General features: G+C 38.8%; 2 protein-coding genes across 4 annotated transcripts; one reads left to right on the plus strand and one right to left on the minus strand.

Moving 5' to 3' along the window:
- The first annotated feature begins 910 nt into the window (after positions 1-910).
- On the plus strand, positions 911-56,992 carry LOC134531547 (ribonuclease Oy). Of its 2 annotated transcripts, none has more exons than XM_063367238.1 (5): positions 911-1,195; positions 19,125-19,271; positions 23,544-23,722; positions 38,719-38,912; positions 48,136-56,992. In XM_063367238.1, exons 1-5 carry the CDS (start codon positions 1,113-1,115, stop codon positions 48,364-48,366), a joined length of 834 nt encoding a protein of 277 aa, XP_063223308.1. In that variant the 5' UTR covers positions 911-1,112; the 3' UTR covers positions 48,367-56,992. The 2 variants fall into 2 exon arrangements, with proteins under 2 accessions (XP_063223308.1, XP_063223309.1); XM_063367239.1 differs by having other exon boundaries at positions 935-1,195; positions 48,139-56,992.
- Positions 56,993-100,769: 43,777 nt separating this feature from the next.
- On the minus strand, positions 100,770-231,336 carry LOC134531540 (UBX domain-containing protein 1). Of its 2 annotated transcripts, none has more exons than XM_063367211.1 (7): positions 228,619-229,350; positions 225,755-225,808; positions 181,106-181,204; positions 175,332-175,583; positions 165,681-165,936; positions 112,980-113,160; positions 100,770-101,817 (listed from the first exon to the last, which is right to left on the minus strand). In XM_063367211.1, the coding sequence occupies exons 2-7, from the start codon at positions 225,760-225,762 to the stop codon at positions 101,768-101,770; spliced, it is 846 nt and encodes a 281-aa protein (XP_063223281.1). In that variant the 5' UTR covers positions 225,763-225,808; positions 228,619-229,350; the 3' UTR covers positions 100,770-101,767. The 2 variants fall into 2 exon arrangements, with proteins under 2 accessions (XP_063223281.1, XP_063223280.1); XM_063367210.1 differs by lacking the exon at positions 228,619-229,350 and adding an exon at positions 231,018-231,336 and having other exon boundaries at positions 100,772-101,817.
- Positions 231,337-259,065: the final 27,729 nt, after the last annotated feature.

Consider the following 259,065-nt stretch of genomic DNA (forward strand, 5'->3'; position numbering starts at 1 on the left):
TATGTTCACTAAAGATATGCAATGAATGGAGGATGCCCTACATTAATAATAATTAGTAACAGAGAACAAAGCAAATTTGTAGAAAAGAGACTTTTAACAGTAGTAGAATAATAAAATTCCGAAAAGGGCTGTTTCAAAAATTGCAAACATTCCTACACATAAGAAGCCCTTAATTTCAAAGACTTCATTCAGTATACTAATCATTACCTGCAGCTCATGATCTGTAAAGGTAAGGTAATTAAATTAATGGGGGAAAAGGTAAAAAGCATTTGGTTTGTGGTCTTATAAATGTGGTCATTAGAGGCAAACATTAGGTCTCTGTGTTTAAGTGCTCACTTTTCTTTCACCAAAGTGATCTGGGTTTGATTCTCAGCAGGGTCATTAATGGATCTTTTGATAGTGGGGGACATAGCAAACATTGCAGTGGTTAGTTGGTTTTCTCAGAGTTCTTACGTTACTTCACCCATACATTCTGTCATATCATTAGCATTTTATAGCCCTTCATTTTTTTGTAATGATCTAGAGGTCACCAAGCTGAAAGCTCAATTCATTTCCTTCATTGACAGATATAAGGGTTGAGGATTTGAACCAAGCAAGATCAACATTTTAATGTTGCCTGCTTCGTCTTCTATAGAAAATTAAATCTAATATTTTGAATTGCTCCTGTGCTGCACTACTTCTGAGAACAAGTTACCTGCACTTTTTAAGGCATCAAATAAATTGTTATAACCGGTTTCACTGTCTACATATCCCGGAATAGTGTTATATTTATCAATTTTGGTACAATTTTGCAATTTATCTCTTGCTAGCTCAAAAAACGATGTCATTGTTCACGTTCAAAAGCTGTAGCCCGCGCTTTTCTACTACCGAAGTTACCCGATCGAGGAACGTACTTCGGAACTGTTCGGGCATGTCGATCTAAGCGGGTGAACCTAAGGCTGTCCGTAAATCTAGGCTACGCGTATTAATATTTTTGTTGTCAACCAGCTGGTTTTGAAATTACGTAGACAGATAGTTGCTGTATTATTTTTCATTACGTCATTAATGACAAAAACAGTACGTACAGTACAGCGAAGTAAATAAAAGCTGGTGAAGAATAATATGTTGTTAATATGAAGATGAGTTCGTTTTTATATGGAGTTTTCAGCAAATCAGCTGCTTGTCTTTTTCTCTTTGTTGGATTTTTGTGCCACAGGTTTGAATATTGAAATATTGTATTATTATTTGTTTTGTTAAATAGGATCAAGTTCAATGTGTGAGAGAGATTGCTTTGTATATGAATTTAATAACGGAAATAAAGAAAATCGGTAAATATGGTTTTCACACATTACAACGTCCTTTATTTTACTCCGTAGGGATGGTTTCGTAATTCCTACTAGTTTGTGAAAAAATTAAAATATCTTACCATACAATAGGTACCTGTGCTTTTACGCTCCAGCACCATTCATTGTTTATCCGCGATATATAGGAATATAATTATGTGTTCCATATACTAGAGACGTTTCTTAATTTACCCTGAAAGGAAAGGTTTCTCCTTCTGGTTTGTGGAAAAAATAACAGTTCACAGCTTGTAATACAATACCTATGTATTCACGCAATCGCCGACATTTATTGTTTACCCGTGTGTTTTTTAAACATTTTTTTGAAGAAATTTAGTCAATGTAGGTGGTGTTGTAATAATGAAATTCGATTAATCAACTACTATAGTGCAATTGTAAGGAATTTTTAATGTTTATATTTCATGTTTGTTGTTTTATTATGCTGGAGTCACAATGCCCCGACGGGTCAGACACGACAGGCCCGACAAACTGTCGTGCAGCATCTCAGCACAGAGGAGATATATACTCTGTGATCTCAGCACGACAGATTTAAAAGCGTAGAGTCACAATACCACGACAAAAATAACCCGACGATTTTCAATTTGGCTTTCGGCAAATCGTGCCAAGCTAAATACTTCAATTAAAATGCATTATAGAAAGCGCTAAAAACAAAGTAGGCTCATTTATCATTGACAGTTGAAGTGCAAAAAAAAAACATTTAGTCGTCTGCGATACGAAGTAAGGTTAATTTGATTTGTAAAACAAAGAGTAGTTACAAGGAAACAAGATAAAGATATGTCAGTGAGGGACAGAAAAATACTCCAGATGTTAGCTGTGCGAAGAATTAAAAAGAAACGGAAAATTTAAAAGATGGTTTCTAAAATAACGTGTTTAACAATAAACACGATGATATCTGTTTATGTTTATACAAACAGACTAAGGCAAGCTACAAATTTTTCAATTCACCCACACGTAAAACGAAAATTCACTTTTCAGCAAAAAGTACCAAGTAGGTAAATATTTTTGAAATTTAGTTCTGTGCTGTTTCCTTTCCGTTGCCATTTTCTTTTCTGTCGGGCCCCGACACGACGAAATTAGAAATAGAATCTATTCCTTGCGGGCCGCCGGGCTGACGTCACAGCGGGCTTGTATTTCATTGGCTATTGAACTTGTCGGGCCTGTCGTGTCGGGGCCGTCGGGGCATTGTGACTCCAGCATTAGAATAAGTATGAGTATTACAAAATGTTTGTTTTGTTACATTGCATTTAAAGTATGTAGGCCCTACTTTTTTGAGCTACATTGTAACAAACAAGTCTAATGGGAGCCAAAAATTTGAACTTGATTGTTAATGTCGTTCATTTTCTGTGAGGAATAAGTTTATCGCTGGAACCTGAATGCTTGATCCTGATGGCATGATCCTGTTGGCTTGATCCTAAATAAGAAAGAATTATGATTGTAGGTGGAAAAAAATCCTTTTTATTTGACTTACAATCATAATTCAGTATTATATGAAAATATTTTTTTTATGTAGGTACAGGATCTTCCGACGTACTGAATTTAAACAGCTATGTACCACAGGATCAAACCCACAGGATCCAGGAATAAACTTCAATATGTATGAAACGGAAGGATTGGCATAGTTTTATTTCTACATATATTTGGCTACAGTTGTGCTAAACATAGAGATACACGATCGTGGGTAAACAATGACTGGCGGCAGCAGTGTGAAAACAGCGGTATTGTAATGTAATCTTTAAACTGTTCTTTTTCACGAACCAGTTGGAATTAAGACCATGATATCAGGGTAAATTTAGTGACGTCTTTAGTTTTTGATAAACATATGATAAACTTTTTTATTTACTTTTAGTTCCATCAAGTTGTGACGTTTGATGCTGATATAGCAATGAAAGCTATAAACTATTATTTTTCACAAACTATTAGAAATTAAAAACCATTCCTTCAGGGTAAATTTATGGACGCGTGTAGTGTGAATTTAGGGATGTGTGTAGTGTGTTAAATCCATATTTGAATTTTTTTTTTGTTCAAAAAACCGCGACATCCGATAATTACTTTAGAGTTATTCCATATCAAATCAACCAATGAAAAATTAATTTAGAAACTTCATGTTTCAGATTTATATGATTTTTTGTATTTTTATAATAAGAACTTAATAGGTACATTATAAATACATTTTTTTAAAATTTATATCTTGAGTAGTTTTTTCGTATTAAATTTTTGAAAAATGCCAAACTAGTCAATTTTAGCAATGTTTTGGATCACACAAATATCTGTATATTTCCAATGAATGGTGCTTTAAGGCTGTTAGACAGCTCATTTTAAATGTCATTAAATGGGTTTCAATTTGATATGTAACTTGACCAACTTCAGAAAAAAAATTTTTTAATTGTTTTCAAAATTTTTAACATTGAATTTCTAAAAAAACACCATCTTCAATTTTTTTTTTAAAAAAAAGTATGTTATTCCTACATATATATGGGATGCTGAGAAACATAGTGGTGTAAGTCAATCATGGTACATTTTTCCGAAATTAAGGTTTTGCATTATGTATTAGAGTCATTCCATATCAAATCAACCAAAGAAAAATTAATTTAGAAACTTCATGTTTCAGATTTATATGATTTTTTGTATATTGGTAATATCAACTAAATACATTATAAATATATTTTTTCTAAAAAAAAATTTTGAGTAGTTTTTTTTTGTATAAATTTTTGAAAATTGCAAAAATAGCCATTTTTAGCAATGTTTTGGATCACTCAAATACTTGTAGGTTTCCAACTAATGGTGCTAGAAGGCTGTTTGACAGCTCATTTTAAAGGTAATTGAATGGGCTTCAAATTGATTTGTAACATGACCAACTGTGGAAAAAAAGATAATTTTTATTTGTTTTCAAAATTTTTAATATTGAATTTCTAAAAAACACCATTTTCGATTTTTTTTTAAAAAAAGTATGTTATTCCTACATATATTGGTTAGATTTGTGCCAAATTTCAAGGTGGAGAATCAATGGGATCATGAGTAAATAAAAATGAGAAGTTTAGTAGATGCTTAAGGGGGCATGGTAGATGAATAAATGCTTTAAGCGTCAGTTGGACGTTATTGGTTTTTGGAAGACAACATTGATAAACTGCAAAACAAAATCCTACATAATGTTATTTGCCAACTTTATTAGCAGACGTCCTAAAAAGACATTTCTCGAGCGTTGTTTCTTCCGCAGCAATTAAATGTTCGAAATTACCAAGGCAGAAGTTTTGGCTTCAAGTAATCTTCAGTTTTTAATTAATGCATTTAGCTCTGGTTTAGATACCATGCCGCCTTAAGAAATAGTTGCAGCAAGGAAGAGTAGCATAATTTTACATAAAATTTTGACTTAGTAACTTCATTATTATCATTATTTTTTGCCAATATACATGCAAGCCACCAAAAGTTATCGTATTTCACAGTAACATGTTTTGTCAGTTATCACTTAGGCTACATCCTTTCAGCAAGATCATGTGCTTTTAACTTAGGCTACATCTGTTCAGCAAGATCACGTGCTTTGTATTATCATATTGATCAAATGTTTAATCAAAGAACACTGGATGAATGTAAGGTAAGATTTGTTATCCGTGTTTTATAATTTGTAAAAAAATTTTGTCTATAAAAATAAAATTTGAATACTTTACTAAGTCAAAATTTTATGTAAAATTATGCTACTCTTCCTTGCTGCAACTATTTCTTAAGGCGGCATGGTATCTAAACCAGAGCTAAATGCATTAATTAAAAACTGAAGATTACTTGAAGCCAAAACTTCTGCCTTGGTAATTTCGAACATTTAATTGCTGCGGAAGAAACAACGCTCGAGAATTGTCTTTTTAGGACGTCTGCTAATAAAGTTGGCAAATAACATTATGTAGGATTTTGTTTTGCAGTTTATCAATGTTGTCTTCCAAAAACCAATAACGTCCAACTGACGCTTAAAGCATTTATTCATCTACCATGCCCCCTTAAGCATCTACTAAACTTCTCATTTTTATTTACTCATGATCCCATTGATTCTCCACCTTGAAATTTGGCACAAATCTTACCAATATATGTAGGAATAACATACTTTTTTTAAAAAAAAAAATCGAAAATGGTGTTTTTTAGAAATTCAATATTAAAAATTTTGAAAACAAATAAAATTTACCTTTTTTTTCCAAAGTTGGTCATGTTATAAATCAATTTGAAGCCCATTCAATGACCTTTAAAATGAGCTGTCAAACAGCCTTCTAGCACCATTAGTTGGAAACCTACAAGTATTTGAGTGATCCAAAACATTGCTAAAAATGGCTATTTTTGCAATTTTCAAAAATTTATACAAAAAAAACTACTCAAAAATTTTTTTTTAGAAAAAAATAGATTTATAATGTATTTAGTTGATATTACCAATATACAAAAAAACATGAAAATCTAAGGTGTAGAGGTTAAGGCCTCTGGTTGATTTCATATGGAATGACCCATTACAGAAAAATCACAAAACATTATATAATGAAACAAAAGACACTTGGAAATAAAGCAAAGTCTAAAATTTAATATTCCTTTTGAAAAACAATAACATTTAATAATATAAATTATTAAAAGGCATTTATTTCATAAATCTTATCAGTAGCAAAGCAGGATAACAAACTATTAACCCCAAAAGAACTATTGTCCTATTGGCACTTATAATAAAGTAGTACTTTTACTCATTATCCTCTTCGGAATCTTTACCTGGCAGTGAACCACGATCTTCTGCTTCCTTGGAGCCTCTAATGTCATTGAAGAAGCATGGTGTACTGGAGGGATGTACTTTAGTAGATAAAGCATATCCCTTTTCTTCAGATAGTTAACTACCCTTGCACTATCATAAAGTTTTTCCTGAATAATGTTCCCCAAACTTGTAGGTCGACCCTGCTTGTTAGAGTGGATACACAGCTCGCTGAAGGGTACGAAATCACTTAATGTGCACTTATACAGGATCGAGAAAGGCTTTTCTTTTTGGTAACGAAGCCACTGTATATTCAACCAATTCACTTCGTGATTATCGACATCCTCTTTACGTTTTGTGGTTACCTTCTCTAGGGCATCAGTCTTGAAAAAATCGTCTGCATTCATTTTTACCACCACAAATTTGTTGTGTCGTCTGGAAGTCTCTATCACCTTGTACCAATCATCTGGAACATAGATAATCTTACCACGAGAAGCTTGCTCAATGAGGCCAAAATCTGCATCATTGGGAAGGTAAGAGTGGCCGGATACCATGAACTTGTGGTCTATGACATCCACAGCTGTTTCTTGAGTCAATTTCATCAATGATACAGAAACCTTAATGTTACGGTTTTGACCAGTGCATGTGTCACTGTAGATGATGATGTGTTTCTTAGGGTTCTGCTTAATATGCTTTGTAAGACATGATGCAATTTCCTGTGATCCTCTCGATGCAGTCGTCTCATCCCAGACATACATACATGAAGCCTATGTTATTAGCAACATCATGAATGCCCAAATTATAGCAGTACATGTTTCTTCGGTAGTATGCCTCAGAAACTGTCAGTTTGGGAAATGGTAAAGCTTTCTGAAGATCCACAGTTACAACATACAATTCCTCATTTGCCTTAGCACTTCCCCCATTAGATTTTAGGTTATCTCTGGCTTTTTCAGCTTTTGCCAAATTTACAAGATGATCACGTTCCAAAACCTTTTTTTGATCTACATTTTCAGTTACATCTATTAACTGTTTGTATCTATCACATAATTTACAGGTATCTTTTAGTTGGACATGAAAGTGTAAATTGAATTCATTGTTGAACACAGTTCTGTAGAAATATTCTTTAACAGGAGCTATTTGGTTTTCCTTGCACCATTCTATATACAGTGTATTTGCCTAATATTTAACTCAGGACTAAGATACTTTCTGTTAGGATTGTCCTTTCGCGTGTAATGGCTGTGGAAGTAGGGTTACCAGACACTGATAATAAAAAAGGAGGACATTCATCTCGCAAAAGGAGGACATTTCACTAAAAAGGAGGATAATATATTTTTTTTAAAGCCATGAATTAATTACAATGGAGTACGATATTTTACAATGTTTTGGCATTTAATACAGTTTCAGTATAAAGAATCAAACAAACTACGCATATACAGCATATTAAAAACACGTTTTTTATGTGATAACTATTTTGAATACAATGGATTATGTGAATAACCAAGTACATCAATCCTATACAAAAAAAAAACACATGTTCAAAAAGTGAATAACCCAGTATAAACACACTATATCCAAAACGCAACATATTACATATCGGTACCACACAAAATAACATATCTTGTGTATAACAAATGAATGTTATAGTTTGTTGCAGGAACACCAATAAGCTTAATATTTACATAATTATCAGACGTATGCATTTAATATTTTTCAGATGAACTAATTTTGTTTAAGATTTTAGGGTTCTTAAGCAGATATGAGTATAAGTTTTCGCAGGTTGTTTCTTTGAAGTTGTAAACTACTGTGGTGATGGATTTGACTGTTTCTTGTAGAAGTCGGTTTTTCTCCTTTGTCCACTGACTGCTTATCATGGAAAAAATTCTTTCAACCGACGCATTGTGTCCTGGTATAGAGAAAAAAAATTCACATATTTTCAAAAGTTCTGAGAATTGGTCTGAATTAGCGCATTCACTAAAAAATGTTTTCCATATCACATCTAAACTCCCATCAAAGAAACTTTCATCTTGTTCCTTGAGGAATGCTGTCAAATGACAGTACTGATTAAAAAGTCTGACATCATCGACAGCAATACCCTTGTTCTTCAAATATGTAATGCTTGGTAACAAATCGTCGAATTCAATATTTCGTCTGTATTTCAAGTACATCAACTTGAAACACTGAAATTCTTCTAAATTTGTTGTCCATTTTTCTAAATAGTTTATGCATGCTTCATACAGAATCTGACATTCAACTAAAAAATCAGAACAGTGTTCTTCCGTACACAATCCGGCTTGTTTGCAATTATTAATCAGTTCTCTCACTTTCAAAGGAACAAAGGTGTGACGGTGCCTTTCTTTGAGGCAATGAAGTGTTGCCTCCAGATGGTTCATAACTTCCAAAATACAATTCCTTTCCTTTTCAATAGCCTGTATTTCTGAATCGAAAACAGACATAAGAGAGTGCAGAAACCACAAGTAAATTTCTGAAAATTCATCTTCAAAAAATTTCTTGATTATGTATGGTGGCTGTGGTTGACTAAGAAAGTAGGATTTCAAAGCTGGAAATAATTTAAGTATTCGCTCAATAGCTGGGAAAAGACTTAACCAACGAGTTTTACTGTGCGATAACAGTTGTTGATAATCTAGATCAACTGAGTCGCAGAATTCCTTGAGAGATTCTGTGCGAACTGTATACACGGAAAAATAATTGAAAATTTTCATGACTATTGATTCAATATCATATTTAAGCAAGTCAGTACCATGCTGTAATGTATTATGCAAAATATGTGCTGGGCAACCAACTCCTACGATGTCGCTACCGAGCCTGATTTTTAGAAATTAATACACATTTCGTCCCTCTTTTCTGTTCAGCCCACCAAAGTTAATGTTTGCATTGTCTCCAGAATACGCAACACATTTCGAGGCAAGACCATATATTTCTAAGTTCATCAAAATAAAATTTGTTATAGTATCTGACTGTTCGTTTTCTAGGGCTTGTATTTCAATTACCTTGGTTTTTGTCCTGCCTTCTTTCCAGTCAAAATATTGAATAAGAATGGGAAATATCTTCATTGATCCATGGTTGCTGGCGTCTGTAGCGACACCAAAACATGAAATACTTCCCAATGTCTCAACAACAATGTCGATTGCATGAGGAGCAATGACTTTTCGAATAATTGCTTCGGCTTTAGTTCTAGCACAATTAATATTTTTTGCAGTTTTCGAGTCTCCAAAAATTTTTCTGTTCAGGCTAACGTACAATCCATTGACTTAAAAGAATGGTGGTGCTTAATGGTGTAAAACGCCAATGCTCGTTCTGCGGCGCTTACATTACTGTTTACTTCATCTACAAAATAAGAACTTACTGTTTAGTTGATGAAGAGCTGCGAACAATTTTCCTGTGTTTCTCACTACTCACGTGGCATTCCAAGTCTGTAGAACCTTTATTCGCTACCGAAACGTAACAGTCGCACAACACATACATAGCTTCATGTTCAGTTCTTCCACAAACAAAATTTGGGAATTTAGTTTTTAAAGTGTCACTAAATTTACACTTTATTTTAGACATTGTTTCACACTACTACAAGTTAGCGCCGCATTAATGCATAAACAATTAGAAAATGATGTGGCTTTTACAAACGCAGAAACGACTTGTGGACTTGTGGTTGTTACACCACAGAATTCATCGATTCAACACAAACTAAGCATGCGCTGTGTCCTGCGTGTACGCGTTGAGCTGGCCGTTCATAGTTCATCCTCCTGCCATCTATTATTATTTACAATAAACTTGCAACACACCACACGTGCTTCTGCATGTGCTGCTACCTGTCTAGCTGTCATAGAACTACTTACTAGTGGGGTGACTGCGGACTTTACTCAGAGTGTAACTGCAGCAATTATCTCACTTTATAAAAAAGCAGGACATTTTGGAGCATTAAGGAAAATCCGGCCGGACGCAAAAAAATACATAAAAAGGAGGACATGTCCTTTTGCCGGACGTCTGGTAACCCTATGTGGAAGGCAGGGAACAGGTTAATGTGGTCCCGTACTGATTGTTTTTGTTCATGTGTTATTTTCTTTGCTGCTACGTGTTTTCCCCGTAGCTCTTCACCTGGCGGCTTCCCACACCTCACTTTACCTAATGCCCTAGTAGTTCTTCCATCACTAACCTGAAATGTATCTAGAAATAATTTTTTTTACACACAAAATGTAAGTACTACCTTCATTCTGAACACTAAACGTATTGGTGCATTGTTTGCTTCCTTTTGTTCCATCCCGAGGTCGTCATTGTTTGATAGGCAAGTGATGCACAAGACCACATAAGTATGCATTTTGTTGACTAAAGTTACCCATTGTGTAAAAATTTTCAAACTGTTTTCGTCTTTCGTCTTCTGTGACAAATTCTGTGCACTTTTTTGAACACCCACATGATTTATTTTGAAATATTTTGGCTTCTACAATGTTACCCTTGGTATTAACATAGCGTTTACCCGAAGAACAGAGTTTTTTTCTGTTGCTCTTTTAGATGCATTCCTTTGTTGTTTTTGAGGCTTCTGTGAATTATTGTTACATGTGGCATCTTCAGTTTCCACACCAGTTTTATTAGCATCTTTCCGATAATTGCCAACCGCTAAATCAGATTCTGAAACAAATATCATTAAACTTTTCGCATTATTAATCAATCCAAATTATTATGTTAAGTGTGCTGTAAACAAAAAAGTTATATTTCATCTTAATGCTGGAATACATTTGCAATGGCACTAACAACACGCATAATGCATCATAAAAAACATCTCATTGCTCGATGCTACATTCATGCACAACATAGATGAACCAACAACATTGTGAGCAACTTCGCGAGTGTTTTACTCCAGTCAAAAATTTTGGTTTTGTAACTTGGCACAGTTGCATTTTATTTTGAAATACTACGTATTTTTTAATATTGTGACAATGGGACTCACTATACCTTTTTTATTTCGGGTTCATTTATTTTTCTAAAAAGGAAAATTAATGTATATTTTTAGGGAAACTAGGGGAAGTATGACAATAGAATCCAATATGGCACTTATAATTTACTGTTTGCTGATTTTCTACGCACAGAAAAATAACCACAATGCACAGACAGTTAATTTGTACATCTTTTTGTGCGTTGATCCTATTATATTGTTCTGTGTGGAAGTTGTGCGTTGATGTACCAGCTTAATTTTAGTATATTTATTTATTTTATCTATTCATAATTTGTCACATGCGCACCAACAGCCGTGTGAATTAAACTGTGGGCATGACAAAAAGGAACCAAAAACACAGATAACACTACCAATGAGAGGGCACCAGTCACTGGCAGTACCAAGCAGGGAAATACTCAGCAAGGCAACACACGAAGACAGGAAAACCAAATACTGGCAGTGAAAAACAACAAAACAAAACAATGACAAACAGTAGAAGACAATAATAAATTTACAAACACAATAACAGTAAATAATAATAACAATCACAACAATGATAATATGAACACGAGATTATGTAACGTAACAACACATAAAAATAAATAAAAAATAAAATAAAAATTAGAAAGTTTCTAAAATTCTAAATTTCTAAAGTTAAAATAAACATTACATAACATAAACTAGAAAACAACAATGAATAACATGAAATAAGAAAATCACACAAAAATGGTCAACTTCAGTGCTTCTGTGCTGTTTCTGTGCCATTGCGAATGTTCCGCAGTTTTTACCAAACTCTGTACAAACTTTAGACTTTGTCAGTTCTTACAAATAATACTTTTAGCTTCCATAGTAGTTATGAATTATTTTATTTCAACCACCTTCAAGAACAAGTTAATGCAGAGAAATATTGTTGACCAATTCAAGTAGTTAAAACACTTCTTAATACTACATAACCTGACATTGATTTACCCAAAGGTTTCATTCAAATGCAGTACCTACTATAAATTATGATAATAAGTACATTTCCTCACCTGATGTACGTTTTTCATCCTTTGATGGATGATAATCTTGATCAACATCACTATCGTCACTGTTTAACAATTTATTTAGCAATTCGCAACCACTCATTGTAGAAGAACATAGCATTCACAACCTCACATTCAAAACAATAATGATCTATTATTAAGAAAAGAGTGGTGTGAGTCACACTTACACCACTATGATTTTAAACAGTTAGCCATGTTTGTTTATACATTAAAATCAGTGGTGCTACCTCTTGGCAACAATTTGAATTAGGATTTACTTCACTGTGTATCCAAAGAGAACACATTTTACACAATGGGTTTCTCTGAATATGTCCAAACCACAAAATTCTTGACTTACACCACTATGTTTCTCAGCACCCCATATGTTAGATTTGTGGCAAATTTAATGGTGGAGAATAGATGGGATCATGAATAAATAAAAATGAGAAGTTTAGTAGATGCTTAAAGGGGGCATGGTAGATAAATAAATGCTTTTAGCGTCAGTTGGACGTTATAGGATTTTGGAAGACAACATTGAAAACCTGCTAAACAACAATCCTACATAATGTTATTTGCCAACTTTATTAGCAGACGTCCCAAAATTACAATTCTCGAGCGTTGTTTCTTCTGCAGCATTTAAATGTTTGAAATTAACGAGACAGAAGTTTTGGCTTTAAATAACCTTCAGTTTTTAATTAATGCATTTAGCTCTGGTTTAGATACCATGCCGCATTAAGAAATAGTTGCAGCAAGGAAGAGTAATTTTATTTAAAATTTTGACTTAGTAAAGATTTAAAATTTTATTGTTATAGACTAAAATTTTTTTACAAAATATAAAACACGGATAACAAATCATACCTTACATTCATACAGTGTTCTTTGATTAAACATTTGATTGGTGGGTGTGCAAAGTGTGATAAGTCACAAAACTATGATTGTGAGAAAACTGTATTTTAATGTTTATTTAAAGCTAATTTTTAAAACAAACATTTCAATATCTGCATTGTGAGAGAAGTAAGTTCGTAAACATTATAATTCACATGTAAGTGTATATGCTGTTTACATTACTACTACTTTTTGATTCTGGCAATAGTGAAAAGTCATTTCACGATGTTTGTTGACTTATCACACCCACCACAGATTTAATCAATATGATAATACAAAGCATGTGATCTTGCTGAACAGATGTAGCCTAAGTTCAAAGCACATGATCTTGCTGAAAGGATGTAGCCTAAGTTATAACTGACAAAACATATAATTGCTTATGAAAAAAATCTGTTCAGTATATATTTAATTACTTACAGTTTTCACTTAGGTTGTGGCATACTTCGTTCAAGCAGGTGTGATGTCTCTACAATCTCTTTTTTAGTGAGTGTAAAAGTTCTCCCAGTTGCTGTACAAGGTTCAACCTTTTTAAGAAGATCTTCAGTTCTAATGTCTAGTATATCGGCTCTTGGTGTTGGATAAAAAAAGGAAGCAGCAGGTCCTTTGGGATGTAAAAAACTGACTTTAACTTCATTATTCTCATTATTTTTTTGCCAATATATGGTACATGCAAGCCACCAAAATTTATGGTATTTCACAGTAACAAACCCAGATTCTACATCTTCCAACATTGGCGACATGCCTTCTGGTGATACAGGATCTTCTATTTTTTTCTCTGTACTTAAAGAATACAGCTTTGATTCAGATATAGGTATTATAGCATGGATTTTGTGTGTTCCTTTGACAGTCTTTGTGCCCTGAAAACATTTTGACAATCTTTTTTGGTTCTTATTATGTTCATCAATGGTGCAGTACTTAAATTTTATTCTTGAAATGTTATTTCTTTTCAAAATCATACAGCTGCAGTGGTGTCATGATTTGTTCATTATATGGTCTCTGTAAACTAGCTTTAGTTGCAAGTCTTTTCACAGTGCAAGACCATCGCAAGCACTTTTCCCATGTGATGTGGCAAAGAAATGCCACTCAGCTTGGATTCCAAAATCTTTTTTGTGTGGACAGAGATTTAAAAATTTTTTTCGGTTTTTGTATTGATCTGCGCACCCATCCGAGAAGTAAATAATTTTTTTCAAATCAACAATATTTTCTTTTTACACAGCTATCAGATTTGTTTGAAAGAGGTTGAATGCTACAGTATTGTGGATTAAACATTCAGAAATGACGACATAATTTAGGTGTTTTACCGCACCACTATCTTTGTAGTAAACTACAAAGGAATGAAGTGTTGCTTGGCTGTTAGTCCAATGGTAAGACTGCAATTCATACTGTATTACAAAATAATAATTTTCAGTGAAGTCACATGTAACAAGGACTTCTCCTTCTTTCAAGTTTGATTTGGTTTCATTATAAAACTGCTTCTGCACAAGAGAAATGAATGAGTGGGTTTTCAAGTTTAACAAGGCTCCAATTAACTCTTCTATAAATTCATCTTTATCTTTGATGAGTGTCTCTAATGTGGATATGTCTACAGGCAACCATTGTTTGTATGTTATTTGATCAACCATTTCATCTTCAAACTTAAGGATCAATAAATTTTTCAGTTTTTCTGTCCCAGGGCATTCTTTACAAATACTGAAATAACTATCAGGTGATGGAGGATTACACATGATTTTGTACAAGCAGTTCTGGTAATTTTGCAATGTTTCTTCATCTCCATCTAATACAAAGTTGTTCATTTTGGATGCAGTCATCATCAACTTGATGAATAAGGCACACACAAACTGTATGGGTTCCACTCTTCCCGGCTAAAATGCAGTTTTTTGGCCTCAACTCACAAAATTTTGAAAAGCCAATACAATTTGTTGGGTATTCCCCTTTAAACACATTATACATTTAATTAATATTTGTCAAAATCAGCCGCTTTTGCAGGTGAGTTTTTTGTTCTCCGTCCTTCCGCACTGCAACAACATCTTTCTTTCCAGGCATCATCCTGCTGATATCATCCCTGTGACAAGCTGAACTGTTTCTGGATTTAATGTTTTCCCTGGTTTAGGGTTAGGGCTTGAGAGACAACCTTTTTCTTTCACTAGTTTCTTCACGGCTCTAGCCACATATTCGCTAACTCCAAACTCATTTACAATTATTTTTTGAGTCCAGCTTTGAGGCAATACTGATAGAAGCATCATTTTTTCACTTCTACTAGTGAGTTGAGAAAACTTTAGTTTTAACTGACTAATAATCTCAGATTCATCCTTTTCATTTTGTGATTTTTTTAGTATAACATTCTGTTTGAGGCCCAATTAATGTCTTCTCAAATGTTTCTTTAACTTGTTCACGTTTTTGTTTAGTGTAAGAATGACTTTTAAGTTTCTGTTTCTTGATCGGGGATTCTCTTACCAGCTCCAATGATTTATTTAAAAACTCTAATGATGAATCAGAATCTATATAATTACTGTCATGTGTACTACGACTATCTGACATTAAAATGTCCTCATCATTACTGCTTTCATGGTTTGATTCTAAACATTTTTTAAACTGCTTGTTCAGTTTTATTCTACACCCATCACAAGTTTTCATTCCTTCCACAACATCTTCAAATCCCAAGGAACACATCCAATTAGCCTAGTTACATTTCTTAGCTTACCTGACTGATAATGTCCTTTTTTGTTTGAAAGGATTACAACACTTCACTGAAAACACTACCCAATTTATCTTTTCATCTTGATTAGTCATGGCGAAATAAAACACAACACAGACTGCAACCACTAAACCTAACCTAACATAACCTAAACAGTACCTACTGTTTAGTGAAATGGACAAACTCAGCCACTCTTAGAGGAGTTTTGCAATAAACAATAACATTTATATCACTCTGCAAGGCCAGCAATTAATTGGCTCAGTATTTTCAAACTGCAAAATTGCATACCTACTCTAAAGTAAGGTGTCAAAAACAAAACTATAGGCTACACAAGTCATGATTAAACAAAAGAGCCTCATTAAATATCCAGTTATATAAAAAAACACATAAAGAACATTGTTGTGCAGCAGCATGGAAATCAGTACAGCCACAAATTTAAACACAAATTTCCATTGTTAGTCATTTAAAAAATGTTACTGGCCTTACCTGAGTATTTAGCAGTCTTTGCACAGTCTACATTTCTTCTAAATTTTATTTACTCATGATCCCATAGTTTCTCCACCTTGAAATTTGGCACAAATCTAACCAATATATGTAGGAATAACATACTTTAAAAAAAAAAAAAAAAAAAAAAAAATCGAAAATGGTGTTTTTTTAGAAATTCAAATTAAAATTTTTGAAAACAATTAAAAAAATTTTTTTTCTGAAGTTTGTCATGTTACATATCAAATTGAAGCCCATTCAATTGACATCGTCCGGGCCTGCGGCCCCTGTTAAGTCCGATATGCCACCGCCCAAACACCACCCACCCTCCATTCAAACCTCCCGCCTACCCGTGCGTACGTGTGCGTGCGTGTGTGTTTGCCCGGCAAGAGGGCGCTGTCGAGCCAGTGCGCTGCACCCCTAAAAACATAAGTAAATATAATTGTGTTATTTGTTTTTATGTTCCCTATGTGCAACGTGACGGCAGATCGGCCGGGAGGGTTTTATGTACTTTTAATTAAAATAAGGTAACAAAATATAATAGCGTTTCCGGACATTCCCGAGGAAACCCGAAGCCAGACAATAATTAAATGTTCTCCTTAATAATTGTAATTTGTAGTATTCTTTTGAAGTATCGTGAAGGGGAAGGGGAAATCCACCTCACTTTACCTCAATGACGTTAACAATTAGAAACATAAAAAAAAACAATGGCCCTTGTGAAGGGACAGGCAGAGTGCCAGACGTGTTGTGCAACCCCTAAAGAAATAAGCGTAAATATCAGAAATACAAAAATACACAACTTTATTATTCTTTAAATCAAGCCCCATATGAATGTAGAGGGGCAACACATCACAAGAATTACGAAAGAAAGAATTACGTAAACAGGTACTGATGAGCAATACAAATAGCCAATATACAAATGTTATGTGCTAACGTTATTTAAATCAAGCAATAGCAGGTAGAATGCTGTCTGTCCGGACGTGAGAGGTGCGGCGGAGAAAAAGGCAAACGCCCTAACAGAAAATGGGTCGAATGCAAAAAAAACAAAATAAAAGAAATGCACAAGGTGAAACACACTGGCAATGTAAACCAGAAAATTACGAAACAAATACGTTGTCCAGCAAACATTACTTTATGAGGCCACAAGGAGGCAAGCCAAACATGATGCAGAAGGCAAAACTACAGAATTATCAAGGAAAAAAAAAATGTAAGACACCGACCAGAGAACACCTCCAAGCCATGCGTAACACGGCGCGACGCCGAAGCACCCCTCACGGCGATCGCTCCCGGAACAGAACAGAACGAGCAAAATAATTACAGCCATATATATAAAAAATCCAGATGGCGCTAGTGTCGCATTCAGTAGGCCTGGAAGGAGGCGCCTACGTCACGCGGACGTCAGAAGGGATGGCGGGAGGGGGATTTAAGGGGAACGAGGGAAGGGGAGGAGCTGGCGGGCGTCTGAATGCCGAAGCGCACGTTGCACTTTTGCAGTATTCAGAAAATGTCACATAATTTTTAAATCATTCTTGTCATGTTACTTTAGTTTCCCGTGGCACGAATTCATAAATATCTTTAACGGCAATTGTTTCGGCGGGAGGACGCCATGTTAGTCGAACCGAGCCATGATCTCACCCCAGTCCGCCGCCATCAACGACCGAGAGTAGACGCTTCAGCACTCCGGGGACCTCACCGCTTGTTTTCACCGCCAAGTAATTCTTTTTAAATTTAATTCATTCTAAATCGTTTTCTTTTCGTCCTCGGAGCTCCTCTCGGTCGGGGGACTGTTTCATTAAGTGTATTACGACCAGTAACGGTCTTTTCTCCTATGTATTACGTAATTTGAGATGTGACCACGTGGGGGTCTTTACACCCAAACCGATTCGTGCCGCGGGCGTTTTAAACAGTTTCAACCGTGTACGTGTGTAAGTTGCATTAACCGAATAAATCAGGTGTGTAAATCAAACGTATTATTTTGTTATTTAAATCTGTTTGACCACATGGAGTGTGACGGCGTGTGGGACGCCTTAGAGCCCACTGCGTAGATAATAGCGTGCCCGACGCTGAGAGTGGGCAGGGATTCGTGCTAGGTTTATTCAGGGGGGAATTAAAATCACGCCTCACATGGGCGACGTCACGACCCTGGGAAAGAGTCTCACATAGGTCCGTGCACGTGGCACGGTGGCGCCCATAAAACCCGAGCACGCATTAAAATTCAGTTATAAAATATCAGAGACTACGGCCCCCGTATCACAATGACCTTTAAAATGAGCTGTCAAACAGCCTTCGAGCACCATTGGTTGGAAACCTACAAGTATTTGAGTGATCCAAAACATTACTAAAATTGGCTATTTTTGCAATTTTGAAAAATTTATACATAAAAAACTACTTGAAAAAAATAAGTTTTTAATGTATTTAGTTGATATTACTAATAGACAAAAAAACATGAAAATCTAAGGTGTAGAGGTTAAGGCCTCTGGTTGATTTCATATGGAATGACCCTTTACCAAAATATATGTGATTTTGATATTTGATCTTGAATCTATGCATTAATTAAGCTTTGATAAAAACTGAATATGCGATAAGGAACATTGTCCCCTGGAGCTGTGGTTTTGTGTAACATATCCAATTGTATTTTATTTTAACATAAAATATTAAAATAAAGTAAGCAGTTGAATGTGTTTGTGATAGGCCTACTAAACTGACGGGGCATTCAGCACAATCTTATTTACTTTTTGTAAACAGACGCCATTCTGATATCTTGAGCAGTTTTTAAATAGCTCATTTTCTTCTGAAGCTCAGCACACAGTACGTTTGCCCAGGTAGACGGGGTCTTTAATGTATCTCGTTTAGAGTTTGTTTCTTACCTAGTTATTTCTGCATGATTCTCTTTCTTTTATTTTTGATACATTTTTTCGATAATAAATATCTGATTATAGCTATTGAAATACAGCTTATTGCATGGTATTATGATTATAAATAGCTCGTAGATATTGGGAACTTGCAAGTACTAAGTGTATGTAATGTGAGTGTACCGTGTGCACAGTGCGAACAGCTCAGACGCGACTTGGGACGTGCTGGTGTTCTCGCAGCAATGGCCCACCACCACATGCGTGGAGTGGAAGGAGAAGATGGCACGGCACACCTGCATGCTGCCCCTAGCGCGCAGCATCTGGACCGTGCACGGAGTCTGGTACGCTCGTGATCCCTGCACCAGCAGTATGACTGCCGATCTTCCGTGTACTTGATCATTAAAAACAGTAGAAGCACGTTATGGTAATAGCTGGAAATACTGGAAGTAGTTGTCGCTATAGTGAGTCATTGTTAGTATTGCAAGTTCCAGATTTTAAGTGCTCTCATTTATCATACAGCCCTTTCATTAGCAACCTGTGTTTGGCTGAATGCCATTGGGGGTGCACAAGCCAGAAAGCTGAATAAATGCAATACAGTGGGATTTTCAGTGGTTACGTTAGCTCACCTGATGAATAAGCTACTATGGGAAATACACTAGTATAAATCATGTTCACTAAAGTTTGATTTGGAAAATTACTTTTTATTTGGTTCTGTGTCTATAAATGTAGGTCAGTTGGAATGGATATGATACAAAAAACTAAACTTTTCATCATATCTTGCAAACTGTTGTTTTTACAAGGACCCAAAAGTGACAGAAACACTAAAATTAGCAATTACTTTGCATGTAACAGTGTCTAAAAAAAATCTATATTCATTAGTTTAGTTTAAATAAAATAAAAACTCAGTATCACATTAACCCCACCATTTGGCATGAATGTGATATAGGCTTGGGGAAATTGTGATTCACCTCTGTAATTCCACAGCAGTAAACATATACAGCTTAATGGGGGGATTACTATGGGACACTCCACTGTTTCATGCATTGCAAAAAAAAAATTATAACTTTAGCTGAAGCCACTAAAATATGGCATCAAAGAGAGTGAATGCATCTTATGGACCAAATATTGTTATGATTTATTAAAATTAAATAATACATCGTTGTGGGAAAACTAACGGGTTCGTAAATGGATAGCCCAATTAAAGATTTTACTACACAGTTTTATCGATTGCCAGTATTTACATCACTAACAAATGATCTTCTCAAAATGTCTAATAATTAGAGATGGTGATTTATAGCATTTAAAATAATAACATTTAGCATTTTGAATTTGAAATTTAGCATTTTGTAGCATTTTTAAAAACAAGATTTCGCCAATTCTCTCATTTTACATTACTGAAGAAAAGTATAATTTTAAAAAGCATTAAATAATACACATATTAATTATTAACAACCACAGATATAAAGATCTAGCACAATTACAAAGATAGCCTATCTTGGCAGGTTTCCAAACAACTTTTTAGCACTTATGAGTGCAATAAATTGAATACTTAAAATTACAATAAATATTTTTTAGCAGTGTTCATGGCCATAGTTGATGTAGAGTGCACAAATAATGTTATTGAAACTGTTTTTCAAATTTTTTCTTCTTTTTTTTTCAATTTTAGCCTTCTTTTAGTTTTCGATCATGCCAGAAACCGTTGCTTGCCGTATTACCGACTTTTTTTCTTCATCCGATTTCTCGGTGAATCTTTTTTTTGCAGCCTGAAGTCCCTCAGATTTAATGTGCTTTTCAAATACATCTTTTTTTTTCCACTCCAGACGGCGATTACATAAATTGCACATTAAAATATTCGTATCACTTTCGTAGAACTGTTCACTTTTGTATTCATTTATGCGATCGCGAATGGAAATTACGTTTCATTCCATTTCTACCACGAGAAATAACAGTATACAACACATTCACGAGTATGCACGTATTTGTAAACACACCACCTTCCACAGACTACACAAGAACGCGGCTTTCACGTCAAATACAGCCAGAAAATGGGACTTACGATTGTTAGCGCGGCGAAGCAGAGATGTCGCAATATAGTGGCCTAAAAACTTGTACTCTGCAAGATGATGGACACTCTTTCAGCTAGTTGTTCTTTGCTTTGTTTACAATCGCGAGGCACGGATGGCCATTTTTGATTCAATATTTACGAACAATAGTGTTGTGAATGACGTGACAATAAGATACTTGTGCTGAATACGCCATAATATGATGGTTTCTTTTGATACTGAACTGAAACGAAATACAATCGGTAAATAAATTGTGTAGAGTGAAGACGAATCTACGTTTTTTACAGTGATTTCGCATTTATCTCGGGATAGTCTAGATTTCACATTTTATAGCGGAAAAAATATAATTTAGCATATTTTCGCATCTATTTCGCGAAAACGAAACATCACCATCCCTACTAATAATCAGTTACACTTAAAATTGTTTATTCCCCAGTCACTCGGTTGTTACACACCTCACACCTCGCTGGGCCGCACCTCTGGCGCAACTCTCGCCGCAGCACTCCTCGTGTACCTCGTGTCGCTGCACTCTCCTTCGCCGAGGATCCGCTCGATGCTTCGCTCGGGACTCTCGCCGCACCCGCGGCACTCTCGCCCGGATCAACTCAACTCAACTCCTCGGAGGTCGGTGCCCTGGGCTTATATAGGCACAGGCGCCACTTCTAGAAGTCGCCAGTCGCGTCATTCCGCGCCGACCCGACGCTAGAAATCTAGAGACACGCGTTGGGGGCCCGCGGACTCCCCAACTGCAAGGTGCCCGATAGCAGCGCTGAGACACAGCACCGCACGGGGAGTGGAGGGCAGGAGGGAGGGGAATCCACCAGGCGCGCGCAGCACGGCTGCCGTGGCCCTGCTCACGTTCGTAACAATATTTTGCACAATACTAAGTATGATTTTTTCTGTAGTAAAAACTCTGAATATAGACAGTAAATATAGCCTAATTGTTTTACTCTTTGTGATGAAAATATACGTTACTAAAACACAAATGTTTCTCTAAAAATAATAATATTACAACACAAACAACAAATACAGAACACTTTTAATAATGTTTGAAAAGGAAAATGCCAGTGGTAAATATTAAGTCTTTAAATACTTTGGTTAGTACTTTCACCCAGTAACTTGAAGTAGGGCCTAAATATATTATAGCAGTAGGCTACTTCCAACGCATCAACAATTTTCAGAAAGTAGTATTTAAATCGGTCCCATACCTTAACTATATTTGGAACTGGCAGTTTTGCCACTATATCTTTCTTCTTCACTACTGATACATAATTCTCAACTTTCTTAGAAGTTTGCTCATCACTATCGGTCTTTGAATTCATCGTCCTCAAGTTCTTCTTCTATCAGTACAACATAGTGGTACTTAGTTGCAACCCGCTTTCCACCTTCGAAAGATGCTAGAGCAAAATACTCTTTCTTCAATTTTTCTGGGTTTTATAACTGTATGAAGTCATCTGAATCTGGTTCACAAAGGTTAATATAATCAGATGAATCACTATTCAGAAAGTTATTTTGATTGCTTTTATTCTTGTCACTGTAATCAGTTGTTTCATTTTCTCCTAAGCCTGCTTGTATTTTTCCTGTTTGTACAATATTCGTGTTAGGCATCTTTTCATGTTTACCTTCAATTTCTTCATTTTCCTGATTTATATTTCTGGATGTTGATGGATTTTCTTTCTCTTTCGTTTTTTCAGTGGCAAGCCTTACACATTCTTCTCAGGTAATTACATATCCTTGTTGGTCTAATCTCTTCCTGTTTATTAATTTTTCTTTTTCAGTTTCCGTTCTTCTCTTCTCAGAGGACAGAGCTTGCACTGTGAAACTGCAGGAGCATCAGGCCTACTATGATGCTGACGTGCATGGTTCAAGTTCAGGGCAGGTGTGATCTTGAAACACATCTTGTTCCTGAAATGAAGGTTCATAATTTTCAGAGTTGGAATGGCCATGCTGCAAATAATTCTTGTAACGTTGATACTTTTCTCGTCAAATCCATCAACAGGGCACTTGTCACGATAACCTGTAGCCGAATAGCCCGCTCCTACATTTTCAGACTTGATTCCTTCTTTCCAAGCTCAACATATGACATTTACAAATTCAGACTTGTAATTTTTGTGTGTTTCTCACGATACCACTTTATTAATTGAAGATCCCATGTGTACTTAAATGACTTGATGCATGACACATTGAGTGGCTGAAGAACATCAGTAGCGTGAGCGGGAATCTTCAGTATAGACATTTTATATTCTGGCAATATTCACTGTGCTAATATCAAGATGAGTTTTGTGTCCATCCAAAATCAAAAGAAGTGGTTCTTCTGTGACCTGTTCACAAAATTTTAAGAAGAAAGATTGAAAGATGTGTTTAGTCGTCTAGTCATTTTCGCTGCAAGTGTACGTAGTACCTGGCAGGTCATCTTCTCCTTCCATGTAGACCTCAACTTATTAGACTTGAACACAACCATTGGCGGCTAAACACGTCCACTTGCAGATACACATCCCATTACTGTAGTATTTTCTCTAGTGCTTGATGGAGCATGTTTTCCTGTTGCAGGCCCAGTAAGCTGCACTCGTTCGGGCCCTTCTTCTGCCATTCGCCCCTACACTTCAACATGTCACAGCTGCAGGGCATTGAGCCGCAGCTCTTGGCCTACTGGACCAACATTGAGAACGGCACCAGCACTTACGATTTCTGGAAGCACGAGTGGAAGAAGCACGGCAAATGTGCCTTGTGTGAGTGTCTCTCCCAGCACGCCTCTTCCTCTTCAATACGACCGTAACTAGGCATTAGGACTGGTGGGAGCAGAACTGCAGGTTCAGAGAATCAGCGTGCCATGGTCTTGACTTGGATGTTTTTGCTGTGGCCCACATATGATGGTGCGTTGATGGAGTGAATGGTGCGGAAAATGAGAGTACCTTGAGAAAAACCTCAGGCCAACTCCAACATTTGTCACGGGTGTGAAAAATCCAAGTGTGACTCCACTGAGAAATGAACCTGTATCACCTTGGTGAGATGTGACTACCTTGGCCCCTATGCACTTCTATTTACAGCACTTGTAATCTTTTTAAACTGAACGGTGTTGCTCTTTGCAACCCATTTGCCTTCTTCGAACACAATAACTAAGCTCGCCAAGCCTCAGGCAAGGGTGGTGTTCTTCCTATCAACCTTGACCAGTGAGTGCTGTCTCCAAGTTGTGTAACCGTACGTACTGCCCAGTCTAGTGAGTTAAAGTTTCTCAAAAATTTTAATAGCATTACGATTGCAGACAGGATCGTGACACGCGCCAGGTTTGGAGCTGGCTCGTGGCCATGCCGGGCCACTGGCATCATGCGCCATGTCATGTGCCTTCACTGATGTAAGGCATGCCAAGGGTCATCGCTACGCCCTCCCCCCTACGCTCCTCGCACATCAACCTGCCTCGGCGCCGTTATCCATCGTTGCCGAGCGGCCTTGGCGCTTCAAAAAGCTGTAAAAACTGTTGGTAGATTTTGCATGTTTATAAATCATACCACATAACTTACATCACGCTTGATTAGCTTCAGAGATACGACTTTTATAATAAAAAATTGACAGCCTTTTCAGCTCTTGTGCGCTCGAATATAGATAAATGGTCAAAATTAAATATGTACTATTAAATCATTATTTAATACGTAATTTTTGCTCAGTTTCAAACCTCCATATAAATTTGCTGAGCGGCCGCGGGCCGCTGCGCTGAATGGTGAGGATGGACGCTGCCTTCTGAACGGTTCGGGTGTCAGGTCAGCCCGGGATGACGCTACTTGTCACGGCCGCTCTTGTTGGTTCTGGAAAGACGACCCTCTAGTACTTGAGCAGCGACTCCAGCCTCCCCAGGAGTTCCGAGAGTTCCGCGAGCAAAGGGAAGTGCGACATCGGCGAACAGGGTGAGTGGCGCGATGTAGAGTTAGACTGGATCGCGAGAGTGCGGCGACTGAGTGGCGTAAGACTGTGGTATTTGTGGACAAGCATGAGGTAAGGAGCGAACTATAGTTGAGCCAAGCTCCAGCGAAGAGTGTGAACTGCGGAACTTGACAGACATTCAGTGACTTGAGAATAAACATTTTCAAGTGCTAGTGATTTGTGATAGATATTTTTAGGTACAATGATTTATTATTAATGTAAATATTACTAACTAATAAAACTGTAATGAAACTTAATTGGAAAACTTAATTGCAGTATTCCTTACGAACCCAGTTCTCCCCAATAGGTCGCAACATTTTGATATCAGAAGTGGGATAGTTGTAATTAATAGATTTAGGATTTTGTTATATTACAATAAAAAAGGTATTAGATTTTCAAGATAAAAATTAGTGTATGAACAGTAGTTAGTTTGGAGTGTAGTTGTAGTAAAGTTAGTGTTAAGTTTGAGTAGAAGTTAGGGTGGATCAGAGGTATGATTACAGTATAAGAACAGTAGTGATAGTGACTGAAAATAGTGTATGTGGACAAGGAATATGGCTGCCGACGAACTTAAGTACATAATAGCTTTCTGGACTGAACTGAACTGAACTGTGGCCAAGACGAAATGAAAACCAAAATGGAGAGTAACAAAGAAAAGATGAAGAAAAAAATTGATCACCGCCAATAGGAGATGAAGAATGCTATGAAGACATAGATAGAGAACATCAAGAAGAACCAAGATGTAATAAAGAAGATCAATGAAACCAGCATCCAGTTGGAAGGCAAAGTTCAGTGTTTGGAGCAACATCTAGCAGAACATGAACTGACGGCGCAACAGCTAGCTCAACTTGAATAGGCCACCGAACAGCGAGTTGCAGCTGTAACTGAAGAGTGTCATCGGATGATCAAGGAAGCTACATCTGCTACATAATGGAATAGTTATTCTGAGAAGTGAAAGTGGAAGGTGCAACGGGTCACCCAAAATTCAAGCCACCCACCTTTGATGGCCAATCATCGTGAGCTGTCTACAGGAGACAGTTTGAGGCAGCTGCTGAAGTAAATGGGTGGGACGATGAAGAAAAGGCTACGGCACTCGTTTTGGCCCTTGGAGGATCTCTACTGGAGCTGCTGACGTTGAGCGACTCGTGCACCTCGCCTACCCAGAAGCACCAACAGACCGTAACTAGCCGCAGCTAACCACAAGTGTGTTTATTGTGGGACTCAGATATGCAGAGGTTCAGCAAGCTCTTAGTTTGGCCCAGCACAAGAAGAGCTGCGAGGCCTGGGTCCACGCAGTGTCTCAAGGAACTCAAACATCAGGACAAGGAGAGCTGGACTGGAGGCCTACAGTGGAGCAAATGCCAGAAACACCACTGATGGAGTAGATATTCTCAGGGCATTGAAGAAGCTGCTGATGACACTCCAGGTAACCAGACCTGAAGAACAGGACATCCCCATGGTGTTTCCTCTGCAGTAAACAAGGACACATCCAGTGCGACTGTCCGACACTCAGGAAGACATCGCAGCAGGAAGAGAAACAAGAAGAGATCTACAGGGAAACGAGCTGGTGTGAGGGGGTGCATGCCAGATTTATAGGAAATGGTAGCCCCTAGGGTTTTTCCTATATCCGTACTTCGTAGAGGCCGGGATAGTTTGTTGCTCAATGGATGGATCAATGGCAGACAGTCTCTACTTACTGTTGACACAGGGGCATCAGTATCTATAGTTTGCACAGACATTGCAAGTAAGAAAAAGCTGAAGAAAACACCTATCCCCTACAGACTCAAAACAGCTTCCAGAGACACTTCACCGGTACATGGACAGCGGAATTTGGAGGGAAGTATTAGAACTTGGTCATTAACACAGAACTTTCTTGTTGCTGATATCACCGATAATTCTAGGAGCGGACATCATTAATCTGTACAGATTTGTTATTGACATGGAAGGACAGGTACTGGATGTTAGGATGAAGAGGTGGCCAAGTTTACCCCCGACCAATTAGAACTTCCTGTAATGGAAGTGATAGTTAATCTGTTTCAATTCCAACAAACCATGAGTAGATAATAGTAGTTAGGATTATGGGAGACCTTAGGGGCAACATAAGCTACTGTCGTGGTTGGCACCCCCTGTGTCACACCACCACAAGTCAGACACCCGTCTGGGAACAGCCTTAAACACTCCAATCTTTTTCAAATTATTATTTCGCGGGCTGCTCCAATAAACCGGTGCCCCAAAATTCTTAAGTAAATTATTCAAAAACCTTTTGGAAAAGGAAGAGAACAGATTAATAGTATTTAAAACAAAAAAAACGTAATTACTTAAAATTCCAAAAACTTTAATAGGACTACTTGCGCATGAACATGGCAGGCAATTTAATTGAAGACAAAATCTCAAAAAGATTACAATAATACCTATAACCTTTTGCCCTATAGAGCTACAGAGGCTTTTAATATAGCCACGTTTTAGTATATACCAATAAATAAATACTGCAATAAACGCATAAATAAAATCAGACATTGATAAAAAAACTGCTCCAAGAATATATATATATAAATAATGAATTACAATACTTTTTAAATAAAGGTTAATAAAAATTAATGTCACTCTAAAATGTCTTAATTACACCCGGGTGATTTTTAATCTTCGACGCTTCGCGGCAAGCATGATACAAAGTTCGTTAAAATTGGTACCACGATGGAACATACACTCGAAGTTGTGGGCAGGGTCTTTTTGGAGAAGTTATTTTTGAATTCTTCACTCTTATTTTGGCAACGTGCAAATCAACGCCCCGGGATTACAGGGGCAAAAGTTCAGGGCCGGAATCACTTACTTGGAAGAACGATGTACGTCGAATCACACCCCGGACCTCCTGGCCCGGAGTTTAGCGGACTGCAATTTAGCAGAGGTGCTAAATGCTTCATATTAACTCTGCAATCAACGGAAAATGTAGCGTGAACTCTTCTTCTTCTTCTTGACGGCACCCGTAACGACGTAAGTATTTCCCAATGCTTAATACACGTCAGCTGATTTTATTGAAAAAGTATTCGCGAGCTCGCTCAGCCCAATACCACGAGCCATCGCGCTCGTTACGCTCGAAGCGCACACACGCCACACACGGCGATCAGCTGACGACTCACTCATACAGGTCATTCTGTCCTCCTTGACGTATTTCCCCCACCACCTTATAGCCTTGGAACAGTCCATTTGCATGTTCACAGGAGGGAAGCGTCGCACACCGTATTATGATTAAAAGTCCAAAGCGTTATTATTAAATATTAAGAAACTAAACCATTAACGTAAAAAATAACATAATATAAAAACATATTTAAAAATAAGATTTACAAAACTTATAACAGACCAATACTTATAAAAAAAAAGGGAAGGGGTAAATATTAAAACTAAAATTACGTAACAGCCATAATTCAAAATTAATTAAAATAAATCTAAAATCAAGTGGCCATGCCGCCTATGGCCACACTACCTGATTGAGCAAGAGTTGACAAAACAATTGAAGATGCTCCTGGTCGCTCGAAGCATTGCAAGGTTCGGCAAGGTTGTACCAGCCAACCTCGATTCATGAACAAGGGTTTTGAAATAGGGAGACCCAATAGCTAGCTGTGAACCAGTCTGTTGGGTAAGCCTCTGAGTCTTCCTCACCTATTAGACATGCCGAGCATCCTCTGAACCCAAATCTAGAACATTTACTAAGGCAATGCCGTAATAATCTAACTGATAAAGAAATAGAAGAAGTCACAGATTTTCTAGTAAGCAACTAGGATGTATTTTCCTTAGGGAATGCTGACCTTGGGAGAACAAGCCTGGTTTACCATCGCATCAACACAGGTGATGTGGAGTCAAATCAGGAAAGCACCACGGCAGCTTCCTCTAGAAAAACAGGAAAAAGCAGAGAATTTGATCGTGGATATGATGGAGAGTGGTGTAATAGAACCATCAGTGAGCCCTTGAGTTTCCTCAGTCATTTTAAAAGCGAAGAAGGATGGCCAACTGAGGTTCTGTGTGGACTACCAGAAGCTGATTACATCCCACGTATCAATGAGACACATGATACACACTCTGGCACCAGATGGTTCTCCACACTGAATGTGAATAGTGTTTACTGGCAAGTGGATAAAGAGAAGACTGCTTTCACAACATATAGTGGGCTGTTCCAGTTCACTGTGTTACCGTTCGGGTTATGTAATGCTCCTGCAACTTTTGAGAGATTGATGAAACTTATCCTGCGTGGCTTTCTTGGAAAACATGTCTAATATACCTGGACGACATTATTTTGTGCAAAATACAGTGAAGGAACATTTGCGAAATCTCCAGTATGTATTTGACAGATTTTGCCATGCCCATCTTAAGTTAAGTCATAAGAAGTGCTTTTTGTTCCAGCATTAGATAACATGCCTGGGGCGTATTGTATCACAGGTTTGAGTGCGAACATATCCTGAGAAGATACAGTCTGATAAGGAGTGGCCTTAACCTAAGAATAAGCATGAAGTAAGAAGTTTCTTGGGACTTTGTAACTACTATAGACAGTTTTTGCCGGGGTTCTCTACAATAGCAAAACCATTGCATCAGCTGACTTAGAACAAGATATAATTTATATAAACTTTAGCATGTGAGATTGCCTTTCAAGACCTGAAGGAATCCCTGTTTACTAGCCCCATACATGCCTACACCTGTCAACGTGGAAAGTATATCTTTGACACAGTTGCAAGCAGAGATGGTTTGGGTGCTGTACTTTACCAAATTCAAGATGGAAATGAACGAGTTTTAGCATACTACAGCAAAGTTTTGTCTAAGCCTGAATGCAACTTTTGCATCACAATATGGGAATTCTTGGCTGTAGTGAAGTATCTGTAACATTTCCACTAATATTTATATGAGAAAATTTCTTTTTAGCACTAACGGTGACGCACTTAAGGGGATTGGTGCAGGACAAAAAACAGTCATTCGTCAGAATTTGTTGGAAATGAGCTTAAGTGTTTCATAAATGCTTGTTTATTACTACTGTATGGCCAGCCAGCACGTATATAAGCTAGCGGGTGAGATTTGGCAAGTTAGTGGCGAGAGAGCTTCTGTGAGGGGAGGTTGTCGAATGTTGCAGCTCTGAGGCCTGCCATCTAGCGGAAATCTTTCGAAGGTCTTCCACAATATCGCCTTTCTCTCTTTCTATCTCTCTCTCTCTCCAACACGGACACCCAACCAGCTCTTATCTTCGCTTCCCATCTCGCCCTATCCTTCATTCTCGGATCAGGTAGCCGCCCTTCCCCGCGTAGACTTTCATGTTACTCCAGGAAACCAAGACAACCTGTGAACAATTTGTCCAAAGCGATATGATATAAAGCGATTAATTCACGACATATATTTTTTTTTAATCTTTGCCACTCAGATAAAGATACGATTTACACCGATTTGAAGAGCCCAATGCGAAAAAATGTCTAAATAAATGCTTTTAATTATACTTTTAGCTTTAAGATAGTATATTTATAAAGAGTCTAGCATAATTAGTTGCCTCATTAAAGCTGCCCGAGCGTTGCAGTGTACTGCGGCCGTACTGATCTTTCACGGCCGGCGTGCTTTGAAACACGCTGCGTACTGCGACACTCAATAAACTTGGTCTTATTTAAGGATTACTTAAAATATATTTAATGCATATGATAGGGTGTATTCATGTTACATCTATTGAGATATACATATTCTTTTTTCTTATATGAATGATTTTTGATACAATAAAATTAACAATAAACAATTTCTGCTTGGAACTTGTTAATCAAAATTCTAGAGGACCTCTGGATTTATATATGCGTGTTCGTATTTTGTTACAAAAAATTTATTATTAAAAATTATTTTAATACCAAAAAATATAAATATTTTTTATTTCTAATACATTATATTATTTTAGATCAGAACTGTGCAAAATTTTAATGTAGCCTATATTATAAAATATATATATTTAATTGTATGAAATTAGTTTACTATGTACATAACAATTGAAGAAAACGATACACCGTAAATGTGCTTATTGAGTTTTGTCACTTTTATAACTTAATTCGTATGATAATATTATTTTTTTCCAGAAAATAAATAAAACATAAGTTGTGTTGTAAAATGTATTGATAAAATTACATATTTAGTATTTTTTTTCTAAGTTAATTCATTGGAGTGCTGCGCCTAGCTTACTTCGTTGAATTGCTGGTGGCAAAGAGCGGTGGTGAATGTTTTCGCAAGAGTTTGACCGTATTTTATGACCCTAGCTGTGAGAGGGTGTTCGTCCCAGAAATCCTAACGGTCAAGGAAAATAGCCTTTTTCTGTAGTCACGTACGGGTCTGCTACTCGCGCAATATCGTCAGTTTATCACAACTTTCCGGGAAGTTCTATTGTTATTTATTTATAATTTGGAAATTAAAGAGTCGATCATACTAACATTTTTACCTAAGCAAATCGCATCCTGGAAGATTTTTATCTACGTTTGCAACAAAAATCACTTGCAGTTAGGAAACTTTTATTCTTTCAGAGTAAAATTCAGTCTGGAATTACCATACATTAAAAACCTTAGTTTTCTGGAGCAAAAAACGTCCCAGCACGAGCGACTTTAACACTGCTGCACACACACTACGCAGCTTGAAATACATCAGTGGTCAGACTATTGTAACAGACACTCAAAATATACACATTTAAACCTTTTTTATATACATAAAAAAAAAAACAGACAGTATTTATGAAGTGATTTTGACGTTACGCTCAACATATTTATGTAACATGTCAAATTTCTATAAAAAAAATATTTTTTTCTTACCTTTTATGATTAAAATTACCAATTTAATAATAGGACGTTTAAACTTTGAGGTGTTAATCACAGTTACCATGTAGGACATTCTTTTATATTACTTTGGTGCCATAATGAGAACAGACTTAAAAAAGTATTAAAGTTATTAAATTTACGAAACATTTATGTGGATCATTGTAGAAGTTATCATTAAGGACACAACTGCTCATTATTGGTGTGATCACAAGGTTTCATCGGTAAACTTTTGACGTGTTACTAAGAAATGTTCATTCTACTACTGTACAAAATTTTTCCTGTGGGATAATTTTCCATGTATTAAACATTTTTGTTTCTTAACAGCGAAATTCGTCTTGACCCGAACCTACTTCGGCAACCTCGCAGTAGTATACACTATGCGGCTCGGATCGCTTTAGTGGTCAGACTAATTGTATGAGACACTTAAAAAATATACCAATTTAAAGATGAATAAATATGCAACAATGATTACTTTAAGCGATTTCCACGTTGGGCTCTTTAAGTTTATGTAAGATGTATTTATATTTCCTTAAAATTGAATGAAAGTGAATTCGTTAACTTTAATGATTTAAAATGTCTATTTTATAGAAACATGTTTAAACTTTGTGCTTTTTATCACTATCCTCAGATAGGGCAATGTTTCAAGATTATTTTGGGTTCCATACTGACGGTCTACTCCATAAACTGCATTTGCAATATCCATTGTTGTGGATTGTTGCAAAAAATTGTCATTTTGGACTTAACTGCTCGTTTTTGGTGTGACGCACAAGGTTTGCGGCAGTACTTAAACTTTTGACGTGTTACTAAGAAATGTTCATTCTACTACTGTACAAATTTTCGGCTTTGGGATAATTTTCCATGTATTAAAAACCTTTGTTTCTTCACAGCGAAATTCGTCCCGACCCGAGCCTACTTCGGCAACCTCGCAGTAGTATACACTACGCGGCTCGGATCGCTTTAGTGGTCAGACACATTGTACCAGGCTCTCAACAAATAAACTAATTTAAAATTTAAGAACTAAATTGTGATCGTAAAATGGCCGCCATGGTGATTTGCGAATTTATGGAGAAATAAAAGAAGTTAAAATCTTATGTAGTTTCCAAGAGACATTATTACATCACCAATCTAACACTTTCGAGTTGTGTTGAGGTTTCGCATGCCACTTCGTGTACACGAGATGGCCCCTGCTCTGGTAACAATGAGTCATCACAACCGGTGCCGTCTGTACGAGCGTCTTCACAAGTTATCCTGAAATATGTTCTTAAATATTAATTCAAGTGAATTCTTAAAATCCTACACACCTTATCTTAAGTGTCGTAAATGAATCGTTATATTTTGTATATACTTATAATATAGGAGCCAACATGGCGCGAAGCGATGGACGCGATACGAATAATATTTTTTTTTACCAACCACTACATCAGTAAATATTTGTGGTTTCCATTTGCTATGAATTCAAGCATGTAACATGTGTACTGCTTCTTCAATTCGTCCACAGTTAAATGGGAGGCTCTGAATCATTGAAAACTCCTCAACAAAATCAACGATGAATCACAGGCATTACAACAAACAGTTGTCACAAGTCAAGTAGCCAATGAGCAGGTGACATTTTTCGAGTCCGTAGAGGTTTGTTGAGACTATCCTACAGGTCAATGGCAACGCGCCCTGAGTAGAGTGTAAAGGCGTAAGCCTGAGACACATCTAGGTCCTCATCTAACCGCGCACACTTAGATTTAACTCAGGATAGGGTGAAAAATGTTTACTAATTTTGCAGTCCTAACAGTCACCAACGAAACTCCAGCAAAATAAATAAATAAGCTCACGAATATTGTTCGTGAATGAAGGCGAAGCTGATACTTTGTAAACGTTACCAGCAGATATTAAATAATGTTTAACTATTATTTACGTAGCTTACTTCTTAAAACTGCATTCATGTAAACTGATTTTGTGTGAGACTATGTTGAGTGTTTTCTGCTACACTTATTTTTTCTGAAAAAATGTCTATTGTGGCTTAATAAACTTGTTAAAATTGATGCCTGTCATAAAAAAAATTCAAACGTAATTATACGGATACATGTTGATTATAGTTTATGAATGGTTCACGCATTGCTGGAAAAAATAACTTGTTTACAATTTTACACATCTTTTTGTTGTCGCATCGCGTCCATCGCGTTGTACATACGCAACTCTGAAAAATAAATGTATGGTAAAAAAATGCTATAATAAAATAATCTCTTATCTTTCTTTATTCTTTTTTCTAAGCGCTCTAATGGCTTTCGATAGTTTTGTTCTTTTGTGTACTCTGCTTGGTGGAGGTTTCTTCGGCATTTTATTCCTGAATAAATCTCACGTTTACAACAAAAAACATCTAGCTAAATCACTGTGCTAAATAATAACAGAATAACCATTCAATTATACGCCGAGCTAGACCAAACACATTCTCTTATCTACTGAAAATGAGTACGTTGGCCTTCATATCAGTTTCCCGCGAAATCCCGTCTCCCCTTCGTAAACAGCAGACAGTTGTGGCAGGCTGCAAAAAGTTTGGGAAACTGTCGCAAGGTGTCACTACTGTCCAGCGCGCTCCGTAATTCCTCGTATCCGAGCTTGCACGCTGCTCAAATTTCTACAGCTACGTTTTTACTTTAGGTCCGACTGCAATAAGCTAAAGACTAAAATAAAGTCAATCATTCAGCCGACATATATGTAGGCGTTTGAATTACAAATGAAAACGCGAATGTTATTAAATTCGCAAATGAATATCACGCAATTTCGAAGCAGCTCATTTATTAAAATTAAAATTGTAAATACGTTAAATTAATAATGATTACAGATAAAATAATGGTCACAGTCATATCTCCCGTGTCTGAAAATTTATCTGCCAAAGTTTTACCACTGAATTCTTTAAAGTTTTTTAATAAAGCTTGAATTTAAAAAATTCCCGAAAATCAGCAATAACTTAATTAAAATAAAAAAATAAAAAAATAAATTTTACACCAGAATGGTTCAAATCTTCTCTAGCAGCTGAATCATTAACAAATATATTGTTTTTTTTTAATACGATGCTGGTGCACCAATCCCCTTAAGTGGCTACTGCAGTCAAGAATCCAGAGGGACAACTTGCTGGTGGATTGAACAATATGATTGTCGAATAAAACACAGGGATGAAGTCGGCAATGTCGATGCCCTCTCCCGAAGCTAGACTGCAACCATGAGGCGGAGAAAAATGAGGGAATCGAAGATGTTCAGCGAAAAAATATAGGTAACCCATACCTGCCAACCCTCCCGCTTTAGGCGGGAGACTCCCGATTTTATACCCTTTCTCCCGCTCTCCCGATTTGTCATTAAAATCTCCCGTTTTTTGGTTCTGTTTCTCTTTAAGTTTTTAATCCAATAAATTTATAGAATTAATATGTTTGTACCATTATTCCGTACAATTGTATAGTAACTACGGTTCGTACCATAACGTGTAGTTATTTTAATAGCCTAAATGCCCACAATTGTCGGCTAAAACTCTTGGTTAAGCGTACATCTAAGAAAGAAACGTAGTTATTTACGATAATTATGGGAGCTGTTTTGGTACACGTTCGTCATTGGTGTTTGTTAGCCAACCAGAAAAAAGTTTGTTTTCCAAAATGGTGTGTTTTGTCAACATTGTAAACTGTGTTTTCGGTGGTGTTTTGAAATAAAGACGGACTGGATTAATAATGAGTTTGATACCACTGTTTACATTTGTGCCCAAATTCGCTTTGGTTTGTTAGCCGGCTATGTGTGAATTGTTTGTTCGTCCCCGAACAAATTCACCTTTGTTCGCGTCTGTGCTCACAGAATAAGTGTAGAGGTAGCATTTTAGTAGTCTTCGAATTTATTCAACGGTGTATTCATAAAAATATAATTTTGTGGAAGCAGTTGCGTGATGAGTATTTTGTACGCGTTTAGTTGTAGGCCTACTCCGCTATAGGGATTTAATAGAAATGGCCTACAGTGAAGTATCTTGCTGTGTACAAGAAGAGATTTAGTGACGAATTTCCGTGCATTTTGTAATCGAGAAAAGGTGAACATGCTGCATTTTGTTCTTTGTGTCGTGATTTTTCCGTCAAAATAAACAAAATTTCACCAACCCCCCCCCCCCCCCCCCCTCCCATGCTATATTGGGGGCAACAAGCATTGTTTACTCCACTAAAAAACCTCCCGCTTTTTGACTGGCCAAAGTTGGCAGGTATGGTAACCTATGGGAAAAATAAATTGATTAATGCCAGCTGGAAAGAGTGCAGCAGCAAGATCCTGACCTGGCACCCATTATAAGCTGGCTAGAGAATGGTACTGGACGTCCAATATGGCATGAGATCTCCTGTGACCGAAGGGCTGTGAAAGCTTACTGGAGACAGTGGGATTCCTTGAGGATGGTGAAATGACTGCTAATGAGGGCATGGGAGAGAGTAAATAGTAAAGTAGTTACCTTGCAACTACTCCTTCCAATGAGTCAAGTGGCAGAGGTGTTGATAGAAATCCCTGATCTACCAAGATCCGTTGGTTGAGGTGTCGCCAGGTTGTGCAGGCTTGTGCAGAAAATACCAAGTATACTCGCCTAAAAAAAGGCCATAACACCGGAGTCTTGGGAAAATGAGGACCTACAATTTAGGTGCCCCCTTTGAGATGATAACCATCAACATCATCACACCATTTCCCAAGACTAAACATTGTAACCTGTAAAGTTTAGTAGCAATGGATTACTTCAGTAAGTGGCCAGAGGTTTATGCACTTCCTAACCAAGAAGCCACTACCATTGCGAATGCAATGGACAACAACTTCATTTGCAGATTTGTGGTACCAACGGAGCTCCACTCAGACCAGGGCCGCAATTTCGAGGCGACAATATTTCAGCTGGTGCGTTGGTTGCTGGGAATAAATAAAACCAGGACTACAGCCTTACATCCCCAGTCCGATGGCAGGTGGAGAAGTTCAACAGAACTCTTGAGGACACCTTGCCAAGATTGTGGCCAAGAATCAACAGAATTGGGACCAACACATCCAGTTGTTTCTGATGGCATGTAGGGCTACCATCCATGACTCCACTGGGCAGACCCCTGCGAGTATTGTGTTTGGAGAGTAGTTGAGGCTGCCCTGTGAAGTCAAGTTCGGTCGTCCTCACAGAGAGCCGACCACTGGTGTCATGCGCCGTGTCATGTGCCGTCCACTGACGTAAGGCATGCCACGCGCGCCTTGCCGCGACCCCCTTCCCCTTCCGCTCCCCACGCATGGTCCTTCCCCGGCGCTGTAATCTATCTTTGTACTGTCTTGGGAATTATGCGGGCCGCCACACGGAGTGGCGGGAATGGACGCTGCCTGGACGGCCCGGGATGACTTGACTCGTCACTGCCGCTCTCGTCAGTTCTGGAAAGATGAACCACTAGTACTTAAGCAGCGGTGCTGGCCTTCGTGGGAGTTCCGAACGAGTCCCGCGACAATCTGGAGTTCCGAGAGTTCAGAGAGTTTCGCGAGCAAAGGGAAGTGCGACATCAGGCAAACGGGGCAAGAGACATACACCTCTCCCTTCCTCCCCAGAGAGTGCCGCGACTGAGTGGCGCGAGACTGTGTGGACAGGCGCGAGGTAAGGGGCGCATCAGTGTTTAGCCTAGCTCCAGTTAGGAGTGCGAACTCCGGAAATTGACAGACATTGAGTGACTTGAGAATAAACTTTTTTAAGTGATAGTGATTTGTGATTGGACATTTTTAAGTACAATTATTTATTATCAATGTAAATATTAGTAACTAATAAAACTGTAATAAAACTTAATTTGTCTATACCTCATGAACTCGATTCCCCCCAATAGGTAGCAACTATATTTACTTTTAAATTTCTAGCTCAATAAAATGTAATTACATCAAAAATTTAAAGAAATTGTAACTACAATTAATTAAAAGTGTTTGTTGATTTGGCACATTAACCAACTTAAGCTACATTAAAAAAATTAAAGATTACACCTTATCTGGGCAGTATTATGGTGCCTTTTTCTTATGAAAGGTTTGTTGCTGACTTGCAAGTTTATAGCTATAATGTATGACAAGTGTCTTATACTCTTTCTGCCTCTATCTCAAGCTTAGTCACTAAAGCGACTACCGACAATATGCCACTCCACCAACTCAAAAGAATCGCCCAAATGCAGCAATCTCACCATTGCCTCTGCCTCACACTTCGTTCCCATAATGCTATATTGTGGTTTACACTAACACTAACACACTCACTCAAACACACACACACACTTACACACACACCCACACTCACCCACACACCCACACTCACCCACACACCCACACTCACCCACACACCCACACACCCACCCACACACCCACACCCACACACCCACACACCCACCCACACACCCACACCCACACACCCACACACCCACACACCCACACACCCACACCCACCCACACACCCACACACCCACACCCCCACACCCACACACCCACACACCCACACCCACACACCCACACACCCACACCCACCCACACACCCACACACACCCACACACACCCACACCCCCACACCCACACACCCACACCCACACACCCACACCCACACACCCACACACCCACACCCACACCCACACACCCACACACCCAAAATGCTGATAGGAATATAATTTCTTTTGAAAGCTGCTCACCAGAGAAAAAACCCAGTATTAAAATTAAAAATGTGCTGAGTGACTGAGCGTGGCTTATCTAAAAACTATGGAATCATCCAAACTTACAAATTTTTTTGCTTTTACAATAAATAATGAATTAAAAAAAAAGATATAATTTAAGCCTTTGAAGATTACGTTAGAATGACGGTATACAATATAAAATATTTTTCACATGTAAAGAAAAATCTATTATATAAATTAATTTTCAGGTCAGTTAAAAGTGATAGTAGTATGTGTTGCATGTTGATTGAACCAAGGAGTGTAGATGTGTGTGGTGTAGTGATGGTTGTGATGCCGCGATGTGTGCAGCCCTGCCGGCCCTCGACTCGGAGCTGAAGTACTTTGAGCAGGCACTGACTTGGGCCAAGCAGTACAACATGGCGGATGTGCTGGGCAGGGCGGGCGTCATCCCAAACACACAGGGCTACCTGGGCCAGGACGTGTGGACCGCCGTGAAAGGCGTGCTGGGCACAGACTCCGTGGTGCACTGCGTCACCGATAAGGTAACTGCCCCCGTCGAGCTGTCCGGAGGAAACCAAAGGCTTGGGGGCCCTCTCTCTGTTATTTAACATAGAACTTTTTCATATCATCAGTTTAAAAAAAATTCTAAAAATTCATAAACATTACTGTGGCCATTAATTCTAAATGTGGTCTGTATGTATTGCATAAGTTGGAAGGTTTCCTACAACTTACATCAAAAATCTGGAAACTCTCTCTCTCTCTCTCTCTCTCTCTCTCTCTCTCTCTCTCTCTCTCTCGCACACACAGACACACACAGACACACACACCTAATACGAACGCATGCTCCTTTTCGAGGAGCTTAACGATTGGCACTGATCTGAGGACATGACTTCCGCGCTGCTAACGCCACACGCCATTTCGAGGACTTGTTACAGCGAGGACCTCAAGAAAGTGGTTCCCGTAGAAGTCTAATTACCTGGGTTACTTAAGTAGCCGGCCTCCTTCACAGTTGAACTGCCCTACAGAGGTTTAGCAATAAGAATTTTTTTTTTTAGTTTTACTCTGTTTTACAACGTACCTATAAAAACACATTTTAAATGAGGGATATATATTATTATCGAAACATTACGAACATTGAAAATACCATCTCAGAACTCGCCAACATGCCTAATCAACTGCATGTTACGTATCTATACCACAGCATATAAGCACTACTCACATGTTATGTAGCAAACAAGTAGAGATACATGCAATGAAATTTGGTAAAGTCTTTCCAGAGATACGACCAAATACTGCGCGCTAGCTCAGTGCCATGCGCATATGGACGAAGGAACTCGGGGCGCGATCGTCAAGACTAGCTGTTACCGCCTCGTCACTTCTGAGCATCCAACACGGATAACATCTCGAGGCTGCCGTCTTCTGTAGAACGAGCCACATTCATAATTGTTTAAACCCTAAACTATGTTTTTGCTGACGACGAAAGTTTGGTGGATGTGCCTCTGCATGCCATCAATCATTTGCTAGGGATCAAAATTTGAAAATTCGTTTATAACAAAATGTATTGCACACTGAAATCAATTTATTTAAAATGCCTGAGTCCTATAAAAGATTTTTGTCACCTAGAGACACGAACCCAAAGTAACGTTGTCTTCATCCGTTATTTAATTTAGAGTTAAGAACGTTAGCAACCAGGTTTTTAAGGATCGTAGACGGAAGCATTAAATTGTAAATATAACTGCACTAAATATTCAAACAAAATGAAGTAACTCGTGAAACTATGTGTTACGAGTGTTATAGCAATATAACGAATGCAATAATTTCCTATACGCAAATTATTGGCACACTAAATATCACTATTTAGTCTAAAGCAGATAAAATTATGTTAATATAAAGTTTAAAAAACAAATAAATAACCTGCACACATAGAAGACACTCTAATAACCTCAAACTGGTAAATAATTACATAAGAAAATTTACTAAGTAGATGTTCAAATAATATGCTGCAATTGTGGCGCAAATTTTACTACTGAAGCTTTAGAGAGATTTTAACTCACAAGTAAACATTAATCTTAGTACACCAACTCATTCGCTGTGCTATGCTCAATAAGAGGACTGCATGTCTACGGTCACACACTAGTTAACTCTAAAAGCACTAACTGAGGACTGTATCTGCTAGCACGCTATCTAAAGACCTACACACTTACTCATTCGCTGCGCTACGTTCAATAAGAGGACTGCAGCCAGACTCTCTAACCACTGAGACAAACTGTCGGACATTCTTAAATATAGCAAAATCAATTTTTTTTCTTCAGATATTCTTTGAATAAGCTGTAGGCTCTTTGTAGTTGGACTGACTTTAAGCAGAATCCTCTATCGATACATTTTGGTATTGGTGGCTTGCTAGGAGAAAATGATTTTTTCATCCCAGTCTGTAAAATGGGATGATTGTGTTTTTAGTAACAAAAGATTTTCAATACTGTGCATGTATTATTGCATGTTATATAATTTATATGTGGGATAAATTTTCAAACTCTATATCAACGCAAAAAAACCAATACATTTATTTAAGTTAAAATTAATTAGGGTGTGCATAATGACTTGGATCCGTTCCATTATGACATTAATTAGTGTACCCCTATGTTATTTAATAAGTATTACGTATTAACCCTTACTTCGAACTACTGGACCACAAAAAGTGACATTTTGAGTATGGTTTTTCTCTAAAGGCGTTGGCATACTCCTTGAGAGCCTTTTTTCTTTTGAAATTTCACCCGCATGGCCAAGAAATGTTGGCCATACTCGAACCCTCGACTTGCTATTGAGAGTCATCCTGAACACTTTTACACAGAGATTAACCACTGATTTGGGAAAAAATAAATATAAATTAACACATACAAATATGAGCCAATGTTAACGCCAGGAATGAATGAAAAAGTGACAAACGGAAGACATTCAAAGGTGTTCTTGCCTCAAGATACATCAAATGAATTTGTGGAAAGTTATTAAACAACACAATAAAACATGAATGTCGATTCAATATAGAATTGTTTTCGTTGTTTCTATTCTTTCAGTACACTTTTCTCGATACTTTATTTAAGCTTACAGTTTTGCATGTCTATGTGAGGAAAAAAAATAAAATGATTATACCCTTTGTTACTGTTGTTTACCTGCGCCACTAAAACTTGCATTGCATTTATTCATACTGTATTATTAAAACACAGGTAGCTTACTTGAAGTGGAGTGATTTTTGTGGGCGGTAACCCCATATGATTGCGGCAGTTCAGGAGTTGAGGCGGGGGAAACAGGAGATCCCCGAAAAAACCACATTACCAGTGGCTTCGTTCAGCACTAGAGCAGTTCATTCACTATAAAGTTAAGTGGGTATTACCAATCTTTATTTTTGTAAATGTCACCCACTAAAGTGCAGACAACGTAATGTCTCAGTGCCAAAATTTTCATAATTTTCCCCAATATAGCTATGTAGGTGAGACTGAAGTAAATATTTATGAAAGATGCCGGGAAAAGGTTTGAACCATCAGTTTTAAATAAGAGAGAATACTAGAATCTATTAATCTATTCATGGTTGAAAATTTTAATTAGTAAGTTTACAAAGTATATTTTATGTTGTTAAGTATACCTACTTATCTCTTAATATTCTTATGAAAAACATTTAACTGGCCTAGTATTCGCATTAGTCAATAATAACATATCAAAGTAAAGATTGGTATGTTACCAGCTCGAAAGCCTAACGAATACCAAACGGACGTTCTCAAAATAAGTCAAGAAAATACAAAAACCTATTTTTGTAATATAAAAATATTCTGAAAATCTAGTAGAAAGCTTAGTTTCTATAGTTTGTCAAAACTACACATATATATGGCTTGTTTTCGTAACTAAAAGCATTAAACTGGTAACTTCTAATTTTACAGTAAATTATTTCATTTAAGTACTTAAATTGTTTTCGAAACGGTTCTTTGAATTCACGTGGCGTAAAATTTTTAATATGACGTAATGTTACATGAATAAAGTTGCAGGCTAAAAAACTACATAAGAGAACAATAAGGTCACTAGTAAGACAAAAACACAAAAATTACTTCGTGCGAATATAAAATTATAAACCTAACTTACTTGGACGCCCTTAAATTTAAATAATATAGGAGTATATATTTAGAGATAGCAACATTAAAAATATGTTACATGTTGAGTGTAGGTGTGGTCACTTCAAACAGCATCGTTTAAAAGTAGATACACAAGCAATTAGGAGACTTTAGCTACAAAAGGTGTTTATTTAATAAACTGAAATTTCTAATACGTTTCCTACCACCAAATTAAATTAACAACCTTTTGAAACATCTAATTAAATTGTATATTTTTCAATTAATTTGGTAACCAGTCAAACTCTCGTAATACTCAAAATCAGTACAGTAAAACCTTTTTGTTGCGACCCCATTTATTGCGACCACCTCTCTATTACAACCCGATTTCGAGGAACCGTGAAAAATTGCCGAAAATCCTAAGAAAATCAGATAGAAAATAAGTTTCTTGTGGTGAGTAGCGTGCTACTGCGTTTCTCTTGCCGAGTGCTGTACTGCCGTAGGCGGCGCATATCTAAAAATAGATACCACTTCCTGTCGACCGCTGTCAGCGCTTGACAACCCCCATTCCACGTCCCTTTGCCGGCAGGTGCAGATAAAGGTTTTTGTGGCAACGTGTTTACGTTTAGCTTTTTGCGAGTGTCTAGTGTGGTATGCAGTTAAGGCAAAGCTACCTGCTGGATTTCTCTTGATTTTGATTACTATTGGTTGACAATGTTTGCTTAGTTTTTAAAGTCCTATTTGGTATATTTTCTGGCTTGAATTTGTGAACTATTGTTGATGACTTATGCAGGGTGTTTCTTTTTTCCTTCTTTTTTTTCTGATTTTGTGTATTATGACTTAATAAATAAAATACCATTAAATATTAATTACTATTACAGTAGAGCACCCCTTAACCGGAATCATTGGGGGAGGTCTATTCCGGTTATGGAAAAGTTCCGGGTAAGGGGAGTTGCGGTAGGCCCGGCCTCCGGGCCGGTTGAATGACCTTCATTCAAGCAAGCTGGCAGGCATGTGTTTCTTATCACTGTGGGTGGGTGCGTGCGTGAGCGAGGATGACGATGAGGAGGGTTAGGGGGAGGTAGTAGGACTACAGCTGCAGTGTTGTGTTACTTCTGTGTTGACGTGCTAGTGATTCACACTTCCTGGAGAGTGTATAGTCACTGCCACACACAGTTTACATTTCACATACACAAGAATAACACTTCAAGCATCTCGTTTAAAAACACAGAGATAGAGAAATGCAGGTAAATGTAGACTGTTTAACCATATATTAACGTATAAATAAGTACATAATACATATTTGTATACTAAATTATTGTCTACAAACTGAAAGCATCACACATTGGAAGTAAATGTTACTGGCTATCACGTGTGTCAGCGTGTGTAGTGGGAGTCGGTGAACATACTCTCGGGCCGGCCGGAATTTTCCGTTTACTTGACTTAGTCAAACAATAAAACTACTTGTAGCATAAACATCTTTATAGTAATTCACGTTCGACGCGAAAACCAGCTGTGTATTTACGCAATGCGCGGGAAAGACTGGCTATAATTAGCTGTCTGACAGACGTGCGCGCGCGCGCCTACAAGACATGTACAGTCAGGCAAAAGCAAAAACGCCTCGTTCCAGTGCAGAAATGTTTTGTAATGTTTTAATTTTTTTTGGAAAATTATTTCCGGATATCGGGAGTTCTGTTTGTGGGAATTGCGGTTGAGGGGTGCTCTACTGTAATGCAATGCAGGAAAAACCCTCCCGCCGCAGCGTGTGAACATGGTAGTCGGCCGCTCGCTCGCCCTTGCTCACTCTTATGCCCTTGCTCACCCTCTCCCCATACCGTGTGCTGCGGCCGATCTCGGATGCTGCTTTTATTTAACAATCATGTTATCTGCTTCATTTTAACGAGTAGAGTAAAAATATATTAAAACTGTCAGCAAATTGATAAAAGCTTTGTGTGTCCGCAAAACAGGGCACAACACTGGCCCGCCAGTTGTTTTCATTTGAAACGTGGCTAAAGAACTTGCATGGATCAGGCTGAAAACATCCGGCAATACGTGTAGGTTATAATGAATCTTGTTATGAATTGAGATGTTATGTTTTTCGAAGAGATATACACAGCGACCGACTGGATGCACGCCCGCCTCAACTTGTTTTAACTGCCGCAGCGATGTTTATTTTGACAGCTCAAGCAATTATCTTTTCTCGTGGGTTGATAGAAAAAGGTCGCTTCACCCAGCATAAAAAAAAAAGCTACGCCACTTATTCCCCACGCAGGAAACACACTGGCTGCCGTCTGTCTCCCTCGTATTTATCTTTCTTCTAACATTCCACGTCTCGTCTCTCGCGTGAGCAATAACGAAGCGACCACGCATTGGGCCGTTTTATGCTTTGTTTGGTGACAGTAGCTTGATTTTATTCTGTTTATTTCTTTTCATAGGACCCTTGCTATTAAAATACATTTATATTTAAGTTTGAAAGCTTGTAAATTCCTTGCCAGAGCTGACTGAACCCAAACTTGGTGTAAAAGTGCCATATTTTGACATACTTTTTTTTGGGCGTTTTTGGTGCGGAGGGAGGGGTCCGAAAATATTTACAACGATCTTACCCCTCCCTCACCGCTTTAGTACCCCATTCATAATAGCCCAATTTTACGGGAGAAGGGAGGGTGAAATGAGCATTTTCTCACTGAAGGTTTTTCAAAGGAAGCGAAGTTGGGGTGTTATAAGGGAGGACACTAGATGGTTTGTGTGTCTGGGAGGGATGAGCTAGCCTTGAACAATGTTAACAAGAGAGGAGGGAGGGGTGAGCTTATGCGTCATGAAGACGATGCCGCCAGCCAGCCGGGCGAGCTTCGTGTGCGCCCACTCGTGTTGCAGAACCTACAGCTGCCATATGTTTACAGGAAATGTCCCATTATTTTTTTGTTATTCTTACATGAACATTATTGGAAGTATTAAAGCCGACACAAAAATACGCAGTGTGTTAAAATTAACAGATTTTAATGATCTTTCAATTTTTTTTAAAATTTTTTTTTACTTTTTTCTAATTTTCACATTTTGGTCAAAATGTCCAATTTTTTTACGGTTCCCGAGAATGTATCCGTAAAATCACTGCTTCGTTTAATCCGGGGTTCGTGATATCGGGGTTCTAGTGTATTTAACTACGGCAAGCAGAAAACGTACGTAAACTAACCAGTAAAAATAAACTGTCTTTTGACATATTTTCTTTAGAGGTGGCCTGTAAGGCGACGGACTTGTGATGAAGGTTGAAGTGGGTTTAAAGCAAAGCCGTCTAGCATTGTGAGTGACAGCATCCTGCCATTGTACGGCTGGTTTCTTGGTGAGTATTGGTTGGGGGGGGGTTTGAAATCAACTGAAAATTTTGGAAAACATCTATTGCGACCCCCCTCTATTACGACCCTATTCCTGGGAACCGTGAGGGGTCGTTTCAGAGAGGTTTGACTGTATGTATTTTAATTTACATCAATTATTATGTTACAGAAAAAAAAACATTATACAGTGAACACTTAAACAGTATATTCATGTTTCAAATTCAAAAACACATACAAGACACAATTTAAACAGAGTTGAAAATTAAAACTAAAACCATTTACACAGCAAATTTACCAAAATAGTAGTGCAAAACTAAAACTTGAATCAGAACAACAGTCATTTATGTTTAAAATATAAACTTCTTTACACATCACAAATGCAATATGATGCAGTCTTTATATTTATACAATTCAAAATTCTTGGATGTATAATTTACACATTTCAATCTTTATACACTTGTATAACATGTTAATATAGTTGGTTTATAGCCTTTTCAGCGCTATACACAAAATTTTTTAGAAAATCTTTTTTTTTAACTAAATGAGTCATTAATTGTCTGCTTGCTTCAAAGATATATGCACCACAATAGAATAATACACTAATTTTACATTCCAGGCTGAATGTTATCAAATAACACTTCTGTCGCACTGACTTTTGAATAGTATTGTAGACACAATATTTTACATCCCTCGACGACCGATCTTTTATTTCGTTTGAATACTTGAGTAAAAATTCAGTTGTTTCTTTTTTCTTTGGAAGTTCCTTTAGTTGAATAAATCCCTTGAAATGTGATCTGACCAATTTTAATTCTTCCTGTGTCCACATCGGTCTTCCCTTTATTGTTTTCTTCTTCTTAGAACTGGAATGAGTAGCAGGTAATTTATTTAAATTTGGTAGTTCGGAACTTATCTCCTGTTAAAGTGGAGCTTCTTCACTTAACTCAGCATCCATAGTGAAATCATCATCTGTATCTTCTTCTTCTGAGACGTAGCCATTGACATCAATTTCGTCTAAATTTTTATTTTCATTGATTGTAGATTTCCTGCCTCCATGTTTATTAGAAGCTTTCCAATTTTAGCCAAGTCCATTGTGTCCTCCGCGAGGCGATAATATTCTCGATGAATCCTTACGTCATGCCCCATGAATTTAGCCAGAGCATCTAATTCATGTTCTCTTAAGTTGAGTAGTTGACTCATTGTTGCAACGTGTTTCCTTAATTTGGTTGATGTAAGCGATTCTGGGTTTTTCGCACCACAGTGTAATGCAAATTTACACAAAACTGCATCGGCCCGATGGTACCCACATTGGTGGTTCAAAGAAGGGAATAGGAAGTTGTTTTCTTCTGAAACTCCACACTGCTTTCATTTTTCAATCAACAAGTTAATTGCATTTTGCAAGTCCTTTGTAAAAATGACGGGCACTTTTCTCCCTTTCTTCCCCCTAGTTTCGACCCTTTTCATGGTCTTCACCAGAATTTTTTCTGTCTCTGTGAGCATTTGGAAGATGTCACTCATGTCACAATCTGGAGCTTTCTGAAAGTCTGAGAGCTTCATGAACTGGATTTCACCTACTCGTCTACGATTCAGCAACAACGTTCGGCAAAGCGTAATTTCACAGAGTAGCATAAAGTTTTCTTTTGTTGCTGATTTCTTTAGTTCAAGTGACAAATCCATATCCTTACTTAAAAGAAATTTGTTAAGCTGTAAAATACCATGTTCTAAGGGAACTATTTTGGGCTTATTCCACTTGTGCTCAGCCTATGTTCTGTGTGCCTTTCTTGACATTTCAACTGTCCACTCTAAGTCAAACACAGCTAAGAAATCCTCAAGTTTCTGAACATGTTCATTGCGGCCATTCATTTCTATTATAGTACCTTTCTTAACCGTTACACAACTAATTGATGGAGCTATGCAGCTATATGGTTAGATGTAGTTGTATTGCTTTTATGGACTCCACTGTAATGTTGAATAGTTTAAAGTGCGTATTTCGGGGGCTCACAAACCTCAAATTTAATTGTAGATAAAAGAGAATTTAGTTAGCGTCTGCTGGTCTGGGATGAGCCATATTTTTGATCTCGGTTTATATTTTTTAAATAATTATAATATTTTGACCGGTACGTTGGCACGAGCCCATGACACCGCTGTTGTGTTTGCAGTCGTGCGAAGGAATATGCGTCCTCAATGGTACCGCGAATGCGAAGTGACCATGGGACTTTATCAACTTTGTGAATGTTTGTGAGATGTTTTTTTCCCAACTGTATTTAGACTTATAACCTTCAAATAATGTTGCATTACGAACAGGGAAATTCACGAACTGAGATGTGACATTGTGACTGTTTGAGGAGGGAGAGGCGTACCTGGCGGAGGTGAGGATCTGCTTCAACAAGTCGCTGGAGCTGACGGACTGCGATGGGATAGCGGGCGTGGCGACGCACACCAACTGTCCCCCGGACAAGCGGGCGCTGTACCCCGGGCCCTCGGCGCTGGCCCCCGGGCCGGGCGAGCCCTTGAGAGCCCCCTGGCTGCTGGGCCTGCTGCGCGGCCTGCAGCTGCTGCACTGGGCCACCCTCTGAGGCGTATTTACCCTCAAATAATAACTAGGGCTGATCACCGATCACAATAATCGGCATCGGTACCGATCTGCAAATTATATACCGATCACCATACGCCGATCATTACATACTAAATCAAAATTAATAAACACTGAATTAAGCTTACAAATCCAAAGTTGTACGTTTCAAATTTACTTACAAAATAACTAAATAAGGTAGGCCTACAATTACGTATCAACAAAAACACGAATTTACAGTACAGTAGAACCTCGATGATACGTTCCTGTTTCATACATTTTCCCGTGTCATACGCCGCTTAATTTTGGTCCCGCCGAAAGTAATATATTTACAATGGTTTATTTTCCCGGAACATACACTAATAAAATATTTAATTTCCCGTTTCATACGTTTTTACGAAGCGGAAAAGTCCCAAAATTCACAAATGGTTTGGTTTTATTCCTCCTTATAAACTTTGTGTAATGCTTATTGAAAAACGTCCATTGTTTACCTTTGCAAACGTAAGATTTAACTTTACTGCGCCATATATATGGATAGCATCAGGAAGAGTGTGCACTTCGCTGGTAGCATCTATGACCAGCACCGAAGCGAGACTAGTGGCGCAAACTAGCAATGATTATGAAAACGGTGCACGCTCTTTACCAAGGCATGGATCTCATATTTTGTGCATTCATTAATCTTTGAACTAATATACCTGTTTGTTATTGTTTCCTTACAATCTGATTGTTTTGTATTCTAAGTTTCTAAAGTTAAAATTTTATTGAAAATTGTTCTGTTGCATAAAGTTGTTTGTAAAAACAAACAAACATTTCTGATATTTTTTTTTCTTTATTTCTAATTTAGGCTTGGTGACTTGTTGTCTATTTTAGTGATTCTTTAAAGCACTTATTTTCAAGACCTGTGAAGAGTGTTGTATGGGTACTTTGGTTTGTGGGGTAGGAAGGTCTAGAAATAGTAGAAATAGCAAATACTTAGCTTACATTATATTATTGTTGATTTTTAAAAACCTATGAACAAATTGTTGTCTGTCAGAAGTGTTAAATAAATGGTAAGTTATCATAAGGTAACTTTTTCATTAATTTTTTTTTTTAGATTTTTATTATTAACATCAAACAAGCTATTTAGTTCTTAATTTGTCTGATCAGTGATCGGCAATGATCGGTGCCGATCATTGGCCGAAATGATCTTTATCGGAGTGATCGGCCCAGCCCTTATTATAACGCAACCCCAAATTTTTTGATTATGAGTTTATGAAATATGTCTTTTGGGAGTGTAAATCACAATTCAGGTACATAGCACTGGAAAATTATTAGAATTAGTGAATTTACTTAATAAATTTCTATTGTTTTATGACGGATTCAAAAGTGGTTGTTCGGAAAGCGGAGATTGCGGTGATGTACGGTGGTCGTCTGGGAGGGTGAAAGAGGGGAGGAGTGCCTTCACAAGCAGCCGCAGCGAAGACAAACTCCATTTGCATCTCTGCCTCAGTCCACATGTTATCTTCCCATCTGTCACGCCTGGAAGCACCTGGCCAAAGTGACACAAGTCATGCAGTTTTCAGGCAGCTATTCCCAATGACAAGAATCAAGTTTACGAATATAATGTGATCTCTACTTCTATTTTCAGCAGTTTTGGTAAAACTCATCACTTTATTTTCGGGTGAATACAGTATAAAAAAAAAAAATAAAAATCAAATAAATGGGAGAAAAAAAATAGCATTGTCATTGTAAATGGTCTGAAATGCTGGAAGGTGTAAAATAAGGAAGTGTAATAGGAGAAATTGTTCTGCACTGTTTGCTATGTAGTTGTACACTAAGGAGTGCTTTTTGAAGTCTCCAGGAGTACTTGCAACAAGCACTTGGCTTTGTGTATGTCTGATGACATTTCCCATTTCAGACCTTTATTTGTAAGGCATCAGCAAATAAAAATAAATACGTACAAATGTACAAATTGTGTCAGATAGTCAAGATATTGTATATGTAGATTACTGTTGAATATAGAAGTATACAGCCCCGTTGATCAGCCTAGGCCATGTGATGCTGTGATCTCAAATAGTGCTATGGACTTGACACAAATAAAATAATTTTCTAACCAATCACATTTGATACATCTGTAATGTCTCAGCACAATTAAATTTGCACATGCAATGAACCTAACTTGAAAGGTACTTGGACGAGGTTCAGAATTTCGTTTTGAATATTATGTAAACTGGTGCATTCGTAATACAATTATTACCGTTTTACCCAAGGATTCCCAACTTTAAATATAATGTGGCACCAAACTTTCTGAATGAGTCCAGGGAGGAGAACACAGTTGAAATATACAATTATGGAGAGGAAATTCACAGTTAAAAGACCAAACACTTAATTTTTTTAAATTAAATATGTAATAAAATTTAAATAGTTAAACTTATCTAGGCTAATATAAATTTGAATTTTGTCACAACACTAAACAATAGTATTTACATTAACACTTATTTTACATAGATATATTAACAGACTTGATGTAGGCTTTTGGACATACACCATTGCTTAGCACATGTAATCTTAGCACAAATCTTTCAAAGATAATATATTAACAGAGTTTGTTATGTTGCTGTCAATGTCTGCAATGCTGCTGCTGCTACTGCCTAAACAGCCAGTCACTATACTGTTGCCGAAGGTTTTCTTAAATGACTTGTTGACAATAACAACAAGAACTTGTAGCTGGCTTGTCATTCCAGCTGGTGTAGCAGCCAAGTCTGTTTTAAGATTATTTATTGTAGTTTTAACCTCAGGTGTCAGATGTCCCAGAAACACATCAAGGGACCAACATGCCCCTTTTCTTCAGAAGTGCACCTGGGAGTCGATTCCACACGAGTCGTAACCATTCTTGCATCAAATCACTCGTCATCCAGCCTTTTTCTTGACAACGAATGATTATGTCTGGCGGAAACGCTTCTTTGGTAAGAGTTCTCCTTTTTAAGATGATGAATGGTGACAGTTTCTTGCCATCTGTCAAAACGGATAACTTCGACATGATTCGCAGCTTCTATTATCCAGACGTTCTCATGGTGTCAGTTTTAATGCCTATTGTTTCAACGTTACTGTTGTTGGGCATGTTGAAATACACTGCCGTTTCGTCAGCATTTCCTATTTGGCTGTACAAATAATAATGTTTTCGCAAACCAATTACTTAGTTCTGAAATTTAATCATTTTCCCTTGGAAATCTTTTGGCAGTTTTTTGCTAGTTGTGTTCTGCACCGCTAGCAAAAACCGTAACGGCGCATCATTCTTACACACCAACCAGTACTTGCCTTGAAGCTCAGCCGCAGAATGTTCGATTCACGAGCAATATCTTCGGCTTTTAATTTTATTACGGCTCGTGAAATTGGAATTCGGTCTCGTCTCTTCTCTTTGATAGAATTTACCAAGTGGGTTTCAATATCAGAATACCATCCCTTTTTAGGCCCTCTGAATGCTTTTCTTGAACCATTTGCATTCTTGAGACGAAGCAAATCCGCCCTCCAATTACGCACGTTGCTTTCAGTAACGTCATATTTACGAGCAGCTTGGCAGTTGTTGGTTTGAATTGTGTGATTTGCCACTATAATCTTACAGTTAGCATCATAACTTTGTCTCAGTCCTTTTGACATTTTAAATTGTGAACTCTCTACAGTATCCATTTTATAAAAAAATTTCACTTTCCTACAATGCCAAACACAGCACAAGCGACCAAACGACAATCACTTCTGATACTGACCCAAGCTCAAACTATTTGCGCTGTTACTTCACGTTTTGGCCACGACCTTAAAATAGTTGTCTCGCCGCGCCGTTTCAAAACATTCTGCCAGCAGCAAAGATGTAGGTTTGCGATTATACTCTGACCCTTACTTTCAGCTTTAGCTGTTTTAATAAAATTCATTGCATTATATTAAGGTATATACAGTATTTGTATATTTGAATTTTTTTGTGTAAATTCATGTCTGAAATTTTTTAAGTTGGTACATCCTTATACATTAAACTTTCCAATAAAATGTTAAATGCAGATCAAACTATTTTTACTTAAACAGGTCCATAAAAATCAACTTAAAATATTGATGGCTGTCAGGGTGTCAAAATTGGAAGAGGAAAGTTATTGCAAAAAATTGAGTCCCAGGTGAGTTTATGAAGGAAATAAACTGATCTAGAACCACTCACAACTGAAGTTAAACCTGTTTAAAAGCAACTTAAGATGGAGTACAAGCGACTAACAGCCACTTATTTCAAAGGTAAAGAATGATTACGAGACAATCAGCTGCTTGCAGAATGAACTGACAGACAGGGAGCACAAACACGTCACCCAATTCTTCACAATAGAATAAAGCACATTGTTGTGCATTCCTAACATATTTAGTGTGAGAAGAAATTGAAGACAAGCATTTTGTGCTTGGTAATGTACTCAGAAAAGAAATGGTGTGTGATCCTCACAAATGTACCTTGTATGAAAAAATACTGTATTTACCCAAAAATAATGCAACTCTGAATATAATCCAACTTCAAAATTTTTTTATTATGATTTTAGGAAAATGACTGAATGGATCACAGTTCCAGTACATAGTATGTGAACATTAATTTATTGTTATTTACTTGAGCCCTTCTGTTGCTGCTGTTGCCACATGGCCTTTCTTGAAACAGCAAACAGTTATACGGCTGCAGTTCAAAACAGGTGGTTCAGAAAGCCAGTGGTGCTATGATATGCGGTGGCCGGGGGAACGTGGCGTGACTATTCCTTCCCCCTGCAGAGGTTCAGGAAGCAAACATGATGCACTTTACAGGCAGAGCATGTTGTTTTTCAACTAAGCCGTTCCTGATTGCAAGATAAAAGTTCGCGATTATAATGTTACCACCCTCCTTTTAGTTTCAGTTGTTATGGATTAAATTCATTGAATTGGTTTACGTTAAATACCCTCTTTTATCGCATAATCGTCGCACCAATATTTTAGTGCATCAAAATTTGGATTAAAAAACCTCTCGCGTAAACGTTACATGATGTTTTTGGTCCCGCTATTAGATTTCGAGCACTTTGTGTAGGTATCTTTTCCGTATAAAACAATGTATTTTAAAGTATAAATCTAATATTTATTCGGACTTTACCACTTAATTATTTAATTAACGGAAATACGAAGTTGTCTATTGTGTATATTTTCTTTTAAAGATGTTTTTACACGTTATAACCTTTATCTGTCTTTTATCTGTACCGCTTATAAAAATGTAGCCAGTGCTAGTTGGCATCATTCATATATTTGGTTATGTTGCTTCCCGTATAGAGCGCGCACGTAGTCGAATATCGTTATCTCGCCAATTGCATGAAACGCGCGCTCTCTGTCGAGTGCCGAGTTAACTACATTTGATGGCCCGCACTCTTTCGTGGTAAGTGTGTACTACGACGATAGTTACGCATTAGTTCAGGCTCGCATACGCATTCACATTTTGTTTTTCTATTTCAAGTTGAAGAAAGGTTTTTGTTGCATGACTTATTAATTTAAATTGTTCGGCGTGCTCTTGTATACTCCACTTTTAAATAAACGTACTTTGCATGAATGGGTTTGGTTTTTATGATTAACTTTACCTAACAAATTTTTTTTCTTCGCATAAACGTTGCACCCCTATTTTTTAAACTTGATTTTAGTATAAAATGTGTGACAATTCTGTGATAAAACAAGCATACCTGCCAACTTGTTAGGAGTGCAAGCAGTAAGATTTCCAAATTAACAAATCTAAAGCGTAAATCAGGCACGATGTTTAAAATAAGATATCCAGAAAATACGTGTTTATTTTGCATTGATAACACCACGTCTCTACCCAAAATACGAAAGTTAAATAAAAAGTTACTGTAATTTATTAATACTTAACAGCTTGAATACAAAATAAATGATTTAATACACATGTACACAAGTTAATGTATATATATATTTTTTCTTACCGAGATAGGCCTTTATCATAAGTCCTTTAGTTTCTTCCTTTTGGAGCACAAATCATAAAATTAAGTTCACTTTAGAGCATGTCATTACTATCAGTTCAGAAAAAAAATCACTTCTTGTCAATGTAGTTAAATTTGCTAATTATGAGTTAATGTTAATATATACACAAAACTGCCACACAAACACACAGTGTAGGAAAAAAACAGTAACTTATTCCCTACGACTACTTGACTGTGCACTGGAATTTTGCAGATACTGTACAGAAGCATGTTTAGCTCTTTTTAAAAGTATTTCTTTCACCCTCACTGGCAAACTTGCAGAAGCCTTTTCTGCAGCCAAATTAATTAAGTGGCACAGACAACCTATGACTACTAAATTTGGCTGCTTTTCTTTTAATACAGAAATAACACCATTTTTAACTCCAACCACAGCCAAAACCTATACAATTATGAATTGGCACATTAATGCTTTCAAGTACTGATAGCAATAACTACCCAATATTTTTACCAGTAGAAGCACCTTCCAATGAAGGTATGGCCAAAACACAACTAGTTACTACCTGCAGTCAGGGTTGTAATAAGTTACCACGAGAGTATATAACTTATTACTTGTGTCATTGCTTCCATCAGCCACTTTGCAAGCACTTTACTACTGAAGTAGTAGTATTGGAAGCCATTTCTTTTACTATTGCTGCAGTTTTAGTGCGCCCACAGCTGTACATTTTTGCGATATGAGACCCTGGGAACATTTTTCGAAACAAATTCCCGGCGTGGTCAGCGACGCTGAATGGAAGGTTATGATCCACTAAAAGCTTGTAAAATAACATTCCGCCCTAATCACATCACTGTCACTGTTGCGGTTCACGGAAAAAAACTTCTGATTTTTTTTTTGTTTTCTTCTGCAAGCTTCGCGTTATTTGCATGTTTCAAGCTCTTGACGTGATAGGAAATATTGTGCTTGCCGCCATGGGAAACATTAATGTCGCAACGACAAACACTACAAAACGCAAAATTAGAGCCTTTTTCACTCTTAGTAATGAAAGGAAATAATTCTGAGTAAGATGACGGAAACACCTGTTCATATTGTTTTTTACTACTCGTAGCCATTATGAAATCATATTATCTTACAAGCGCTAACTTATAAAATATTTACCGCACTCGTACATAAACGGTTAAGTCGTTATCACTCGTCTCCAGCCAGCCTGCTGTGTTCCAAAGAAACTTACAAAAATTACTTTCTTTTCGGAACGATTTTTTTCTGACTCCATTATTCTCATATTATTGCGGACGTCATGTTGTTAAACAATAACAAATGCTGCTCAAACGGTACATTTATTTGAGCACTAAAATATTATACTGCATTTTTGGACAGACAAAAATCGTAAGATGTTCAGAATTTCGGTACAATCGTAATATGAATTATTTTCCGTACAAATTACGGGAAAATCGTAAAAGTTGGCAGATATGAACACGGTACTGTATTGTGCACTTCTATGATGAAATTAGGCATTAAGGATGTCAAGAGTGTGTTAATATGCTGTTGGTGACTGTAATCATTTTTGTGCATGAGATTTCTTTGTTTAGTGACTAGTTGTAGCTAAACCCTGTTTTCCATCTTCTTGCCTCCAGTATAAACAACAAACTTAAGTATCAATTTAAGTACAGGAACAAACAAAAGATAACCATCTGTGTATTCTTATCTGTTGGTTTAAGTTCGGTGAAAAATTTAACTAATTGATTTGTTGAAAAGTTTGTGGCCTGGTTATATATTTTCCATTGGTTTGCTCATATATTTTTGTTTAAAATTATAATACTCATTTTTAAACTATAGCACAGTGAATCAGAACTAGTCTTTTTAATCAGATGATGTGTGGATTGTCTGTGATATGCATATATTGTGTGTATTGTTAAGTCTGTGTTGATGTAAAAGGTAGGCGCATGAAAAACTTGTAATCAACTCATGCACGGCACCAATGACATGGATTGGATTTAAGAAGTACATTTCAATATTTTATTAAATAAAGACAGTGCCTACCTGCATCGTACATATTGGTTCGTACAATGTGGATGACTGAAAGACACACAGGATGGAGTACCCGTTCAAAAATTCTAATGCTCCAATTGCAATGTGCATACATATTCCTGCTGTGCGTGCGTCTACCTTAATGACCCACTCGGAATAGTTTTATTTTTACTAACACAGTGGTGTCTAGAGGAATCTAATCTTCATTTTCTTCCAAATAAGCTGTGTAGTTCTGTTCCCTGTGATGTCATTATGGGTCAGGTGTTCCTCTGCATTATGATCGATAATGGATGTTATGTTGTATATTTTCAAATTTGATTTTTAATATCACACAAAAAAATAGTTTGCAGTACATTTTGATCTCTCAGTTACATAGTATTTACAAGAACATTCTAATGAATTTATACCAGTCAGTAATTTGACCTGTAGTAGTTACTGGTACAGAATGAGATAGAAATGTTATATAAAATTGGTATAAGTAGTAAACAAATATATTTGTGCTATAAAGCTGTTACACACATAAATATTTGTTTTAAGTCCATCCACACTTCTTAATTTTCTTTCAAAATATTTTTGTATTTCTCAAGAGCAAATGATTGCTGATTATTTTAAAATCGTACTGTTTGGCTACAAACTCTCATAAAATAAGGAAAATAAAAAATAAATTTACTCTTTTTTTGGTTGAATGTATCATTTATTTTCAGCTTATACAGTAAAATCTCATTACAATGTTTTTGGTACTTTAATAATGAAAGTACTTTATACTAACTGTTACTAAATGTAAAACACCTTGCTGGTAACTGAAAATATATATTTCAAAGTGAGAAATCTTTTATAGTGAGGTACGTTGTTATAATTATGTTTCACTGTAGTCACACATTATTCAATTCACATTCCACACTTAAAAGACGGTCCTCTCTTTTTGTCCAGGAACCTCAGATGGTCGTATCCCTGGTTACCGTCATGGGACATCATTGTCTTTATAATTACAGTAAAATTTTGTTAAGACGTTTAGTAAGGCACTTAAACTTTATACTTATTAACCAAAAAATGTTCTTAAAAATGGTTTAAATACTTTGTGTTTATTGTTTATACGTCAAGTACAAAATGGTTTAAACTTATTAAGCAGGAAATTCTTTAAAGTATTGTCACTGTAATTTCTTTAGGTGTTCAAGTAATTATTATGTATGACTGACAGTGTTATTTCACAATCAAATGTTTGAGGTATTAACAAAGAAGAAATAATAGCACAACAAAGTTATGTAAATTTAAATCTCTCTAATAAATTTTCAATGTAATTTAATAACTAAAGTACCATTTGTAAGTTAGATATTCTTGATATTCAAATTAAATTCTTAAGTTTAAATGATATAAAGATATATTTTTAAAGTTTGTTAAGAACCTAAAACTACTGTGAGAAAATTTTAAATGTCATATTTTAAAAAATTGATAAACTTTGGAAAGCCAAATTTTTTATTTATTGTTATACATATTGTGTTAGAGATTTTATTTGTATTATAAGTTGTGTTAAAGTTTATATATTGTTACAGGTTTATCCAAAATTCCTAAGGTTACTTTTTTTTTTAAATTTGTATAAATTTAATTTTTGTACTACAAAAAAATACTCATTTTTTTAAGGGGTGTGTGGATTGCCAGTTTTTGGTTCAGTTTCAAAACATATTTTGTATTTATTTTGTGCCTACATTGAGATTAAATGCTAGCACAGTGATTATTTATTACAGTAATATGAGCTGTACTCTAGTCTGTATGCTTAAAGGCAGAGCCTTAATAAATTCAAGTGTTCCATGTTTTCTTTAAAACAGCCTTGTTTTGTAACTTCTGTAGTCATAACAGTTTCCCATTACAAAAGAGCGTAATCCATTTGGCAGGAAGATGGTGACATAATTGTTACGTTTTACGTCCTGTGATCGTAGGCTTATCATACGACCAAATGAAAGTATCATCATATGAAACAGGTTAACTAGATGCTCCTTCCTCACTGCAAGTGTAGTGTGCATGAAAATGATCAATACAATAGCAGTAAATACATATACATTCTCAAGAAAGCCTTGAAGGAAATAAAAGTAAGAGTACAGAAAAGTACTGTGTAGCTAAAGTTGATCTATGTTATGTCACTGTCATTATTTGTTCATTATTATGATCACTATCATTTGAAGATGAGGTTTGTTGACAGAGAAGTCATGCTGAGAGATTGTCCACCTGACTTGTTCTTGATATTGGTACTGTTTGCAATGATCACTTTAATTATCTACGGCACTGTCACACTCTCATATACTTGTCTCCAACTGTATTTGACACTACAGCTGGAGGGGCAGTATTGGACAGAAAATGGTTTCCAATTTTCTCCATGAAATAAATTTGGACAGATAACCTCAAATATATTTTTAATCATGTCACTATCAAAGTTAATTATTGGTCTGAACTATCTTAAACTTTTCAATTAAAATCTCATTTTGAATTTAAATAATGCAGCACAGTGCTGTATAGAATTTTTAAAATATAAATGTTCTATTTGTGCATTTTTAAAAATTTTTAAATATGTTTAAATTTAATTTACAATAATAATCATTACACAATTAATGTTTATTGAATTTTTTAAGTTATAGTTATAGAACATAATTTCATTTTAATTATTTCATCTTTATAACTTCTTTGATTCTTTCCACCTTGCTGATGGATCCGTGCTGCTTAAGTTTAAAAACTTGTACTTAGCTTACATTTAAAAATTTTTACATAGGGGCCGGAAAAATTGGCATCTTGCTATAGATACTATTTTTTTTTTGCTTATTAATAGTTAGATGCTATTTTTTTGCTAATTTCCAACATAAATGCTATTTTAGCTAATTTAAAAAATAAATACTTTTTTAATCTAAATTAGTTTGAAACGTCATTCTTTTGTAAAAAGATTGTTTATAAAATGTGACATTACTGCTATATCAATTTGGTAGTTTTAAAAATCGTTTTACAAAAGGTTTTATTCTTATACTTAGAAAAAACCCTTGGTGTATGTAGACTTTCATATACCTGACTCACCTTATATTCATACTTTCTGTTTGTCTATGACATATGTGATTGTATAATTATTAATAAAATTAATTATTTAAATCAATGTTTGCCACTTAGATTTTATCTCACAGACGAAAGTTGTATGCTGATAAGTTGTAAACAAAACAGGCTTCTCTTTCTTGCATTTTACTGTAGCGGGAGTGTGTTAGAATGTAAATATTAAGTTTTAAATAAGCTGCACTTACAATGCTAATTCCTCAATAATAGATGCTAATTTTGGATAAAAATAGATAATTTTTCCAGCCTCTACTTATACATAAAAACCCTTCATACAAATAAATTCTATCAAAAGACTCTTTATAATGTATTTAAAATAACTTTTAAAAAAGGATTGCGGCTCAGGGGTGCATTTCAGGATGTTTGTCTGTCTAGAGACAATTGAATTATTATAAATTATTTAATAAAAAGTTATTGAGCGTAGCTGAAAAGAATGTAGCCCGTGGGGAATGAAAAGAAGCAAATTACAATGTCGTTATGATGTATTTATGAGAATGTCACTCTGCTTCGAGCACTCACGTTGCACACGCACACACAGAGATGGGGATGTTACGGATGAGGAGGGTGGTGGTGGCGGCACATCGGTCTCAAGTGAGCGTAGCCCTAGACAATGCAAAAACAAATTGTAAAATGGAAAAAAATATTACAATTATCAATCATATATCAAAGTAAGAATTCTAATGTTCACAAGACAGGTAGTATCAATGGGTGCCATTTGCTGTGTACTGCAGTCTAAACGTGTGGCTAAGCACAAACGGCTCGAGCCGACCTTGAGGTCTGGTGCGCACAAATCTGGCACAGCTCTTCAGTGGCGTAGCGTGCCATCTCGGCGCCTGGGGCGGGAGACCCATTTTGCCGCCCCCATTCTATAGGTGCTTAATTAAAATTAAATTTCACATGCAATGAGGTACCTTTTATTGAAGTTAAAAAAGGATGAGCGGTTTTACAAGCGGATTCTACAGGCCTTATGAGCAGCGAAGTCAGAAATAACTTTGTCAAAATCAATATTAGCAGCCAATTCTTGTTCAATCGACAATATAGCCAAGTTTGATAGTCTAGCGGAGCTCATAGTAGATCTGAGGTAATTTTTTATTAGCTTCAACTTCGAAAAACTTCTCTCACACTTGCAACACTAATCGCCAAAGTCAAATATATACAAATCAAGATGACTATACATATTTGGAACCGAAATTCCGAGATTCAGTTTTTGAATGAACTGGAGGAGCTCCAGTGGTCCTTTACCACTTATATCTTCCTCTGATTCAGAACAGGCAACAACAACAAACTGCTGAGTGCGAAAGAGAGGCATCGACACGGGCTGACGCGTGAAACAAAAGATTTTGTATGAGTAATTAACATAATAAGGAGTGCCGCTCAACTCGGCTCGCGCGCGCCGGGCGGCGCGGCGTGATGCGATGTTGCCGTTCGTATGTAAACAAACAAACGTTATAAAGAGCTCTGTCAGTGATTTTGCAGTTTTTCTTTTAAATAAATATTAAAAAATAGTTGGTGGGCAAAATTTTAGATAAAAATGGAACATTATAGTGTGTCTGACACATGTAATGAATGAATCATAGATCAGATCTCAACCCGCTTCACCGGCGACCCGCCCCCGCGGGCTACCGCCCGGGGCGGGCCGCCCCCTCCGCCCCACCCACGCTACGCCACTGCAGCTCTTGTAGCTCTGCTGTTCTCTCATAGGGGAGCGGTAGTGACTGTTTGCAAACCAATCTGAAGCCAGTCTTGAGCAAGTGGAGAGAGTCGTTCTGAGGCCTTCTGTTTTGGTGGTTGACAAGACTCGGGACAGCACCGCTACCTACATAAGCCCATATTTTCAAACTTATCTACATGTTATACACTCCTAATTTTTGCACTATCTGTTATCAATATTTTTCATGTGACGTTCTATTGTTGTCTTCAGCAACCAAAACAATTCACATTTGTAAACCAAAATTATAATTCTTATTTCAAATCATGCAATGTCTGCACACCCCTTCTTAACGTTGTAACATTGTTAGCTATGTGTTTTTATATTGTAGTAGTGTGTATGTACATTGTGGAAACAGTGAGGGTTAATGGTTTCTTGTAGCTTTACACACACTGTCTGTACTTGAGCATTAAATGGTTGCAAGGGTTCCTCTCTGATATTTCAAGAATGCATTGGTACACATCATGGCCACTCTTATTCGTGTGTTTTCAGATATTACTAGCAGAACCCTGCAGACATTGTCCTGCCATTGTGTATTTACCTCTATGTTTGTGTGTCTAATGGATGGTTTGTAATCTAGATTCTATAAAGCATTTGCGATGGTATTCCATTTTAAATTCACCAAATACTAAACACAGTCACAATCACTATTTGTTGTTACTGAAGATTAAGGACAGTAAAAATCACAATATACCAATTTCCATGGTGATCTGTTCTACAGAATAGAAGTTGATACACTGCAGCGCCATCTATTCTCCTTGTTCAAATATTTATGTATACCAATTTTTGTAGCAATTAGTTTTACGTTTTAGAAGTTAATGCACTGCAGCGCCATCTAGCGTAGAGTTACAAAAAATGGATAGCGTATTATCCTTCTACACTAAAAAAATAACACTTTGCTGTACCAACTTTCATGGCAATCGGTCAAATGATGTCGGAGTTTAGCAACATCATACATATGTACCAACATCATATTTTATATACATAGATTGGTGATACCACTCAGTATTTCTGTTAAAAATGAATAGCACAGTAGGGCAAAGCACTAGGTATTAAAGTTAACACAATCTAAACACTTATGTAAGACTTTGCTGGACTATTAAAATTGTGTTTCTTTAACAAGTTTAGCTATAAATATTATTTAATATTTGATTAATTTATTGAGTATATTTGAGTATTGTGGAGTTCCTTGCCTAACAACCTCTGCTTATTGGCAGAGTACCATGATTGTGATTGTGATTTATTTTCATTTTGAAAAAATTTAAAAGTAAAAAATAAACAAATAATTATTTTTTGTAATCTTTTCATGTGTGTAATAAAATTGTAGCAAGAAATTGCCTGTAATTTTTGCATTAAAAAAAATGTTTATATAATTGAAATGGGGAAAATATATTTTTTAATAACTTTTTTTTTGTTTAGAATGTTTTTTATTCAAAAGTTTGAGAACTACTTTGGCTATTTGTAGAGGTATGAATTTTTTTTTTAATAGTTTGATAATTGAAGTTTTAAGGCTAAGATCTAAGTCTTTGCTTAATACAAAGTCTTAGATCACTTAAATATTCAGCTATTTAAAAAAAAAATCCATAAATACAATTTTTATTACTTGAATAGATGCTTTATCAGCACATACTGCATATTGCACACTAAATAAGAAAATGTGGGAAACATTCAGCTAGCTAATCAACTGCCACTGCTTGTCAATAAAAAGTAAAAATTGTTAAAAAAAATATTTTTTGTAATAGTAAACTACATTTAAATAGTTGCTTATAAGAAACTAAGTATGTTAACAAAATGATTGAAAAGTGTTACCTTGAATAATCATAACAAGATATAATTGTGACTTTAAAAATACAGTAAACTCCCGGTATACCGCGCCCCGATAGATCGCGGAATCGGGTATATCGCGGGTCAAACCATGTCCCCCAATCAGAAATGAATAATAATAATAATAATAGTAGAACCTCGTTAATTCGTGATGGTCGGGACCGAGATAATCACGGATTACAGAATTTCACGGACTAGCGAATAAAAGCCCGGAAGGTCTTGTCAAGCTTCTCAGACACCAGCGTGCAGCTGGGTTAAGTCCAAGGTCATGTGACGTAACATCTCCCGAGGCTTACTGCGCCTTGGCAGCAGATGGATAAAAAATAGTAAACTCTCCATTATTCGTGTTAATTGGGACCCGCCGATGCCCGGATAATTAAAATCCCGTAAAAAAAAAAGTAATAAACCCGGATAATCCGTTCAAGGTAAGGACCGTCTTCGAATTAGTCTGGGCTTAAAAAAATACGGCACTGCCTAGCCATTAGTTCACGGTCATTTACAACAGCCGAAGAGAGAAAGATAAGATCGTGCTGAACTTGCACACATCAATTTTGGGTAGCCCCCAACCCCCCCCCCCCGCCCCCCCCCCCCCCAACTCATCCCACTTCGTCCAGCCGAATGCCAGCCAGCCAGACACGTCACTCGCCAGGCGCCTGCCGTGCGTTGGCGGGTGGAAACAAACAAAGGGAGACGGGAAGCAGAAGTCATGACATCCCCCTCAAGTTTAAAGAGTGACAAATGTGACAGCTGAAAGGGGGGCGACACAAAGGGTCGGTACAAACAGCGTTGCAGAGTTTGGCGGCCTATGCGAAGGCTTGCAGTGTTTGCCGGCGGCCGGCCCGCGTGCCGTTAATTTTAAGCGCTGACAATTTTTACTTCTCTTTTTTTTTTCTGCACTTTTAAATCGTCCTGGATTATCCGATTCCCGAATTAGCGCGTCACGGATTAACGAGGTTCTACTGTAATAACAATGGAATAAATGGTTGACAGCCGATTAGGATAATTTTGCGTTGTAACTCACAAACTAAGCATCGGGCAGAAAAAAGCCTAGGCGTAGAAAATGTCCGCAGTGAAATTCTAAACAAGATATTTCCGTACATTATTCCTCTATCTTGTAGTGTTTTAAAATTATGGTCCAATCCAGCCCAGTGTTATTTTCTGAAACACTAGTTCTTAACATTTTTTTTAACCCACAAATAAAGCATCGGACAGGGGACCCGATAAAGCCCACCGTCCAGCGACATTATCCAACGTGACTCGGCTGGGGATTGATGTTGGATAGGTTTGGTTGACGGCAAGCGCTGGGAGGGGAGAGGCGAGCTGAGAATATGCGACCAAGACACCCGGGTAGACGGGAGGAGTGGAATATAAGCGCCAGTGATGAGAGGGGCGATTAAGCCGAAAGGGGGGAAGTCTGGTGACCTTGAGTAGTTCACTCATTTCCGTCGGCACACTTCTCGTGTTCACGTGTGTTGACAAGCGGAGACATATAAATGTTTTGTTATAACTTGAACCTACAGACGTAATTTTATTCGTTGTATTATACACGTTCATCTTTTTACTTTGGTATAATGTTTTAACATTAAATAGTAAAGTAAATCAGCTAGCGTATTTTTAATCTTTGCCGAGGAATTCCCAGTGGTCCAATACTTACGTGAACCATACTGTACCACTTTTGCCGTGAGGTAGTAAACAAGCCCCGGATATGTTTATGTGTAGCGGCCTCCCGACCTTTAACCAGAGGCTAGGGAATATAACACTTGCCGATCCGAGCCACACACACTCAGCAACTCGACACAGCGTTTGATGGAATAAGTAAAGACAACGTTTAACAGACTTTTTAATACGGCGCCACTGATTGCGCTAAAATTATTTTGGCGCAATTTTTGTATCCCACATGTGACCATTTATAATTTAATGTAAGCATGGATAACAAAGTTTAACCACTTTACACGATAGACGATTCTTTATTTTATATTGTACGAATGCTAGAATCGTTTTTCATGTATCTGCTGCATACTTCTGCAAAAGACACGCTATCTGTAAGTACGTAAATCTAGAATTTTTATTTTGTCAATCAAACTCGGTACTTTGCGATTCATATTCGGTTTGAAGTATTACTATGGCCTTTCTATTTAGAAGACTTTGACCACAGAATCGTGTGTAACCGCACACACTGCCCTTACTTTGTTACGGACACTCAGACGAAGCAGATACTGTGGCTGACACCACGAGACTGGCAGAAGCTTGTGTGCCGCACGTGTGTATGGCGGCGTGTGGCGCGCTTGTAGGCCGTGCGACAAACTGTGCGCGGCATGCGGAAAAAAAAAATTCAACATTTACTATTTATCTTTAAAATTTATTATTTTTATTTTCTCACCCGCGTTTAGTGAAAACTGCGGATGCAAAGTCCGCACAAAGGCGGGCCGTCTATACTGTGCGTGCTTGCCGACCTATTAGAACACAGGCGGTGTTTTATGCCTTTTGACCTTGGTCACATCGAAACATCGCGGTTATACAACAACGCGGGTAAAAGTTATGTCCCCCGACAACCGCGTTAAATAGGGAGTGTACTGTACCTATAATTTATTAGCCAGGAAAATTGTGTTGGAACAAACATGGAATCAGAGACATATGTATAACATTTTGTTGGTTCACTAAAGCATTATGAACATAGCACTTTCTTTTACGTATTTTTCAAACTAAAGTTACAGTCCAATTGATACATTAAAATAAATCAACCTGAAACATTTTCAAACACATATAACAACACTATGAATATGTATTATGAATAATGTGGGGAAAACTGGGATCATAAAGGATAGTCCAATGTTTTATTACAGTTTTATTAATTACTAATATTTACATTACTAATAAATAATCGTACTTAAAATGTTCACTAAATATCTGTCAAATTCAACAGTTCACATTCCTCACTGGAGCTAAGCTCGACAGTGATTCACCCCTCACACGCACACACACACAGCCTCGCGCCACTCAATCGCACTCCGACGGTCCCGTCGCTCCTTGTCGCGCCACCCTCATCGCTGATGATATAATTCCCTTCCTCGTGGAACTCTCCGAACTCCCAAGGAGGCTGGCGTCGCCGCTTATATACCTGTGGCGTCCTTGAAAGGACAAGAGCGGCTGTGACATGTTGCGTCATCCTGGGCCAACCCAATGCCAAAAAAGTCCAGAAAGGCAGCACTTATTCATGTCACTCCGTGAGGTGGCCTTGGGAAACCCGTGTCAGTGACAGTAGTCCGGGGCAGGGCGCTGAGGGGGATGTTAGCCAGACCCTTGTAATCCGGCCAAGCGTGCACGGCTTGCGTGACATCAGCGCCCGCGAGGGACTGCTGGCCAGACTCGCTGGCCTTGCCTCCTAGCACGCTTGTAACACTGCTCCCTCCTTAAACCTGTTCGTCTTGAACAGGTAACGCATCCCTTCTGACATATTCCCACAATTGGTCCAAATGTACCACTTTCATCCGTCCCCACTTTCCTCTCTGGATGCGGTGACCACATAATTTAGGCGGTTAAAGACTTCATAAGGGCCTTCCCACGCTGCTTGAAGCTTACGGCACCTTCCGTTCCTTCGTTATGGGTTGTACAGCCACACCAAATCGCCCTCCTGGAATCCACTTAAGTTAGCATTCAGGTTGTACCTTGTCTTCATTCGATTTGTAGCTAATCAAAGATTTTTGCGGAGCTTCTTCATGAATAAGCACCATTCGTTCCTCTAGACGAATCTTATAATCAGTGGTGCTGGTCGGCTCTCTGTGAGGACGACCGAACTTGACTTCACAGGGCAGCCTCAACTACTCTCCAAACACAATACTCGCAGGGGTCTGCCCAGTGGAGTCATGGATGGTAGCCCTACATGCCATCAGAAACAACTGGATGTGTTGGTCCCAATTCTGTTGATTCTCGGCCACAATCTTGGCAAGGTGTCCTCAAGAGTTCTGTTGAACTTCTCCACCTGCCATCGGACTGGGGATGTAAGGCTGTAGTCCTGGTTTTATTTATTCCCAGCAACCGACGCACCAGCTGAAATATTGTCGCCTCGAAATGCGGCTTTGGTCTGAGTGGAGCTCCGTTGGTACCCCAAATCTGCAAATGAAGTTGTTGACCATTGTATCCACAATGGTAGTGGCTTCTTGGTTAGGAAGTGCTTTAGCCTCTGGCCACTTACTGAAGTAATCCATTGCTACCAAAATATTCTGGTTACCATTGTTAGTCTTGGGAAATGGTCCAGCAATGTTGATGGCTATCCTTCATTTTCCCACGACTCCAGAGATGGCAGTCTTTTTTTAGCCAAGCATGCTTCGCATTGTCTGCACCAAGCCTACACCTCAACCAACTGTAGCTTTGATGGATCTTGGCTAGTTTTGTTCACCCATAAATCATGGATATCTTTCAACATCTATACCACTAGCCTCTTTGGAAGGAGTAGTTGCATGGTAACTACTTTTCCATTTAGACTCCCATGCCCTCATTAGCAGCCCATTCACCATCCTCAAGGAATCCCACGGTGCTTTCACAGCCCTTCGGTCACAGGAGATCTCATGCCATATTGGACATCCAGTACCACTCTAGCCAGATTATAATGGGGGCCAGTTCAGGATCTTGCCGCGGCGCTGCTTTCAATCTGGCATTATCCCATTTATCATCCATATAAATTATTGTCGTTTGCCGAACATTTTCGGTTCCCACATTTTTTTCCACCCTATTGCAATGGTTGCCGTCTACCTTGTAAGGTCTTTGAAAGGGCATTGACATTGCTGTGACTTCATCCCTTCCTGTGTTCTATTCAACAATCATATTGCTGTATCTGTTCAATCCACCAGCAAGTTGTCCCTCTGGATTCTTGAACTGTAGTAGCCACTTAAAAGCGTCACAGTCAGTGCGTAAAAAGAATTTTCTCCCATATAAATATTTGTGGAAATGTTGCAAAGACTTCACTACAGTCAAGAGTTATTGTCTTGTGACACAATAGTTGGGTTCAGGCTTAGACAAAACTGCTGTAATATGCTATTACTTGTCCATCTCCATCTTGAACGTAGGAAAGTACAGCACCCAACCCATCTCCGCTTGTATCTGCGTCGAGGTTACACTCTCCATGTTTTAATGCAGTTTTTTTGGACATACACCATTGCAATTTGCATCGTTTGTCATGGAAAAATACTGAGAAAAAAAAAGAAATATGAAGATAAAAAATTCACAGAAAACAGGGCTGAATCAGGTTATGTCGGACAAACGGAATAAACAATGAAACTAAATAAGTATTATGGACAACACAATGACGACAGCACGGAAAAAAAAGTTCAATATATAAATATCATGCAGTACAAGAATTCCGTTGAAGAAACTTAGTCATGGAAAAAAATAATATATGAACATAGACGAACACAGTGGGCTAACAACAAAGAGAGAGTTTAAATGTAGGCAGACAACAAATCTGGATTTTAGTTTTTTTTTCTGTGAATATTTTTATATTCATATTTCTATTTTTTATTCTGAATTTTCCCATGACAAACAGTGCAATTGCAATGGTGTATGTCCAAATAACTGCATTAAATCAAAATTCCCCATTGCATGAATCATTTCAAGAACTCTCCATGTTGACGGGGGTAAGCAAGTATTGGCTAGTATACAAGGATTCCTTGTCTTGAAAGGCAGTTTGACATGATGAAGTCCATATAAATTGTCTCTTGTCCTCGGTCAGCTGATTATCGCAATGGTTTTGCGATTATCGAGAACCCAGGCACAAACCACATATAATGGGTACAGAGTCCCAAGAAACTCCTTCATGCATATCCTTAGGTTTAAGCCACTCTTTGATGTAACAGATCTTAGAATCAGTTTGCACTCCATCCTACGATACAACATGACCTAAGAAAGTTACCTCCTGTTGGAACACGAAAATTTTCTTAGGACTTAACTTAATATAGGCATGGTGAAGCCTGTCTAATACATGCTGGAAATTTTGTAAATGTTCTTTCACTGTATTTCCCACCACAATAATGTCTCAGATATACTAGGCATGTTTCCCTAGTCAAGCTATGCAAGACAAGTTCCATCAATCTCAAAAGCTACAGGAGCATTACATAACCTGAATGGAAACACAGTGAACTAAAAGAGCCCACTCCCTGTTGTGAAAGCAGTCTTCTTTTTATTCTGAGGTGCAGCTCTACTTGCCAATAAACACTCTTCAGGTCCAGTGGAGAATCATTTGATGCCAGAGAGTGTATCAAGTGTGTCATTGATACATGGGAGACGTTAGCTGTCCTTTTTGGTAATGTAATTCCACTTCCAGTAGTCCACACAGAACCTCAGTTGGCCGTCCTTCTTTGCCACTAAAACGACTGGGGATACTGAAGGGCTCACTGATGGTTCGATTACACCACCCTCCATCATACCCACTATCAACTTCTCTGCTTCTTCCTGTTTTTCTAGAGGCAGGCACCATGGTGCCTGTCGGATTAGCTCGGTATCACCTGTGTTAATGTGATGCTGGACCAGGCTTGTTCTCCCAAGATAAGTATCCCCTAAGGAAAATACATCCTGGTTGCTTACCAGAAAAGCTGTGACTTCTTCTATTTCTTTACGTTAGATTATTTCGGCATCACCTTAATAAATGTTCTAGATTTAGGTTCGGTGGTTGATCAGCATGTCTAATAGGTGAGGAAGACTCATACTGGCTTACCCAAGACACTGGTTTACAACTATCTATGGGGTCTCCCTGTTTCAGAACCCTTTTTCACGAATTGAGTTTGGCCACCCTGACTGGTACAACCTCAGAAAAACTTGCAATGCTTCGAACGATCAAGAGCGTCTTCAATCCTAATGTCATATTTGGCTCAATCAGGTAGCTCATGTTGCCCCTAGGGTCTCCAATAATCCTAGCTGCTATTATATTCTTATGGTTTGCTGGAATTGGAACCGATTCGCTAACTACCACTTGCATTACAGGAACTTCTAATTTGTGAGGTAAACAAGACCACCTCTTCATCTTTAATATGCAGTTCCTGTCCTTCATGTCAATAACGAATCTTTATCGATTCATGATGGCCACTCCTAGAATTACCACATCTGTGATATAAGCAACAAGAAAGGTCTGTGTTAAAGTCCAAGTTCTAATCTTTACCTCCAAATCCAGCTGTTTTTAGTCTGTAAGGGATAGGTTTTCTCTTCAGGTTTCCCTACTTACAATGTCTCTGCGAACTATAGATGCTGAAGCCCCTGTGTCAACAGTATGTAAAGACTGTCTGTCATTGATCCATCCATTGAGCAACAAACTGTCATGGCCTCTGTGAAGTACGTATACAGGAAAAACCCTAGGGGCTACTATTTCCTGTAGAGCTGGCATATGCTCCCTCACAACCGCTACTGCACATTTACCTTTTGGTCTTCCAGCGTGTTGGACAGTCGCACTGGACGTGTCCTGGTTCATTGCATACAAAGCACCGCAAGATCCTCCTGCTCTCCTGGTCTGGTTACCTGGAGTGTCATTCAGCAGTTTCTTCAATGCCCTGAGAATATCTATGTACTTCATTAGTGGTGTTCCTGGCATTTGCTCCACTGTAGGGTTCCAGTCTAACTCGCCTTGTCCTGATGCTTGTGTTTCTTGAGCTGCCTCGATTTCCAGGGCATTGACGAAGGCCTCGCAGCAACAAAGAGTTTGCTGACGTTTATAAAAGTACTGGTGGCTAGCTGCTGGCGGAACTTTGTTGGTGCTTCTCGGTAGGCGAGGTGCACGAGTCGCTCAATGCCGGCTTTGAATTCTTGGAGTGTTTCTGAAGATTGCTGTTGAGAAGTGTCTTCAGGGCTGTTCTATACACCTCGCCCATTTGTCTGTCCCCACACCTCAGCTCAAGGGCCTCTACTCTACTAATACTTCATAGTCTTTCTGGTCTGCAGCAGCTCTAGTGGAGATCCTCTCAGAGCCAAGACAAATGCCATAGCTTTTTCTTCCTTGCCCCAACCATTTACTTCTGCAGCTGCCTTAAATTGTCTTCTTTCCACTGTCCACAAAGATTGACCATCGAAGATGGGTGGTGTGAATTTTGTGTGGTTGCTGGAAGCGCCCTCCACCTTAAGATCCTCGGAGTTAACTCGTCCTGTTTGCAGTAGCTGTATATTTCTTGATCATCCGATGGCACTCCTCGGTCACAGCTTCTACACGCCGTTTGGTTGCCTATTCAAGCTGAATTAGTTGTTCTTGCCTGCTCCAAACTCTGCACTTTACCTTCCAGCTGGAATCTGGTTTCATTAATCATCTTCATTTCTTCTTGGTTATTCTCGATGTCCTCTATCTAGGTTTCATGGCATTCTTCACCTCTTCTTGACAGTTAATTTCTCTCTTCATCTCTTGGTTACTCTCCATTTCATAATTCATGTCCTCTTGGCCCTTCGTCATTTCATCCTGGCTACTCTTCATTTCGGCTAAGAATGCCATTACGCCGGCAGCCATCTTTCTTATACACAAACACTACCAGCCTGTCACTATAACTGCTGTCCTATGAACTACACTGTAATTTGACTTACGAGCTAATCCAACCTTCAACTAACTTCACAACTACACTTAAAACTAACTACAGTTCCTAACACTAATTGCAATCTCAAAAATCTAAATATATATTTCTTTTAAATTCACTATAAATTAATACTAAATACTTTAATTAGGTCCATCCCACTTCTGACACTAAAATGTTATGAATAATGGGGAGAAAACTGGGTTCGTAAGGTATAGCCCAATTCAGTTTTATTACAGTTTTATTGCTTACTAATATTTACATTACTAATATATAGATGAAATTAAAAATGCCTCATCACCATGTCGCCAGCCATTCAGTGTCTGTAAAAGTTCCACAGTTCGCACTCCTCACTGGAGCTAGGCTTGACAGTGATTCACCCCTTACCACGCACCTGTCCTCGCACACACAGCTTTGCGCCACTCAGTCACACTCTCACGGACCCGTCGCTCCTCGTCAGGGGTCTCTCACCCACTTCGCCAATGTTGCATTTCCCTTCACTCGCGGAACTCTCCGAACTCACGGAACTCCCGAGGAGGCAGGCGTCATCGCTTATATCCCCATAGTGCCCTTGAAGGGATGAGAGCGTCCTTCCGGGCCGACCCAACGCCAAAGAAGTTTCGAAAGGCAGCCACTCCGTGCGGCGGACTTGGAAAACCAGCAGAATTCCCAGGCTGCTTAAAGTGTCAGTGACAGTAGTCCGAGGTGGGGTGGGGAAAAGAGGGGCATGGTTAGCCAGACCCTTGTAATTCGGCTAGACACGCATGGCATGCGTGACATAAGCGCCCGTGCAGGGCTGCTGGCCAGACTGCTCAGATACCTGGTACACATCGCGGCCTTACCTGCTAGCATGCATGTAACAGTATGTATATTTGTTTTTGCTCTAACAACAGAAATCGGTCTGTAAATACTCCTACAAACAAACATTAACCTTATTGAACTGACTCAACGTGGCGTCAAATATATGTAGGCTAACAATTTCTTGTGTGTCAATAAAATGATGTGCCATTTCTACATTTCAATGTTAACTAAGTATTGTCAAAATTGTATGTCTGTTTTTTAGTTGCCATTATTTCTTTAAATGTTTATAAATTATAAAAACAGTATTAAAGAATAATTGTACCATTATAAAGTTAAGTTTGGCACGCCAATACACTGAGTACATCCCTGATATTTGTGAAAGTTAATATATACGGATGAATCACACCGATCTGCCATCTTTTCAAGATTTTTGAGACATCCATAGATGGCAGCACCATGTTTACACATTTTCGTTCTAATCAACTTTTGTTCCATTCACGAAAATACTATCAAATTATCAAGAGCTAAGATGTTTACACACCTGTAATGCCTATAGGCGTAAGGGCGGGGTGCAACGCCATAGCATGGCAAGGATTGAGAACGGGTATTTGTAACACAACAAATTTTAACAATAATTAAGTATTATTAAAACCAAACAAAAATAAATAACAAGGTAATCATTTACGTAAAAAACAAACCAATATGGTTTTTTAATGTGCTTAATACACACAGCAAAAGAGAACGAGCCATTATCAAGGCGACAAAAAAGGTGAGAGTTTACGCCGGCGCAACGTGGTACAAAACATGCGCGGTCCCATTAAGGGGCCTAAAAAGGGGGCGTCACAAGGTAGACGCATTGAAACTGCCAAATTACAAGATTGTCAAAATGCAGGGAAAACCCACTGCCTTATGCGCATTACGTGCGTTACAAAAGTAAGTTACATTTTCTTAAAATGAATATTAACGTTACGTTTTACGTACGTCGACGGCTCAGGGGAGAACAGTTACAAACAAAGTGAAGTTAAATTAAGTCAAGTTACATGAAATCCAAAAGTAATTTTCCAGGTGGCGATCGAAAGGGAATTTAGACAAAACACACAAAATTCAACAAACGTTTACATTATGGCAAGGGCCACCGCCTTACTTCAACTTACATTTTCTTTCCCCCAAAGTCGCGCACGTCAAACAAAAATAAAGTCTGACTGACTGACTACATGCTGGCTAACAACTACTCGAGCTCTCACAAGAGACTAAACGAGATCAGACGAGCTAGTTGATACAAGAAGAACTAGAAGAACAAGACCGAATAAATTGAAAACGTCTGTTTTTATAACATATGTGCTGCGCAGCACGCATGCGCCGGACGGAGGAGGAGAGGGGAGAAGCAAGCAGGCACACACTAGGAGGGGGAAGGAAGGAGGGGACGACGAGCCGCCGCCCGCGCAGACGCGCGGTGTTTGAAGGAAGCGGTGATCCTAACACTTCACACCAAAAAATTTCTAATAGTTATTCATAAAACTGGGGCTTGAAACAAAAAAAAAGGACACACATTAAAATTATTTGTCTGTAAAATTTTTAAAATCACATAATATAATCTCAATAATAACCAAGTCTTACAATAAAATATATTTTTTTTTCTAAGATTTGGTTACTATGTAGGCTTTCTTATGTGATTTTAATAATATTACAGCCAATTAATTTTCACATTTGTCCATTTTTATAAAAAAAACTATACACTGTTTTGACTATTTATTTACATTCAGGTCTCTGTAATGAAAATATCTAGTCGACATAACAGATCTAGACTTGCCAACTTTTGAAACCCTCAATTAGTAAAATACATAAATAATAATAATATCAGACGCGTAAACTGCTCGCGGCAATTGAAAAATTAATAAACTTTCATGATATCACAATTTTTTCTAGTAATTCAATTTATGTAATAGTTTTAACATACATTAACATTGCAGACCAACAATCATGCTCATTATTTACCATTATGGAAACTTTTTGCTTAGTATCACATCAAAGAAAAAACTTCGTTCCTTGTGGTACCCTACAAACAAACTGAGTGTACCTTTGTTACAATATACAGGGTGTATCAAAATTCATATTACAACGCTTGAGGGTAGAAAGCTCTTATTATTTGCAACCATTTTTGCCAATAAACATGTTGCCGGAAACGCGTAGTTAAGCACCTGTAGCCCCAGAAAGAGTCAGCGTAGGCAACCCGTTGTAGAGTGTTATGTTGTGGATGTGCGGGCGTTCAAGTAGAGAAATAACCTTTTTAATCGTGGCACAGATTTTAATTTCACTCTGAAATCAATCACAGCTTCAGCTTTGTTTCACAACATTGAAATTGTTGCATACGTTTTAACAACGTGACAGCCTAAAGCAACGGCTCAAAAACACGCCCACCTTGAGCGACACAGAGGTGGCAACGGCGAATCATGCTTTCACGGATACACTGGAGCATGTGTGGAGTCGACCTTATGATTTTGAACGCTTCAATGATTCGCTGTGTAAGCTCTTCTACCGTTTCTACCGGTGTAGCGTAGATAAGCCCTTTTAACGGGGTTAGGTCCGGTGACCTTGGCGGCCATGCGACAGGGCCCGCTCGTCCAATCCATCGGTTTGGAAATGTTTGGTTTAAATACTCTCGCACATGCAGGGAAAAATGAGGTGGTGCCCCGTCATGTTGGTACCACATCACACGTCGGACATGCAATGGAACCTCTTCAAGAAGACCTGATAGTTCGTTCTGAAGGAAGTGGAGGTATCCGGCGCCGGTAAGTCGTGGCGGAAGAAAAAAAGGCCCGATGAGTACGCCATCAACAATACTGGCCCACACATTAACTGAAAAACATTCCTGGCGAGCTGTAACACACGTTGCATGCGGATTGACATTCCAAACATGGCTGTTGTGCGAATTGAGAATAGCGTCTTGAGTGAACTTGGCTTCATCGCTGAATAAAACCGCTAACTCGGGGTTCCTCAATACTCTTCGAATGTACCAACTAGAAAATGTCATGTGAAGAGGATAGTCCGCCGGACCCATGTGTTGCACTTTTTGAAGGTGGTACGGGTACAAGAGTTGCTCATGAAGAATTCGCCAAACAGCCATTTTGTCAGGGTCCATATCGGAACCTTCTGCCCTTGTGCTTGTATCCGGACTCTCCTCAAATCTCTGAAGTACATCTTCTTCAAAACTGGGTGTACGAACCCTGCGTGGAGCACCAGCATGTGGTCTTGTGACGGCACATGTACCAGTATCACGCATTCGCTGAGTAAGTCTTGCAAACATGGTGTGAGCTGGAATCCTACGACCCGAATATCGTTCTTCATACAGACGACGGGCAGCTCGTCCATTTTGTCTAGCTTCCCCGTAAACAAGCAGCATGTCCGTGTACTCACTAAACGTGTACTCCAATGAGCTCCACTAAAACGTCACCCTTTTCAGAACCACAGCGAAAGAAATGACAACACGAGTTTGCTTGTACGACAGAACAGTCAACGCATAGCACCAGTGATATCAAAACACACTGCGACACTACGATGTCACGCTGCGCAGTGCTATGGCACGGCACGAACGGAAGAAAAGAGGTGAGGGAGCCACCAACGGAAGTAAAAAGAAGCGGGGGTCAGCATTCGACATCGTACAGTCCTCTTGAGCGCTGCCCGGCGTCGTAAACACGTAATTCACCACAGCAGCGTCTGTCTCGCACAAAGCCCAACGGGTTGCCTACGCTGACTCTTTCATGGCTACAGGGGCTTAACTACGCGTTTCCGGCAACATGTTTATTGGAAAAAATGGTTCCAAATAATAAGAGCTTTCTACCCTCAAGCGTTGTAACATGAATTTTGATACATCTTGTACACTGATATCAGTTAACTTCCATGCTCCATATACACAAAGGATTTAATTAGAACTACTTGCCAGAAAAATGTTAACTTTTTTTAATACAGTAAACAAAATTCCTAATTTGCAATGAATTAAATATAGAATATAACTGATTTGTATAAATACACTCACCAATTGAGTCAGGAATGTTTTCTAGAGATATGACTGAGTAAGTATAAGTAAGCACAAATAAACAAAAGTATAAAAAAAATACACAAAAAATGGAAAAACAAAAAGTCTGCACACACACAATTACCTAGATTATTCTTTTTTTAAAGGCGCTGCAGTTGCTTTTTTGGCCTTTCTTAAGAATTCTTCAGAAAACTGCTGTTCATAACAGACTCCTGTTTGGCTGCACTTAATGACAAGCATGCTTTCCAAGGACGGGACTGAAAGCTGTGACCTGAATTTTGTCTTATTTTTTGTCACAAGACTAAACACGCGCTCACACTCCGCATTGCTGTGCGGGATAGTCAGTATTGAAAGCATTATTTTGGCTACTCTGTCAAACTTTAGGAGTGTATCCAAGCCCATTTCACATCAACACGCTCATCTGTACTCACAAGAGAAGAGATGTCTTCTAGCTGGAGAGCAGTAAACTGTTTGTGCAGCTAATCCATTGCAGCGTCAACCGTCTCATTCCCTTTCACTTACAATATAAAAGGAAACATATCTATGAAATACCTAACATTAGCAAAGGCAGCATTTTCAATATCATGAATATTTGCAATTTCTGCTTTTTCAACAACTTCATTCTTCAACGGAAATTTGTGATGGATGTAATCACAGGCAGTTGTGAAATACTTCCTTACTGCAGTGTAAAATTCAAGCTTCTCAGTATCAGCCAGTGAGTCAACAATTATGGAAGTAGGGCAACCAATAACTAACTCTGAATCCCGATTTTCAAGTTGATGATACCTGACTTAAAGTGGTGGCTTATTCTTGATTGCCACTGATTTTACAAATTTTGAATACAGTTCCTGCAACAGGCCGCAAAGCAAATTTCTCAACAATACATGAACTTTGTCGAAAGTAGGTGTAACATGAACTAAAAAACAACAGAATGCTTTATTTGATGGTGTAGACAAAAACATGAACAATTTTCCTCGCATGAAAGAGTGCTGCATTTGTTTTTTAATGTTGATTTTGCTGATGAAACACTACTATTGAAGTAAGTACACTTTTTTTTTGTACAGTCCCATCCAGTTTCTGCTTCTTTGCAGCAGCCTGTGAGTTACTAAAGCTTGCTTGCTTCACTTCACATTTTTTTAAAAACAGTTGAGTACCTGATACAGATTTTCCACTAGAAAATCAATCACTAGAAGTTGGACACTTAGATTTCACTGGAACAATTTGTGTCGATATAGAAGTACTCTTTCCTGAATCACAACTTGGAATTTTGTAAGTCATCAGTGATGACTGCTGTTTCTGGACAGATACTTCATCATTGAAAAAACTCAACAGTGGCTCCCATTGCTCAAGTAAGCGAACTAAGCTCTTGCCAAGTGACAACCATCTTGTAAATATATGTTTCAATATCTCTCTTGCTTCTTTGCCGTGCAGTACTTGGAACTTCTGCAATTTTTCTTTTCTTTTCACACTTTTTTCCAGAAAATAATAGATATCAACCAGAACATCTTCAATTTGACACGGGAGAGTAGCTGCGAGAGATTGATGAGGTGGCATGGACAACCTACAACAAGTTCTGCCCGACTCTCTTTCAAAACTGCTGCAACCCCGTTTCTGTGTCCCAACATTGCAGGAGCACTATCAGCAGAAAACGCAATTAGATTTTCCAACGAAATATTCAAACGTCGCAATTCTGAAATAACTAACCCCCCAATATTTCTTCCAGTAGAATCTTCCTGGAGTACTGGTAATGAAAGCAAGCTTGACACTATCATTTTCAGACTTGCATCACAAAATGTTAGTACTATTGGATATAATTTGGATTCAGAGTCATTGCTGCCGTCGGTCGCGACTGAAAATGCCACAGTTTGTAAATTACAAACAATTTTATCAGTTGCATCTGTTGCCATTTCTTTCACGATAGCCGTCGACTTTGTTCTTGCGCAACCAAATTTTTTTTGCTACTTCAGACTGAAAACATTTTTCTGAATAACGGGCCGGCGTGATCCGAAACATTTAAAGGAATATAATGTGCAACCAAAAAGTTTGTTTACATACATTCTGCGCGTATTACAGCATTGTCTGTGCTGTTATTTTTAGCGAAATAATCACTAACCTTTGAACTGACTGCGACACTTTTAACATTTGCGAGATGTTTTAAACAGTTCACGTGGAGATTGATGTCATATCTTCCGCCGTGCCCAATGTTGATGTTGCATCTACACACTGAACAAAATGTGTTCCCTTGCTTGATTTAAGAATACACGGAAAAATCCCGCGTGTATGTATTGCGAAATGCCTGAGAATAATGCGTATCACGTTTCGGGGGCATTTTCTTCTTCACTGGATTCCACTTCCATTAATTGTGCACATAACACGTTTTTATTAAAAACATGTAATAAATTTGTTTCCTAACCTGTAACAAACAAAATCAAAATTGGCTCAACTTTAACTGAAGAATCACAACATACGCTAATGCACGAAACCATCTTACCAAACTAAAAATGCTATTTAAACTGGTTCGTGATTGGTTGTAAGCGCATCAATGTAACTCAGGTGGCCAATAAGTAAAGATATAATAGAACAACCAATTACGTGGTTCGCTGGCCTTCGACCAATAATATAACTCAATTACCGTACTCGTTTCCACAGCAACAACACATGGCAACAGCTTTCACAAACCATACAATAAAACTTTTAAGGCGGACGGAAAATATGTGTTTTAATAAACGTCTAATACGTAAAATTAGTAAAAAATGCAGACATCCTCGTACAATCGTAAAACGGACGAGATTTTCGTACATTTTATGACAAAATCGTAAAGGTTGGCAAGTCTGCAAATTCCATCATATTCTGCCAAGTCGTTCAGATTCTATTATTGTTTTTATATTGTCATCTGAAAACTAACCACTTTCACACCTGCATAGTGCTGCTATACACATACCTATTCAGCACTCTGACCTAATCTATTTTTAAAGGCCAATTTTTTTCCCGTAACAATGGTTGGTACATACCATGAGAGTTATTTACAGCACAACTTTGTTACATCTAATTACGTTCTGTATTCTGCACTCATATATCTTCAGAATTTCCAAAGTAGTTGTATTGTCTGTGATTACACTTAAAATTTGTGATCTGAAATAGTATTCAAATATTGATGATTCAGTTGTCAAGTATTAGGTAATACATTAGTGTGTGAAACACACAAATCTCTTCACCATGTGCCGCCAATTTAGATTTTCGGCCCTATTTTCAAAAATTTTCAATTTTTTTTAATCTGAATTTTACGTATTAAATTTGCGACTCAATTTAATTTTTTCCCCCCTCAGTATACACTCTCACCTAAAGTTTGTTATAGCAGTGGCCCTGCCAAGTTCCCAAGCCTAAGTTCCCCCCCAGCATTCTCTCCGACGCCTGCTAAACTCAGCAGGGCGATTCAAATTTTCCTCGCCTAGCCACACGCCTCCCGTCTGTCATTTCGATCCCCTCTCGTGACAGGAACTGCTGCCATCGACAATCTCTCACGACGAGCTCAGATCCGAGTAGCAGCATGACATGAGCACCTTTTGTCATGCGCGGCTCATGTCCCACCCGACGTTAGCATAACGTCTCGTCACGAACGACCGTCGTTTCTCACAGACAGTGCAGTTTCCCCTTCCCCCCCCCCCTCCCCTCCATGTTTTCTCCTGGACACGCCCCGCCAGACTCTTCGGGGCCATTTGCTAGCGCCAAACGACTCACCTGTGCCATCTAGTGGCACTGTTTTGAACTAAATTACCCCCGAACGCCTGTAAGTAGGCTTCCCGCTCGTCCCGGAGCTGTCGGCTAACCCTTAGTTTCTCGTGTCACCTACCTAGAGAGCAGCACCGCCCGACCAACAGAACTTACCCCCCCCCTTTTTTTTATAATTTCTTTTAGCCCCTTCGAGCGACCCCCACCAAGGCGTCTTCGGCCAATCAGCTAATTTTCCCTTCCCCTCGAGTCCCAGCTTCCCTGGGCTAGCCGTTGTTACCTCGTGCCACTTAGGAAAAAGGGAGAGTTTTTCTTGAGCTCTCGTCGCGAACGGTCGTCTTAGAGACTTGGCTCCCGCCAATTCGTCGGTTTTTCTTCTTTTGCTGTCGGAGAGCTCCAACAAAGACTAGGCATGTGATTACCAGAGTTTCGGGAGTAGTCCCGTCTCTTTTTTTCTAGTTAGCTAGTTGGTTTTTTTTATTATTGTTTACATCACCGTAGTAATCTAGTTATGTTCGCTTACGCGACCCGCGTCCGCGAGTGCCATCCCGTGGACCGTTTTCTTCGGAATTCACCCTCAGCAGAATGGTGAGTGTAAACAAAAGCTCCAAACTCTATAATTCTCGGAACATCCCTTTTTGTATCCTCCCTTGTAATTTTTTTACATTTTCTAAACTCTGTGACCTATTTCTTGGTTGCAGAGGGTGCAAAGTCCCAAGTTCCAAAGTTCCGGGTTCCAAATCTCCGGAGTACCACCCTCCCAACCTCTTGGGGTTTCGGCTCCAACTTCGCGGAGCCCCTGAAAATCGCCAGCCTTCTCCGGTGACCGGGAAGCTATTGCATCTCAACGACATTTTCGGCAATAAGTCCTGATCATGCTTGTGGTACAGTACATTCTTATTTCTCCCGACCCCCTCGTCATGGCCAGTCTTCGGTGAACTTTTAATATTGTTAAAATAACAGAACTGATTTTACGAAGGTTTTATTATAAGACAAAAGACTACGCAAAAATTATTATTAACCTCTGTCTATGTTCTTTTTTTAGAGGGGCCCCTGAATTAGTAAATTGAATCTGTCTAACATTATTATGTATTGAAATTGTAAAGTTATAATATGTCCGAAATTCAGAAAATACCAACTACAGAAATAGTTTTTTTAAATTCTAACTTTAACAAATAAACAAGGGAATATGGCACAATCACCCATGTTGTATTTTTTTTATCTAGTTGTTAATTTTTTTTATTAACATTAACGATCCACAGTGTTCTCTAAGGTTTACTTGAGGAACACCATTTGGACATTCCGTTTCTCCCTTGTGCCCTCTGGAATTTTCAACGAACAATTGTGTGGCTATAAGCGGCTTCCAGGACTATAAATAAAGGTACTACCCAATGGCACAAGCACAAAGGGGGGTTCAACCAAAATTAAAAAACTGTGATCTAGAATGAAAAATAATTTGAGTACTTATTTTGGTGTTGTGATTTTGGTTTAATCAGTATATTTTGTCTATTAAAAAACTATACAACGAATGATTTTTGAATAATTATGTGCTAACAGGTTATAATGTCAAAATACCATTATTAAAATAAATACAGAGAGTTAAAAAAAAATTTTAAGTTAATTATGTAGGCACTACTAAGTGTATGATTAAAAAAAAAAAAAAAGATTTTAAATGTCTATTACAATAGAATGATTTTTTTACCAATAATTCTCTGTGCTAATAAAACACCAGCACTCATATAGATACAAATGAAATAAAATAATTACTTAGAATGTTTTATTTATCTTCAAATTATTTTCTCCCACTGTTGAGTGTAATTGCTGGGTAAGATTTATAAGCTGGCATATGAAATGTAATGTAACTTTGGTAAACCGTTATTAAACCAAGGCCTGCACTGCCAGTTTCTCGTTCCCACCCTTTCTTCTTAATCAGTTGTAAGTTTAGGAGCAGCTGACAGCATTGCAAGGCACCAGATTCTGCTAACCAGCCGTGCATCACAAATCATCTCATGAACCGACATTGGCCGCACCTGCTGCATCTCAGCTGCCTTGTGAAGGAGAGATCGTTTATACAGTTATAAGCAAGGAAAGTGCATCACAACAAACTATAAAAACAAAAATTCACAAAAATTAATGATAGGTAAACATAATTTCTAGAGAGAATTTACCAACTATATTTTCCAATTACAAAGTCAGAATTGTATAAATGAAAGAAAGCCGTACGTACTGCTGGTTAACTTTAAACGTTTTCATCTTGATACTGAAAATTGTAATCACATGTTTCTATCTTCAATCACATACATTATTGCTCCGTTTAAACTTGGCTGAGGATCTGTTTTAATTTACCCCCATCCTCGCACGGTATGCAAGCTGCTGGAACCATGAGGATGGGATCAAAGTGCAAATGAGAAAATGCTTCTTTCCCTCCAGGGCTATAACCCAGCGATGTGGCACTGCAGCTCAGCTGAGGTCAAAGTCACCCTTGAACAGCGAGTGCGTCGTGAAGGCTGGCTGGCACTAGACATATTCATATTTTTTTTTGTTTCTTCACTTTTTGGCGATTCAAAAGTTAAGGTATGGGAGGATTCCACACATAAATTCAGCAAAAAATTAACATTTCTAGTCATAAACAGGAGAGATGGATGAGTCTGCAAGCTTTAAAGTCCAGCTGAGTTCAGTAATAATCCTAATGTTTATGTTAATGTATTATTAGCACTACATTAAAATCCATAAATGTTTTCTAGGTGATAAGTAATTTGTGCCAAGTGAATTAAGTAAATTATAATTATCATACTGTTACGATTTACCTGCGGGTTCGTAAGGGATAGCCCAATTAAAGATTTTTATCGCACACAGTTTTATTTATTTCCACTACTTATGTCACTTACAATTAATCTTCTAAGATGGCAAACAATTAACTACACTTAAAGAAATGTCTATTCCCCCAGTCACTCGTTTCACACACCTCGCTGGGCCGCACTTCCGGCGCAACTCTCGCCGCAGCACCTCTCGTGGGTCTCCGCCGCGGGACTCCGTCGCCGCACTCCACCGCCGCCGTCACACCCTTCGCCGAGATCCCACACGACGACTCGCTCGCAACTTCACTCGGGACTCCGCCGCGCCCGCGACTCTATCGCCTGGAAACTCCCGACTCCACTGAACTCACTCACTCCCTGCCCTGGAACCTTCGTCCGAGGACTTCGCCACTCTGCCGCACCCGCGGCACTATCGCCCGGAAACTTCGCTGCGGGAGAACTCCCCACTGAACTCCTCCTCGAAGGTCGGCCCAACCTCCTTATATAGCCCTTGGGTTCCCGTCCAGAACAATCGGGCATGTCTCCGAGATATCGCGCGACCTTCGCCGTCGAAATGCCCAGAAACGCGTCGTGAGTCCTCGAAGGACGTGGCGGCTGCTCAAAGAACGCCGATAAACGCAACAAGCATCGGGTTCCCACAAAACGCGCCGATAAACATGTCTAAGTCCTTTTATTCCGCAGTGCGGCCTCTTTTAAGTAACTCGATCTGAGGCAGGTGCGCGCTGCGACGGTCAGGATGTTGCGAGACAGTATGACACGAGATACCAGGGAGAGGATGCGGGTGGAAGGGGGGCGCAGACAGGCCGAACGAGCGCGGCGACGCCAAGCACTGCAGCCAAGCGCGATCGTAACAATACCATTATAAGATTTATTTTTTTTAAATTATTCTTTTATTCCTACTAGATTCTTTAAAAGTTAGTACAGTGAAAGTCTGTTGTAGCGAATACGGTCTATAACGTAAAGTCCGCTATAACGATAATTGACATCGGCACCGTCAGTTTTGCATATGCTGGGTAGGATAAAAATTTCGGAAATAACGAATGCAGCGTGGGCTCATTTTCGATATCGCGATAGATTACACACCTGTAATTTTGCTCTAAAACAATGAGGAAACATCTACAATTTCCTTAATAAATGAAAAACAGCTTCGCACAATTCCACACGTCCGGCAAACGAAACAACGCGCACGATGTGACCGTCTTGGCAACACCGCACAAGGTGGGGCCCTACAGCGAGCATGGCTTGCCTTGCGGCAACGAAAACAAGACAGGGCCCCGCTGCGAGCATTACTTATTTAGAATCACGCCGATTGTAGCCCGTACATGAGCATAACTCGTCTCACACTTGCATCGTAAGCGTGCGGGGAGTTGACAAACACGGAACTTGACGAGCTCGTCTTTTCTAATCATAACGAAGCGGCGTCTGAAGATGATGACAATAATGACGACGAACCAAGTGACGTATCTGTTCCGTCGAAATCGTCAATGATGGAGGCACTTGACACAATCTGTCGTTTTTATCAGCATACAAATGTTACGACGAAAGATTTGATGAACTTCCAAGAGGTCCAGTCGTTTATTTTGTCCGAAAGTCTAGTGAAATCAAGGCAAACGAAATTTGATTCGTTTTTTAAAAAGTGATTTTTAATTTTGTGTTAATTTCCAAGGGTCTGTACGAGTGATTATTTTTGTGTTACTGACCAATTGTCGGAAAAATTATTTTATATAATTTGTATGGTTGTCCAACGTAGAGATTTTTAAAAAATTTTTTCTTTGTATTCAAAACTCCGCAAATATGCACCCGATATCATCAGCTTCGCGCACATGTCTCCTGCAAACCAGCTGCGGTCAAAGCGACAGGAAGCGGCCGGCATGACCTTGCGTGACCCCGCCCGCCCGTCTCCATGTAAACAAACAGCTGTGCACTTAGCCACGATGTGCGTGACGGCCTTATCACGGCCACGCGGTCTCATATTTCGCAGTCGGCAAGTGCTGATATAGCTTTAAAATGTTATTTTAGTAATTTTTATGAATATTTCCTTACTTTTTTCGTGAATTTCCATAGTATAAACAAGCGAGAAAATAATATATTTTAAAAATGCTACAAAAATAAGATTTTTTTTTTAAATTTTGGCTATAACGAAAATTCGCTATAACATAAACTTTTGGCGCCGTTATAAATTTAGGTTATAACGGACTATTACTGTAATTGTGAAGGCCTTTCCCTAGAATTTTTATTTTTATATTTTATATATTTTTATTTTGAAAGCCCAGAAGCTTAAAGGCGAGGAGCGAGGGCCATAGCATGGCTGGGACTGGGGAAAGGTGTTTGGGAGCAGGTTTAATCACTGGAAATACATTAATCAGTTACGATTTGCGTTTGCATTTAATTAGGCCAAATATAAAGAAAAATCGAAGAACAGTAAGACAGCAAGACAGACTATGTTTACAATTAAGTTTCACTTAATATGACATTAATAGTTAGACATTTTTAATAGTGACATTAATAATTGACAAGGAAAATACACGACGTATATTTAAGTGGACGAGCCACCTCTCAAGGCCAAGAAAAACGCAAGTGACGCCTACTTAACAGTGCGTGGTCCCTAATCGGACCATCAAAAGGGGCGTTGTGTCCACACAAGACAATTACAGAAAAGTTACATCAAATTAGAATTCAAAGGCAAAAATACGTGAACTAAAAAATATTGCGCGTAAGAAAGTCAGATAAGCCAGAAATGACAATCACAGATATTAAGATACATGCTGCATCACTTTTGTGTTGGTGCCGATACACGATGCTATCAATTGCTGCTGCAGTAGGGGAAAAATGCACACAGTAAGACAATTCCTTTTAAAAGTATATTAGCGGTGTTTAAATCTAGGATGTGCAGTAGGCCATTTTCCAAATGGCATCTTTTTCAGAGTTCTGAATATATATTGTAGGTTTCTTGAGCAGTGTCCTCAACTGCTTCCGACATGCAGCCGGGTCAGCAAAGTAAAACGTCTCCATCCCTCCATTATTCCTCCTCCTTCACTTCCTGTCTTCTCCTCTATTCTACACTCTTTTAACTATCTGCTTTTCCTACCTCCTCTGTCTTCCTTGGGGCCTTTTCCATTGTTTCCCATCCTCTGAACTTGGCCATGCCATCTCATTCCTGATCCTGTCTCGCCTCTCGTAACTGCAAACATTCTCCTCATAACTTCATATCCATTTCGCTGATCTTCCCAGCATCTGTCTTACCGGGCAGAGTGATTATGTAAAATTAAACAATCTTTGAGAAAACTGCAAGAACATAAATATAAGATTATACTTTGAAGTGTTTACAAAATGATACATAATTTTATGCTCATTGCCCAAGTCAAATATGCATCAGCATTTAGTAAAAATACAGACGAGTTTCATCCTGTCAAGCACAAAGAACTCGACTCTCAAGTCGATTTGAGCTGCAGTTACTCTCTTGAGTTTTCAAGTGATGCCCATCTTTAGTTACCATTCGTGAGTATAAGGTTTACGGGAGGAGAAGACTGAACATGAGTAAAAACTGTATCTTATAGGGGTGGACAAAGCTTCGAAATTTCGAATTCGAATCGAATATTTGTTATATGAGAATTCGTCCTCGAAAAAATGAAATTATTCGAAGTTCGAAAAATAGAAGAAAAAAAAACATTTCAAGAGTTTTTAAGCTAATCTTTTACTATACATACATTGCCTAAAAACTACAGAATGCCTACGATCAATAACATCAACTTGGAGTTATCTTCGCATAATTAGAACACACACATGCTTAGCCTGATCATTAATACTAACCTCAACCATAATACAAATATGTTCGTTATACTTTGTTCAACTTACATTGGCTTAGAGTAAAATAATTGTCATTATTGTATTTTGCTGAGAAAAAAGCAAAAAGCAACTCCCAATAAATTATTTTCATGTTTAGAAACGTGCCAGATCCATTCCCGACTTCGGTATTAGTCTTAATCTCCCCCCACAACAGCTCTTTTTCCATGCATAAATTACGTCAATAATGCATATCACCAACGGACTTATAAAACAGCAGTTACGGCACTGAATCCAATGAAATAAGATTATTGAATAAAATTCATTTATAAATAAACAGGGAAAATATACCATGGATGGAACAGTAGAAAAAATGAGTTTCGTGAATAATCGTAAATAAAGATGTCGACCATACAACCACTCCGTTTTTCACCCACACACTTTCTACACTTCTTAGGCCGGGCCTGCTTTTGTGCAAAGAGTAAAGATATTTTTTTTTACGTTGGAAGGAATGTAATAAACAATAAGTAGTTTGCCTCTAAACGGCTGTGCGTGTAGCTTAAGGCCAAAAGTAAACACAAATTTTTTTTACCGTCAATTGTTCTTGTTTATTATTATTATTATTATTATTATTATTATTATTATTATTATACGATAACAACGTAGAAAGTTCAGCCGGCCGTATAAAATATTACCATACAGTATTTAGTTGTATACAAATAGCAAATGTTACGTGCCTAAGTTTTTGGCAAAGGTTCAAAAGGCCTAAGTTAATGGAGAATGTTGCATTGATGGTTAAGTTAAATTATGTATTAGCAAACGTGTGTGAAAGATTTTTAGCAGTTTACATTATTTGTATTTGATACAGGGATGCCAACTTCTGAGTAGTCTCATCAGTAGTCACCCCTCCTCGCCAATGGATCATCGACCACACTTTGTAAGAGAGGGGTCCGGAGACCCACCCCCGGAAAAATTTGAATTTCAAGGTGTAAACTGCTATTTACGCAGTTTTTGTATCTGAGTATTAAATATACTACCAGTTGGAAATTTGCTATTGTTTTATAATATTTCAGGTTAAAAATTATACACATTGGTAGCCTTGAGGGAAAGAGAGAAAACAATGAACACCTTAAGTGCTATCTGCCCTCTTAAACTCACAAATGACCAAAATTGTTTTTTTGTATACATACAACGCACATGCAAACACAATGAGAGACCAAATAAATCAGAACACTTAAAACATAGTACATTACATTTACCTGCACTCACAACTAAAATATCTCATTTATGGCTAAATTATAAATAAAAAATTGCAAGCTCACCTCAACAGGAATTTATGATCACATATTTCCGAAAGTTATGAAATAGGCCTAGGCCTACTATTTTTTTTTTTAAGTTGTACACTCATTTCTGGAATGTCTATATACATTTAACTTATATACACACACATATTTACAAAATCGTCTCATTTCAGCAGTGTGCCAACAAGTTAATTTATAAATCCTCCTTATGCACCCCTCCTTGCTTCAACTGGTTAACAGTAGCATGCTTAGCCATTTCTAGTTGCTTCTTGGAAAACTTCTTTTTGTAACATTTATCTCCGTGTGCACCCATTTTTATTTTTTCAACCATTAAAGCATTTAATGTCTCAGTTCCAAGATTTGCACGAAAGTCAGTAGCATTTTGCCTTACTATACTGAAAATACGCTCTGTCGCAGCATTGCTGTGAGGAACTAATAATATGGTCAGCATAAGTTTTGGGAGAACCTTGTACTTAACACTGCCACTCGCATCTACCAATTTGGAGATTTTTCCCCAACATACGTCCATTTTTGGTGAACCTAGGATTTCTTGATTTAGTTCGTCAATCTGGTACCTACTGAATTCAAGCTCTATTTCATCCATCTCACTTTCATTGACAACCCCAGGAAATTGAGACATAAGATACTCTACAGATGAAAAGTTCTTCTCTTTCTTAAGATTGACATCCACTATCTCAGTGTGTTTCAAAAATTTATCCTTCATGGGCAGTTTAGAAATCATATAGTCACAAGCTACAACAAAAAAATTTCTGACAGACTCATAAAATGACTTCAACTGTGATGTAGAAAGTATTTCTTCATTTTCCCTTAAGTAAACTCTTGCTTTGGCTCCAATCACAAGGTTTTCATCTGATTTCTGATGCCGTTTTTTTAACTGTACCTCAGTTATGTCAGAATTAGTTGAAACAACTGCATCTGGTTTCATGAAACGAACCAACAGATCTGTGAACAAGGCCAACAGTTCTCTGCTAACAATGTGTATGGATGGAGCCTCAGATTGCAACTTTACATTGCAAGAAGTGAAAGCGGGTAATACACTACTAAGAAACAAAAAGTACAGCTTGGTGAGAGGAGATTTTAAAATGTTCCTTACACTTAAGAAACGAGAATTATGGCTATCGTTAACTGACTCATCTTCGACACCAAACAACTCTAACAATGCATCCCACTGTTCCAAAAGTCTGTTAATAGCATCCAATAATGACAGCCAGCGGGTCGAAACATATTTCAAAATTTTGTGTGTTTTCAAACCACACAGCTTTTGGCAAGCAACTAATTCCTTTTTCCTCTTTGAGCTTTTTTCAAGGTAATAGTAAATGTCAACAACTAATGTTTCGATGTCACTCCCCAACTGTTTTGCAGCCTTCTGGGCACAAATATGCAATAAATGGCACACGCAACCTTGAACTACTATGCTAGGATTTGCTGTTTTCAAGAAGGATGCTACTCCTTGCAAATGCCCTAACATTGTATTACAATTGTCACTGCCAAATGCCACACAATTTTTCCAAGGTATATTTTTTGCCTTCATCTCTGAATCAATAACAGAGAAAATTCCTTTTCCAGTGTTGTCGTCTGTTTCTAAAATGGAGAGCAAAGCAGTTACTATTTCTCCTTTAGAACTGTCAAAGTAACTGACCAAAATGGGGTAGAGTTTAACACTATTTTGGTCTGTACTGCCATCAGTTGCCATGGAAAACTTACCATGTTGCAGGATGGAAACAACATCGCGTGTTGTATCTTGCGCCATCGACTTGAGAACTGCAGTTGTTTTAGTACGCGCACATGCATATTTCTTAGCAATTGTAGAGTCCGGAAACATGGCCCTAAATAAATCTCCGGCGTGGTCTGCTGATGATAGTGGTAAATTATGTTCTACTATAAAACATGTAAATAGCATTTCCGCATTCATGATGCTGTGAGAATTCTCTGTCTTGGTAAAAAACGAACTTAATGATTTCGTTCCCGCCTTAACCTTTGCAAGTTCGATGTGTTTCTTGGAAGCGATGTGTCGCCTGCAATCATCACGGCCTCCATGTTTGACTGAAAAGTCACAATTACACACGGTACAAAAAGCACTATGTTCCGACACCTCGCTGCTTTTCAAACATTGCCATTCGCGTGCATACTCAGTCCGAAACCGCTGCGCTGCGACATTTTGTCTTTTCGTGGTCGTGCATTCATCGCCCGACATGGTTGTTAAATATTTACTTCGCCTTATATCATGACTAATTTATTTTAACAACCACTGTTCCACATTTCAACAGATAACGCAAACACAAACTACAACCGGCAAAGGCAAACTAATACTGGCAACCGGGTGTAAACAACAATGTCCCGAACTGAAGTGCGTGGCAACAGTGCAAGTAAGTTAGTCGCTTAGTGAGTATGGTACGCTCGCCGCGTAAGACAGGTACGCACGTAACAGAACATCCTGGAAACTACTGCTACGAGTACCGAAACATCGGTACGTCTACGCATCACTTTAATGGCAACGCTGCACGGATAGCGACGCGCGCGCGCCAGCCTTGTGAAGGTGAACTACACAAAACAAAGAACGCAATAAACATCTTCGCGATGCCTGGCCTGTAGTCCGCATTCTTCACTAACAAATGAATACAACGTAATTAATAAATACATAAAACAAGGAACACGGCTCTCAGAATAATGTTTGTCTGCCGATTAAAAATTTACTGAACGCCAAAAAAGAGGACTACTAACTAATTTGCCGCGCATCCGTAGTCAGCCATACACCGTCCGGAGATTCGTAGTTTACATACTCTGTCCGTAGGAACTACGGAGAATCCGTAGACGTTGGTATCCCTGTTGATATTCAAATAATGGAAGAAAGCACTTCTGGTTTAAATCAGGGACCGCCTGCCAAAAAACCAAGAAGTCCTATTTGGTTGTTTTTTTTACCAAGAGTGCCAATGGGAAAGAAGCAACTAGCAAAGCATGTCAAAAAACATTTAAAATTCCAACAAGTACTACTACAACTCTACAAAATCATCTGAAACAGCATCCTGTACAATTAAATGAACTAAAAAGTGATGAAAAATCTGTCACAGTGATAAAAGAAGAAAATCAGTTGTCCCTGAAATGTGCTTTCCGGAAGCATTTGCCAATGAGTCCAGACAATTCAACAGTGAAGAAGATAACTAAGGCAATTGCAGAGATGATACCCATGTGTTACTTACCCTATGAGTTTGTGGAAAACAAAGGATTTTTAAATTTAATGAAAGTAGCTGTGCCCAACTATAAAGTTCCAAGTCAAAATGCATTTTCAAGGAACCACATACCAACACTGTACCCAGACAGCAAGGGCACATTACAGACACGTTTAAATTCTGATCTTGCGGAGATTGCTTCACATGATGGCTATATTAGTCTGACATGCCATTACCTGAGACCCAATTTCGAGAATGTGTAATTTACAATGAACACTTTGCCACTCAATGGTGCTGACTGTGCTGAAAATCTGAAGAAAACCTAGCAACATGGTATTTCTGAATGAGGTATCAGTCTTGAAGGCAGTATACCTATATATTACGTCACAGACAATGCTGCTAATTTACGTGCAGCAGATGGATCTTTATTCATCTCACGACAGTGTTTCGCCCATTCATTGCAGTTGGCTATAAGTGATGCCAAAACTGAATGTCCCGGTGTAAACATTCTTCTGGGCAAATCCAAAGCAATAGTTGGACATTATTGTCGCAGCACGCAAGCAAGAAAAAGGCTTCATGCCCAGATGGAAGAAATGAAGCTCCCTGTGCTGGAATTAATTCAGTATGTCGATACCAGATGGTGCACTGAATACCAAAAGTTGTCATGTCTGAAGTTAGGAAGGCTGTTGCAGCAGAACTTGCAAACTCTCACAACAATATTGACATGTTGACACAGTTGGAAATGAAACAAGTGGCAGGAATTATTGAAATTCTTGGACCACTTGCTGAAGCTACAAGTGATATCAGCAGGGAAAATTATCCAACATCATCACTTGTAATTCCAATTCTCCATTGTTTAAACACGCATCTAGTTGACTACATTGCAGTCAAGAAAGATGCCATTACATTTGCTCGGTGTTTAGAGAAGTCTCTCAAATCTAGGTGCGGCCTGTTTCAGTCAGATGCTCTATATTGCACAGCAATGCTTTGCGATCCTAGATTTAAAAGTGCATTGCTCAACACTGTACTAGCTTCATTTACCCTTTCTAAAGAAGTTAAAAACCTTCCCCTGAATGAACCTGAGAGATCTTCTGAGGTAATCAAACCTTCAAGTTCTGGACTTGGTTTATGGTCAGCGTTTCATCAGATCCCAAATAAACAATCAACAAATGATTATGAGGTAGATTGTTACCCGAAGGAACCAAGGATACCAAGAGAAAGCAATCCTTACATTTTGTGGAGAGATGAAGGAAAACTTAAATATCCTAAACTGGCAAATGTTGCTCTGAAGTATTTAAGTATTCCTGCCACAAGTGTATCAAGTGAGCGGGTATTTTCTTCCTCCGGAAATGTGGTGACAGCACGTCGTCAATCCCTGACAACTCAACATGTGCAGGAACTAACATTTTTGCATGACAATTTAAATAAGTTTTGAAAAATATTTTCTGTCACCAAACTAGTAGTTTATTATGTACTTTAATATTTTGAATTTCTTGTATTTAAATGTGCATATATTTTGTGCATCTGTGGATTACATTTATTTTTTATATTCAACCTAGCTTGTAGGTTTTAAATTTGTACATTTAATATAAATAAGATCGTTGCATTGTTTGGTGTTTGCATTTAAGAAATTCTTTGATTTGGCCTAGTATTCGATATTTGATTCAAATTCGAGAATATTTATAAAAATTTGCTTCGAATTTGCTTCGAAAATAAAATAATTATAAATGCCCACCCCTAGTATCTTATAAGAATTTGTTTCAGTTTGGTGCATCTCATCTGAATGTGTCTGTTCCACTTTTTTATGCAGTATTTTTAGAGATGGGTCGAGTCTTGGTTTATCGAGTCGAGTCGAGCCGAGTTGGGCCAGATTGACTCAACTCGAAAACAGAGTCACATATATTATCAAGTTCGAGGCTCGAAACACGTTTCGAGTTAAGTACCAGCATCGTGACATTATAGCACTTTATTATAGGTTGTCTTAACGTTTTCGCCAAGTCAATATTACAGCAAGAATTGATAATGACCTTCAAACAAAACAAATCCCGTGCAAACCTAACCTTGCCCGCTACCGTGCTACGGCGCTATAATAGGTATAAGTGGAACCAAACCTAGGCCTACCTTCATTTATGAACGTGACGTCGTAACGTGATTTTGTCGATAGTGGCGACAGTTTATAGGACAAAATTATGAAACATGACCATTTTATATAATAAAAAAAAAACTTGTTACATTTTCTTTTACTTCAAATACGGCACCGCATTTGTTTACAAGATACGTCAATGGATTTTCACATAAGAAAAATTTGTACCAAAACGCACATGTATTAATAATCATCACGTTTATCGTGCCCCGTTTATAATAACTCGTATAAACATGAGATTTCCGTATCCTAAAAATAAAAACACAAAATAATTATAATATTTAGTAAATAACATCCAAGCCGTGAAGCGTGAAAATGGCTTCGTCTTAGGCCAGCCAGCCTTGCATTTTGGAACTAAATTTAGCTGTGCTCCGCTACGCAGCGCTGCGTGTCAATAACGTTTAAGATTAAATTACTTTTTGTTTGAATAAAATATAATAATAACGCTTATGCATTTTATTTGGCAGTCAGTTACTGATCACCAAATCAAATGTATGAAATATTTGTTTATTAAACATATTGATATTCTTGTAGTTGTAACAGTTCCGGGCGAATATCTTGGCGCGGAAAGTGTATTTACATTGAGAAGTTACGTAACTAGACGTTTGCAACACTGACTAGTGAGAAGCAAAAAAGGGGAAGCCTTCTTTTCACAGACGAGAGAGCCAATACCCGAAGTTCGTGCTTTTTTTCCGTATCTTTCATGTGGCTATCCTAACCAAATAAACCGTCCACAATGATTTTAAGAATTTATAATGTAGCTAACCTAACCTAATTGACCATTAGTATCCTTTTATCAACACTGCCATATTTATTTACAATGAACAAAAAAAAAACCGAAGATGCACGATCGGTAGAGACATGCAAAATTCGCGGATTCATTTCGCGATAGGCTAGCATCAAAACTACTATACCTTCGTACCGCTTCTGCGATTGGCCCACATTTTATCCGCGGAACTGTGAACCAATGGGAAACACTAAACCAAGAAAGTGCCGAATTACGGACAGCCTAGTTGAGAAGTCTCACGTGTCAGTAGCCAATGAACAGGTGTCATTTCCCCGAGTATTTAAAGGACTGTGGAGTCTATCCTAGAGGTCAATGAATCCGCGAATTTTGCAGGTCTCTAACGATCGGGTGTTTGGCTCTCTCGTCTGTGAAAATAATGCTTCCCGCCAAAAACGGCATACGAATTTCGGCAAAAGTAATTACTGATACAAATATTAAGTGGATTTTACATGGAGAAAAAATCGGAACACGGTAGAAACAAGGTATCTAATTACTTTGTTCCAAATTCGAAATGTTTAAGAGAAGAGAGAAGTTGTACAAATAGTTTAGATGAAGGAGCTGCAGGTTCTAGCAACCAAAGTGACAAACCTTTTGGTGGACCAAAACCTAAAACCAGGGCTGCAATTTGGAATTTTTTCGAGAAGTTGGATGAAATGCAAGCAAAATGTAACACATGTACAAAAATTTACAAGACACCATCATGCTCAACTTCTTCACTCATACGGCACTTGGACATCCACAGATCACAAAAACGAAAGTAAGACGAAATTGTTGATCTTGCCAATCAGGCCAAGCCGAATTTGGAAAAGAAGACTAGTATTGCGAGTGCTTTTACTAAACAACTATCCATGGAAAAGTCGTTGAACTATTGGAAGACTGGAAAATCAGTGATGTTGCGGTTCCTCTCTATGTTGTCAGTGACAATGCTAGAAATTTAAGTGCTGCATTCACATTTGCGTCTCCAAAAATAACACACACATTATGCATGGCTCACACACTGCAACTCGGTATAAATGACGCAGTAACAGAGGCTCAAATGGGTAGCTTGCTCAAAAAATGTCGATCCATTGTTGGGCACCACAAATCCAGTACAAAATCGAGGGAGCGTTTGGAGTCACTGCAGTTGAGACTAGGTCTGCCGCAACATTCCCTCAATCAAATGGTAGAAACAAGATGGAACAGCATATATATTGTTACGATTTACAGCGGGTTCGTAAAGGATAGCCCAATTAAAGATTTTTATCACACACACAGTTTTATTTATTACCACTACTTATCACTTACAAATAATATTCATAATTGGCAGATAATTAATTACAGGTAAAGAAATGCCAATTCCCCAGTCACTCGTTTCACACACCTCGCTGGGCCGCACTTCCGGCGCAACTCTCGCCGCAGCACCCCTCGTGGGTCTCCGCCGCGGGACTCCGTCGCCGCACTCCGCCGCCGCCGTCACACCCTTCGCCGAGATCCCACACGACGACTCGCTCGCAACTTCGCCCGGGACTCCGCCGCGCCCGCGACTCTATCGCCCGGGAAACTCCCGACTCCACTGAACTCACTCACTCCCTGCCCTGGAACCTTCGTCCGAGGACTTCGCCACTCTGCCGCACCCGCGGCACTATCGCCCGGAAACTTCGCCGCGGGAGAACTCCCCACTGAACTCAACTTGAAGGTCGGCCCAACCTCCTTATATAGCCCTTGGGTTTCCGTCCAGAACAATCGGGCATGTTTCCGAGATATCGGGCGACCTTCGCCGTCGAAATGCCCAGAAACGCGTCGTGAGTCCTCGAAGGACGCGGCGGTTGCTCAAAGAACACCGAACAAGCATCGGGTTCCCACAAAATGCGCCGATAAACATGTCTGAGTCCTTTTATTCCGCAGTGCGGCCTCTTTAAGTAACTCGATCTGAGGCAGGTGCGCGCTGCGAAGGTCAGGATGTCGCGAGATAGTATGGCACGAGATACCAGGGAGAGGATGCGGGTGGAAGGGGGCGCAGACAGGCCGAACGAGCGCGGCGACGCCAAGCACTGCAGTCAAGCGCGATCGTAACAATATGATGCTCAGCCGACTTTTAGAACAAAGAGAAGCAGTATCTGCAGATATTGCAAAGAGTGGAAAAGACAATTTAACTGCAACAGAATGGCAGCTTATTGAGAGTTATGTGTTACTTCTGAAACCAATGTTTCAGGCTACTCAGGAGCTCTGCATGGAAAACACACCAACATTATCAATGGTGCTCCCATTAATTTACAGTTTGGAGGATGGACTGAAACAGTATATAAATGGCCACATTGGAGACCTGGGAAGTGGAATGAAGTTGGCCAGGTGTCTTTCAAAGTCATTTCATGCTCGTTTTTATGAAACAAAACAATCAATGATTCATAAACTTGTTACCTGTCTTGATCCTCGATACAAGATGATCATATTTGAGCAGCATGAAGAAATGGCTATCAAGATGCAACTTTTTAATCTCACAGCAGCAAAGTCTTCTGACCAAGAGAACAATGCTACAGGAACCAGCAGTCACAACATAGAGAATGCTGTTTCCTCAAGTTCTTCAACATCAACGAACAACCTTTGGGGGTTTCTCAACAAAAAAGTTCAAGAATTGAACCCAAAGAGAGAAAAGAGCAGCAACATTGTCGAAAGAGAGGTATGTATTACAAGATTCAAATAGCCTTCAATCCTGATAAATAAAATTGACTTAAATGAAAACTGTAAATTAACTGAAACAGAATAACTGATAGATAACCGATGTCTTTTTTCACAGGTGGATGATTTTTTGCAGATACCAACTATTAGACTTCATGAAAACCCACTGAACTGGTGGAATGACCATAAAAACAGTCACCCACATCTTTCTAAGCTGGCAAAACATTACTTGGGAATACCAGCAACATCAGTTGCTAGTGAAAGACTCTTCTCCAAAGCAGGTTTAACAGTCACACAAAGAAGGGAAAACTTAAGCCCAAAACTTGTCGAGAAACTAGTGTTCTTGCACGATAATGTTAGTTTTTAAACAAAAGACAACTGTTTTTGGAAATTAATTACAGGTATCATCTTACCTATAATAGTGATAAAAGTAACATTAGTAGACACTAGTCTCTGTAAAAAAAAGTGTGTGTTCTATAAATTTTATATTTTCATTTTTGGAAGTTAAAAACTAAATGTGTAGTTTCAAGAATGAATATTGTCTCAAGGTTCTAGGAAAAGTGAGTACCACATAAGCTTAGCCTGTTCCGAGAAGAACAAAAGCACTGTTTGTTACTCATTTTGATCCTTCTGTTCATGCAAACGAGATAGTTGACTATATAACTAATGAACTCAATCTTTCACATGTTAAGGTAGTTAAACTTAGAACCAAATTTGATTCTTACGCTTCGTTTCACATAGCAGTTCTTGAAGAAGATTTGAATAGAATAAATAACATAGTATTCTGGCCGAGTGGGTGCTAAATCAGTCCCTTCTACGGTAAACTCCACCCGGAACAAATTGCTACCAGTGACTCTACATCAAATAACTCCGTCAGCACTGATAAGACCGTCATCCCCATGAAGCCCTTATCAGCTGGTGTCACTGCAACGAACCTGTCTCCGGTGCCAGGAGGAGCACCGTAATTTGTTTTCGTGCATCCTATTTCAAAGGAATTGGAAATTTTTTATCAAAACGTCCGTGGTCTAAGAACTAAATCAAAAGAATTCTATGAAAACATTATTATCTCTAATTATGATTTTATCTGTCTAACTGAAACCTGGTTCAACGATCTTAGCATTAATTCCCACTACTTCACAGATCAATACTCAATCTACAGAAATGATAGAGACGCCTTGCTGACTTCTAAAGATCGTGGTGGCGGTGTTTTGATAGCAGTCAATAAGTTTAAATTCACTTCTATTCAGCCTATTTTTCAGCTGGACTACCCCGGAATTGAATCTGTTTGGTTAAAAGTTAAAATGACTCAGAATAAATCCTTTATAATTGGCAATATATATTTACCCCCCCAAACATCTCCAAATATTTATTCATCTTATTTTGAGACTTTAGAAGATAAACTGGCTGCTTATCAAGATGAGTTAGTGCTACTTGGTGATTTTAACGTCCCAGGTGTTGATTGGACCAATAATCTAACTACCAACATTGTGCACACGCACATTAAGACTAAAGCACAATATCTTATAAACTTTATATCTAGTCTTGGTCTATTTCAGTATAATACAATCCTATCATCCAAAAACTTCTTAGATCTTTGTTTTACAAACATCTCACAATGTTCAGTATCTCATGCGGATGAAGCACTCGTCACTGAAGACCCATATCATCCTGCCTTAACAGCATTCCTTATGTGGTCAGTTCTACTAGAGTCTCTAGGTCCTATATAAATGGTGACTATCTTGGTCTTTACAATGCTGTTAAAAACTATGATTGGTCAAATTTCTATGAATCTACTGATGTTAACTATCTTGTTGATCAATTAACTACTTGTATATGTCACAATATTAATGAATTCATCCCCGTTTTCATTAGAAAACCATCTAAATACCCTGTTTGGTTTTCAAAAGACTTAATTCAAGCTTTAAAATCCAAGAAACATTTTCACAAACTTTACAGAAGAAACAAAAATATGTACTATTATACTAAATTTTCATTCTTTCGAAAAGAAACCAAATATCTTATTAAGCGTGATAAAATAAATTGGACCAGAACCACTAACAATAATATCAAGAACAACCCTAAGAAGTTTTGGCGCTATGTCAAATTAATAAAAAACGGTTATCATGAACAGCATTCGTTAAAAGTTAATGATGTTGTATCTAGTGATCCAGTGGTGTTGACTAATGTATTTGCTGAATACTTTTCAAGTGTTTATGTGTGCTCTAATGTCAATTACCAAGTTCCCACCTTAAATTCATTCCTTGATACAATATCTGTTTCCTCTGTTTCTGACAGCCTTGTGCTTTGGGGCATAAGGGCTCTAAAACCCTCAATGTCTACAGGACCCGACGGGATTCCTAATTTTATTCTGAAAGGCTGTTCACATTTATTAGTACCCCTATTAAAACATTTATTTAATACTAGTTTAAGAACCCAAGTTTTTCCAAATAAATGGAAAATTGCAAAAGTCATTCCAATTCATAAAAACGGAAGCAAATTAAATGTGGTTAACTATAGACCAATATCACTATTAAATGGTCTCTCTAAAATTTTTGAAAAAATAGTTTTTAAAATCACTAATTTCCAACTAAAATATCGTTTATCTAGTAATCAACATGGCTTTAGATCAGGAATTACCACAGCCACCAATCTAATTACTTTCCTCAATCCTATTTTTATTTAAGTCATTAGCAGGGGTCAGGTAGATGCCTGCTATTTTGATCTTGCTAAAGCTTTCGATACTGTAAACCATTCATTACTATTAGGCAAGTTACATAATTTCGGTCTTAGTGACAATTATGTTAATTGGTTTTCTAGCTACCTTAAAAATCGAACTTTTTTTGTATCTATCAACAACTCCAATTCTTCAAATTTTATAGCTAGTTCTGGAGTTCCTCAAGGTGGTACCTTGTCTCCTTTACTTTTTAACATATTTATTGATGATATTACTCAAATTCTGAATCATTCTTCTGGCACTCTATTCGCAGATGATCTAAAAATAAGTAGAAAAATTTTCTCTTTTAATGACTGTTTATTATTACAAACTGACATTAATGAAATTAATAACTGGTGTAAAGCAAATCTTGTGACCCTCAACAAAGGCAAAACAAAAATAATATTCTTTACCAGAAAATACCTTCCTATCAAATACGATTATAAATTGGGCAACACCTTAATTCAGAAATCCTCTTCTCTCAAAGATATAGGTATCATTCTAGATTCTAAATTGTTCTTTCACCAACATGTTCCACATTTAATTTCTAGTTCCCGAAGAACATTAGCTTTAATTAAATATGTCACATGTTATGCTACAAAAACTGATTCTATCCTCTCACTTTATTTAGCATTAATTAGGTCAAAACTAGAATACTGTTCAGTAATTTGGAACAACATCAATATGTGCGATAATATGAAAATCGAAAATATACAGAATAAATTAATAAATATTATTAATCAAAAACATCTTCTTCTACCCAATCTGATATCTCTCTCAAGTCGAAGAGAATTACTTGACTCTATTTTCATTAAAAACTGTTATACTAACAAATTAAACTGTAAATATATACTTGACAACACTGGTTTAAGAGTACCTCCCTTCAACAGTCGTTTAACTTCCACTTTATGTACAGTTAACAGAAATAATGATCTTATCTTTAGGCTAATAACCAATTTTAATAAATTTGATAAAGACTTTAATTAGTTCTTAATGATCATGTGTGTTTTAGTTTTATATTGTCTAAATTGTAACGTTTGAATTTTGTTTTATTGTTTTTTGTTATGTGTGTTTTGTTTTTATATGTATTATATTATTATATTGTATTGTTTAGTGTTTTTCATTTAATTTATTTATTGTGTGTGTATATGTATCTAATTGTGTGCCAACCATTAAAGGCTTTGTCCTGTTGGTTGGCATGTTACAATTACAAATAAATAAATAAATAAATAAAAAAAATAACATTATGATTTGCTAATTAATCATTTAAAATATTTAAATAATGCAGATGCATCTTGGATACACAATTATTACATCAATGGATGTGTAGTAATATTTTATTTATCATATTTGATGCAAAAAAAATATAAAATTATGAAACTCAAACTGACTCGACCTCTTCAAAAAATTTTTGGCTCGAACTCAACTCGACTCGAAATATGAATTGCTAAACTCGGCTCAACTCGACTTGAAGCCAAAAAACCTCAACTCGTCCATCTCTAAGTATTTTTCTTGGGACCACAAAATGTACGTATTCATTTTGAAACATAAATACCCATGTTCATTTTTTTTGGTTTCAAATTCAATATGTGCATTACCTAACTGTCACACTATGTGACAGGCCCATTTTGTTAATAGCCTGTGATGTCATGAGACACAAGATGATCTTACTGAACTAGTATGTTGTCCCACTGACAAGTCAGTATGCAGCAAAACAACCAATCATTTTGCATATGGATCAATTTTCAAATTATGTTTTCACTTATCTCAATCATACTTTATTGCAGTATGATATACACACAAATTCAGTACATGACAGTGTTCACAATTCTCAATGCAAGAATATGATTTTTAAAATTTTAACATCACAAAATTACATTCAGCTGACTTAGTATAAATGTGCATATGGTACCAACCAAATATTTTGTAACTGAGCACAGTAAGGAGCTAGGTGACAACCAAGTACACTCACACAATAAATATTGATGCCACAGCCATAGAAAGTGGCAAGGGGTGCCACATGTCTAGCGATACTCAGGTTCTGATACAGAGGCTGTCCACAGGATATTACTACTGCACAAGAAGTCTTCAGGCAGTTGCACATATCAAAATATATATTACAAAGCAACCATCATTCAAAAAAGTCTGGGAAGCACTGAATTTACCTAAACTTTTTTTAGCGAATGGTAGCAACGCTCTAGTCACTCGAGCAAGATTAATGTTTGTTATCTCTGACACCTGGGCAACAGTGTTTCAGCCGCTGCATTAGACGTGGATGTCGACGATTCTGTGTTGCGGTGAACGAAACTTCCCAGCAAGGCTTACCAACGTGCGGCGAGAGTCAGTGCACTGCACTGCGCGTCACTATCAGCACTGCAGAAGGTACCAGGCCTGCCAACACATGCATCGTTACATTCACATTGCAGAATGACTGTATGTTTTAAACAACCTGAAAACTCAGGATAATTCCTCCAGTGACCTAAATCGAGCTATAAAGACTTGTGTAAACAGTACATTTTAAAAATTAACATGTCTTAAGTTCAATATTAATACAGGATCTCATTTCAAGATTATAAGTGACACCAAAACTTAAAAAGAGTTTGAAACTTCTCCCGCTCGCTACACGTAGCGAAAAAGAGACTGTGTTTAGTCAGATAAACATATTGCACAGCCTATGCTGAAACTTTAATTTTATCATTTATTCATTTTGTTTATCATTGGCCACCAACCTGAAAGACAGTATTCAGATATACAAGCCTGGTTAGTTATGTATGTTTGTTATGTATGTATTGTATGTATGTACTGGATCGTCTCCGAAGAGTACAGTGGTAGCAACCACCAACATATCACATTTAGTGTTGAGGTGGCTCCCACTCCAGCAATGCAACAAGGCCCTAAAGAACGAAGGTGGAACGCCAGAAAGCTTGACCTAGAAGCCCTCCGAAAGTCTCTTCCACAAAGCTGGTCAACTCTTCAGTTACACCTGGCTCCCAACACCGTAAGTGAGATGGAAAGAATGGTGTTCACAACGATAAAGGCCATCACCATCTGTTGTGATGCCTCTATGGCACGATCCAGCATACTGGTGGACGCCGGAAATTGCAGTACTCCGGAAAAGATGTCACGAACTTCGCCGTTGAGCAACAAGAGCCGCAAAACGCACTCCTGACCTAACCATATATTCAAGCGAGTACAAGAAGGCCAAAAAGAACTTAAACCGAACTATCAAGGCAAGTAAAGCGACGCTGTGGGAAGAAATTTGCAACGACCTTGAGAAGGATATCTGGGGCAAAGCCTACCAAATTGTCGTCAAAAAAACTCGGAAAGGCTACACCAGAAACACCCAAACCCCCCGCCATAATGGACGACATTGTAGCGGAGCTGTTTCCTAAACACCCGATGCGAGAAAAAAAAAATTGGTTGTCTGTAAAGTCGGTTTACCGACAATAGTTTACCATGACAGCATCATAACAAAACATTGATGAAATGATTGCACAATTTTATGAATAAAATTGAATCATTTTTACTGAATTATCACTATTTTGTATGGATACTAAGAAGGAGTGAAATGAAATGTACAATTTAATTGATAAATTTACTTTTATTTGCACTCATTAATTCAAATATGTTTTTTACTATAACGAAGAGATTATTTTAATTATAACTTTTATACATGTTTGCTATTTAATTTTTCCAATCTGTGTTATTCTGTTAAGGATAGGACGATGATAGGAAAAGTAGGAAACGAATGGGAGTGTTTCAAGTTTAATGTTCCTCGATAAAGTCAAATTGATGGTTGTTCCAATCGAGTGGAAGAGAGATAGATGCGGCGCAAACGTAGAATGAGCGTAATGGGACAATGAGTCATCCTTTTACGTGCGTGCAGCCGGCGTTCATCGATTCATTAGACGTCACATCATAAGGCACTATACCAACAATGGTTACATAGGGGAGACGATTATGCGTGTGCGACGATTATGCTGTGACACCCCCAGAGCTTATCAAGAATTAAAAGGTAAAAGGGGGGTGGCGTCGTAAGAAAAAAAGAATAGTGTGTGATGCTAGCTGTAATTGGCCAAATTAAAATCAACATCAACAACTTCCACTTCATAAACAAATTACAATACAAAAGCAATTAAATAAAAAAAATATTAAAAAGAGAAAAACCAACAATATGCACATATAAAAAAAAGCATTAACAGCCAAAAATGGGGCCAAGGGCATTAAACTCTGAGAGGGTCCAGGCGGCTCCACTGCATTCACATGCATTAGCTTCAAAAAACCAAACCATACCCATCAGTGACTTCACTCATAAAGAAACCTCTATCTTGTCCCTCCCCAGGGTGCACCCCTAAAACAATTCCCTTGATCCCCACAGAATTATTATACAACACAAAATTACAATGTTATTATAAAAAGATTTACTAATCTCAGGTGGTAATTTTATAATAAAAAAAATTATAATTAATAACTATTTATATAACACAGTACTAAGTTTCAAAAAGACAAATAGGAATAACATCTAAGATATGGTAATAAATAAGAATAATGGTTTAGTGGACCAAACCTCAAAAACAAATTGATTTGTGCTTCAAAAAATCTCTAGCGCAAAAATAAACTTTACACCACAGTTTATAATTTTGTACTCAATGACCAGGATTTAGCAAATCCTTGTATTATATTCACACTGAATCCTCAGCCGCACAGGACTGATAAAAGTTCACCAGATAACCAACAAATAAATATAAAAATATGATAAAATATTTATCATTAAAATATATATATAACATATATAAAAAAGTGATTGCATTTCACAACACAAAACCTTCATTTACCACACAAAGACATTATTAAACAGCGACGTTATCAGAATTATAAATTATAAATTAAATTTACAAAGTGCGTAAAAAAAATACTGATTTACTGTGGTGTACCCTGAAAGGCTCAAAATTTTATAACAAAAAAAGGTTTAAGCGAAAATAACACCATTAAATAGATATCAGACGCGCCGTCGAAAACTCCCCAAATGGGAAAAACAACGAATACCTCGACCAATAAGCGACGATCGAAAACCCTAAGGCAAAAAAGTCTACAAAAAATATATTAAATAATTACGACGAATATTCCCAAACACAAAAAGCAAAAAAAGGACGTCCAACACTCACAGTTTTCTAGAAGCCTCTACGACGAACAGCCTTTAAAATTGCATCCCGCAATTTACAGCTGTTTGCACAATAACTAAAAGCACCAACTCGAAGCCTGGAGTGTCTTGCATGCCTCAGTAGATTTCGCCTTCCTCACGCCACAGTCCCGTTGTCAGAAGACTGCGGAGAACTTTAGAACGTCCCTTCTTGTCTTCAACCGCCCCGTTAGACTTCTCCGTGCCCCTAGCATAATCTTGGTTACTAAACCGTTCTTGGAAAAATTTCACAATAAATTGCACTTATAATCTTGTAACAGATACACGGGATGTACGCTCGAAGACCCAATAACTGGGACACCACAACTTTGACCTATTCTCGTACATTACTTTCCGTGATGACGCTCGTCGATCGCTTTTCTGCCTCGAAAGTTCAACAGCCAACTCATTTTAACCATTCCTTGCTGAAACTGACCCGGCGCTCCCTCAAAATTTTCATGGCAAGACTTGCCTCTCTCACGCCGCTTTTTCAACTCCCCTCTCAAAACACCTCAACCTCGTCACACCAAAGCGGCCGAGGCGGCAAGAAAAACCCCTTCTCCCAGCCGTCGCCAGAGAAACCACTTCTCCCACAGCTGACCACACAGTTGCCAACCCAAAACAGCGCGCATAAAACAACACCTCAGGGATTACCAAACTCACCGCCGTGCTGCGCCACCAGACAGAAGCCACAACAAAACCGGCGTTTGCAAACAGAAAAGGAACGCGTCCACCAACTGCGCGCATCATCCGTCAACAAACAAAAACACAAGGAGAAAAAGAGAAGAGGGAAGGGACACTCAAAAAGAGTGTCACAATGCCATAAAAGAGGGTACTTGTCCTTGTGCTTCCTTTCTCTTGCATTGACAAATGCATGCTTTGCATTTGCAACACACATGTTCAGTTCAGTACAAACTAGCAATAATGTAGAGCTTGTGGGCCCAACACTGGACACGCACCATACCATCAGTGAAGTCACACAAGTTGTCATGTACTTTTTCACATTTTATTCCAAGCTCTGCCACAATAGACAAAATAGCTCTGCAACACTGAGACCCAGTTGCAGCTGGCAACTCTTTCACACCACCCACATGCATAAGAGGAACCGAACTACAACGTAACACTCGAATCAAAACCACAAATATACATCGGCCCACTTTTTCTGTCGTTTCATCACACAAGAATACAATCTGTTTGTCTTCTACAGCGTGCCTTACTGCTTCCTTATTTACCTGGCCAATTTTGGGACATAAGTTTCTCTGAGCATGTTCGCTGATGGCAAATCCCCTGCACCTAAAATGTATACATAACTTACAATATACTTATAAATAGGTAGCATTTATCAGTTTATCACTGAAAATATTAATGGGCTAATTTACTCAAAACAATAAACCTAACCTAACCTTTTCAAGATTACTGCTGGATTGCAGAGTCAAAACATCAATCAATCAGTGAAGAAATATCTTGTGGTGTGCTCACCATTTTACAATACAATCCATTCTATTTATGTGTTTTTTAATCTGAGGTACTTGCATATTTATTTGAAGTAAAGGTAAGTTGGCCCTAATGGTAAGTTAATCGATAAAATTGTAGGCCTACATATGCTTATTTACTTTTATTAGAGGGGGAAAACATTTCTAAATAAATAAGGCCTACCTTCAACATGGGTGTTCAACCATTCCCTCATAGCTGGATGATCAGCTTTTTCCAAAGGAATGTTAACTTCCAGCATCATATTAACAAAATTAGAAACAAATTCTCGTTTCTGCACTTTCAGCTTATTTACTTTATTCACGCTGTCGCCTATCGAGATTTGTTTAGACACGGTAGAATTTGCCTGACAAAATAATTTTTTTTTGTTTTGTGTCATTTGCCACATGCTTTTTGCACGTGTCTTTGCGTGTCCAATCAACCCGCACGTTGCAGAACTTGCACATCATAATTTTGTGTCCCGCTGATCAAAATATAAAATCCATCTGATTTCAACTCTCTTTCACAATCAAATATTGTCAAAGTTTTCAGCATTTTAGCCTTAAATATAATTGTATAACAAAACTTACAAAATGTGGAGACGGAATTTGTAAACACTCATAGATTTGTGCATGCAAACATAGATATGTGCACGAAAAAATGACTGTCATCTAAGTCCCATGAGATTAAGTAGGTTAGAAAAATCGACACCAGTGCGCCTTGTGGCAGAAACAATATTATCCAAAACACGAAAACTGTGGACAGTCAATTTTGTTTTGTTGGTAGTAGGCACATATCGACTGTTGACATTTGTTACATTTTGTTTTCATTTACGATAGCAATATTTTCTGCTCGTAAACAGAGTAATAAAAAAACATGTATTTCAGTAATGTGTCAAAACGAAGATAATATCATGGCACTAGTCTTTCAGTCTGTGTTTATTTCACACCTATGCTTATGATAGCATAAATAAATAGAACTTGCGGCATAAACACATCATTTTGTGTGAAAAACCGTGAATTTCATGTAGAAAACTGAGAATTTTGCACAAAAATTCTTGGATTTCGTGACTGTCGAAATCACAGGAAAGTCACAAAATTTGTTTAAAGTATCAAATTTTCGCGTTATGTTGTGAATTTCGCGCTTCAGCATTTTTTTGGGGTCTCTAGTGATAATAATTGAGGGTACATGAGTTTTTTACAGCTATTGAAAACACAGTGACACCGAAATGATAATGAACACTGCTTTAAAATTGCATCTAGCTTATGTTTAAATATAACAAAGCTCTGTTCCACAGTAAATGTTTCTTAATCAGCATGAACAGAAAGTAAAAAATATTATATACAGTAGAGAATTTTTTCCTTCCAAATAACCAAACACTTGGAATATTTCAGAAACTGCTTAATTACTCTCTCTTTCTCTCTCTCTCTCTCTCTCTCTCTCTCTCTCTCTCTCTCTCTCTCTATATATATATATATATATATATATATATATATATATATATATATATATATATATATATATATATATAAATTTATTTAGATGGCCAAATATTTTCACACAGTTAACAGAAAAACTGCCAAGCGATACAGGAGGTCGGCGACTGGAGGCGGACGCCTGGAGCTGGAGGGGAAGAAAGTGGTTGGGACTCTAGTTATCGCTCTCGCTTGATGGCTAGAGGGGAAATATAAAAATAAACTAGCCAGCATTTGTGTGTATGAGCTTCGTGTGCGTGACCATATCTTGAGCAATGTCAATGGTTCTCTTCTCCCCACCCCCCCTTTTTTCTTTCGAACAAAGTTTTAACGTCCAAGACGTGCAATCTCAGTGTCTATCTTCACAGGTTTTGTGATGCATGAAGTGTATATTCCACATACCCCTCACTTTGAACTGTGCCCCAACAAAATTGTCTTTGTATGTGCATTCCTGCACTATTAATGGCAACATTTCATACATAACACAGCAACAAATGTTTTCCAATTAGTGCACATATTGTAGTCAGATTTAAGCACAAAAGCATCTTGAGCTTCCCCTCCTTCACAAAATTCTCTCAAAATATCCTTTGCCTTGTAATAGTTCGGGAATAGAAGGTATAACAGGGGGAGACAGAAGTGGGCAACTGCTGCCTAATCCTCCAATAGTAATACAGTAGGTCAGGCTGAAGACACAAACTTTCTGTGAAATGTTAACAATTCAGATCTAGATTTACTAAATATTTTTTAAGTATGGGTTGCAGAATAAACAAAACTCCTAGCAGTAACTTATCTGTGCCATGGGACAACAGTCACTACATGCTACGGTATTTCCTTACGCAGGGAGAACAACAGATACCCTTGCCTTCTTTCATCCCTCCTTTTATTTTCCTCTGGCCACTCCACTTGCCTCCCCTCCTTGCCCCTGCACGACAATGGGTGTGTCTCGGAGCTCGATTATGCATCAGAACATTTCATTTGTGATTAAAATAACCATTTCAGATGCAAACAAATTCATACGCATAGATACATTTTCAACTCGCAATAAAATTTGTGACAACTTTTATTCTAAGTGTTTTTTCACAACAGTGATATAGTGTGCAATTAACACATTTTTGGAATGGTCAGGAATATAACTTTGACTTCAATTTTCTTATTTTGTTACATATTACGAGTACTTGTAGTTACTAGGATATATCCTGCCATTGCCAGCTCTCTTATAGCAAGGCACCTAGTGACACTATTAACTGGTAGTCTAGAGGTTATAACATATTCTATTATCAAGAATTTTTTTGTTATCCAGGTTTCAACAATAAAAGTAACTCAACCAGCTATGTTTTTATCATTTTATTTTGAATGAAAGATGTATCTGATCTTGACGGTGCCAGAGAGGTGATCAGCTCCTTCTGTTAGCAAGTAACTCTACGTTATTAAGTAATAACATTCACAGCACTACCGATGTTAAAGGTACGTTAATGCAAAAAAACAAAGGCGTGGTGGCTTGAGAGCCAGTATGACTGATATGACAGTTTATTGATGAACAATGGATAACAAGACTGTCGAAGTAGTATCTCACACAGCTAACCAGTAGAGAGCTACTAGAATAAATTTAAGAAATAAAAGACCATACGTAAGACTTTGTTACAGGAAGTGTAAGCTTCGACCTGAGCAGGTTAAGTGGAAAAAAAAAGCTATAACTTGCAGGTTACTTGCTCGGTTATTTGTAACTCTATTGTGATACTTGAATTGGGCGTGGCTTCTAAATGCTTCCCTACCCTTGAAACTTTTATTGCATATAATGCATCTTGCACTGGTTGTCTTTCGCATTCAGATTAATAACGTCAGGAATACCTAGTAGACATTGTTCTAATCACTTTCGAACAAACACAGCAAGGGAGTACTGAATAGAGCAAGCTAGAACAAGAACGCACTGCGCCATGCGCCGGAGTGTGGTGAATATTCCCCTTCCTCCTCTTCTCTTAAGAGTGACGTATGAGAACACTCCAGTCATGAAACTGTATAGGTTTGCTCCCTGATTATTTTCAGATGGTGCAATGTATGTCTAATATACAAAAATGTGCTAATTCCACACTCAGCGTTTTCCCAGAAAATAAATATAATTCCGGGTAGTTTACTGATTTTTCCCAGGTCATTTCAAATTCCCGACATTTTCCTGGTTTTATCCATTGTCCCGGTTTGGTGGTCACCCTGCACATAGCAGCTTACCAATACTTGCTGCATTTATCTATGAAACAACAGACATTTCACCTCAAAACAAAAATACATAATCATAATTGAAGGTCAGGATACAAGGATATTGTTTATGTGGCAATAAAACCAAAACCAATTAACAATTAGGGTTTAAAATGTAAATATGATCTCATTTAGTCACTAATTTACAAATAATGATGTTATAAAAATAACATCACAATTTTTGTGAAATGGATTGGATTTTGTTTATTTCACAGTATTTCAGAATTAACTAAAATTTACTGTCCCTCGTGATTTGTTCACACAGCACCGGAATTGAATCGTTTATTTCAGAAACCACCTAAGCGACAAAAATTCCAAAAATGTTGTTTTGTTGGTACTGTTCACTTCGGAGGTGAATACATCGTTTAGTGCAGAAAAAACTTATATTCCATATCACCGATGCTATTTAGCAGCCTTGAAAAGAATTAGTTTAGTTCAGAAAGAACCCAAGCGCCGTCGCATAGGTTCTTTCTGCGGTAGATTTCACTCGCGACGGTTGGCGGCCTTGACGACACGTGTCACGTGTTCCGTGGCTCGCTGTTTTGTTTGTAGTTTGTATGGAAGGTTACCGACATCCAAACACTGAGTGGATAATATTATTTTTTGTGCGTTTTCGGTGAAAAATAAGGTGTTTTTTTTGTGGTTTATCATACATTATTATAGTTCTTAAGCCATGTCTGATAGTTCGGATGATGAACCTAATCCCAAGCGTAGGCGTGGAGTTGTGCACGAAGAAAAATACCAACGGAACATTATTCAGAATGCTAGGCTCATACAAAGGAAAAGAAGTTCCCAGCAAAGCCCATATGAATGACGTAAACTGTAAGTGCCATTTGAAATGTTATTTGAAACTTACGGATGAAATAATACGAGAACAATGGGAAACATTTTACTCTTTGGAAAGTAAAAACACCCAAAACACGTACCTCCAAGCTTTAATGGAGGTTATGCCTGTGAAACGTAGACGCAAAAACCGCAGCCCTAATGAAAATAATGAGCAAGCTCAAGAAAACCCTCACGTGCCTACTGGTGACTTGGCTAACCGAAAATCCCATTCATACAAGTATAACTTGAAAGTAAATGGTGTTCTTACTCAAGTTTGTAGAGGTGCTTTCTTGAAAGTGTTTCAAATTTCTGACAATAGAGTCAAAAGAATAAATAGATGTTCTGTCCTTCACAAAAGCCCTTTAGATATGAGGGGAAAATCTAGAAGTGGAAACGCACTTCCAGGTAACATTTGTGTGAGAATACAGCAGCACATTGAGAAATTTGATGTCAAGGAAGCCCATTATGGGGGAAACCCTAAAAAATATCTTGATGCTAGGCTTGATGTCGCAAAAATGCATGCAATGTTTATTTTAGACAACCCTGATCTAAAAAATAAAGTAAAGTATAGTTTCTACAACAAATACTACAAAGAGAACTTTGCCTACTGTTTTGGAAGGCCACAAGTTGATGTGTGTTCAACTTGCGAAAGACTGTCGGCCAAACTGAAAGACAAGGGTTTAAGTGACAATGCTAAAAGAAATGTAGCTGCTGAAAAAATGGTACACTCAAGGCGAGCAAAGAAGTTTTACAAAGCTATGGATGAGGCAAGCAAAAACAAAGATGACGACACGGTCGCACTAGCCTTCGACTATATGCAAAACTTACCCTAGCCATACATACCTGTACAGGAGGTTTTTAATATGAGGCAGCTCTGGGTAAATGTGTTTTCGTTACACGATTTGAAAACCAATGCTTCCAAACTGTATGTCTATCATGAGGGCGAAGCAAACAAAGGCCCAGACGAAGTATGTTCAAAGCTACTGAACTATTTCAATGACATTCCAGTTAATGTGAAGCATCTTATACTGTTTTGTGATGGCCCATCAGGCCAAAATAAGAATCATACAGTTGTGCGTTTTTTACTAAACCTCTGTGACTCAGGACGGTTTGAAACAATAACTCACAACTTCCCTGTACGTGGCCACTCATTTTCCCCATGTGACAGAGATTTTGGAAGCATAAAGCGTCTCTTGAGAAAGACGGACATGATTTATACTCCTGATGAATATGCAAAGCTCATGCTAAAAGCTAGTAAGTGTGGCCGATTTACTGTATATCACCTCACATCAGACGATGTTCTCAGTTTCAAAAAATGGTGGCCCAAATCATATAAGAAAATGACAAATTCGGACGAAACTTCAGGCAGGAACGTACCCAAAGAAAATAAGCAGCCATTAAAAGTGTCCAAGTACAAGCAGTTTCTCTACAACAAGGATACTCCGGGAAAATTGGTCGCAAGCGAATACATTGAAGGAATAGCAACATTTACCTTCACATTGCTAAAAACTGCCAACCCTCCGGAACTACCAACAGAGAAAGCTTATCCTTTGGGGAAGGTATGTTTACTTTTATTTTACCAAGGTCATTTTAAACGTTTATATTTTTACTTTTAGCTAAACATTTTTGTAGGACATACCTAACAAATCTTAAAATTTATCGGGTTTTTCACAGTGAGATTTTTTTTTTTAGGTCCCAATCAACCAAAAAAAAGATTGATGATATTAAAAAGTTGATGGAGTACACTGTTGGATATGAAGCCTTCTACGACACCATCATCCAATGGCCAACAACTGACCACGAGTTGCCAGAAGACATGCCAGAAGCTGAATAGACCAGATCTGTAGCGTGTAGTCTACTAGTACGAGTATGTTCCGTTTAATGCCTAATAAAAACACTGTTGTTTATACTTAAGTGTGTCTGTTACTTATCTTTGATACCAAAACAAGTAAAATTTAATCTTTTGACTTAATTTCAATATTAATTTTTAAAAAATCACTTTGGATTACACTAATTTATTGCAGAAACCACCTAAGTGAAAAATTTTCAAAAATTTATAACTCAAAAACTTGAAGGAGAAAGAAATTGAACAAAATAGATTATTCCAATAGCATGTTCTTTATTTGGTAAAAAAAATATTTGAAGGAGACTAGACCTATACTTAAGCTGCAAAACAGTTTTTTTTAGTTTTCCGAAAGTTGAAAAAACCTCACTTAGGTGGTTTCTGAAATAAACTATTCAATTGACCCAAATGTTACGGAACTGGAGAACATTTTGAAATAACCATTCACAGATTACACAAAACTGCATGTATCATCTATGTTTTCCTGAGTAGCATGCATGTAAGTAGTTACCAAGTACGTCCAGTGGTTTCTCGTAGTCTTCGTCAGAAAACACTTTCTTGGGGAAGTTGGTCATGAGGGAGAACTCTCCGCAGCCATCTGTCCTGTTCATGTCCACGTACAGTCGAACGGCCGAGAGCTGCTCCTTCGCACCGAACGTCTGGGTGATGCTCTGTCCGTCGGTGAGCCGTATCTGCGACCACACATTGCCCATTTGCTGCACATTACAATTACTGCAAAATCTAAGCTATAACTTTTTTTTTTCAATAAATATTTTGTTTGTCAAAAGTTGCAATGAAGCCAAATTTCACAGCAAAACACTTAACTCATTCAAAGGGACCCAGGTTCAAAATACTAGTCCAAACGTCCTGATTTTCTGCTTCCTTGGTTTCCAAATAGCTCCAGAGAAAAGCCTAAATGATTAAAAATCATAGGTCATCCTCCAATCCCTTCCGACTTCCCTGCCGGAGCCGTGAGGAGTGGGAGAGAGGGGACTGCCGGTGTTCATTGTGCACAGTACACGTCAATCAAGTCAATTATAGAAATTTATTTTTTTAATCCACTTTGCGTATACATTTTCTTATTTATGGCATGTTCAAATCATGACATTTATTAAACTTCGAATGTAATGAAAAGAAGTTTCCTTAATCTGAGTAAAATTTTAATTAAAATTTATTTAACCCTTTACTGCCCAAATTAATTTTGTTTCTCATGATTTCATTTTCCTTCAACATATAAACTAAAAACACACTATATAATCACAAAAAAAATGATATAAAAAATCTATTTCTTTTACAGTGGCTAAAAATACACGTGTCCATATGGACACGCTAAGCAGTTATGAGAGCAAAAATTATCAACATGAATTGAAAATATTGGTGTACTTGTTAGCTTATTTTCATATCACATACATAATCTTCTGCACCAATCTATTTCTCTAAATTTCATTCACTGTAAGGCCTACAAAGTTTTTTTTTTAACAATTCAATTTCATTTAGAATGAAATGTTTCAAAGCAGTCCACTTAGTGCGAACTGCAGACGTCTTCAACCGGCATCCTTCTCCAGCACATCTTTTTTTCTTGCACCGTTTCACGAGGTGATTCAAACTGTCAAATCGGACTTCATCAGGTATTCTTGATTTGTTTGATGTAGCAGATGGTCTTCCCAAACCTTTGGATGGTTTCGCAAACCTTGACAGGTACACCTGGACAATTTCACGCCTGAACTCTAAGTGTGAATATTAATTTCCTGAATTTCTTGCCAGCTGCCAGGCATTATGGACACACACATCAATTAGCCATGACAGCAGAGGCCAGTACCATTTTTTGTTTCGGATGTTTATCCTGTATATGCCTACATTTTGATCCAGACGGTCAACTCCAACCATTTTCTGGCTATACTCTCCAATAAGAAAGGGGCGTTGCACTTGAACGATGCGTTTCTCCTTCTGGGAATATAATTTTGTTGTAGAAAGTGGTTCAACACCAAGACAGTTTTGATGCAATGGATACTACTGCGTTATCGACCCACTTGGATACTATGACACCATCTTCTTTGACAATAACTGATTCATAATGTTCTATTTCCTTCTTTAGTAGAATACTATTAGATGACATTGGGCAAGATTTAGGTATCCTATTGTTTCTAATTGTGACAGTACCACCGTATACTTTATCTCTAAGAAAAGATAGCAAATTTAGCCCAGTGAACAGATTGTCAAAGAAGAAGTGGAAAGGCAAAGCTCTTACTTCTGCACTAAAGTCTTCGATCATTTGAATGAGTGGTGCAGCTGCCTTACCAAAATAATTATCATAGTCTGTGTTTGAACGAGGTAATTTCCCTTGATAAATTCTAAAATTAACTAGATATCCCTGAACAGAAATCAAACTCCACATTTATATCCAAATCGTATGGGTTTCCCTAGAATAAACTGCTTGCATGAGTGTTTCCCAAAATATTTCACCATTGATTCATCACACGAGAGCTTTTGTTGAGGAATAAAATGTTCTAGGCATTTCGTTTAGATTTTTTTCTATCAAGGGCCTAATTTTACAAATTCTGTCTTCATTTTTAATCATATTGTTGTCTGTACAGTGCAAAAACCTTAGGATTTGCTCAAACCTATTTCTTCTCATTGCATTGAAAACTAACTCATTTCTGGTGTTTTTACTATTTTCCCAGTAATTTATTTTATTGAGAACACTGTTATAACCACTGAGAATCAACATTCCAATGAAACACCTAATTTCATTCTTAGTAATACCAGGATGTTCATAGTTCTTGAAAATAGCATACATACTTGTTTGATTCCCGAACAAAATGATAAATTATATCATCATCTATGTATAATTCAAACAGTTCTACAATTGAAAAGTCCCTATTTTTACTACAGTCCTGTTCAGGAAAAGTTTTCAAACACGATTCCATGTTCCCATGCACCCATGTTCTCTTTGCTGATGTTGCTAGGTGTTGAAAAGTGCTGGGGTCTTCATCCCTTTCATCATTACATCGTAATTCTGCTTGTGCTCTTAGTTGCCGAGGATTCAAGTTTTTTTCTATTCCACCAGCATCTTCATCACCAGAGTCTTCATCAATCAGAACAGATGGATCCGGTGATGTGAAAATATGCTGTTTCTGCAGTACCAGCTTCATTCTCAGCATCAGCAAATATAATGTCCAAAGCCTCCTGGACAAACACATCTGGCTGCAGAATGTTCTTCCAATGCCTGATAAAGAATAATTTCAATCAGTGCAATGCCAGAATATGAAAGTTTGTGTCACGAACGAGTGGATATTTTTACAGTTATTTTCATGACAAAACATTTAGTTTCATAGCAGTTGACAGGTTGATGTACAATAACATGCAATTGGTAAGTCTCAGCTGAGTTTAAACTAGAGAATGATATTGAATGTTGTCATGGAAATAGCTATAAACTGAAATACACTTGTAATTTTACTCATTTATAAGAATATAAAACTTGAATGCTATATAACTAAAATAATTATTTTTAGTATCCGTATGTTCATTGTAAAATTTTTAAGAATGGCTAGAGTACTGTTTACCTTTTGGTAATAAGAATTCTCAATTTTGATTCACTTCTGTACTTAGTGAAAAGTGCTATCATGAATGCCTAGCGTGTCCAAATGGACACACAAACATTTCATGCCTAATAAAGACAAGAATATTCCAATGAACATGAATCTAAACCTCAACTTTCAAAAGAACATGCCTTTAGGTTATATTTTCAATAACTACAAATATAATTATTATTATTTTAGGGAATGATATTTACACCACAAAAGTTAAAACAAAACTACGTGTAAATATGTGTCAGATTGTAAAAATATATTACGACTTAACAGTCTAGTAGTAGTCGATGAAAAGTAATTCAGTAAGTACATGGGCACTACATTCACCAGCAACTTACTAGAAAAAACTTAAATTATTTTTCTACCCAATGAGAACGAGAGATAAAGAGCAGTGGTGAGGACGCACTATTTTACAAAATATTTTACACTTCCTTAAATATTTTTTCGAATGATACAAATCCTTTAACTATTATTAATGTACTTAATTTACAATAAATTGTACGAGACCAGACGTTAGCTGAGGTGGAATATAAAACTGTCGCTACAGATCCTCCTCAATTCTACAAATGCCTAATGATTACTGTTTTCAACCTGGAGTTTCTCCGGGAAAATTTATTGACGTTCGAGAACTTAGTAAATAATGCATTCAGTGACACTTTTATTTCACCCAGTTCATTGTTAGGTTATTAATTAACATTTAGCTAAAATTGTTAAAGCTTTCATACTTGTAAAAGGGTTATATTATTTTGATACGTAAATTATTCCTTTGGCATATGTACAATATAAATTACTTAACTATATTATACAGAAAGAAAGTAGCAAATACGATACCTGTCAATATTATCTTTGAACATCTTATAAAACTTAACTGGGACCCTGTGAAAAGAACCTTAACTACAGCCTAAGAGCTGATTTTATATATGTAGATATTGATCACCAGAAAATCCTACAGTGTTTCAGAAATGGCGGTTTATAACAATATTCAATAGTAATCACTTCAAAACTGTTTCATGTAATGTGAGTTTGTAAATGTGTTGATATTTTTTATCAAATGAGAATTTTTTATCAAACGACAAATCAAATGAGTTATTTTGTTATTTGTTTGCCAACCAATTTACTAAACGACTTTAGTGAAAAATGATTTACTTTACAATAAGTGTCATTTTTTGATACTTGCTGTAAATGCATAAAACATTCATATATGTAATATGTGGCATCAAATATTCACAACAGTTTATTAGTACACAATGTTAATCTGTTATTTCACCTGCTTACGCTAAACTTTTGTGCCGGCTAGTCATTGGGTGAGTACTCTGAATAAATGTCAAAAAAAAAAAAAAGGGGGGGGGGGGGGGAGGAACTCGTTTGATCTTACTGAAAATGCACAAATGAAAATGTTTATGTAATTTTCTAGAATAAAACTCCATAAACCTTGCTCTTTTTTATATCTACATTTTACGCAGCTAGGAATTTAAGTTTTCATCATAGCACAAATTATGTTTGTACTATGATGTTTTAGATCCAAACTCTGACTTTCTGTAGCAAAACATTTGAAATAGGGATTTTTCAAGTACGTGTTTCACTTTTAGAATAAATATTTCTCTTGACACTTCATTAATGTTTCTTTAAAAATCTTTTCAGTAATAAACTATTAAATGCTTTTGACATAAATAACATAATCACAAAAACCTAAACCCCAGCAAGAAAACCAGAGTGACCAATGATACATCGGAAAAGGTATATAAATTATTTGAAGTGGTAATCATACAATGATTAATTTCAGTTGATAAAACAGTAATTTAATAAAATTTAAACCTTGTTCACAATTGTAAACCCTAGCTTCTATGCTTGTAGGTAAGGAATACATTTTTGTGTAGATAACACAGCGTGTTTGTATTCCTTCCTTAAGAAAAGTGATATTTTTTCTCGCTATCCGCATTGTGTGTACGGAATTTAAAGTCAATATGTCAATTAAAGTTTGGGTTTTAAGTCTCACAAATGGTGATCATACAAGGCAACGACTAAGATTCGATTTCAATTATAAAGTCATCATGCTTTTGAGTTCATCATTGTGCCATTGAAATCACAAAATAATATGAAAATTTAAACATTGAGGGCTATTCACTTTTAAAATATCAAATTGCATTAAATAAAAACCTAATGTTTGTATAAGAATATTAAATTATGGTATTTATCCAAAATATTTATTAGGTTTATAAAGGTAATTTCTACACTTTATAGAAATCGGTTTATTTACTTTATTCATGCTTAACATTTTCATCAGTTTAAATTATGGTTCGCTTATTCTATGCAATTGTTTGCGATTTGAAAAGTATTTTGCTTTGTCTATGATTATTATTTTATCTTTGGTCATAAACCTTAAATTTTATTTTAATTCATTTTTTTCTCTGCATTTGTAAAGAATAGGAGTTTTCATTACTTCATTTCTGGACAAACAGTTCATGTTTTGTCAAAATTTATAGAACCGCGTTGTTATTAACAAGATAGAGAAAAAGGTTCTTTTAGAAGGTTAGTCAGTAAGCACAATTTAAGTTAGATTCTCCAAATATCTACTACAAGAAATATGACGATATTAAATATTTCAAGCTGGATTGCTGAAAATTAGAGAAGATTTATTGATATTTGCGAAGAATTACCAGTTATTATCAACGAGTCCTGAACCATTAGCTGCGGATATTGACGTGTAGAAAAGAACTTACCAGGAATATATAATTTTGAGGATAATCTAAAATTGACCTGCGAAAGAATAATCGACAAATCCAATGAAGGTTTGATGTCCGAGTCTACTTCTGTCCTGCCCAATAACGACTGACTGAAGGAAGGTGTGGAAGAACGTTTCAACTCGAAGATGGAGAATCCAGAGAAGGACGATCCGTGAGCCAGTCCGACGACCAGCCCCAGGAGACCGTTCGAGAAGAGTGCCCGGAGGACTGCTTCTACTAGTAACGAAATTGATGGAGGTCGCTGTCCGTTGATCGCGCCGTGCAGTGGTCACCGAGTATTGCCTATTTTCCCTGGTGTGGTTTGCTGTAACCGAGGTTGGTTTGTCCCAGTCCCGTCACGTCGCTGTATAAACTTCCGTCGTTACGTTCAAGATTTCTATCCACGTTAATAAACAATCAATCATTCATTCAAAGAGACTTAAAGAATTGAAAGTTTAAATTAAAATTGTAACTCCAATTCTGCATACATACTAACTTGGCTAATTTAATTTATCGTATATTATACCGGGATCCCAGTATTAGTTTAGGCGTAGTACATGATTGGAATTCATTTTGAAGTTAGTAACTATTGAGTAGGATGTTTATTCTGGTGTAGTATGTTTTCACTGAAACCCAGAGGTTGGCTCACCGTCTGATTACTAAACGGCACACACTCATATATAATTGATTTTAGCTTATTGTAACTTTCAACATGAACTAAACTTAAAATTAGAGATAATTTTTAGTTTTTTTGATCTGAAGTAACTGATTTACATCTTTGCCTAAATATTAATTTTAGGAACTTGATTACTACTTTGCACTTGGATTGATGAGTAACTAAAACCCCTGAAAGAATTCCAATTATATTAGATTAGTAAATAATTTTACTTATACTATAGTGTGACTTATTAATTCTGTGAATCAAATATGTTGTATGATTGTTATGTCAACGATACCACAACACTTTGATAATATACCATTTGTTACAGATATCACATACTATTATTTACCACAGATAAAATAGTTACACTAAGAAATATTTTCAGTTTGGATTCTAGAAGGGTTAATTTACACTCTTTAATTCGTTCATCCTGGCCGGACACAACAGATGTTAGGAAATTGATAATAAATAATTAATAATTTCCGTTTGACACATCAGTGGGTTCCGTGCAGGTTTTAAATACAATTATCAACTTTATGGTATAGGAGTAAAATTTATTTTATTAATAACGTTTATCATACGTAAGTATTTAATATTGTAGGAGGCACTCTAGAGAGAATAAATAGCAAATATTTATATTTTATTTTAGAGTCATAAATTTTGCAAAAAATAAATAAATAAAATTTATTCTATTTATTAAAAACCTTCTGTATGATGCATTTTACCTCTTACATAGGGTTCAATATCAAAAATATAATTTAACTCCTTTCTAAGTAATAGAATACCTCAAATTATTCGTTCACAAAATAGTTATTACATTTAAGATAAACATTTCAGTTTAGGATGAAGCAGTTCACTACATCAGAAAATGTAACTTTTTTTCAATAAAATTTTTTTTTCTCATGAACTTTTATTCTGCTCGCAATTGAAAGAAAAATACAGGATATACTAAGTGACATACTATTACATAAATACAAATGGATCAGTTTGTTTTTGATAAGGTATTATTTAAAAAAAATTTTTGTAACAGTAAATTTGAAAATATGTTAACATGTTTTCAGTAATCAGAATGAAACATATCAATTCTATAAAATTATTGCAAAATTGCAAATTTATAAAAACACAGTTCCCATTCAGTTATCAAAAGCAATATACATGCAAAGTTACAATATTAACAAAAAAGTTTGGACAATTTTATTTTTTGACAATTCTTAATGGTAGTTATTGTTGAATATTTCACTTCTAAATTTGATTATTTACAAAGTTAATTTACTAAAAACACCATTTATAAACGTATTAAAAACTTTGGTTCTAAACTCAACCAACCTACGCTTAACAGTTTTTTATTTGTTTTGGTTCTTTTCTTTACAAACTGTTTGGGAAGTTTCATTTCCTTCCTTTAAACTTTGTGATTTCTTCACTTTCACACTGGTGTTACCTTGGGAACTCGCTTTAGTCCTTGTGCTATTAGATGCAGAACAGTTTTCACTGCTAATGTTTTGAACAGAAATGTTGACATCGTGATCAGAAATATCATTTTCTGGTTCACCGTCATCGTCCTCTGTAAGATATAAATCACTATCAACTGTAATCTCATCCAAATTCTTGTTTTTCATAACATTGAGTTTCCCTCTATCCTTGTTAATAAGTAGTTTACTTACTTTGGCAAGCTCTACAGTATCTTTCTGTAATCTGTAATATTGTCTGTGAACCCTCACATCGTGTCCCAAGAATGATGCGACAGAGATTTAGTAACTGAGCCATTGTGGCTACATGTTTCCTGAGTCTTGTTGACGTAATGTAGGAAGGATGTTGAACCCCACTGGCGATGGCCATTTTCTTCAAAATGACGTGTGCTCTAAAATGACCAGAGTCATGCTTCATTGATGGGTTAACTCCACATTCAGACCTCTTATGCACCAGTAGTTCTAAGGTAGCAGATAGATCTGCAGTCAACAAGATCGGCACTTTCCTCCTTTTTTTTTTCCTTGGATTGCTATTCATTTCAATGTTTGAGTTAGCGCCTGTTCTGATTTCGACAATATCTGAAAAGTATCAGAGTTGATGTTGATGCTGCTTGAAAATAGTCTTTTAACAACATAAATTGTACCTCTGCAACACGCCTTTGATTCAAAATTAGTGTTCGACATAGTGATATTTGGATTAATTTCTCATACTTGGCATAGTTTGGATGCAGCAAAAGTTCTTTTGTTGTTTCTGTGTATATATAGCAATGTCTTTCGCCACTGGCAATCGTTTTGGTGCATTCCATTTACGCTCTTCTAGGGTTAAGATGGGCTTTCGTGGAAACTTCATTCGTCCACCTCATGTCCATCAATTCTAAGAAATTGGTGATTGTACAGGCTTCTTGGCAAAGTATGTTGTCTTCCAAACATATCCCTTTTAATATGTAAGCACACTTCCTAATGGACTGTCCCAGTTTTAAGGCAAGCGAAGGGCTACAGAATGTATTGTCATCCTCATTAAAACCCGCTACTGCTTTCATACCCTCTTTGATGGCAGCAATCTTAGTTACTTCTGCGTTCACTTCTTTCATTTTCAAGAGGAATCGGCCTAGTTATCTGCATTTGTCTGAATCATGCGATGGTGTCTTTGTTCCAGGCCTAACTTTTCATAAAGACTTTGTCCAAATGAAAGAATCAAGCCTTCTCCTACAACAGTGCGGAATACGTCATCATTGTTCATGCGCCCTAATATATTAGTGGTGAAATTTTGATTCGTATATTTTGTCGTGGGTAACAAAAGAGCACACCTAAATTGCACACTTTTATTTATACCAGGCTTTTTGATATTTTTTGCTTTACAATGATTCTGGTGCCTTGTCAACTGTTTACTTGTATAAAATGCTGAGCAATAATCGCAAGGCAAGAACTTGGATGGTGAAGTTGGTTTATTATGTCTTCTTTTAGTAAGAATAACACCAGAACCAGTTATAATAACTGATATGTTGTGTTGAAAATTGCCTCTATCTCTGAGAGCTTCATTTTTTTGCACTCTTTTAAGTTCATCACCATTATTTCCTACCATTTTAATATTTTTTGCTGTCACACATTGATTACTTTGAACATTTATTTTGTCTGAAATTTTTTCCCGTGTTATTTGTTCAGGAACTCGCATGTCTTCGTTTTCTGACACTAAGGTATCATCGCTTGATAGCGATGATTCACATTCATACTCAGTATCGGATTTTATTGAAATATGTTTATCGCTTGTTTCACATAAGTGGCTAAACAACGTTTTCCTTGGTTTCTAAGAATTTCTAAAATAAATTGGTACTTCATCTATATCAGCACATGCTGTGACCAATTCTCCATTAGTAATACTTTGTTCAAAATCATATACACTGTTATGTAATGAAATCGCATGAACCAAAGTTTTATCTTGTTTCTCAACGGAACTTATAAGTGTCACTGCTGTATGCAAACAAAATTCCTTGGAATAAACACATTTTAAACTTTCCTTTATTACTGTCCCCATACTTCTTGGCATTTCACAACTTTCGGATGGATCTGGAATTCTGGGTTTTAACCCTCCTAATGTACATGATACTAGGTCAAAATTATTTGGTATCAAAGAATTATCGCTAGAGACATGAACTTTTCGCGATCGCGAATTTTTGTCGTGGAAACGCGAATTTCATCATTTTGATGGGTTTTCGCGAAATGTTAACAATTTTGGAATCTATTCACGAAATTTGAAGTTTGAAAACCATTTCTGTTGAGGTTATTTTTTTCATAACAGAACTGCTGCACGGAAATTACGTTTATTTAATAATCACCGAATACAAAAGCACGTCAAACAATTAAAATTAATGAGGCATTTCACAAAAACATACGTCATATTAAAAGAATTGAAAATGAAAACCTTCACCCGAGTGTGAAACGTAACTTAAAAACGTAAACATACCGTACCCTATCGGCGTCGTAGTACATACTAACCACAAAAGAGTGCATTCGGGGCTTTCAAATGTAGTTTACTTGGCTGGAGACAGAGAGCGCGCTGTGCATGCAAAGAGAACTATCGATATCACGCTACGTTCATGATCTCTATACAGGCATCAATGTAACTAAACATTTATGACGTTTATGCCAGAAGAGCCTGCAGCCTAGCTGGATTTTCATTCTCATACGGCGACAAAATAGATAATTTTATGAAGGTTTAAATTGCGTTTGAAACGGAATTAACACGTAACAATTTTTTTTCTGTTAAATAATTAAACTGTAATACTCTAACTTACAATGCAATGGATTTCAACTTCGTATCATTCGGGAAATAAAGTTTTTGGACGTAGTCATAAAATGGGAGGGGAAAAAAAGTTGATCTAATGAAAAAATGAGATTCATAATAAAAATTTTTTAAATATTATTTTAAAACGTGCTGCCTTTGTAATGTTTCGCTGCAAAGTGAAAACGTGAATAACCTTTGCTGCTAACTAATCAGCTGTAATTACCGTTTACTGATCCCTAAGGATGCTGTATTTTAAAGGCTGTGTGCAATGTTTACAAACATGTTTTTGCGTTATTAATTTTTTGAATTCCCTTAACGTTTGTGTGAAACGTTTGTGTGAAAGGTTGGTGTTACTAGGCTCGTCACATATAATTACTTGTTTTGTTACAAGTTGTGATCGCGATTTCATGTATGGTAGAAATCGGCAGAAATGCCGAAAGTTGTAGAGTCTGCCTTGACTCGAGCAAATGAGTTCTCTGCTGAAGGCTTTCATTCCATTGACAAATATTTTGTTTTGTAAGTTCTGTAACTCATTGTTGAGTTGGGAAAGAAGAGACACTATAGTAAAACATATAAAAAGTGAAAAGCATATCAATAATAAAAGAATTTCAAGTGCAAAAAAGGCCATCCTTCAGCAAACGATTGGTAGCAGTTTCCAGGTTGTTAACAAAAGAAAATATGCAGCAGATAATTTTGCACTCAAGACTACAACAGCATTTATGAAGGCAAATATTCCTCTTGAGAAACAACAGGAACCTAGCATCAGAGACTGGATGCATGAATTTGTTGAAGGTTAGTTTGTAAAATGTTTTTTGTCGAAAATTCTTCTACAGCCTCTACAGATCAGGCCGTATGTATTTACTAATTACTGCAAATTGGGTTTTACATTTACAAATTGTTACAAGCCAACAAATACTAGCATCATTTTTTATCTCTTTCAGTAATAGTAGTATTAAAATAGCTACATTTATTGGGGATTATTTTTCAGGGGCTGGAGATTTGCCAACAGTCAGAACATTAAGAGAACAGTATGTACCAATAGCAGCTGAGGAAATATTTGCCACCATTAAAGCTGAAATTGCTGGAAAATATCTAGCGGTTTTGGCTGATGAGACCACAGACAAGAGAGGGAAGTGCGTCTTTGTTGTACTTTTCCGCCTCATGGAACCAAATGCGTCTCAGAAAGTTTTTCTTGCTGGTGTTCATTTCCTAGAAGCTGCCAATTCTACCCATTGTTCCAGAGCTGTGCTAGATTGTTTGAAAAAGTATGATGTTAGCTACGATTCAGTAGTTGCTTTCGTCAGTGATGGGGCTCGTTACATGTCCAAGTGTAGTGACTGCCTCAAGGTCATTCTGGGTGACGAAGTATTGCATGTGCAGTGCTGGGCTCATAAGCTCTGCATTGTAGGCAATATCTGGCCGAAAGTTTGTACTGAACTCAACAATGCAGTTGTTAAGTGCAAGGCAGCGTTTCAGAATACTAGGAAACGCAAACATATTTACACACAGTTTCTGACAGAGAAATATTCAGGCACTGACAAGAAAATTTGTCAGTTTCCTGTTCCAGTCCTCACTCGCTGGAACAGTTGGTTCAAGTCAGTGTTGTATGTTTCTGAGTACCTGACATACAGTCAAACCTCTCTGAAACGACCCCTCAAGGTTCCCAGGAATAGGGTCGTAATAGATGTTTTCCAAAATGTTCAGTTCATTTAAACCACCCCCCCCCCTCCCTTTCCCAAACCGCTACTCGCTAAGAAACCAGCCGTACAATGGCAGGATGCTGTCACTCACAATGCTAGACTGCTTTGCTTTAAACCCACTTCAACCTTCATGAAAAGTCCGTCGCCCTAGGCCACCTCTAAAGAAAATATGTCAAACGACAGTTTATTTTTACTGGTTAGTTTACATGTACGTTTTCTGCTTGCCGTAGTTAAATACACTAGAACCCCGATGTCACGAACCCCGGATTTAACGAAGCAGTGATTTTACGAATACATTCTCGGGAACCGTCAAAAAATTAGACATTTTGACCAAAATGTGAAAATCAGAAAAAAAAAAAAAAAAAAAGAAATGAAATGAAAGATCATTAAAATCTGTTAATTTTAACACACAGCGTATTTTTGTGTCTGCTTTAACACTTCCAATAATGTTCATGTAAGAATAACAAAAAAATAATGGGACATTTCCTTTACAAATATGGCAGCTGTACGTTCTGCAACGCGAGTGGGCGCACACGAAGCTCGCCCGGCTGGCTGGCTGGCTGGCTGGCTGGCGGCATCGTCTTCATGACGCATAAGCTCACCCCTCCCTCCCCTCTCGTTAACATTCTTCAAGGCTAGCTCATCCCTCCCAGACACACAAACCATCTAGTGTCCTCCCTTATAACACCCCAACTTCGCTCCCCTTTGAAAAACCTTTAATGAGAAAATGCTCTTTTCACCCTCCCTTCTCCCGTAAAATTGGGCTATTATGAATGCTGTATTAAAGCGGTGAGGGAGGGGTCAAAATATGTCACTTTTCACACAAAGTTCGAGTTCAGTCATCTCTGGCAAGGAATTTACAAGCTTTCAAACTTAAATATACAGTAGAATCCCGCTGATGCGACCCCTCACGGTTTCCGGAAAAACGGACTTATAAACGGAATGGTCGCAATAGATTCGGCCAATTTTTACCCCCCCCCCCCCCCCCCCCCTCCACCCAAATAAATAAAAAATCGCCTTTGTTCGTATAGATTTCATATTCAAATAGTCTATGGTGTAAAAATGACAACTTTTAATTCATATTACAGTATTTAAATAGCACGATGTCTCCCGAAAAAAACGATACCCTAGAAAGCAATATTGGAGCTCCCGTTGCCGAGAAAAAAAAATTTCAACACAGTGCAGCATGCCCATTTTCGCCATATTTGTATAGAAAAAACAGATGATTTAGTGTTGAAATGATAACTTTTTATTAAAGGTTTATTATGTCTCTTGCGGGCTGTATTAGTGTGGCGTTTTAAAGGTTGCGTCTCGTGACAACGGGTGGTCTGGCGGCGCTTATCGCTCTGGTCCGTCCGGCTGACGGCAGGAATGCGAGAAGTAGGGTAAGCGCGTGTGTGTGCGTGTGTGTGTGAGAGAGAGAGAGAAAGTGAGAAAAAAAAAGAGGGGGGGGGGGAGACTGAAGGTGAAGAAAGAGCGAGCCCTGTCAGCAAGTGTGTTTGTGGGAGGGGGAGACAGATAAAAGAGAGCGAGCCCTGCAGCAAGCGGAAGTAGTGAAGGTCGACATTTACCGTCACACTCTCGCTAGCTAACGATGCTGCTGGTTGCCAGCCTTCTTTATCTTATCTCTCACGCACACTTGAAGCACCTAATACTTCGGCACGGGACAGGGACGGCAATAGACGCGCGCGCAGATGCTATCAGGTGATGCGCGCAGTTTACCGGTATTGGCTAGCGTGGACAGTCTAGAGGGGTGGTATCTATTTTTAGCCGTCTTTTGTATGCCTGCCTGCTTACAGTACAGCACTCACCAAGATAAATGTGAATACACAGCGCCCAACAAAGTGTAACAGACTTGTTTTTCAGCCGATTTTACTCAAATTTTCGTCTTTCTCTGCTCAAATTTTTCACGGTTCCTAAAAAATCGGTCGTATAAACGGAATGGAAAGGAATATACCGAATAAAATCAAGCTGCTGTCACCAAACAAAGAATAAAACGGCCAAATGCGTGGTCGCTTCGTTATTGCTCGCGCGAGAAGTGACACGTGGAATGTTAGAAGAAAGATAAATGCGAGGGAGACAGACGGCAGCCAGTGTGTTTCCTGCGTGGGGAATAAGTGGCGTAGCTTTTTTTTTTATACTGGGTGAAGGGACCTTTTTCTATCAACCCACTGGAAAAGATAATTGCTTGAGCTGTCAAAATAAACATCGCTGCGGCAGTTAAAACAAGTCGGCACTCGGAAAGAGAAACGCAGTAAACCGCTACTCACCACAAGAAACTTATTTTCTGTCCGATTTTCTTCGGATTTTCGGCAATTTTTTCACAGTTCCTCGAAATCTGGTTGTAATAGAGAGGTGGTTGCTATAAATGGGGTCGCAACAAAAAGGTTTTACTGTAGTTGAGTTTTTCGGTTCAAACTAAATGCAAAACTCACCAAATGCTGGAGTAGAGTTTTTCAATGCTATTCCGAAGTCAGATATTCAGAAAGTACACATCCAAGCCGTGTTTGTTCGAGAACATGCTGCACAGTTGATGGAACTTATAGACTGTCTGGAGGGGTCTTCATATCCAACCAGCCATATTCTTTGTGGTAAACTTTCGAAACTGAAAGATGGTTTTTCAGTAGCAGCAAATGGGATTTTTGAATCTGAAACTGCTACTTTACTAGAAGATTTAGGAAGCAAAGTTCTACAGGCCGAAGTAAAGCAGACACTCCAGCGTACTGCATCACTTTCCATGAATAAGCTACAAGAGCAATGTCAAGAGATCCTTGCAGGAAGACATTTGAAGTGGTGGGAAAGCTGTTCAACCCTTCTAGTGTTGTCCTCAATGACGTGAACAGCAGCTTGGTCACATCATTTCAAACCCTTCCTGGCATGAAACCTACTGTCTTGACACCATCCGACATTGCTTGTGGTTACACATGATTTAAGGAAATCAAAGTAGAGGCAGAAAAGAAACAGCCTGATGTAGAAGTGCTTCTTTCCATGAAGCATGACTTTCCTGCTTTTGTTTGTGCTGCACTGAGAGCTGTTTGGCTGCCATGTTCGAACGTTGACAGATAGGCGGCACAACTTACTGGAGGAAAACACAGAGATAATGACTATGTTTTCTTTTGACCAGTCTTGGTGACATTTCTTAACTTTTTCCTGGCAAAAAAAAAAAACAGTTTCAACAAAAAATTTTTATTGAAGCTCATCATTGATTAAGATTCATTCCAGTTTTATGTGTACATGCATGTTGTGTTGTGTCAGTTTGTTAAGGGTGTAAAATAATATTACAGTTTTTAAGTGACTTATTAGTGGCAAAATAATGTGTAACGAATTCAAACACTGCTTAAATATGGATCTGTGCTGAAAGATAAGTGTTTTATTGTAAATAGTCGGCTTTTAGTGACGTGAGAGCATAATATTTTTTCACCGCTTTTCATGTTTTTTTTTAACACTTTCTAGGTTTACTTTTACCACTTTTGAGTCATTTTATTTACCAAAAAGTTCATGTCCCTAATTATTGCTTACGTTAGTTTCATCTAAGCCTGACCTTTGTTGTATTGGAAGCAACACACAAAACGGACTTTCTTTGGTAGTTTTGGTAGTGGACTGAAAATTAAATAGCTTATAGTAGATATCAACAGTTTTACATCTATAAGTTATAGATGTAAAACTGTTGATATTTGCACATTACGAATTACAAAGAACTCAAGAGGAAAGAGTAGGGTGGGCCCAATTTATTGCATCTAAAATCTCGTATATCTGAATATCTGCAACAAAAAAAAAAAATACAGTTATTGTCATTTAGTTATTCAGTGAGGGCCAAATGCTAGATAAAATTAACTTAATTTTATTTAACTCTAAGGGGAAAGAAAGAACTTGGTATTAATAAGGTATATTAAAATGAGGAACTGTAAACAAACTTCTCAATGTATATTATTGGAACATTAAACCAACATACAAACATGGCATCATTGATACTATTTTGTTATACATTCTAGCCTTAGCATGTTTCTGTTACAAAGATGACAGTAAAGTTAGGTTAGTATCAAGACTATCAAGTAACCTTACCTTTTTCTTTTAGAAACATTTCTTTTCCACGTGTCCTTGCTTTTCCTTTTCTTACGGCCTTTTCCAAAATCTGCAGGTTGAACGTGTATAGGATTCATTGTGAAGATGAGTACCCACAATAAATTTTCTATCTTCTGCACAGTAGTTAGGCCGCAAAAACAAAAGCGAATGCGTAATTTATGCAAGGATGCCAACCCCGAACTTGAAAATATATCGACACATAGTAAACAAAGCCAAAATATAAAATTTACATGTCAAGCACAGTCTAGTGTTAAGCTATAGTGAATATTAGACAAAATGAGTTTTGTAACCGTTTAACAGATAGCTGAAGGGTATGTATGGGACAAGACAAATTATGCAGCGGTTTTACTGTATGGACATAACAGCTTATGCAGCATTATAGCCTGTGGATATGACTAAATTTGCTGCAGTTGCTAGAATTCATCACTCAAATAAGCATGGACAATACGAGTTATGAGATATGTGTGTATTGTAAAACGATGTAGTTTTTTTTTCTGCAAATATTGGTAGTACCATCTCCATTTTTTTTTGGACATGACAAGTTTTGCAACTGGACGCCTCATTTTAACAGATATTCACTTTCCTTATTGTAATATAATAAATGTAAAAAGTTGTGCAAATTATAATAATAATTACGAACCCCTCTCAAAATGTTTCAGGTATTATATAGATAATAGTGAGTTTGGTCGGACGTCTGCCGGTGATGGTCGCTCTACTTGTGCGCTCCCGCGTTGGCAGTTACTAACTTTTTCCTCCAACACCAAATAGTGATAGTTTTAAGATTTATTCATTAATAAACAAATGTCAGGAATTTCTGGGGTTTCCAATGTCCCAGTATAATGAATCTTTAACCTATACCATCATTTATAATGAAGATGTGAATAAAAACAAGAACTCTCCTCTGAAGTGTTAATTAACCGGGAAGGAATCTTCAACGGCCGTCTCTATACCTCCTACAATGGAATCGAATAAGTTAACTGAATTATTGGATCTTACTAAAATATTATGTAGTAAAGTTGACGAACTGTGAAGTGAGAATCAAGTAATAAAAATGCTTCTAAATGATTCAAGAAACAAAATCTGTGACTTAAAAAATGAATAAGGCAACAGCTGAATTGTGAAAATGATTCTCAAAAGTCTTATAGCCAAGTTGTAACAAAAGCAAGTGCCATCAGTAAACATGATCATGTCGCGTCTGCGGTCTGCTCGCACGGCAACCGGACGGCTGACCTACTCACAACTCAGCGGGACTCCGTCCTGCCCAACCAGCATGTCGACGACTGAGGTTTCACCTTAGAGAAAAACAGTCGCAAGTCCAACTCAAAAAAGTGAACCAAGCTCCATTATCCTATACAAGTGAAAAGAAAAGAACACCTATGCAAGCTGGAATCAGGAATAATTCCTCTTTAAAAACTATCGTTAAGCCTTCAGTCAAAAGAACTAAAGCACTTTTTGTAACTCGTTTTGACCCATCAGTTCAAGAGAAAGAAATAGTTGATTACATTACACAAGAACTTAATCTTACTCAGGTTAAAGTAGTTACACTCCGCTCAAAGTACAACAACTACGCTTCCTTCCACGTCTCGGTATTGGAAGAAGATTTTGACAGAATTTATAACACAGTTTCCTGACCCAACGGATGCCTCATTAGTCCATTTTACGGAAAACTACACAATGATCAAATCTCTACAAACCTGATAGCCAATCCTGTTATCCACAAATCAACCAGTGAGAGTCAAGAATCAACCATCAGTACTGCTTGCAGCCTGAAAGAAACGTCTTCCATGAAGGTGGCAGGAAGACCACCTTAGCTCAAGTCTGTTATGACTGTATGAATGTGAAATCTTCTATCAAAATGTCAGAGGCTTATGGACAAAAGCTGTTGAATTTATTGATAATATCTCAAGCACTGATCAAGATATAATATGTCTGACTGAAACATGGTTCACCAACAACAGCATCAACTCTCATTATTTTAACGATAATTATCTCATATTCAGGTCAGATAGAGACCCTACCCTAACATTAATGGAAAGAGGTGGCAGCATCTTGATTGCAGTAAATAAATTTAAATTTAAAAATGTAATGGCATTGCACGATTTCGATCACCCAGGTGTTGAAGCCGTTTGGATAAAAATAAAAACCTAAAAATCAAAGTCTTTAACCAATTGCAATATTTATATTCCCCCACAAACATCTCCTCCTCTATATGCATCTTATTTTGATGATATTGAAGGTAAACTGACAAACACTTTTGATAATTTATTAATATTGGGTGATTTCAATGTGCCTGGTGTTTATTGGTCACACTTGCATACATTAAAATATTCTTCATTCAAGTATCAAATCTAAAGCACGGACTTTAATCAATTTTATTTCAGCCTTGGGTTTATTCCAGTTTAATTTCACTCAACCTTTTAATCGACTACTGTAACTGGTAACTGCTTCACCAATCTTGATCATTGTATTTAGGGGTGGGCGAATATAGATATTTTCGTTTCGAAGCAAAAACAAAGCAAATTTTTATAAATATTCCAGAATTTGAATCGAATACCGAATACTAGGTTGTAGCCACACCTACTGGGATACAACTGAAACAGGAAATCAACACAAACAAGGGGTCGTTGCAATACAACCACGACAGTGGTGTGCTCGTGCTGCAAGAAAAAAAGTCAAAAAAATGTGAAATAACAAGCAAGCCAATTTATTAGTAACAATGCATACAATGCATATAATATGCATATAATAATTAGATTCCCACGGGAATACAAGTTAAAACAATGGTGCGATAAATGGGGCAAGCTGACGACGCGTTTAACGTAGCACAATCATAAGGACCACTGGGCAACAACAAGAAAGAAAGAAATTACACTTACAATTACATACAATTACTATTACCGTTACGACGCGGCTTGACAGGAAGTGTCCAAAGCCATCATGGCATGCCCATATACAACCGCAGAAAAACACTGTTAAATAAGCTACCGGTAGTACTCGGCGTGAGAAAAAGAAACTAAAGAAAAGAATTAAATTAAGCAATGACCTGAAGGGTCCAAGAAGACTTACAAACATTACTAAACATAATAAGAGAACATACTAATTACTGAAAATTACCGAAGTTAAGTTTCACAGCCGAGTACATACCAACGCGACGCCAGCCCCAAGTGGCAGCCCTCGTGTCAAACGACCGGAAGACTGCGGCAAATAGCCCGGGTGCCGAGGTTATATAGCCGGGAACAATACACGTCAGAGTGCGCTGGTGGCGCGGCGGGGTTGGGAGGAAGAGGTGGGGCAGGAAGGGGAAAGGGGGAGGGGAAAGGAGGAGGGGGGAAGGAAAGGAGGAGGAGGAGGGGAAAGGAGGGGAAGGAACGCTAAGCAGTGCCCACACTGCTTCAAGGCCAAATCAAAAAATTTATTAAATGCAAACACCAAACAATGCAACGATCTTGTTTATATTAAATGTACAAATCTTAAAACCTACAAGCTAGGTTGAATATAAAAAATAAATGTAATTCACAGATGCACAAAATATATGCACATTTAAATGCAAGAAATTCAAAATATTAAAGTACATAATAAACTAAAAGTTTGGTAACAGAAAATATTTTTTCAAACCTTATTTAAATTGTCATGCAAAAATGTTAGTTCCTGCACGTGTTGAGTTGTCAGGGATTGACGACGTGCTGTCACCACATTTGCGGAGGAAGAAAATACCCGCTCACTTGATACACTTGTGGCAGGAATACTTAAATACTTCAGAGCAACATTTGCCAGTTTAGGATATTAAAGTTTTCCTTCATCTCTCCACAAAATGAGAGGATTGCTTTCTCTTGGTATCCTTGGTTCCTTCGGGTAACAATCTACCTCATAATCATTTGTTGATCAAACGCTGACCATAAACCAAGTCCAGAACTTGAAGGTTTGATTACCTCAGAAGATCTCTCAGGTTCATTCAGGGGAAGGTTTTTAACTTCTTTAGAAAGGGTAAATGAAGCTAGTACAGTGTTGAGCAATGCACTTTTAAATCTAGGATCGCAAAGCATTGCTGTGCAATATAGAGCATCTGACTGAAACAGGCCGCACCTAGATTTGAGAGACTTCTCTAAACACCGAGCAAATGTAATGGCATCTTTCTTGACTGCAATGTAGTCAACTAGATGCGTGTTTAAACAATGGAGAATTGGAATTACAAGTGATGATGTTGGATAATTTTCCCTGCTGATATCACTTGTAGCTTCAGCAAGTGGTCCAAGAATTTCAATAATTCCTGCCACTTGTTTCATTTCCAACTGTGTCAACATGTCAATATTGTTGTGAGAGTTTGCAAGTTCTGCTGCAACAGCCTTCCTAACTTCAGACATGACAACTTTTGGTATTCAGTGCACCATCTGGTATCGACATACTGAATTAATTCCAGCACAGGGAGCTTCATTTCTTCCATCTGGGCATGAAGTCTTTTTCTTGCTTGCGTGCTGTGACTATAATGTCCAACTATTGCTTTGGATTTGCCCAGAAGAATGTTTACACCGGGACATTCAGTTTTGGCATCACTTATAGCCAACTGCAATGAATGGGTGAAACACTGTCGTGAGATGAATAAAGATCCAGCTGCTGCAGCATTGTCTGTGATGCAGTATATAGGTATACTGCCTTCAAGACTAATACCCCATTCAGAAATACCATGTTGCAAGTATTTCTTTAGATTTTCAGCAGAGTGAGCATCATTGAGTGGCAAAGTGTTCATTGTAAATTACACATTCTCAAAATTGGGTCTCAGGTAATGGCATGTCAGACTAATATAGCCATCATGTGCCCTTGATGTCCATGCATCAGTAGTTAGTGACAAGGAAGCAATCTCCGCAAGATCAGAATTTAAACGTGTCTGTAATGTGCCCTTGCTGTCTGGGTACAGTGTTGGTATGTGGTTCCTTGAAAATGCATTTCGACTTGGAACTTTATAGTTGGGCACAGCTACTTTCATTAAATTTAAAAATCCTTTGTTTTCCACAAACTCATAGGGTAAGTAACACATGGGTATCATCTCTGCAATTGCCTTAGTTATCTTCTTCGCTGTTGGATTGTCTGGACTCATTGGCAAATGCTTCAAAGCACATTTCAGGGACAATTGATTTTCTTCTTTTAATCACTGTGACAGATTTTTCATCACTTTTTAGTTCATTTAATTGTACAGGGTACTGTTTCAGATGATTTTGTAGAGTTGTAGTAGTACTTGTTGGAATTTTAAATGTTTTTTGACATGCTTTGCAAGTTGCTTCTTTCCCATTGGCACTCTTGGTAAAAAAACAACCAAATAGGACTTCTTGGTTTTTTGGCAGGCGGCCCCTCATTTAAAACAGAAGTGCTTTCTTCCATTATTTGAATATCAAATACAAATAATGTAAACTGCTAAAAATCTTTCACACACGTTTGCTAATACATAACTAACAAACTTAACCATCAATGCAAAATTCTCCATTAACTTAGGCCTTTTGAACCATTGCCAAAAACTTAGGCACGTAACATTTGCTATTTGTATACAACTAAATACTGTATGGTAATATTTTATACGGCCAGCTGAACTTTCTACGTTGTTATCGTATAATAATAATAATAATAATAATAATAATAATAATAATAAAGAATGATTGAAAGTAAATATAAACTTTTTTTTTTAACTTTTGGCCTTCAGCTTACGCGCACAGCCGTTTAGAGGCAAACTACTTATTGTTTATTACATTCCTTCCAACGTAAAAAAAAATATCTTTACTCTTTGCACAAAAGCAGGCCCGGCCTAAGAAGTGTAGAAAGTGTGTGGGTGAAAAACGGAATGGTTGTATGGTTGACAAATTTGTTTACGATTATTTAGAAACTCATTCTTTCTACTGTTCAATCCATGGAATATTTTCCCTGTTTATTTATAAATGAATTTTATTCAATAATATTATTTCATTGGATTCAGTGCCGTAACTGCTGTTTTATAAGTCCGTTGGTGATATGCATTATTGATGTAATTTATGCATGGAAAAAGAGCTGTTGTGGGGGGAGATTAAGACTAATACTGAAGTCGAGAATGAATCTGGCACGTTTCTAAACATGAAAATAATTCATTGGGAGTTGCTATTCCATTTTCTCAGCAAAATACAATACTGACAATTATTTTACTCTAAGCCAATGTAAGTTGAACAAAGTATAACGAACATATTTGTATTATGGTTGAGGTTAGTTTTAATGTTCAGGCATATAGGCTTAGGCTAAGCATGTGTGTGTTCTCATTATGCTAAGTTAACTCCATGTTGATGTTATTGATCGTAGGCATTCTTTAACTTTTAGGCAATGTATGTAGAGTAAAAGATTAGCTTAAAAACTCTTGAAATGTTTTTTTCTATTTTTCGAACTTTCGAAGCTTCGCCCACCCCTAATTGTATTGTTAACAAAGATCTGGATTCTCTCGTCACAGAAGATCCGCTACATCCTTTTATTGTGATTAACATTGAACTTAACACAGAACAATTATTTCAAAACATTTCTTCATGTTTTAAAAACTTTGACGGAGATTATCTTGGTTTATATAATGCTTGTTTGGACTTGTAAATATTGTGTGTAATTTAGTGTATAGTGTTTGAAACATTTGAATTTCGAACTTCCCGCGCTGCTTGCTAGCAGCGCCAAGTTTTTCAAGTTGGCTGCCTGCCAAGGCAGGTAGCCCTGCAGCTTCCGGCAACGAAGCAACAGTTGTTGGTGAACCATCATGGCGGTAAGTTGTGCTATCGTGCACGCTTGCTGCCAATCGAGTTGTTTGCGAGTGAATCGTTATTAATTGTTTCGTTTTTTATGGATTTTACAGTCTCGTACGTCTCTAGACAAAACATTTGGTCCTCCGGGCCGGATAGTTCCGGTTTTTTCTGGTGTTGTTTTAAACGTGATTCGTGTGCACGTGGTAAACAATTACACTTAGTTTTCACGTTATTTCGTGCGCTATACTCTCGTTAATTAGAGTATTTTCATGGTCAAGATTTCTTCGGCAACGTGTTTTAGAAGAAATTCGCAGAGATTTGGCGATCTAAGAAACTGTTATATCTTCTTTGTTTTTCGTGGAATATATTTCGTGTTGGGGTTATGTTGTATTATTTATCGGCGTCTGCTCATGTTTTTCGTTTCGTTAGGTGTTTTTGCTGGATATAAATTTTGACTTGCTGTGTCTAACCTTGGTTATATTGGTCTTCGTTGTGTTTATTTCTTTGTTGTGTCTTTTTGGTTATTTCGTCCTTTGCGTCTGTGTGTGACCATGGCAGATATAGGCTCGGCACTCGTGCGTATCCGACTAGCAGAGGCTCGGCTCAAACGTGCTGTCGACCTGTCTCAAAGTATTGTTGACGATGTTTCTAAGCAAGGATTGTTTCGTGCCACAGTTCGTGATCTACCCCAAGTTCGTGATAAGTTCGAGGCGGATTTTGTGGTTCTTGGGGCAACGCAAAATTCTGACATCGATCTCTCAGAACTGACTGCACGAATGGACGATTTCGAAGAGAAATATTTTGAAGTCATGGCGACGGTAAGTGCCCTGGAGGGTTGTTCGATGGAGAGCTCAACATCGTCAAGGCCCAAGGTGAGCAATTCTAGGGTAGCTTTACCAAAAATTACGCTTCCAAGTTTTGAGGGTAGCATTAAAAATTGGCCTAACTTCTCCAACCTATTTTGCACTCTCGTTGCTAACAATAGTGACCTTTCATCTGTTGAGAAACTGGCTTATCTGAAGACTGCTCTCAGTGGTGAACCCCTCAGCATGATTCAGGCCTTGCCCATGTCTGAAGTAAACTTTGATGTGGCTTGGAAACTACTTGTTGGTAGGTACGAGAACAAGAGGCTCATTGTGTCTGTGCATGTGGAGGCTTTACTTCAAGCACCCTCTGCATCAGCTGACTCTCCCAAGGCATTGCGCCAACTGTTGAACACTGTTACAGAGAATGTGTCTGCTCTTAAGGCCTTGTCTGTCCCTGTAGACCAGTGGGATCTGATGCTGCTGCCCATTCTATGCAAACGGTTGGATGCTGCCTTACAAACACAATGGGAAATGACATTAACAGACGAGTTTCCCACTCTTAGTAGTTTCACTTCGTTTCTTGAAAAACATTGTCGTGCGCATGAGGCTGTGATAGCTTCCCGTTCTAGGAGTTCAGGAAATCAGGTTCCCAAACAGACGGCTCAAGGGCACCAAAACAGCTGGAGGCAGTCTCGAGGTCAGTCTGTAAACACATTAGTAAGTTCTCCACAGTCACAAAGTTGTCTCTTGTGTAGTGACATTCATGTGCTTAGGTCATGCCCTATCTTCTCGCAGGGTAGCCCCAAGGAACGATATGCAATAGTAAAGGAGCATAAGTTATGTCTGAATTGTCTTTCCCCATCACATCGATCAAATTGGTGTCCATCTAAGTCCTCATGTCACCATTGTAAGGCACGTCACCATTCCATGCTGCATTTTGGGGGTCAGCGATCAGAGGAAGACTCCATCCCATCCAACTCAGACAAGGAACCACCATCATCTGACTCTAATCCTGCCACTGTTGCAGTAACTGCTGCTAAACCTACCTCAACAACAACAATATTGTTGTCAACTGCTCAAGTACAGATTTTCGATCGTTCTGGTGTGCCTTGTGTTGTACGTGCATTACTAGACACTGCCAGTCAAGCCAGCTTTATCACCGAACAGTGCCTACAAAAGCTCCGACTGGTTCGCAGACAGGCTCATCTTCCGATACATGGTTTGTCCAGTACACCTGTGAATGTGGCTAAGTCCTACACATCAGTTGTCATCTCCCCAGTGGGCAATCCAGATAATCAGTTTGCCCTGGATGTATTTGTGTTACCACGCATTACCAATAACTTGCCGAGTGCCAAACTCTTATCGGATGTGTGGCGATTAGTGGCTCATCTGAAGCTTGCTGATCCTTCTTTCGACACCCCTGGTCCTGTTGACCTGCTTATTGGTGCTGACCTATTTCCTCTTCTCGTAACTGGAGGCAAGATTGAAGGGTCTCCAGTGGCTCTCGACTCTGTTTTGGGATGGATTCTCATGGGAAGGGTGGACACCAAACTTCCACCATCCTGCCTGGCATCGCATTGTGTCACACTGTTCACTTCTTACCCTCCATTAGATGATGTTGTACGAAAGTTCTGGGAAATTGAAGAATTCCCATGAGTATAACACAAGTCTCCTGAGGATGTTTCTTGCGAAACCATGTTTGCCGAAACTCACGTCCGAAATGAAGAAGGCCGATATAGTGTGTCCCTGCCATTTCGCCACTCGAGACCTGAGTTGGGCACCTCTAGACCCCAAGCTATAAATAGGTTGATGCGCCTAGAGAGACGCTTGAAAGGTGACTCAAAGCTCAAAATAATGTACTCAGAGTTCATGGAAGACTATCTTGCCATGGGTCACATGGAAAAGATTCCTGATGATCAGATTGATGTGACGCCAGCTTATTATATCCCCCACCATTGTGTCGTAAAGCCAGAGAGTTCAACCACGAAGCTGCGGGTAGTGTTTGATGGGTCTGCTAAGAGCTCATCTGGTGTCTCTTTGAATGACACCCTGTTAACCGGCCCCAAGTTGCAAAGAGACATTTTTGATCTACTTTTGAACTTTCGGCTACATGCCTTTGTGTTTACGGCAGATGTTAAACAAATGTACCGTCAAATATCTGTTCTGCCCCAGCACCAGGACTACCAACGCATTGTTTGGCGCTTTTGTGATTCGGAACCTGTGCAGGATTATCGATTGAAGACGGTGATGTATGGCGTCTCCTCAGCTCCGTTCTTGGCCCTTCGAACTATTCAACAACTGGCGGTCGATGAGAAAGACCACTTTCCAGTTGCCTCAAGAGTTTTGCAATCCGATGTGTATGTTGATGATGTGGTTACCGGTTCTGACTCTCTTGAATCTGCTCTGGCCATCCAAAAGGACCTTCGAGCTCTTCTTGCCAAAGGGGGCTTCAAGTTGAGTAAGTTCATGAGCAACCATACAGCTCTTATAGACTGGCTTCCGCCTGAAGATGTTGATATGCCCCAATCATTTGATCTGGATCCTGAGAGTCAAGTTGTGGTCAAGGTCTTAGGACTTCAATGGAACCCAGTCTCTGACACCTTCTCCTATGTAATCCGAGGCCACTCAAGTCTTGTTACGAAGAGGAGCATCCTTGCCAATGTAGCCAGAATATTTGATCCTCTAGGATGGCTTACTCCACTGTTAATGTTTGCAAAGCATCTATTGCAACTAATGTGGGTCCGGTCCATTGACTGGGATGATCACCTCCCCCCTGATCTTGCTTCTCAGTGGGATCATTTTAGCCGGGAGCTCCCTCAGTTGTCCTCTATTGCTGTCGCTCGGTTCATTAAAGGTCCAGAAGGCTCTACCTATCAACTGCATGGTTTCTGTGATAGTTCTGAGATTGGTTACGCGGCCGTGGTGTACCTGCGCATAGTGTGCCCGGATGATCGAACCATCATTCGTCTGCTGATCAGTAAGTCCAAGGTTGCACCAGTCAAAAGCCAAACCTTACCTCGTCTGGAGCTTTGTGGAGCACTACTGTTGGCTCGTGTGCTCAATCATGTGATTGAGACTTACCAAGAAGTTTTGCCCGTATCTTCCATCACAGCCTGGACAGACTCACAAGTAGTTTTAGCATGGATTAACTCATCTCCTCATCAGTTGAAGACTTTTGTAGCTAACCGGGTAAGCGAACTCCAAGAGCTTACCCGTCCCAGTTGGTGGAAACACGTACCGTCTGAGTTCAATCCTGCTGACTGTGCCTCTCGTGGTCTCTTCCCTCTTCAACTATTGGATCATCACTTGTGGTGGACTGGTCCACCGTGGTTAATAGAGTCACCTGGACAGTGGCCTTCCCAGTCACCAGATGCAGTGGAAGTGGATCCCGCCGTGATGGAGAAGAAGACTGTCACCTTGACCACTGTAACGTCCTCTGATGATCTTGGCCAGTTGGCAACGCGATTCAGTCGACTAACCAGGCTTCTGCGTGTCACATGCTGTTTATTGCGCTTTGCCCACAATTGTCGCCTGTCACTGAAAGAGCGCAAGACTGACAATATGTCTCCTGATGAGTTGAATAAGGCTTTACATTTTTGGCTCTTCTGGGTACAATCACATCATTTCAAAGAGGATATAAGTGCTCTGAAGAAGGGACAGTGCATTTCCCCTCAGATTCGCAAACTAGTACCCTTTCTTGATGACAGTGGCCTGATAAGGGTAGGTGGTCGTTTAGCTCACTCCAGTGTTCCGTTTGAGCAGAAGCACCCAGTGCTGCTTCCAAAATCTCACCATCTGACTGATCTCATTATTAACCATTATCATGAAAAGAATCATCATCCTGGAGTTCAGACTCTTAGAGGAATTCTTAGAGAACAATTCTGGATTCTTGCAGATAAGGATGCCATCTCTCGCTGCTTGCGTCACTGTGTTCCATGTTTCAAGCAAAGACCCGTAGCAAGTGCACCTCTCATGGGCGATCTTCCCTCTATGAGAGTGCAACAGGTTAAACCATTTGCCAAAGTAGGAGTTGACTATGCTGGTCCTTTTATGGTTAAGCTTGGTCGGGTCCGTGGGGCAAAGGTCTTGAAGGCTTACCTTTGTATTTTTGTCTGCTGCGCGACAAAGGCCGTTCATGCAGAACTAGCTTCAGACCTGTCCACAGATACATTTATTGGAGCCTACAAACGTTTTCTTGCCAGGCGTGGGAGAACATCTGATATCTACAGTGATTGCGGGACCAACTTTGTCGGAACTCACAATCGTCTTAAGGGACTTCAGCAATTTCTGTCGTCGGCACCACACCAGCAGGCTGTCACTGATGCGTTGTCCCAGCTCGGTGTCATGTGGCACTTCAACCCTCCTGCTGCTCCCCATTTTGGTGGTTTGTGGGAGGCCGGGGTAAAGTCTTTCAAGACTCACTTAAGTAAAGTTATTGGTGAACAAGTGCTCACATTTGAAGAACTTTACACCCTTCTAGTGCAGGTGGAAGCTACGTTAAACTCGAGACCCCTGTGCCCTTTGAGCTCTGATCCCAATGACATCAGTGCTCTAACCCCTGGCCATTTCTTAACCCTGGAGCCACTGGTCACATTACCAGAGCCTGCCACTGGTCACATTACCAGAGCCTAACTTGAGGGATGTACGGCTGAACCGCCTTCAACGTTGGCAACTTGTGGAACGCCTCCAACAGGACTTTTGGCATCGTTGGCACAGGGATTATTTACACACGCTCCAGCAGCGGCAGAAATGGAACGAGCAGGGAGTTAGTCCCACTGCCAACCAACTTGTGCTCCTGAAAGACGACAGACTCCCACCTCTACAGTGGCGCTTGGGGCGCATCGTGGAGCTCTATCCTGGGAAAGATGGTGTTGCCAGAGTGGCTACTATCCGGACTTCTAGTGGAACTTTGAAGCGTCCTGTGGTGAAGCTCTGCCCGCTACCATATGATTGTTGAAATGGGACATTTCAAGGCGGGCGGTAATGTTTGGACTTGTAAATATTGTGTGTAATTTAGTGTATAGTGTTTGAAACATTTGAATTTCGAACTTCCCGCGCTGCTTGCTAGCAGCGCCAAGTTTTTCAAGTTGGCTGCCTGCCAAGGCAGGTAGCCCTGCAGCTTCCGGCAACGAAGCAACAGTTGTTGTTGAACCATCATGGCGGTAAGTTGTGCTATCGTGCACGCTTGCTGCCAATCGAGTTGTTTGCGAGTGAATCGTTATTAATTGTTTCGTTTTTTATGGATTTTACAGTCTCGTACGTCTCTAGACAAAACAATGCTTTAAAAGAACATGATTGGTCACCTATTTATAATTAGAGCCAAGATTATATGGTTTTATTTTGAAACTGATTTCGTCATTTAAAACCACACATTTCGTCGTTATTTCGTCTTTTAAAAAAATACTGGTTTTTTAAGCTATTCATGGTACTTACACAATATATTTCACAATTGTGACATAAAAAATAGCAGTTGGGCCTATTGTGTTGTTTAGAATCACATGTAATCAACATTTTAATGTTCTGGTTATAACGGTTCGTTATATACAAAAATAAACAGTTCAACGCCGATTGCAAATTTTGATGTTTTTTATTATATTTTTATTTTTTTAAATAGAATGTTGCACAGACGATTCCAAACACTTTCAAAAGAGGTTACTCATTCAGTCCACATACATCTGCCCATCGAAAAACTGCTGGTAGCTCGCATGATGAGAAATTACCGGAAAATAATCGCGTAGATTGAGTCCTTCAGTAATGTTTTACTACAAGTACAAGAAAATGGGACGACCTCGAAGAGAACCGCACCCAGCGAAAACGAATTCCGCCCCGAGCCAACATGCCTACGAAGGTGGCCGCAATTTCTAATTATACTCGAAAACGAAATAAACAAAAATTAGGTTGATTTAAATATAGGCCTGGCTCCGACCACCAACGTGAAATGATCTCTTCGTAAATTACATGATAATTTAGCGAGAAGCCATCGAACGCGACCTACTCGTCCAGCGTTCGACAGACGACTGGTGATCTCATGAACTCGTCTCCTCCATGCAGGGAGTAGACGTCACATGACCTCACCGACCAATCACACGCACGCTTCATTCACTCTACAGACATCAGCCAATTACAGAACAAGTTACAACACATGAAAAAATCTTTTACACACAGAACTCTGGGCTTCCCCTGATCAGTCTCTTTTCAATTTCACCTCGAAATCGGGGACTCCCATTCTCGTTCTCTCTCCCACACCGTGAGAGAGCAGTTATCACTCAGTTCCCATGAAGGGAGGGAATTACTGTCTTTATCTCGGTTGACGGGGAAGCACTGTTCCTTTCTCACTCACACTTACATGTCTCTTATGCCTCTCTCTTTCTACACATCAGACACAGTCCCGTGTTCTAGAATTATTCCACACATTAATGAAAATTAAGAACAATAATTATAATACGAATTACTTTACAAAATTAAACTTATTGAGAAAAACATGAATAAGTAGGCCTAACCAAGTAAAAATCTAGTACAATGGCTCATTTGTGAATAATTACATAAAAATTACTAATGATAGAAAATGTCTAATAAAATAATAAATACCTTCTTAAAAACATAGCAAGTGAAAAATATCAACCCTAAAATATATAACAAACGGTAAAATATAATTAGAAAGATTTTTAAAGAAATATTTACATTCATGAGAATAGTTTAAAAGAAAAATTATTTAATTAGGAGGGCAGGGTTCTGCAACATTACATTGTTAAACATTTTCTCTTAAAAAGTACCATCGCTCATCAGGTCATCACAGTTCCAATTTTTTGGATGACACATTAAAATAAGAAACTGCAGAAAGTTTTACTATGCACACTTTTACACAAAAATTACGAAAATGCTACCATTGTTAAAAGTTCTGCATTTTCTGGCTTCAGCGATCTTCTTCTGTCACTAACAATTAAAGAGTATGTTGAAAAAGACCGTTCAGAGTCGACGTTTGAGGCTGGCATCCAGAGCAACTACAAGGCTGCTGTTGCAAATTCTGAGTAATCTGCTTTCATTCGACACAAAATCTCCATCACGTCGATGTGGTTCACATGTGGCTTTTGTTGTTCTTCAGCGACAATTTTTTTCGGGGCTACATATCCGCCTGCTAGAGTAAGCTTTGGTACCTGCTTGATGAAAGGTAGGGTCTGGGTGTGCTGTAAGAATTCTTTATCATCCACAAAATGTTTCCCATATTCTGAGGGTCAAAAAGTGCTCCAATATTTGTAAACAGATGCCGAGAAGGATCACAAGTGATCAGTTCATTAAGTTTCAGCAGACTCAAATTTGCTGTATGCTTGAACTTCTTTCAGTTCTGCAGTATGTACAGTTCTCATTGTTTACAAAATGTTGTCAACTGATTCTGGCAATATACCTTTTGTCAGCACCTCAAATACAGACTGCAATTTGTTTAGTCTGGATGACAGATGATGAGCACAAGAATATGAGCTGCCTTCCAACCAGTTAATGCATGATGTCGTACAGCTTACCTCTCCTTCCCTTGCCCAGACTTCAAGGTTCATCCCTCCCAGGCATACAAACCATCTTGTCTCTCTGCCCCTCCTCCCTCAACGTCCTTTGGCATGTGAAACTGTCAACATCCTTCCTCCCCTTCTCCAAACTGCGTGCGACGAAAGCCAGGTTTGTATAGTCCATTTCTGGTAAAATGAAAATTTTTTAAGGGCCCCGCAACAGCCATTTACCGTTAATTGCTTTGATACAATTTGTTTGTTAGTTACACAACATTATTTCTGCTGGAAAATCACTGAAACTTCAAAATTTCTTTAATGGAAAAATTTAGCAAGGCCGTAAAAGTATTCATTTTTACCGCAAATGAACTATACTCGCCCTTCCTGCCGGACAACATTCTCGGCACGTGACGCATGGCAACTACAGTCGTGTGCCGCGCACAGCCACGAAAATACCTACGCGATTTCCAAACTACACTAGATATCCGACTGGAGTCTGTTTACGAAAAGCATTTAAGAATTTGTTAATGCTCAACTGGTTCGTTTGATATCGGATCAAGATGATTTAGAGGAGATAAAATGGCTAAAAGGCATGTTTTCATAGTTTTAGGTGTAAAAAACCCATTACAAATTTCTTGAAAGTATCAGAGGGAAATGCATTACACCTTTATTTTTATTTTTACGCTATATAATGTTACGGTCACCACTCAAATTTCACAGTTATCTGACGGGAACGAGATGACTGCGCGCCAGTTCAGAGCCTTGCACCTAGAGGTTTTACCGCGCTAGAACTACCATTGAGCGTCGCTCTTATCATCCCGCTTCACTAACACACACGCTGACCAGACGGCGCCCTAAAGCTGATTAAAGGAAGCACGTAGAAATGCAAGGCAGGAAATTCTTCCAGCTTATCAACCAGGACTCGGGCAAGTCTTGACTATCAAGCTTGTTGCTATTAGCATTAACATTCCACACTGTTCACAACTGGAAGATGTGACTATTCACGCAATCGTAGAAATAACAGTTTGTATAAGGCAGGCAGGTTTAAATAACGCGGTATCCTGTCGCGTAGCAAACATTAAATAATCTTTTATGTTTGCTACGCGACAGACGGTAGCCCAGCGCTGGGATGGGAAGGGAAGGCAAGCGGCGGCAGGCGAGTGAGTGAGCGGTCGCTTGTCTGCGTGGCGCCGGCGGCCGGCTGGCGAGGCGGGTCAGCACACATTCCATGTTCACACGCTTCCATCGGGGGTTTTCTTTTTGTTGCGTTAATAGTAATAATATTTAAAAGTATATTATTATTATGATCAAATACACACAAATTATACCAGAAACATTTAATACAAACGTAAACCAATCTTTTTCTTTTGGTTGGTGGGGGGTCAAAATGGGCAACCCCCGATTTTACGAAGGCAGCGATTTTACGAATGCAATCCGTGGAACCGTGAGCATACGTAAAATCGGGGTTCTAGTGTATGTAGTTTTCGCTTCATGACTTATCACATTAAAATATAAGAGACTTGTATTGTGTAATTTCGGTGTTATTTTGCGGTTTTTCTTAAAAATCGCGTTTTTCGCATTTTCCATATAAATTCGCGGAAAATTTCGCGATTTCGCGATTCACCATATAATCGTGGCCCTATTTATAATACTTGGATGTTAACTTTATGGTCGATCATTTGACATCTATAATGAATCATTTTATACATTTGTATATTCCTACTATTGTGAAAACTACATCTAAATATCCCCACTGGTTCTCCTATCAACTCATCAAGTCATTAAAATTGAAAAAACACTATCATAAATTATATAAAAGAAATATAAATCCCTTCTATTATTCTTTATATTCTCAATCACGTCGAGATTCAAAACTACTCTTATCAAGAGATAAAAAATTTTGGCTGCAAAATATTAATAACCAAATTAAACTGAATCCATAAAAATTTTGGAATTAAGTACGAATCATGAGGAAGCGTTAGAATAAACAACTCTCTCTTAAGACCAATGATAAAGTTATAAATAACCCTACTATCATTGCTAACCGTTTTGCTAAATACTTTTCAAGTGTCTATGTTACTCCACCCTCAAATACTAATTTACCCACATCTTATACTACTAATCGTTTCATTCCTATGACTAACATTTCTGAAAGTCTGGTTCTATGGAGTATTAAATCACTAAAATCTACTTTTTCAACAGGACCAGATGATATACCTAATTTTATTATAAAAGGTTGTTCTTTACTCCTTACTCCTGTCCTTATGCACATTTTTAACAGTAGTATTGAAAAGGGTATCTACCCTTGTAAATGGAAGCTAGCTAAGGTTATATATACATAAAAAAAAGGTAACAAGCTTAACATTTCTAATTACAGGCTAATTTCTCTGTCAAATGGTTTCGCTAAAGTTTTCGACAAAATAATATTTAAACATTTAAACTTTAACTTAAAAAATCAACTATCTGACTCTTAACATGGATTTATAACTGGTAAAACCACTACGACCAATTAAGTTTTGTTTCTTAACCCTATCTATAGGGACCCCAGAAAATGGCAAATAAAACTGGCTCATTTCGGTGTAAAAAAATGACAAAAGCGGTGCAAAAAATTGGTGTAAAAAAAAGCAAGCGGAGCAAAAAATCGGTGTAAAAATAAGCAATCGGTAGAGACCCCAAAAAATAGTGAAAAAATTATATGCAATTAGCGGTGTAAAAAAAACCTCATAGCGGATAGGCACTACAAAGTAGCAGACTCTGCCTTACATCGGCCCACTTTGACTGTCGTTTCATCACACAAGAATACAATCTGTTTGTCTTCTACAGCGTGCCTTACTGCTTCCTTATTTGCCTGGCCAATTTTCGGGACATAAGTTTCTCCAAGTGTTGGCTGATGGCCAATCCCCTGCACCTAAAATGTATACATAACTTACAATATACTTATAAATAGGTAGCATTTATAAGGTTATCGCTGAAAATATAAATGGGCTAATTTACTCAAAACAATTCTAAGCCAAACCTAACCTAACCTTTTCGAGATTACTGCTGGATTACAGAGTCAAACCATCAATCAATCAGTCAAAAATATCTTGTGGTGTTCTTACCATTTCACAATGCAATCCATCCTATTTATGTGTTTGTTAATCTGAGGTACTTGCATATTTATTTGAAGTAAAGGTAAGTTGGGCCTAAAGGTAAGTTAATCGATAATATTTAGGCCTACATATGAACTTTTATTAGAGGGGGAAAACATTTCTAAATAAATAAGGCTAACCTTCTTCAACATGGGTGTTAAACCATTCCCTCATAGCTGGATGATCAGCTTTTTCCAAAGGAATGTTAACTTACAGCATCATATTAACAAAATCAGAAACAAATTCTTGTTTTCTGCACTTTCAAGCTTGTTTGCTTTATTCACGCTGTCGCCTATTGAGATTTGTTTAGACACGGTAGAATTTGCTTGACAAAATAATTGTCTTCTCTGTTTTGTTTTGTGTGTCATTTGCCACATGCTTTTTGCACGTGTTTTGTGTGTCCAATCAACCCGCACGTTGCAGAACTTGCACATCATATTTTGTCCCGCTGAACAAAAATATAAAATCCATCCGATTTCATCTCTCTTTCGCGTCGAAGTTTTCTGCATCTTAGTCATAAATTCAATTATCACAAAACTTACAAAATGTGGACGGTATTTGTAAACACTCATAGATATGTGCACGCAAAAATGACTGCCATCTTAGCTCCATACAATTAAATTAGGTTAAATTGCGGCAGAAACGACCATTATTCAACACGAAAACTGTGGACAGTCAATTTTGTTATGTTGGTAGTGCGCACATATCAATTGTTGACATTTGTTACATTTTGTTTTCATTTGCGTTGGCAATATTTACTGCTTGTAAACAGAGTAACGTGTCAAAACGAAGATAATATCACGGCACTAGTCTTTCAGTAGGCATGTGCGAAGGTCTCTTTTTAAATGCGAAGCGAAGTCGAAGCGAACCTTATATTGTGCGAAGGAATGTCGAAGGAAAATCGAAGTCGAAGGATTTGAAATAACATAATTTTTAATATTAAAAAAATTGTTACATAATTACGTTTCATCATGATTATATAGTCTAAAGAAAATTCCATTGTACCAAACATCTTCAAAAAATGTATACTACATAATCCACAGGAAAAATAAGTACTTTTCATTTATTTAAAATTTGTAAAATTCATTCATCTGGTTTTCATTAGTAAAGTTAAATTCCACCTGGCTTTGAAACGTGTGAGCCAGCCATTTGAGGCTTGAAAATTGTCAATTCCAAGCCTTAGTGCCTCCATTCGTGCTTTTCCTTGCAGTGCTGTGCCCAAGATGGGTATGTTATTATAGCCCGTCCCACTCTTAGATTGCAGTACACGGCTTATGGCGCGCGCTGTTGCCAAATCTCTAACACATTACGAATTTCAGGAGATGCGTGTCTTTGTAATTTGGATAGAACAAGAAGCATTTTAAGAAATCATATCGTAATTTATAATATTTTATACTATTACACATATAAATTTGTAATAATGCCACTTTTATGTAAATTTCAAATAAAAACTACCTATTGTAGACAAAATTTTCTTATAGTTTTCTTTTCTGTTCTAAAAATCCCATATATATACCTATATAATATATAATATATATATAATATATATATATATAATATAATATATATATATATATATATATATATATATATATATATAATATATAAATATATATATATATATATTATATATATATAATATATATATATATTATATATATTATATATATATAATATATATATATATATATCACATTTTCATGGGCCCGATAAATGCCGTATTTTTGGACAAGTCATGTCCAAAATGATAAATAAAATACGGTAATGGAAATTCTCGGTCGAGTAAGTTATGGGAAAAATCCGAACAATTGGTTCGAAATGGGGAAGATTTTTTGAAAAACAGAAAAATCGCAACAACTCCCATAATATGAATAATATCGAATCCGTTTTAACGTATAACTCGGATTACCTAATGCCGAAAAATGTTTTCTAAATACATTTTTGATACGACCAGCCATAACTGCATGGGTTCGAAAAAAAATTTCACCGGACAAAAAACTGTAACTGCCTTAGTAGACACCTTATCAAATCTGTTTAAATTGTTTGTAATAATATCATAATTATTTTCCAAAACTTTGTCTAAAACAATGTTTGATAAAATGCTTGGTGAGAAGGATAGAAAAATAATTCAAAATTTTGTACCATGATCGCTATTAAATTCCTTCGTATTTATTTCATACATTTTAAATATTATGTTCAAGAATCGATTATAATATTTTTTGTTGACTAAGGAAGCCATGTATTTGAAATTGCTTGTAGGACAGAACCCCACTTATCTAAACACACGGCCCTGTTTCCTCTTACGACGGCAGCGCGCGCTCTTGTACTGATAAGACACATCTTTAACAGCTATTTCCATGGAAACTGTAGAAGCAATTGAGATGGCGCTGCTTTTAAAAACTAATTCAATTCATTGTGAACATTTTTCTCGCTTTCGTCCCCCATCTATCTTTAATAGAAAAAAAATTTTCCGCGGCTCAACTTTTTGATGTGTCAGTTTGTGAGAAAATGCATTTCAATATATTAAAAAAATTATTTAAGTGAAACCTGTACAGTTTTTGTCTTAACATTTGTTCGGTGGCGTCCTAAGGCATTAATTTACTAATAAAAAAAATCTGAATGAAATACACATGTAGGTTTTTTTTTTTGATGTGAAACATATTGGAATACTTCAAAACAGTTCGCAGCGAATAAGTTATGTTTTTTAATTTTTTCGGACACTTAAAATATTGTTAAGTATTCAAAATAAGCATTGCCTGATGCGTATTTTGATTCTATACAATATGAAAAAAAGCTTGGTCCAAAAATTAAAATTTTAAATTTCGTTTGATATTTGGCAACAACGCACGAAGAAACAAGGACAGTGCTAACGGCAATCGGCGTGTGTTAGAGAGAGAGAGAATGCGCCCATTTACTTCCATACTGCAATCTAAGAGTGGGATGCTCTATAGAGCGTGCTTGCACAATCCAATCAAAAAGATTTTTGTCAAGGTCACTATCGATACATTTGCTATATCTTTTCCTCTTCTGGTGCAGTTTTGCAGCATTTTCTTCAATTTTTGCTCTGTCTTTTACTATTGTGGACAGAGTTGTAGGTGCAATATTAAAGCGTTTTGCAACATCACACTTTTTCTTGCAGTTGTCAATAGCTGTAAGAATCTCTAGTTTTTTGCAATGCTGATACCCACACGCTTTTGGGTACTCATAACTTCTACGGGTAGGCCTACCTACATATGCTGCCCTAATACACTTAATATTAAAAATATAAACAGGTTATCCACGTCGTCATGTCGCGTCGCCATTAAACATGCTTCACGAAACGTCACAAAATGTTCACTAGCGTCGGAAACGTGCCACTAGATCTGTTAAATAAATGTTGCATACGTATTACATTTGTGTACGATTGCGAAAGATGTCAATCTGAAATGATGTTTACAAACAAATTATAGGTTAGGTCATCGTAACAGAAAACAAACGGTAACAAAAACGCGTTAGTAGATGTTTGCCATCGTATAATCTACGTTTTATGTATCTAGCCAGATATGGCCGCCATCGGCCAATATCCATTGCTACAAATTCAAACGCGAAAATACTCATTTTGTAGGATAAATATTATAATCGAATCTTTTTTTCTTAATTGAAAAAGTTAAGCGTTTTTTATTTATAACTGTTGATTATTCCGCATAAATGTTATGTTGTTACACCAATCACACAAAAAACCGACATTTTTTTTATACAAATGAATTTTCTATCCGCACGGTTACCAGCACTGCAACTGCCATTTTACTCAACCAAATAAAGAAAACGTCTGTAAACAATTTCCACAAGGAGTTCGGTTTTGACTGCGAGTGATGACGGACTTTCCTGCGCTTACTCGCGGTTAAGTTGGACAACTCGTTAAATGCAGTATTAGCGGAAGACATTGATTATGATCGTATGGAGGTAGTGTCGCGCAGTGATGTAAAGCGGAAAAGCATAAGTGAAACCTGTGATCTGATTGCACGAACAAACAAATCATGCAAGCGTGACGTCCGTTTAAGTAATTCTTTGGGCGAAGACATGTCCGGCGACGGATGAGGCCGGGTGGACGATCAACAACGTGGAAGTGGGTACGTACCAGGTGGGAGCGCACGTTACCCTGATTCCTGTAGCGGTCCTTTCATTGTAGTAGTAGAATCCCTTGATAGTAATATCGGAAACTTGCACCCGATTGCTTTAGGTAAAAGAATGCACCCTAATCGTTACATATTGCAAATCCACCAAGCAGGTCCAAAACGGCTGAAAATGCACTTTAGTACGGCGACAGCTGCCAATCAATTTCTGGACTCTGATACACCAGGCAAGATGAACCTGCGAGCGAGCATCCCCATGGGTCTAACGAGGAAACAGGGTATCATATATGGTGTGCCTTTGGATGTTAGTATGGATGAGGTCCTCGACGGATATGAAAGCGCTACCCACAAACTCCTGCATGCGGAACGTCAGACCAAGCATATCCAACGCGATGGGCAGGATCTTCGGGTACCCATCAAGCTCCTCAGTCTCACCTTTGAAGGGCAAACTCTGTCTCCATATATTAGTATTTATAAAGAAATTTACAAAGTGACCCCTAAAGTCCAGAGCGTCACCATGTGTTATCAGTGCCACCGATTTGGTCACACTGCCAAAAACTGTCGTTCCACGACTCCTCGGTGTGCTACCTGCCTTCATGTACATGGACAGGCCTGCCCGACAGTTGATACACCACAATGTGTTAACTGCCGGGGACCACACTCGGCTCTCAATAAAAAGCTCTGCCCCATGTGGGAACGTGAACGTGAAATCAAACGGCTAATGGCTTATCATAATCTTTCGTATGCAGATGCGACAAAAAAGTTACCACCCGGACCATGTGTACCGGAACAACAGGTCCATTATCCTATAATAGGGTTCCCTGTTCTGCAACCCCATCTCCAACATACAGTTTCCACCTACAACAGTACACCTGTAGAGGTTCCCGCACCACAGCCGACGTTTGCTCACGTGACCCAAAGCACCATGCGACGTAAGACTGTGCCAACACGGCCCGATGGCTATACCACTTGTTACAAGGCGATCCCACCCGTCATTCCGCTGGACTCCCACACAAATGGCGACATTCGCCAATATTACGCGCAGTTCCGTCCTGAAGTGCCAGACGTCACTATCGGACCAGTACACAATCCACACGCAGGTGAACACAACCTTGAACAACCGCCACCTACCCCTACAGGCACCGAGCACACTGTTCCTAATGATAAAGTACAGAATATCGTCTATATGATTGAGGGCTTGGTCAGCACTGCAAAGACCGATCATACGTTCGCCGTCAACAAGGATACCTTGATGGAGGTTCTCCTCCGCATTTTGAACCTATAATTTAATCTTCTTGTACCATCTCACTTCCTTTCAACCTTAAGATACTACAATGGAACGCTAGGTCATTGACCGCTAATCGATATCCCATGGAACACTATCTACACCTACACAACGTTGATATTATATTGCTATGTGAAACCAGACTTACGGACAAATACACAGTCAGGATACCCGGATATCAACTGTACAGATCTCACAAACCTGACTGGGGTACTGCTATTTTCGTGAATAAATATTTTAGTGTAGCGGAAATATCGATTAAATATCCACCCCGTGCTGACAACATTGATGCTGTCGCTATTCAGATCCATCACCGACACTTCGTATGGGCCATAGTGTCACTCTATGTCCACCCCAACTCCTCCATTGATGCTGATACATGGGACCTTTTCTTCCGCCAATTTCCCACCCCTGTAGTGATAGGTGGGGATTTTAATAGCCACCATTCCTCTTGGGGTAATGCTTATTGTGATGCAGCAGGCCGGACATTGCTTGAATTTCTTCATACCTCGAGCTATATGGTCATGAACGACAAACGCCACACTCGGTTAGGTTGCTACCAACAACAATCTACTGCTACAGAACTAACTCTCATTTCTACAGATCTCACGGGGCAACTTACCTGGACTGTCTTAGAGGACAATTGGGGGAGTGATCATTTTCCCATATTGTTGACTACGCAGGTCGGCCAACCTTTGCCTCCTCAACAGTCTCCAGCAACAGCCAAGTTTCGTACCCATCAAGCTGACTGGAGTAAATTCCGCGGCCTTCTGGCAGATATCGCCCCTTTTGCGGACATAGGCCCAGGAACGGTAAATGCATGTTACGACTATTTCTACACGTGAATCTTTCATGCCGCTCATCAAGCCATCCCTCTCACATGCCAGACCGCTTGTCGTAAACGTAAACCCACTTGGTGGGATGATAAATGTCAGACTACAAATACTGCACGCCTTATGGCCCTTAAAACTTATAAACACTGCTCCACTCTCAGTAACTACATCGCATTACAGAAAGCACAGGCAGTGGCGAAACGGACATGGAAGGGGGTGAAAAAGGAAAAGTGGCACGCCTTCTGCACATCATTTTCGCGGTATACTCCCCTGCCGCAATTATGGAGGAAGTTTAAACAATTTCGGTCTAGCAAAGATTTCTCTTATGTGACTCCTATCCCTGATGTCACAGTACCGGCCTTTATGCGGCATATTGCCCCGGATTATGTTCCCAATGTAGATATACATTTCACTCCGCCTACGCCGCCCCTGAATAGGCATATAGATCATACTGCCTTAATTATGCCTTTTACGCAGCAGGAACTACAAACTTGTATACGTCATACTCCTAACACGGCGCCGGGACTTGACAAAATCCCATATGTGATGATACGGAACCTCCCTAAGAACTGTACTTCATACTTATTACAACTATATAATCACATTTTCGTTCATGGTGTAACTCCGTTAGCCTGGCGGGAATTCATCGTAATTCCTATTAAGAAGCAGAATAAACCGCTGTTAGCCCCTACTTCTTACCGGCCCATTGCACTCCGCTCATGTCTTGCAAAGGTTTTTGAAAAACTATTGAAAAATCGGTTACAGTGGTGGTTGGAAAAGAATAAGCTCATCCGACCTGAGCAGTTTGGTTTTCGGCCAGGTATCGGTTCACACGAGGCCATACTATCCTTATTGTCATAAATTCATGCTGCCTTCAAGCTAAAGAAAATATGTACCGCGCTCTTTGTCGACCTGGTATCCGCTTTCGATAATGTTAACTTGACTGTATTGTATGAGAAGCTGTGCCATATTGGAATTCCCACTCAAATTATTAAATGTGTACACGTTTTTTTTTCTGTCCGACAATATTACCCAATCACGTCACAGACACCATCGTCTGCACGCATCGTCTATAATGGCCTTTCACAAGGCAGTACATTGAGCCCACTCCTGTTCCTTTTGTATACCCAACACTTAGTTTATCACATTGGCCGTACATCCTATAACATTACTTATGCAGATGATATCGTGATATGGGCCTATAATACAACATATCAGGGAGCTCAGGACACGCTGTGTGACACACTCCACAGGCTTCAGGCATGGACTGATAGCAATGGATTAGAAATATCCCCGACGAAAAGTAAGGTCGTGTTTTTTACGAGGAAATATAAACCACACAATTTTCCACCCTTCCAACTGCTGGGTCAACCCTTACCGATTGTGACAGAAATTAAATACCTAGGTGTGGTGTTTGATCATCGTTTGACGGGTAAAGCCCACATTAAATATCTAACGCATAAATGTCGGAAGCGCATTGATCTGTTAAAAGCTCTAACACACCGCACGTGGGGTGCGGAGGTCAAATTATTAAAACTATTTTATATTACCACTATTTGGTCGGTGCTCGATTATGGCTGTTGTGTTCTTTACAACCTCTCTCCCACCAGGAGTGCTGAACTGGAGAAGATACAGAACGTTAGTATGCGGATCATTTTAGGTGCCTTCCCTTCGACGCCTATCCCATGTATGCAATTCGAACTGGGACTTTTGCCACTAACCCTCCATAGAAAGTGCTTCCTGGGGAAACTTTGGATACGCTCAAGGGCATCTCATGTTGCCGGTTATATGCGGGCGGTGGACAAACTGGATTTGGATATTCCGGACGCTCTTAAACGAGCAAAGTCCCATATCGTTTCTACGCCCTGTTTAAACAAATATACTTTAACATATGATATCACGTTTCAACCGCTGCGAACACAGGTCATAGGTAGTAAGGAACAACCGTCATATCTGACCGCTCAGGAGTTCTACGAAAGCGTGAATCATGTGCATTTGCATCGAACTATATATACAGATGCTTCCAAAACAGACACAGGGGTAGGAGCTGCCTATTACGATAGTCACAATAAAACTACTGGCTTATATAAACTGCCCCCTATAACTACCATTTACTATGCTGAGGCGTATGCGGTATATAAGGCGTTGCAATATGTGCTCCGAGAAAAAATTCACCAATCTATTATTGTGTCAGATTCATATAGTTTAATTCAGTCTCTCAATTCCACCCCCCTTCCTAGAGAACCTGTGGTCTGGCTTATTAAGGAACTTACACTCACCTTGTGTAGACTTAACATCAGTGTACAATTTTTCTGGATACCTAGTCATATCGGGATTCACGGGAATGAAATGGTAGACCGCCTGGCCAATTTGGCTCGATGCTGTGGTAGTACGGTTCCGGCGGTATCATATAATGTCCTTCTCCCTTACCTTGACCGGCTCATTATGAAGGAGTGGGATGCCGTATGGAGACGCTATGCCAGGGATAACGCAACAGTTTACGCGTCCTTATATCGACATAGACCGGTCAGCACGGATATCGTCTTTGATAATCAGCCGCGTCACCTCGCTGTCTTATCATTTCGACTCCGATCCAATCATACTGCTGCCCCTGCCCATTTGCATAAACTCGGTATTCAAGACAATTCTGACTGCACATGTGGTGCTGTCCTGGCGGATGTTAATCATTTACTATTTGAATGTCGTTGTGTCCGTTCGCGGGATAACCTCTATGCTCAACTTAAGAGTCTTAATTTGCCTTTGCCCATGGCGTACCCTTCCTTGTTGTTTACGTCTACTTGTGAGGTCTGTATCGTGCTGTCCCATTTCCTATTCGAGAATGGCATCCACATATGAGTTAATGGTAACGCCCTTGGGTCCCCTGTCCTTGGTGACCGGTGTATTATATTAACATTTGACCTTATTCCATGGCCTTCTTTCCATTGGTCGATGGGCCTCGACCGAGAAAATAGTTAGCAATGAATAGTTCCTGCTAGGTTTTCCTACCATGCCCCTCCGCCTACGTGCGCTCCGCCTGGTATATATTTCCGTTGGATCACGCCGGTGTTGATCCCTAGAAGAGGCGGGTTTTTGCAGCGAGATATTGAAGACATCTGGTTGTGAGGGACCATAAGCCGTTTTGACCATGTGCGAGTATAGTTCTGGTTGTGGGCGAAAGCCGTTAACCAACAAAACAAAAAAAAAATTTCCACAAGGCCTGTCGTTAAACAAAGCTATAGAATTGTGAATGAAATGAGAAAATGTTTAATATTTTGTGTATTAATATCGGCAAAACGATACGTATTAACGAGAATTTACCGTCCAGGGCTTTGAAAAACGTACGTTATATATTTATTATGCCTATTAATTTGCATGGCGTTTCAAGAGACTGGCGGCTTTATACGTTATACTGGATTGTACGTTAACAAGAGAGACGTACTAGAGAGAATTTGCTGTATACATAATCGGGAAATTACCCGCCGCAAATATATTTTGGCAGTATATACATATTGATCAAAATAGTGGGCCAAACGTTTCTGGCAAAAATCTTCGACTTTTCCACTCGAAGTTTATTTTTGTCGAAGCCAAAGTCGAAGGAAAAAAATATCTTCGATTCGACTTCGATTACTCGAAGCTTCGCACACCCCTATCTTTCAGTCTATGTTTATCTCACGCCTATGTTTATGATGGCGTAAATAAAAAGAACTTGCGACATAAGGGCATTATTTTGTGCGAAAATGCGTGAATTTCGTGCAAAAATTCGTGAATTTCGCGGCTATGTCGAAATCAAAGGAAAGTCGCAAAATTCGTTTAAAGTATCAAATTTTCGCGTTATTTCGTGAATTTCGCGCTTCACCATTTTTCGGGGTCTCTACCTATCTATTCTCAAGTTATAACTCGTGGTCAAGTTGATGCTTGTTATTTTGATTTAGCAAAAGCTTTTGATAATGTAAATCACCTAATTCTTCTATATAAATGTGCTGAATTCGGCTTATATAATAAATATATGTCCTGGCTGACTAGTTATTTTAACAACAGAAAATGTTTTGTATCAATACAAAAAGCACACACTGATCTACATCTGGTTAGTTCTGGTGTACCACAGGGTGGTACACTTTCACCTCTACATTTTAATATTTATATTGGCGACTTAACTGTTGGTATAAATCATTCGATTGGCACTCTTTTTGCAGACGATCTAAAAATATACAAGAAAATTTCATCCATCCATGATTGTTATCTACTCCAGTCGGACATCAATTCAGTTATTGAATGGTGCTACTTTAACTTTGTTAATCTTAACAAAGATAAAACCACCATAATAACCTTTACTAGAAAATTATTTCCCATCAATTATGAATATAAAATAGATAACTTACCTATCTTTAAGACCCCTCTTGTGAAAGATCTTGGCATACTACTTGATTCTAAACTCTTTTTGCATCTACATATAGATTCCCTTGTATCTCACTGAAGAAAAGCTCTTGGACTTACTATCCCCCTACACAGATTTGATTTGATCAAAACTTGAATATGGATCAATAATCTGGAATAGTATTACTAGTACTGATTGTGTAAAACTTAATTCAATTCAAACCAAAGTATCTAAATATATAGCCCAAAAAACAACCAAGTTAATAGATCTTAACTCTCTTTTAGGTTCCCTTTCTGATTTTTATGTACCCGTTACACGCACTGTGTCTGCATTACACGATACATTGGTTACATTACATGTTACACAGGTTATCTGACGAGCTATCAGCCATGATGCTACTGTTGACTGACGAACCATAGACAACACAACACTCTCAGCCTTACCAACCGAGCTGACAGTACATAACAGTCCTTCCCTCCAAGTGATTTTTTACCCTAAGCACTTGTACATATTGTTATACACAATGGAGAACGTAGTCACTCGTGTGGATCGCTCCCTCACCCTCGTTGGCCAGTTACTCAGCTCCTGGGGCGGTCCCTGGGTCTCCTGCAGTGAGAACTCCAAGGTTCCAGCAAGCTCCTCAGATGTTTGCTGCCCTGGACGAACATGATCGACTGCAGCTGCCGAACCGCAGTCACTAGGAAACCCCAAAAATGGTAGCTCGGAGTCCCCCAACACTAGGGAACCGGCCACTCGCTGGAGGGGCATCTCGCCACTCATCCTCGTACCAGATGATCCTGGTTGTGTCGCTGTACTGCTTGGAGGCCTCTGTGGTTGCTGCTGAAGCTCTGGTCTCCTACGATGGACAGCTTGCTGGAGCGATTCTTCCTGCTCTCGGGGCCGCGTCCCAGATGCTCCTCCCACCGGTAACCTCGAGCTCCCCTGGAGTCGTGTAGCGATATTGCGTCGCACCATCTGATCAACATGTCTCCGTGCCATGTGACCTCCAGCCTGAACTTGGTATGTAACTGTACCCTCCTTACGTGCCACCACTCCAGGGACCCACTTGGGTCCAGCTCCATAGTTGCGTATTAACACTGGGTCCTTTTCACTAAACTGTCTCATTTTACCATCACACCCGTCCTCCACTAACCCTTTTCCCGCACCCGACAGCGACCGCGGGTGCAGCTTGTCGAAAACCGTCTGCAGCTTCCGACCCATCAAGAGTTCGGCAGGCGTCTTCTGCGTGACCGTACTGGGAGTTGTGCGCAACGAAAAGAGCAGTCTGTGTAATCTCGTATTCCAGTCGCCTGCTTTCAACCTCTTCAACTTGTCCTTGACAGTTTGCACCGTTCGCTCGGCTTGTCCATTACTGGCTGGGTGGTATGGGGGCGTATACTTGTAGATGACTCCATTCTTCTCTAGAAAGGTCTTCATTTCACTTGAAGCAAAGGCAGTCCCATTATCAGACACCACAACGTCCGGAATACCATGGTTACTAAACATACTCCTCAGCTCCTGCACCACTACAGCAGATGACATTGACGGCACCAACCGTACCTCTGGCCATTTCGATAAGGCATCAATGACAACCAGAAATATTTTCCCTTGGAAGGGCCCCGCAAAATCAACATGCAGACGGGACCATGGTCTCTGGGGCGTGCTCCATGGCACCTGGGTCTTTGCTGGTGCCCTGCGTTCAGCCTGACATATCTGGCAATGGCTTACAATCTCCTCAATGTCTTCGTCCAGTTTTGGCCACCAGATGTAGCTTCGAGCTATGGCCTTTGAGCGCACCATTCCATCATGTGATGCATGTAACATTCCTAGGAGGCTACTTCGCAGCTGCTGCGGAACTACCACCCGAGTTCCCCACAGCACACAATCACGGTAGACTGACAGTTCTAACCGGCGGTTCCAATAGGGTCGAATCTCCTCACTTGGTAGTTCTTGTGGCCATCCATGCAACACAAAATGCTTCACCCTCTTCAACACTGGATCCTCGCTCACGCATCGTGCCATGGACTGGGCGTCCAAGGGGGCGTCCGGCATTGCTTCAAACATCAGGATATCTGCCACTGCCGGAACTTCCCTAGGTGATGTCGGCTGTGGCAACCTGCTCAAGGAGTCTGCATGTCCAATCCGAACCCCTGGCTTATGCATGATGGTGTAGTCATACATGCCCAGCAACAGACTCCACCGTAACATGCGAGGTGACAGTATGTCCGGGGTTGGGCGCTTGGGATCCAAAAGTCGTAATAGTGGCTTGTGGTCCGTCACCACTGTAAATGATCGGCCTGCCAAATATTGATGAAATTTAGTCACCCCAAATATCACTGCGAGGGCTTCCTTGTCGATCTGCGCATAGTTCCGCTCACATTTTTGCAGTGTCCGCGACCCAAACGCCACCGGTCTCTCTTCACCATCGTCCATGACGTGTGCCAACACTGCACCCACACCATACTCTGAGGCGTCGCATGTTAGCACCAGAGGTCTTGTGGTGTCATAATGGACCAGCACACAGTCTGTTTGTAGCAATTCCTTGGCCTTGGTAAATGCAGCTGCATGCTGTGTCTCCCATTTCCAGGCAGCGTTTCCATCAAGCAGTCGGTGTAGAGGCTCCAACACACTAGCTTTATCTTTCAAGAACCGCTCATAGAAATTGAGCAAGCCCAAAAAAGACTGCAGGTCCTTCTTGTTTTGGGGCACTGGTACCCTACGGATTGCTTCCACTTTGTCGTGTGTGGGATGTATCCCTTCCGCATCTATCCTATAACCTAGAAAATTCACCACTGCGGATGCAAAAACACACTTGGACTTCTTCAACCGTAACCCAGCCTTGTCTATCCTTGCCACTACCTCCGCTACACGTGTCCAGTGCTCTTCTTCATTTGGGCCCGCTATTAACACATCGTCCAGTAGCACTACCACTCCTTCTATACCTGCTAAGAGTGTTTCCATGAGCCTCTGGAACACGGCAGGGCCACTACTCACTCCAAACTGTAATCGGCGGACCTTGAAAAGTCCCTTGATGGTATTGACAGTCAACAAATCTGCCGTTCCCTCGTCGACTCCAACCTGCATGTAGGCATCCTCCAAGTCCAGCTTCGTGAAATATTTCCCCCCTGCCAGCGATGCCAGAGCTTCGTTGATGGTCGGCAACGGATAACACTCTGTCTTACATGCTGGATTGATTGTGCCCTTGTAGTCAGCACATATGCGAATGGACCCATCCGATTTCATAATAGGCACGACAGGTGTCGCCCACGATGAATACGGCACTGCCTCGTAAGCTCCTCGCATCACCAGCTTGTCGATTGCATCCCCTACCTTGTCCCTTATTGCAAACGGTACTGGTCTGCATTTCCTAAATACTGGTGTGGCTCCCTCTTTAAGCACGAGGGATACCGGTGGACCTTTGTACTGTCCTAAACAACTGCTGTCAAATACCTTTGGATACTTGGCTACCAGTTCCTCCACCCATTGACTCTTCTGCACAACACTAGGTTCCTTGCAACTCTCTACCATGAAAACGCCCTCCACAGAAATCCCAAGGGGCTCCAACCAGTTCCTCCCCATCAAACTCGGCCCTTTCCCAGCCGCCACTAACACCGGAAGCAGTACTGCCTCACGTCCCCTTGTTTTTACCAAGACTGTTTTAACTCCCTTAACTCGCAACTGTTCCTGGGACCACGTACGCAATGCGATGTTACACATGTCCAATGGTGGCTGTTCGGGCCACAGGGCCTTGTATGTTTCCTCACTAATAACAGAAAAGCTTGCACCTGTATCTATTTCCATGCAGTGTTTGTTGCCATCCAACCCAACATCCATGACAAAGGGTGCCTTACTTTTCAACGCACGCAGGTTATTCAAACTGTACATTGCTTCATTTTGTTCTCCCTCTTGCTCCCTTACTGTATCTGACAACATGTGAGTAAGTCCAGAGTTAGACTTATTCCCCACATTTCCCTGTCGGGCCCCACCAACAGGCCTACCTTGTTTTTGTTTTGTAATACAGGCTTTCTCTATGTGGCCCTGTTTGGAACAAAACCGGCACACAGTTGTCACATGCCGACACTCTTCCGCAACATGATTCCCTGTACATCGCCAACACTGTTGTTTCCGTTTGTTCTCCTGGGGGCCCATCATTTGTTTACGTATTCCCGTGTCCATGTTTGCCTGAATACCAGCCGGACGTCTGCCGGTATGGCTTCTGCCTGCCACCGCATGCACCGGATGTTCGTCAACACGCGTTGTACTTATCTCGTCACCTTTTCCACGTAAGTCCAATATGTTCTTCCCTGTTGCCTCAGCCGCCATAGCAATATCCACTGCATCTTTGAAGCTCAGTGGATCCTTAGACAGCAACGCGTGCTGAACCGATCTATCCCGCACACCACACACCAGTCTGTCTCTCAACATCCTCTCCAAATTGGGGAAGTTACAATGCGTGCTCAATCGCCGGAGTTCCGCCAGATAGACTGCTATCGTTTCATCCGCTAGCTGGTCACGTTTCAAAAATTTGTATGTCTCAACAATCTCGCTGGGTTTCGGTTCGAAATGTGCGGACAGCTTGCTGAATACCTCGGCGATGGGTATCTCATCGGTAGCCTGTGGAGCTAACAATGATGAAATTAAGTTGTAGAGTTCCGCCCCGCAGACAGTGAAAAATACAGCGCGTTTTGCTTCGTCGTTTTCAATTTTATTCGCTATAAAATAAAACTGCACCCTTTCGCGGTAACTCTTCCACGTGTCCCGACCCGGCACAAACTCTCCCATAACCCCAATCGCCGCCATCATCGCCCGCACACCACTTCACGCGCACGAACCGATCCGGAATTCCTCGTCGCCACTTTTATGTACCCGTTACACGCACTGTGTCTGCATTACACGATACATTGGTTACATTACATGTTACACAGGTTATCTGACGAGCTATCAGCCATGATGCTACTGTTGACTGACGAACCATAGACAACACCACACTCTCAGCCTTACCAACCGAGCTGACAGTACATAACACTGATAGAAGAAATAGTATTCTGGATGCAATGTTTGTTCATAACGGTTATAACTATAAACTGTTTTGTCCCCACATTTATGAAACTACTGGGATAAAAATTCCTTCTTTTAACAGTTGCAAACCGCCATTTTTAAGTACCTTATATAAGACTAATGATATACAGTAAAATCTTGTTATAACAAAGTCTTATAAAGCAAGCGATTTTGTTCTTTATACTGAAATTTCTTTAAACTGAAATATCCCAACGTAAAATTTTTTCCCATACTACAGAATGCAATGGCAATACAAAATGGAACTATGTATATACCTACCCTATAATCATCAATTATTTGAGCTGCATTATGCTACAGGGTTAGTGGTTTATTTTGAGAAAAACATTAAATAATTTCAATCTCTGTAAAAGAATATTCTTTTGCGGTTGGAACTCAGCGATGATTGTTCATACATCTTCACAATCTTCCCCCGTTCTTTCAGTATTGTAGAGAGTGTAGAGCGTGCCAAACCAAATTGCTTGGCCACGTGTGATTTTTTTGTGCCTTTGTTTACTTCCTTCAAGATTTCCATTTTTTCTTCTAAAGAATACTGTTTCCGTTTTTTTATTGTCCATGATGATAAAAATTAAACTGAAACTTGGTTAGAAAAATAATAAATGCATAAATAAATACAGCACGTCACTGAAAATCACTGATGGCAACAAAATGTAAACAATCAATAATGGAAATGGAAACCAAACAGACCAAAGACTGAACGATATGTGCAGAAGATGGAAACCATTGAGTCGCTGATATTTCCAGTTTTAGCGGCATCTAGTTTTCCAGTTTTCCAGCTTTGTGTAAGTTTTTCATAAATGTTGCCGCTACAGAAAAGCTGTTGGCCATATCTCGCCACAAATAAAATAAGTGAAGTGTGCACGTCTAAACATACAGTTCCTACTACTAGTAGTGTATTTTTAAAGTCTATGGCCGTGAGTAAAAGCAGTTGGCCATATCTTGGGTAGAAAAAAAAAAAGAAAACAAATGCACATCAAACTTTGCAATGCCATTTTCAATGTAAATAGACAACAAAATAAAGCCTTTGAATGCTTGAATCATTGAAATTATGTCAAGAGAACGACAGTAAATAAATATTTTGACGCATAGACTAAATATTCTGTAAATGCGCATGATATTGACGAAGAAAACCGGTAAAATGCTTTCGTTGTACTGAAAATCTATTTCGTAAATTTGAGATATTATAACCTTGTATGTGTAGAGTCATTGGAGGGTAATTTCAAATCATTCGTTAAAGTTAAATTTTCGTTAATGTGAAGTTCGTTATATCGGTATTTTACAGTAGTTTACAGATTAATTACCAAATTACAATAAATATGAGGAATTCCTAAGGACAACAAATAATAGAATATTCATTTAAACAGTTTTTTCTTCTGCTCATTCTTAGATTCTCAAGTGTTAAATAAATAAATTACATAAATAATTAACTTTAAATAAAAATTATGTATTAATAAAGATAATACATTTTTCATCCGCATCCGGGGAATTGAACTTCTTGATTTTGTCTTGTCTAAATTTGTTTATTTCATCTCTTCCTTACTCTTCCTGTAGAGAATGATTGTATCATTAATTACAGCGAAACCCCTTATTTACGTTACCATTATTTACGTTTTCCCGTTATTTGCACTATATTCTTCAGGTCACGTTTGGTTCCCATTTAGTCCAATACAATACTTTCACGCGAATTACGTCTCAAAAATCGAATCCATTCCGCTATTTACGTCACGTAACAACCATAGTAGGCCTAAAAACATTGTGAAAAACGTAACTTTTATAGTCCTTTATTTTACACTTTCCCGCTTTTCACTTTTTTACTTTGTCCCCATGAAAAGTGCAAATAAGGGGTTTTGCTGTAATTGTTTATTGTGTCTGTGTCTGTTGTTTATTTTGTCCTTTGCATTTTGTTTTTAATTGTATCTTTTTACATGTTATGCTCTTTTATTGTGATATGGTTTTTTCATTGTTTTTGTTTCTTTTTTATATCCCATGCACACCCTAGTAGCCTCTTTATGAGGTGTTGGTGTGCATGTCACAACTGTAATAAAAATAAATAACAAATGCACAAGAGGTATTTCATACGGAAACCTAAAATAATAACAATGACAATAAAATGTAAAAAAAAAAATTATGTGGTTGTCAGAATGAGACTTAGACACTGGACTCCCATTCCAGAGGACCCGGGTTAAAATCCCAACTCGGCCTTCCTGCCTCTTTTTTCCATGATTTCCTGAATCACAACCGTGGTTCCCACTACAATAGAGCCATAGCCCAACTCCTTCCCCAACATAAAACCAAATTGGTCTAAAAAAATTCATAAACAAAATAAAATTTTCTTTGAAGAACTATCAGATGCACTCACCTGCAGCCTGGTCTGGGAGTAGTCCCTCTGGGGGGCAGGGGCGGGGGCGGGGGCGGAGGCGGGGGCAGGGGCGGGGGCAGGGCTGGGGCCGGGGGCAGAGGCGCTCGGCTCGGTCGCCCCTGCGCCCCCGAACCTGGCCCGGCGCGCCAGCTTGTCCTGCTCTATCTGGTCCTTGACTCGCTGCCTCGCCAGCTTGTCCTCCAGCTTGTCCCTCTGCCGCTGCTCCATGATCTTCCTCATCTCCGTCTCCTCCATCCTGCAGCACACGTGGACTCCTCATCATAGGCCTCATTAACATTTACTACAGCCGTGCAGTTACTTCTCACGAAAACCCTGGGTGAGAAGTGGCCAGGTAACACGGTATCTCTCTCTGTCTCTCCACCAGTCCTCATTATCATTATTTACACTCACTAACACAGTGTCAATAAATTTATGCTCTTTAATATCATTATCGTTAGTTTACAAAGGTTAGAAACGAATAGCACCTCCAACAATGTTATGCTTTTATAAGTATTGATAATTTATGAGGTTTATTAAACATTATACAGTCAAACCTCTCTGAAACGACCCCTCACGGTTCCCAGGAATAGGGTCTTAATAGAGGGGGGGGCGTAATAGATGTTTTCCGAAATTTTCAGTTCATTTCACCCCCCCCCCCCCCCCCGCCCCTTCCCAAACCGCTACTCGCTAACCAGCCGTACAATGGCAGGATGCTGTCACTCACAATGCTAGATGGCTTTGCTTTAAACCCACTTCTTCCTTCATGACAAGTCCGTCGCCCTACAGGCCACCTCTAAAGAAAATATGTGTTAGTTTAGATGTACGTTTTCTGCTTGCCGTAGTTAAATACACTAGAACACCGATGTCACGAACCCCGGATTTAACGAAGCAGTGATTTTACAAATACATTCTCGGGAACCGTCAAAAAATTAGACATTTTGACAAAAAAAAAAAAACGAAATGAAAATCATTAAAATCTGTTAATTTTAACACACAGCGTATTTTTGTGACGGCTTTAATACTTCCAATAATGTTCATGTAGGAATAACAGAAAAATAATGGGACATTTCCTTTAAAAATATGGCAGCTGTACGTTCTGCAACGCGAGTGGGCGCACACGAAGCTCGCCCGGCTGGCTGGCGGCAGCGGCTTCATGACGCATAAGCTCACCCCTCCCTTCCCTCTGTAACATTCTTCAAGGCTAGCTCATCCCTCCCAGACACACAAACCATCTAGTGTCCTCCCTTATAACACCCCAACTTCGCTCCCCTTTGAAAAACCTTCAGTGAGAAAATGCTCTTTTCACCCTTCCTTCTCCCGTAAAATTGGGCTATTATGAATGGGGTACTAAAGCAGTGAGGGAGGGGTCAAAATATGTCACTTTTCACACCAAGTTCGAGTTCAGTCATCTCTGGCAAGGAATTTACAAGCTTTCAAACTTAAATATAAATGTATTTTAATAGCAAGGGTCCTATGAAAAAGAATATACCGAATAAAATCAAGCTGCTGTCATTAAACAAAGCATAAAACGGCCCAATGCGTGGTCGCTTCGTTATTGCTCGCGCGAGAGGTGAGACGTGGAATGTTAGAAGAAAGATAAATGCGAGGGAGACAGACGGCAGCCAGTGTGTTGCGTGGGCAATAAGTGGCGTAGCCTTTTTTTAGCCTTTTTTTTCTATCAACCCACGGGAAAAGATAATTGCGTGAGCTGTCAAAATAAACATCGCTGCAGCAGTTAAAACAAGTCGAGGCGGGCGTGCATCCACTTGGTCTCTGTGTATTGTCAACCGATAGTAATTAAAATCAAGAGAAATCCAGCAGGTAGCTTTGCCTTAACTGCGTACCACACTAGACACTCGCAAGAAGCTAAACGTAAACACGTTGCCACAAAAACCTTTATCTGCACCTGCCGGCAAAGGGACGTGGAATGGGGGTTAAGCGCTGACAGCGGTCGACAAGAAGTGGTATCTATTTTTAGATATGCGCTGCCTACGGCAGTACAGCACTCGGCAAGAGAAACGCAGTAACAGGCTACTCACCACAAGAAACTTATTTTCTGTCCGATTTTCTTCAGATTTTCGGCAATTTTTCACGGTTCCTCGAAATCGGGTTGTAATAGAGGTGGTCGCAATAAATGGGGACGCAACAAAAAGGTTTTACTGTACATATAAATTTAAGGTATTTTTTGTGAGGTATAAGAATCGTTATTTTTGATATCACTGCACAACAGATGCCAATAGTTTCCTGTAAACAAAATCCAATCATGAAAACATATCAATTTATGATGTGGTTTTATTTACAAAACTATAATCTAATTTGTAGATACATGCATTTACCACAAATTGGTGTTATTTTGGGCTGAAAGTGGTGTTATTATTTCCCAGGTATTATGCATCACATTTTTTTTAACAAAACATTTACATTTTTTCTTATAAAAATACGATACTAGTAGATAGAGTTAATTTGCACAGCAATACTGCTTATTGCTAGTACCAACAGTTCAAAGCATAAGCTGCTCAGAAAAATAATATTTACTCATACCATAATCATGGTTGCTACAGAAATAGAATCTTAGAATTCCCTGACTTTTCCCTGTTTTCCAGAAATTTAAGAGAAAAATTCCCTGACTTTCTTTTGAAGTACATACCATAAATATTAACGTGCATATGATTAAATGTAGTATAAAAATTTCAACATGAGGTAAAATAAGGTTGTTTTTTTGTGTTACTTTGACGGCAGAATTGCGAATGTGTTTTTTTCCTTCAACATGGCTGGTGAGAGCTCTTCGGCCCACATTGCTGAGTTGAATACTTTAGTAGCACAAAGTGCAGTACGCAGAATTTATGTTTTTAGCAGAGGGTTTGATATGCTGAAACTGTGACTCCTTGAGCACATTCTCCTTAAAAGTAGTTTTCTTCGACATCTCTAAGCTAAAAAAAAAGTACATATTAATATTTTCAGGTTAGGTTAAAACATTATTGTTTATGAATTCTTAAAAAAATATAACTACACAAATACAAAAACGTTTACAAATTCACACCTAGCAATATAACGGGCCTACTTAGAGAATTACAATAGCAGCATTACAACATGCAATACTCTTACAATCTTACAATGTTAACTAACGATTCTGGGGGAAAACATGTTCAGTTATGCATATTTTTTTATACATAATGTAAGTGTCACGCAACAGAACTCACGGATTATAACGGTTGAAAAAAAAAAGTAATTTAAAAAAATAGGTAGAAAAAATGCAAAAACATAACCGCACACAAAAGCCACGTGTTTTCGTATCAGCTTGGTAGTTTTCAAAATGAGAATTGGTATTGCTTCTTTATCAAAATGCACTTTATTTTCTTATGATCGCATCAAAAACTAACTTCACCTGAAACAACGCCTTTAAATTCACGTAATAAGCTTTGTACTCATCTTATTCCACGTGAAAATAGCCTTCAAAAGATAAACGACGCCATGCCCGTTCTGTAGTTCTTGCATTGAACGGAACAAAACACAAAGTCTCAAGGGCAAATTAAAAAGGATCAAAACACGAACAAATGAAGGCCGGGTTCACTAGTTAACTAACGAGTGCCTGGATTGGCCAGAAGTTATGATGGGTGGTTGAAACAGCCTATTGCAACGGACAATCGTAGACCAAGTAAAAATAAAGTTGCAGTTGCCGTGTGCCTTAAGCAGCAGCCTTTTAGCGGAGTCGTTCTGTAGCGGTACGAGCGCATCAAAACAAAGCTTTGTTTGAATTATACGCAACTTTAAAATTTCCAGAATTCGTAGAATTTTCCCTGACATTTCCCGGTTTTCCCGGTTTTCTAGTCCTGTAGCAACCACGATAATTCAATAAAAATGTAACAACTTTACATTATGCTCAAAAATGCCAAAGTTGATATTTTGGAGATTTGATTTGGTATAAGATGAATATAACCGTAAGAAGTAATCAAATACGAAAGCTACGGACAAAATTTTATGGTGAATTGCGATAAAACCAAAATAACAACGAAAATCATGTCACTACACTGCATAACACCAAATAGCACAAAAATGCAAGTTATATCATGGAACGGAGCAGCATTCAACCAAAACTAATTCAAATCATAATAAAAGTAATAGTTTAATGTTTTAAATACAAGGAATGTCATTATTTCCAGACAAAAGATTGTACCAAAGTTCCTAGAACAGAAAAATTTATTTAATTTGCTTTCTTCTGCAACTCCTATTGAATCACTTTAAAACCACAAATGCTCGCCAATTAATTTTTTTAGTTCTAAATTTATCTGTTTAAGACCATTTATTAAAAATTATTTTATAGTAAAAAATTCAACATATAAATATTACCACTATTTTGTGGAGTAATTATGTAGCAACCCACTTGGGGCCCAGTTTAACTAACAATTTATTATTTTGTCTGATCATATTCAGTACTATGGTTAGGTTTCCTGGCATGATTAAAATAGTATTATGGTAAGGTTTCCCTGCATGTTTCAAATAATAGCTCGTTTTTCCTTTTAAAAGTATTTATGTGTTTGCCAATTCTTTATGATCATAATTTGTATTGTTTCATACTTTTTAAGGTATTCTGATGATTTGCTTACTTAATAGTGAATAAGCCTCTAGATGTTATTTTTACTTATTTGTTTATTTGTATAATTAAATTTTTATGTTTTTTCATGTATTTTTTAAGTAATGCTGGTTTTTTCTTTATTCTTAAATGCATGTTAATGTAATTTCTTCTGTATTTTTTTTTGCCATAGTTCTTTGAATGAGCAGGCACAATAGTTTACTAAGTGAATAATAAATATAGAGAGACAGAGAGTTAGGTAACCATGAGAAAGAACTCTGGAATTAATCAGGATGCTGTTGCCATGTGCCATGATTGGCTGATATTTTTCACTGTATTTTTGTGATTTTTCCATGTAATTTTTTCCAGAAAAGCCTTGTTGTGAAGCTATATTTATGTGAGTGCTGTGCTGTGAATGGGTGAAGAAGCCACGCACCTGCCATACCTGGTGGTATGCAGGCTTGTAGCCTCATCAGTCAGTGTCTGTGCTAGGTACCAAGAGGTCATGTATTGGGCGGTGGCTCAAAAATAACACATTAATGGTTTAAAGTAGTGGTGCACCGATGCGGATACCGATTAATCATAATCGGCGATTATGGGTACTTTCCGATTAATCGTAATCAGCGATTGATTATCTTAACGATTACTTTGCTGATTATCTACGCGTTTCATTTAATCATAAGTATTAACTAAAAAGGATATTATGAAACTATTTTTTGCGATTCAGATAAATTATTTGGAATCAAGTAAAACGTTTTTAATAATACGATACATACCGCATTTGTGCAAAGTGTTATCTGTACTCAGCCTGGTGTAATTATGTTTTTACCGTGTAATATTTTGTTAGACATTTTAGGATGAAATACGGTAATATTGATATATATTTATTACAATATTCGTCTAACACCATCAGATCTTGATTACAGACACTCGAACCACAGATATAAGAAGTAACCAGATAGAGTTCATGGCTGCGAATGTATAACCAAACAAACTTTGACGTGGAATGTACCAATATGGCGGCCGTATTTACATTCGAACAATAAAAAATACATTTTTCCTATATGTTTGTTTACGTTGCATCTTTTGTTCTCTCTCTTGTGTAGTGGCCTTGTACATTACCTACAGCCAGAGAAGTAAAATAGATCGCAAGCAATCGAAATACCACAAGCAGTCGCAGTGGATTCTATGACAATCAATCTTTTCGAGTCGTAGTAGCGGTTCAAAATCGCGGTCCCGATACCTTCTATGGTTTATCACTGCCTTTACCAACTCGTTTTGGGCGTCTTTGGTAACATTATCCGTTGTTATTTGTGTGTGAAGTGAAAAGTGAAAAATTATTTATAATTTAATATATTCAGTAAACATAAATAAAATCACATGTGCTAGAATTGGATTTGTGTCGTTTTTATATTATAGTTAGATGGCGAGTAGGGAGAAAAAAAAGTTAAGTGTGGAAACATTTTTCTGTAAACTTAGGTGAACAAATTAAAGCAACATGTTTACATTGTAAAACAGTAATTTCTCGTGGTGGTGGTAGTGGACTGACCAATCAGCAATGATACCTATGGAACCACATCGAGCGAATGCATCCTAATAAGTTAGTGGAGATGTGTGCCAATGTAACCACAGATGATTGTGATACAGATGGGGTTCCAAGAAAAGTAATTGAATTGGCTCAAACAAAAATAACAGACATCATGGAAAAGAAAATACTGTATGATGTGAATGACAAGAGCATTAGAACTGACACAGTTAATAGCTGAAATGATTTGTGAAGATACACAGCCTTGTGCGATAGTCGATAATAATGGTTTCAGAAGCTTCATGGCCAAGACAGTTCCTAGGTATAACATCCCTTCCAGAAAACACTTCACAAGTACTGTAATTCCAAAGATGTACCTAATCTTGTTATTAAATTCACATGGGAGTAAAAATTTTTGTGTGCAATATTACACTTAAAAAAATTTGTTCATTATAAACAGTAACTGAATCGGTATCTGCCGATTATTGCTCTCATAATCTGTAATCAAATCGGTAATCGGTAAAGTCATATCGGTGCACCACTAGTTTAAAGAAAGAATTTTTAGTTGTTGTCCGGCATTACCACATATAATATTTTTTTTCCATAGTTTTGGAGGTTTTACCGTGTTATCTCGCATAATCATCGCAGATTTTATTCTAAAATCAAGTTTGAAAAGTAGGGGTGCGACCATTGTGCGGAAAAATTTTTTTTGTTAGGTAAAGTTATTCTTAAAAACAAAACCCGTTCATGGAAAGTACGTTTATTTAAAAAAAAGCGGAGTATACAAGAGCACACCAAACAATCTATATTAATAATTCCTTAAACAAAATCCTTTCTTCAACATTAAAAACTCTAACGCGAACGGCAAGCCACTAGAATCTGACGTGAACTAAAGTGTCGTAGTACACACTTGCCACGAAAGATTTCGGGCTATCAAATGTAGTTAACTCGGCACCTGACAGGGAGCGCGCGTTGCATACAATCGGTGAGATATCGATATTCGACTACGTGCGCGCGCTCTATACGGGAAGCAACATAACCAAACATGAATGATGCGCTGGCTACATATTTATAAGCGGTACGCCGCGGTAACACAGACAATCAGATAAAGGAAATACAGTTTAAAAACGTCTTTAAAAGAAAATTTACACGTCAGACAACTTTGTATTTCCGTTTATTAAATAAATAAGTGGTAATGACCGAAATTAAATTTTAGATTACACCTACACCGATGCGACACAGACGATCAGATAAAGGAAATAACTTTTAAAAACGTCTTTATAAGAAAATTTACACGCCAAACAACGTCGTATTTTTCCGTTAATTTATTAAGTAAGTGGTAATGACCGAATAAATATTATATTTCTACTTTAAAATACATCGTTTTATACGGAAAAGATACCTACACAAAGCATTCGGTATCTACTAGCGGGACCAAAAACATCATGCAACGTTTACGCGAGAAGTTTTTTTATCCCAATTTTGACAGCCTAAAATATGGTTGTGACGATTACGCGCATGCGACGATTCTGCGATAAAACACTGTATTTAGAATTTTGTGACCACAGTCATAGGTATAACCAACAACAATAAATGAACACTCCAGACCAAATGTTTGAGCTAATCTGGGTCTGGAGCGCAACAATTATTTAAAACAGCATTTATAAAAATAAAAACAATACAACAGAAATGTTTAAAAAAAATCTAAATAAAATAAAACCACAAAATTTGTCTCTAAAAATAGTGCAGGTCACTTTTAATGATGTATTCCAATTACAACACTTCAGTAATTTAATATCAACTAATTATAAATGTAATAAAAATACAATACAAATAAACGTAAACAAAACTAATGTACACAAATCAAAAACAAAAATTCCATAAAACCACAGGTACCACAGAAGCACTTCTCACCCAAACTGTTGCTGGTTATAAGCAAAACTCCGCGTAAAGAACTCAATATCTCGACCGAAATAACCTTCATGTCTGAGTGCTGGCTTTCACGTATGGAAGCAGACAATCTTTGGTTAGTGCTGTGTTTTTCAACCACAGATAATGTGGATATATCAAACTCAAACAAAAGTTAAGAAAATCATTTATACTAGGGATGGGTCGGTTCTGTAATTTTTTCGGTTCCGGTTCTATTTCGGTTCTTGGAATTCGGTTCAGTTCTTCTCCGGTTCCGGTTCCTGTCTCATCGGTAGTATTTTTTACAATGTTCGCATAAAGCAAACTTCTCATCTGCATCAAGAACAAAATGTTCCCACACAGACGACATTACTGCAACGAAACAAACTCCTCATGCACAAAGCTGAAAATATTACTTCCTTTATTAATTTAAGTGCCAATAACACAAATTATTTATCGCCTAAACCACGACTGTAGCCAAAACAAAATGTTGAAGTTCTGGCTGTGGACCAACCTCCCGGTATTATTGGTCGCATGTGTTGAAATATTACGGTCAAATAAGTATCATGTTAAAGTAACATCTAAAAGGGTGTTAATTGTTTACTTCAATTTTCACATACATTTAAAACCATTTGGTTTAATTCTGGAATGGTAAAATAAAGTTTACCATTTTTAAGTTAAAATGTATGATAAGTTGTGTAATCCATGGCAAGTTGGTCACTATGTTCACAAAAACATGGCACCGCAGCCGTGGCATATTACCGTAAATAAATGAAAATAACAATATGACCAAGATGGACATTTCGTAAATTTTCCAAGTATCTGTATTGTGCTACATTTACATACAGAATAAAGTTATCCCGGCACTATATATAATATAGAACATAGTTACGGCTGTGCATCAATTTTCTTAAGCGCATTGAGTCACGTCCGAGGTATGTACGTACGGTAACGTCTGTCTGTTTTAGATATGTGGAATGTTTTATTTACCTATTTATTATTTATACGATTATACGTAATGGAAAACCCCATTAAATAAATCATTTTAACACGTCTTAACAATAATTATGCCGAACGGTTGTGCTTTAAATTTGAAGTGTAGTGAAAATACTGAAAATGAACCTTAACCCCGTAACTTTAAAAAACCCGTCTTTTCAGTACCCGAAAACAGTTCCGGTCCGGGGGCCTAGAACCAGGGAACCGAGGAACCGAAGAACCGACCCGACCCATCCCTAATTTATACATACTTATTTCATTGTGTTCTTGCATTTTTTGGGACAAAATAAATAAGCGATGTAAGTTAATATTTAAGTGTCAATTTTGCAGTATTCTAAAATTGGAAGTAGATTCTCTGTATGCTTAAAAAAGGAAAAAAAAAGTGTTTTCAACCAAAAAAGGCCAAAATTCGCATAAAATTTTGCTTTATCAGATATCAATAAAAGCATGTCCCTACTAATTTGTTATAAGTTTATTTTTACAAAAGTCATTTTTCAAAATTGATTGATAATGACATTTAAAAAAATGTATGTAGTACCATCGAAATAAAAAAAAATCAACAGACAGATAAAGAATACTAATTTTTACAAGTACAAAAAAAAAGGTCACCAGTAGTATTGAAGTGTTTCTCACTAGAGAAGGAACTACTCACTTCTTTTTGGCTGCCGTCAGCTCCTTTCCCGACTTGATGCGCAGCCTCTCCCGCTCCAGCGCCTCCTGCCGGTCCTTCTCCTCCCGCTCCAGCCTCTTCTGCCGCATCTTCTCCTCCAGCTTGCGCAGCTGCTCCCGCTTCTCCTCCTCCGTCAGCGGCCTCTTCTCCTCCGTGCTCTCGCAGAAGTTCTCGTGGCCCGTCTTGGTGGCGTGGAACTCCACCTCCGAGTGGCTGGTGAACAGCTTCCCGCAGCTGCAAGCACGAGTCGGGCCTTCAGCCGTGCCAGGTCGTGCGCCACTGCGGCACGTCGGTGCGGCCACACGGAACAACGTTGCACAGCAATTCACACTAACTTCCATTATACTACAACTCCCTGTGATAATACCAAAAAAAACATTGAAATGCATATCAATACACTAGCAGACCTTCTGCCTCTCCCGATTTAGGCGGGAGACTCCCGATTTTTTATTTAATCTCCTGCCTTCATGATTTGATGCGTCATTCTCCTGTTTTTGACGTCGGTTGACTCGTGATCGCACAATTATACTATCGATAGTAGTTCGTTGCTCGGCTGTCGATGTCAGCGCTGCGTGACCGTGCCATAAATATCAATTAACACAAGTATTATGTACTATATTATTGTACTTTGAACGAGAATAAAATTGTGTTTGTTGTTACTGTACCGTAATATTCTCAAATAAATGACAATTCGAGGTTTTGGGAAACATTTTTGTTTACAACTTTGCTAGTTCTCACCTGCTTTCTGTGCGTGTAGTAAAATGGTTACAGTTCATAACATATTATTTATTTGTGGTTGAAAGAATATAAAGTTATAATATCGAAGAAATACCACGCAACATTCAAGAATGATTATTAATTGGTATTTCCAATGATAATCGAGTCGAGGTTAGGAGCTACATATGCATTTTGTACCGTGTACAGGTGTGATTTCACTGTCTCTCATGGTGGGAAGTGCGATGTCTCTAAGCACGTGCGTACTAAAAACACGTAGATAACAGTGAATGTGTGCAGACAAACCGTAAGTTAGACTTTTTTGTTAATGGTACTGGTAGTGAAAGTGTGACTCGTGCCGAATGTCTATTGACTACATTTATTACAGAACATAACCTACCTTTTAATTGTGCTGATCATGCGGGACCTTTATTCAGGAAAATGATCCCGGACAGCAGTATAGCGAAGCAGTATGGCTGTGCCAGGACAAAAACGGCGTCAATTGTTAATGTACTGGGTGACTTGGAAAAGGAAAAACTTGTTGTGGCTTTGAAAAATACTACATTTTCTATTGCTACAGATGGTAGTAATCAAAGTGACTCAAAGTTGTATCCTATTGTAGTGACGTTCTATAATAATGAAACACACAAAGTAGAAAGTTGCTTGCTGGGTGCACCTTCTTTAGTAGGTGACTCTACTGGACACAATTTTGCTATCTGAAATGAAATCATGTGAAATTGTCAAATTGTGTAGCTTTGAGTACGGACAATGCGCCGGTTATGATAGGGCAGAAGAGTGGAGTGGCAGCTGTTCTAACAACAGAAATAGAACATTTGGTAGTGATAGGGTGTCCATGTCATTTAATAAATTTGTCAGCAGAGAAAGGAGCTGCATGCCTTCCAGTTAACATTGACGAGTACTTAGTTGATATATATTACTATCTTGAAAAAAGTGTGAAGCGAAAGGAAAAGTTACACGAATTTCAGCAGTTGCATAACACAGAAACTAGAAAAGTTCTCAAACACGTTTGGTATGCGCTGTGGCTTTCATTAGGGAGGTGTCTGGCAAGATTAATGCAGCAGTGGCAACCACTCACAAGTCTGTTCATGACTGAAGTAAATTCTAAGAAGTCTTCTGGAAGTACTTTAGATATGTTCCCAATTCCGAAACTTAAGCTCACAAACAGCCCAAAAAATTATGAAGAAAAACTTTTGCAGTTTGCTAGTAGATCAGACAGTGTGGCAGGGCCTTCTAAACGTAAAAGCATGAGAACATCTACCCACGCAGATGTTGACAAAGGGGGCATTTTGTTCCCTTGAATGCTTTCAAGAATCTGTACCGGATGTTGTTCGCCACCAGACACCCCGTCCTCCCCCCACAGCCCCACCCAACAACAGCCTTCATTCTTTCTCGACAGCTAGCGGCGAGTTATGGTCCACAGCCCCGGCGCCAGCATAGCCACGACCCTCTCTCGCTTTGAAGCCTTTGTTTACTGCGTGAACCTTTTTTTCCTTCCAACTAACGGTATTTTTCCTTGTTTGAAGATGCCATTTAAATCACTCTTTCTTATGAAAGAGCCAACAAGGAAGCACTCGTAATAACCAGATTAGTTTAGGATTACTATTTACGTAGTCAAACTGACGGTGCATTTCAAACTCTCGTAACTTCGAAGGTCTCGTAGTATCCCATACTCGTAGTTATGACTGTAATTTTAATAGGCGGAATTAACAAGAAACAATATCTTGCCGCGCAAGGTAGAAAAATAAAATGCAATAGCTGGAAGGGGGAAAAAAAGGTGTGTAATATTGTGCTGTGGTTCAGACACTTATTTTGTAGTGACCCCGGATAATAGGTCGTAAAAAGGGTGGAGGGAGATTCTGAGTTGGGACTGCCGCCGCTCGCCGCTCACTCTCCCGTAGCAATAAAGGGGACAGGAGAAGGATGGCGGCAACACAGTGCCAGTATTGTTTACAGTCCAATAAGCTGGGACACGGTATACAAAGCTTTTGCTTGTACTCATAGAATTCTACTGAAGAGAGACATTTTTTTGCCAGTAAATACACCATTTTTAAGTGGTAAAACGGATTATCCGGGTTTTTTTATGGGCATTCAATTATCCGGGCATCGGAAGGTCCCAATTAACACGGATAATCGAGAGTTTACTGTAGTCTATCACGTGAAGAAAGATTGTTTATGTTTTTGTCATCTGATGTAAACAAGGCATTTTGCTTATTTGTGTCAAGTACTTTGCCAGTATTTGAAACTCCAAACATAGTTTTCCAATCAAGTACACCTCATATCCATTTATTGAGGTCTATTTTACTTGACATGCTGCAAAATTTAATGTCCAAATTTGTCAAGCCATCAGTTGTCCTTTCATCACCTTAATTGCTGGAAATTGACTATCACAGTGAAGGAAATCAGAAACAGGACTCGGACATAGTCATTGGTAGTGCTACTACCACTGTAGTAAATTTCTCTGAAGCATGAGGATAAGGAGGTATTCTTCACTTCTGTTAGAAAGTTTTATTCTACAACATGTGACTATATGATACACAAGTTCCCTTTGAAAAGTGATGTTTTGATGCATGCCGAGGTAGCAAACATCTCCTCAATCAGCACAGCATCTTTCTCAAGTGTTAAATTATTTTTGGAACAATTTCCAAAAATGTTTGGTGTTAGTGCAGATGATTTGCCTAGAGAAATGGACATATTGCAGTCTCAGTTTTGTAGATTTCAGTTACAAAAACTAACTCCAGAAATTGAGCAGGAGGAAAGGATTGATACCAAATGGTATTTGGTTGGTGAAATTGTGTCTGCAGATAGCATTCGTAAATATGACAAACTTGCTAAAGTAATGTTGGGTATACTGATAATTCCCCATAGCAACGCAGAATGCGAGAGAGTGTTCAGTATGGTCACAAAAACCAAAACTCAGTTTCGACCATCCCTTAGTGATGAAACTTTAGGGAAACTACTGACCATTAAATCATCACAACGTGGATCTTGTTTTGAACGCAGTTTTAATTCACAAACATTGAAGAGGGCCAAATCTGCAACAACAAAAATGAAAGAAGCTCTACTGGAGAAGTAAAAGTAAAGTCATAATGGATACATTGTGATTATTTTGAGTGTAGACAGTAACTTAGTTTTTAATATATGCTCGTGTTACAAACTTTTAAATTTTCATGCTAAAGTTAGGCCATATTGTAGGATAATGAGCTTAAAAACTGAACAAACAGTGAATTACGTACCTCAAATTATTTTGTTACCATTTGTTAAGTTAAATCATAAATTAAATGGTTCTAATATGTGCGTGGAACAGCAATTTGAAGAGACAATTGGTAAGTCTATAACTCAAAACTTTAATTATTTTTTTGTGTATAGTGATGGTTTTAAAATTTTCATTGTATTGAAGAGTGACACAAGTGTAATGTAATTTATAAATATGTTAGTTTCTCGAGGTGAAAGGTAACAGTTTCTTTTTATTTTTGGCAGAAATTGCAGCAGGAGGGGGGGGGGGGGGGGTGTTAGATGATCCTTAAAAAAATCTCCTGATTTTTGATTTCTGGGGGTGGAAGGTCAGCACTAGATTACAATGCAATGGAATGCAAGTTAGCATATAACTAGTATTAAACAACAAAATTCAGGTGAAATGAAACTGAATTAAAGCCAAATTTTACACAAATTACTAAAATTACATTTATTATTGTGATTCAAGCATTTGGTTCAAGAACATTTTATGTTACAGACAAAGTTGAATGTAAACATGAATTATATCCCTCAACTAATAACACACCTCTTCAAAACTTATTTTTACTTATACAGTTTATAGGTACTTAAAACACTTATTTATGACTATTTATTTTTTGTTCCAAGTAAAAGTAGAAAATGTGGCTTTTACCACAGTCAAAAAGAAGTATATTCGGTTGACAAAACTAATATAAATATAATTTTAACAGCTTGCTGAGTATCAACTTAAAAAAAAAATATATATAAAAATAAAACATAAAAAACTTGTCTCTCTTGATAGTATGTCTAAAAACTATTGTTTCAAAGATAATAACTTCACAGAAGTTAAGTAATTAAAAAGTATTATTTAAAAATCCAGTATAATCCTGACAGTATTAAATCAATAACTGTAAAATATTTCACAAACTGCTGTATGCCTAACATGTAAAAAAAAATTGCAAGATTAATAGCCTTTGATAATGAAGAAACAATAACAAAAATACAATTTTTAAAATGAAGGCAATAAAATCTGTACAACAGAAATTTCATCTTTCAGCAAATGTGAGTAAAAAACAATAGTTAATATCATAAACTAACTGCCAAAGAACATGAGGGATGCTGTACACTTGTACCTACAAAACACGATACTAACTACAGCTTCAGCCACATAAATGAACAGTAGGGTCTCCCAAACCATTCCGTACGATAAGCTGTTTTTCCAGCAGAGGTTGTATAGCAAAATTATGGTTGCATATAATTAAGTTATTAATTTTAGTAAAAAAAATTAATATCAAAATGAGTAGTAATTGAAAAAACATTATCACATCCTAAAACAATAAAAAATGAAGAAAAAAATATGTCATCATTCCTTAGTCCAAAGTTGATAAGAACATGCAACAAACAGGTACAAGTTTCAGAGCAAGCCAGGCCATCATTTCAATTCAAAACGCATTTACCAGCACAAAACAATAGTCCTGAACCAATGGCACAAAACTTGTAAATGATAAACAATAATTTTAATCTAAATGAAAGACTACACCATTTTTGTTTTTTAATCCTTGACATTTTTAAAACTAATTAGATCTATGTTATAATACAAAATAAATTATACTTTAAGCATTAATGGACGCTGGAAAATGCCATATGCATCAACAAAGAAGTGAAGGTAGCAAATCAAAAATCGCAAGAGCTACATGATACGTGAAACGTATTTCAATTTTTCTGTGACTTAAAAACTGCCAAAAAAAAAAAAAAAAAGCTCATTTATGAGTAAGTTGTTGGGGCATAGTGCATTGTCGCTGGCCACTTACTCGTTGCACTTGATGGACTTGGCCACTTCGGCGGAAGGGTCGCTCTCCGGCTGAGCCAGCGCGGGCTCCGGCAAGGGCTCGTCCGCATGGGCCAGCAGCCTGCAACACCCCCCTCTTTCCGTCAGCACTGTTGGCTTCATTGCAGCTCAAAATACACTACCATATTTACCTCAACATAATGTAATGATTTATATGTAAACAGCTGAAGCTGAAAGTGAGGGTCGCAGTATAATCGCAAACCTACATCTTTGCTGCTGGCAGAATGTTTTGAAACGGCGCGGCGAGACAACTATTTTAAGGTCGTGGCCAAAACGTGAAGTAACAGCGCAAATAATTTGAGCTTGGGTCAGTATCAGAAGTGATTGTCGTTTGGTCGCTTGTGCTGTGTTTGGCATTGTAGGAAAGTGAAATTTTTTTATAAAATGGATACTGTAGAGAGTTCACAATTTAAAATGTCAAAAGGACTGAGACAAAGTTATGATGCTAACTGTAAGATTATAGTGGCAAATCACACAATTCAAACCAACAACTGCCACGCTGCTCGTAAATATGACATTACTGAAAGCAATGTAAGTAATTTAAAGGCGGATTTGCTTCGTCTCAATGATGCAAATGGTTCGAGAAAAGCATTCAGAGGGCCTAAAAAGGGATGGTATTCTGATATTGAAACCAACTTGGTAAATTCTATCAAAGAGAAGAGACGAGACCGAATTCCAATTTCACGAGCCGTAATAAAATTAAAAGCCGAAGATATTGCTCGTGAATCGAACATTCTGCGGCTGAGCTTCAAGGCAAGTACTGGTTGGTGTGTAAGAATGATGCGCCGTTACGGTTTTTGCTAGCGGTGCAGAACACAACTAGCAAAAAACTGCCAAAAGATTTCCAAGGGAAAATGATTAAATTTCAGCGCTATGTGATTAGTTTGCGATCACATGATTATTTGTACAGCCAAATAGGAAATGCTGACGAAACGGCAGTGTATTTCAACATGCCCAGCAACAGTAATGTTGAAACAAAAGGCATTAAGACTGACACCGTGAGAACAACTGGATAATAGAAGCTGCATCATTCATCATTCATCATCTTAAAAAGGAGAACTCTTCCCAAAGAAGCATTTCCGCCAGACATAATCATTCGTTGTCAAGAAAAAGACTGTATGACGAGTGATTTAATGGAAGAATGGTTAGGACTCGTGTGGAATCAGCACCCGGGTCCACTTCTAAAGAAAAGGGGCATCTGACACCTGAGGTTAAAGTACACTAAATAATCTTAATACAGACTTGAGCAGTGGCAGGTAGCTAGGCCGTGGGGGGTGCTGGGGGGGAGAGGGAGCCCCCCTGAGGAGACAAGGCGGGTAGGGGTGGGGACATGGCATGTGGGTATTCAAACGAGACGCCAGAAGGCGGCCGCCATCTTAACGTCGTCTGCTGGAGGCCACTATCTTAGTTCCACCTTTCACTCCCAGAGCATGCCACCGATGCTCTGAAGGCAGCAGTAGTGAACGAAAAGTCAGTCGGTGGCTGGGATTTGATCCGGGGGACGTGAGCACGTTGAGGTTGGAAAGGAGAGACTTTAGCCACTAGACTACGAGGTCAGCTGAGGGGTAAAGAAATAAGGAATATAAGTTACAGTACTAGCTATGTTAAAGCCACCTGAGTATAGTACGAGCTATGTTAAAGCTGCCTGAGTATAGTACTAGCTATGTTTAATACTGCTCCCAGGGAGCGCCACAGAGTACTAGCTATGTTTAAATTTAAAATACAGCTCCGAGAGAGAGCCACAAAATGTTGCCAAAGTACTAGCTACGTTTATATTTAAAAAAAATTAACACCTCCCGCTCCAAGAAAGTGCCACATACTCTCGCTGCCATCAGTAATGCAAATACACACCACCAGAGCGCTACGCCATCTTTAAAGCCAGCAATCTCCACCAGAGCGCGCCACAACCATCTCTGAGGGAGCGCCACATACCCTCGCCGCCATCTAGGTGTCGTCTGCTGAGACTCCAAGCATACAGTGTGCAACAATAATTCCCCACATATTTTATAGTAATTAAAGAAAATAAAAACATATAGTACTAGTGTAGAGAGAAATAATAAAAATAATTTTAAAAATAAATATGTAGAACCTCTATAGTAATATTTCACATTCAAAGACTATCATTTTAAAGTAATAGTGCATAACATTACGTAAAATAGTATAGTAATAAAAGATATCTAAAATCCTATAGTACTAGCTCCCTTCAGTATGCTGTTATTTCCAGTAATAAGCACTATAGTACTAGCACCGTGAGGCGTGTTATGTACAGTATAAAATCTTATAGTGTTGAATAGTAAAAAAAAGTATGTTATCATAACGTTCAGTAATATATAAAATACTATAGTGTTATATAGTACTAGTTCATAACACCATGTTAAAAAGTATAGTATAATAAAAAATATATAGTAATAGCTCTCTTCCAGTGTGTCGAGTAATATATAAAACATCAGACCAATAAACATATGTAGGACTGCTATAGCAGAGCTGCCAACCTCAAATCACACCCATCAGTAATGACAATTATATGAAAAAGTACACGTAAATCATGCACCATAAATTTTTCCTGGGGTATTATGACACACACAAGATAAAACAAGAACAATAATATGCAATAAATGAAAAATATAGGCCTACTAGCTGCAGTATCCGGCATTTCCCGGGCTGAACACAGGGTAAAGAGGTTCTTTTTCGAAATCAGATGTAGACAGTAATTAATTGTCTTCTTGGTTTGAATGTCAAGTGTGCAAAATAATTTATATTGCTGGCAGAACCCAGTAGACGTTGTTCTGCCAGTGTTTAGTTATTTACCTCTACATATCTAAAAATTGGTGGTCTGTATGTAATATAGACTCTATAAAGCACTATATATAAAAGCTGAAAAATAAAAGATTTCTTATATAGAAAAGATTCCATTATCTAGCTAATGCTCGGCATGCATTGCAATGCCTCATTCAGTTTTGTTTTGTAATATGTTTGAGGTAGTTACACATATACAAATTATCTATCCATCTATATATATATATTTTTTTTTTTTTTCTCTATCTGCATCTATATATCTATGTATCTCTCTATCTCTATTTATCTCTCTATCTCTATTTATCTCTCTATATATACATCTATACCTCCCACCATCTCTATCTCTTCTATATACCAATCACTATATAGCTCTATACATCTGTATATCTCTTTATCTAACTCCATTTCATTCCCTATACCTAGCTCTATCTCAACCTATCTCTCTGTCTCTCTCAATCTCACTCTATATCTATCACTCTATCTCCGTCTCTCTTTTATATTTAATTAAATTGTCTAATGCGTATGCACTTATACAACGAAAACTGACAAAGTGCCGCTATATAATATGAAATAAACACATTTATTGAAACGACTCTCGGGCTACCTATTGTTCATATCACACATGAACTGAAATGTCTGTGTTTGTATTTTATTCAGTTCAATTCTGTGAATTATCGTTGTTTATATTTAATTCAGTTCAATTTTGTAATGTGTGCGCACTCATACACGAAAACCAGCGAGATGTCTTGAAACTACTACCAGCGCTCACGTCTGTTCTTTTCCTCGTGTGGGTCAGCCAGTCTCCCGGAAAATATTCCACTTTCACGCGAATTTTGTGAAATGTGAGTCGTACGAAGTGGTTTTGTAGGCAGAGTGGATCTGAAACTGTAAAACAAGTCCAACAGAAAAAAAGCAGCCGAGCCGCATTTTGAAGAAAAGCAAGAAATCTAAAATTATGCGGCAGTTGTGGAAGAAGAAAAAGCCAAGGCCGAAACCGGAACATGTTCAACAAATCCGAGGTAAGTCATACGCTCGTTTTGAGGTGTATATTTATTTCGAAATTTCATATGTGAAGGGGTATCGCACTTAGACGAACGTGAATAAACTATATTTAATACATGTAAACTTAGTAATTAAGCACTAGTTTCGAGTTTAATAAACTGACATTTTACTAAAAATGGTCTAAAAATGATTTTGAAAAAAAAAAATATATACAAAATTGCACAGTTTTCGTTACACACGCAGATACGATTTAGAAAAATCCAGGCTTCAGATAGCAAATCTAGAAGATAATGAGTTTGCAACTAAGGTGATACTGAAATTTTGCGACCCATTACAAGGCACATGTGCAACAGTTGAAAGAATTAATCTTGCTGCTCCATTTAATGTTAATGTACGTTTCATGTCAGTGTAGAAATAATGTATGTAAATGTAATACAAGATACCCTATCTAAGTTATAGAATAATCTGTCCAACACAAAGTACTTCTATTTATAGTTTTTGTGTAAGGATAACAATTTTACTCACTCCACTGTACTACAGTCATGTGTGGTTGAAATTGCACAACTGCCTAGCCATTCATTTGAATTTTTTGTCCATCATTCAAGTCAAATTTCCCTTGGCCAACGACTGAGTCTCATAATATAGCTGTGGGTTGGCCTAAGTCCCTGCGGCGTGAATGACCTGCACAGCTGACGCCGGGTAGGGGCTGGGCGGACCGCCTCTCAAGGTCACCGTGGCAAGAATTACTAACCCCTTCCGTTGCAAACGTTTCGTGCGGGATGAATAATTCACTCCAAAATGCGCGCTGTTCGTCTCATGACAATGAAAAAAGGCCTATTAAAAGGAGTGGGTGGGGGATTTGTCTTGAATTATTGCGTTATACTACTGAGAATAAATACAAGAATCTTTAAAACTGTTTAGCTTGAAACGAAATTATCCTGAAACTATAAAATAAAAGTAAATACTGCATATTTTCTTGGCATCGTTTGATGTTTCGTTACTTATTATGGTGCGCGTTCTTTGCTTTTGAATCGGATTGTCCCCCCCCCCCCCCCCGGCCCATACTTTTGTAACAAAATAATCATGGTGAACAAAAAAATAATGAAAAGGCCGCGTTGGCTCGTGCTAGAATGCAGGTTTACCATCTATGCAATCCAGGTTAGATTCCCGTCGCGGCTCGGTCACACGGATTTCCGCATGTAGCAATCGCTATTGGTCGGCGGGGTTTCTCGGAGATATGCCTGTTCCCTGTCCCTGCGTTACGGCGCTCGCACCCTGTGCACCTCGACCATCTCGGGCATTATTCACGATTGGCTGGAAGCTGCAGGTCTTTCCTCGTGTGGGTCGGCCCGCCTCACTACCGTGCCAACCTCCATTCACTGCGTCCTTAGACTCCGCATCAGGCTGTAACTACAACACGATTTTCAAATTTAAACCAAAGTATTTGGTAAAGTGTAATAAAGACATCATTTTCATTAAAACATTTTATTTTTGATAACTCTTGCAGTAGTTAGTATTGTAGTAATTACTGCGAAATCGTTGTTACTGTTTATACCCAGCATATAATGTAGGTACTTGTACGTAAGTGTGTATCATCAACTGCGTAACTTCATTGGTTTTGTGTCCTCCCAAAGAAAAAGCCTTTATATGGCACGCCACACTCATATGGTTGCTGTAAGAATTTTGAAGCCTAACACATAAATGAATAAAGCAAATTTTCATTGTTATTTTTTACCTCAATGTTGGAATGTACTTTTTTCTAGAAATAATTTTTTATTGGAACGCTTGAATAATTATACACCGTTTCTGTCACATTTATATTAACTTACTAATTGTTATTACTATACAGGTCAAACGAAGAATTACGCAGCGAAGAAACAATCTTGTCACCTGCAAAAGTTTCTCTTGAAGAGCAAAAGGAGTCGTGTGATAATCAATTGAGTTTACTAGAAAGTAGTGGTGAAGGAAGCGAGTTTTCTGATCTTATTGTTGAGCACGACACTAATTACATTCCCTTGGAAGAGAGGCTTCGAGGAAACATGTGTGAATATTGCCCATCTAATGAAAGAAATGGCTCTACTGGAAGACCATGAGAAAATATGTACATTAGGGAAATTTGTTTTCATGTCAGAAAGTCGCAGTGGCCTCTTTTAGACTTGGACATTCCAGTGTGATGCGTGCAACCAAACCAAATAAATTACATCTCACGAACCGGAGTATTGTGACAACATCAATGATGCTCTGGTTTGGGGTGCTATATCCATAGGGATTGGACACAGCCAATTTCTGGAGAAAAATTTCGATCTCACGAATCTTCAATTGAAGAGGTAAGATTAAAATGTAAAACATTTTGCGTAAAATATTATATTTCTAGAAAGGATGTTTTGTTATTTAGTGGTGCCATGTTATTCATTATCCCACGTCACTTTTTTATTGCCACATTAATGTGGTAGGAGGGCAAAATAGGATGCTCAGATAGAAACACACAGTTCTATAGTAGTATTGGATATATATTTATAGAAATGAATGTTTTTAATTTCAAACAATACTTTGTTTCACACACTAACATGTGTTTGTTCTGTCCGTTCCTTTATACGAAATAAAATATTTTAAAATAATTTCCTTATCCAAACATCTATTTCGTTGTTCCTACATCATCGACAGATAAGTGTTACATGCACGTAATAAACATCTTTGCAATAACAATTACATACATCATGGTAGAGGCAAATAAATATTTTGTTTTCAGTAAATAACAAAGCAACCCTGTTTAGGATTTATGGTAACAACCCAATCAGTTTTATGAGTACCGGCCTGCATTTACATGGAAATAGTATTGGTCATTTTGAGTATCTTGGTTCGGATAGGCCTTAACACATTGATGATTTGTTCGGAATTCTGTGTAAATAAAAATATTTGTTGTGTTTTTCTATGTTTTTATTTAAACTTTATTAAAGAATAAAATGGGAAGATGATATAGTTTCTACGAAAGTAAGATAATAACTGAAACGTGGATTAACGTACACACGCTAATACCATTTATGTGATAATATACTCCATAAATAAAATTAAATTTTTAATAAGCATTTGAAACAGGCACTATCTCTTATAAACTGACTCCTAAGCATGTGGTCCCAGGCTAGAAGTTCGATTAAACATCCTACAGTTTTTTTTTAAAGTGATGCAACATATAAGGTTTATTTTACACTGTCAGGGTTCCTACAGCCTGAGTCAAATTTATTTCCCTGACTTTTCCCTGACTTTCCCTGACCATTCATTGAAACTTCCCTGACCAATTATGAAAAATAATTCAGTTTTACAAAAAATATTGATTTTTTAAATGTGCCCTATTTATATTGGCCTCCTCCTGCACTTCAGCTAACCGTACCACACCTTAAACATAAATATCAGAAAGCAGACACAATCTTAACTAATACTTCCATTTTTGACATGAATATTAAAAAAATTCAAAACACTGTGGTTCAATAAATACGTAATTCAATTACAAAACAAAATGTTAACATGTAACAAAAAAATTCAAAAAAATTTGAAATACTAGTTACAGCAAAGCTCTTTTTTTTTTTTTTTTCAAGTTCTTTTAATTCCCTTTTCATTGCTTCCTTTTTCTCTTCTATTTCCCTAATAAATTTTTTTTCTTCTACTAACTCTTTCACTTGTTTTTCTAACAATATCTTTTCTCCCTTTCTTGTTGTTTCCTCACTTGTTTTCTGTTTTCTTAGTTCCAAATAATCTTGATATTGTTTTCGAGCACTTTTCACATTCTCAATCCCTCCTGCCTGTTGCACTTCATCTTGAATATGGCGTTGTGCTATCACTGTCTTTTCTAGCATGTTTTCAACCAATAGTGAAATTATTAATTGAAAAACCCCCTTCCACAGTTGCATTACCATGGGAGAGCACAAGACATATCTTAATTACTTCCCACAGGTTTTTGTACACTTCACTTCCTCTCATGAAGTTTCCATAGGTGCTATAGAGTCTTGCCTCCTCATTAGTTTCGCAGTGTTCTTGAAACATTTCCCTAAGTACAGTTTTCTTCACATCACACAAGTTACAGTATTCTTTTTTAGCCTTTTCTGCAACTTCATCATTTATTTTGTTTGAAGCAAGTAGCTCTTCTAAAAGAAAAGAAAACCTTTTCTGACCAAGCGAAGGTGAGTGTTTAATAATCGAGGGATCTAGAGAAGACAATCCTCTAACTGCTTTGTACTTCAAAGGACATCTTTATTGAAGTTTGGCAGTCATGGCTGTCAACATACCACGACAATCATGCATAAACTCAAGCTTTTCTCTTTCCGTTTTAGAGGTTGATACTTCTGCAAGAAAGTGTTTTGCTGCAAATCCAACATCAACTTTATTGCTTAGGATCAAATTGTATGATTTTTTTACATCGATAGAGAGCAGATTTGTTCTAGTACACTTTATCACGTCAGGCTTTACACAGTGGTTCATAATTTCTCTCAGAAGTTTCTCCACTGCTTCAAAAATAAAAGGACTCATGGGTTTTGAAGTTTGAAACTTCTTAAGAAAGGGCTCACACTCATTTGCAATTGTCTTGCAGAATGCCAACTTAAACTTTACAAATGGATCACGAGCGGCTTCAATCAAGGCTTTTGCAACTTTTGTCTTCGGAAGCTTGGCTACATTAACAAATTTTGCAACATGATCCCATATCTCTAATGCTCTTTTAAGGCACTTGGCATTGTCTAGCCAACATACATTACAGAACTTCAAAGGAATATTGTGGATTCTGTTAGCTCTGTAAATAATGCTCGTCGAGCTGGAGAATCATGGAAAAGAAAATATAAGTGTAGCAACAAGGTACTAATGTCCATCCAACAGATTTAATGCCAGTTTTCAAAGCACAATGAACCACATGCAAACTACACGTTCCCAGATTCAGTAATGTGAAAGTTTCATTGCTTGTGGTGGATCTGATGTGTTCTTGGAGACATTTGAAAAATTTCAAATTGACGTTGGGGCCATCCATAGACACCTGTATTATTTTGGAAGGTGACAGAGGAGCAATTCCATACAAAAAATGCCTAAGCAAATGTCAGCTGTGCTTCTATCAAGAAACACACTATTTAGGTATCTGGTAATAACCATTTGTTTTTCTTCATCCCAAATCCTGATTACTATGTCCATTTGTCCTCGCTGAATTATTTTGTTTAATGCTTCATCAAAACATAATACAAAATTGTCGCACAACTTCAAGCGATCTAGCATATTCTGCTGGAAGTACGGTGCTAGCCCGTGAACAAGAACATAAGCAACTTTATCTCCTCCTAAAGTTAATGCATTGCCAACTGCACTATCAGGAAACATCATTTTAAATACAGTACTTATGTTACTGCAAGAATTAAAAGACATTTTCTTGCACACAGCCTGTAGACTCCAAATAATCTCTGCTTTCATTGCATCTTCTTTTAAAACATAGTTGTTGAGATTTCTTTGAGGCACTACATTCTGTAGACTAGTGACAGTGTTTATCTGAAGCTGAGTGCATTGTGACGTGAAGACACTATTTGAGCAAGAAGAATCACTACTCTGTCCCTTGTCTAGGTTAACGTCTGAAATTGCTGTTGATCCAGAACAACTTGCAATATTACCTGGCATCTTTATGAACAAAGAAGACAAAAAAGTCTGACTTGTCGCATCTCCCACCATTTTCAAATAGGTTGGTCCTTTCCCATGAGAAACTAATGCTTGCTTTCCCATGTTGCTCAAGTTCAAAGTCTTTTTACACACACTACAAAATGCTTGAGTATTATGCCCATCTACAGGATGCACCCATGCTGAAAAATCTGGAAACAGAGCTGGGTTCAGCCACAGCTGATTAAATACAGTTTTTTTTGTCAGACATAATGACCTGTAACAGTCTTTACATAATCAACCTGGAATAAAACAAAGTAGGTGGATGGTTACACACAAAAGCTTACTACTCCACATGCAACAAACACGTAGCCTTCTTTTCACAGGCAAGAGAGCCACAGCCACAACCCGAAAAGTTCCGAAGTTTACCGAAGTGAAAGGTAAAGTTAGGTTCGGTCAGTTACATAAATAAAAGTTCTTTCAATTTTTATTTTCTAGGAGGTTAGGTTAGGTTCGCGTTATTTAAAATACTATATCACCGTAAAATATATAAATCCTTGAAATATGGTGTTTTTTCATGGGTGATCGTTCCATGTAGTGAAAGGAACACATCCGCGTAGCAAATACAGTTTCTCACTCCTTGGCAAACGTTGGCAACACATACTGCGCACCGCTGTGTTGGTTTGGTACCAGTGATTTTGGGCTTTGTTTTTGTTTACCTTGACGTAAATTTTTGTGCTTTATTGACACGTTCTACAGATAATTTATTTATGTTTATGATTAATTTTCGCGATATTCGTGCAATGGCGAGTGGTCGTGAAAAAAAACGCTGTAACAGTTAAGCAAAAATGGAATATTTCAAGGTAGTTTGACAACCACGTTGGATCGCGTGTGGCCTTAGCCAAGGCATTGAGAATTTCTCGTGTCTACATTAAACACAATAATTGTTCATAATCGAACGTCCATCGAAAATGCCGCAGAACAATGTGGACCAATGGCAAAAAAATTTTAAAAATATCAAGTTGTTAATGTTAGGCCTATAACATATTTTTACTTAAGTTTTAGGATTGCCATTAAATACTAAAGTTAATTGCAAACAAAAATAATATAGTTATTGTTGTAAAACTTTATTACATCAAGCATTGACTTGAAGAATAATTACAATATCTATCATCATGTAGTTTTTAGTAAAATTTTACTTTCCCCTCAATTACACTTTCCTCCGAATTACACCTTTTTTTTCTGTTTTCCCCTTAAAAAGTGTAATTCAGGGGTTCCACTGTATTTTTAAACAAACTAGTAAAAGTGTTGGCAAAACACTATTAATGGTAAATGGGTCATTCTATTAAAACAAGCAATATTCAGATGGAAAGAATCTTTGGAATAAAAGTCATATTTATTTTGTTTTTATGGATTGATATTTTTTTACTTAGCCTTCATAACAAAATAAGCTTATGAGCAATAAATAATTTCACTATTTACATACAAAAAATTATATTTTAAAAATTGTGTACCAGGACAATGACACTGCTGCCAGGACAATGATAACAACATACAAAAAAACTCTGATAGTCCTAGCACATCCATGAAATAAAATGTAAATAAGTTATGTAGGTACCTACTAAAAACAAGAATTAGTTCATCTCATATTGGACTAAAGATATATGCTTGAGTATAACAGTAAATACATTGAAAAGCAATAAAATAAAGAGTAATACAATTTCTGCATTTCAAAACGGAAAGTCCCTGAATGTGAATTGAAAAGCACGATTGCCACACGGTACTGGATGTCCAGTCTTCTTTTTAACATTGTGAAAGGCGTAACTAAATATGTCTTTTTCTGGGGGGCCATTTAAATGTTGAATTGAGTTTGTTTTGCAGAATCACCGCATTTACTTTCATCTGTAGTAAACTGGCCATTCATTTTTTGTGAGCCAAGATAATATCCATGATTGCATCCTTCATATGTGGGACATAGACAGCTTAGTGATCTAAAGTGTAATGTTTTTGGTCATTAGAACTGTGTGTCACTTGATGAACCTTCATGGTGCCTATGAAAGGGATCAATGTCTTCTTAGACAGGAATTTTGAGTGAATGGAATCAATAAATTCTGATGTGATCTTAAATAGAAGGATGCCAGGACATTCTTTGGTTGAACTATCCAAAATGGTCTATATTTACAAAATGTTGCATAGCATACTTTGTAGGGCCCTTCAGTCCCTATCTTTCATGCAAAATCTTCATTGATTCGCTCAACAGTCGTTTTTGTTTTTTCACTCCCAATCTTGTTATACAATCTTTTTTACCTGGGCAAAGGCTACTATTTTCATCTTTCTCAAGAAACTTAATAATACTCTCCTGAAGTTTAATGGCCTCACCCTTCACTTTTCTTTAATAAATCAAATCTCTCCGATTCTGATTGGCAACAAAACATTTGTATTTCAAAAAAGTTTTGCTTTTATTCAAACACCTGTATTTTTTTATTACTTTTCCAGAGAGTAGTTTGATGAAAAGTTGTTTCAATTTCACACTCTTAATTAGATCATAACTGTCTTTAAGCTGTTTTTCTAAGACATTACCAAAAATAAGCCTTTTTCTGACTTCTTTTGGAACCTTCTTACCTCTCAAGAGCTTGCTTGCTTTACTACGTGGTGTAAGATCATTACTTTTATTCTCATTGTTGCATCCTAGTCTGTAATACCTTTTCTTGTATTTATTCGCTTCTCTTTTAGATTTTTCAAGATCATGTTTCAATTTACTGATGTGCAAATAGGCTTTTGCCCGATCTCGACTAACCTTTCTTCTACCAGCACTTATTTTCTTATTTGTATTAAGTGTTGTGGTACTGTTTGATGGACCAGGAGCAGGTTCAGGCGGGTCATCTGCTTCATCTGGTGGAATGTCTGGACATGACTGGCCACTGGAATTATATTTGTTTTTTCTGTAATGTTTAGAATTTTCTTTCCATTTTTTGTGTGTGAATCTCTGTTCTCTCGTTGTCATTTTGATTCCAGTTTTCTTTTGTCTCTCCTATTTAGCATGTCTTTTTAACTTTTCTTGTAACAATCGTCCTGGGTCATTTTTTATTCTCTCTTGGCGCTTCTTCTCTGCAAGTCTTTTCTTCAATAACCTTTCATCATTTGATTGTTTAATTTTACCCATTATGTTTGCTGCTCTTCAAACCTGAAAATATTTAAATATTTTATAATGCATTTACATAGTATGTAAAGAACAGATGAGTATTTCAAATGTGATTGTGACCTGTTCAACAACAATATTAATTAACATATCCTAATTGGTTTTAAATGGAACAGAATTAAAAATGACACGAGACAATAAATCGTTCAAAGTACTGTCGCAACGACAGCACTGTGAATAATTAGCTATGATAGTGCTTGTCACATGAAGTAGTAGTACTATTTTTTTTCACTATGACCTAACCTCTATTAATTTCCATTTCATTACATAGTTAAGCTTAGTAAATATATTGTTGAGTTAAGGCAAGATAAAAATAGTATTTACGTGTCTTTAAATAGGCATAAAATATTTTGCATTTTGAAAGCCATAATTATTTTAGTCTTCTTAATATCTGGGAAATAATGACAATTTCATTTATAACTGTATGAATATTGACATCTGTGATAAAATGTGGTGGTGAACAAAAATCACGAGATAAATACTACCTAGTATGCAAATAACATCATTGTCCTGCCATGTTGTCATTGTCTTGCCTCATTATAGCCAGGACAATGATGACCAAGACAATGATGAAACAGACTTTAAAAAAGTATATATTGTTCCCTCCAAAATTTTTGAGGTTAAATATTATATGGCCTGTTTATGACTGATATTACACACTTAAAAATAAAACAAACATTATTTTATTACATTACCTGTGGTAAGACTCATTGCCCAGGAAAATGACTGTTAAAAAGCATAAACACTCACACACTTATTCTTCTTTGTCAATATAAGAATAATTTATTCCAAACAAACTTCAATGGACACATATCCTTTTAGTTGATACTTACACCAATATATGGCTAAATCCTCTCAAATTGTGCTGCTACCTATCTTTGGTAAAACGAATGAATCAAATGATACCAGGACAATGATGATATTCTTGGAGACAACTATTAAATTACAATTACAGTAGTCTTTTGATGTGGCAACACTTACTCAATTATTACTAAGTGATAGTTCTAAATCTATAATATATTAATAAAATTACATACATTAAAAAAATTATTTTCTTTTAAGGTTAAATAAAAAAAAATTCAATAAAATATGACCAGTGACAGCCAGGACAATGACTTTTTTTAAACATAAAAACTATAAACAAATTTAATGTGAATATATTTTTTCCCTCACTTTATAGCTATCTCACTGACTTTCCCTGACACCTTTATTTTTCCCTGACTTTCCCTGACTATCCCTGACATTCCAGATTGTAGGAACCCTGACTGTGTACGAACATTTATGGCCATGTTCAAATCCTTAATATTTTATGAGCATAAAATTATTTGTGAATGCAGCCATAAACATCACCTAAGCTGTGTGAAAACAAACATTCCATGTTTGGGGCAAATCATAATTTAATTTAAACAGCCATATATTTATTTCACACAATTCAACGTATTATTTTGTTCATTGGGAAAATTTTGATCCTCGAAATCATTTCTTTCTCTCAGTGATGGTCAGTATTGTAGGTCCCATCGTTTTCCATTGCACATAATCATGCATGCCATGTAACATTGACATTTTTACTTACGCCAATATTACAACAACACTTCTCATATATGCTTCTACTATTACCTTAGGGTAATAAAATTTGGTATTGAATAGTTTTCGATTTTTTTCTGATCACACACATTACACCAGGTTCAACAAAAACACTCATTAAGTTTTTGAACTGTGTTAGGCATGGGAACTGTACCTTACCGATAAACTCAAAAACGCCGGCGAAGAAGAGAGAAACATTACTGTAATGGAGTGCCATATATAACTGTTGTTGGTGATGGGGGCTGAGGAAAACGTACATATGGCCATGGATATAACTCATCTACCGGAGTGGTAAGTATCCGCTTTATACAGAGAAATATTTGACAAGTGTTGTTCCACAATTAATAAAGCCAGGCTTTGTATTTATTTACTGGTTGTAGTGGTTTCTTTTGAAATTCACGTTTATAAAATGTTACGGTAGTGCATAATACACGTAGTGGAAAAATGTCGTTATAGCAAAATATTGTTACCATCTTAAATGTCGTCGGGCGTAATGATGTTCTTTGGTATAGAGGACTTCATAAATTGTATGTAATAGCATTATTGGTGTAAAATAGAACACTTTATCTCAATGGATATTTGTTAACTTTGTTTTGTTTCATGGAGCCATATTATTCTCAAGGTTAAATGCATTGTTTTGTGAAAAATAGAGGAATGTGTTTTAAATAATTACGTCATAATGTATACAGGTTTTTAATCTTCAACGTGAATAGTGTCATTAAATATTAAATGGCTTAAGAGTTATGAAATGGTCAGGCCATATTTGTATATCACTTAATGTGAAAAATTTTATAACATGTATGTTCGCATTGTCACTTTAACAATTTTATAGTTTTTTCTTGTTTACTCTTGTTTCACAGGCCGTCATAATTGGTCAAGAAACTAAAAAAATTCTCTTCTTGGGAGCGCGAAATAGATACTGTAGCATTTGTTCTGTGGCAAAATCCAGGTTCAAGAGCATACCATAACATACATGCTACAAAAATCACACTGGCAATTCGACAAAAATGGAACGGGACATAATTTGCGAAGGGTTTAACTGCAGCATCGAAATGCATGGAATAATGTACAAACATTATATAAGAGATGGCGATGCGGCAGTTATGTCAGCAATACATCAAATGTGTAATTATGGACGATACGTCACTAAAGTTGAGTGTGCAAATAATGCCACCAGAGTATTTAGTGAAAAAATTCACAAGTTGGCATCCAACACAACATATCTACTAGAAGGCAGGAAATTGTTATTACAAACCGATGATGTGAACAAAATATCAAGATCTGAACGACTGGTGAAAGGAACTCGAACAGCGATAAAAAAATCTGCTCAGAAGCAAGGGACAGACGCAATTGAAATCCTTAGGATTTGCGAAATGTTCCCGATCATGTTTTTGGGAATCACAAGAATTGCCGCTCAACTTTTTGCAAGAGAAAAGAATCTGGAGAAAAAAATTTGCTTCCTGATTTAGAAAAAGCAGGTCTCCTACAACCTATCAGGAATTTAATGGCAAATTTGGAGAAAAAAGCAGACAAACTTGTTAAGAACAGTACACTATGAACGCTGCAGAACGGTGAGTGACACATAAGACATACATAGACCTTTCACCGCATCCTACCTTTTTGAAACATCCTGTAAAAAAATAATTGTTTCCTAAAATGATAATAATATTAACATTTTATATATTTAATATGTTTAAGGTAGTTTGAAACCTCATGGTAAATTAGGTAATGAGCTATAACATTTCCTTTGAATTGATGCTTTTTTTCCTAATTTTTTGTTACAGTTGTTTTGCATGGGACTCTTGTGTATTCATATTAAAATTGCGGATTGTTTTATATTTCCCAAATGTTTTCTGCTTTGTATATAATCCGTAGTTTTATGATCTCGATAACAGTGCTATATCAGATACTGGATATGTAGGCTATGAATCTGATGCGGCGCTTTATACATAAGGCTATTATTTTGTAATTACAGTAAACTCCCGGTATATCGCGCCTCGATTGATCGCGGAATCGGGTATATCGCGGGTCAAACCATGTCCCCCAGTCAGAAATGAATAATAATAATGGAATAAATGGTTGACAGCCGATTAGAATAATTTTGCGTTGTAACTAACAAACTAAGCATCGGGCAGAAAAAAGCCCAGGCGTAGAAAATGTCCGCAGTAAAATTCTAAACAAGATATCTCCGTACATTATTCCTCTATCTTGTAGGGTTTTCAAATTATGGTCCAATCCAGCCCAGTGATATTTTCTGAAACACTAGTTCTTAACGTCGCTTTATCTCACAAATGAAGCATTGGACAGGGGACCTGATAAAGCCCACCGTCCAGCGACATTATCCAGCGTGACTCGGCTGGGGATTGATGTTGGATAGGCTTGGTTGTCGGCAAGCGCTGGGTAGGGAGAGGCGAGCCGAGAATATGGAGAGAGGTAGAGATTAGAGCGGGCAGAAACACGAGGGGGAGTGGGGGAGGGAATGTGTTCACGCTGCACACAGGCAGAGCATGAGTCACTTGACTGAGCAGCGTCGCTGCGTACAAGGCAAAATCAGGTAGTCCGGTGTTTAAAATTCCACTCCAGAATCTTAATTGGTACTTTACTGGACATCTGTATATAAATGTTTTGTTACAACTTAAACCTACAGACGTAATATTATTGGGTAATTCATTGTATTATACAAGTTCATCTTTTTACTTTGGTATAATGTTTTAACATTAAATAGTAAAGTAAATCGGCTAGCGTATTTTTAATCTTTGCCCAGGAATTCCCAGTGGTCCAATATTTACGTGAACCATACTGTACCACTTTTGCCGTGAGGTAGTAAACAAGTCCCGGAAATGTTTATGTGTAGCGGTCTCACGACCTTTAAACAGAGGCTGGTGAATATTAACACTTGCCGATCCGAGCCACACACACTCAGCAACTCGACACAGCGTTTGGTGAAATAAGTAAAGACAAAGTTTAACACGGTTTTTAACACGGCGTCACTGATTGCGCTAAAATTAAATTGGCGCAATTTTTGTTTCCCACATGTGACCATTTATAATTTACTGTAAGCATGGATAATAAAGTTTAACCACTTGACACGATAGACGATTCTTTATTTTTTATTGTACGAATGCTAGAATCGTTTTTTTTCCTGTATCTGCGGCCTGCTTCTACAAAAGACAAGCTATCTGTAAGTAAATCTAGAATTTTTATTTTGTCAATCAAACTCGGTACTTTGCGATTCATATTCGGTTTGAAGTATCACTACGGCCTTTCTTTTTAAAAGACTTTGACCACAGAATCGAGTGTAACCGCACACACTGCACTTACTTTGTTACGGACACTGACGAAGCAGTTACTGTGGCTAACACCACGAGACTGGCAGCAGCAGCTTGTGTGCCGCACGTGTGTATGGCGGCGTGTGGCGCGCTCGTAGGCCGTGCGACAAACTGTGCGCGGCACGCGGAAAAATAAAAACAATTCAACATTTAATATTTATCTTTAAAATTTATTATTTTTATTTTTTCACCCGTGTTTAGTGAAAACTGCGGATGCAAAGTCCGCAGAAAGGCGGGCCGTCTATACTGTGCGTGCTTGCCGACCTATTAGAACACAGGCGGTGTTTTATGCCTTTTGACCTTGGTCACATCGAAACATCGCGGTTATGCAACAACGCGGGTAAAAGTTATGTCCCCCGACAACCGCGTTAAATAGGGAGTGTACTGTACCTCTAATGAAAAGTTGGTTAAATATTTTAAGATTATCTATACCCATTTTCAATTTTATAATCTCATAAATGATAGCTTTTCATCAATCCGATGTTGCACTGATGAAGAATATCTTGACATAGGAAGACAAACGCATTTGACCATTTGGCCTGCATAATTAAAAACACGTAGTATGCTGAACTACACTATAATAATACGATTTTCATAAAGCCCGCTTAAAAACATAGGATGAGCAACATATTTGGTTTTGAGGTAGTAGAAAATTTACGAGTTAGCCTAACAGCTTCAAATTTACATTATTGACAAATAGTTAGAGGCGGTAAATTTTCATTTATTCATTTCAGTACAAGCTAGAATTAAAACTTTTCTTTGTTTGTGTTTCTTAATAATCAGGCAATGAAGTATTACACACCCCCTGGGAGACTCTAGAGCCAATAGCAGATCAACACAATAAGAGAGCCAAATCACAGGTATCCCATTTCAAAGTTTCATAGAGGTAACAGCCAATCAACATTATGAAGTGGCATAAGAAGCTATAGGACTGCATAGGCTGTAGCCTAAAGGAGGGAAACTGCATATTTTTTAGGTCTCTACAAATTGGTTTATGATCTTTTCTCGATCTTTCTCTAAAAAATGAAAAGATACAGAAAAACAGCACGCACATAACAAAGCTGCAACGTGTTGCTACCAGCTAAACATCCTTCCAAACAAGCCAGCATTGCCCCTTTGATACATATTAGCCTGCTTTATAGCTTTCGCTTTATCTAAATTGATCGAGAGGTTGCCATGGCTTTCAGATAAAAATTATGTTTTCAGAGCCGATGAGGGTGAAATGTGGCAGACATTAAGCAGCACTCAAATACACTGGTGGGTAAAAAGGAAGATCCCTACAAAATTCACCAGCAAACGGCACGATTGTAACATGAAAAAATTCTTTTGGTTTGACCCCTCTGGGAATCGAGTCAAATCGCAGTGGTGCCACGCAAATCCTCTGGCCCTTTGTGTGCCACAGCCCATGGGTGTAGACTTAATTTCCAGACTATCGGAAGGTTGGAAATTGAATTACAAGTTTAGGATGTTGAATTCAGTGTAATTACCACCTGGTTCAATGGAAAATAAACATATTTGGATAACCTTGCACGATATGTTGAAACACACTAAGAAGTGAATTGAATATACGAACAGTTCCATCACAAACGATATCCATATGTTAATTGTAATGTACTTATTCTACCACAAGGTGACTTTCAAACAAATTTACTGTCATTTTGCAGAGTCAACAGTTACAGCAACATTACAGTGCGCTATTTTCTTACATTTAAGCTGTGCACTAAAGTTCTGATAGCGATTTAACCGAAAAATTAAGGACTATATGCAAATTTATACATGAATTTTAACAAATATGAATCATTTGTAGCTTCTGTAATGTTTTGTTGCAGGTACATGGCTCTAAATGCTAACTAAATTCACTGGAGGAAAACGCATCAATTTTGGCAAACGCGGCAGTTATTACAGGCGTTGTTATGGGGCAGCGATCGCTCACTCTTGTGGTCCTGGTTGGCCCACAAGTCCTTGGAAGAAAATGCATGGTCGGAGTCCTGGGTCTGCATGCAACCGAGGTGAGAGGAAATCTTCCAAACGTAAACTGAACTACCAAGAAAATGGTCCTCCAAAGAAGAAAAGGAAGACTGGTGGAGGACCAGATCGACATTATGGAAATGAAGACTATATGATGCTAGATCCAAATGTATCAGAGGAAGAAATGATTAGTCGTTGTGATAAGCTTTTACTTAAGGTTAGAGAAGAGGCTGAAACCAAAGAAAAGAGGGATTGTGTTGAAATCGCCACGCGAGGTCAGCAAGACAATGAAAAATGGTACAAGAACAGAATGAATCGGTTGACGGCATCAAACTTTGGAACTGTCATACTTAGCCGTGATTATACACCTTGCCATAACTTGGTAAGAAATTTATTGTTTCCTAAGGAACTTAATACAGCTTCTGTTATGTACGGAAGAGTTCACGAACCTGAAGCATTATCTAAGTACAGTTCTGAAAAAGGAGTAGTCGTAAACAGATGTGGTCTCTTCATTTATGAAAACAACCATTCCTCGCTGCAACTCCGGACGGTATCGTGGATGAAGAACTGTTGGTGGAAGTGAAATGTTTGCCATCTGTAAAAGATAGAAAATTATGGGATGTCGCTCAAGACAAAAGCGCATCTATATGCTTGGAAATTAAAAATGGAAAACTTGGTTCGAAGAGAAACCATAGGTATTACTACCAAGTTCAAGGACAGCTCAATATTACAGGAAGGGAATTATGCGACTTTGTGATTGCAACACCAAAAGATTTCTACATTGAAAAGATAGAGAAGGACAAATTTTTTTGGAAGAACACAATGCTGCCAGAAACAGTAGATAGTAGAATCAAGAGAAATCGGAAGGTCCATGATCCACTCTACATTATCCAGGCACAAGAGAAGTTCCGAAACAAGAAAACATCTGCAAAATAAACTGTTATAAACAATTTCAAAACAAAAGCGTAAGGTGTAATAAACACACTACTGTAATATAAAAATAATTACAGTGAGTAAGTGTGCACAATACCACAGGGTAGTTTATTTTGCCGATCTGATCTAAAACCTGTAGCATTGCAGTATACATGCCTTTTCTATTAATAATATTGTTACTAAAGATGGGTTAGGTTGCCATTATATTTTATTCTGAATTTATAATTATTTAATAATCATGTTTCTTCTGTCATCCTTTTAACTGTATTTTGCTATTTAGATTTACTTAATGTTATGTGTAATGAGTTTTTTCTATTATTGATTCAAATTGGAATATGGTATTATAATTGTATATTACGTTTTATTAGAATGCCGATGTTATATAACGTCTAGAACAAGGGATGGTGTCTGGGGTGATGTGTAGAAAGAGAGAGGCATAAGAGGCCTGTAAGTGTGAGTGAGAAAGAAACAGTGATTCCCCGCCAACCGAGATAAAGACGGTAATTCCCCCACTGCGGGGGAACTGAGTGATAACTGCTGTCTCACGGTGTGGGAGAGAGAACGAGAATGGGAGTCCCCGATTTTGATGTAAAATTGAAAAGAGACAGATCAAGGGAAGCCCCGAGTTCTGCGTGTACAGGGTTTTTCATGTATTGTAATTTGTTCTCTGATTGGCTTGTATCTGTAACTGTGAATGAAGAGTGCGTGTGATTGGTCGGTGAGGTCATGTGACGTCTACTCCCTGCATGGAGGAGACGTGTCATGAGTTCATCAGTAGTCGTCGGGCGATCGCTGCCAGGCGAGGCCGCGTTTCGGCGGCTCGCGGTTTTTCGCTAGGTGCGGCCGTGTTCGAGGCCGCACATATTTTGGATATTTCCAGAAAAAGGTTATTGAAAGACTTAATCGCTGTTATTTCTTTTTATTAATTTTCATCGCCCGAGCTGCGAGCATTCTCGACAGGCGAACGTACGAATGAAACAAGTGAATGAAACATTGAAAGTGTTCGGATTCGTCTGTGCATTCTAGTTAGAAAGAATAAAACAAAAACTACAATCGACGCTTTAAATCTTTTTATTTTTGTAAGTAACGAACCGTTACAAACCCTAATTCAATATTCTCTTTTTCTTTATGTTGTCTGCATTGTGGGAGTCAATTTTTGTCTCACGCTGTTCAATGGCACCATATATCATAAAATAAATAAATAAGTGAATGTTATTTCATCTGTGTTGTTTCTGCCATATTTGAGTTATGAAGTTTGAGGTGACAATACTGTACTAATGGTTATTATTAGTGGTGCACCGATGCGGATACCGATGAATCGTAATCGGCGATTATGAGTACTTTCCGATTAATCGTAATCGGCGATTATCTTAACGATTACTTTGCAGATTATCTACGTCCCGGCGTAATTAAGTAGGTTTTTACCGTGCAATATTTTGTTACACATTTTAGGACGAAATACGGTAATATTTGTATATATTACAAAATTCATCTAACTCCGTCATATCATGATTACAGATATTTCGTTAAGTTTAATAAATCTCATTGCCTCGAACAATAAAAAATATGTTTTTCCTACACGATTCTTTACGTTAGGGATGGACGATATACATCGATGTATTTTAAACACTCGATGTTTAGTAACGATGCATCGTATTGAACCGATGTATTGACAACACTCCAGCATCGAATATATATCGATGTTTTTCATTCGATGCATCGAATACGCAAATTAAAACCAAAACAAAAATACGGCCGACCGAGTTTCTGCTGTGTAATAATGGTCCACCTTGTGAACCGTACCTTAAAGTATTTTTTTTTTTTTTAACTTTCAGGTATAATGGGACCTAAGAAAAAAGTTCAGTTTGGCAGTTCTTTAATAAAATTGATGATAAGAAATTGAAATGCAAACTATATCAAAAGGATATCAAGTCTGTCGGAAATACGACAAACTTAATTTGGCATATTCGTAATGTTCATAAGGCTGCTTATCTCGAAATTCAGCCGAAACAAAATACATTGAATTCAGTTAATAAAACAGAAGAAATATCGAATCCTCAAAATGCCAAGGATATGCCTAATAATAAAATTGATGATCGTGTAAGTAGGTACTTCAATCTAAACCAATTCCTTCTATAGAGCATCCCACTCTTAGATTGCAGTGTGGAAGTAAATCGGCGCATTCTCTCTCTCTCTAACACACACCGATTGCCGTTAGCACTGTCCTTGTTTCTTCGTCCGTTGTTGCCAAATATCAAACGAAATTTAAAATTTTAATTTTTGGACCAAGCTTTTTTTCATATTGTATAGAATCAAAATACGCATCAGGCAATGCTTATTTTGAATACTTAACAATATTTTAAGTGTCCAAAAAAATTAAAAAACATAACTTATTCGCTGTGAACTGTTTTGAAGTATTCCGATATGTTACACATCAAAAAAAGAAAACCTACATGTGTATTTCATTCAGATTTTTTTTATTAGTAAATTAATGCCTTAGGACGCCACCGAACAAATGTTAAGACAAAAACTGTACAGGTTTCACTTAAATAATTTTTTTAATATATTGAAATGCATTTTCTCACAAACTGACACATCAAAAAGTTGACCCGTGGAAAACATTTTTTCTATTAAAGATAGATGGGGGACGAAAGCGAGAAAAATGTTCACAACGAATTGAATTAGTTTTTAAAAGCAGCTCCATCTCAATTGCTTCTACAGTTTCCGTGGAAATAGCTATTAAAGATGTGTCTTATAAGTACAAGAGCGCGCGCTACCGTCGTAAGAGGAAACAGGGTCGTGTGTTTAGATAAGTGGGGTTCCGTCCTACAAGCGATTTCAAATACATGGTTTCCTTAGTCAACAAAAAATATTATAATCGATTCTTGAACATAATATGTAAAATGTATGAAATAAATACGAAGGAATTTAATAGCGATCATGGTACAAAATTTTGAATTATTTTTCTATCCTTCTCATCAAGCATCTTATCAAACATTGTTTTAGACAAAGTTTTGGAAAATAATTATGATATTATTACAAACAATTTAAACAGATTTGATAAGGTGTCTACTAAGGCAGTTACGTTTTTTTGTCCGGTGAAAATTTTTTCGAACCCATACAGTTATGGCTGGTCGTATCAAAAATGTATTTAGAAAACTTTTTCGGCATTAGGTAATCCGAGTTATCATACGTTAAAACGGATTCGATATTATTCATATTATGGGAGTTGTTGCGATTTTTCTGTTTTTCAAAAAATCTTCCCCATTTCGAACCAATTGTTCGGATTTTTCCCATAACTTACTCGACCGAGAATTTCCATTATCGTATTTTATTTATCATTTTGGACATGACTTGTCCAAAAATACGGCATTTATCGGGCCCATGAAAATGTGATATATATATATATATATATGGGATTTTTAGAACAGAAAAGAAAACTATAAGAAAATTTTGTCTACAATAGGTAGTTTTTATTTGAAATTTACATAAAAGTGGCATTATTACACATTTATATGTGTAATAGTATAAAATATTATAAATTACGATATGATTTCTTAAAATGTTTCTTGTTCGATCCAAATTACAAAGACACGCATCTCCTGAAATTCGTAATGTGTTAGAGATTTGGCAACAGCGCGCGCCATAAGCCGTGTACTGCAATCTAAGAGTGGGACGGGCTATACAAGTGGCAGTGGCAGTCAAAGTTCCTGTAAGCCGTTAAAGGAAACTTTAAATGAAACTATTGATTCGGACTTAGACGAAAACGTCATCCCTTTCAAACGCCAAAAAACAATACAGGCCGCCTTTAAAAATATTTCCTCTTACTCCGAATCTGGAGCGAAGATAAGGAAACTGAACAACTGTTTATTATTCATGATTTGCAAAGACCATCAGCCTTTCTCAATTATTGAAAACGAAGGCTTCAGAACATTAATGAAAACAGTTGCTCCTCAATATAAACTCCTGAGTTGAACAACTCTAAGATGCTGGCTGGATGAAAAATAAGAAGCAATTTCAGAAACAATTTAAAAAAATGCTGTCCTCTATAGAAGACAGATGGTAACCTCAACAACGGATATTTGGTCGGATATCTTAAACATGAAAAGTTTTTTGGGTATCACAGCGCATTTCGGAATAGACATTGAACTATATTCGGTCACTTTAGGCGTGTACGAATTGGATGAAAGACATACATCAGATTATCTTGCTGAAATTCTGTTAAAGGCTTGCTAAGACTGGAAAATAGATCAAGAGAATTAGACAGCTGTTGTTACTGGCAAAGCAGCGAATATAGTTAAGACGGTCTACTTAGCGTTCGGTAGAAGGAAACACATCCCATGATTCGTTCATACTTTGAATTTGGTGGCTGAGAGCACAATGATATGTACTGAGTGGAGAAACATTGTTTCTAAAGTAAAAACAATAGTAACTTGGTTCAAACAGAGTTGCATTGCTAGTGATGAGTTGCGTAAAGCTACTGCTGCGACTGTGGAGTCTCCTGCTGGGACAAAATTAATACAAAGCGTAGACACTCGGAACAGTACATATTACATGTTACAAAGATTTTTATAACTCCGTGGTGTCATAAATGATATTCTCTTCCGCGACCCTAGAGCACCTGCAATGCTCAGTGCATCAGAAATATCTACTGTATCATCTGTCATCGTGGTACTGCGACCCTTGGAGGCAGCTACAAAAGAAATTTCGGGTGATAAATACTGCACAAGTAGTAAAATTATTCCCTCAGTTCACTGCATGCTCTCTAAAATAACTTCAGCCATTATAGGATATCCTGTAGCGAAAGAGGTGCAGAAACTTGCTATTAATGAAATAAATAAAAGAATGGATCCAATAGAACATGTGACTTCTCTTGCTATCGCAAGTATTTTAGATACAAGGTTTAAAAAGATGCACTTCAATGATGCGATAGCTTGTTCGATTGCTGTATCGAAAATTAAAGATTTAATGAAAAAGAATTTGCAAAGCAGTGAAAAAACTGAATCCGATTCTGACAAGTCCGATAAAAATGAACAGACCTTTTCATTATGAAGTGATCACAATAAGTTAGTGCATCATAACTGGAAAGTTGACAAATCTGAAGATGTTTGTCTGACGAACTTTCAGTTTATCTCAGAACTCCAGTTGGAAGACTGAACGAAAATCTGTTAGAAATCTGGAGGGATTATAAAATACAATTCTCAAAGCTGTACAAAATAGCGTTTAAGTATATAACAATTGTTGGCACATGTCCCTTCAGAAGGACTCTTTTCACAGGCAGGGCTAGTTTTGACTGAGCAAAGAAACCGATTAAAGGGAAAAAATATTAAGTAAACTTTTGTTTTTACATAGTATTGAAAAAAAATATTGGAATTTGTAAAGAAAATAAAGCTGTGTTGGCTGTGTGATTGTGAATTTTAATACATATTTTTCCTTGTACTTACCTAGTTTTCTTTAAGGCCTAAACATGTCATTGTGAAAACAATCAATGTTTTAGAAACATCAATGCATGTATTTCTCAATACATCGTATTAACATCGATGCAACTGATCGATACATTACATTGGAAAAAACATTGATGTATATTTTAAATGTCCATCCCTAATTTACGTTTCGTCTTTTGTTCTGTCTTTTGTTTAGTGGCCTTGTACATTACCTATAGCCAGAGACGTAAAAAAGATGGCACGCAATCAAAATACCACAAGCAGTTGCAGTGGATTCTATGACAATCGATCTTTTCGAGTCGTAATAGCGGTTCAAAATCGTGGTCCCGATACTTTCTAGAGTTTATCACTGCGTTTTACAAACTCGTTATGGGTATCTTTGGGAACATTATCCGTTGTGTTATTTGCAGGGGGGGGAAACTTCATAGGGCATGGCAATCGCATTTTTCTAGTTGCTATACAGTTTTATCCAACATCTGAGCACAAAAATTATAATCCAAATACCACGTTGATTAAATAATTATTACATTTGTTTTGACATTTTATCAAATTTATGGCATAAATTAGTATTGTTGAAATGAAAATAATATATTTACTTAAAAGAAAATAAACAAGTTTTCGTTGGCATGTTGAACCACTTGTTTATCCAACAACACCATAATTAATGGCGTCGGTGTTGAATTAAGCAATATTAGGTTTAATAAAAAAATTCGAAGGAAATTATGTTTCAATCATGTTGAAATAGTAATCTCGTTAAATAATATCAATGATTTCATGAACTACTTTCTAAATCACTGTTATGAAACATGACTGATTCGCCTACGTGTTGTGTTAACTACTACAACAAGAGAAGATATAATATTAATTAACTTTACTTTAAGTTTCCGCTTGAAGAAACTAGGTATGTGTAAATTATTAAAACGAAACAAAATAAAAGTTTTGTGTAATTAAAATAGTGATGAGCATTTTGTTTTCATGCCCTACAGAATTTCCTCTTTTTAGGTAGTGTGTAGTCGCACATTGAGGACAAGCACACAATACATTAATACTTAGGTACTGTTCTAAATGTCAATGAGTCTCAAATTCTGCTCAAACTTGCTGCTTATGTACTTTAATTAGTCTAAATGTTTTGTATGAATTTTATTTTTAGGTCGAGAGGGAGGTGTGGGGAAAAATTTTGTATTGCGTATCTAAGTCTATCCCTTGATACTAATGGCATGATCCTGAATACATTGATCCTGTGGTAATGATGCTTGCTGTTTTAACATTAATTAAAACAGCAAGTATCATGTGCCACCGGATTAATCATACATAATCATGCCAACAGGACCAAGGGATAAACTTGGATACGTGATACGGAACAATTACCGAGGTGAGGGTTGCGATAAAATGAAGCGTCTTTTAAATTTTTATGTTGAAATTAAGATTTTTTTCCCCCCCTTAACAATTGCTATACACCTGTCTTCAAGAAGTGAAGATACGAGAAAGATTTGTACTTTCACCTAATCCATAAATAATTAGATGCCATTGGTAACAGCTTCATTTCAGTTTTTGTGGAAAAATTGTACATCTTAGGTAGTTAAATTTGCCAGAAATACACATTGCCTGTGTTAATGATTAAATACTTTTGCACGTTATTTATGCATTAGTTTTGTTTGCGATTTGTAATGCAATTCGGTAGGTACCTACGAAAATCCTAACCTTAACTTCAATCAACGTGATTCTACTAGAACAGAAATTATTTCTTGGACATAAAAAAAGGCAGCAATTTATTATAATCCGAAAATATGTTACATGTTATGCATTTTAACAAATGTTATGCTACGTAAACAAACCATTTTTAACCGAAATGAGGTTAAGGCTAACACTGTCCCGAAGGTAAGAAATTTACTTATTGTTTTAAAAATATAGCTCTCCTAAATAATTATATGTTACTTTTACCGATATTTAGTTAAATGATTTGCTTATAAGGGGAAAAAAATAAAATCAATATTTTTATAAATATTAATGCATGCACGAAAGAAGTCACAAGCTCGCCAACATTCAGTTGAAGCTGCAAATTTCCCTACTATTCAAATTAGTGTTTTAAGCATATTAACTGCAAATTGTACATTCTAGGATCAATGTTGTATTTAAATTAAAATTTACATATAATTTGAAACGTAAATCTTACTCCAGAAGGTACTTTATCTCGGTTTTAAGCCATTGCAACTTCGTTTTAATGTTTGTCAAGTTTGCGTTTTTGTATAGCAACTAGGGCATTTCTGAATAAAAAAAATAGTAGAACTGCAATAGCATTGAGTGTCCACTCTGTACTAGTACTTTATTTACTCTATGGTTATTTGTATGTGACGTGAAAAGTGTAAAAGTATTTATAATATTATATATTCAGTCAGCATAAATAAAATCACATGTGCTAGAATTGGTTTTGAGTCATTTTTATATAATTATTGTCAGATGGCGAGTAGGGAGAAAAAAAAGTGAAGTGTGGAAACATTTTTCTATAAACTCAAGTGAACAAAATAAAGCAACATGTTTACATTGTTAAACGGTAATTTCTCAATGCAACATTATGTGATACTCGATAATAATGCTAGTTTTACGCAACAAAAACTTACCCATTGTAAATTACAATTATTAGACTGTAGTTCAAGTTGTTTACAATAACAAATATAAATAGAAGTTAATTTAATTTACACTTTGCAATGACTTTGCAATGACCTAATCTTGTTATTAAATTCACATGGGAATAAAAATTTTTGTGTGCATTATTACACTTAAAAATTTGTTCATTATAATCGGTATCTGCCGATTATTGCTCTCATAATCGGTAATCGAATCGGTAATCGGTAAAGTCATATCAGTGCACCACTAGTTATTATCAAAGTTTTTCTACACAATAAGCAGTTTCCACATGTACATACTGTTATGATCGTGCTTGGCTGCAGTGCTTGGCGTAGCCGCGCTCGTTCGGCTGTCTGCGCCCCCTTCCACCCGCATCCTCTCCCTGGTATCTCGTGTCGTAATATCTCGCGACATCCTGACCTTCGCAGCGCGCACCTGCCTCAGATTGAGTTACTTAAAAGAGGCCGTACTGCGGCATAAAAGGACTCAGACATGTTTATCGGCACGTTTTGTGGGAACCTGATGCTTGTTGCGGTTATCGGCGTTCTTTGAGCAGCCGCCGCGTCCTTCGACAGGACTCACGACGCGTTTCTGGGCATTTCGACGGCGAAGGTTGCGCGATATCTCGGAGACATGCCCGATTGTTCTGGACGGGACCAAAGGGCTATATAAGGAGGTAGGGCCGGCCTTAGAGTTAGAGTCTGAGTGAGTGAGTGGAGTCGGGAGTTCTCCCGCGGAGGAGTTTCCAGGCGATAGAGTCGCGGGCGCGGTGGAGTCCTGAGCCAAGTTGCGAGCGAGGCGTCGAGCGGATCCTCGGCGAAGGGGAAGTGCGTCGGCGGTGACGGAGTCCCGCGGCGGAGACCCACGAGGGGTGCTGCGGCGAGAGTTGCGCCAGAGGTGCGGCCCAGTGAGGTGTGTGGAACGAGTGACTGGTGAATTGACATTTCTTTAAGTGTAATTAATTATTTGCCAATTTAGAAGATTATTTGTAAGTGACAAGTAGTGGTAATAAATAAAACTGTGTGTGTGATAAAAATCTTTAATTGGGCTATCCTTTATGAACCCGCGGTAAATCGTAACAATATGTACATATCGCGTAAGACATTTATAATGTACTTGAGTAATTCCCTAAAAATAATAAAACAGGATCTAAAGAACTACTCATTTACAAATATCGTTATTAGTATCATTGCGCGTGTGATGCTAAAAAAATTACAAGATAATTAAAAGAAATCGCATTTGTTTAGAACAACGAGGTCTAATAGTTCAGTTAAATATTAACTCTCTTTAAAAATATGCTCCAATATTTTAAATGAAGCAGCATAACAATGGTAATATGTTCGTACAATTTAATAATAAGCACTACATAAATCATATTACTTTTAAGATATTTTATTCCTTCATGGATTTGTTGCATGCTCATCAACTCAGAAGTGTCACATGCTATATTTAACTACCGGAAGGTGTCTTAGTGGAGCTACACTTAGCTCTAAAACAAATTACTTACCATGAACCAAAACCATCTTTTAAATACATGTAGCCTTTATTGGCATATTCATATCTATTCCTTTCTTTTTACAGGCCATGCGGGAAACAAGATGTTCTAGTTGAGCCATTGCTAGCCAGTAGTGATGTCAGCTAAGAAATTGGTGAAACAACAGAAGATGGGTACAATGACTTATCTGAGGAGTCTGATGGTGACTTACCTAAGTTGATAGTTGAAAAGGACGACTCACACATTCCTGTCACCAAACAGCTATGTGTTAATAGATGTGTCGATAGTGCACATATAATCTAACAAATGGAATCACTTAACTCCCACAAAAAGGAATGTACCATGGGAAAATTTAATTTCCACAAAGAAACCAGTTCTGTTTTTTTTATACATGGCAATTTGTATGTGCATCCTGCGACTAAGTTCAACACATAACTTCTCACAATAAAGACCAGGCTGAAGATATCAATGATGCTGCTGTTTGGGGAGCCGTGTCCATTGGAACTGGCTACAGTCAACTCGAAGAGATATTTTCCGTTATGAACACTCCCGTTATGACAAATTTTGAAAACACGAAACTTCAATTGAACAGGTGTTACAATTATTATCAATGATGATTAAGTTTCTTTGCCTAGTGCATTGCGCACGTACTTTGCGTTTCCATGAAATAAATAATACCAGGTTACATTCCATTGCATTATCTTGTAGAACAAATATCACCAAACTACTCAGTATAATAGCCTCAGCATTAATAAAAGGTGACACACTAATTAACACGAATATTATGAACGTTAAGAATAAGCATTATTTATATGAACTTAAATAAATGTAGTTAGCCAACAAAGCATTTTATTTTACTTCAATACTGAAATCATTTTTACTTTGATATTAATGACTTTCAGGCCAGGGAAAAATATCTGACAGCAAAAGTGAATGCAGCAGGCATTCAAAAAAAATTGCTGAAGAAAACGGCCAAGATTTATCTTGCCAGTTATCCCAAAATAAGCAGGAAAAATATCAGTACCTCACTTTGCAAGTATGATCACCGGTTTTCCGTGTGCAGCACAACTATCACTGAGGGGAAATGTTGAATTGTCTGGTGCATTTGTTTTTTATTTACAATATATTTTCTTACTTAAAATATTTGTCCATGTGCCACTCTATATCAGTGTTGTAGTGACAACTACAACGTACTTTTAATATTTTCAAAACGTCGCTGATGCGTCACCGCTCAGACTCACAGCGTTCACGGCGTCTCTCAATCACCAAACATCTCAAGTGGTATTTGTCCAGAAACCCGGATCACCGTGAAGAGATGTCGGCGTGCTATGTGTAACTGACTGACACATCAATGATATCTCTAACTACCTTATTACATTAAATATGTAATGTATTTTCGTGTTAGGTTGTGAGCCATCCTCTAAAAATAGTTATTGCATAAATCGGGTAATGTTAATAAAACATGATTTTAAAAAAATGTAATTACACGCATTAGCGTCACCCTGCTCACCTAGGCTAAATGTGACGACACCTCTGTAATATTGAATGTAGACAAAAAGCAAATAAGGAATTTATGCCTATAACTATAAAAGTTATATAAGCTTATATACTGCACAGGCCGTATGCATGTGTATGAAGCATCACTAAAAAGAATCTAGGAAGTACATGCGAGATGGCAGGTGTGAAGCCGCGCACTGCTGGCCAGCGAGCCAGGCGCCGGGCCACGACACGACAAGGCGGGCTCTGAGCTCCGAGTTGTCGTCTGTCACATCCTCCCCAGGGCGCTCCCACAAGCCAGCGCGACTACCTGCTCCCAGCCTGCATGCAGTTAGCTGTCCGTTTTCTTACACGCGTCGCCTTTCCATTGTTCAGGAGCGGAGCGACACAACCTCCCCCTGTGGAGGCCGTCTCGCCTGAGTCTTATACAGCGCTGTCAGGGTGTTCGGCCATCAGTTTCCATGCTATTGTGAGTGATGTATCAGTTCGAAGTCATTCTGAAGTAGGGACGATTTTTGGACCTCTTGAACAGCCTTAAGAAGTGTTATTTCAAATGCCATGATTGGCACTGAAGATGATCGTGTTTTGAAGATGAAGATAAAGGCAGTGTCAGCAGCAGCAGCATTGCAGACACTGATGGTGAATGATTTTTCTTACCAGCATCATAACAAACTCTGTTAAAATATCTATGTAAAATAAGTGGTAATGTAAATACTGTTATGACCTATTGTGGGGAGGGGGGGGGGGGGGGGGAAACTAGGTTCATAAGATAGTCCAATTAAGTTTTTAATTAATTACCAATATTTACAGTACTAGTAATTAAATTTTATTTAAAAATGTTTATTCGCAAGTCACTCAATGTCAAGTTTCACAGTTCGGACTCCTCACTGGAGCTAGGCTCAACAGCAGTTCGCCCCTTACCTCCTGCCCGTCAATACACACATTTTCCCGGAACTCAGTCTCACTTTCTCGATCCCGTCGCTCCACGATGCGGCACTCTTCACCGATGTTGCACTTCCATTCACTCACGGAACACTCCCAACTCTCGGAACTCACTCGGAACTGTCGCGGGACTCGCGGAGACCAGCGTCGCTGCTCAAGTACTTCCAGCGCCCTTGCGTGGCAGCCCGCGGGGAGGGGGAAGAGGGGTACTGACGACCCTTGTGATCCGGCCAGGCACGCGTGGCATGCCTCAAGTCAGTGGACATGACGCTACCCGGCGCGTGATGCAGTGGCAGTGCAGGACCGCCAGCCAGCTCCCAACCTGGCGTCATCGTCTGGTCTCTCGCGCTCGTAACAACACTATTGTTTAGCGTTGTGACAAACTCAAATTTACATTGGCCTAGGTAACTATTTCAATTTTATTACATATTTAATTTTAGAAAGAATTAAGTGGTTTGTCTTTTAACTGTGATTTCCTCTCCATAATTTTGTATTTTAACTGTGATCTCTCCGAACATTCTTTTTCCTAAACTCTCAATCAACAGGTTTGGGGTCACATTATATTCAGTCACAGTATCCTCGGGTAAATGCAGTACCATGTGAACCAGTTTCACATTCTGCTTAAAGTATCTATACTTTTGATCCTTCAGAGTGGACACATTCATCTGCAATAAAATTTCCCCGACTAGCTATTACCAATGTTCAAATTTCCCTGAGTGTTCTTTAAAAATAATTTACATAATTTGTGATTCTCTGAAAGAAATAACGAAAATACAGTCTCCAGCAATCCCACAGCTGGTCTAGAATTATATAAAATTAAAAATTCAAAGAACCTTGCACATGCCATTGTATAGTATGTATAACTATGCACAAAATGCCATTTGAAAAAAAAAATTTCCAGTCTGGGTGATGGCAACCTGGAGCACAAAGTTTTCCCTTCAAATTAATATCACTGGGGAATTTCCATGACTTTTCCAGGATTTTAAGTGAATTCCCTGACTTTACCTGACCAAGCCCAACTTTCCTGAATTTTCCCTGATTTACAGAATGTGGAAATCCTGTATGTATAAAATCTCAAAAGAATCTCTAATCAGTAATTAGAACTGGACTATTTCCCAACTTGCATTTGCCAGAAAAGAAATGTGTGTTTAGTTAAGCTTTGCTTAACATAAATGTAACAAACAACACTGCATTGACATTTCACATTGTGAATGTGACTGCCAAAACCATTTTTGCAATCATGTTTAACAGCTTAAGAGGATACCAACTGCAATGCATAAACTTAAATTTCTTCAGAAACATAGGATCTAATTAATTTTAACAGGAAAATATGTACTCCACCAAAGAGAAATACAAAGTGTAAAAACAAAATAAAGAAGTGCCATGCATAGTTAAAAATGTTTAAAATACAACATCCATCCATACTTACTTTATTAATATATATATAAAAGTTGGGTTAGTTAAACCATTTATAGCTCAAGAACGGCTGCACCGATTTTAATGATCTCTGATTTGATGGATTCGTCTCCGCCCTGAATATCAGAAAACCTATTAAAATAATGATAAAATTCACAGAACAATTTTTAAAATAAATTAGGCTTGGAACTCCGCCATATTCCGCAGGTTGGCCATAGACATACAAAGTTACAGACGTACAAACTGTAAGTGTTATTTCTCTATGTCTGCCAATCAATAGCCGCGAAGCTATTCTAACGAGTAAAGTAGAGAGAGTAAGAAAAACTAAAGCTCTAAACCATTTGTCATCGCCATGTTTGGGACAATAGTGTTTACCCATTTTGTGATTTATTGTTTACTTTTATCATTATAATTAATTAAAATTAATCACCCAATCACATTAACACAACAGTACTACCACACAAAAAAAAAATGATTGATAACACAGAATGTATGAGAAACTCTCGAAAGATTCCAGTGCCACTGCCGTCAGTATATAAGCTGTAAGTTGCAAAAGTGTGAATTATTTTTGTTTCATGTAGTCTATGTTTTGTTTTGAAAAAAAAAACATATAAAGGTAACCGGTCGACTTGTTTGCTTTGTGTAAGTGTTAGTAATAAATTTTATTGTGCTAGTATTATTATTAACAATGCCATGAAAAGAAGATCTAATCTTATTCTTCCTGGATGCCCCCAGTGGAACTGGTAATATATTCCTCAGGTCATTGATTTTAGCGACTGTTCTGCAAGATCCGACATTGCGATAGCAGTTGCTTCTTCTGGAATAGCGGCCGCATTGTTAGGATGCCGTACGTCTCATTCAGTGTTAAAATTGTCGTTAAACCTTTAAACTACAGAACAATTGACATGTAACTTTGCGAAACACTCTGCAATGGCCAAAGTTTTAATAGCATCTAAAATTATCATCTGGGACAAAGCACAATGGCGTACAAATGCGCATTGGAAGCACTTGACAGAACATTGAAAGTTCTGCGCAATGACTCGAGATCTTTTGGAGGTGCAGTGAGTGATTTTACTGTCTGGCAATTTCCACCAAACACTGCCAGTTATTCCAAGATCGACTGCTGCCAAGGAACTAAATGCTTGCCTCAAATCATTACATCTGTGGTGCTATGTGAAGAAACTTCAGCTGGCAGCAAATATGAGAGTTACATTGCTGAACGATCCATTTGCTGAAGATTTCTCTAAGCAATTGCTGAATATCGGTAATGGCTTTGTTCCTGTCGACGAATCAAGATGATTGTTTTCATTTACTCCGAATGTTTGCAATTTTGTCTCATCTAAAGACGAGCTCATTAACAAAGTGTTCCCAAACATCATTGCTAACCACAAAAATAACAAATGGTTGAGTGAGCGAGCAATTTTGGCAGCTAAGAACAAAGATGTGGATGACGTAGAAACTTAGATAATTCAGAATGTAATTGTTGGTACTCTGCATTCATTCAAATGTATTGACTGCGTAACAAACAAAGATGTAGCCATCAACTATCCAACTGAATTTTTAAACTTCTTGGATGTGCCTGGCTTACCACTGCACAATTTAAAACTGAAGGTTGGCTCGGCAGTCATCATGCTTCGAAATCTAAAACAACCAAAACTATGCAATGGAACATGTTTGGTGACAAGAAAACTGATGATCTATGTGATTCAGTCATGATACTCAAAGGAAAATTCAAAGTTGAGGAAGTTCTCATTCCAATGATTCAGATGATCTCAACCGACATGCCCTTTGAGTTTGACATCGTCCGGGCCTGCGGCCCCTGTTAAGTCCGATATGCCACCGCCCAAACACCACCCACCCTCCATTCAAACCTCCCGCCTACCCGTGCGTACGTGTGCGTGTGTGCTCGCCCGGCAAGAGGGCGCTGTCGAGCCAGTGCGCCGCACCCCTAATACATAAGTAAATATAATTGTGTTGTTTGTTTTTATATTCCCTAAGTGCAACGTGACGGCAGATCGGCCGGGAGAGTTTTATGTACTTTTAATTAAAATAAGGTAACAAAATATAATAGCATTTCCGGACATTCCCGAGGAAACCCGAAGCCAGACCATAATTAAATGTTCATTTGTAATAATTGTAATTTGTAGTATTCTTTTGCAGTATTCAGAAAATGTCACATAATTTTTAAATCATTCTTGTCGTGTTACTTTAGTTTCCCGTGGCACGAATTCATAAATATCTTTAACGGCAATTGTTTCGGCGGGAGGACGCCATGTTAGTCGAACCGAGCCATGATCTCACCCCAGTCCGCCGCCATCAACGACCGAGAGTAGACGCTTCAGCACTCCGGGGACCTCACCGCTTGTTTTTACCGCCAAGTAATTCAATTAAATTTAATTCATTCTAAATCGTTTTCTTTTCGTCCTCGGAGCTCCTCTCGGTCGGGGGACTGTTTCATTAAGTGTATTACGACCAGTAACAGTCTTTTCTTCTATTTACTACGTAATTTGAGATGTGACCACGTGGCAGGTCTTTACTCCTAAACCGATTCGTGCCGCGGGCGTTTTAAACAGTTTCAACCATGTATGTGTGTAAGTTGCGTTAACCGAATAAATCAGGTGTGTAAATTCGACGTATTATTTTGTTATTTAAATCTGTTTGACCACATGGAGTGTGACGGCGTGTGGGACGCCTGAGAGCCCACTGCGTAGATAATAGCGTGCCCGACGCTGAGAGCGGGCTGGAACTAGTGCTAGGTGTTTTCAGGGGGGAATTAAAATCACGCCTCACATGGGCGACGTCACGACCCTGGGAAAGAGTCTCACATCGGTCCGTGCACGTGGCACGGTGGCGCCCATAAAACCCGAGCACGCATTAAAATTCAGTCATTAAATATCAGAGACTACGGCCCCCGTATCAAGTTTAAACTAATTAAATTTCCGATTCGTCTTGCATTCACCATGAAGTTTAACAAATCACAAGGCCAATCCTTAGGTGTTTGTGGTCTGAACCTAGAAAATGCATGTTTTTCTCATGGGCAGTTGTACTTGGCATGTTAAGGTGTCTGCACACCATCTGCTTTATTTGTTCTTGTGCCTGATAAAAAAACGAACAATGTCGTATATCACAAGGTGATCCACAGAAGAAAATCAACCCGAGTGCAACCCATGCATCAAATACATAGCTTCAATAAAGCAAATGTCTTGCTGATACACCATTGAAATACTTGATTTTTGTACTTTTATTGAAATTTTAGTATTCATTTAATTATGTTAATAAAATCCTAAATTAAGTTTAGCTAAATGTAACATGACATTCATTGACTGTTAGGCGGTACGAAGTTCGCCGGGTCAGCTAGTTCTCTATAAACCAGGGTGGGCAGCCACGATCCTTGCCCGTGTTTTTTGAGTCAGGTTTTTGTCAATAAAACCCAGTTGAAAAAACTGTAGCCTACTTGGGTTGTTTTAAATATCAATATATAAAATATTTCATTATAAAAATTAAAAAGTTTCACACACACATTACAGATGCACACAAAAGTACAAAACACAGGCTAGTTTCCGCTCATATTAACTAACCCCTTAGAAAATCATATTTTATTTAGAAAAAACTAAGAGTGTAGACAACTGAACAGAAGGTTTTAAATAGGTTTAATTCTAACCTAAATAGGTTTAATTCTAACCTTTAAGAAATCAATAAGAGAATAACAGTAAACCCACCAAACTGCAGACCTGGTTTTATTGAGAAAACACAAAAACATACCTGGGGCCACCATGACAAGTAAAGACACCTGACGTGAGCGTGCATCGCGTCTTCTCTACATCTGACGGTAAAAACGTCTGGGAAATTTGATTGATGTTTTGGTTTTGTTGGTTTTTTCATGTCCAATCTGTGCTATCTTATCATATCTAGCTCTTATTAGTTATTTTTATTAATGATGTAGATAATACATTAACACTTTAATTTTAGTAACTAACTTTCATCGACACAGTTCGTAATCAATTTTCTTGATTGCAAAATTAATGAACACATGTGAAATCTAAGTAAGCTACATGCTATCTAGAAACAATGATAAACAACAAAGAATTCAGAGTAAGACAGTCAAAATAAATGTTTGAATATGGAGATTATACAATATTCAATATTGAAATCTCATATTCCTCCAATCTTGTATGTTTGAAAATTAAAAACAGATGTTTTGTTTGATATTAGATGAGGAGGAGGCTTGGTTATCGCTTGGTGGAGGAATGTTAAAAACCTGATAAGGCAATGAAAAATCTGCCGGTCACGGCAGGTGAGTGCTGTGTGAGGGCGATGTTATTTCAAGAAAATGAACGAAACAGGTTCTGTTGCAGCCAGTAACTCAGATTTATTTACCATCCTTGATTTGTCTACGGTTTTCATTTAGTTTAATCATGTTACAGTGGGCATAACACACACATACGGTTGGTGAAGCATAATGGTGTTATATATGTGTGTATTTTTTGTCAATCCAGTTGTCTCCAGTTTGATTGGAATATTAATTAAATAACCTATAAGTACAAAGATTCTAAATCTCACGCAAGAAACAGATGTGTATCGCTGAACATGCAGACAATAAATAGGCAGCTCAAAAAATGTTTCTTACATGACATATTAAACATACATTAAGTCTAATTTTGTTCAGAGTTAAAAATATGAGAGCATATTTTTGCTAAGTACATCAATAAGTACCAATTTATTTTCATTTTATCTATTTATTTAAAAATGAAATTAACGTAAAATGCAGCGTGCTAAATGTTTCCAGGAAATTATGGAATACCGACATAAAAAAGGTGCTCAAAAATGTAAAAAAAAAAGTATCAAACAAGAAAATGCTAACAAATGCCAGACAAATTTATCTAATATTGAGTTTGATTCCTCTATCGCAGATGAAAACCAATGTAAGAAGACCAACAATTTGTTCAAAATTCCACATTGTTCTCAAGAATCATAAAACAAACAATACTAAATCTACTCTGCAACTTCTAAAATTGCTCAACAAATTAACAGAACTCAATATTGCTACCTTAATTTTGAATGTATGTGTGTTGCACTGCACTGCACTGCACTGCACTGCACTGCACTGCACTGCACTGCACTGCACTGTTTCTGTTGCGCAGGCAGAAAGATGTCAGTATGCTTGGCAGAATAAAGAATTGGCTGAGATCAAGAATGAGCCAACAAGGACCTACTAATCTAGGAACATAATGCATTAAATCATGACTTGTGCAGACATTGAATTTTGATTCTATTATTAAAATAATTGCTGATATGAAATTACAAAAATATTTTTTAATTATTAATGATTTTTAAGTTGTTCGGTATTAAGTATGTCATTATTTTTAAAGTTATAAAAGAGATGAAAATAAGGTTTGATTGAGAAAAACAATTTGAAACATTTCTTAAATTTCTGTTAAAAATAACTTAGTGTTGTTCTATTTATACACAGCACATGCCTCAAAAACATTAGTCATACCTATAAGATTTTTGTCACACCCGTAATGCAATTTTTGTTACAATATTCCTACAAATCCAAAATTTCAAAACAACTTAGCATAACCTAACTTGCACAATGCTTACTCTCTTTATATAAAAATATAAAAGATAAGTAAACTTTTATACAATATCTGTTACGGGTGTGCCTTAATTAATTATACTTACAAAATATTTTCTCATTTCTTACAACTTATCAATATTGTAACGGCCTAAAATACTGTAAAGCCATTACGTATAAAAGAGGAAAACATGTAAACAACTAAATTTAATAATTCCCATATTTTATTTACCGGTGCATGTTCATGATTGTTCATATTTAATAGATCAGTTACAATATTTAAGAAACCAATATTTTAAAGTATTTATTTTACAGTTTGAAACCAAGGTTACTGCAAAACAGGAAATTTTAATAAAAAGGATGACACAGTTGGTCCACCTGTTTAGTAATTCATCAGCTGTTTACCTCCAAGAAATTTTGTTGTGCTTTTGAAGAAATGTCTTGTGTTTCATCATCTTAGGTTTCAAGGCCCATGGTAAATAAATTACCTTAAATTTTTGAGTTTTTAACTAAAGAGACATGTTAGTGTAACATCCGTAACAAAAATTAGAAAAATGTTTTCTGTACATTACAGCTATTAGTTTACAATGCAATTTAGGTTAAGGTTGACTTACTACTTACCTACAAACTTACTTTAACCTCAGTTAATAATTTTTTTCTGGGTTTTTATTTTCAATAAATAGGTGTTACGGATGTTACACATATCGTAGTGACGAGGGTATGACTGATTTATCACTTGCCAATAAGATACTATTTGTCATTTGATAAACACAAACATGATTCTGGAATAATCTACCAAAACCCAGAATTCAGTTAGAGCCTAACTAATTAAAATGATGTACCAGGTTAAGCATATATTTTATAAATGGGGGGTCATAAAGCCTTTATTAGAACGTTAAACCAGACTTGTATGAGTTTAGTTTGTACTCCATTTAATTTATAACAGTAAATAAATATTAATGAGAGCCCTTTGTCATTGTTGCAGGATCATGGCACCAACATCATCTGCAAGTAGAGTTGCTAAATTTCGGGAGAAATTAAAGGCTGAAAATCTTGAAAAGTGGAAAGAGCTACTTAATAAAGACAGAGACAGAAATTGTGTTGCTAGGCAAAAAGAAAAGGAAAAATGTGCCAAAAATGGAAAAATGCTAAAGAAAAAAAGGGAAATGACCCAAATCGGGATAAAAACTTGGCGCAAAAAGCAAGCCTCTGAAAAAAAAATTGATTGAGCCACAACAGTAATGTTTCTGATAGGATTATTGGTTCCTATGCATCCACAAGTACTCTTCGGAAAGCAGTCTTTAAAGCAAAAAGAAATCTTCCACATAGTCCTCAAAAGAAGAGAGCAGTTGTCCGGCAGCTTGTAAAGGAAACCTTTAATAGTTCTTCAGAACTTTATACTGTGACAAAACTGTCAAAAACTCGTTTACTTCCTAAAGATATTGCTGAAAAAGTGCGAGATTTTCTAGAAACAGATGAAATCAGTTGGCAAGCGCCATCAAAAAGGGACTACATATCAATGAAGGATAAAAATACTGGCCAGAAGACTCAAAAGCAAAAGTGCTTTTTAGTCATGACCATTTCAGAGGCCCATAAACTTTTTATGGATAAACACAAGATTGAGATATCTCTGTCAAAGTTTCATGAGTTACGACCAAAGTATATAATTCCTGTAGGTAATACACCTCATAACGTGTGTGTCTGTATGCAACATGCTAACTTTAATTTTTTGAGTGATGCCATTTCTCCGAAGTGTGATATTTTGGGGTCTTCTGTGACCCATAAAACATTGCTAGAAGAAATGTGCTGTGATACAGGAAGTGAATGTTGTATGTCGAATAACTGTGAAACATGTTATCATGATATAAAAGTTCTTTTAAAAACTGACTGTGATTTATCTCAGCAAGTGAAATGGATGGAATAGAAAAAGTGTGATGGTTGGTTACAAGTAAACGAGAGCACTGGATATCTTGAAGAACTCGTAAGAAAAATTAACTTGGTTCTTCCTAGCTTCAAAAGTCACACGTTTGTGAAGAAAAAACAAGCCAAATTTTTTGAAGAAAGAAAAATGAACTTGGAGAAGGGATAGATTATGCTGAGAATTATAGTTTAGTATCTCAGGACGAAGTACAAAGTGCTCACTGGCAAAATCATAAGTAATTTTTTTCACCCGCTGCTTGTGGTTGCAAAATACAACTGAATCCTATGCTGTGATAAGTGACGACTTAAGCCATTCAAAACAGTCATCATGGACATTTTTGAAAAGTATTTTGGCAGAATTGATGCTAAGCCATCCAAAACTGAAACTCAACAATTTGCATATATTCTCAGACAATTGTGCATCACAATTTAAAAGCAAGTTTACTGTTTGTAACATGTGTTTTCTAGCGGATGACTTTGATGTACAAACAGTTCAGTGGGATACTTTCGCTGCATGGCATGGCAAGGGTGCTGTTGATGTGATTAGTGGCCAAATTAAAAGAACAGTTTGGACCGCTGTTAAGGTCAGAACCTCTCAAGTTAAGTCAGCCAAAGACTTTTATTTGTGTGCTACATCTTTGGTTAAAAAAACAAACGTGCTTTATGTACCAGAAAGAGATATTAAAGAGAAAAGTTTGTTTTTGAACAAAAGATGGTAAGCTGCTAAGGAAATCCCAGGTATTTGGAACTACCATAATTTTGAAAGATTTGATGATTGTCACGTTTTGGCAAGCTTCACACACAGTTCAGAAAAGAGAAAAGTGAAAGTTAAGCAAAGCAGACAACAAAAAGTTCCGTTGCGGTTCGAAGATGTTTATTCTGATTGTGAAACTAAAAGTGACACTGAAGAACAAGGTGGTGATGGAAATGACATTTCAAAAGATCAGGAGCTGGTAGACCCACAGTGTATCATTCCTGGAACTTTCATTACTGTCACCATTCATGGCGAGGGTCCCAAACATTCAGTGACACACAAATATGTTTCTGTTTGTCAAACAGGCCTTCGTAAGGAGTCATCAGCCGTCTGTCAAATGGGTGAAGTTGGAGTGATGTTTCTTAAAAGTTATGGGAAAACTGGAACAATGTAACAGATGAAAATGATCAAACAGACATCAATTTGGTTCAAATAAGTTCAGTGCTGCCTACACCAAATGTTAAATCAATTGGAACCAGACTGATCTATGAGTTCCAAAATCAGATTAAATTGTGATTTTTTTTAAATTTTAATTACTTAATGTCACGGTATAGTAAAACAGAATAAATCACATGTGCATAAAATCCAAAAATATATTGATGTAGGGTCACTTGTAACATCCGTAACACCAGTGTGTGTAACATCCGTAACAGCAGAAAAACTGTATAAAACAAGTATTATTATTAATTTTTTTTGGTACATTTTCACAAGCTGTTTAAAACCTCAATAAATCATTATAAACAATTAGAATTAATCGGGTCACCTGAATGTTTCTGCTGAACTCAACCATCTCATCTGATTGTTCCCAAGTTTTGTAACATCCGTAACAGCAGTCTTTCTTAAATAATGCTCACACCACTTACAATACAAAGTTAGAAACATCAACCATTACTGGTTTCTCATAGTTATTTAAGTATTTCATAATAGAATAAATATGTCATTTAAGACTTTTAAAAATTAAAGGTAAAAACAAACCAAAATGTAACATCCGTAACATACGGAATAGCTGTGTAAGATACCAGTGAAAGGTTTTTTGTTTTTTTAATGACTAGCCAGACGATCAGGACCAGCGAGACACGATGAGGAAATGACAAACACAGCGGGAAACAATGAAGGACAGGTGAAGCGCGAAGTGGAAGCAATGTTTGCAAACGATAGCATAACACGGCCGCAGAAACAAACAGGGGGGTTGCAACTCGCGCACAGCTGGCGCGACCTTGGTCACAGCGCAGCGAAACTCGGTCATAGGCACAGGGAAGGAGGGGGAGTGTGTAATGACGTCAGAAGCAGAACTGTTTATGTTATTAACAAACACACGCAAACAGGGTCAGGACGGGCTTCTTATACGGAGAGATTTTATTCAAGAAGTCAGAGTCACAGAGTCACAGAGTCAGTGGGAAGCCATGCTACTCCGCCGCCGAGACGACGATTGGTGAGTGACCAGCCACGATGTGACGATGGTTCAACACTAGACAGCAGCACAATGGCCTTAGGCCCATGTAGCTTGTAATAGTTGGTATCTCTCTCTCATTTCAAAAACTAAGAATACGCATTTCATCAATAACTCGGTAGACATTATGAATAATAAATTGATTTAAAAACTGTCACGTAACTTGGGAGAAATTAGTCTGCAACAGTTGGTAACGAATCATGAGACAAATGAGGTTAAGAATACGCTCTAGGAAATGGCCGACAGCACGGTGTACTTATTAACGACAGTATCCCTGATAGGCACGACTATGGTTCAGTAATTATGTGTTAGAAATAGAAAGGTACTTTTAAAAAGACAGAAAGTAGAGAATTGATACATGTGTTTAGTAACGGTTAGTTGAAACTGCTGAAATAAACATGTTCTTGTGGAAGTGTTCCCCCTTAACCTCTTTATTTAAAATGTTTTGCAAATAGGGACTCGTCACCCTACCTTAAGGACTGTTTAAGGAACAACACGAGTGGTGGAACCGCCCCCAGAACCTGATACTCATGACAGGGCCGTCACGATATCAGGATCACAGACAATCCCGGTAGATTCACTTCCATTCCCTTTCCCCATCATCCTTCACGATTCATTTCATTATCAACTTTTCATGTACATATTCCCTTCATTTCCATCTTTACGGTCGACACAGATAAGAGTAAGTCGACGGCAGTAACAATATATTAAAAAAACTAAGAGGATAGATTATGATTATTTAGATAGTTACCAACATTCATACAGTTTAGCAAAATTGATAGTTAACAATAACCATTAAGTTTGAGAGCTTAAAAATAAAAGAAGAATTGTAAAAATTGTTTTCTTTAGCTTGTAATCATTTAACATGTTCACAACTAACAAATATAAGCACTGGCTTCACGATAATAACTTTACCTAAATTTTAACCTTAAGGCTCTTTTAATGTGGAATGACCCACCTTTAGCTACAATATTGTTTGTTCATTTGGGAGTTTCAACTAACATGGATGATTTGGAGGTTGCTATACTTGCACATATGTAACGGCCGACTTATAAGTTTGACTCACCATTCCATAGCAGCTTCGACCCCCTGATTGCCAGTGACTTGAAGAGCGCGATCCCTGCAGCAGATTGTAAGGACCATGTTTACACTCAAGCCTTGGACAACAACACTGCACTAACAACTACAGTAATAGAGGAGTCAGTGGAATTACATAGTTCACAGATTCAAAATAAGGTTCCACATAGCATGACTATGCACAGAAATCTTTGAAATAATATTCCTTCTATTCTATAAGGCTTGAGACCACGATTGTCATGATGCTGGGAATTGTTCTGAAACCAATGTCTGTCTGGCCTCGCCTCAGCATGCACGGCCACAGAGATTCCGTGCCCCTCCTGGAGTGAACATTGCTTGGCAAACAACCAACAACAGGATTCCTGCACCCTAACTTCCAATTTTCCCATTTTTCCCTACTCCACATAACTTTTTCCAAGTTTTCATTAATCTGGCAAGTTAAATATATTACAATACACATTACTATTAATACACAGTACAACAACATACATAACATGCATGATTGGCTATAACATGTTTTTCTGCAAAACATACAGTAAGCACTGTTACCATTTCCATCACCATAATGCAACCGATACTGCAAAAACAAAATAGGTGCATAATGTACGCAGGTTATAAGTTATACTTACTTATAATAATAAAAAACTAACTTTAATTTTGGATGCAAATAATTAAGAGAAATAAAATAATAAATAGACTGGAAGATATTAAAAATACGGTTGGTAAAGTATAAATTAAATAAAATAAAATTTTTAAATAAATACAATATTAAGAATATAAAATGTGCATATATTAATTATTAATTTAATTATTTATTTTATTCAATTATTTAATTTATTGTTATTTAATTTTAATTAATGGTGAAAATTCATACATAAAATGAATGTTTATTCTAATTTATTAATTTTTACCTGATATTGTTATACCTATGGGTACATAACCTCACATAAATAATAATAGTCTTGAAAATATACTGAAAAATTTAATAAATACAATTTCTATCACTAATATTCACAATAAATAAATATTTTTAATGATATGGACCAGTATTCAATATCAATCCCTAAATTATAAGATTTAATAGCACATATATTAGCACATTATGTAGCCTTTTTTTAATTCTGTAAAAATTTTGCAGTATGGTGCGTGCACAGCGTAAAACTTCACTCTCATTGTTTTTTCATAACGCACCTAAAACTGAATAACTTCAAAAACTGTTATATTTGTTTGATAAAACTTTGAAAACTATTATATTATATTTAATTTTGCTTAAAACTAATTCACATATGTTTTGTACATCTAATGTCTAATTAAGGTAAACAAAAATCAGATACTGATTATATAGGTACAGCATACAAACAGTGATTAAAACACATAACAGTTTGAACACATTTAGATACTATATAAATAATTAATTTTGAATTTAGTTAAGTATTAACAATTTCTCTGTGGTTTCTATGTTTCTAAGACAACTTCTCAATTCCCTAAGTTTTCCAGATTTTCTCTGCTGCAGGAACCCTGAACAAACTTTAACTTCAAACCAACAATACTAGAGCAAACTATGTTGCACGCATGAAATGTTGGTACAGTTATGATTTTAGACTAATATCCAAGGATGTGAGCTACTTCAAGCTCTGCTCTGGACACCAGCAGGGATAACCCTGAGCCAGGCTGAGCTCTCCACCCCTCTCTACCCCCGACACTCCACGCACCATTGCCTCACTCTTTAGACCGCAGTGACCATCCGCACTTGCCAGCAACAGGACTCCTTAGTCCTTGCCATTATGGAGTGTGCTTGGATACATGACAATAAATAAGTTAAATGATTTAAGTATTTTGTTTTAACACTGAAAGGTGTAATTTAATTAACACTTATCATAAAAATTATTAAATGTCATTTCATAGTTTTCAAGAAAATAAGACCTTCCAAATGCTTAAACTAAAACAACTTCAAGTACCTTGATGGTGTCGATTTGAGTGAAAAAATAATACAAATAATAAAATATAAATAAAACTTCAAATAACTTAATTATAATCCAAGTAGCATTTTTTTGAATGATTAATATAAAATAATATATTAACAGCAGTAATTTTACTGATTCTGCTTTCTATACCTCTCCATTATAAAATTGCAATAAACTTAACTTGTCACAAAAGTACTTGTACTTTAGAAAAAATAAAATTTGATACCAATATTGTTCTTCAACAATACATCAATTTAAAAAATATATAAAAGACATTTCATAAATGTAAACTTAAAAAACAAATCCAACTATTACAGTTTGAATAATGATACTTAAGGTGTTTCAGTACAGATATCTTATTATCTGTGTAATCATACTGCCTATATAAATGTAAAAATTATATTATTATTTTTAGCATATAATCATATTGCAATTAATGTTTTGAGCATACTTGCCTTTAGAACAGCAGCATAAAAAAAAAAATTGCATGTTTTGCTTAACAAATAGAAATGCCATTCCCTATTTTTAAGTTAAAAATTCATACATAATAATTTATACACCAGGATTTTTTTTATCAAAAAACCAAATTGACCTTATTTTCAAGCCTTTCTAAGTGGAATTTACTACTTATATATAGCCTAGCCTAATACTTTAATCTAGTTTACAGGCTACATATGTTACAAATTTATTCTAAATTGGTTACATAGCCCAAATTATTGAGTAACAAAACCCCAACTTTCAAGATTACTTTTTTATGTATATAGTTGAAAGTAAAAGAGGATACAATAGGATTTTGTCCTGCATCGACTCAGGTAAAAATGAAGTTGCATTATAGGCCTATGTCAGAAAATAAAACTTTACGTAGGTAAAACATATCTGTATTACACACCTTTTATGCTGCGATTATTTAATTCAAATTGTTCTTGTTATTTTGAGATTCTACTGGCCTTGAGCCAGTCATGTCTCCCCCTCCTCATCCTGCCAGTCTGTCAGCATGACGAACACAGCGGGTGCTAGAGTGCATCACCGGCTCGCAAGACGGAGTGCACAGGGCCACCACACTTCACATGTACCACTGCTTTTGTTTGCAACGAGGCCATATAGTGGTTGCTGATGGTTCTAGACATTTTATTAATAAGGGTTTTTTATTATTAAGTGTTAGTTTTATATATTTGTAATTGTAATAATATTCTCACACACGTGACACAAATCTGAATGCTTGTAAAAGGTAACCACGAGGGGGCGCTAGTCAGTCGCCATTGTCCAGTGTGCCTGTCTCAGCTGGCAAGCTTCTTTACTTAATAATGTGCAAGAGGTGCCGGCTACAAGGGTGAAACTATTTTGTCGCGAGGCTATTGCTTGTTAACTAAGGAAATGTGCGAGAGTTGTCATGCATGGGAAGCATGGTCAACACCAGGCTTGCATTTCCTCAACGTAGTCTGGCTTCCCCCATCAATCACCATCTATCGCTAGTCTCTAGGCCGACGAGGTGCGGCTTTCCGAGCGCTGAGGGCAGCTCTGTGGCTGGTAACATACCAGCGCTGCATTCAGCATTGCTACACTCCAGAACTAGTACCTAAAACAACCAGCACTACAAAAAAAAATGCCAAATCATTAAATCAAAATTCATTAGTTAATACCAAAAAACAACTATTAAATCAAATTTTAGTGCAACATAAAATGGACCTGCATAAACAAGCTGTCACATAAAGATAGACAATGTAGATACTTTATGGCAAAAAATTTACTTATAACATATTTTGTTGGGCTCCTACATTATTCTTAATAAGTGCATTAGGAAATTAGTATGTAACTGGTTAATGAACTAACATACGTCACAAATTATTCGGCTACATTTGTAAAAATGAAGCAGGTTTAAGTAATACATTTAAAAAATAGCCACAGCTACTTCATTACTTGTAATTAAGAAACAAAAATAAAAACTCTTTAATCCTTAAATTTCATCTAAGAATGATAAATATTTTAATCCTACCAGAGACTAATGATTGTCCACACTAATGCTCCATTGTTGATTTACAATCTGTTAATAGATTTTCAAAATCAGTTTAAGTGATGAAGTTGCCAGATGCCAAGTATCGTGATGTCGCCGATAGTCAGAACTGCATTAACATTAGGTACCTGAACTAAATGATGCATTTACAAATACTAGTCAAACCAATAAGAAATATTCGAAGTTCACAGGGTTCAGACATGTGAAAGTTTTTTAATAATCAATATGCTTATTTTTTGCGACTTTAAATACAACCACAAAGCAGATCAAACAGTACTGCTGAAAATGCCAGCAGTTAGATTCTTTGTGAACATTTATACTCAGCATTTAAATAGTGTATGAAAATAGACTAATAGAATAGAATAATAAAATTTTACTACCTTGGAAAGGACAAAAATAGGTCTTCACATTGAACAAACTACAGGCATTAAGAATTAAATTGTTTACAGATCTAAGTAAAAGCTGACTGCAACATCTGTATTTTCAATGAATTGGGTACAGTAATCATTACGTAACATACAACTGTTAACAAATTAATAAAAGGAGGTATCTAGTATTTCAATTGTGGTTTCATAAAAACTTAGGTCTGTTTCCCAAACACGAGTTACATAATATTCCTGCCTACTTGCTGCTGTTTTAACATGCAGTATTTAGTAGGTACGGTATACCTTTCTTTCAGATTCTTTATGCAAGTTGTTTTAGTGTGTAACAGTTTAACAAAATAGTGATTTTAAGAAATTTACTTTTAAACATCCTTTCATACAACATATTGTTTACATTGTAATTATCCTGGTCTTCATACCTTTTAGCCTAAAAACCAAAACAATTATTGTGTATGTATAAATTTAAGAGTAAATGGTTAGACATAAAATTAAGATATGAAAGAAATAATTCTAGTGCTAGCTGTCTGAAAGCGAGTACCTTCAACTATTTTGAAACTCTATGAAAAAACCAAAATGTGTTGATTTTACAAATATAAACTTTAATTCCAATAAAAATAAGCACAAATATTATAATAAGCCTAAGTTATATGATTCCATTGAGAACACTAGTATACCAGGCTTTAACCACTAAAAAAACGGTAAAACTTCAGGCTAGCCAAGAAGCGTTTGACTATCACTTGGAAAGAATATATTTTTATATTATTTTCCCTTATATAATTACAATTCACAATTTCATAAAAACCCATTAAATGAAAAAGAAGTACACAAGTTATTTCCGAACAGAACCAATTAACCCTAGCAATACTAATTTAAGAAAAACACACAATTACTTACACTTTATTACGCGGAAAGCCCATGTCGATGAGAATATTTACTTCCTGAGCAGACATTACAATTTAGTTTAATTCACTACAGTATAACTATTGTAATTCACTTTCGGCATATACTTAACAAAATACCCGTTTCGTAAACACGCAGGTCTTGCTAGCCTACAAAAACAAAATACATTGTAGGCAATACTCCAACACAGACATTCTCGTTTCTAGTAACAAGATTCTATGCCGTTGGATATTAATAATTTTTGCTGTTTATCAGCAAAAAAAACATAACAGGTACCTAGGACTTGACTTTCACAAAATTAAGCTATTCAAAAATTGAAGTGAAATTGGCCGTCATACCACTTGGTGATACTGAAACATGGTCCTCACTCCAATAATAGTCAACTGCACTTACGGAAAATAACTTCACGTCACTCAACAAAACCGAGTCCAAGTGTAGCCTAAAGTGCATTCAACATTTGAGTTTCCTAATTTTAAAAACTGCATTGTGTGTTCAACGTCAATAGTAATTAAGGTTATAAGAGATATATGGCTCACAACTGGCTGCTAATCTTATAAAAAAGTGCGATGTAGTCAAGATGAGCCTTTCCCTTAGTGGTGTTCATAATTTGGAACTTAGCAACTTCCCAAGCTGCCGTGGGCTAACTTATTGCGATTTGAAATCGTTAATGAACATATTCAAATTGAGACAGGTCTCCAACTACACACATTAATACAAATTGAATAACTTTTGATGTGGCTGTGTTTCCCGGTCTCATAAAAACATGGTTGAGGTATCAAGGTGGGTGATGGTTGTTGGTTCAACTAGCCCAAAGCCAGCCATGTGAGAGATCAACCTTTCTTTAGAGGTGGATGGGTCGATCGTTCAGCCAGTGTGTTCCACTAGAGAACTAACTACTTCATGTAAAGAACTGTGAAGATGGGAGATAGAAGACAAAACTAGTAGGCTCATGTGTTCAGGCCAGTGAGCATGACCATAGGGTTACAGCCTACCATGCTCATACACAAGAGTCTAGCGAAAGCAATGCTACCTTCCTGTAACTGGCTGCAAATGCCGATCCTCTCCGAAGTTGGCCGATCGGTAGCTATCCAGCACTAGGAAACCGTTTACATGATTTCCAAGTATCTTAAATGTAACTATCCTAACCAAATCAACCGTCCACAAAGTTTTAAAGTATTTATAATGTAGCTAACCTAACCTAATTGACCATTGGTTATCATGTCCTTACCTGAAAATTACAATTTAATTAATAAATTTAATTTTATTTGCATTCATTATTCAAATATATTTATTACTTTTGAAATGTTACGTGCTCGTATTTATTTTTACAAGTACAAAAAAAAATTCGCACCTGCTGAGATTCGAACTGTCAACCTTATGATTAGAAGAAAGTGCCGCTGAGCGCTCAGCCACGAGGTCATATTTGATAATTAGTAGTTTGACGTCGTACCGACCATGGCCTTTAAGCCCGTGCTCCGCACCGCCAGTACCGTATCCCGTTTTCGGAGCGCGCCCCTTGCCCAGCCGGATTGTCAGGCGAGCGCCTCGGGCGTGACCCCAATAGACAACAAACCTCATTAACAGTCACCGCGGCCACTGGCCTTAATTAAAATGCTCGTGACTATGATCAAGCCAGAATAGGAGAAATCCCTCTAAAACAATTCACAGTGGGACAATATGTTAGTAAATTTACAGTCGCCAACTTGATGTCACAATTTAAATAATTAAATACATTAAAACCATTGTTAAGCTTTAAGCACCGAATTACCAGGTGCTACATTTTAATTGGGCACCTGGAACATGTTTTAACTGGTCATAGAGTAAATTCAATTAATATAAGTTTTTTGACGCCGACTCACAAAGAAGAGAAAGTTTCTCTTCCTTGCGAGGCGGCCATGTCGGCAGTCTCGAACCACTCCGCGCCGGGAACAGACGTGTGTCCGTGGGCAGCAGCCAAGTTTTCTTTATGTGATTATTTTATTCTATACTAAATATTTAAATTTAAACCTCTTATTAATTCATAGCTGCCCACGTTGACTCGGCGCGTATTTTACGGAACCGGGCCTATCCCGACCGTCTTCATCGTGATACCGCGCTGCAGATCGTATCACTCACGTAAGTGTTTCGCCGAATTTAGGAGCCCGCTCATAGAGCCCCCCCCCCCCCCCCCCCCCGCACACGTTAATGTTCGGCGCTGGCCGTCTCCAGCGAGCATCGACCCGCGTCCCGCGAGACTGCCGCGGTAACCATTGTCACGTAGTGTTGTGTTTAGTGTTGGTGAGAATTTTTGTAACGGGACTGAACCGCGGAGCGGACTTGTAGAGTGTACCGTGTACCCACATGGACCCCCGGTGAAACTCCCAAATTAAATGTATTCTCGCCAACTCGCATATCATTTTCCGTAATTCCCCGTCCTCCACACGGCCGAGCGGCCTTCACAGTCAAGGTAGAACCATTCAGGTTACATTCAAGCCGTGTACCTGGCGGGGCACGCGGGGGCAGAGTACCAACGGCCTAGCAGTCCGCTAGCCTGGCGCCCCTCCGGACAACAAGAGCATCGCGACGCCCGTAGCGCCCGTCAGGTACCCCCCGGACCTTTCACAGAGGTCGGGTGACGGCAAGTTTCAGATGACATATATGATCGTGCCGCCGGCCCCGGAACGAGCCTGAGCAGTGCGGCAGCCGGCCCCGGAACGAGCGTGAGCGGTGCGGCATTTGCAGCCAGTTGCAGGAAGGTAGCATTGCTGCCGCTAGACTCTTCTTGCTCACAATATGTTTAAAAACAATCCATGAGGGACTAGCGGCAGAGCCGATGAAAAAAAATTTGCCAAGACGGTAAACTGTTGAGAAGAGGTGGACATCTCAGTGCACACATGCATCTAGCCCTGGTGTAGGCAAAGAAGGAATTGGATGAACCTCCAATGGATGCATGCTATTAGAGTTATCTTTGTGCAAAAATGTGAGATGTATTAAAGCCGAACATGACTACTTCCTAAAATGGGAATTCTTTTTATCCCCAATCATTATCCTGTCCGAGTGAGTATTCACACTGTGTATAGCCTAGCTAAGTATGTAAACAACAGACATGTAGCACATGGGTCAGTTTGTATTCAAGCTATGTTGCATAGCATCATTTCTTCAGAGCAGGTGATGTTTCTCAGTAAGTCACAAAGGCTGAATGGTTCACAACTCACCTTTCTTTGGGAGAATGCTCTTACTAAGGATGCTGGCACCATGCAACAACATCTAACCACGATGTTACTGAGAGTCATCTGCCAAGTGTTTGGTCTGAGCAGGAATCGGGCACACGTCATTTGGAAGTCCTAACAAGTGACTGACTTCAACCACAAGTTCACAGGAGAAATCTGCAGTGCGAAAAAAATTCTGACTTTATCGTCAGTGTTAGTGTAATGATCGGGACAATAGAAAGGTCTTCTTCTTCTTATGTAATGATACCATGTCATTTTTCCTTTCACACACTTCAAAAACCTATTGGTTTTCAATAATATATGGATTCCTTTTTACACTCACTGTTTCTCATCATATTGCCAGATCATATTTCTGGCCACACCAATTCCCCTCCTCTACTGTTTCTCCAACTGCTACCTTAACATCACGCCACTACTCTCTCATCTTTGTGATGTCATGCTGCATGGCACATGGAGGCCCATCCCTCTTCCCGGCTCACGCTTCAGTGATCATCGGGTTGCATCAACAGTGTTCAGGCGAGTGAGTAAAAGCTGAGTCGGATACTGCGCATGGCCCCATGTGTTAGTCAACAATGCTCCTATGTGCTGGAGCTGTCACATGCACGATTTGTTACTTGCCACAGGGGATGGTCTTGTTCACAGGAAAACTATGGTGGCAGGACATGTGTATTTGAGCATCACCGTGGCATTGTGAAGGAGAGCAGGAAGTTACATAGAATATGCTGATACCGGATCTTGGATTGACAAAGATTAATGTGAAGTGGTCTGCGACACAAACTTTAACTCGAAAGAAACGAATAGATTTCCCGATCATAATGAGTATTATGGACACAAGGAAGAGGAAATGTTACACGTGTACGAACTCTGCAGGCAACAGCTTCGGGACCATATGCCCAAACCAGAAAATATCATCACCAGACCTTGTGCATTATGTACAAGTCCCCCCTCCCCAAACAATTGACATAAAAGTAACATATAGTTCGTTGTTTGCCACCGAAATGGGATGTCTGGTACTACTTTGGTTCCATGGAAATGCTCATGAGGACCCACGAGAGTTTCTGCAGTGGTGCAGAGCACATGTAATACAGTATAGTAAGTTGAGGAATGGTCACAGCATACAAGCAAGCAGTTGCGCGAAAAGGTGCGAGAGAGGTAGACTCTATGAGGAAGGTACAATAATGCCATCACCAGGGGTCTTCAGCTTGATACCCGGGGTGAGCCTAGTAGTTGCTGGTGTTTATGTTGAGGTGTTAGTTCTCTGGGAGGGCGCCAGGCTGGTCTTAAAGCGTCTAGCCATTGCTGTGGTGGGTCGTCGGCCCCAGCATGCACTACTAAGCTTCTAGGCAATTGATTAGGGTATGGAGGCTGAACACAATAAATACACACACGTAATTACCTGACGGTTGTTACTAGAACGGATGGGAAATGCGGGGAACGGAATGTCCGTCCTAATCGATGACCCGTTGTCGACTGCCGTTGACCGAGGCCGACCGAGGAGGGGGCAGCATCATCCTGCATAGGCTAGGCTAGGGGTGCTGTCTCGCAGCGGGATCCGGTACTGGCGGGGTGGAGACCGGACTTCACTGTCACAGGCGGTACGACATCAAACGCCCCCCTTGGTGAAGCCCGGTCTTTCCCTGCGTTCGGTACCCCGCAGCATGGTTGCACCCCTAGCATTGGAAGCAGGCCCAAGCTGGAGGTGCTTGGAGTGGCAGAGACTGATAGGCCCCACGCTCTGCTCACAGGTCATCCCACTGTGTGTACTCGGGGGCTGCATCAGCAGACCGGACGCCCCAGATTGTACCCAGGTGGTAGTCTGCGAGGTATCCGGGTGGCCGTCTGACACGTTGGGGCCATCCGGTGAGATTGCCATGTTGGCGGAGGTCAGTTTGGATGGCCGACGTGGTCTCTTCACTTTCTGGGATGGTCAGCAATGGTTGTAGTTGGTGGGCTGTCTCTGCCTCTCGGGAATCCTGGGTGATGCCAGACCACTCGGGTTCTGGTTTGGTTCGGTCCTCCTCTGGTTCCGTTGCGGGTGGTGTCGGCGCGTGGTCGCTCCTCCTATAAGGTGCGGTGTCTGCGCCTGTGAAAAGCATTGTTCACATTTGTCGATGCATTTGTCGCTGTGGGGTCATTGGCTCATCGAGACCATTATCATCCAGGAGACACGGATGCTGGGTTGGCCGGTGGGGCTGTTCGTTAGCCTCGTCGTTCGGCTCGCTCACATGGACAGTGAAGTGGGAGTCTTCCAGGGATGCCAGGTGGCCCCAGGTGTCTCGGGTCAGTGACAAAGGTGTGTCGGGGTCAGTCTTGTAGGTTCGGTCAGGAACGGTGATGTACTTGGTGCCTCGTCTGCATCGGATGTTGTTTCATCTGCTGAGACATCAGTGATAGTTACTCGTGGTAATAGTTTGCATCTAGGCTTTCATTGGCGTGAGGCTTAATTACCTGATGGTTGTTACTTGAACGGATGAGAAATGCGGGGAATGGCTCATCCGTCCTAGTCGATGACCTGTTGTCGACTGTCGTTGACCGCGGCCTGCCGAGGAGGGGGGGCAGTGTCAGCCTGCATATTCTAGGCTAGAGGTGCGGTCTCGCAGTGGGTCCGGTACTGGCGGGGTGGAGACCAGACTTCACTGTCACAGGTGGTGCAACGTCAATACATAGTACTGAAAGGTCTTACAATTATACACACAATGTGACAATGTTACAATGTTCTTCTGCGAAGAGCTGCAGCTCTTCCTGAGACCCTACTGCATTGGCCAGTGGAGGAGTACATACAGCAAGTGGTCATAACAGAAGAGACTTTTCAGCACCAGCAAGCTAACTGACGCCAATTCCAGCAGCTCATAACGCGTGAATTACTCCTGGACTTCTCAATCTGTACTCTCCGAGATCTGGACCTTCGGGTTGAACAGTTAGTGTCAGTGATAAAATCTGAAGCAGCAGCCTCCATCGCCCTGAAGGACACTGCGGCGCACGACAACCCCTCCCACCTTATTTGCGAACTCTACTTGACATTCGTAACCGCATTCGAAGACTCTGGCAACGCACACAGAACCTGCTCCACCAGCATGGCTACAAGATCTTGCGGTCACATTGTCGAACTCTGTATAAGCGGTGGTGCGCTTTCGAAGAAGAACGCCGACTTAATGCTATAGCTAACAGGAGCGTTACAGTTTGGGCTTTCATTCGCCACTTCAAGGCCTCCACACCAGAGGTGCTCCCGCTCACCTTGGCCGGCGCACTGCAATCCCTGCAGAAGAGTGGGCAGACACAATTGCAGAGCACCTCGCCACCACCTTTCGTTCTGCACCCATGTTTTTTTTATCATCCTCCTCATCATCGGATGATACACTGCATGCTGCCGAACCCAAGCTCTCACTTGTGCTTTTGCTATTGTTCCTACACCAGACAATAAGCTTGTCACGCCGCGCGAAGTTCAGACAGTAATTTCGGTCCTACGCACTTCGACAGCCCCATGTAGGGATTGTATTCCCAATGCTCTAGGTGCATCTTCCGCGGGTAGGGATTGTGTACCTCACGAAACTCTTGAACAGCATGATAGTGCTCGTAGTGTACCCCACTGCATGGAAGACTGCCGTAGTTGTGCCAATCCCCAAACCGGGTAAACTCCCAGAACTACTCGACTCTTATAGATCGATATCCCTTCTCTCGTGTCTCTCGAAGATCGCCGAATGGATTCTCTACAATCGTCTTTCCACTGTGGTGCAAGAGAAACACTTACTGCCAAACTTTCAGTTTCGCTTCAGGCCTAACCATTAACGACCCATGCTCTCACTCATGTGACCAGAGTTATTCGTAACGCTTTAAACAAACAGCAGCGGTGCGGCTTAGTGCTGCTGGACCTAAAGCGTGCATTTGATTCCGTTCACCACTGCGTTCTCATCGCCAATCTGATGGCGGCAGCCATTTCCCACCACCTCCTAAGACTTCTTCATTCTTTCCTCAACGGCCGCACCTTTTGTATTCGAGTGGAGGACTGTGTCTCTCGAATGCGCCCCATAGCTGCCGGGATCCCACAAGGATCACTGCTCAGCCCGCTTCTATTTGCTCTTTTCATTCGCCTCATCCCTGTACCGAGGTTCACGACAATCACGTTGTATGCAGACAACACGGCCTTGATTGCACGCAGCTACAAGGATGAGCAACTCAGTCATCGCCAACGCAACGCCTTCGGGACCATCAGTCGCTTCTTTACATCCATCCACATCTTACTCAACACAAGCAAGAAACAAGATATGTATTTCTGTCGCCTACGAGATTACCACATGCAACAGATAACACTCGGCGGTGCTGACATTTGGCTTGTACTGGAACTCTAACTTTGCTCAACAATAAGTTCACAAGTTATCAGAATCTGTTTTTGTATTTTTTCGTTTTTATTTTTAATTTTTTATTAATTTTTTTCTGTAATTTTATGATATCAAAGAAAACTAGTGACGGTTTTCTCCGTGTGCTTCCGATTATTCTTGTCAATATTATGGTGGTTTTCTCCGTGTGCTCTTGATTATTCTTGTCAAATATTATGGTGGTTTTCCCCGTGTGCTCCTGATTATTCTTGTCAAATATTATGGTGGTTATCTCCGTGTGCTCCTGATTATTATTGTCAAATATTATGGTGGTTTTCTCCGTGTGCTCCTGATTATTCTTGACAATATTATGGTGGTTTTCTCTCTGTGCTCCTTATTATACTTGACAATATATTTATGGTTTTCTCCAAGTAGTTCCGATTAATCCTAGCTAGAAATCTGATGGTTTTCTCCGAGTGCTTCTGGTTACAGATGAGCAATTTATCTCTGCATGAAGGATTTTTTTACTTAATGAGTCATGTCATGTTTTTCAAGGTTACATTTAATTAGTGAATTTCTGCTACTTAATCTACACTTGCAGTATTTTTATCAAGTGGAATTAAAAAAATAAACAACCATTACTCAGTCAAATAATAATAAGCTCTCAGAAATCTGTGAAACACTAACTGGAAGAACAAACTTCCTTCTCTTTGGAGTCTAGCGAAGCCATCCTTCTTTTGTGATCGTTAGTGAACATCCCGCATCCCGCATAAAAGAAATAAATATTATTTACCTGTAAGAGACACGTGTCTGTTGATTCACCTTTTATCTTATTTATTAGTGAAGTGTGGATTTTTCACTATTAATCATTACACTGCTCTTTATACTATTACTCACTTTATTTTATATCACATCACAATACATCTTGTTCCAATATTACAATCAACCACAAGATACATACACCATTTTATATAACATTTTCTTGTTCTTTTATTCATATTATATTTTTATTATTACACACTCTTATTGCCTCTACCATTGCCAACATAATAAACAAAATGAAAATTACCTTCCAACATCCTCCCTTAATTTTCAATTTTGCTTTTACAAAATAGATTTACAAAAAAAAAAATCACTTATCAGTAATTTATCACATCTTACTATCACATTTACAAGTTACATCATTTCAGAGCACCCTTTTATAAAACAAATAATACAGATTAAGTCAACATCTGTAATATACAATTATAAAGATAAAGTATCTACACAATAACAGCACATTTAAATTTTTCAAACTTTATTGTATTAAGTGGTTTTGTTAGACGATCAGCAATAATTTTTGAACTTTCAATGTATTTTATTTCAATTTTGTTTTCCCTCAATTGTTCCATAAGAAAATGATAACGTACATCAATATGTTTACTCCTTCTATTGAAAACTCCATTATTAATCAATTTTATAGCACTTTGATTGTCCAAATTCATAACTACTTTTACTTCCCTGTTAAGTATGTCTTCAAGTAAGCATTTTATATACAACAACTCTTTTACACAATCAGCGGCAGCAATATATTCAGCCTCAGTACTGGACATAGCAACAATTGGTTGCTTCCTTGAGCACCAAGCAATTGGCCCTCCAGAATAGAAAATTACATACCCAGATATACTTTTACGAGTTTCAATGTCATTAGCATAGTCGGAATCACAAAATGCTTCAAGGATATTACTATTATTATCATCTTTCATATAAGAAATACCTTTATCAATGGATCCTTTCAGATATTTCAAGGTTTGTTTCACATTCATAACATCATTACTTGAAAAATTTTCCAGATGTCTACTTTCAAAGTTCATTGCCAATGCAATGTCAGGTCTAGTTTTACTTGATAGATAAAGCAAACTGCCTACTGCTTCTCTCATTGGGAAATTACTGACTCTACTATCAGTAATTGAATTTTTATGTGCCTGACAAATAGGAATACTAGATACTTTGGCATCAGTCATGTTATACGTGTCAACTACTTGATTAGCATACTTTGACTGTTTCAATATAATTTTATCAGATTTCTCATCAATTGTCATCCCTAAAAAATATTTAGGTTTATAATCTATTTTTATTTCAAACTGTTTACTCAATTTAATCAACAATCTTTTCATTTCTACTTCATTATCTCCTATCACAATACCATCATCAACAAAAAGTGCTAAGATTATCTTAGAATCTCCAGTCTTAAAAATACATCGTTCAACACTAACAGCATTTAATCCATTCTCAGTTAAACTCTTTGAAAAACACTGATTCCACTTCAGTGGAGCTTGTTTCAACCCATATAAAGCTTTTTTGAGTTTTACTATTTTTTCTTCAAACCCCTCAGGTAATTTCAAAAATATGTCTTCATCAAGGTTACCATATAAAAATGCAGTCTTGATGTCGAATTGAATCATCTTATAACATTTATTTGCAGCAACAGCAAAAATGAGTCTCAAGGCTGCATTACTGACTACTGGACTAAATGTTTCATGGTAATCAATGCCCTTTTCCTGTTCAAACCCTCTAGCAACCAGTCTAGCTTTATACTTTCCATTATCTTTGATAGTAAAAATCCACTTGCTACTAATTATTTTAGAATTGTCTAGATCTTTTTCTTTAACATACTCCCAAGTATTATTCTTCAATAAAGATCTTTTTTCTTCTTAAATTGCTTGTTTCCAAATGTCCCTATCATTTCCTGTTATAGCTTCCTCATAAGTAAGCAACACATAGTCATTAAGTCTAACAGGAATTCTCCTATTTCTTTGAGGTCTTACTTCATTGTATTGATTCACATTTCCTTGTATAGGTTCATTTACTACTTGATCTTGATTCCTATTTTCACAATTTCCTCTTATCTCTCCAACTATTTCAACTATAGAATCATCATTGTCACACTCAGGAATTTCATCTATCAGTTTTACTTGTACTTTACTCTTATTACTAACATCGGATTGTATTTGACATTGAACTTGTTCTGAGAAAACTACATTTCTAGAAATAACAATTTTTCTAGCTTTAGAATCCCACAGCCTATATCCATTCACAGTATACCCAATGAATATATATTTTCTAGTTCTACTGTCCAATTTTTTTAAATGTCCTGGTACATGACTGTAAGCATTACTCCCAAAAATCTGGAGTCTGGAAAGATCTGGTTTTCTTGAATTCCATTTTTCAAATGGAGTACATTCAAGAGTTTCAGTGGGACTTCTATTCATCAGATAGGCAGCAACCCTAACAGCTTCTCCCCACATTTCTTTGTTTAACCCTGAGTCAAATAAAAGAGCCCTTACTTTCTCAACTAAAGTCCTATTCATTCTTTCAGATTTCCCATTTAATTCAGGTGAATATGGAACAGTATACTCAAGGACAATCCCTTTTCCCTTACACCACTCTTTCAAATTGTTACATGTGTATTCACCTCCATTATCACACCTAAACCGACCTATTTTTGAGTTCCATTTTGTTTCTACTTCAGCTGAGTATTGTTTGATAAGATCAAACACTTCACTTTTCTTTTCTAGCAGATATACCATAACAAAGTGAGTAAAGTCATCAAGAAGTACAAGGAAGTACCTATTCTTGTCCCAAGTATCTGGGTCTATCGGCCCACAAAGATCGGTATGAATGATCTGAAGAGGTCTAGTAGCCCTTTCTCTTATACTACTGAACGGCTGCCTTGTTTGGCGAGCCGTCACGCAGGTTTCACACAGTTTCTTGGACGTATCCAATATATTTTTCTTACAAACATCCATTCCATGACTCATACTCAAAAGCTTACTCATATTTTTAAAACCAATGTGCCCTAACTTTCTATGCCATGTTAGAGCATCTCTTTCCTTTACAGCTACATTACTTTCATGACTAACCTGTTGATAGTTCATAGTTAAATTTACTGAATATAAATTATTATCTAATTTCTGACCTTCTATGATACAATCACCTTTCTTAATTTGAACTTTGTCATCAATAAAATTAACTGAACCACCTTTTGAGGTTATAGCACTCACAGAAATTAGGTTTTTACTTAGATCGGGAACATATAATACATCACTCAAGTTACACTCCTCAGTAATAACATTACCTTTCAAATTTGAATTCATAGTCTGAGTTACTTTTGCTACACCTATTTCAACATTTTGTTTTTCTACATTTTTCATTATTTCTTTATTATTAACCATATGTGAGGTTGCTCCAGAATCAATCACAAACTCAATCTTAGCATCTACATTTATATTAGAAGAAAGTTTGTTTGAGGTAAGGAAGGATACCTGATTTGTATTTTTATCTTTCTTTCTAAAAAAACAGTCTTTTTCCAAGTGATTGTTCTTTTTACAGATTGAGCACGATTTTTTCTTTCTGCATTGTGAAGCAAAATGCCCAATGTCATTACAGTTGAAACATCTCTTTACACTTTCATTATTACTATTACTAGGCCTACTTACCCCTGGTCGAAAACTGTTGTTAGTACATTTTCGAGCTATGTGACCAGTCATTTTACATTTGAAGCATTTTATTTCAGTTTTGAACGCTACATTGTCGGTACCGGTATTGTTCATAGTCTCATTTCTGATCTCCTCGGCTATAAGTCTTGAGGTTAGGGTAGATAGAGTCTTCTTGTCATCTGGCATGGACTCCCAGGCGCTTATAAAATACTTGAACTGTTCAGGTATTATACACAAAATCTTCGAAATGATCATCTCCTCCGTGATTTCATTTTTCAGAATTTTCAGTTTGTGAGAAAGATTTTCAAGATTACTGATGTTGGTGGCAATGTCCAGGTTCTTTTCATACGAAAAATTGAAAAACTCCTGTAATAGGTTATATTTTTGTTGTTCACTGTCCCGTTCATAAATTTTACACAATTTGTCAAACATTGATTTCGAATCTTCACAGTTTATTATATGTATAAGCGGTCCTTTTTCGATGGTGGTAATTATTAGCTTCTGAGCTACAGCATCACGTTTCATCCACAAAGTTTTTTCTTTCGATTCAGGATTATATGGTTCACTGCCATCTACTATCGACCACAGTTCCTGAGATTTTAGTATTATTTTCAACTGGAACTTCCACACATTAAAGTTCTCAATGTTTTTAAGTTTTTCAACGCTTTCCTCCTCCTTCATAATTACGTTGATGTTTTTCACTCTTTTGTTAGGTACATATTACACATGCCACACTAAGTTTTACGATCGCAATCCTACCCACACTTACACTTCCTGAGCCCATAACCTGTTGATTCACCTTTTATCTTATTTATTAGTGAAGTGTGGATTTTTCACTATTAATCATTACACTGCTCTTTATACTATTACTCACTTTATTTTATATCACATCACAATACATCTTGTTCCAATATTACAATCAACCACAAGATACATACGCCATTTTATATAACATTTTCTTGTTCTTTTATTCATATTATATTTTTATTATTACACACTCTTATTGCCTCTACCATTGCCAACATAATAAACAAAATGAAAATTACCTTCCAACAGTGTCGTCATCTGTTGTTGAAAAGCAGAACTTCTTTCAAAAAGTACCTTCGCATGAGATAACTTAACTCTCGCTGACAAAATATTTAAAAAATTCTATTTAAGTAATGGATTAAATTTAAAACTCTTAGTTTGCATCTGCCATTAGTCGTAGAAGCTAACATGAACCCTGGTCCCATGTCTGTAGCTGTATCAAAACGTCATTACTGTAGATACTGTAGCAAGGTCTTTACCTTGAGAAAGAATGCCAAACGACATGAGAGAAACAAGTGTAATTTGGGTCCTTGTCAAAAACCATTTCATTGCAGTCAGTGTCAGAAATCCTTTGGTAGAAGATATTACTTGGATAGACATTGCAAGACCTGTACAACTAAGATGAATAAAGATAACGAAGACTGGGCTACAACATTGCGGAAGAGGAACGAAGGCGAAAAAGCTTATGCTAAAAATACTGATCTAGATCATGATAATAATTCAAAAATTAAAACAAACGAAGAAAGTTGCAACCACATTAGAAATGAAAAGATATTTACACCAATATCTAGTCGTCTCCATGAAAATGTGAAAGATGGAGAACCACCTGAAGCTTACAATACCGAAGACTTTGATGAATCATCTGAAGCTGGCATGATTGAAGATTGTGGTGACACATCTGAGGCTGACATGATCGAAGACTGTGCTGACACATCTAAGGCTGACATGATTGAGTACTGTACTGAAGCACCTAAAGCAGGCAAGATCGAAGACTGTGATGGCGGTCTGAAACCAAAACTATGGAAACAACGTAATAAAATTAATTATCCTGATCAAGGTTGTGACGCGGACATGATTGAAGACTGTGGTGGCACATCTGATGCCTACATGATCGATGACTGTGCTGACACATCTAAGACTGACATGATTGAGTACTGTGCTGAAGCACCAAATGCATGCAAGAGCAAAGACTGTGATGGTGGCTTGAGACCAAAACGATTTAAACGAAATAATAAAATTAATTATCCTGATAAAACTTGTGATAATCAATGGCTCGATGACGAAAGTGACCTTGTGGTTGGCGTTAAAACGAAAGACACCAGAGATAATAATATTTATTATAAACATGCAAGGAAGATGAACGTAGCAGAAGAGATTGATTATACCTCATGGGAAGATCCTAACATATTGGTTGACAGGCTAAGACTACTACATGGTTCGCTTTGTGCAGGAAACTATTCGAACATAAAGAAATATCCTTCATACTCAAAGAACTGAGGGAAGCTGGCTACATACAATAATATCTTAAATTAAATGTATGTGTATAAACTGAAAGAAAAATTAATATTTTTTTAAAGATGGTACGGTACTATCTAAAAATATCTCAAAATCTGATTTCTAAATAAAAATTATAACTTAAAGGTGTAAATAAGTCACCACTGCCAGTCAAACTGTATACTAATAAATACATGCAAGTAATCATACCAAGTTCGATAAAAAAAAGCAATTGAAATCGGTTGGAGTCAGTGACTGATGGAGCTTTGGGCGCATTTGGAGCTGTTGGAGCCTTTTGGAGAATTTGGAGCCATTTGGAGCTGTTGGAGCCACTTGGAGCCTTTTGGAGCATTTGAAGGTAAAGATGTTTGAATTTTTCTTGAGGATATCAGGTAGAACATAATCAATCAGCTTACTGATGAAGTAACAACGTACTGTCATTTAAATTATAACTTGCGGCTGGATTGTTTATATGGTAAATCGTATCCATTCGAGGACCTAGAGAAGAAGTTCTCTCAAGACATTGACCGTTACAATTTTACAGTTTTGACGATGTGAAGCAATGTTAAACACAGTATCCAGAAACTCTGCCAAGAAGAGGAGGACTATGTTAGTAAAGATTCTGGTTGGTCTCTGTCTAGTATAAAACCGATTGGAGCTAAGAATTATTCATTAAGCACCTATGCAGGGCTAAATGATTATAATATTGCTGTCTTTCGCAAGTGATCCAGTAGTATAATAGAAATTATGTAATAAATATTGTGTTTGTAAAAGAACTTGCGGTGTTTTATTTCTCGAACCTTACACTTTTCTGGTATTTAAATTAAATTTATTTTAGCTTCGACCAGGATCGTGCCAAGGACCTTAGTCGATCTAATTAATCAGTATTCGCGGATTTAGCACTTCTAGAGCGCAGCACTGCATATAACAAAATGGAGGGCAAAGACGGCATTGAGATTGTTGATTTGTAATGGATATTTGTGTTATCGTGTGTCTGTAGGTGATAATTATAAAATGTTTGAACCCGTAGTTGAATTGCACGAAATCATGAACTATGTATTTAAGCTGGGTTTATAATTGAAAATTAAGAATTATGAATTATGAATCGTAATTAGTTGTGTACTTAATATGACTCAATGCATGGTAGTGGAATGGTTTATGATTTTTGTGTAGGAATTTTGACGGGTCGTGTGCAAACCACATGATGACTTAAGATTTAACAGAAATGGTTATATATTATATTTTTCCTTAAGACTTATGATAAGTGCTAATAGAGCACAGTAGAAGGTGGTGTTGGTGTGAAAAATGATTTGCTGGGAAAACAGTGACGCCGACCGCCAATGCTCCTCTGTCGCATAGACCGCTATGCCTCATCAACGTCTCGCAAAAGCGTGTGCACCGAACGCGCCCGTGCGCGCAGCAAAGTGCAGTTCGTGCGACGAGGCGAACGCCATACAACGAGTGCTACACCGGCGCAAGGATCCGGCCGGGTGTGGCATATCCTTCCGCCGCACTACAACAAATTGTTATAATTATGTTTTTCCACAGGATTTTATTAAACATTATTTTTTATTAATTAATAATTAAGTCTTTGCAAAATCATGTTTCAATGTGCGATTTGTCCCGAACCTGGCCGGTTCAGTTTCCCGCGAAATTCACACGTTTCCGCGGGAGGGCTGGCGGGGGAGGGGGGTCGCGCGCGGCGACACCGCTAGTGTCCTTCGAGAGCTCAACCAGGCCGGCAGCCTGCGCGCAACGCGGAACCTTCAAACTTTGCATTCACCGACATGTAGTTTTCCATAGTGTAATTTCTTTTCAACCTTTTTGTACAGTTCCGCGGTCGGCCTAAATTTACCATGAGGTACTTAACTTAATTCAATCAGTGCTCAAGATGAGTGTTCCACGTCATACGTAAGTACTGTGGGGAGATTATGTGGTTTCACGTCGGCGCTTCACGCCCAACCTAGCCTACAGGCTATTTAGTTTTGGCCCGCACGGGGCAGCCAGCAGGCGACACGTGCTATCAGACTTAATAACGATTCAGTCCCTGGGTCACACCTAGACACCACGTAGAGTCGCCGGAAACACGGGCCTACGTGCTGCTAGCCCAGTTTATCAAGTGTAATGTATTAGTGGAATAGTTGTTCGCCTAAGTGTAATTCGTCATGTCAGGGCTTATGTATCACCGTCGTACGGCAGTGCGCCACCAAACTTAATCCAGAGCTAGGTATTAGTGTAGTGTATTGTGCTTCAAAATATCGTGTGCCATGTCAGAGTGTCTTTTGTAACTTTCGCATCACGTAAACGAGTCTGCCCCTCACGCGCATAAGAATCGTGAGCCGCCACTGAGGAAGTGAGCTGCGCGTGTGACTAGTCGCGTCGGGCAAACCGTTACGGCCAGAACGGGCAGCACCATGTATTGGGCTGTGCTGTATTAAATTCACGAACTATCTGAAGAAGTTTTGTGTTATTATTCAGGCGTCCCGAGTGGCCTCAACAGCTCGGGGGGCCCTACTGCGTTGACCCCTACCTCTAGCCACAAGGCCGAACCCTCCCTGAGAACACGAACCGGACAAAAATTACGTTTAAATAATCAGAGGTAGCGGGGACGGCGTCAAATTGGCGCCCAACGTGGGGCTTTAATTTTCTAAAAATTAATTTCCAAATTTTGTTTCAAATTTTTCAAATTTTTTCTCAAATTTTTCAAATTTTATACTTCAAATTAGTGTACCAGTAAGGGCTCGCGTAGGAAGTCGGGAATCGCGCGGAAACGGACGCGACGCGCAGACAGCCAAAGGAGCGGGCACCTGGCGATAGGCGCGCGTCAAGTTACACGCCAGACGCGCATCAAGTTACGCGTCAGGCGAGATAACGGCTGTGGGAGCGGAAGTCCGCGCGCCTCGCACACGGATCAGGTGGCGCAGCTGCGCAGCTGCTACGCGCCGAACAGGAGCACGAACATGAGCCGTGACGGAGCGGTAAAGATAGACATGGAAGGGGTATGCCACGCATGCCTTCTGCCAGGGTTGCCAATAAATCATGCCGCGGCAGGGGTTTTCGCCACCTGTACCTGCGACACAGATAGGAAGCACAAAACAGACTTTGACGACAGAAAATCAGGGCCGACGTCTACAATTCAGTGCGGCGCGAGGGGATGTCATCGGCGGCCCGATGAGGTGGCGTTCTGCCACCAGTGCGGCACCGTGAGGCACCGCTCGTGCACCGAGGCCCGGGAGTTCCTTAACTTCCGGAATGGGCTATTCATGTGCCGCGCGTGCGAGCTCGCGCTGGACAGACCGTCAGCGACGCCGGCGGCCCCTGTCGCACCGCGCCCCGGCGGCACCCTCAAGCTGCCGGAGTTCGGAGGGCAGGAGCACGAGGACCCCGCAAAGTTCCTGCGGACATGCCGAGACAGGCTGGCACGATACGCGGTGCCTACAGATGAGTGGACGGAGAAGGCGTGCGATCAGCTGAGGGGGTGTGCCCTTGACTGGTGGACCACAGCCGGAGAATACGGCATGGAGTGGGGTGACTTCGCCAACGGACTGGAGGAGCGTTTCAACGACGCCCGTGCCCGGGCCCGGTGTCAACAGTCACTGTTCTGCCGGCCTCAGGAGGCGGGGGAGAGCGCGGAGGCCTTCATCAGGTCTAAGGCGCGGCTCCACCGACGGCTGGCGGAAGGGGAGGACGACAGCAGCATGCTAGGGGTAGTCGTCCAGCTGATGCTGCCCGAACTGCGGCCATTCCTTAGGGCCGCCACCGACAAGGGACTGGAGACGTTCGTGCGGTTGGCGAACGAGGTGGAGCGCGACGTGCAAGCTGTCCGTCGCAGCCGCGAGCCGCCCACCCGACGGCCAGGTGCGTCGCCACCGATGTTGGCGGCCCCCGAGGTCTCCAGGGCTCTGGTACCGTACGTGGAGCCAGTGCCGAGGCAACAGGGGGAGCAGCCGTCCCGACGTACCGCACCCAGGGAGAACACCGGGGCACCAAACCAGGGGGCTCCGCGCTGCAAGTACTGCCGTGAGGAGCGGTACCACTGGCACGACGTCTGTCCCACGCGGGCAGCTGTCTGGCAAGCCCGTGGGGCGGGCGGCCTTACGTCGGGAAACGCCCGCTAGGGGGTAGTGCCATGGCTGGCCACTGTCCCTGGAACCCTAGCCCGGCCTCCACTGTCACCCCGGCGCGCCCCGTCAGGACGGACGGGCGCGGCGCACTCGACTCGTCAGCGGCCTGCACCGGGTCGTCGGCGAGCCGCACCGGACACCAGGTGGCCCCGGCGATACCGGCAGCACCTGCGGTGTCCGCGGACACACCGGCACGCCCCGTCAGGACGGACGGGCGCGGCGCACCCGACTCGTCAGCGGCCTGCACCGGGTCGTCGGCGAGCCGCACCGGACACCAGGTGGCCCCGGCGACACCGGCAGCACCTGCGGTGTCCGCTGACACACCGGCACGCCCCGTCAGGACGGACGGGCGCGGCGCACCCGACTCGTCAGCGGCCTGCACCGGGTCGTCGGCGAGCCGCACCGGACACCAGGTGGCCCCGGCGACACCGGCAGCACCTGCGGTGTCCGCTGACACACCGGCACGCCCCGTCAGGACGGACGGGCGCGGCGCACCCGACTCGTCAGTGGCCTGCACCGGGTCGTCGGCGAGCCGCACCGGACACCAGGTGGCCCCGGCGACACCGGCAGCACCTGCGGTGTCCGCTGACACACCGGCACGCCCCGTCAGGACGGACGGGCGCGGCGCACCCGACTCGTCAGCGGCCTGCACCAGGTCGTCGGCGAGCCGCACCGGACACCAGGTGGCCTCGGCGACACCGGCAGCACCTGCGGTGTCCGCTGACACACCGGCACGCCCCGTCAGGACGGACGGGCGCGGCGCACCCGACTCGTCAGCGGCCTGCACCGGGTCGTCGGCGAGCCGCACCGGACACCAGGTGGCCCCGGCGACACCGGCAGCACCTGCGGTGTCCGCTGACACACCGGCACGCCCCGTCAGGACGGACGGGCGCGGCGCACCCGACTCGTCAGCGGCCTGCACCGGGTCGTCGGCGAGCCGCACCGGACACCAGGTGGCCCCGGCGACACCGGCAGCACCTGCGGTGTCCGCTGATACACCGGCACGCCCCGTCAGGACGGACAGGCGCCGCGCACCCGACTCGTCAGCGGCCTGCACCGGGTCGTCGGCGAGCAGTACCGGACACCAGGTGACCCCGGCGACACCGGCAGCACCTGCGGACCGCCTGACGGCAGCGGCAGCGCCCCGGGAGCAGTGTGGTGAGTCGTTCCAATTAGGGCAGTTGGGACCTGGGGCGGGGCATTTACTCCGGATTCCCGTCAGGATGGATGGACAGCCGGTGCATGCTCTTGTCGACACGGCCGCCAGCCACACGTATGTGTCGGCTCAATGCTCGAGCGTACGGGACATTGTCTCAGATGTGGAGGAGGTACAGTTAGCGACGCAGGGGGCGACAGCGCGTATTGTTGGCCGCTCGAACATCACCCTCTCCATCAGGGACCATGTTAGTCACACAACAGCACTAGTAGTAGAGGGACTACGGGAGATGCTGATCCTAGGTCTGCCTTGGCTGGCGCAGGAGGATGCCACTGTGGAAGTCAGGGAGGGGAGGTTGCACGTTGGCCACCACGAGCGGCGCACAGTTTACAGCCTGGGCTATCGGCCACCCGCCGAGCAGGGGACACCCATCACGCTCGCGGACTTGAGGAACGGTGTGCCCGCTGCCCATGTAGAGCTCATAAACAATGTCTTGTCTCAACAGCCACAGGTGTTTGCGGCCACAGATATGCTCCGCCGTACCACAACCACGGAACACACCATCCCCACCCGACCTCACCAACCCCAGTTCGTAAAACCATACGGGTTCGGACCCACTAAAAGGCACGTCATCCAGACCCAGATCACGGAAATGTTACGCGATGGAGTCATCGAACCCAGTGAGTCGCCATACAACTGCCAGATTGTCATGGCGAACAAGAAAGATGGCTCCATGCGTTTTTGTGTGAATTTCAAACCAGTCAATTCAGTAACCATACCCGCCCCACCACCGCTCATCAACATAACAGACGCTTTGGCGGGGCTGGGCGACGCCCGCATCTTCACGTCCCTGGACCTCAAGTCCGGGTACTGGCAGGTGCCGGTACGTCCAGAGGACCGCCCGAAGACCGCGTTCACTGCCCCTGACGGCCGGCGTTTCCAGTTCTGTGCCATGCCGTTCGGGCTGATGGACGCCCCCGCGACCTTCCAGGCCATGATGGTGCGTGTGTTAGACGGGTACGCGGGCGAGTTCGCCGCCGCGTACCTGGATGACGTCATCATCTGGTCACGGTCGTGGGAGGACCACGCCCGGCACCTCGGCCTGGTCCTTGAGCGGCTGGCCAGACACGGCCTCACGTGTGCCTCCCAGAAATGCCACGTGGGCGCGGCTGAACTGGAGTACCTAGGGCACATGGTGGACGCGGAGGGTTGCCGCCCTCTGCCAAAGCACCTGAACCTTATTGAGTCCAAACCCGCCCCTCGAACCCGCAAGCAGCTGCAGAAGTTGATGGGCCTTCTCAACTGGCTGCGCTCGTTCATTCCGCATTTTGCCAGCGTCACCGCCCCGATGACGGACTTGCTGTCACCCAAGCTCCGGTTTCAGTGGACCAGCGAAGCGGACGCCGCCCTGGATGCGGTGAAACGGCAGTTCCGCGAGTGCCACCAGCTCGCCCGTCTGCAGCCTGACCTTCCCCTGTTCCTTCAGACAGACGCCAGTCAGGAGGGGATGGGGGCCGTCCTATACCAGGTGGGGGACAAAGGCGTGCGCCGGGTGGTGGAGTACGCCAGCGCCAAGTTCGGCCAGCCCGAACGGCGGTACCATGTGAACGAGCAGGAGTGCATGGCCGTCGTTTGGGCTATGCGCCGCTACCGCCACCACCTGGAGGGCCGCCGGTTCACGCTGCGGACGGACAGCCAGTGTCTCCGCTGGCTGGACTCCGCCCAGGGCCGCAAGTCGAAGTTCACGAGGTGGGCGTTGATGCTCCAGAACTTCGACTTCGCGGTCGAGCACGTCCCTGGACGGGACAACCAGTTCGCCGACGAGTTGTCGCGCCATCCCGACCCACACAACACGTTTCAGAATGACCAGGACTGGGAGGGGCTGTTGCCGCCAGGGGGAGTCGCGCCGCCGGTCACTCCAGGGGAGGCGCCCGCAACTTTATTCCACATCCCAAGGGCCCCCGATTATCCCGCCGTCTTGCCTGTGGAGACCCTGAGCGGATTAGTGGAATTCGTGAAACAGGCCCAGCGGACAGACGACCCCACACAGGCCGAGGTGCGGTCATGTGGGGAGCAGGTTCACCCCTACCACAGGTGCGTGGACGGGGTGTTGGAGACCCGGGTACCAGGGGACATGGACGCCTGGCGCCTTCATGTGCCGCTCGGTGCCCGCGAGCAGGTCATGGGCTTCCACCACACGCACGAGCTGGCGGGACACCCAGGTGCGCACCAAACCCAGTTAGACATCCGTAAGACCTTCCATTGGCCGGGGGTGACGCGGGACGTACGGGACCTGGTGCGGCGCTGCCAGCAGTGCCAGCAGAGGAAGACGAGGCGGTCTGACGGGGTGGAGCAGCAGCGCCCCCGACGGCCCCGCGACCCGTTTCACACCCTGGCCCTGGACATAATGGGGCCCTACCCGCGGACCACCCGGGGAAGGAGGTTCTTGGTCGTCATCACAGACATTTTCACCCGGTGGGTCGAGGCCTTCCCGGTGTCCAACGTGCGCGCCGGAACCATAGCCGCCCTGCTGGACCACGAGATATTCCCGCGGTATGGTTTCGCGCGCGTGCTGTTGACGGACAACGGCTGTCAGTTCAGCGGGAGGCGCAGGAGAGCTGACTGTCGCCGTTGGGGTCTCGACCACCACACCACCCCCATTTACCATCCCCAGGCCAACCCCACTGAGAGGCGGAACCAGGAGGTCAAGGCGCAGCTGCGGCTGAGGTTGGGGGACGACCACTCCAAATGGGACGTCCACCTGCCGAAGCTGTTGTATTGCCTCCGGCGCCGCACCAACGCTGTCACCGGTCATTCCCCTGCCGAGCTTCTGTACGGGAAGAACTTGGCTTTGCCCGGGGAAAGCAGGGTGGCCGATGTTGCCATGGGCACGGTGGCGCGCCCCAATCATGAGGAGGGGAGGGAGCACGCCAGACAACGGCAGGCCCAATTCCTGGCGGCCCACACGCCCATGACTAGTCACCCCCCACCCCCCATCCAGCCAGGTCAGCTGGTATATGTCAGGCAGCACCACTTGTCGTCCGGGGCGCGTAACTTTTGTGCGGGGTTGGCGCCTCGATGGTCGGAGCCGCGGGAGGTCCTGTGGAGGACGGGCCCCTCATCCTATGCGGTCCGGACGCCAAGGGGACGGCCCGCTAAAGTGCACCGGGACGACCTGCGCGTAGTCGCGCACGGGGTCAGAGTTGGCCCAACGACCCCCTCTTCACCATCCCCCACACTCCAGGAAGCCACAGATACGCCGCGGGAAGGAGCAGCACCTGAACCCACCACCCGGGGGGACATGCACACGGGCGACACAGACGTGGGTAGCCCTGATCAGGCACATGAGTGCAACCAACCCGACGTCCGGGACACCCCGAGCAGGTCCCCGGTGCCGCTGGCCACAGTTCCGCACGTCCCCGAGGAGGTGGGGAATCCGTTGGTCTGGTTTCCTGACGAGGAGGGGGAGGAGGTCTGTGAGGAGGAGGACGTCGAGCCACTGTGGCCGCTGGACCTCAGCCTGGCGGACGCCACGTTCCGGGTATCCGTGGACGAGCCCGAGGAGGGGGAGGAGGAGCCGGACAGTAGGGATAGGCGCCCCACCCGCAGACGTCGGGCCCCGGTCAGGACGTACTGCGCGGACGACAGCGAGCCGGTAGAGTTCGCTCCTGTCCCCGCCGTGGAGGCGAGCTGCCCGACCACCCAACCGGACACGAGGGGACCTACCACACTCTGCACAGTGGAGACCCCTACCAGCACAGTCCCCACCACACGACCACAGAGGGCCCGCCGACCCCCGGCCTACCTGGCGGATTACGAGTGGTCCAGGTCCCCGTCGAGCTACTCCACCCGGGCGCGGCCCGTAAGGGGCGATCCAGGTGTGCCAACACTCGTGGCCGGACCCCTATCATTCCCCCCGCCCACGTCATCCATTCCACCACCCTGCCACACCCCGACCACACTGACCCCCCCACCCACTTGTCACCATATTGAGCTAGAAGAGGCGCACGTCGCTGCCCAGTCCCAGGGGGGGAAAGGACACGGGTCAGGGCGTAACCCCTTATCATTCATTGAGTGGGAGAGGTATTCAGGGCAGAATGTTTACATCACAACACACCACCACTCCGCCGCGTAGTGTAGGGCTCGCAGTGCGGCGAACGTCAGTGAAGTGCTCAGCGTGTGAAGCGAGGCGTTGATGCACATAGCGGTCTCAGAGAAGAGGGGGCATTTGACGCCGACCGCCAATGCTCCTCTGTCGCATAGACCGCTATGCCTCATCAACGTCTCGCAAAAGCGTGTGCACCGAACGCGCCCGTGCGCGCAGCAAAGTGCAGTTCGTGCGACGAGGCGAACGCCATACAACGAGTGCTACACCGGCGCAAGGATCCGGCCGGGTGTGGCATATCCTTCCGCCGCACTACAACAAATTGTTATAATTATGTTTTTCCACGGGATTTTATTAAACATTATTTTTTATTAATTAATAATTAAGTCTTTGCAAAATCATGTTTCAATGTGCGATTTGTCCCGAACCTGGCCGGTTCAGTTTCCCGCGAAATTCACACGTTTCCGCGGGAGGGCTGGCGGGGGAGGGGGGTCGCGCGCGGCGACACCGCTAGTGTCCTTCGAGAGCTCAACCAGGCCGGCAGCCTGCGCGCAACGCGGAACCTTCAAACTTTGCATTCACCGACATGTAGTTTTCCATAGTGTAATTTCTTTTCAACCTTTTTGTACAGTTCCGCGGTCGGCCTAAATTTACCATGAGGTACTTAACTTAATTCAATCAGTGCTCAAGATGAGTGTTCCACGTCATACGTAAGTACTGTGGGGAGATTATGTGGTTTCACGTCGGCGCTTCACGCCCAACCTAGCCTACAGGCTATTTAGTTTTGGCCCGCACGGGGCAGCCAGCAGGCGACACGTGCTATCAGACTTAATAACGATTCAGTCCCTGGGTCACACCTAGACACCACGTAGAGTCGCCGGAAACACGGGCCTACGTGCTGCTAGCCCAGTTTATCAAGTGTAATGTATTAGTGGAATAGTTGTTCGCCTAAGTGTAATTCGTCATGTCAGGGCTTATGTATCACCGTCGTACGGCAGTGCGCCACCAAACTTAATCCAGAGCTAGGTATTAGTGTAGTGTATTGTGCTTCAAAATATCGTGTGCCATGTCAGAGTGTCTTTTGTAACTTTCGCATCACGTAAACGAGTCTGCCCCTCACGCGCATAAGAATCGTGAGCCGCCACTGAGGAAGTGAGCTGCGCGTGTGACTAGTCGCGTCGGGCAAACCGTTACGGCCAGAACGGGCAGCACCATGTATTGGGCTGTGCTGTATTAAATTCACGAACTATCTGAAGAAGTTTTGTGTTATTATTCAGGCGTCCCGAGTGGCCTCAACAGCTCGGGGGGCCCTACTGCATTGACCCCTACCTCTAGCCACAAGGCCGAACCCTCCCTGAGAACACGAACCGGACAAAAATTACGTTTAAATAATCAGAGGTAGCGGGGACGGCGTCAACAGGTTACAATGTAGTGCAAAAGGAGTTCAAAATACAGAATTATTAGTATCCTGTGAGAAATGAGAAGATACTTGAGAATAAAACATGTTCCTACAAAAAATTAAAATAATTAAAAATAAATAAACATCTTTAGTATTAAATTTCCTATATAGATTATTCTTAAGTGTTTTAAGTTTGCTTTTATACGAGTCTTTAAAAAAATATATTTAAAATGTCATGAATGCTTACAGTTTTTAAATGTATAGCCATTTTATGGTGGCCTGGATTAGATGATATTATCATTTATAAACTACTTTCTATTTTATATATGTACCTATATTCAAGTTAAATATCTCATTTTTATGATTTGAGTATGAATTATAGGTTACGAGCTGTAGTATGGTAATTATTTAGTTTTGCCCCTCTTCTTTAAAACAAAAGTAAAAAATTCTGTAAAAATTTTAGTTATTAATATAAACCTTTCTGAATTTATTGTAAAAGGCGGAGATAAGGAATTCCTTACCATTTTGGTGAAATTGCTGTTTATAGTACCCACTATTGATAAGAGCCTAGTAAGTAAGAAGAAAAACAACAATTACCTACCTCTATAAAAGATATCCTCTTTCGTAAAATGATGTTGACATACATACATATAGTTGGTTACTGGTTTGCCTATTCTTAAAACATGCGCCCATCGTCTTCTCAACTTCGCGTCCTTAGGAAAACGATGCATTGAAACATTTTTTCCTGAATAAACTCTACAGTCCGGAACTGAGCAATACATTACACAAAATTCTTGTATCTTCCGAACTTAAAACATATCCCATACACTGCTTAATTCAAAAAAATTTACTCAAACCACGAATCCAAAACATCTTGCCATCCTTTAACGCTCCTTGAAACCAAGCATACGCTCCCTTTGTTTATACCGTCTTCGGTGATTCAAAATCAAACCACCAGATGTCAGCCACTTTGCCTGAATGTGCGAATATTGTTTGCAAATTTATTTAACGAATTTTGAACTTTTTCCTGAATTTTTAGGTTAATTATTACGAATTTCCAAGTTGGTGATCTTGATGGCTTATAGGATGATGGTAGTAGAGGATTTAAAGTCTCTTTAAGAATTTTGAACATGGTTTATTGAAATTATTATTTTTTTTTTACATAAAATGAACTATTATTGCATCGATAGAGTATCGAACTAAGGACAGGAGTTGATCGAATCAATCTGTAAAATGATTGCCAATTTTTTTTGGTGAATTTTGGAATTTTTCCCCGAATTTCTAGCTAAATAATTACACAATTCCAAGATGGCGGGCAAATGAAAAGATGGCGGGTGTCACAGCAATAATAATAAATGATTACTGCTCTCTAGTGGGTAAGAATTAATCTAACATGGCATCAGCGCACTCTAGCAGTTGATAACAAGATTGTGGCAAGACCACTAGCAGGCGGTAGCTCCTGGTAGCATGTACTGAACATAAAATGTCGGGTCCATGATGGTCGACAAGGTCAAAGTCAAAGATCAAGGTCACAGTAAAATTTCAAGGTTCAAGTCAAATTAAAGGTCAAGGTCAATTTTCAAGGTCAAAGTTCAAAGTCAATGTCAAAGTTCAAGGTCAAGGTCAAATTTCAAGTTCAAGGTCCAAGTTCAATGCCAACAGTTGAGGACAAAGTTATCGTGACCAGAAAATTATATAACATGATATCAGCACACTCTAGCTGACGAAAATAAGATGGTGGACTCCAGCAGGTGAAGACAAGATGGCGGAAATGTCGTTATACCAGCTGACAGTATATACCTGTATACCTTGGTATTGGTGGCGGTAGATCAGTCTTTAGGCCCAGCAGTCGGTGAGGAGATTCAGGCAACCCCGAGGTCTTCTCTGCCTGCCCTGCGGCTACCACTATCCGATTAGGAAGGTGATTGCTCTTTTGAGGTGTCGGAACTGTTGCCAGTTCTAGTATCCGAGACATGACCCAACAAGTCCGCGGAAAGGGTGTGTGACGCGATTATATAGCCTCTCCACATCAAGTGGCTACCCTCTGCCTCCATGTTGGCACCACTGTTTGGGGGAGGATCGTGGTGAATATGTTGGGAGGGTTCCTCAACCTCTGGTCATAGCACCTCTCTAACTAAAGAGGGCAATGCCGGGTCCAACTCTGCCTCAGTGCATCCTCAATTGCATGTATGATACCAGAAATGGTGAAAGGGCTGAATCTGCGGGCAACAGCAGATGCGATAGAAACCTTTCTGGGGGGTTCGACTGCCGAGCCTCGGTGCATCTGTCCCCAAAGGGCCCCATAGTGAATGGATCAGGCCCCATGGTAAAGGAAGGACTGGGTATGGTGTTTATGGTGTCGGGCGATCGGTCCTAAAAAGGGCTGTAAACTGCTCGACAAGGAGCCCCCTTGGCCCAGCAGTCGGTGTAGGTACTGAGGCAACCCCCAGGTCCCTCCTGCCTGGGCACTGTAGCTGCCATTTTCTAGCTGGGGCAGACGGCGTTTGTCGCTGGACAAGTGTGGTCGTATCCGGGCCTTAACCGGCTGTAAACCCCTCGGGCCGAGGTACGGCGGGTCGGAGGGTTTTCCGAGGCGACGAGGACACCCTGTGGCTGCACTCTGAAGCGTGACGGTCTGGTCTAGCTACCGGCGAACAGTCTGCCGAGTAGACCAAAAGTTGGTAGTAGTACGGGGAGAATCCACCATGTTTGAATGGTGCCCCTCTGAGGTTTCCTCTAAGGCCCAGGATTCTTGTTGGGTAGGACTCTTACTTGGGAGTGGTGCCCCGAGTGCTTTAGGGGTAGGTATCAGGGTTCCCTAGCCCTTTTTACGTGCTGACGTTGTGAGCGACGAGGACAGCTCCGGTTACCAGCCTGGACAGCTGGAAGAGGTTGGGTAGGCCTCCACCGGACCGCGGGTTCGCTGGGTGATTGAGGAGTCCCAGTGTGAGGCGGGA

This window comes from Bacillus rossius, chromosome 5 (assembly GCF_032445375.1).
Source record: "Bacillus rossius redtenbacheri isolate Brsri chromosome 5, Brsri_v3, whole genome shotgun sequence".
Classification (NCBI taxonomy): Eukaryota; Metazoa; Arthropoda; class Insecta; order Phasmatodea; family Bacillidae; genus Bacillus; species Bacillus rossius.

Bases quoted from the DNA above. Each gene is read 5' to 3' on its own strand.
- LOC134531547 (XM_063367238.1), top strand. From the start codon at position 1,113: ATGAAGATGAGTTCGTTTTTATATGGAGTTTTCAGCAAATCAGCTGCT. The intron at 1,196-19,124 runs GTTTGAATATTG...CCGTGTGCACAG, and splicing joins GTTGGATTTTTGTGCCACAG to TGCGAACAGCTCAGACGCGA. The intron at 23,723-38,718 runs GTGAGTGTCTCT...CGATGTGTGCAG, and splicing joins GCACGGCAAATGTGCCTTGT to CCCTGCCGGCCCTCGACTCG.
- LOC134531540 (XM_063367210.1), bottom strand. From the start codon at position 231,073: ATGTCTGCTCAGGAAGTAAATATTCTCATCGACATGGGCTTTCCGCGT. The intron at 181,205-225,754 runs GTGAGTCAAACT...GGGGTGTTGCAG, and splicing joins GTCGAAGCTGCTATGGAATG to GCTGCTGGCCCATGCGGACG. The intron at 101,818-112,979 runs GTAACTACTTAC...ATGTGTTGGCAG, and splicing joins GAAACCACTGGACGTACTTG to GCCTGGTACCTTCTGCAGTG.